General features: G+C 33.1%; 13 protein-coding genes, 2 long non-coding RNA genes and 1 pseudogene across 26 annotated transcripts; 7 read left to right on the plus strand and 9 right to left on the minus strand.

Annotated features, from left to right (window-relative positions):
- Window positions 1-20,970: 20,970 nt before the first annotated feature.
- Window positions 20,971-56,822, minus strand: LOC140061943 (uncharacterized). Its single transcript, XR_011847449.1, has 3 exons — window positions 56,747-56,822; window positions 21,148-21,247; window positions 20,971-21,033 (listed from the first exon to the last, which is right to left on the minus strand). It is a non-coding gene; the product is annotated as an uncharacterized lncRNA (long non-coding RNA).
- LOC140063281 (5S ribosomal RNA) lies at window positions 29,358-29,474 on the minus strand (annotated as a pseudogene).
- Window positions 56,823-88,019: 31,197 nt separating the features above from the next.
- Window positions 88,020-104,329, minus strand: LOC140062502 (proton-coupled zinc antiporter SLC30A5-like). Of its 3 annotated transcripts, none has more exons than XM_072108753.1 (17): window positions 104,246-104,329; window positions 102,426-102,630; window positions 101,513-101,635; window positions 101,071-101,137; window positions 99,575-99,660; window positions 96,916-97,003; window positions 96,535-96,619; window positions 96,087-96,163; window positions 95,484-95,654; window positions 94,832-95,102; window positions 94,246-94,451; window positions 93,337-93,494; window positions 92,821-92,950; window positions 92,100-92,400; window positions 90,442-90,668; window positions 89,823-89,951; window positions 88,020-89,170 (listed from the first exon to the last, which is right to left on the minus strand). In XM_072108753.1, exons 2-17 carry the CDS (start codon window positions 102,491-102,493, stop codon window positions 88,991-88,993), a joined length of 2,367 nt encoding a protein of 788 aa, XP_071964854.1. In that variant the 5' UTR covers window positions 102,494-102,630; window positions 104,246-104,329; the 3' UTR covers window positions 88,020-88,990. The 3 variants fall into 3 exon arrangements, with proteins under 3 accessions (XP_071964854.1, XP_071964855.1, XP_071964856.1); XM_072108754.1 differs by having other exon boundaries at window positions 102,426-102,657; window positions 104,246-104,327; XM_072108755.1 differs by lacking the exon at window positions 104,246-104,329 and having other exon boundaries at window positions 102,426-102,873.
- A 319-nt stretch (window positions 104,330-104,648) lies between these two features.
- Window positions 104,649-106,533, plus strand: LOC140062776 (alpha-ketoglutarate dehydrogenase component 4-like). The gene is made up of 4 exons (XM_072109104.1): window positions 104,649-104,740; window positions 105,106-105,160; window positions 105,258-105,412; window positions 105,617-106,533. The coding sequence occupies exons 1-4, from the start codon at window positions 104,705-104,707 to the stop codon at window positions 105,635-105,637; spliced, it is 267 nt and encodes an 88-aa protein (XP_071965205.1). The 5' UTR covers window positions 104,649-104,704; the 3' UTR covers window positions 105,638-106,533.
- A 343-nt stretch (window positions 106,534-106,876) lies between these two features.
- Window positions 106,877-115,446, minus strand: LOC140062354 (RAB6A-GEF complex partner protein 2-like). Of its 3 annotated transcripts, none has more exons than XM_072108534.1 (9): window positions 115,335-115,446; window positions 114,393-114,526; window positions 113,788-113,936; window positions 113,047-113,130; window positions 111,523-111,672; window positions 110,600-110,740; window positions 109,559-109,686; window positions 108,703-108,880; window positions 106,877-107,959 (listed from the first exon to the last, which is right to left on the minus strand). In XM_072108534.1, exons 2-9 carry the CDS (start codon window positions 114,488-114,490, stop codon window positions 107,736-107,738), a joined length of 1,152 nt encoding a protein of 383 aa, XP_071964635.1. In that variant the 5' UTR covers window positions 114,491-114,526; window positions 115,335-115,446; the 3' UTR covers window positions 106,877-107,735. The 3 variants fall into 3 exon arrangements, with proteins under 3 accessions (XP_071964635.1, XP_071964632.1, XP_071964633.1); XM_072108531.1 differs by having other exon boundaries at window positions 113,761-113,936; XM_072108532.1 differs by having other exon boundaries at window positions 113,761-113,936; window positions 115,339-115,396.
- An 8,658-nt stretch (window positions 115,447-124,104) lies between these two features.
- LOC140062027 (uncharacterized) lies at window positions 124,105-139,426 on the plus strand. The gene is made up of 16 exons (XM_072108068.1): window positions 124,105-124,294; window positions 127,256-127,424; window positions 128,244-128,368; window positions 129,438-129,683; window positions 131,646-131,800; window positions 132,763-132,831; window positions 133,192-133,306; window positions 134,245-134,926; window positions 135,320-135,509; window positions 135,961-136,162; window positions 136,501-136,712; window positions 136,886-137,108; window positions 137,513-137,779; window positions 138,097-138,249; window positions 138,641-138,844; window positions 139,134-139,426. Exons 1-16 carry the CDS (start codon window positions 124,105-124,107, stop codon window positions 139,190-139,192), a joined length of 3,261 nt encoding a protein of 1,086 aa, XP_071964169.1. The 3' UTR covers window positions 139,193-139,426.
- A 3,102-nt stretch (window positions 139,427-142,528) lies between these two features.
- Window positions 142,529-159,773, plus strand: LOC140062756 (non-lysosomal glucosylceramidase-like). Its single transcript, XM_072109081.1, has 15 exons — window positions 142,529-143,118; window positions 144,777-144,865; window positions 146,155-146,270; window positions 148,261-148,485; window positions 148,698-148,946; window positions 151,838-151,949; window positions 152,308-152,587; window positions 152,892-153,076; window positions 153,773-153,877; window positions 154,410-154,517; window positions 155,148-155,299; window positions 156,119-156,225; window positions 156,586-156,728; window positions 157,122-157,429; window positions 158,039-159,773. Exons 1-15 carry the CDS (start codon window positions 142,901-142,903, stop codon window positions 158,243-158,245), a joined length of 2,604 nt encoding a protein of 867 aa, XP_071965182.1. The 5' UTR covers window positions 142,529-142,900; the 3' UTR covers window positions 158,246-159,773.
- Window positions 159,774-163,640: 3,867 nt separating this feature from the next.
- Window positions 163,641-193,570, minus strand: LOC140063211 (tyrosine-protein phosphatase non-receptor type 9-like). Its single transcript, XM_072109703.1, has 10 exons — window positions 193,172-193,570; window positions 185,906-186,049; window positions 185,149-185,238; window positions 178,332-178,456; window positions 174,039-174,255; window positions 171,651-172,366; window positions 170,902-171,065; window positions 170,140-170,369; window positions 168,021-168,228; window positions 163,641-167,607 (listed from the first exon to the last, which is right to left on the minus strand). Exons 1-10 carry the CDS (start codon window positions 193,220-193,222, stop codon window positions 167,378-167,380), a joined length of 2,175 nt encoding a protein of 724 aa, XP_071965804.1. The 5' UTR covers window positions 193,223-193,570; the 3' UTR covers window positions 163,641-167,377.
- A 1,310-nt stretch (window positions 193,571-194,880) lies between these two features.
- Window positions 194,881-196,497, plus strand: LOC140062345 (uncharacterized). The gene is made up of 2 exons (XR_011847474.1): window positions 194,881-195,351; window positions 195,820-196,497. It is a non-coding gene; the product is annotated as an uncharacterized lncRNA (long non-coding RNA).
- A 6,655-nt stretch (window positions 196,498-203,152) lies between these two features.
- LOC140062142 (ubiquitin-conjugating enzyme E2 R2-like) lies at window positions 203,153-213,036 on the plus strand. 2 transcript variants are annotated; one of them, XM_072108210.1, is made up of 6 exons: window positions 203,153-203,217; window positions 203,323-203,517; window positions 207,710-207,796; window positions 210,285-210,382; window positions 210,988-211,122; window positions 212,513-213,036. In XM_072108210.1, the coding sequence occupies exons 2-6, from the start codon at window positions 203,344-203,346 to the stop codon at window positions 212,742-212,744; spliced, it is 726 nt and encodes a 241-aa protein (XP_071964311.1). In that variant the 5' UTR covers window positions 203,153-203,217; window positions 203,323-203,343; the 3' UTR covers window positions 212,745-213,036. The 2 variants fall into 2 exon arrangements, with proteins under 2 accessions (XP_071964311.1, XP_071964310.1); XM_072108209.1 differs by having other exon boundaries at window positions 203,172-203,517.
- Window positions 213,037-216,310: 3,274 nt separating this feature from the next.
- On the minus strand, window positions 216,311-223,175 carry LOC140062537 (galactose-1-phosphate uridylyltransferase-like). The gene is made up of 9 exons (XM_072108794.1): window positions 223,131-223,175; window positions 222,377-222,543; window positions 220,947-221,022; window positions 220,438-220,486; window positions 219,844-220,030; window positions 218,984-219,106; window positions 218,050-218,266; window positions 217,326-217,480; window positions 216,311-216,680 (listed from the first exon to the last, which is right to left on the minus strand). Exons 1-9 carry the CDS (start codon window positions 223,153-223,155, stop codon window positions 216,612-216,614), a joined length of 1,068 nt encoding a protein of 355 aa, XP_071964895.1. The 5' UTR covers window positions 223,156-223,175; the 3' UTR covers window positions 216,311-216,611.
- Window positions 223,176-223,258: 83 nt separating this feature from the next.
- LOC140062578 (leucine-rich repeat-containing protein 49-like) lies at window positions 223,259-247,627 on the plus strand. 5 transcript variants are annotated; one of them, XM_072108849.1, is made up of 17 exons: window positions 223,259-223,364; window positions 223,742-223,822; window positions 235,933-236,071; window positions 236,686-236,886; window positions 237,559-237,600; window positions 238,543-238,651; window positions 239,987-240,190; window positions 240,938-241,148; window positions 242,121-242,182; window positions 242,828-242,975; window positions 243,338-243,421; window positions 243,632-243,780; window positions 244,148-244,291; window positions 244,528-244,732; window positions 245,192-245,377; window positions 245,587-245,838; window positions 246,398-247,627. In XM_072108849.1, the coding sequence occupies exons 1-17, from the start codon at window positions 223,311-223,313 to the stop codon at window positions 246,605-246,607; spliced, it is 2,481 nt and encodes an 826-aa protein (XP_071964950.1). In that variant the 5' UTR covers window positions 223,259-223,310; the 3' UTR covers window positions 246,608-247,627. The 5 variants fall into 5 exon arrangements, with proteins under 5 accessions (XP_071964950.1, XP_071964952.1, XP_071964953.1 ...); XM_072108851.1 differs by lacking the exon at window positions 237,559-237,600; XM_072108852.1 differs by lacking the exon at window positions 223,742-223,822.
- A 278-nt stretch (window positions 247,628-247,905) lies between these two features.
- LOC140062579 (receptor expression-enhancing protein 5-like) lies at window positions 247,906-270,945 on the minus strand. 3 transcript variants are annotated; one of them, XM_072108854.1, is made up of 10 exons: window positions 270,715-270,945; window positions 268,904-268,997; window positions 264,347-264,485; window positions 262,959-263,115; window positions 261,331-261,351; window positions 257,851-260,431; window positions 254,284-254,404; window positions 252,734-252,917; window positions 252,025-252,225; window positions 247,906-251,680 (listed from the first exon to the last, which is right to left on the minus strand). In XM_072108854.1, the coding sequence occupies exons 1-6, from the start codon at window positions 270,839-270,841 to the stop codon at window positions 260,286-260,288; spliced, it is 684 nt and encodes a 227-aa protein (XP_071964955.1). In that variant the 5' UTR covers window positions 270,842-270,945; the 3' UTR covers window positions 247,906-251,680; window positions 252,025-252,225; window positions 252,734-252,917; window positions 254,284-254,404; window positions 257,851-260,285. The 3 variants fall into 3 exon arrangements, with proteins under 3 accessions (XP_071964955.1, XP_071964957.1, XP_071964956.1); XM_072108856.1 differs by lacking the exon at window positions 270,715-270,945 and adding an exon at window positions 269,654-269,806; XM_072108855.1 differs by lacking the exon at window positions 261,331-261,351 and having other exon boundaries at window positions 270,715-270,944.
- On the minus strand, window positions 252,040-257,923 carry LOC140062028 (receptor expression-enhancing protein 5-like). The gene is made up of 4 exons (XM_072108069.1): window positions 257,851-257,923; window positions 254,284-254,404; window positions 252,734-252,917; window positions 252,040-252,225 (listed from the first exon to the last, which is right to left on the minus strand). The coding sequence occupies exons 1-4, from the start codon at window positions 257,921-257,923 to the stop codon at window positions 252,040-252,042; spliced, it is 564 nt and encodes a 187-aa protein (XP_071964170.1).
- A 202-nt stretch (window positions 270,946-271,147) lies between the features above and the next one.
- LOC140062413 (probable ATP-dependent RNA helicase DDX49) lies at window positions 271,148-278,977 on the plus strand. The gene is made up of 11 exons (XM_072108624.1): window positions 271,148-271,360; window positions 273,414-273,537; window positions 273,965-274,050; window positions 274,185-274,306; window positions 274,973-275,157; window positions 275,576-275,716; window positions 276,538-276,613; window positions 277,142-277,391; window positions 277,631-277,719; window positions 277,911-277,982; window positions 278,193-278,977. The coding sequence occupies exons 1-11, from the start codon at window positions 271,216-271,218 to the stop codon at window positions 278,277-278,279; spliced, it is 1,377 nt and encodes a 458-aa protein (XP_071964725.1). The 5' UTR covers window positions 271,148-271,215; the 3' UTR covers window positions 278,280-278,977.
- Window positions 278,978-279,909: 932 nt separating this feature from the next.
- LOC140062029 (uncharacterized) lies at window positions 279,910-285,456 on the minus strand. Its single transcript, XM_072108071.1, has one exon. It carries the CDS (start codon window positions 285,454-285,456, stop codon window positions 279,910-279,912), a length of 5,547 nt encoding a protein of 1,848 aa, XP_071964172.1.
- Window positions 285,457-288,358: the final 2,902 nt, after the last annotated feature.

Here is a 288,358-nt window from a genome sequence, read left to right on the forward strand (position 1 = left end):
TATCATTATGTACTGTACAATATACTGTCGCTTTTGGTTTTATATTAGTAATAATAAAACAGATTCAATTTCGAGACATGTATAAACATAATTATAAGGTAACGTGGTTTCAAAACGTATTATTGGAAATTTCCCCCTACTTAAAATGGACTCGACCGTGTGACAATTTGAATTAAACATGAAGTTATCAAGAGTGGACACGATACGAGATGACAACGTTCTCGTGCTCTGTCACTCGAGAGAGCACAATTGTCGAATGAAAGTCAACGCCTAATAATAGCCAGGGGTAACAAACGGTGCCTTACCTCCTGTAAAAAATATGCCATGAAATTCGTAACGAAACATTAACACAAATACCAGCCAGAAAAGCAATGACATGACAGGATGGATTGAAGCATTTAAGAATATTGGTCGCTGACTCATTTTAAGCACAAAATACCAATCAGGTCTAAATACAGTACTGCCACCAAAGGTAACGAACAAGACTCCTGACAATCTAGACATACAATAATGTAGGTCTATTGTATTTTTCTCTCGCAGTCAATGTGATTTGCAAGAACGCGCGGCACGTTAAGTTGCCAATCACAGATTGCGCTTAGCATTACCATTTTTTAAGAACACATACGCATGTACGTAGAAAGCTTATGTCCTAACTACGAAATTAGTTGAATATTTGAAAAAAAAATCGACTATGGTATCTAGGCCTACTAAACGCACTACATTTTATATTGTACAATGTTATCACAAAACGTTGACAGACAAAACGTTCATCAATATTTCGGCGCGCGCGTAAAATTAGTCATACATGATGACTGTGGTAACCGCGGATTTACATGGCACATAACAGGTTCTTAACAGTTTAGAGAAACACACAGCTTTGCACGTAAGACCTATTCTTAATAATCCATACCAAATCGTGTATGAATTTCCCGTAAGTCATTAAAACGACCTGGTAGTAATTAAAGTTGTTGTTTTGGATAGGGCAAGATCGAGCCCTAAGCCACCTTCGATCGAACGTGATTCTCGGGACATTTTATGGACTTAGCCCAAGGTATCTAAACACAAATTATAAGCCTAGATTCTTGCACTAAAGCCCCTTTCTCACAGAGCTGAGTGCCAGGAATATTGCGGGAATATACCATTACCATGCCGGTATGGTTTTCTGTGAGAACGGGTCGTCTTGGCATCATGCCGGCACCATGCCGGCATCGACATGACCTGCTTTAGACCTAGTAATATTCTAGGGATATTCCCCGCAATGCCAGACGGGCATTCTGTGAGAACGTAACGTCGTTATATTCCGGGGTTCCCTGTCGAGGCTTCAGACACCTTGCGCGGTCAAGTGTATCACTTTGGCGCCGATTCAATTCAATTAACAATAATAATGTCAAACTGGAGGGATAATGAGATAAGAGAGCTGCTTAAAATAAGGGGACAAGAAGAAATTTGTAGCATAATCTATAGCAGGCCTGGGCCATATAGGCCTAGCTAGCTCTTTGTTGGTGCCTAACTAGCCTGACCCTTCGTCGCCTTGTAAATTGTACAGCCTCCTAAGGTGTTTTACAGATTGCCGATGACGGCTAATTAATTGCTGTACCTGTATAATATATGCACAATATACTGTACATAGCATGTATTGCATAAATATGCTATAAAGGAAGATAATAATCTGTAACCTAACATTCGCCGCCATATATCCCTAGACAAAAACAATAACAATAAAGGACGCCCTCAATAATTATTTTGTCAGAGACTTTTTATTGGCCGAATATGCCCGACTCCTTTCTCACAGAAAGCCGGTATATACCGGTTATATTTCCGGCACGATAGTCCGATGAGAATGGGTATATGCCGGTAACGATACCGGCACGACGCCAGCACTGTACCGGTATATTGCAGACACATCTGTGAGAAAGGGGCTTAAGTGAAAGTAAATTGTCTCTCTATTAAAAAAGAAGCGTCTGAGCGACAGTTGCATTTATAATTTACTGGAATACATTTTTATAACAAGGGTTATGCTGTGTAATTAGCAATCATAATTTAGTTTTATTTGAAGTGACCGATGGTCGTTTATGGCGTAATCGCTCTTTGGTTACCACTTATCCCTTGCATTATCAGATCATAATTAATACACAGGTAAAAATATTATTTTGAAACAATTGGAATATTCTTAATATGAGTAATAATTAAATGTTGAATCTTCTTCTCATTTTTAAAATAGTTGTTCAGTCTTTTGTTTTCTATTATGCGAGTTCACCCAGCTTTATTCCTGTTTGTGTCGGTTTTACGTTTTTTATATCACGTTGTAAAGCTCTTATTATCCCAATAATTTTACCAAGTGTGATGTACTTGTCCAAATATGGTAGTGATATTTGATAGTGTAGACAGAGCTTTAATCATTTAAAAAGAGAATATCTACCGGTAAGCCTACACAGTTATTATACGAATACAAAAATTAAAAAAGAAATATTAAAACCGAATAGAATAATTATACAGAATTTGTACATAATTGTATATAATTTATATAATAATATTGGTTTTAGGCATAATTAAGTTTCGTACTAAGTAGGCCTGGCGGCTCCAATATTCACCAATCACAATTTCACTTAACTCAATACATATTTAAGTATTTTTTATTTCCTTGGTCTAAGTGTGAATGGTGAATACGGCCAGTGGCCTAGAATTGACATTTTCAGGTACAATTAAAGCTATTTCGCATTTAAAGTTACCGTATTCCAGACGGTATGGTACCGGTGAATTGGATTAGCAGTCACTATATGTTACTACTGAAATTAAAACGCAAAATTAATTATACAATTGCAGTTAAATACAGTGTTTAATTTTTTTAAATCGTCTATAAATATACGATTCAACATAATTTGTGTACAGAATTATTTATTTTCTTAAAAACTAGACATTAAAACGGTAATTGAATCGTTTTAGGCATAATTAGGTTTCGTCCTTTATAAAATAGGCCTGGCCTAGAAATGACATTTTCAGGTACAATTAAAGCCATTTCTCATTTACAGTTGCATTTAAAGGTACCGTAAACCAGACGGTATGGTACCGGTGAATTGGATTAGCAGTCACTATAATGTTAACTATTGAAATTAAAACGTAAAATTAACTATAAAATTGCAGTTAAATACAGTGTTTAATTTTTTTTTTTTAATCGTCTATAAATATACGATTCAGTAACATCACACGCTGATATTAAACATTAACGGCAATGTCCACTACAGTATATCCATTAACGTACTTATATACTAATGAGTCTATTCGATTTATAGCAATTATAGGTAAACGCAACAATAATTATGTAATTTATAGAGATTTCTGATACGTTTACTAATGCACTACTGTTAATACAGTATACAAATTATTGAAACAATTTATTGAAATCATTAACATAAAGGGCAACACAAACTCAAAATGAAAATTAACCGATTTTTAAATAAGGTAACGTGAGAAAATACAGGCGGATTTATTTTAATAAAATACCATAATTTAATTTTTTTAAGAGAACAAGCAAACAAATAAAACTTTATTTATTTTATTTATTTAACAACATCTTTATAGAGGATTACACAATCAGAAAAAAGAAAAACCTGTTTTGCATTGTGGTCCTGTCAAAATAAATCAGGGGGAAAAAAGAAATGTAGTTTTATTTTAAAAAAAAAGTGAGATCGATATAGCTTTGAATGAAGAAATTGAGAATATTTAAGTTCAGTTGGTGAGGTTATTCGATAAATGCTACAGTACATGATAGAATACATAACAAACAATTTAAACAATTTAAATTCAATTTTTGCAGGATGCTTTTCTGCATGGCCTAAACTATACTGTTCAATTTGTTTTATCACACTATCTTTATTATTTGTTTTTATTAATTACACGTTAAAAAATGACTACGTCAGATTCCGTCTTCAAAGCTCATCTAATGTATCTCTAATTATTGGATGGTCAATAGGCGAGCCACACAAATAGTGAACCGGCTATAATGGTATTAAGGCTATAGTGTAGAATACGACGTTGCGTATAACACACCTTTGAGATCCTCCGTAAGAATTCAAAGAAGGAGATATTCCAGAACTCAATCACTACCATCTTGATGTAAGCTTGTTATAAATCGTTAATTGATGAGCAAGATTTAGTGATTTCTAAAAAGAGTTCAACCGCTTCAGGTGCCAATCCATTTGAAATGGACCGTGATATATTGACCAACAAACTATCACGCCTGGTATACCTGGTGGCAATTGCGTTGATCCGCCTGCTGATGAGCTGGAACTCGCAGGTAAGCCAGGTCAATAGAGAATTTACCTGCAAGCGCTATGACGGGCCGTTATAGATTAGTGTACGGATTAGTGGCCTTCTATACATGGATTTCTCTTATGCAAGTAAGCTGCCGCGCTTTCATCTTTAGTTTTGCTTTTTAACACATGGAAATAATATATTTTCTGGTGATCCATATGATGCGATGGCCATTATTGCTTGTATCGGCCCACAATTAAACACGATGAAATAAAAATAGGAACAATTTACAATATTGTAAGCACATGATTTGACTGAAATCTATTTGGCCTACAATTGACATTGTATTGGGACATTCTGCAGCAATAGAGATTATTGGACTAATAAGGTCCAACAATAGAAAGTGAGATTTTACGATTTAAATGTTGTTGATTGAATGACGATGACGATGACGATACTTTTGTGCTATACCTGATGTCGCTGACTATATGACAATGACTACAATTACATAATCCATATAACCCGACTATTAATATAATATATCGGGTATATAATATAATGCAAGCAAATCTAAATCTTTGAAAGTGAAACATAAGATTGTAAATAAAACAAAAGACAGATGCCAGTCATAAGGCGTGTGGTGAAAGAAAAGGAAATGAAAAGTGATGTATTGAGTGAGAAAATGAAAGAGAAACAGCTATACGGTAGCTATATAAAGCCGATCTGAATTTGTAACACCGAGCAATACAACGGAAGTTAAGAAACTCCTCAAGATGGTCAAGATAATGCAAGCCAAATAATATCAACGCTTTCTAACACCAACTATTAGTATAGGCATAAGGTTACCAAGGAGCAACGCAAGTGATCTGACCAATCATAATCGATAGATTACTCAAACTGGCGCTTTTCATTGACCTGCGTTGCGTCCGTCGTAGTAGGATTTCTTGTGAACTTTCGTAATCACATGGATAAAGAAAGTGTCATAGCGCGTGTTCACATGACCTATGCAAATTCAGTAGTCATTCTACGCATGCTCAAATGTTTCTGAGCGCATGCATAATGACTTTTCGACTCGATAGCTGCGTTTTTGGTATGGTGTACAAAAGGTCATACCATACGCCATTAGTACTGATGATTTGTATATCCATAATAAGGTAGTAGTGCTTATTCATGAATCTCATTTTTCAAATTGAATAAACAAATTAATTTACTTTCCAGGTACCGTACATTGTATACGGTGTGAAATAAACTTAACACTCATTATTCACATTCAAAACTCTGAATTCTCTGAAATATAGGCCTAGCGATAAATAAAACAACGTTTCGAAGTACATTATACAATACTTCGTGACTGCATTTATTTCCGCCTCTATAATTTATAGGGAAAAGAAAGATCATGTTGAATTGACAATCTGTAATACTTAGCTGGCCCATAATGAATTTAATTTCCAGTCGAGTTAGGCATGGTCATTGAGGCTTTAAGATGTTTAATCGTGTGGACTAAGTCATTTGGAGTGGTCACAATGAGATAAAAATCAGTAAAGCAGGGTGTTGGATCGTGTTGAGAAAAATAAGTAAGTCTACACGATTCAATATCAACTCGCGAATACAGTAGAACCTCTAGTTTGGGACACCCTATTTAGGGGTCAACCCTCTTAAGGAGACATTTTCTAATGACATGAACGAAAGACAACATTGGGAATGATTCCCAACTCAGGGGACGCTCACATTTAGTTCAGAGGTTCCCTTAATATGGGATATGTATAGTTTAGGTGGTTATATAGACGGCTTAACATTGATAGAGCCAGAGTTTTAATCTTAAGAGGAATGGAATACCCTTCGGAGATCTCATAGGGGCCAAATTCAAACGTTTCTTCGGCAAACAAGGATCTATTTTGTTCATATCAAGCCTACAGAAAGATGAACTCCATCCATCTAGAAGTTAAGTCGTCAAAACAACGCTTGAAATACTTAATTGGAGAGCATTCAAATGCCAATTTATTTTGAAACCTCTAATCTTATACTGCCTTTACCAATTGCAATAATTGAATTTGCACGTTCGAGTGTGTAACAATCCGGAACAAGACGTGTTTATCCCCATTCGTCAGAGATGAAATATTCCTTTAATCAGCTTCCCCCAATTGTTAGCAGAATTGACATCATCTCGCATGCGATGTATACACAAAAAGCCGTTTAATATCCGCAGATGATGGATTCGATTGAAAACGGGTGAAAATATCTCGTTATTTGAAGTTAATTGGAATTTTCTGCGTCGCTAGTTCTATTCTTGGATATTTACTAAAGCAATGCTGATGTTTTCTTTGAATGATTAGGATTTAAATTGAATAATGGATTAACACACATTGAATTCATGGATGCCCATGGTAACCAAATTCTTAATTATTTAGGACACGGAATGTATTGAAAAACAGAGACTTTTACAATGGTGCAAGTCATAAAAATACTATACTTTGAAACATGGTCGTATATGAGATTACATGCATCGAATCAATTCCCGTGATAACGAACCTCCTAATTATTTAGGACGTGGAATGTATTACAAATAAATTATCAAACTTAAAAATGCAAAATGAATTTTTCAATAAAATATTAAACCTCATCGTTTATTTTCGGGTCTCAATTTAATGTTATCGGTACAGATATTTAAAAATAAAACCGTTTCCATTTATTTTATATAATAATATATAATATAAAGACATAGTAGGCTTAGTTATTTATTTGAGTTATCTGTGGTATACCGGAGTTATATCAGGACATACACCGTAGTTATTTCGGAGGTACTGGAGTTATATCAGAGGTATATCGGAGGTATACCGACGTTATACCGGCGATATACCGGAGTTATATCGGACGTACGGAGTTAAGGGCACGGGGGCTTGCGTCGGATGTAAAACACGGATCAGCTTAAGCGTGCATAACGCCATTCTATTGTGCGTGTGAGCACAACATAACAACATTTTAGAAGGGAATATAGAACACGACGACAGGGTATTCAAACGAATATGATTTAATATTTCAACTCCTACATAGCTCGTAATGAATCTAGCGTTAACCCAATAAAGAAGCGCGCCCATGCGTAGGACTCATCAATAGAATTAGTACGCTTCGTCACCTAGCTCCATAACGTATATTCTTCTAGTTTATCACCATGATACCTTGCCTAAGGTCGTAACAATTAAATAAACACACCGTTGATGCCAAGTATAATTTCATATCGAGCAGAAATTCGCGGTAATTCGAGAACATTTGCATGACACGCATCGACATCCTAGACTATCTTCTGTTGGAAACCGTTGCGCGATCGATCACGTGGCTTAGCAGCATACGGGGTTTATTAATACGAACTTGTGTATGGTATTTATACACCCTAAAGCATTAGGTTTCCTTCATGCGTGGATAAATATTGCATTACCTGGGGCTGTCTAAAAACACACCTTGTCGAATTATTGAGCCCAGAGGTACTCAACCTGTCAGTTGTGAAAAGCATCGAGCTAACGTATTATTTTTCTTTCAATTTGGCCGAATTATAGCGAACAACCAACAAAAGTCAATCCCGTTTTATAGACTCGATCATCAAAGATATCAGTGATATTAAAGTACCCGTGAACTTACTATTCTATTTAAGGTCCCCTTTTCAAATGATTATTTTTAAGTATTTCTTTTCAATTCGCTTTATTTTCAACCGGTTTAATTTCAAACTGTATTGTCTAACTTCTAGAATCATGCCGCTATTTTATAGTACTTTTTATTATCACGGACAAATTAAATACAACGGTAATTTATATAGGTATATAAAACACCATTTTTAAACACTTAATTGCAAAGATATTATCATATTGTTATATACACCCTATTAATTACACGGTTCATGGTTTACTGTCTCTCAATAGATAAAACATGTTAATTAAAAGGACAATTCTCAATTAAGCTAAACTTGGTTTTGAATATCGAGTCTCACTAGTTTCTAGTTAATATTAGAAAAAGATAACTAGTTTTGCACATATGGCGTTTCATACGTATTCAGTTCGAAAACACAGACAAAAATCGAAACGCCGACTGGTGGACTAACATAAAAAGACCATAACTACAACCTAAGGACAAGTCTACATAATAACAAAAAAAAAAGGTTTATAGGCCTATGCTTAATTTTTCGGCGCACCATACCCGAATATTATATTATATATAATAAACTAGGTCTGGTAGAAATAAACATTTATTTTTTTATACTATTTTTTGGATCTTTGTATTCTTGCTGACATTCTGAGCTATATGTAGCCTATGACAGACTATATCAATGTATGACAGTGGTTTTCATCAATGAATATCATTATATTTCTCACGTAGTGATTCCCGCGGGTCATCATTCAACACTGATCCTTTTCAGTCCTTCTGGCAAAATAAAACCATAACAATTTAGCTATTGCATGCTGATATATTAATAGGCTAACAAAGTAGACCTACATTAGCTCGAATCTAAAGCTATGTCTACACTATCAAACTAGTTTGACAAACAAGTGTGATGTGCTTAAATATGGTGATGATATGCCCAAATACGGTAGTGATATGTCATCATCATGTCTATTTATGGCCGCATCACATCTTTTTGTCACATAAAGTTTGATAGTGTAGACAAAGCGCCACAAAGGTTAAAAGGATAAGAAACAAAAATACGGTAATGTATATAATCTATAGATATCGATACATATTAAAGTAGAAAATTCCCCACGTTCATCAATCGTCGTGAAATTTCCCTTAAACGTCGTCCTACTTTCTAACGTCCGCCAATTCGCCTTTTATCCTGAACCTAACCATGCTTCTCTAACCAAGGCAAACATTTTGTCGCAGCCAGAGATAAGATCAAAAGCTCAGTGTCCTGTTGATAGATTGCCTTGCTCTAACCATGGACCTAATAGATACATGTTCTAACGTAACGATTTTACGCATAGGCCTAATATTCAAAATGATGTAACACATAATAATATTAATAAGGTTAAATGTGTTGTGAATTCTCACTTTAACTCATTTCCAAAGTGATTCTTAAACGAATAGGCCTAATAATAACAAGAAAACAAAATCGCGAACTAAAAACATGAGACACAACAGAACAACATAACAGAACAAAAAAACAGAAGCTGCGTAGAATTGAATGTTATCGAGTTACTGTACCAAAGATAAATGACATCACCCGTCAACAGCCGATAAAAGTAGACGTGTCGACGGCTTGATTGTGGAGTTATTTTCGTTAATAAATAACGTCTCCTACTAGGCCTCTATACTATACATTGAAAACAATCCACATAAAATATGCGTTATAATACTGAGATATTTTTATTGGGATTCTTTTAACTGAGAGCAATCGTAAGTCACAAGGGTTGTCAGCAAATCTTATTGTTCCGGACACAAGTAATTTGTCGGGGTTGTAAGTAACACCAACTTGGCGATGACTGACAGCAGGTATGTGACGCCGGCAAGCAGATGGTGGACAGGTGAGCGTATCCCAGCATGCAATGCAATCAACAATCACATTCCTTCAAGACGTGTTTTTAAACCAGATAAGTATCAAGGTCTCTTGGATTCGTTAAACGCGCTCTATAGATGTTCTCCCCCGTCCTGATTTAATACGTATGGAATGCCTGAGAGAGGTGTCGGTGGTTGAGGATTGATAACAACATATGTCATTCCGGTATATTTTGTTACCGACACATCATATAATACTCAACACGATATTCTGTTTTAAATATCGAACATACAGAACTGTTAAAATAAACAAACATCAGGGAAGAGTGACACTAACTCTTCCCCGTAAACATAAAACTGTAAGGATAAGGAATAGGACAGTTGTTTTGGTATTCAACATAGCAATGTGGTTTTAAAACTTGGTCCTCATACGCAACACACGGACGTAAGTGAGTGAACCGCACGAAAAGTCGACGCCGCGATGAATCACCCGAACTGTGATTTGTGACGACGTGAATTGCGCTGCGTTCAAGTGGGAACCAAGATTAATTTAGCATGTATACACCAATCACTTAATTGATTGATCAATCAAAATAAAACGATTGGTCGATTAATCGATCAATCAAGCAGTCAATCAATCAATCAACATACTGACCAAATCGACCTATTCGTGTCTTATGGGTTTCTATACTATTACCACGTTAGCACAAAGGTACGTGGGGACCGTGGTTTGGAATTATAATTATATTATAAGGAATGAAATTTTTGAATATTCATAATCTATCTATACTACAAGTAAAAATGTTTACTTATATTTCTCGCGGGACCAGTTTAAAAGAATTTTAGTGTGTTGGCATACTACATTGATTGATGTGTTAATTGATGCGAAAGTGGTAGTGAAACATGTTGAATGTAACTCTATCACCTTTTTAAATTCTGCTTTATTCAAGCAGAAATCTATCCATATGCCGCCGCACATCATAAAGTAGTATAATAACAATGCAAAACAAAAACTGCATATTATGGCCTACTCTGAAGGAAATAAAGGTATATAGATTTTAGTTCTCTTGGTTTACCCAGGGAGTTGTTATAATAATAATAATAATAACAACACTACTAATAATAATAATAATAATAATAATAATAATATTTATTGGTTACTCTCCTTTAAAACGGAGGAACACTCTTGTAACAAGAGGTTCGACCCATACAAAATGTTTACAAAATTAAGTCATACAGTTATTACAATATCCTATAGGCCTATATATACAAAAGCTACAAAAAGTTAATAATGGTTCACAATTACATAATTTCAAGCAGCACAAATTCTACTGACTTATTAACAGTAATTCGATAATTAACAACTCCCTGGTTTACCGTACTAAGGAAGCGTTGGACCTTATTTGTTGTAGATACTTTACAGATCTTTTCGAGGAGTGACATTCTTTAGTTCAAATAAGAATATTTCACTGTTGCTAGTACCACGTCCTGTCCTATCCATTTTTTTTGGAAAGGAATTACTTTTGTTGACTATTAGGTATTTCATCATATTTAGGTCTATGCTTGTGTCTAAACGGCGAGTGGACTTATAGGCCTATGAAAAAATGGAAAATCAGTAATGTCTCTTTATTCTTGACGAAGAATGCAGTCCATTAATAGTAATACTTTCTACGACAAATCTGGTAGAAATTGATATCCTGTGTCATTGATTTTCTCACTAATAAGTAAAGTGGTCCATTCCGGAAACCCCTTCATCAACTAGATCAACCATTACACACGTCCTAATAGAGCGAAACACGTCCTCACGTCTCATTTAGCTATTTTTGTTCAATTATTTCCGATATAACCCCAGGGTTGAAGACATGTCCTAATTGATGGGGAACACATCATGCGTTGGTGATCTGTTTGGAGCTGAAGTTGACGTGCTATTTAATCACACTAATAATATATGATCAGACTAAAATAGAAGTGGAGAACATGAGGCCTCACTTCAGCTTCAATTGTTTCTGTATTTAGCCTAGCCCTATTCTTTATAAATCATGGAATGTTATAAGTTCTCGATTGAATCTCAACTTAAATGCCTATCTACAAATTCACTGTTAATTAATTTAATCCATAATGGAAATATCGGATTAAGCAAATTCGGTTGTAATTCGAACTTTGAGCTTTTAAATGTCGCGTCAGCCATGGTGACACGCGATAGCACATGCAGGTTGAATCATACAGTACGGACCGTAGTCCTCCTTTAAACTAAATGAAACGGCTTTTAGGCCTACAAGGACCAGGCCTACATGAACAAACGTTAAAGTGCTGGGCCTACACACTTTTTCATTGGTGTTTTTCACTTAATAAATAATAGAAACATAAATTTGTTTTTATAAAAAAAAAAAATAATTACTGGTTTAATATAAAAACAAATCAATACGCTTTTTTCCCCAATAAAACCAATAATAAAAATCCCCGCGACATATCTGTGGCTAATTTATCACATAATTGTGTTATCATCATCCGGTTAGATAGGTTATCAGAAATAATAGTTGTATTAATTGATTATTAACAATCATCTACATCCTCAATCTTTATACTATCGATTGACGAGAAGGAAATCATTTTATTGATGTATAAATCATTTGTTTATAAAGATAATTTCAACTTCTACAGAAATATTACAACCTTTCGATACACATCTAAAATGATAAATGTCATTTTTATCGGATGAAGTGTTTGCATTGAAGAAACTTTGCAACCTTTATGAACTATATTAATAATTTGGTGTTTGTTTTCCGTCAAAGTTATCAAAATTGCTTTATAAAGTTATGTCTATCAAATAACGTGTTATCTAGACAAACATTGAGCCATTAATAGAAAGACATGCAGGTAAAGGTTCAGAGCCCTTCAGTGATGATTGTCTATTTTAAGGTATAGGCTTATGAACAAAAATATTCAGTAATTAGGCCCACAGTAACAAATCTAGTATTGTCCACTGAAAAAATTTGGTAGAATATGCCATTTTAATGTCGGATAATATTTATCCACTTTGACAAAAAAATGGATCGAACAAAAATTACCTTCAAATTGACTGCCAGCCAATGTATTTTTGGTTGAATTTAACCATTTATTTTGTCATTTTTTATATTTTAAATAAATAAAACGTTCAACAAAACAAAAGACCGATATAAATGCGCGCCTGTTTATGTTGTGTGATTTATTTTAAGTACCGTTTTATCATCATCATATCACGTATTATATACCTTGTAGACAAGAAATGCATGATTTTTATATTTATAGGTAAACACATATACGTGTTTACCTATAAGTCTATCCTGTTAACAATCATTCACCAACGAACAAGAAATGTGTGATTATGTTACAATATTGCTCCTACGGTTCCATGGATGGATTTTGATTTTATTACGGCGTTAAACATAAATAATATTATCAAACGACCCTATGTTTTAAATTTAAATTCTATACCTCATAAAACTAAAAAACGTGATACTTTTCAACAGAAAGTTAAAACAAAAGTTCACGATTTTAGGCCATGAGGAAAGCTCATGACCAATTGCAGACACACGGGTTATTTTAGGCCTGAAGTAACGTGTAAAGGGCATGCTACCGTTGGCCTACTATATTATTAATGTAACGTTTGTATGCGAGTGTCTCATGAGTTAATTTAACAGGTAATTGAAATGTTACAAGGGTGCCATTGATTTTTACCAAATCTGATTTTCTCTTTCTGTTTTTTTTTCATTTTTAAACTGACACATTTCACAGAAAATAACGAATTATATTTATTATAAAAATTAGATACCCCCACAAGATCTCAAACTAAAACATTTACAAAAATGCAACGCGAAACCGATATCAATAGAAGTGTTACAAGCTAGATGAGGAATATTTGGACAAGCAAACACCTATAAATACAGCAGATGACTTATAGGCTACTTCAGTAACACTAACATGACCAAATTTAGAGGGGGAACCAATTGTGCACTTTACCAATAACATCAGATTAAAATACCACACTACCAACAAAATTCAAAACTGTAACGGACCTACAGAAAATTAAAAATCTAGCATTAGACAGAACACTTTGGTGGAGAAACTTTACGGAAAAAAATCAGCAGAGCGTTTGAGGCGGAAAAGTCAGAATTCGGCGGAAATGCGTTATGCAAGTAGCAAGTAAATAATCTTCATATCGTAAATGTATTATTCGCGCGTGATGCCTAAATCATTAACGCGCATACGGTAATCCTATAGTAGCTGGTCCTATACTTTTCAGCCCTGTCGGCCCGTTCTTTGAGGGCAAGTGTTTTAATTCATCATCATAGGTATACAAAGAGGGCGTCACATCGATGTTTGCAAAAATACATAATCTCTAGGCCATTTTGTCAGTTCAATACAAGTACAACTGCTTTTTGTGAACCCATGGAACAGGCTTATTATTAATATAAAAGAAATAAAAAATAGTATTCAATTTAAGAATTAAAAGAAATATATTTTATTTAAAAAAATGAAACATTTCATTTTATTATATTATGACTGATGCTTCATGTCTCACTTGTATACTTTTTATTTTTGTAACCATTTTAAAGGGCCAACTGAGAAAAGCTTACTTCTAGGTTGGTTCTCATTATGCTCTGTATTTTTATAGCATTTTGTGAAATAAATGTTTGTTAAATTTTGAATATGAAATATACCAGTTAGGCCTACTTGCATTTTTAATTTGTAACCCATAAAATAGACAGATTCGTGTTTCAGACTAAAAAAGAACAGACATTATATTATTCAGTATTTCTAAAATTTGGTATCTTATTTTAAAACTCTTATTTTTCCTTTATAAGAACCATTCATTTACAAGCGAACAAAACGCGAACGAAAAATTTGTTTCACAACACTAGAAGAATCCATTTCTCTTCTAAACTCAAAACATTCATAATTGGTTCGTCATGGAAATGGAGTTTATCACGTGATATGGATGGCTCCATGAAGTAATGGATGAGGAGTTATGGGAATACAACCTGACGTGTAGACAGTGATTTGCAAGTATTCCACAAGCACGCTTTACCAGGTCAAAACATGCATTTCTCGTCCCTCGCAATAAACTTTGAAAATCAACAATGAATCATATAGCAATACTATCAATAACATTATGGCTTGATAAGAAACGTCAAGTTATATAAAGAAAACCTAAGCTACAAACTTTCACTGATGAAATCAAATACAATAAAGTTGTACTGAAACTCCAACTAGGCGTGGTAGGCTGGTAGAGAAAATCGAAACCGATACCACATGACGCATGAGTGTTAAAAGCAGGATTTTCTTACAATTTTCGGTCACTTGTTAACAAGGCCATATACATGGCTGCAGTCTCGCGCTCAAGTTAGTGTTTACCGACCGACCTACAATCCTTCTGATGCAGGTAGTAAAAAGTTACTCTCAGTATTGTATTGTATACGTAAACAAAAAGTGCGGAATTTGTTCATTCAAACATTATTAACATTGAAATGATAGAAGAAACATTTGGAATTTAAAGTCGTAAAAAATAAAAATATGCCATACTTTAGGCACCTGATTTCCACGTGTATTAATGTTTATTTTTACGACTCCCATCGACAATGATCCTTGATGAGCATGCACCTGTGTACACAAAATTATTCAGTTTTATCTGTCGATTATTTTTGAAGTCAAAGCAAAACAACTGAAAAAGGACGGTACCTAAAAATGTTAGTACGGTACCTGGAAAGGTTTAAGTACGGTGTCTGGAAAGCCTAGGTTAGTAGGTACCTGGAGAGGTTAGTACGGTACCTGGAAAGGTTAGTACGGTGCCTGGAAAGCCTATGTTATTACGGCACCTGGAAAGGTTAGTACGGTACCTGGAAAAATTAAAACGGTACCTGGAAAGATTATTACGGTACCTGGAAAGGCTAGTGCGGTACCTGGAAAGGTTACTTTGTACCTGGACAACACAATTCTATTATTTCAGTATAGAGTGAGAGATCCTGGCTACATTGATATTTATATTAAAATTGCATTAAGCTACCACCGTGATAAGAAAATGCGATTATTTTACCAAAACTTAACTATACCAAAAGATCCATTGTCCAAAAAAACCATGAAAGATAAATAAACTTACTTTGAGTAAGTCACGTTATTTTTTAGTAAAATGTTACCAGAAACTATGACAATTTGTTTCTTTTTTTCCCGATCCAATTTTTGGTCAAAGTGAATAAATTCGACAAACACTATTTTTCTCTAAATTTGAGGAAATAAACTAACGTTTCTAACAGACAACGGCAATGAGAATTTGCTAGATTTATTAATGTCATTTATGGTATATTAAATCAATAACTTTAAAGGACAGTTTTAGCAGCAATTCTTGAAAATAAGTACACAGATAAGTGATGTTACGTTTTTCACTATAGCGATACTTATGAGCACTTAATGAAAAGAAAAAAGAAGCAACGAATGACCTCTTGGTCAAAATGTGATATTTTAGTGATCTAATTAATGTTGTCGTATGGTGCAATTATTAACGCAGGTGTCACCAGTGAATGCCCGAAAGGCTAGAGAAGCGAAACTTTCGAAGAACCAGTCCAGTTTTGTCTGCTGCAGACGGCCAAGTTTTATCGACAACTGGGACTTATGGTGTTTTACGACTCGGCATACGTGTGTCTAGAGTACAACATTAGTTGACACACATTTAGTCCGTGGACATCAGAATAGTACATTAATACCGAATGACTTGGCATAAAACAGTTTACATTGATACAAGTAGACATGACTCTACTATATTGATTTTATATCAGATCTCTCCGGAATATTACTGTAGACTGTTAAAATATGTCATATTTAAAGGACCTATCTAACGGTTGTTAGATGAAAGTAACGAAATTATAATTTCTTACTATAGGCCTAAGAAATTATATATAAATTTGATTTGATGTCAGACGCGTCTTGGATAATTGCTGTTTTTATTAACGGGTTTCAAACGGCGGTACATAATAGGCCTATCCATTTAATCTCGCCTTCGTGTAACCAAAACTCTTTAACAATAAAGGATTTTCGATAATCATCAAAATGGGCATGTGTAATGCGATGACGTTGTTAGAGCATCTATGGTTAGAGATAGCCACCAATCTCATCTCTCATTTGTTTGTGCATATATATTATTATTTTAATATCAACGGAACAAGCAAATGATTTTTTAAACATTTTATGACATAATATTGACATAATGTTTTAAAGATCATTGCATATTCATCTATAAAGACTTTGCATGAGAGTCGTTGCAAATGACCCACGTCTACAAGTTTGAGTGGATGGGCGTGTGTACATGTTATCGTTGTGCAACATAATTGTAACAAAGGCCTAAATAATAATGTTATCAGTATCGTAATTTGTTGAGTATAAGTTGTTATCGTAAATTGTTTAAGATGTATTACTAATGATCTTAATTGACAGTCCGTTTTGTTCTCTGAAAGACCGACTTCGTTTCGAGGTGCTAGCTAAAAGTGCTATTTTGTAACAATGCTTACGTGCTAATAATAGTCGCACATGTTAAATGTTTTTATTCCCTTATACTGTATTACCATTTTACTTCTTATGTAGTTTATTTGTATAGGCCTAGGATGTAAAAATTTCAAAAAGAATATTATATATTTTTGTGAATTTTACCCGATTTTGATTTCTTAAAAATTGTTTATAAACATGAAGATAGGCCTACAGTATATGAATAATAAACAAATCGGTAGTTACAAAGTATATATTGGTAGGCCTACATGAATAAGACAATCTTTAACAAATACAGTAGGGCTTTTTAACGAAAAATTTTTAATAAAAACAATACATAGTATCTTTATTGATTACATTTTTTTCTTTGAATTAAATTAATCAAATCTTTTTTTTTCACTTAGAAATGGGGACGCATAATATAAACAACGAAAAAACATAAACAAATCAATAAAAACAGTTCAAAAAAATATATATATCGTACCATTCAACTAACAATCCATAGGGTATCTGCCAATTTTATTCTTTAATATTTATAATTAAATTATTATATTCGGCGTTTTTATTGGTTGAATTTTTGATTATTTGTAATCGTTTTCAACACGCACACTAAATAGACAAAAAAGCCAGTGTGAAACATTAATTTATTCTTAGACAATACACTTTTTGTAAAAGAAATCATGAGCCGTAAAAACGGTAATAAAAGTGAAGTTGTGACACACACGACCTATTTAATAAGAACTTCCTCCATCATCATATGGTTCTAATGTGAAACAGTCCCCAGAGCCAATATAGTCCGGCTAGGTTGGTTAGTTATCAACATACAATAGATTTAGTGTCATTTATTGATCATGTTATTAAATTAATATTTACAAAGATTATTATAGCGGGTTTCCTCTGGGGCGAATTTGCTCCCAGAGCTGGTTCTGAACCAGACGCAGAGGAATTCATACAACACCGGTCCACTGGTGGTACCTTGCTAAGTGATGTTGAGGAAGTTTGAATTTTGCATTCAAGATAAAGGGCCTATATCACGTATGTGTCATCAAACACGTCACAAATTAATCCTGATTGGTTAAACGTATGCTGCAATAAAATACAATTCAACAATATTCATTGATTCTCAAAATAAACACATTTTTCCTTCAGGCACAGACCGTTTTATTTGTTGGGTTGTTTCAGTACGGTAGGCCTACTATCGCAATTTTGTAGTGTATTGTATGACCTATATATAGACCATATAACACAATAACCCATAACACTACTCATGATACAGGCATCACACGTGATACAATGAGATGCTGTATTACAAAATTGTCCTGTGATACCGAAGGAATATTGTCATATAGAGATGCAGCGCTGAGAATCGGGTAAAATAAGCCAATTTGTAAGACAGTGGTTATTTGAATGGTGTTCGGATTTCCGTTTTTTGACTTAGTGACATTTAGGCCTATGTTTAAGCCTTATTTGTTTACTGAATGAAGATGCTGTGCCTTGATATGTGAACGTTCTAGCATGCAATGGTATTTTGGCATATGTTAATGTATACAGTCTTGCTCTGCCCTGATGAGGTGATACTAATAGCTTGTTATATTTGTAATATGGACTCCCGTCAAAGATGTCAATCATCCTCAAATCTATCAGTCAATCATAACTAGCAACATTAAGTACATGCCTAAATCGTAATTAAAATTATTGGAATCGTTAGGTTATTCATTATATTTGGCCACACATATCATGAATATTTTATTATAACACAATTCAGCGCAGGCAGTATCAGTAATATTTGCCTCATCAGTCTTGTAAATATGTAATTAATATTCATATCATTCGGCAATATCCGGCGGGTGAATAAAATATCATAGATATTTAGATTTAAAAGCAAAATAAATTTTCACTATACGCAAATGTATTTTCCACTTTTGTAGACTGCATTTCAGAACATTGTTTAAAGCTCTGTCTACACTATCAAGTTTGAAAAAAAAAAGTTTGATGTGCCCAAATATGGTAGTGATATGCCCAAATATGGTAGTGATATGACATCATCAAAATAAATTTTCACTATACAGACTTAAGCTAAAAAGTAATTCATTTGTGTTATATGGAAAGGACCAATGAATCAAGAAATACAATTTTTATTCTACAAAACATATGGTTATATACAGAATTTCATCAAAAGTTGTGAAAAAGAGAAATAAAAATAAGCACAGTTTTTAAGCAATAAAGTAATAAGAAGATTCATCCTATTTCTTAATATAAGAAATACACTTGCAAATTAAAAAGATTGGACACAAGGTTCTTCAAACTTTTGAATACATATCATTGCTTATTAACTACTGTATCTCCGTTTTTGTAAGATTTTGTCTCAAAATATGTACCCATAATGATGGTAGTAGACAAGTTTCTTACTTTCACTCAGTAGCTATTTGGGTAAACTTCAAAATACTTCCCAAATGACACCTATATCTAAACCGACCCAGTTTATACTACTATTGTTTACATGTTCACTTTCATTTTGCAGCGTACACGCAACAACATTAATGTCAACGTAAAGTGAGCAACAAGTCCAGTATACGCAAACATACGCACTTGGATGACTGGATAATGTCAACTTGAGAAACTGCAACATCGTGCCAATTACGCGTTTGACAGTATAATCAGATATTGATGAGTGAAATGTTATACAATCTATGCAGATGTATTTTTCATTTTTGTAGACTTCATTGCATTTTAGAATATTGTTTGAGTTTAAAGCTCTGTCTGCACTAGAAAGTTTGGAAAAAAAATGTGTGATATGACCAAATATGGTAGTGACATGACATCATCATGTCCATAATGGTCACATCATATTTTGTTGTCACTCAAAGTTGGATAGTGTAGACAGAACTTATCTAGTCCTTTGAAGGATCCTTGTTACGTTGGTGGTGTTAAACAAGCAAAAATTAATATTTCTTGATTAGCAATATTTTAGATATTTCATTGCTGCACAAAAATTATACTATTTTTGTCTATTTGTGAACTATATGTTTCTTCCTTTCTTGATATGTCCTCAGCTAAACTGATAATATATAATACTAGAGTTAGCACCCATCTTCAACCGGGTGGGAGACTTGCTGATTAACACATATTTCAACCGAGAAAACTTGTAAAATTATATGCAAGAATTGCAATTAAAATCTTATTTTTATGTTTTAAGTTGATTGATATGTAAAGGATTGAGAGAAAGTTTAACATACCTGTAACATACGTCTGGTAGGCTAAATTCTTATTATAATAATCAATGTAAGCTTTCACTAAAATCTTCGAAATTTAACAAAAATAAATAAAGAACATTTGATACTATTTATATAAATCAATTATTTTTATCTGACCAGTAAATAAACCAAGAATGTAGACAGCAAAAATTGGAAAACGTTTGATGTATGTTAATATAAAAGCTATAAAAACTGACCACTTACTTTTTCACTGCTATTATCTTCTGAGTGTTGGATGCTGAAGGTACTTGCTATGTAGTCCTGATCTATGTCATGGGCCAGGGTAGGTGTTCCCTTTAATAGGGATGTCCCATGAATGCAGGTTGGCTGTAGCGTTAATGCATACTGTTTTGTTTTCATTTATTTCACAATAAAAGTGTTCCTTAAGCTCTGTCTACACTATCAAACTTTACGTGACAAAAAAATGTTATATGGCCGTTATGGACACGATGACATCATATCACTACCATATTTGGGTACATCACCCTTTTTTGTCAACCTACTATGATAGTGTAGACGGAGCAGAACATACCAATATCTAAAAAATAAAATAAACATATTAAAATCAAATTTAGGCCTAATGAAATCAATACTTTCTTATAAAATATTATTATTACTCATAATTGTATGACACAATATTTGGCAGTCTTACTAGATATTTGATAATCTTGCGTTTGAAAAACATGATGATGCAGCATTTCTTTTGCTTTCAGTTCGTTCATGTATCATTGTTATCATCATCTTCTTCAAAACTGAAAGAACATAATCATGTTAAAGTCATATTAATATATTAATCTATGGAAATAGAGTAGGCTGCAGTATTGAAATATTGCTTACACATGTTTGTGACTATATTATTGAGCTCCTCTGGGAGTCGTCGTTAACTTTATTTTGAAATGTATAGCATTAACACAATGTATTATTTACATATCATATATTTGTCTTCAATTCAAAACATTTATTTATTGCATTTGTATCAAGTATCTTGATTATGTTTTTTTATATTATTATACTTTATGGTATATCAATAATATTAATAATTATTGGAAATAAAGTAAATATGTGTGTGGGCCAATACAAATTTATTAAACAGTAATTGCAAGCAATGTTAAACAATATAAAATGTCACGTACTAGTTTGAATATCTTGATCATGCCGCATTTGTATAGTATTATGAAAACAGCCTATGTAAAGGGGATACTCATTACTTTTTATGTGTTTTTATTTCCTTTCATCTATTATTTAATTATTCCATTTATATTGTTTAATATTTGTGTTTTGATGATGAGTAAATATTTGATTGTTTCAATTCGATGTATTTAAATTATATTTTTTGTCAATCATCAAAGATGATGATATGAGTTTTTTAGAAAATATCTTTTGTGTGACCTTTGACATTCCAAACAGCTGTAACTTTCATCATTTTATTGCAAATAGAAATGTAACACTTGTAAAACTCGCAAATCAATCTACGCCAAGTCATTTATTGTTACAGCGGATTAGGAAAAGACTCAAAATCATGTTAATGGTGAATTATTTCCTATCAGGGAGTACATTTGAGTGACTAGACCGCATCATAACTATCTCTTACCATTGAGTCCCTCCCAATAAATATATTCCATCCATTATTAGCATAAAATAGAATATTTCATCACTTCTGTTATTTCAAGGATCATTAAATGCAATGAGTTTATTACATGGTTTCAATTACAGTTTTTTTTAGTTTACTTTCAATAATGTAACAATAAATTAAATACAGTTGAACGTCCCTCTGCGGACAAATAACATACTAAATCCTGTGTGTTTTAATTTCTGACCATACAATTTGGGGTGTTTTTTTTTCCATGACAAAGTAAAATGCCACAGAATTGTGGAAAGCATTATGTTGCAAGACAAGAAGCATAACTCTAATATAACATATCTTATTTAATTTAACAAGAGGCATAACTGATGATGATAACATACAAAACGACAAAAAAAAATAAAAGACTAGAGACAAAGTCTACAAAAAAATGAATACAGTAACCCGCCCTCCTTTGCGACACCCCTCTATTCAAGGGACATTCCTATTCAGGGGACACTCCTATTCAGGGGACATTTCTATTCAGGGGATACCCCTATTCAGGGGACACTCCTATTCTGGGAAAACTTGAAATGTACTACGGGCCATATGTGTTTAAACTACGACCAGCGGGCACTTATATGGCACCTTATTGGGTCCCAAAAGTGTTAATAGTGATTCGATAATAACATATCTTATTTACTTTACATACGGTAAGTAAGACTGCAGTGAGTAATAGACAATCACCTACATTTATATTTTAAAAAACATTGCAATGGGATATAATCTCACTTAATTTTTCCTACAATGTCATCTATCTTGCTCAAGATACACAAGCTACCGTAGTTACTTGAACCATACTAAACACATTGGATTTAATAAATGAGGTTTTCATCTATTAACATAATTCAACTTGATGAATTTAGCTGTTGGATGAACTTGGCAATGACAGACAAGTCATTACCCTCAATGTTGGATTCTAAGGGTCTGTTTCTGCTGCACAGCGCTGAATTAAACGTTTATATTTAAAATGTAATTGTTATAGCGATTGCATTTCGACCGAATAACTATTTATATCAGTGGGTGGTCGTCAACAAAAAATGATAAAAATACCAAAAACGCAATGCTTTAAGGGGGTCAAACATTGCCACAAAGATGCGGCAGTAATTGACTAAAGAACGGTCAACGATGACCAATCAAATAACCGTTATTTTGTGTTGCAGCTAAAAGTTGCACAGGGATAATCAATTAAATGACATTGTAAAAACCCAATCAATTTGGTGTTTTTAACCATTATTTTCAGGCTACCATTTAACTGCGAAAATTGACAGAAATAGTATCATTTATATTTTATAATATCCATAATCTATTGAACTTTTTTATAAATTGTAGAAATAAATCATCCATTACAAATGTACTTTACGCTGACAGGTTAAAAGAAATTTTAAATTATCCTAATTTATTTGCAATAGGCGATCGGTTTAATTATTAGCTAATTATTGGTTATGATATGAAATTATTACAAGTGCACAATAAATGTCTGTACCATAAATCATTGTTATAGTCATAAATTGAATACGACCTGAACCAAAACATGTATAAATGTAGGTTAGGCACTATGATCACTGTTTAAAGTTAGTTTATAACAAATTTGTATATAGAACTCCTATTAGGGGACACTTTCCAACAAAATGTAAACTAAAGCTACTTCCATATCGCACCTAACCAAATCCCTGTGAAAACAATCGCGAGCATTGAGCGTTCTTTTGAGCACAGATTAGGATATCCAATGTCAAGCGAGGTCATTTATGCTCACTGTCATTAGAAAAAGAAAAAAATCATACGATTTCAGGAAACAAATGGCTTCTTGATCCATCGCTCCAAATTCGGAGTACTGTCTATACATATTCAAATCGTAACAATTCATCATGAACAATCCTATGCTTATCACTCAACCCATTTTCCACTACATTTTTTTAGGGCATCGGACAGAATCTGACCATGATATGAAAGCAGCTTTAATAGCGTGGTCCCTGAATAGGGGTTGGCTGTAGTGTTAAAACATTTCTCCTTGTAAGTTTCACGGGAAATTCCCAGGGTGTCAACATTCATTATTGTCTTATATAGTGCAAAGTTCACAGGTTAATTAGAATAATAAATTGAAGCAAAGTTTTAATCTTCTAGTTTGAGGTGAGGTGCCTGATGTCATACTTTGTTTGTGACAAACTTGATTATTAGTTTAAAATAACAACAATGAAAAAATGTGATATGCAAATTACTTTTTTTTTTCTAACTTTACGGCTAAAATGTTAAAAGCTTAAACTAAGTTGGGCATGTTTTATGTATCTAATTGATTTACAATTATATTGAAAGTCCAAATAATCTGATGGATTTCTACGCTAATTCTTTAATGTAAAAAGATTGTTTGAAAAGGGAAGTTATTAGATTTTAAATTCATATCATTAATAAAATCTAAAAATGAGTTTGATACTTATTCCCTAATTGATTGCAGAGTCAGAGTGAGAATGAAAACAAAATCCAAATTAATTATTGTTCATAGATTTTGAATTCAAACTAAAACCATTATTTTATCCATATCATGTACTGCACATGTACTGTATTAAACTGAAACAAATTTAATTGGTTGATTTTGTATCACATGTCGTGCATTATTTTCTCCCCATTTTAACAATTTAAGGGACTATTGCATACTCAGTTATTGGAGAAGAGTTTTGTTATGTGGTAGGCTGGTGAGTGCATAATCAACATTTTGTTATGTGGTATCTGCTGATGTACTTGAAGATGAAAGCGGTGGATAATTTGAGTAGAACAGTACATGGTTTTAAAACAAAAAATAATGGAAATTTTCTATTTGTTGAAAGTTGAGGGTATTAATTCATTGAAAGCCTGGGACTGTTGTAATTCATCATACATGAAAACATTCAATTCATAAACATATTCTCACAGTGAACTCATAGTTCAAGAATCATCAAGACATTTTCATCTCATCTGGACACAATTTATGGAATCTACCATTATCTGACAGGGGTGTTTAACATTTGATATAGTCAAGTTGTAGCTCTCTTCTCTGGGAGAATAGACAAATGTTGGTTTATCCAGGTAAGATAGGCACGAAATACACTTATAGTATTTCTGGTCAGTATCACTGATCCACCGCTGTTTATATTCAAATAAATGTATTTTTGGCATTCAATATTCATTTATTCAACTTATCCATTTAACACCATCTCATTAACTTTCATTCATCTTTTTTATAGATCAATTATTTTTCTTATTATCTTTTCTTAAGCCATCATATATCTTTACCAACTTTTTTCATTTTCTATTTTGAGAAACTTCTTTCGTATCTTGTTTCATAACCGTCCTAGTAATCACACCTCATTTTTTTATTTAATTTCATTTTGATAAGTTCTTAATATCTTCGGCAAGTTGCCTGCTACCCGGCCAATCAGTTAGTGCCCTCGAGACAAGTGATCTGAATGATAGATTGCTCGCAGGAGATTCCAGGTAATTAGAAGATGGGAACGTGGGAATGTAGCAGACAATAAAATGATCCTTACCAGGTGAGAACGAAGTGTCAAGGTGTGTTATTCATTGAGTATCAGTAGTAACATTCTACAGTTGACATGCAAAACTCGGTGTTAAAGCCTCTATTTCTGTATCAGTGCTATATGCATGCAATGAATTCTGTGTATTTATAGGCACAGAAGAAATACTAAACCACTTGGTGATATACTGAAAATTTATATATATATATATAAACACAACAGGCACAGAATATTAATTCTAAACTGCCAAATGATAATTAATTTGAAACTATATGACATGCAGTATGCAAATTCACAATCTTCAAATGGAAAGATCTACTTAGATTGTTCTATTTCATCTCTCTGCATAAAATATTTGTACCATTGCACTTCATCTATTCATTATTGGAAGATGGGTCACATGACACATTACTCCATTGAACACATGTAATTTTGGTATATGACCGTTGAATGTTGTTATATGGCTATGGTATAGGTATGTAGACATGCAATAGTACATGAATATTAGGAGTAACATATGCTATCGTCAATGTATAATAGTCTTTTCCTGTAATGTATAGTAAACATACTATAGTAATACCATCATCTTTATTTTAACCAAATTAAATTCATATAGGTATATAAAACCATTTATTATCAACCATCTTTACAGAGAATACCCTTTTAGATTCTTAATTAAGGGCTCCTCTTTCTATCTTCCATACCATATAGAATATGTGTGGCTATTAGAACTGTAGCTATAATCTGCAACAACAATATTACATATACTAGATATAGACTCATCTATCAGTTGATAGACTTGAGTTACAATTAGTTGAAAAAGTCTTGTAATGTCCAAAATGAGGACAGTTTCTTTAAATGTACATAAAAAAGCAATACACCCTAGGGCATTGAACATTAAGAGTTGAATTCAGGGCACTTAAAATACACTATAGTATTATTTGCTTTATGTATTGAGGATCATTCATCATGGACATGTTGACAGTAATGTCATCTTACGTTTCAGTATTACTTCATCATCGTCTTACATAATACTCATATGTATGTCACAGTTGACGTCTATTCTTACAAAAGAAGAATAAAACACAAAGAGAATAGTAGTAGTAATAATAATAGGTATCATAGTCTTGCTCTAAATCTACTGAAATCAAAGCCACATAAAACTATAAAACCATATTCTGGTGATTAGTTCATATAAAAAACATTACAGAGAAACAATACAGTAACATGTTTTTGGGCAAGGCGACAGATAAAAAATAATTTTTTCCTTGACAGTAAAACCTCTCTTAAAGGGGACGCCCACAGGACCCAACAAAGTCTCCCTTTAATTGAAGTTTTTGCACTGAATAGTGGTAGGTCATAGTGTTAAAAAAAATACTGTATTTCTTCTAGTTCATTTCAAGAGAATGTGTCGTCTTAATAGGGGTGTCTCCTGAATAGGTGTTCATTGTAGACCTACATTGCCTCTAGTTCATTCAAGGGAAAGTTTCCTGTAATAGGGGTGTACTCTTAATAGGGGCGTCCCCTGAATAGGTGTTGGTTGTAGGCCCTACATATTTCCCCTAGTTCATTTCAAGGGAAAGTATCCTGTTAAGGAAGAGTTGGATTTTTTAATTCAATGGCAGAATGAAAAAACAAACAGGCCAAAACTGATGGATCATACAATAATACAAGCTATTTGATTCATCCACAATTTTCATTTAAAAAGTAAATATTTATGCTGGTGACTGTCATCTTATATTTTAATTTTAATCCATCAACATCTTACATAATACTTGATTAAAGTATGTCATAGTTGATTCTTACAAAAGAATATCACACAAAGAGAATCAAGACAGTTTACATCTACTAAAATCATCAACAAAAAATGTTTTAAGAAAATGTTTAAACAGCTATTGTACAAACTTTAAAATATTATTTCAAATTCAATAACATCAAATATGTCATTAATATGTAAACATTATAGTTGCCGTCAAGTCACTAATTATGATCAAGGCCGTACCAAATTGTACCGACTAGTTTATTTTATACTCCCTCGTGCAAAGGTATCCGTCTCAGGGGGCATTCATTAGTAAGGGTTTCCCTCTTACAATGCTGTGTGAATTGGGTATTAATCATAATTTTTACACAATTTACATTTATACTCTTCTCCTCCTTTCATTAAGTAATTATAAGTCATATTATATTTAGAGGGGTATGTCCCATATTTTCAATACGTAAAAGTTGCTCTAACTGGAAGCATTATAAGCCTATTGGAGATAACTCATGGTCAAAAAAATTCATCTAATGTGTATCTATATTTGAGAGAGAGAGAGAGAGAGGGAGTTTGTTCGGTTGTTCATTATACACATTGTTCATGGGGTATCAAAATGACCAGGATTGTATTGAGAGGGTTTATACAACATTTGAGCATAGGATCACAAATTGAGGTCAAAATCAGCTATGAGTTAATTACTTATAAATATTCATTATTTTTAATAAAATTATGTACAGTATATTTGTGGTGTTGGCAAGATTTGAAGGAGTGAATTGTGTCCCGCCATAGATTATATAGGGCATATATAATTCTACACAAACATTCTCAGAGCTGAGAATCAATTCAACTCTGTCTTTTGGACTGAGTGCTACCACAACGTATGGTCATGTTCCTGAGAGCGTGAGAGAAACTTGAAATGTGCGGGTCTTGCTAGGAATCATCACATATATGTCCTACTTATTAATGTTATAATATAACTATACTGATAACATTTATTATGGCAATAGTTTTTATTAGGTATTATATGTTTACAAGATGTTTTAATACTGTAGAACAGGCTAAAATTCATCTATTGATCAAATGTTCATAATAGGAAAATGCCAGTTTTAAAAAACATTCTGATTTATCAAGCCTATTAAGAATTTTACTGTCGAGATTAAAATGAACAAAAATATTACTAAATTGAGCAATAAAACATGGAATTCCATCGGATTAACATTTTCTTTAAGAAACAATCTCTCAAAATTCATCATTTATGAACAAAGAAAATGGCAATAAAAAAGACATATGGCACCGGTAATGTTCTTAATTTGAGGTCTCAAGGGAGAAACTGTAAGGATGATTTCATAAGCAAGCACCTACTAATAATGCATATCGTATTATGATTGGCTGCGATATAATCGGTAGTAATTATAATTTGTTTACCCCTATTCAAAAACTGCGTTTCACTTTACAGCTACGACTTATGGAATGCGTATAAAGCGGCCAATCTAAGTGGGCAAAAATTGCAATTTTTTTTAAATTATAAGCGAACTTTTATACTACAAAATAATGTTCCAGGCAATTTGTGAAATAAAGTGCTGAACATGATGTTAATGCCATCCTTTGTATTGTAATTTCCAAACTTTAAGAGGCCCACTTTGGATCATGGCGCCTATGGTCATAATAAAGCCAATGTCATCATTTGGTATTATGTCTTGGTTAGGGAACCAGGTAAAATGAAATAAAGTAGTAGGAAAAATTTATTCAATTTATTTTATTTTATTCAATCGAAACCAACAGCGATAATTACCGCCACTAACAGGTTTGATACAAACAAAGCCAGGACTGTTTAAAGCACCTTGATTGGTCCTAACATTGATCAAGGGCTTCTCTCGTCCAGTCCCCACCTTCACCAAAGGAAAGGCAGATACTAGATGCAGGGGCTGCCATAAGAGTCAGCAATGCTGATTTAAAATGCCTTACGGAACCCCAGCTCCATATAGCACCCGATATTCCCAGATGGTCTCCCATCCAAGCTCTACCAGGCCCAACGTCGCTTAACTTCGGTGATCTGACGAGAACCAGTGTTTCAACGTGGTCAAGCCGTATATAAGAATAGGAACTGCACCTTTAAAATGAAACTATAAAACGTCTATAAGACAGATAAGTATAAGATTCATGATTTATGGACTTATGATGCAAGGGGGAGGACATGTTAATTACTACCCTCATCTATGTTAATATATATTCAATCGTAATTATTACTGGGGGATATCGGTAGGGTTAGGGTCAACAAGCAGGTCATATCGAAGGGCAACGAGGAATTTGGGGGACGTTTTCAAAGGAATTGATGATGCGTTTAGGAATTTCATTGAATATAAAGTAGATGATTGGTCTTTGAGGAATATTTATTTTAAAAGTACAACTATACAATCTGAATTTTAATTATAGTAGAATACAAATCAAATTGACATTGACAGGATTTGTGATTAAAATAAAAATAAGTATCTATTTGATGCACTGTTCAACCGTATCATGTTGAGGATGAAAAGAGATACTTTCCAAGCTCTAGGGACCTAATGGTAGGGCATCCACATGTCAAAGATGTAAGAGATTCTATTCAAGCTAAAGGGATTTAATGGTAGGGCATCCACATATTAAATGTGAAAGAGATGCTATCCAAGTTATAGGAATTTATTGGTAGCTCATCCACATGTCCAATATGAAAGAGATGCTATCCAGGGAGTACAACTCCCTGATGCTATCCAAGTTATAGGAATTTAATGGCAGGGCATCCACATGTCCAATATGAAAGAGATGCTATCCAGGGAGTACAACTCCCTGATGCTATCCAAGTTATAGGAATTTAATGGTAGGGCATCCACACGTCCAATATGAAAGAGATGCTATCCAGGGAGTACAACTCCCTGATGCTATCCAAGTTATAGGAATTTAATGGTAGGGCATCCACATGTCCAATATGAAAGAGATGCTATCCAGGGAGTACAACTCCCTGATGCTATCCAAGTTATAGGAATTTAATGGTAGGGCATCCACATGTCCAATATGAAAGAGATGCTATCCAGGGAGTACAACTCCCTGATGCTATCCAAGTTATAGGAATTTAATGGCAGGGCATCCACACGTCCAATATGAAAGAGATGCTATCCAGGGAGTACAACTCCCTGATGCTATCCAAGTTATAGGAATTTAATGGCAGGGCATCCACATGTCCAATATGAAAGAGATGCTATCCAGGGAGTACAACTCCCTGATGCTATCCAAGTTATAGGAATTTAATGGCAGGGCATCCACACGTCCAATATGAAAGAGATGCTATCCAGGGAGTACAACTCCCTGATGCTATCCAAGTTATAGGAATTTAATGGTAGGGCATCCACATGTCCAATATGAAAGAGATGCTATCCAAGCTATATATCAAAGAGATTTTTCATCATTATTTGTAAGATCGCTAGACTCTTTATTTTTTTTATAAATATATAATATACAGTATATTAGTAATAGTTCCACCAGCTAATTGAACTTTATAATTAATATACAAATTTTTCTCACTACAGTAACCAGATATAGTAGTATTATCTGATTGATGATTATTCAAGAGGGGAGGGGGGACATTTTATCGTTGATTTTTTGTATAATCAAATAAATCCACTAGATATGAACAAATACAACACAAATAAGTAAAAATTGCTTGTTAAATTGTAGATCATGTCAATGAATTCTACTACAACAGAGATTTGTATTTGAATACGGTACATACTGTACATACATATAGGTCCCTAGTACTGCTTTAACAACTGATAATACATTTTAATCTTTTCATAATAATATGCTTCATTTTTTACAATTTTCATATCTTTCAAAGTTTTTTAAATTATATATAATTTTGTCACTTTGTATTGCTGTTGCCCATAAATCAATATTAAAAATATGATTTGATTTGATTTGATCTTATTCAGATTTCAATATAAAATTACAAGACAAAGATGAAAAATACAAAATGAAATAAGCATGGAAATGCACAGAACACAAGGAACCAAGGATAGCCCATAAAGTCGAAAAAAAACCCAACTTATTTCCAATGAGGTCCTATAAACTAGAGCGACAAAAACAAAAACGGTAAATAAATAAATAAATATGGTTTGTTTATTAGTTATCTATATATAAATTTACGTAAGGGCAAAATTCGGTAAATCGCGCCTTACTTCTATAATTTTTACTCGATGGTATATAAAGTTGGTTCGTACTTTCGGTACTGATTTTAACCACCTGATGTAACCCTGTTTACTAATTAAATTAAGTTAGATAATTAGTTATTGACGGTTAAAACGAATTTAGGTTCTAAGATTTGCCCCAAATAGGGGTGTTTTCCGATCGTGGTATACACTGTCTAATGGATGTCCGTCTTGAAAAATACCCGCCACAAAAATGCGAGGAGGCTTCGCATTTTCCTATCTCCTCCTACGATAATTGTTTTTAATGGCTGAAAACCGGTTGAACAGCTAGAGTACACCATCATAATGTTGAAGACAGGCCGATTTTCTTTAAAAAATACTATTTTGATAGATTTAATATACGATTATACAAATCTATTGATTTGCGATGAATGGAACATCCCAATCTCTCAGTCTGCCAGAATTTGGTTTAACACAAGTACTGTAGGTAAATTTATGAGCCCTTGGTTTAACACATACGGTAGGTAAATATATGGGCCCTTTGAGAATAAACTTGCGAGATTGTGGATAGGCTCTACTGTTAGATATATAAACACATTATTATATACAAATAAACTTTATACTGACAGTTCTTTCTCAACGTTTGTATTAATTAATAATTACCAAATATAAACGTCGTAGTGGTGTATCGTGACATGGTACTTTAATATTTCAATCGATTATGACAGTGACAGTTTTAACTAAACTAAATAAAGAATGTTCTCTAATATAATTAGGAATCTCTTGCCATACACGGGGAAAATTAGTGTACAATGAATATTTAAAAGAAATAAATAAATAAATAAAATAAAAAAAGTATTAAATCGCAAATGTTTTACTGTATTTAGAGGTATATTATTTATAGGCCTATAAAACATGAAAAAAATATTTCGTTACTGAGTGGATAAAGAATATATTTAAAAATTGTTCCTCTTTGTACCTATCCGCTTTCCCATCCCTCAACCCTAATGTTACATACAAAGCACAAATTGGGTTTCTTTAAATGAGTCCAAATCAAAAACTTGGACTCATTTTGTGATAAGTTTCTCCTTCGGAAGTAATTCCCAGGGTGCTAATTTTAGTTGACTACATAAATCATCGTGTCTATTTATTTGTTTCTGTAAACGACAATGTATAGGCCTATAGTCCTGCGGTACGTACATTTGAAATCGCCAGTTTTGTTACGCTGAAATTACTGTGTATTCGAGAACCATCTGTGGGAACGACCTAGATGGTACGCGAGCGAAGCGAGCGTACCATCTAGTTAGTTTAATTTTCTTTATTATTCATTTAAATTCAAGGTTTATTCAAGTAAAAATCATACTTGCAACAGAAGGCTGCATTCAAAACAATATTTACAAATATAATATAAAATGTGTTAAACATTAAACATAATTTTTTTGATAATATGTATTTTACCCCTGTTATTTAAAATACAGGATCGTAAAGATTATGTTTCCATCCACCATAAAGTATCATATGGTGATAAAATACAGAAGAATATATTACCATCTGTCAAATGTAGGCCATCAGTTAACAAATACAGTAAAACAAGAAAAAGCTTATTGCACAATCAAATTAAAGTCTCATCTTATATTTTAATTGTATGAGTGTAATAAATTGTGTAACTATATACATTGTAGATAGATCTAGGGAAAAGTGACTCACTGATAGATCCAAGTGGGAGAACTATATTTAGGGTTAAAGCAATGAAATACTGTATAATTATATAGAACAAAAGCAGAGATAACAAGCACGAATGTGCAATACTCGGGGTACAGCAAATGAAGCTGTAATGACGTCATAAGACCGGATGTAACGTCACATACACATCAATAACCTCGCTACCAAATACGGCTATACGGTACCATTTTCGAGACGTCATATGGCGGAAATTTAAAAATCCGGCTCTATAGCTTTGAGGGCATGTCCCTGTAGTATATTCATGTCAAATCCCAGCTCAATACTACAACGAATGAGGGAGGAGTAGTACTTTATAAACCGCACTTTATACTCAATAATGTCCAGATGGAGGAGGAGGAGGAGAAAATGAGTAAGTCTAAGACTCGGGTACCCCGAGTAAAAAGTAGTGAAAGAGGATAACATAATAATAATAATGGTAGTCTTATACATCTGATTCACATTCTGATAAGATAACATTACTGATCCAGGTACTGCCAAAAATGTAAAGGAGTTTACTTGTGCTGTATGTGAGCAAGAATGGGTGCATCAATAACAATTAAAATTCTTAAATGGCTTAAACATGCATTAGTTAACAATTTTGGCTATTTTAAAAATTATGAATGCGTCTATGCGCATATTATTATGCATTTACACAATTTGTTTATTCTTGTATAATATATGACCTGAAGTTTATAATTTCTAAATATTGTGTATTTATGGTGCTGTGAATATAACTAAAAGCGTTAATTTACAAAATTGGGTATAGATAAAGATTTCCAGTCAGAATCCATTCAGTAGTTTTGACATAAAACAAACAGAAAGACAAATAAATAAATAACCTTCTTGGCAGAGGTAATTTTTGTGTATGTGTGTTCTCTGTTACTTTCACAATAGTGTTAACATATATATATTGCTCATTGTTAGTTCACAGGAAAGTGTCTCCTGAAGAGGGTGTCCTCTAAATAGGTTTGTCTCAAAAGAGGATTTAAAGGATTCATCAATCTGTAAATGTATTGGATGACTGCGGTGTGACTCATTATTAATATTAAAGAATAGAAAACAATAAAACACATATTCCAAAGAAAGAACAAAAGAGTTATTTTTATCTTCTTAGACTGATTCCCGAAGGACCGTGATGGCGCAAACAAGACTGCTCTAATGTACGGCTATGTTTCTTGTAGTTAAATTCCAATAAGATCATAATTACAAGAAAATGCTCATAATCAGCAAGCCTGAAGAGTGTCTGAAGTGTTAATCTACTGGTCAGTTCGGTTCGTTTTTGTCTGTTCCGTCGAATGATAGATTGTGACGTGATCAGAATAAGTTACTCTAACTTCAAAGGAAAAAATTCTATAAAACATGAAGTACTGATACAGTTCATCTCTTTTAATGACGATGTTTGATCAAGCATCATACTAATGGGATTTAACTATATATATGAAAAACTAAGTGAACAATATCTTGTTGTCTTTTATAAAAATAATTATGATTTACATCTACTTCATAAAGTTTCACAGTTGGCGTTGGCCTACTTTTGTATTAAGCTTGTGTGGATTACACTGCTAGTATAACTGCTATAACTGTAGTGGTGTAAAAGTTTGAATTCATTTCTGGAAAACAATTTCTTGTTTATCATCATGATTCAAATGCAGTAGAACCTCTATTAAGGGGACACCAAATTGTTAAAATATAATGTATAATGTACCTCATTCAAGAAAGCGTCCTTAGAAAACTTAAAGCTCAGATACAGGCATGAATTTTAAATATAATATTTGGTTAATTGTACATAAATCAAATATTTGTAACAGAAATCAAGACGAAAAAAAATTAATTTCCCTTAATATGGTCAAATACCAAATTTGGCAAAATTCTTCCATAAAAACCAGCAAGACTTTTTTTCAGTAGTTAGGTAGTTAACCTAATGTAATAACATTTCTGGTGACTCCCTAGACGGTGAAAAAAGATGGTGGATATACGGTGGATAATTTTTGCTATATAGCATGAAAATAAAAATCTGAAGTTAAATAAAAATATCAGAAATGTAATATTCAAGTTATATTACCTATATTTAGTCATCTGATAACATTTTTTATCACACCGTTTATTTTTCATAGCTTTTAAAAATGCCTCTCTATTTACAAAATTTGTGTACAAAAGAATAGAGATTTTACTGTGTAATTTGAACTATCCCCCCCCCCCCACCCCCACTGATAAGAAAGTGCTTATTTTCAACAAGCTCATGTAACACAAATAAAATCTCAAAAATTATGAAACATTGAGGAAACTATAGATCGATAATTATTGGAATGTATGATCAATAGAAATTTTTTGCCCGCACCTGGCCTTTAAGATTTATGAAATATAGGTATCATAATGAGGCCAAAAATGCTTTCTAATTGCTGTTAAGTTTTTACTACGGTAATTACAATCAAATTAATAGGGCTATAGTTATGCATCCATTTTACCTATAGGAAATGGTCTATAGTGTTATTGCTCTGGTTTTGGTCACTAATTAGAGCTATCGTGTGTTGATTTATGCTACTCTACAACAAGAAAATTGTTTCTAGTGCTATAATATTGCTTGGTCTTTAATTAGAGTCACATTAGAGCTATGCATTTATTTTAACTACATGAAAATGGTCTATAGTGTTATATTGATCTAAAGTTTTGGTCACTAATTAGAATCACTTTAATTAACACTTTGACTGCCAGAGGTTTTTCCAGTTAGAAACTGCCACCGCCAGCGTTTTTAGCCCAATTCGATGTTTTTATTAAAGTTGATTGAAACCATGTATGTGATCTGATTTATATGTAATTTAGACTAAAATAATCATAAAGATTTTAGCTTTACAATGGTACCAAGAACGATTTTTAAATCGCAATATGTAAATTGTAATAGTAAAATGAATGCCTATAAAAACAAGTTATCACTATCGAAAAATGTATTACATTTTATAAATCATAAATCTTACATCAATGTTTCGCCAAAATCCACATAGTAAAGACACCAGGCCTAGTTAACCAGGCCTAAAGTTGGTCCGGAACCGTTTTACGACTAGGGCTAGGCTAGCCTAGGCCTAGTACTACTAGCCTAGGCCTAGGAGATAGTAAACTAATGATAATAACCATACCATTTCAAAACAAGTTTGTTGCGTGAAACTCGTTCACTTTCAGTAAAACACCAAAATAATTAGGGTATACATACAATAATAAAAGTAAAGACTTCATATTGAAAATGACTCGATTATTTTTTATTCAGATAACAAACAAACATGTCAATCCACAAAAACCTTTGTAATGCTTCGGCGGCATAGCTAGCGCGCGACTGATACACAATGCGCCAAGCCATCGCTCTACGTGCTACTGTGATGCGCGGTGTTTGTTATTTCGACAGGTACCATTTTGACAGTCGTTCGTAACCAGATTAGTTACTTTCAAATTGTAAAATATTGATGGTCCAGACCGAATATAGTGTTCATATTTATAGTATATACCAATAATTAACCTATCTACCGGATTTCGTAAAAAAACGCGAAAAACGAAGATCTTCGTTTTTGGCAGTCAAGCGTTGTGTTTCCAAAAACGAAGATCTTCGTGTTTGGCAGTCAAAGTGTTAAGACTTCGTTTGAGATACAGTAAAATGGTCTATAGTGTTATATTGGTCTAAAGTTTTGGTCACTAATTAGAATCACTTTAATTAAGACTTCGTTTGAGATACAGTAAAATGGTCTCATAGTGTTATATTGGTCTTAAGTTTTGGTCAACAATTAGAATTATTTTAAGAACATATTTTTGTCACTAATGCAGATATATTTAATTGGTAATAAATATATCAGTTTTTGTTATCGTTCTATAAGTTTTAACATGTTTTATTTACAAGTAGCAATTCTATTTTACAGCTTTTATGTCATATCTTTAATACAAAAAGCATGTCCATATGTCTTTGTATAGTGTACTAACACCAAACACCATTTATGGCTTACTATATGTATCTTCAATATTACCATCAAGTGCAAACATATCTCTGTTGATCTCATAATAAGAATCTCAAAATACCGCTTTTGAAATCGACACGACTAAGTTACACCTGAACGGTGATTATATTGGATGCCGCCAAAAGATTTTACATTTACTTCAAAAGTATCGGATTTAATTTGTTAGTAAAAAAAACCTAAACTTTTTTTATTTGCACAGTTACTAAAAGTAGGTCTTATAAAAGATGACACAGATATATGAACTGATGTTAGAATGGACAATATGTACTTTTTATGTACTGGTAGGCCAGTAGTTAAGTGCTATAGATATTAACACTGTAGTATTTGATTGATGTTAGTTCATTATTTAATGTTTTATAGTAATGTGCACTAATGGCAAAAATAATGTAATAATAAAATAATTATTTAATCCACAATAGTAAATTTTGCAGAACATTTTTTAATATTCATTTTATATTTCATTAATTTTTTAATGATAAACTGTCTAAAAAAAACTAAGAGTAAGTTTAAAAACTAATTTTATGAGTTATCAGTTAAAAAACAGAATGAATGAATTGTGAAATATATTGTATACTATATTTTTTATACCAGAATTACAAGTTGAAGGTTGAAAGAAAGAAAATTTCTGATTTTCTGGGAGTTCTTGGAAAATATACTTTAATGTAAACAATTTAATTTTGCTAAATTAGCAAGGTCAAGTGCATCTTTATTTTAAACAGAAGAATGTCTACAATAAGGTCTAAATTGTTTGATGAAAGTAATGCAACTGTTCGGTGTAATAATCAACAATTTAAAATAAAAGGTGAGGAAATAAAGAAAGTGCAAAAATAAGGCCAGGAGAAGGTGAATATATGATATGAGATCCATATTCATGTTTCATATTTCAATTCAACCTGAAAAGATTCCACGAAAATCCTGCAATATGAAACCAAGATTCACGATGTTTTATCTCCTAGCTTTAAGAAGTCTAATCTAATACGACATTTGCTTTTAGTGCAAACACATCTGCATAACAAACGGTCGTTATAGCACGTCACCTGATCCTCGGTATTGCCCGTCACATGATCTTTCTACTCACAGCGTTTAATTGACCCTTGATGCACCGTGCACAGTCGCGGATGTCTTGTGTAATTTTAGTATTATTTTGATTGGATTAGTAGGATTAATTGGCACAGGTGTGAGGTCTTTGGAGGTTGGTATGGATTCACACATTGGGTCTGAATCTATCAGCAGGGATGGTCACTACGTGAAGGTATCCATCAATATAGGTACAGTAGCATAGACGTTAATAAGTGTACTAACTAATCATCAGAGACAGCCTCTACAGTAGCACAAAAGTGAATAATTAGATACTCATACCAAAGGGAATATAACGTGTGATACAGTAGCAGTGTTTAAAAATGTGTGGATGCCTTGGTTGGGTTAGTCTGGGCTCCAGACGGAGTTTTGTCTTAATATTAGTAAAAATATAATTATCTTTGCACATATGGCGTTTCATACGTGTATTACTTGAGCAGACAAAAATCGACGTGTGTAATGACATAAAAAAGACAATAAATAGGCCTACAGACTTGGAGCAAGTCTATGGTTGGGTTTGACATTACCATTAAAAACAATTTACTGTAAAATATTCTTAAAAAGATTGGCCTTACGTTACTAATATTAAACAAATTATAATAATTTTTTTGATAGCCTAAAGTAAATTAGCAAAAGATTTTAAAATGAATATGGTGGAAACCCCTGAAAACGCAATGTTATTTTTGTTTTTTACACTTGGTTGGTCACAACTATGTCATCTCTGCAAAACGGGTTCCATTAAAAAAAATTAAAAATACGCAATAAATACATTCAATTTATACTACCAATCATACATACAAACAACTTTTTTTCAACATTCTAATTACATTTCCTACCTGTACACATATTCCTACCCCCAAGTAATGCGCAACCTTCAACATTCATGGTATGGTAAAAAAACAATTTTCTGCTAGTTTTATTGTACATTGTATGTTGCCATAAGCCATGCTCCAAGCTAAAGATAATGACATTCCTATTTAATGTGATTACATGTGCATAGATGCTGAAGGTGACAACACATTTATGGAATCAGTCTGTCAATCTAGCCTAAAGTATAAGTAGCATGGAACACATCAGATGTTGATTGCCTTAAGTGGTCTACAAATGATCTTAACACTAGATGGCTATAAATCGTATAGCTATATACTGTACCCGGGCTATATATAAGTGGTCTTATATAAAACCATTAATTATATATAAAACCATTGGTTATATCAGAAAGTTGTACAACTCGCTGGTTATATTATAATGTTTTATAACACACCTGCTTATATTCTTGCAATTTGATTGAGTAAATTACGCACCACGTGCCATTCGGTATTAGTTCTACCTAACGAAAAAGTGATATCTAATGGTGATAATTTTACCATGTGACATTGTTGATTGTGTTCGAAAATCAACAGGGAGCACTGCCTTTTAAATATCCCAGCTTTCCGGCCTAGCCTTTCGTCAATGAGATATGGTGGATACATTTAATCAAGTTTATATTAGAGCAATAAATGATGAAAGTTTTGTTTCGTTGAATGGAGAGAATAAAAAATAGTAAAATTTAAGACATGGTACCGTTTTAAAATATTTACATTTTTGGAAGGCAATAAATGGATTATCGCAATTTCTAGAATTTATTTTTTCTCAATAAAGTGTTGGCATTATCCTAAAGTCATGGGTTTAACAGCTATGTATAGCATGCTGACAAAAGCATTACGTAGGTGGCTAACCATTTGTAATCAAAACACATTATTTCAATTTACATAAAATTTTGATCCATCATTTTAAAAAGGAAAAAAAATAAATAAAAAAATTACAATTATTGATTTTCATCAGAATGAGGTGCATACAACCAACTGATAACCATAACATCTGCTAAAGTTCAAATGAAAAATATGTTGGTAGTTAACTTTTTCGACAAAATGGAGCCATACAAATATGATATAGAGCCTATATGATCTCTATTTAGTATGACTTGCAAATGACCGGTAAATTACCTAATCATTATTTGATGGTAACAGCATTTGAAAGCATTTGATTTAGGATTCATTTTGTTGTTTTGCCCCAGAAGACTTGATGACTAACATGACATCGTAACATTAAGGATAATGTAAAACGGCCTCAACTAATAAATCAAAGATGTTGCCGAAACAATTTGTCTGTGAGGTCAGCGTTGGGTCATCGTTTTCATCTGGTGATGAAATATAGGGACTGTGTTAAGTAAGTCAAGGAGAACATTGATGGGCTTTGGAAAATGGTCAATCAAGAATAAGATGAATCTTGAATAGATTAAATTGTTTAATTGCAGATGGAAAACCACAAACTAAGTTTTGAATGGTCACAAGATCAAGCTAAAAACAAAGCAATCAAGATATGCATAGGATCCCTGGTTTAGCTCATAATATACTGTAGCTACTCACTCTATAATTATAAATATAATAATTTACAACCATACTTGCTTAGAGTGTATGACACTGAACCCACTGAAAGTGTCTATTGATCCAATCCACAAGACACTGAAAGTGTCTGTTAAAGCATTCACAAGACACTGAAAGTAAGTGTCTATTGATCCAATCCACAAGACACTGAAAGTATCTGTTAAAGCATGCACAAGACACTGAAAATAAGTGTCTATTGAACCAATCCACAAGACACTGAAAGTAAGTGTCTATTGATCCAATCCACAAGACACTGAAAGTAAGTGTCTATTGAACCAATCCATAAGACACTGAAAGTAAGTGTCTATTGAACCAATCCACAAGACACTGAAAGTATCTGTTAAAGCATGCACAAGACACTGAAAGTAAGTGTCTATTGAACCAATCCACAAGACACTGAAAGTAAGTGTCTATTGAACCAATCCACAAGACACTGAAAGTAAGTGTCTATTGAACCAATCCACAAGACACTGAAAGTGTCTGTTAAAGCATGCACAAGACACTGAAAGTAAGTGTCTATTGAACCAATCCACAAGACACTGAAAGTAAGTGTCTATTGAACCAATCCACAAGACACTGAAAGTAAGTGTCTATTGAACCAATCCACAAGACACTGAAAGTATCTGTTAAAGCATGCACAAGACACTGAAAGTAAGTGTCTATTGAACCAATCCACAAGACACTGAAAGTATCTGTTAAAGCATGCACAAGACACTGAAAGTAAGTGTCTATTGATCCAATCCACAAGACACTTACTTAAAGTGTATGACACTGAACCCACTGAAAGTGTATGTTGATCCAATCCACAAAACAATCCACAAGACACTGAAAATGTCTGTTGATTCAATCCACAAGACACTGAAAGGGTCTGTTGATTCAATCCACAAGACACTTAATTTATATGTATGACATTGAACCAATCCACAAAACACTGAAAGTGTATGTTGATCCAAATCCACAAGACTCTTACTTAAAGTGTATGACACTGAACCAATCCACAAGACACTGAAAGTGTTTGTTGATCCAATCCACAAGACACTGAAAGTGTCTGTTGATCCAATCCACAAGACACTTACTGACAGTGTTTTTGACTGATGATTCAATTCAATATCTATAAATTTGAAAGAGATTTAAATTAATTTAGATTGAGGTATATCTCTTCAATTAGAAATAAAGAACCAATTATGATATTAAAATTCTGTTTTACATATTGAACCAATTAAACAAGAAATATTTCTTACAAAAAACACTGCTCGACATTTTAAAATTATTCATTGTTCTTTTGATTAATATTAAAAAGATGTCCTTTAATCGCAAAGATACATACAAATCCCAGATATTTCTTTAATTATGAATCACATGCCCATAAAAAACTTTAAATAGAAATTCTGATTAAACAATATTCACTGTTTAACACATATCTGAAACCATATCATCAACTTCGCATTGAAATTCAATATTCTACAATTTATTTGAATCATGTATTTCACAGGTAATATTACAGTACCATAACCTCTCATTCTGCATATCCAAATCCCCGAGATGAAAAGTAAATAAAATAGAAACAAGCGTTTAAGACCAGGTAAATATAGCGAGAACAATAAAATGTTTACCTTGCACTTTTAGTGTTTACAAAAAGCTTATAACACCTGTGTTAAAGGAGGCTCAATGCCCTCTTGTAACTTATTGGCGCACCTCAATGGAATTGGTGTCTATTGTTCACAAATACCTTTCAATTGTACAACCAGCTTCAAGTTCTATACTTAGTTCTATACTTTCTTTAAATAAATAAGATTTGCTTTTGTGTAAGGTTTACTTTCAAATTTCAGGTACTATTTCAAAAGTTATAAATGTAGGGTATAAAGTGGAAAATAAAATTCAGTTGAATGTACTTATGTACTGAAAGATAGAATGTTCTATTTGAAAAGTAAATTGTAATTGACTTGTGGTTATATGTGTTTATAATGTACAAGAGCCATGTGACTTATTAACTATCTGTTTCTGCGACCCTAATTTTGCAACCTCCTTTAAGTGTTTTTTACACCGGCTGCGGCTTGACTTCGGCAAATAAATTGATTTTTTTTTGCATGATGCTCCATGTGGCTACGCGCGCATAGCTATTGGTGTAGCCGTGTGATCATGAAAACGAAATATTGGTGTTTGATTTTATTTGCCTGCAGTAAGACTGGAGCAGTTATAAAATAACCCTTGTCGCGGTTTATGGAATCCACAGTTTGTATAATGGGAGACTAAAAAGTTATACTATAATTATTTTAAATAATTTTTGTAACAATTTCACTAGTACAAAGATGAAATTAAAATAGTAGGCCTATAATTGTTTTAGAGGTTTTTCATAAGCCGCATTTTTGTAACTTTTTTAATTATTTAATTTTGTTTTTAAAGTATATTACATATTACTGTCAACATTACACTCTAAACTGTATAAAGACAAAAAACAAAAAACATTTTATTTTACATGCACCTGGTTCCACTTCACTGGCAGTTATATAGCACTCGTCATATCCAATTAAATAGTAAAAATGATTCAACAGATTAAACAAACTGTTATTTGAAGCAGACTAGACAAATTAAGATCCTCACAATTGGTTATAGATGTCCTGAACAATCTTTTCAAATAGATTTTAATTAGGTGGCTAAGCTGGGAAACACTTGAAACAAGCTGGGATGAGATTACAGTAATTAAATACTATTTAATTAAAACTTAGGAATTCCTACTATTATTATATAATGCTTAAGTACATGAGCTCAAGTATGTTACTCACTCAGTAGGATTAAAAGCAAATAGTTCAACATTGGATTTAACAATACAACATACAGTACTAACATCTGCTTATGTTTTTATTTTATAAAAAAAACAGGAAGGTACTTGATACAAGGCTAAATTAGTATTATTAAAATATAACATATGTGCCATTTATATAACTAATTAAGCACAATTTATGGCCTGCAGCAAAGAAATAGGATGGGAAACAATAATATATTAATATTATATTATATAAAATTAATCTGTGCATGCGTACAGTATATAAGTCCAGTACTTTACACTGTGAGCTAGTGTGTGGCCGAGCGGTTAAGACAGTGGGACCGTCATTACGTAGCCATAACATCGGCAAGGGTTTGAGACTCACTCAGTCCATGGCTCTGGTGTACACATCTAGCTCTTGTGCACTTTAAAGTATTTAGTACAGTTCATTTTTAAAGACATGTAGGGGGTTACCCCGGATTACTAGAACAGTACATCAACCATGGTTGAGTAACGTCATCTTTCAGCTACTTTTCAGAAAGGAAATCTTTTTAATGTTTGCATGCTGGAACAGTTTCTTTTTAAAATCATTTCTATGGCACTCCCAACATTTTTGGAAGAATATTGCGAGAGGTAAAAACACTCCCATGATGGAATGAAGTTCCGGGGTGACTGCCCCGGTGACTTATTAAGTAAGTTTATAAGTTATTTAAAATGTATACACCAGGTGTGGTGCAAGATTGGTAAATGAAGTTCTCATTAATAACTCTATTGAAAAAAACAAATAAATGCCTAGAATCATAAATACTTATATTGGAGTTGAAAAATGGGCACCAAGTCAAAGGCATGATTCAACATAATGATTTGTTTTGGTGTCAAAAAATGAATATTAACTTATCTTTATATTTGATTTGTTGTGCAGTAGGATGGATGAAAAATGGGAAACCAGGTATCTAATACTGTAATATAATTTGTATTTTAAAAGATGCAATTTTCACTATAGTGGGATTTATTTTGCAGATGTCAAAATCAGCGGGCATCACAATGTATACTGTATTCAAAACGCACTCAAGAATTAGGATATGAATATAAACAGTAGTAAAATACTCAACTTTAACATGTCAATATAATGTCATATGGTACATGTTACATTGAAAACATAGCAATTTGTACCATACTGTATATGTAGGCAATATAGTAAACCAGAGAACATCTATGTACAGTAAGTACAGTAGTGAAGAGGTATACAAATATAAACAGTAATAAAGTCACCAAAAATGGATCTTATTTATAGAAAAAAAAAGAAACATATCCAATCCAAGCACAAATAGGGATTACATTATAAATACTGTATGGCCAACAATGAAATCGGGCAATTAATTTAAAATATACCAAAATCTATCTACCTAACACTAATATCAATGCACCAATCGATATGCGCATAGCGGCGTGAAATCGAAAAATTGATATTAGATTTGATTTGCCGCCGCCGGACCAGAACCGTGCTGGAACAGGTGTGAAAGAACCCTTAACCATAGAGAAACAAAAATTGTTGATCTATGATCTAGCCCATGGTATAGTAATCTCTCCACTTACAAAAAACTAAGGACATCACACAAGTATTACAGTAGTAAGCGTACAAGGACGTCCTAACAAAATAATTTACTAAACATTATTATACATCATTAAATGATATTTAATAATTCAATAGTATTTAGTGTAATGATTTAAAAATGGTAATTTACATATAATGAAATAATTTGCATAATAACATAAGTCATGTGCGTGGGTTGTTAATAAATTTGAAATCCAAAGACAAAGACAATTTTTCTTTGTGTCTGAATTAAAAAATGAGTCATCAAGAGCCCACTAATGTTTTTTTAACTGTCATCTTTAAGTTATTATATTGGAACACTTGTCTAATAAGAAGGTACACTTTAGTCTGAGTATAAAGAACACACTTAAAGGAATGCTCAGTCTGAATTGAGGAAACTTCAAACTAACAAAGGAAAACATTGAGGCTTAAAAAAATTTTGGTGTAAACAGAAGAAAAAAAGAATCATAAAAAAAGCAAATCAAATTAAAGTGTAAAGATAAATTACTTTCATTTTTAGTTTGTTTGATTGGACTATTATTATTTTATCATAATATATATAATAATATTTTTACACCTTATAGTTTTTTAAGTTTAAAAAAATGAAAAACTGACAGATGAAAGTAAGAAATTTAAATCAATTTTAAAATATATTATGACCTGGAACATTCAGTACACTACATAGGAAATGTTTAAATTATTCTAAATCCATTTTCAGGTCATATTCATCAAGTGCCAAGCTATCATCATTAACAGGTTATTTATACTGCAAGTTATCATGACGAGTAGTACTGCTATCATTTCATATCCGGAGACTATTGACATAATACAATACAGGAAAGAGGATGATTCGGTTCATCCCACGTTTTATAGTTTTAGGGCATGTACATTTTTCCTAATCTGACTGAGACATATCCATGTGATCTACCATAATTTTTGTTAGTAATGTGAAAAAATAAAAAAGGTTTTATCATATTCATATAATCTAAGCAACAGAATTTAGAAAAAAGGGAGAAAACACAATTAGTATTTTGTACAATTTTTCTGCTTTTTCTGAAAAAACATAATATACTGTATGGGTGCTTACCGTACATATACATGGCAGCAGAAACAGTCCATATACATACAGTAGTTATGGAAATGGGAGGCCATTTTAAGAACAAAAAACTGTGAGGCTTTGATTGAAAGTGTTGCATAGTAATAACTAGTAATACTGTAAATATAATATAACATTTATATTGCAGCAATTCAAAAGACGGATTGAAGATACTTTGCTGTACAGATAAGTTTTTAATTAATTTAAAAGAATTGAAAGTTGATGTTTGAGAAAATGTGGGAGTCCGTACAAGGAGGATGTAACAAAGAAAAGGTGCGTAAGACTTTAAAACTTAGTATGGAAACATGGCAATAATAGCAATGGCTACACTGACAAAAAAAGTGTGTTGTACCCAAATATGGTAGTGATATGCCCAGATATGATACTGATAATGATATGACATCATTGTCCATATAGGCACATCACATTTTTTTGTCTCATAAGGTTTGATAGACAGAGCTTTAGAGGAACACAGGTGATAAGATGAAACATATCTAGTAACATTTGGATGAGACTTCAATCTGTATCATTTGAAAGACAAGCCACGAATTCAAGTTTCACTCATTATCAGTTGCATACAGAGTTTATTTTTTGAATAAAAATAACATTTAAATCCCTCAATCTCATATTCAGGAAACCAAACGTAAACTATAAAAAAAAAGTACTTTTAAGAACTTTAAAAAGTTGACAATATAATCCGCTAAAAATCAATCAAGTTTAGAAATTGCCGAGCATTCAGTTAGTTGACAATACTGTACTGAGAGTAAATGGCAAGAGAACAAATGTATAAATTATATAGAATTATATCCTATTTATGTGTATTGTGTTTATTATATCCCTATTATGGTAATACAATAGACTCACTACTATGTCATTAACTATGTTTTTAAGAAATCATTATACTTTAAATAATTATAAAGGCGTTCTCTGTGAAATCTGTTAACAATTTGTGAAAATAAAGGTACAATAATTCAACAAAGATAGTAAAGTAACATGTTTCCACCCTCTAATCAATTGTTATTTACTATTATTTCCTCACACACACAGAAACCTTCATGAAGTTGATTTTGTTTGTTCATGAAACTTTTTTTTTTAATTATTACTAATTATATTTTCTTTAAACTTTTTCCCAGCATTAAATATTTAGAAACTTACTATTTTTCTGCTTTCTATGGAACTTTTGGACCTCAAGAAACATTTGGGAAAGTTTCCGGTTTTTAGAAAGTCCAGTATTGGGAGAACCAACTGTACATAGGCCAAGTTTTTTTGGTAAGACCTAAGAAAAATTATAGATTGATCAGAAACAAGCAAACAATTGTAGAAAACACAATACGATACTATGAAAATTCAATCAAATTATGGATTAATTTATATAAATGGAGGCACTGAATACCAAGAAACCTTTGAAAAAACATGATAATTATGGTCAAATAAATAATTCACACAATAAAAGACTAAATTTGTGGATCTCCTTCGCAACCATTACAACGCAGAATACCTGAATGTTTCACGATAAACCATCAGACTACCAAGTTTTATATTTACTACTGAAATTATCCATCAAGACCATTAAAATTAATTAAATTAATTAAAATTCATTATAGCAAATTGAGAACTAATGAAAGCAGGTCCAAGGTTTACAAACATTGTTATTTTGTTGAGGCAGTTGAACATTCTGAGTCATTGGGTAAATAATCATACTTGAATCCTGCAGATTTGTCAAACAAACAAATTCATTTTCATTCATTTTGAATAAATCAATCAAAACAAACATTTAATGATTGACTTCTTATATTTGTTTGTTTATGGCTAGACACTGTTGGCGCTCATCAAACGAGTATCAAATATCCTCTTATTAATTTCAACTTTGTTAGTCTTTTTAATTGATAATTACGTTCATAATAACTCAACACTATTTATATAGTTACGAATTGTTTTCAATTTAAATCTTGAGCAAATAATTTTAATTGACATTAAAAATCTGTAGCTGCAGAACGTATTCTATTTCGCTTTCTAATTTCTATTAGGTTATTGGTGGAAGCTAACTGTAATGCTTGGTTTCTACAAGAGACGCAATACAACAACGTAATGTAACGATGAACTGTTCCTTGTCATGGTCAACTCGCTTACGTTTTGTCTAGTTCCTTGCGTTGCGTCCTAGTGGGAACCAAGCTTTAGGGGTGCTGTCTAGGTCCTTGCGTTGGGTCCTAGCGGGAACCAAGCTTTAGGGGTGCTGTCTAGATCCTTGCGTTGCGTCCTAGCTGGAACCAAGCTTTAGGGGTGCTGTCTAGATCCTTACGTTGCATCCTAGTGAGAACCAAGCATTAGGGGTGCTGGTAAACATCCTTACAGGGGCTTAATTACAACTAAATTCTAACAATTAAATTGTTATATAATTTCAATACCAAGTTTAATTACAAAAAGTAAGGTACACGTTTTGGTATTAAATGATAAAATAATACAGCTAATTACGGATGCTTAATTACCTCCTCATTGTATTAGATAAATAATTTTGCTCCAATTGTATAATTACTGTATATTAGTTTTGCTTCCCAATATCTATTGAATATCCTATGAAAACTAAAACTTGTTTAACAAAGACCACACCTAATATCACTTGTAGGCATCCTCTATTTTAAGACACTTTCAAGTTTCATACCATTTTCAAACCCTCTGCAGACAAGTTTTGTACATTGTACACCTATTATGGTTCTAATAATAGTATAGAGGACAGCAGACAATGCAAACATTCTAAGCAAGTAAATGTTATCAAAATAAAATTAATATGTATTACAAATTAACGCCTAACCAAGTTGTTGAAATGAAATTCCCCAAATAGGAAAATCTAAGCAGGGGTTAGCTTTCAACAAAAGATGTTGGAATAATTGGAAAATGATCATCTTTTCATACTTAAGTCTATGTGGGTGGCAATAAAAATGGACAAACAATCCTTAAGTATGAAATGAGTAATACTTCTGTTTATACCTTTCCTCAATCAATTCATTTTCAATGTGCTAATTGATCAAGTTTATTAACACAGTCAAAATGTAATAGAGATCTTTTTTGTTTTTCTGTTTTACTTCCTTGGGCCTTTTTCTGCTTTGAAAACTAGTTGAGATTGAATAAGTTACCACATTTTCTTGTGAAATAATGACATTTAGAAATAGGCTTAACTACTAAATGGCATTCTTAATATATAAGTTAAATTACTGAATAAAATATCTTTTATTTAGCCTGACATTTTCTTACCATTGTCTGACATTTGAAAGATTAATTGTTCCTATTTTATTTTCTGGTGCGCAAGATCTTAGTTTCATAAGCTTGAGACTATGACAAGTAATTCTAAAGTTAAACTTAGCATTTCCTTAATGGCATTAGAGATCAGTTGATTGTGTGCAGGTGGTATCCAAGCAGTGGCGTATCCAGTAGGGGGCCGGGGGGCCCGGGCCCCCCTGATTTCGTTTCCGTCGGCGCATCATCGCAGCCGTGGGCAAACAAAGGTGCCGGGGAAAAAAATTAACTATTTATTCTGATAATAATTGAACTGTAAACATAATTCTTTTGAGTGTTTGTTTATTTACATATCATATACTCATTGATCCCTTCAGATCAACTATTTTTTATTTTCATTACATCTAACGAAACACGTAAAAAATGTGTAGCACGTACATACGGCCGTACGCGGTAGATTGTTTTCTCAAAAGTCTTTGACCTTACCCTAAAACCTTATTTTTGCATGCAGTTGAGCCTCTCATGACCTGGGATTTGTATGTCTTCCTACGCTAAGAGATTATATAGTTCCACATGCCATGTGCTTTTTTGTCTAAGATATATTTATTATAAGTGCCAAAAACCCGGTTTTTTTTCTCGATATGAGGCCTTTATTATTCAAAATTTTTAGAAAAAGCACATATACCATAAAAAATATCCATGTATTTCATTTTTGGAACAGAATATTCCGTGAGGCTCAACTACAAAACCACCATTTTGTGATATGATGTCATCGTAAGCCAATTAAAGCTGAGCTTTCTCGCGATTGGCATTGCTTACGGTTGAATGATTTAGGATTCTAGCTGATTTGATTGGTGGATGCGAATCACCCGCAGCGGAATGTTTTCTCTCGCGCGTGTAACATGAATCTCTCTAATCGATACTACACAAAGTTAGAGCAATGAATTTGTCCGAATTCCGTTAAGTAAACAACTTTATATATTTTATAAGCATTTAATAACATGTTTTATTGATATTTCCAATGGTGATATATAAAATAAATTACTAAAAAACGTAATTATATGTAATTATTTTAACTAAAAATGGCGTAGTTAATAGAATTTTTGACTGAGGCCGCAAATTGTTTTACTTCTTTCGTGGCTAAAAACGATCATTTTCGGCGATGTTTTAGACCCTATATTTCGAAAACTACAAATCAGATTTTCCTAATTCTTTCTTTATTGTAATATGAATACAACATACTAACAGATAATGTTGGTTTGGTTTTAATTTTGCATCGTTATCCCATATAAGACAATATGACTATGTAATCCTAGAACATATATTGATCAGAGACGTCGTGTATGTACAGACTGACACCAATTTTGTCGGCAAATTGGCAATTCCCGGCCCCCCCAACTTCAAAATCCTGGATACGCCACTGTATCCAAGAGGTATTAAAGTTCGGTCCAAGCTATAGTACTTGGTAGAAACCACAACATTTTATAAGAAACTGTACAAAAAACATGATTTCAAGACAATTTGACTAAATAGTATATAATATTTTTTCCAATCCAATGTTTGGATAGGTAGGCCTATAACATATTTTATACCTACTGTACATGGTCAAAATAAATAGACATTAGACACGTTTTTGGTTAAAATTAACCATTTCTTTTGCCTTTTTTTAATAAGTGAAATCATTATTTTTGTTGATTTTTTTTCTACAGAAGTGAATAACTTTATTAAAACTGCCAAATGGCCTATTCAAAGTCTGATTTTATTAATCTTTATTTTGTGGGAACAATACATCTTTAATAAATATGAGTAAATATGGCAAACTACAATTTCATTAACCACAGTCATACAATCAGTAGAGATTCAAGGCTTTCTTCTGCTGGTGGACAACAAGTCTTCTCTTAGTTTAAAGGCCAGATGCGGGGCAAAACATTTCTATTGATCATACATTCCAATAATTATCGATCTATAGTTTCCCCTATGTTTCATAATTTTTGGGATTTCATTTGTTGTTACACGAGCTTGTTGAAAATAAGCACTTTTCTAGATCAAATTACACAGTAAAATTTATATTCTTTTGTACACAAATTGACTAAATATAGGTTATATAATTTTACATTTCTGGTATTTTTATTCAACTTCAGATTTTTGTTTTCATGCTATAGCAAAAATTATCCACCGTATATCCATCTTTTTTCACCTTCTAGGGAGTCACCAGACATGTTATTACATGGTTAAACTACCTAACTCCTGAAAAAAAGTCTTCCTGGTTTTTATAGCAGAATTTTGCCAAATTTTGTATTTGACTATATTAAAGGAAATTCATGTTTTTCGTCTTGATTTCTGTTACAAATATTTGATTTAAGTACAATTAACCAGATATTATATATAAAATTCATGCCTGTACCCAAGCTTTAACTTCCTTAGTCCCGGTCATTAGCAATGTTTGGGACCTTAGGAGGAGAAGTGGGGTTGGATTTCGGGAACACATAATGTAGTAAGCAACTAGGGATATTGATTTCAAAACTATTGTTGGAAGGGCATTTTCTTACACTGCATTGCATCTATAGTGAAAACCACACTTCAGGCCTTGATGTGCTTTTAAATGTATAAAGCGCAAAAATAAATATCAATCTATTATTATCTTGGGTGTAAATATTAAATACAAAGAGAATTTAATTTTCAAATATAATATAAACTTTGAATTATCAATGTTCAATGTCTGTATTTGGAGTAACCGTCTTCCTTGGTACTGTATAATAACTTGTTTTTAGGGATTGTATGTCGATTATTGTTACAATCCATCAATAAATGCAGTTTCTCAGTAGCTATTTGTTGTGATAGGTATTTTATTTGGGGTTAACAAGCAGCTTGTTTCCCCACAAACTTTTCAGTAGTCAGTTCCTGATGATTGATTCTGAAGAATTGTTTATTTTCACACATTTTATAGCTTGTACCTCTTCAAAATTCCTTCCAAATTTGTCACCTGAGATTATTATCCCAGCCTGTTAAAGAGACTACATAATTCAAGTTCTTTCTTTTGTGTCATTAATTATTGACACCTGATTTCAATCAAATTCACACCTTAGATGAGGTAGATTAAATAGTAATCAACATATCTAGATGGAATGAAATACCTTTACTTACTAAAAGATCAAAATAAGATTAAAATAATAATTATTATCAAGATGATGACCAAATATGGAACAAATTTAAATAGTCTTGATGGATTTTGAATAGAGTAAAGGTTTATTATATTCTAAATAATCTAAAAAGAAAAAAAATGGATAAGTGCATTCCACATTATCATACACGTTAGACCCGCCAAAATGTGCAGTCCTTAATGAGGGTTGACTGCAGTGAAACAATATTTCTCTTCGTTTATTCACAGGAAAGGGTGCTTTAATAGGGATTTACCTGAATAGGGGTGTCCCAAAGCATGGGTTCACTTATTTCTTTAATTTTAAATGATGGAACATATGAGACAAAACATATCGCTATGAGGCAATACATTCAAATTTTTTCTAGTTCTGTTCTCTATATCTCCTTATTTTTAAATCTGATTTCTCTTTGTGCTTTAAACTGGATGAGGTTTCAAATTATCCAATTTAATCTTTACTTTTAGAGCTAATATGAAGAAAAAAAAAATGGGAAGAAATTATAAATTTCTTACTAAACCTACTGTATTATGCAATAAACAATATTTTTGTGTTATTTTGGGAAACAGCTAGTACAGTAGTAGACATTTCAAAAGCCTACCTACCGCGTGGGCAAAATATGCGCACTTTCAAATCCCCAAAAAGCCATTGTTAACTAACCCCTTGAACATCTCAGGTCAACATAATAACTCCCTTGAGGCATAAATCACCTGTATGCAATGGGATATACCATATTTAATGTTTTAAACATACCACAAAGCTGTCAATTATAATGTTTACCAGCTGGTAATGTGGAGGCTTACAAGTTGTAAGGTGTTGAAATTACACTCACCAATTATGTCATCAAATTGATGAAGGCTGGCATTTTTAAAAGGTCATAGGGCATCATGTGGCTTAAGAAAAAAAGGTAGGAAGTTCACTGAGAAAACATTCACAGATTTCTTAAAACATTTGTTTCTGATGACATTCCTCCTTAAAACCTGTGCTTAAACACCAATCGAAGTATAACCCATGTTCAAAGAAATTACCAGTAAATGATGGGTCTCCACAAAGGCCAAAGTGATAAAAACTGGATAAATATTAAATTTATTTGCAATTAGTGTAGAGACCACAAGACATACTATAAAACTGTTTGTGACATGCACAACAAAAAGTTTTAACCATGCAGGCAAAAAAGCTAGTAGTAGGAAACTTTAGAATTGGGATGTTGTCTGTGATGTTAAACCTCACAGTCACCTCATTACTAGTAATAATAGTTTCATTCTTTGGTATTAGGTCTCGCATAAAAGAACATAAAAACATTGTCAAATCACCTAACAAAACCCAAACTAAATTTTCTATATTTTAAATCCCTTTGAAAACAGATAATCATCAAGGTCGTTTGATAATCACTAATGATGGTTACAACTATTTCAAATTATAAACAGAAATAAAGGATATCAAATTAACAGCTATAACCAATGTACAAGTTTTGCTCTAATTTCTCTAGGCTATACAAATACTTGATTAGCCAATCAGAAGATAAGGTTAAATGTGGAATTGACCCTACTGAGCTTAACGCTTCCTACTCGTTTTGATGTTGAGAGAACGATTAGAACATTTCTCCTCTGGTTACAGAAGTCTAAGTCAAACACAATTTCCTTGATTCATGCGTGTTTAATGTATTAATTTCTTCAAACTATTTATCAGTTATAAATCCTAAGTTAACTTTTCAAACATAATTTAATACGTAATTTATATGGTTTCGGATTAAACAAGGTGTTTGATTGTCAAGCTGTACGTGGCACGGTTTAAGCATAGGGGACAACAACTTGATACCTGATCTGGGGTGCTATTGGCAATAAGCCACGACAATTATGTTCCTACATGTCAGAGCGACTAACTGAAAGTACAGAGACACACACTATAGGGTGCTTTCGATTTGCGGAAAGCGACGACCGACGACCTCACTAGGTCAGGTCAATCAATGTGGCGTCGGTCGTCGTCTGGACCTAGAAACCATCAAAACTGTGTTGAAGTCGGGAGCAAGGAAACACATCCCAATATACCTGTATGCCCCCAATGAATTAACATAATTTGATCGCCGATTTGTCCCTAATTATACTATCTAAATATTAAATACAATATTTAAATGTAGAACTCATGTACTGTATACTCCCTGTTATGTTACCATGAATTTGGTAAATTCATTTTGGATGCAAAGAAAAGATTCCCTGCTCTTCCTCTTTCCTATATGACAAAGACAAAGATATCCTGGCAAACTTGTGGGTGTTTAATGGTATGATTTGTTCTTTGTATACCAGCTTCCATAAGAACAAAATGTCCTGCAATTTTTTTATTTCAAAATTATTATTATTTGCCAATATTGAAGAGATCTAACACTATATTTTTATAAAAATATCAGTTTCTCCTTGTTGTTTTTATTTGTATTATGATGAAACAGCTATAGGACAAGGAAGAACAAACGTATATTCAGCTATCTACTCTATCAAACTATAGTTTGACAAAAAAAGTGTGATGTGCCTAAATATGGCAGTGATATGCCCAAATATGGTAGTGATATGACATCATCATGTCCATATTATGAGCATATCACATTTTTTTGTCACATAAAGTTTGATAGTGTAGACAGCGCTTTAAAGTCTTGCACGATTATGCCACTATTGGGGGAAAGCCTTGCAATACGGAAACTCCCAAATTATAAACAAAACATTCAATTTGCCAAGGGTATGTTTCAGCTTGAACAAATTCCGAGGTTTATAGCCATTTTTTCCCTATAATGATTGATTTCTTGGCACAATCCCAAATTTCTTGAACTATATTGACATTAGAAGAAAAAAAAGTTGTTGATCTAGAATGATATAATTCTTATTATCATTAGGAAATTAAATTTCAATAAGAAAAATGCTTAATTACATTATTTAAAGTTTACAAACCCAAGTGCAGAACTGCCTAATTTCCAATTGCCGATCAAATCATCATGCTAAGATGTGATCTGGTGGACATGAATTGTTGTAAAGGAAAAACATAGTACAAAAGGATAGGGTATCATCCCCAGTGTGTACAGTACTATCCTGATAGGTCCTCTGTAGCTGTACATACAGAAAGGGCCAATTGAACCTTGAGCAATGTTGGTTAATGTAACTATGTCATTTCCCAAAATCAATTAGACAGACAACAGCAAGTACAGATTGAAATGGACAAATCCAGAATCCCAAACAGATAAAAATGTTGTGGCAGGGTGGCCCAGGTTAATAAAAATGAATACAGTACTTACTGTATATACGAATGAACAAATTAAAAAAAAGTCACAAAACATGGAACCAAGATCAAGAAAAACTAAACAATTTAGTAAAGGAAAAGCATGCACACACATGGAAGGAAAGGGATCATTCCGTGTGCAGTGGTATCTGTAACTGTTATGTGCATAAAGCTGGCCGGGTGGATCTAGAAGTTCTTCGGGTTCTATAGAAAAAGGAATGTGCTTTCCACATGAAAGGATGTGCTTTCCAAATGAACACAAAAACAAGATGTTTGTCTTTTTAAATGCAATAGCCATGTACCTGAGGCTGACTTCATATAAAACATCAAATTCTATCTCAAAGTTATACAATTTAAGGGGGTCGGTTCTGGACCCCATGGACGTACCATGGACTGACCTACAATATATGTATACCTTTCATATAATTCAATAAAGAATTGAACAGTTGCCAAGAATGAATTACACAAATGTTTGATTGGAAATCAATTTCTTGTTCATCAATCTATAACTCTATATAATAACTCTAACAAATGGTATATTATTTTAATTCATAATTAATAGTTTTATCATGTTGAATAAACTTGAATACAGTTTACATCATGGTTTCATTCACATCACGTATTCAACTGTGAAAATGTAAATAGAGGATAACCTTGGCCTTGTCCTTAGTGTGATTTTTAGCATGATGTAATAGTACATTATAATGGTCACTGAATGTGTTTAAATAAGCTAATGTAATAAATATTAATAACACTAGACAAGGACTAATAAACTAGAATACAAAAAAAAAAAACATATTTTGTCATACAGTAGCTATAAGTGCTGTTTAACAATACTTTAAAAGGAAAATTAGAATTGAACATACCTTTCACCTGATAGTCTAGTGGTCTAATGGTCACTATTGGAATATTCTGCCTATATTATCAATCAGCCATATTTTGGGGAATATATCCATATTTTTTGTTTTGGTTCGTGTTCTGTTCAAGTGAACCTTTTCTCTGAAAATAAAAAATCCAAAAATATAGTACAAACAAAATTTAATATTAATATTAAATTTTGTTTAATATTAATGGTTTATTCAATTCATTTTTGTTATCTATAAATAACTAAATCTAAATTAAACCCAATTACAATAATAGCAATAATATACAGTACAAAGATCTGCCTGTCTATACTTTGTAGATAATTTTACTACAAAATTCATATGCATAACAGATATTTGGTTTTAGAATTGCTAATTGGAAATGCTAATATATATTTATTATATGAATTTAAAGTGATATCAAAGTTGACTGTCAGTAGTTTGATTGATGTTTGGATCTGTAATTGCAAATGCCAGACTGAGTTGGACGTCGATTAGTTCATGTCGATTACAGGTTCATTGTGTAAATTAAAACAAATAAAAATTATAATCTTAAAATAGAATAGGTAAAATTCTACCAAATATTAAAGCTTGAAAAATGAAATCTTTTGTGTAGACATTTTTTTTCAAATAATTCCAATATTTCCAATGTTGCTTTTTCACCTTAGACTTGATTAAAATGATTTTCAGAATTTACTAATGCGACAGAACAGAAAAAAAAACCTCAAAATACATGTATGCAAAAACTATTTTTTAATAAATTAATTCAGTAAAATTTATACACACAAACACCAGTGTACCGTACTGTTTGTGATTGGGCACATATCCAACACGAAAGTGTAATGACTCATAACAAAATTTCTTTCAAAATTAATAATTCTACATTAATAATGTTACTTCTGTATATCTAGATATTTGATATTTGAATGTATAACCTTTACTTTCATATTATTTTTTTTTAATCTGAAGATACTCGTTTTAAAAGAAATGTCATCAACCTGAATACTTTATATTTATTATTTTCAGTATAATTTTTTAGTTTTCGTACTGTTTCTTTAGGCAGTTATATTCAAGAGATTCATTAGGAAACAGTTACTATGAGGTAGCTTATAGTTTAATACGGCAAAAAAATGGGTATTTGGAAACTCGGACTGAGCATGCGCACACACCAAAGAACGTCTGGGAAAAGAGAGTCTATGAAAACATTTGCTGATATTTAGTATTGAAATGCATGTAGCGTTAATAATCATGAGATGAGTGGCAACTTTTGTAAGAAATATTTCTTGTTTATTATATAACTAACCAATTTTACTTTGAACTAAAATGAACATCAAGTTCAATAAACTAAAAATATGTGACTTTTCTTAGGGTTTAATTTGTATTTATTGATTTCTTGTCTTTTTAAATGATGTTTTATGATGATGGTCTTGTGCTTTTCTTTGAATTTTATATGGCTTGTAAATTGCTGAAATAAAATTTATTATTATTAATTCAACTTTATTCACAATTAGGCTCAGCTCAACATAAACTATGAAATGATAAACAGAAAATAGATATATATTTATTATATATTTATTACATATATAAATCCAAAGGAAAATTACTGACAAAAATGACAATGCTGTGGGTATCAGTGGCTGGAGCTCAATGGTGGAGATACAAAAAAAAAAGCGAAAAGCTAAATCAAAAAAATGAAGGAAAACAGCCAGAAAAGTTAGCAGAGGGATTGTAGGGCAACAATGGCCCTTCATCAGTGCAAGGGATATTATTTAAATAAATAAAATAAGCAAAAAGCTAAATCAAAACGAAAAAAAAAAGCCATAACAATTTGCAGAGTTTTCGGGCAACACTATTCCTTCATCAGTGCATACAGCATACATTATATTATAATTTAGAGGTATACAAAATAATGAAATGATGTAGATGAAGGTAAGAGAAGATGGATGTTTTCACTAGCAATAGGCCTAGGTACCAACACATTTTCACCTACTATAAATCCATGATGCAATGGTGGATCCAGGATTTTGAAAAAGGGGAGACGGGGCCTAAAAAGGGGGAAACAGGGCCTAAAAAGGGGGAGACGGGGCCTAAAAAAGGAGAGACGGGGCCTAAAAAAAGGGGGAAACGGGGCCTAAAAAAGGGGAGACGGGGCCTAAAAATGGTAAAGCGTCAAACTAAATCTAATGTCTTATCTTCTTCAATTTCCTATATTGCTTTCTATTCTTTTTGATACTAAGATCAGATAACATCATCATCATGAATCAGCCTGAACTATTTGGCATATTTGCCAACTAGAAGGAAGAGATAATTAAAAACACACTGCTAATAATTCCTTACTAAATTTCAACTAACTATAATTGGATTGCTTAACTTTAATTTGAAGATTGATCTGTTGAGATTTCCAAAACCAACTTTAGTAATCTAATCTTAGTCTACAGATGCTAATAAATGGTATTACAAAATGAAATTTCAAAATAGATTTGCAGTTCTCATCTGTTTGTCTCTAAACAATATTGTATATGTCGCCTAATAAAGTAGGTAAATTTATTTAAAGTGATTTATATCAATATCTATTTATACTATATTCTAAACCTCTCCAATCGGTGCATACCCTGAACGATTTAAGTAGAAACTATAGAGGGCAACACATTTTCTCCCTCTCTTAATTATGAATAAACAATGTGTATGATATGATAATGTATGCATGGGTACAATTGCGCTATAAGTTACAACCATTCTGTCCAACCGAAAGATGCAAAATTATATTACGTTTATTTTATTCCACGGCTACACAAAATCTAGGAAAGGCTTGTTTTTTTGGGTTTTTTTTATGTTTAATTAATTGATGGCAACTAATAAATAATTATTGAAGAAGTTTTTTTCAAGTTTCATAACAAATTCTAAGTGTTACCTTGGTACCGTAGTTGATAAAGAAATTTTTTGCATTTGAAATTGGATTTCAATTTTTCAAATATATATAGGCCTAATGCTCATGTTTTAATTCATACCACAGCCTCCTAACTATAAAGGCTATGTTGTTTTTATTTTTGAAATTATATGGGTCAGGTGTAAAGGTGGGGACATGATCTTAATGTAATCACGGTCATATGTTATTTGACAGGTTCATTGTATCTTGATGCTTCTTTAGTAGCTATCGTTCACACTATGATTTATGACTTGTTGTTAACTCAAGTGTGTTGTCTATAAATATTGAGACATATACTGTAGAATAAAACATAACATTGTTCTGTGAAAAGGAATTGAAAGACCTCCATGATGGGCGACATTATGGCAAATGAAAGTCAGTCTAGAAAAAACAAAATACAAATCACATTGATATCAGATACATGGTCTTTTTAGGTTTATTAATGTGTTGATGAATTACCTGCATTTTCTTTAACTGGGAGAAATGACTTCAAGTGATCATTTAAATAGCATGCTCACTCTCCCAGGATAACGATTTTAAACATCTGATTGTGTATTAAAATGCAATTGGTAGCTATAACAAAATACTGGAAATCATATACAGTATCTATATATTACTGTAATGTAAAACCTGTCTGCTTTATATTCTCATTGTCCAATTACTTACACTGATGATCAAGGGCTAGTGTTGCCCGAAATTGCACATTTTTCTGGCTGTTTTAGGTTTAGCTTTTCTTATTTTGTACCTCCATTCAGATCCAGCCAATGATGATACCCACAGCATTGTCATTTTTTTTTTGTAATTTGGGTATATATATACCGTATCCATATAATGCAATAGAACGATTTATTAGAACCATTAAATAGAATATTTACCATGCAGTACAACTAATATGAATGTCACAACAAATAAAAAAATTGTGTTTAATCAATATAATAAACATCTACTTCTTTGCAGCAAAACATATTGACAAATAAATTTCTATGTTACGAAAACAATTCAATATAGATTGCAACTTTTGAAAAAATTTTCAAGAAATTTGATACTGGGATTTCTTTTTTCCTTTGTAATTTTTCGATAATAAGATTTAAGATAACATCAAAATCCAAAATCACCTGGTCATTTCGAGGGTGTCCAAATTGGGCCGTCGGCCAAACTACGGATGCCACTACACCTGCAATAATATGATTTTGACCTTTAAACTTTACCTTGGGAGAGTGCAATGCTGAGTCAAATATTTGATGCAAATTGGTATTATTTTTACATTCATACTGGGTGAGGAACAAAATATTTACAGGTGTGATAACATTCAAATCAAAGTGTGTAACTTGTCAAATTTGACATGAGACATTCCATTATGATAAAGGGGTTTCATTTAGTTCCAAAATTGAACAGGCTTCATTTTGAAATGTATTTCTTTATATTATTTTTTAAAGATTATTTAAGATTAAGTTATAAAGCCTAGTGGACTTACTTTGTTGGTAAGCATGACATTTCGATAAACTCTACAGCTGTAAATTGATTACCAATGCCAATTAAAAATTGTTTTTGCCCAAATTATAGGCCTATATTACTTGTGAACATCATCTATTAATTAATAATAATCACACACAAAAAAATAGAAAAAGTTTATTTTTGAAACTGTTGCTACTGCCAATTGTGATTTTAATAAAATTAAATTAAACAATTGGTTGTCTTTATTATATTTAATGAGTTAGGTTTATGTGTGTGATGGTACAGATTTCATCTTGTTGATCTTTTGTGAAGGAGAGATCGCGTCGCTGCTTTCATTCACAGGCGATGCTGCTATTAAATTTCACAGATTTGTTTTCCGTACGCGAGAAGATTTGGTTTTTATAGGCATGTAGTTTGTGCACATATGATCCTTCTCTTGTATATTGTCTAGTCTAGCTATACAGTAACAAAACTTGTTTCACTGTACATATGTATCGCATACAGTATTTTGATATCAAATTTAAATGTGGTGGCATTTATACTCCTTACACTTTTTGCCAATGAATAATAGACACCATAGCCATTTAACAATATCCTGTGTGTCACATTGTTTGATGTTCTGTATGAGTAATGTATCTGTTGTATATTATGAAGCAATTTGTTTAGGTTGCATAAAAGCGGTGCCCTTTTAATACTCTGCCTACTTTTTTGCTAATGATTGAATATAAATACCCAAGCTAGTTACTGTATCCTGTCTGCGGTATATTACTAAGATGCTCGAGTAGAGCGTGAATGGTTCCATTGGGCCTTTATCATGGTCATTCATTTGCACCTTCCTTGATTTAATTTTAACACATTTGGGGATCTTATACAAAAGTTGGAAAGTTGTTGAAAACAGTTGACATTTTATCAAACTCAAGGGTTTTTTCCACCAACAGGGATGATAATTTAAATCAACAATATAAATAATGAACAAAAAAATAATATAGTAAAAAAATCTGAGAAAAAAGGGTTTATAAATACAAATTAGCAATACAGATATCTATATTTATAGAAGTGGCGGGATTAACTGATTGGCAATTTAAATTATTTGAATATCAACTATCTAAAGCTCTGTCTGTACTATCAAATTTTATGTGACAACAAAATATATGGACATGATGATGTCATATCACTACCCTACTTGGGCATATCATCACCATATTTGGGCAAATTACACTTTTTTGTCAAACTAGTTTGATAGTATAGACAGAGCTTAACGCTAATATATGGTAGAGTAAGTTTAAAATTATAAATTTTAGGCGATCTTATCAAATGTCAAGTGCCTATAGCCTGCCATGTTTCAATATTCAATATTAAACTTATTCAATAGGCAATATCCCCAGCTCTCACTCTCCCTCACAAAAACAAACAAACATTCTTCTGGCTCCACTTTCTTGTTACTTTTTAAAGTATTTAAAAATATTAATACCACCACAAAAAAAAAAACACATCAATACAATAAATCCATGCGTTTATTATTTATTAAAATGAATGCATTTCTTTAAATATTAAATGAAATTAACGTTTAAATTATGTCAAATAGAATACATTAAATATTTATATTTCTATTGGTTTTTGTTTCTTTTAAGTTTCATAAATTAGAAAATGTTAAAGTAATAAATTATTCAATCTTACTTTAAATATTTATTCATCAAGTTTCTAAATTATTTATATTTAATCAATAAACCTATAATTATTTTGAAAAGTACAATAACATCTTCCAATTACAAATGTTCCAATTTATGATAATAAATATTTGTCAAATCACGATTAATATTTCGTCTCAACACTTTGGGAGACTTCGTCAGAATGACCATCCCATCTTCTTTTCCGAGGTATCAATCCTCTATGACGTACGTCCATGACTCTTTCCCAGTCGTAGATTTCTTGAGTACACAACTTGGTTTTGACAAATTAATATTTATTATCTGGATTTAAAACAAACCTGATGAATCTAATCTCCGATGTTCCAATTTATGTTTATTGATATTTAATATTGTCTTATAATTCGTAAATAATTCTAGTGTTTGACCTACTAAATTAAAAAGCACTAATACCCATATTTTTGTTTAAAAAATATTGTGGTGTCTAAGCCTCACCTACACGAATTTATATTCATACTACCGCAGGATCTTGTATTATAGGCAAAAAGTTCAGTTGGTGGTGAATCTTACAGCTGGGTAGGCAGGCCAGGGTTTTTTTTTCCTCAAAATTCAAAGTTGACACTAATGTAGGCCTACTGTTGTACAGTATATATTTTTGCAAAAAAATATGATTGTCCAAGAACACATTTGATGTGCAAGTAAATCTATCAGTGGCCATAACAATTATAAATACAACATACTAAACATTTGTAGGTTTTGGAAAGTTCCATATAATTAATATGTAAACGTTGTTATGCAATATGCCATTTCCAAAACCCTGCGTTATGAAGCTTGGCACATTACGCATTACAGTATCAGTAGTATATAAATGTAAAGCTCACAAGCTATACAAACAGGTGGGGAAATTTGCTATAGGGTTTATGAGATTTGGTAAGAGAAATCAATGATATTAGATATTATTTGAATATGCATCATCATAAATTAAAATTTATTTACCTGTTTTCTTTTATGAGTGGATTCACTGGAAATGCAAGTTTCTCTATTTTTTCAGAAAACATTTTAAGAAATAACCAACACTAATAACAGATTTTGTACCACTCAACAAATTAATTTGTTAACAGTTTATCAAGATTTATTTTTTTTAACCTATTTTTGGAAATAACAAAGAAAATCAGAATTACTAAAAATTGTGTTACTGTATTTGAATGCACCAAATAAAATATTGTTTTATTACCTTGTAGTGTTATATTTATGTCCAGTGTAATGACAAAATCTTGCTTTAGCTCGTATTTTTATGTTTTTGTAACAAATGTGCACATTAATAAGAAGCACTTTGTAGATTTTATTGGAATAGCGATGCAAAAACACATTTAAGTGTTCATAGCTGATTTGTATGCAAGCTATCACTCATCGTAATGTGTTTATACACTTTTATTCATTCCATAAACTTAAATAATGTTTAGCTTATATTTGCTAAAAAATGATGTAAAACATCCCTATACAGTCAACGCTCTCAATACCGGATACCCTTTGGGCTTGGCTACTATGTTTTCAGAAATTCTATTATTATTTTTAATGAAAATAAAGAATTTGGGAATTTTGGATCTTAAAAAAGTGTGGGTGTGGGAAAGTTTCCCCAGTTTATAGAAAGTTTGGTAGGTATAAGCCGGCTGTATTAAGCTAGTGACAAACCTTTATTATTCTATCAATTAATAACCAATGCCATTTGTGGTGGTGGGAAACCTTCTAATTGCGCAAATGTGCTTTGACACAATATTGTTAACAACGCTATATAAATTTAACAACATTATAACACTATATGTATTTACACTGTGTTATAATGCAACTTTTTAATGAACATGAATTTTTAGACTAATTTCTTTGAATGTCAAAGATATGTTCTGCAATTTGCAGTCATCTTTACATGTTACAAAATGAGGTTGCAAAGAGGTTAATAAAGATACCCATGCTTATTCAAATTCCTATAGGCCCTATAAGGTCTGTTATTCGAACAATTGGTATTTATTTGGACATGGTGCAGAAAAGGATGGGTTCAGCTTCGCCCTGCAGTTGGCCGGCAATGGCTGAAATGATGAAAGATGAAAGTATTTTTAATCGATGTTCATCAACAACAAAAGTCAACCAGCTCCAACAAAATTTCCTTAAACCTGCATCCTGCATCCACAAGGCTTTAAGATCAGAAGCCACATACCAAAGTATTGAACAAAAACACAGGCGTACCATACCACAATTAACATCGCAACTAATCTACATCGTGACGAACGTAATCTTATAAATCACTACAAAAACCCAGTTTCCTGCATATAATCCATTTATTAGCATATATTTTTGTTTTTCATGTTACGCCAGATGTTCAGTTATATACAGTTGTAAATCAAAATAAACAGAGAACATTCCATTTATATTATGAGGACCTATTAATTCACTTGTTAACATTGCTGTGCATGTTTTGAAAAACCCGCATTAATGTCAGTAGTTATAATGTTACTTTGTGTGTTAATTTTAAACGATTTTCAAAATAAATTCAAATCAAAATCAAGTACTGAAGTATAGACCTCATGATAAACAAATTGTTCAAAGACGTTTTGTTACGAAATGTTTGTAAATCAACAAAAGAAGCAAGGAAATTTACTCGGAATATTTAGCAGGATAAAGTACAGTATGTGGTGCATAAAAAAATCCCATTTCAAACAACAGTAGAACATACAGTTGACAATAGGGAGGTTTCGCAACCTTACGAATACGATAACGAAAACGGCGGATACGTCACACATTTGTGAAACTTTTGAGCTGATCCCTATTTCATATTCGTAAAGCGTATTCGTGTTGACGAATATCACTAGTCATATTCGTAACTACAAAACAAGTATAGTTTTTGATCTATTTTGCACATTTGCATTTTAAATCAGGAATGATTCATGATTATAATATATTATATATTTATTGAAAGTAATTCACTAAAGTAATGTACTAAAATGCCAGGTCAATGCTAGGCCTAGGCAGCCAAGCACCAAGCAACATGTACCTGCGCTTCGCTCAAATTTACCGCAGTCATATTTTAAACTGTTCCAGAAAAAATGTTATTGAGTAATATAGATTTGATCAGGGTAGATTTTGTAGGCTCTCTGGTTTCAAGGACACTCCCCTTTATTACAGCAGTGAGGATTTGACCATTTTAAAATCTGCATTTCTATTTTTACCTACTCATTATGTTCAAGCTCAATAATATATTAAAAATAAATGTGCCCATTTTCTGTTTGTCGTAGCTATATTCTCTATGAAGGTAGATCAAAAGGTTTTTACTTATTAAACTGTTTATATACTGTATAGGACTATATTAATCTTAAAAGTTAATATCAATTAAAAGTTAACCTTGACAGCTTTATTATGAATCAAATTAATTAAAATAAACTGCAGTGTAAACATTATTTGCTTTCCAAATTTAGTAACGTAATGATTTTTCAAATTCTCCTACTTGGATCTTGGCACGACATCTTGGTAATTGATACGTAGATGATACAAGCGAACAATACATCTTAAAAGGTTTGCACTCGGTTCTTCTAGAACTCACGCACCATGATTGCTTCTTTATTAACACCCCCTTGATACTGCGTACGCCGCTACGACTTCCGACAATGCAACCATATCGATCGGAAACAGGTATTTAGTGAAGTGCGAAAATATACACCTTCACTTTCTATGGATAATTTTATGTAATGATTTTTATTGATTTTGATGAATTACCAACTGACTTTTGCGTGAACTTTAAGACAGACCTTGACACTAAAGCGACTGATTAACGCATTTAATGTTTTTGGTCTTGAGAAGAGGATGAAATTGGTTTGTAATTTACTAAAGTCAATTATTGAATGTCAATCATGATTATATCCATTGAAGAATAGATTATATTTAAGAAAATGTGTTTATCTTGGACAATTTTAGATTTTAAAATAATATTTTGACATTTCAGAACAACAAAATAACTTGAAATAACCAAAACAAAAATTATTCATGAATTAAAAATATATACTGTATGTGTCAGTTATTCTTCAAAATGTTCCATTATTTAAAATGTGTTTACTTCAACCTATAAAGAAATGAGAAGGCACTTGGAAAAATGGAATGAAAGAGTGTAGGCTACAAAAGTTGCCAAACTTATTTTTGCCATTAGTCAATGGCTTTATAAGGTCATGATAGCAGGATGAATTTGATTTTTTAGTATGGTGTTCTTTTAACATCCACTATACTAGAAACATTTCCAAAAGTATCCACCACATCAATAACAGTCACAAGAGAAACAGTACAAAATTGAAACGTCCTACACATTTAAACATAACTCACTTTGATTTCCCATTAGGTTAAAATGTCATCTAATAAATCTATTAAAAACGATGTATCGAAGGCCAGCTAACCAAACTACAAGTTACACAACATTACTTCTATGTTCCATTTCAATTGCCAATTATTGTCTTTATTTGGTAATTACTAAACTTCCTTTCCACGTGTATACGGTCGAGTTGAGTATGCTAGTTTCGGTTTGTCTCAATTTTATTAATAATCATCGAATCAATCAAGTAATCCGACCTTACATAAAAGGCGAAATGTAGCATATTGGGTTCGCGTTTGTAAACTTTCATAATATGCATGGGCCTACTGGTTGGCAAGCGTCTAAAGGAAGAGTTCTAGAGTAGTTTATTTATTTATTTTTATTTCTTTATTCTGACATAAAATCATAGGATAAAAACACAACAAAGTACCGAGACAGCAAACTTATTTCCATTGTGATCCTTTTCAATTTATTTTTTCATACTACCAAAAAACAGTGGCATAATGCATGTGACAAAGGCCCCTGGGTTTAACCAGTCAGCGCTCAAGTCATTACGCCACTGCTAAAATTGTTCTGTTTCTGCTGACAAAAATATACTGTAAATTACTCCCAATCATGGATTTAACATTGACAATAGATACTCTATTTTGCAGTTGCCCTTTGTGCCAGCTTGAAAAGATGCCATAAATTGTCTGTTGCTGATAGCAAGGGGAGGAGGTGGTAAAGATTCGTTTCTTTTGTGACGACTTTTATTAATTCAGATCCAAAATAGGTGACACTAAAAATGATGGTAGGCCTATACTTAAAGAAGTTTTTATTGCGAGGAGTGAGAAATAAAACATGGTTAAATTATATAAGTACACACGTTCATTTAAATAGATCTGTACTACAGTAAGTTTTAAACAAACTTACAATTCATAGAATTTATTATTCTATACCAATGAAAATTTATAAAATTTGTTTGCTTGTAATTTATTGAATGCTTTTCATAAATTGTGAATGAATCTATTGGTCCATTAGTTTGTGAATCAATCGTAACTTTAAATAGAAATGTTGTGAATTTTGTATCTATTAAGTGATTTATTATTCTTATTGCAGCAAGATAATGAGTATTCTCTGACAGTGATTGATGGAATTCAAAGTAGGAATCCATAATACTTTGATTTAACTGAGGACATTTGTAATTAGAAACATGACAGAAGACCACTAACATTTTTATTACAACAAATTAAACTTTTATTCTTAGTGTTCTTTAATTAGTTTAATTTGAAGGTAAATGAGAATGATGCTATGGGTACTTAACCGGGTAGCTAACTCCAGCTGCTTAGGAAAACAAATGGTCAGGGTAAATTTCACATAGGCACTACTATTCTGTAGAAAGATACTATAAATAATAATAACGGATAGAAAACATAATAAAATTTGTTTAGAATAAAGTAATATCATGTAGCATCATATCTAAATACATATAACCCCTATTACCCAATAAAAAGTCTCCTAAGTTTGCTGTAGTGTAGTTTGTACATTTTCTCTTGTTAGTTTCACAGCCACCTGTGAAACTAACAAGAGGCAATGTACAAACTAAACCACTGTCTATTTTAAACAGACAATACAGTATAAACATTTGTGTATAATATTAAATGATATGTTCCAAATAATTCTATGTTTGATTTTACACATTGTTTATTTAGCATTGAACCATAAATGACAAGATCTTGTGGAAACTCACTTGGCATGGTATCTAAAGTGGTTAATGTTACAGTTGTACTGTATGTACTTTATTTTGACAAAATTGAGATGACATACATTATAGATGGCAGCAGACAACGAATTAAACCATAGCACTAGTAAAAAAGTGAATGAACACCATAAGTATTAGTTTTTTTTTTACTATAATTAATGAAGCTGATCCATCCAGCAATTGCTGGTCATTAGGGACCCTCAGAGGTTCACAAGACAAACATATACACAAGATGCTCTACATAAAAAAAGTCTTATTGTCCTTAGAAAAAATCCTGACATGTGACGGGACTTCAACCCAGGACCCTTCGAGTGGCCAACCATCATAACCACCAAGCCACAACTCCACTAGTTGGCTTGGTCTGTGATATAGTATCACAGACCATGGGTATAAACCCATTGGCATTCTTGATCGAACGCTCTCAACCCGGTAAAATCCGCCAGGGGGGTATTCTGCCCCCCTTCCCCCCACCTGTTACGCCACTGCGTACATTACAGCATAGGTATACTCTAGAAATAATCTACTATAATAATTATAAAAGCGTCATCATGTCCATATATGGTCACATAAAGTTTGATAGTGTCGGAAATTAAGGTTTACAGAAAACAACAGGATATTTTAAGTGGCAAGAATATCAATCCTGTAATTTTTCTTATAAAATAGATGTTATTAGAATCAGATGTGTTCGATAATACATAAATTAATCAAATCACAACTTGACCAAGGGCATTTGCTTGTGGTCACTCTATCTTATAACATTACCACTTTCCTCCGTTGAACACTGAACAAAAGGCTTAGTGACCATATAATCCAATTGGTCAACCAAGAGTGGACATGCCATTGGCGACGCACCAAATGCTCCGTGATATTCTGCATTTCAAAACAGGAAATGTACTGTCCTTGAGGAAAACCACGTAAATCGGTATTATTATGTAGTTAACGTGGTTGACCGAGGAAATAAAACTTGGCTCAATTCCAATTTTGTTGTTGACAATCAAAAAATCCAATTTGTCAATGAATACTAAAACAAAAGATAAATTAAACATCCTCAGGTATAATCCCATCCTCAGGTATAATCCCATCCTTACTGTAGGTATAAGCCCATCCTCGGGTATAAGCCCATCCTCGAAAATAAGCAATTTTATACAACTGACCAGTTACAATATATATAGTATAAGTAAACAATATATACAACTATGTACTGTTATTTGTTTAAAAGCACTCTGGTATTTTTGTTGTTTATTCCAATAAAAAATAGGTTAAGTTCACACTTGGGATTTTAAAATTAGCGTAGATGGCTAAAAAACAAACGGTGTACTAACACCATTTACACTGACAATGAGCATTTGCTTTTATCGTGTAACTTATAAAATGTTATGTTCGAATGTAATAATATTACAACAATTATACATTATTATTTTTTTATATTTTTTTTAACCATATTTAATGAGGGTGATCCATCTAGCTATTGCTGATCATTAGGGACCCTCAGAGGTTCACAAGACAAACATATACACAAGATGCTCTACATAAACAAAGTCTTATTACAAGTCTTTGGGAGTGGAGTTGTAATTTGGTCCTTAGAAAAAATCCGACGGGACTTAACCCAGGACCCTTGGAGTGGTAGCCAAGCATCATAACCACCAAGCCACAACTCCACTCCATTATTGTCATATAAATGTAAACAAAAACTTTGGAAGTGGAGTAACATTTATTCAACCAAAAAAAATGATGAATCCAGTGAATATCAAAGTCCTATAATATAAAATCTACATTCAGTAAAGCTTAATTCCCACTTGGATAAAACGCAACGACGTAGGTGCAACGCAAGTGAGTAAACGAAGCGCAAGCAGCAGTTGTAATAAACAAGACAGAATTTACAAAACAATATAATACATCATATTATTCATTCACAAACTTTAAAAATGTCAATTTTTTCCCACATTTTTCACATTAATTAAAGCTCAGGTACAGGCATGAATTTTAAATATAATATTTGGTTAATTGTACATAAATCAAATATTTGTAACAGAAATCGAGACGAAAAAACATGAATTTCCCTTGATAATTGATAAATTTATTGAACGAACGCTTTTGTATCAGCGGCACACGTTTATAAGACGGTGCGTTCATTTACAAGGCAATGTAAAAACAAAAAGAAAAGTATCAAAAAATAACATTTAAGTCTTAACTAAGAAGCGAATTATACAAGTAAAATGAAATTAGTAAAAACAAGGTAATCTTACATATCGAACAATACTTAACCTATATGCTGGAGTTAATGTTATTATCTATTTATTATCAGTATTATTAATATTTTCAAGTTTTAAGCGAATATATTATCATTATTATTACTAAAAAAATATATATATATATATATATATATATAATTGCTAATTGATTTATTATACTGTTATTATTAAAATAAATGCAACTTTTATATGATTATTTGTTCTTATTATATTTAATATTAATAGTTATTTGTAATTTAATTAAATGTGATACAATTTTTATTATACTATTTAGTCTTATTTTTAGTACTGTATTATTTATTTATTTTATTTAGATTTAGGTTACATTATATAATTTTAAAGAAAAAAAAAAAAAAAAAAAAAAAAAAAAAAAAAAAAAAATATATATATATAAAAATATAATATATTATTGAATTAGATAAATGGTAAAATAATGTTAGTAGATAATATGGTGGGCGGTAAATATTTATATATTATATATTAAGTGTAGTCTTTCTATGTCTCCATGCAGCAGTTAAGTATTGTTTACAGTGATAGTCTACAATTTCACCGATTCTCTCAAATGGAAATTCTAAATAAAGGTCATCAAGTAAAATATGATGTTGGTATTCGATTGTACCACTTCTAAAATTCTCCCAGAATGTATCATAACCACAATACAATAAATCCATTTTTAGTAAGTTAAAATGTGTTTCTCTTACATTTTTAAGGTTTGAACATTCAAGTAGAAAATGGTCTGTAGTTTCAATTAATATGGTCAAATACAAAATTTGGCAAAATTCTTCCATAAAAACCAGGAAGACTTTTTTTCAGTAGTTAGGTAGTTAACCTAATGTAATAACATGTCGGGTGACTCCCTAGATTGTGAAAAAAGATGGTGGATATACGGTGGATAATTTTTGCTATAGCATAAAAATAAAAATTTGAAGTTGAATAAAAATATCAGAAATGTAATATTCAAGTTATATTACCTATATTTAGTCATCTGATAAAATTTTTTACCACACCATTTATTTTTCATAGCTTTTTAAAATGCCTCGCTATTTACAAAATTTGTGTACAAAAGAATAGAGATTTTACTGTGTAATTTGAACTATCCCCCCACTGATAAGAAAGTGCTTATTTCCAACAAGCTCGTGTAACACAAATAAAATCCCAAAAATTATGAAACATAGGGGAAACTATAGATCGATAATTATTGGAATGTATGATCAATAGAAATTTTTTGCCCGCACTTGGCCTTTAATACCTTTATTTGTTTACAGTTTTTCGTCTATTCTATTTCGAGTCATCAATACTTGTTAGCCTAATTGTTGAATATTTGTTTTTCAATGCCAGGAGTCAAAAAATATAGGTTAAATTAGTTTGTGAAATAACAATACAGTAAGATTCTTATAGACACAAACTTCACTGTTTATATTTAATATAGTAAATTATTCATTAAAAATAGAAAGACTACAACAGAAGATAGGATTAAGTTGTTAAAATACGTTAAGCTGGGCTTTGTATTGGCTTTCCCTATGGAGAGCTATAAAAGTAATCCTATGGGAATGAGTCAGATCAGAAAGTGGGAAAAGATGTTAATGTTGGTCTGCTCAACTCAACTTTAGCAACGTAAAAAATAATCTCCGACCACACGCGATGAATGAGCACATAAGCACATTTGTGTACATACGGTAAAATCATAAAATTGTATGAACAATATATCATCTATGCTATTTTATTTGCAGTCACACATTACAAACATTCATAATAATACATGTTTTATATTTATCAGTAGGTATTAGGTTTATTTACATTGTTCATAGTGTTTGAAAAAGTAGAATGTTATTTACAATTCAATCATAGAAACCGAAAACACTGTAGTGTCTTTGTATTGTTTAAATTTATTTGCAGTCACATACAAACATTCATAATAAATATTATGTTTTATATTTATCAGTAGGTAAGGTTATTTACATTGTTCATGGTGTTTGAAAAAAATATAAATGTTATTTACAATTTACTATTCATTTTATTATTTCAATTTACAATATTTCAATATATCCAGTTTATATTATTCCAAATTATCAATATTATGTAGCGGTTATCTGTAGTTTTTCTTTTAGCATAAATCAATCATTGGTGACTAATAAAGTTATATATATTTCTAGAGAATAGAGACCAGGATGGAAAATTATTTAAATAATGTATAGGATAGAATTCTAAAATCATATTTCTAATTAAACATGATTTAATATCCAATATAATCCAGTAAACTACCTTGATTTTGATACAGTGGAACCTTTCCTTTGGGACCATTATTCCTCACAACCTCTATTAAGGGGACACTTTCATCAAATGAGGAGCAATGCTATAGTAGCATCTCACTGTTTAACAGAACATGATCTGATTCAAAATACAGTAAAACCTCTATTAAGGGACATCTTCTTCCTTAAATAGGATGTCTCCTGAGTAGGGATGTCTGAAATGTGAGGTTCTATTCTATTGTACTTTAAATTCATAAATAAAGATCTGTCTACACTATCAAACTTTATGTGCTGTGTTTATATATATGGACACAATGACATCATATCACTATCATATTTGAGCATATCACACTTTTTTTTTCAAACTTGTGTACACAGAGAAGCGTACATTATTTAAATTTAATATTCAGATAGTTTAGCAAGATAGAGCACTGACAATTACTGTTGAATTATTGTTTTATCAGGTTTAGATATATAGGCCTGAATCAAAGCTAGTTTATCGGAGCAGAGTCGATTATTTACACTTTCAAGAATAGTATATAGCCTACTGTTTTTCTAATGGTACAGTTACCTTTAAAATAAAAATATATATAATTACAAATTAATAAAAAAAATCAATTCCAAAAGTAAAGACCAGATCTAGGTTATAATATTTGACTTCAAAACAGTATTTGGTCATTTAGCCTATATTAGTGCTAAGATCATTTAAAAGATCATTTTATATTCTAGCCATCGGCAACTGGTCATAAACAATATAATGCAATTAATCACTATAAAACAACATTCTCATAGTAACTCAAAATGTCAAAACCAAAATTCATATTATTTTTATAGCATAAAATAAATGTAGAATAATAAATGTAAAGCGGCACTAATTGGAACTGTGCTCTCAGTTTTCCACCATAATTACATTCTTCAACCATGTACATGTATAAATATTTTCATGCATTAATAATGCTAACAATCACTAACCAATAAATTTGATTGTCAGGTTATTCTTAACTTACAACTGGGTAGGGAAATTTGTTTGAACCATTTAAAAGTACACTATTATGTGAAAAGATCAGAGCTATATTTGTGTCTCCATTTCGCCTAAATATTTTCACGTCTGATTTGATACTAAACTTCAAAGGGTTAAGTTTGTATTGATAAACTTGCAGTTCTTAATAACTTCTTGAACGTATTAAGTCTGTCATCCTCTTTCTGTGTATATTATAACTTCCACTTTGGGATAATAAAACGTGAATTCAAGGGATAGTATTAAAAAATTGGTTGCATTTAAACTTTTAAGTTTAACTTTTAAACTTAAGAGCTGTCTCTCATTTGTCATTTGTTGTCTATGGGTCTATACTTCAAGTCCAAGTTTATTTATTCAGGCATGAAAATAATACAGTACAGACATGCAAGGTATTTACTAAAGTTGTGCAAGGAAAACAGCTTAAAATCTAGTTCTCAAAAAAGGTATATGTTAATTTGATGAGTAAATATTTTAAAAATGTTTAGAATAAATCAACCATTAGACATAGCCTACACTTTTGTTAAATATTAAAAATAAAGTAGTAGTATTTATAAAACCAGTAGAAAGTTTTAGGAAACCATAAATACTGTATAGGTTGGGTAAAGATTAATTTTAATTTGATTAGATGCAGATAGTTCAGTAGATAAAATTGAATATCAAAACTGCTAATAAAAAGTGTCTTTAATAACAATATCATTTAATAATGATATCAATCAATCAATTTAATTGGAATTACACCTTTACATTGGTGTCACACACAAAAAGTGATGCATCCAAAATAATGTAATATATGTTGAAATATACAACTAATTAATATTAATATGAATAGTACTATTAACCAAAAGTAAATTTTATTATATACAGTACAGTATTCTAGAAAATAACACTCAATCCACATAGAAAAGAAAAAGTTATACGCACAACTCATCTTAGAAAAAAAGATAACATAATAATCTAACTAATTTTAACTACTTTAAGGAAATATACTAACCCCAGGGGTAGGTGAGACAGATACCATGGCAACATAAAAGATATCTTCCATTACTTGAGACTGCAACAATATTATACCTTGGGGAAGTAGGGGGAGAAATGTGGCAACATAAATGAATAAATGTCTTTTCTTTCAGACATTTTAAAGATACATCATTTTAATACGTAATACTTAAGTATTATGCAATGTCTCAAGCATAACAATAGACACTAAAGAATAAATAGAGAAAGCCAACTTATGTCTCTGCAGCTCATCCCGTGGGATCTTGACAGAGACTGCTGTACTCCTCTTCATCTGGGGACACATCAGTCTTTATCACCCAGGGAGATCTCTGACAGAGGGCTCCACTACGACCAGATGGTCTCAATTATTACACAAAATGTGATGATGATTGGATTGAAAAGTAAATAAAGGGGGTTGGGGATAGGAGGATTACATCCTTTTCCATCACCATCTAGGGAACTTTAAATTGTCTGGGATGATAATGACTATTGTACAACAAGATAAATCAAGGAGGCAGTTGGATTACTCAGATGATCGTTTCCGATTGTAATGTAAAATTTTAGCAATTTATTCATAAAATGATTACTTTGTGTACCATAAAAATGATAAATTATTTCCTAAGTTTTCTAATGAGTTTCATAGAGATTATTTCCAGTCTATTTCACAATGAGAATCTCATCAGTTACAACAATACCCTAATTACTGCAACTGCTGCCTACAATATTGCATCATATAAATCATATCAAACATTGTCCAAATTCGCATTCCATTATAAAGTTATTATTACATTAATATAGTATGGTATCATATTTCCAAATTTGTTGTTATTTTTTTATTCTTCAAAATATTACGAAGATAACAACCTGCCTCCATTAATAAATTGGCTTAAAAATCCATATTAATTATATGAGGCAAGGTAGTACCAATGAATTGGATGTCAGAAAAATCATATATCTTCGACAGGATTTGAACCAGAGACCATTTTTATAAATTTCTTATAAGTGTTACAGACCGTATTATAGAATTACATAAATAAACTTGTATAGCAAAAATATACAACCAGCAATAATCAGATAAAAAAATTGTAAAAAATGTTTAGGTAAGCACGGTTTCTACAAATAAATAAAAAGGATCATGAATGTAATGAGGAATATTGATTGTATTTTATTTAGATGTTCAGATTAAAACTGCAGGCAAATTACTCTCGATCTTACAGCCTATTAATACGGTCATAAAAGAAATACAGATAAATTAAATTATAAAAATGTTTTAATCCGATGACATTGCAATGTAAATCTATGTCAAATAGCGCTCTTTAAAATAAATTGTTTTTGTTAAAATATTATGATTTATAAAACATTGAATTATTAATTTTATTATTTAATTTTAAAAAGAAAATGCATTCCTTCAGGGTTAACAATCATGCAATTTCAAAACAATATTTATAATTATTTTAGCAACTTTACACACGCTATTAGTCGTGCATAAATAAGAAGCGAACTATGGCCTATATCTTATTTTGAATGACCTCATTTTATAGAACTAGGTCTATATGTATGATACATTGATTCTGCTATCACTCACTGATTTTTTCTTTATTTTAGTTTTCTTTTAAATGTGCACATACACTATATAACAATGTTTACGTTGGCATCAAATGAGGCCTGGCATCACAAAAGCAGCGCGGATTTGCAACCCGAACTTTTGAGATATTTAGCCTTGAAGTTCAGAATGTGAATTTAATTTGCCCAACCTACCCATTTTAAAATGTCAACAAAAAACGATAGTATAAACACTTATCTTTAACATATCAAACTCTTGTTCATAAAAAAATATCACAAGTATGTGTATTTTGCAATTATTTAAGTCGTTTCCATTGAAAATCATTAGGAATTGGTATTTTTGTTCACTCAAAAATCAACTTTCTTTACGGCGCTTTTGTAAACAAACCACTAACCCGAATCACGTCATGTTTGGTACCTATCTGTTCGAAAATATATTAGCTAACATAATTTTTAACAACCTAAGGGATTTTTTAAAATCTAGCCAATGGAAATTGGTTTATTAAGGTGTTAGGTTGCTGAATTTTCTAAGAAGAATTTATGAATCCTTGACTGTGATTGGCTATAGAGATAAATTACGCTCTCTGATTGGCTGACACTTTTGTTTACGATAAGCAGCATGGCTTCTATCGTAGTTTCTCGAATGAACGTTTCAACATTTTGTGAATATTTAGGAAGTTAATCGTTATTTTTATCCATATATTTTTTTTAAATAAAAAAAAATATAATATTATTTACCACACAGTGATATTATTTTTGACTAGTTTGCCGTTATATTGAGAAGAAAATAGCGAGTTTTGACAGAGAGTCTTGTCACGTTGATCGGCAGGCTAGGCTAGGCCTAGCTAAACGGCGTCGCTACTTCATTGTTGATTTTCTCAAAATGAAGATTTTCTGAGCTAGAAAGTGACTCGTATGTTTTTATTAATAACTCTTCATATAATAAACCAATTTTAATAAACAACGGCTCATTTTAAATCTTATTAAATATAGATTAATAAGAATATATAAAAATCGAAAAAAATATTATTTCAGACACATGCCGATTTTGTGATGCCATGCCTCAAATATAAAAACTCAATTCTAATTATTGATAAACCATCTAATTTTGAATTTTTTTAAATTTCAATTTAAAGATAATGTTCCCTAAAAACATGAAAAATGAAGATTAAAAAAAAAACTTTGAATAGGCCATTTCGCAGTTTTAATCAAGTATCACTTCCATAGAAAAAAACATTTTTAAATAATGCTTTCATTTTTTTTTAAAGACAAAATAAACAGTTAAATTCAACCAAAAACCCATTGATTGCGATTTCTCTTTTTGTTTTTCTATTACTTTTTTAGTATTGTTTTATGTTACAAAAATAAAGATATTACTACTAAGTTCCATCTTTACATGTTGTCTTAATAGTTGTTTATGTTATGTATAAACTGAAAAGAAAAAAAAAGAATAAAGAATAAAATTGGGTCAAAATTGGATCACTCAAAAGAAAAAAAAAAGGTTTTATCGTCACAATTAACGATTTTTTGATTTCTACACTTTGAACAAACAACTTTTAACCGTCAAAATTTTGTTAGCAATTATACTGTATCTGTTGCCAAATTAAAAGTCAACAATTCAATTCACTTATTATACTACCCGTTATGCTACATCATAATGTAATTTTAAATGATACCTTCGTTTTAATTTGAAGAAAATAAATGTTACTTTGAATTGAGTTGAATAAAACCGAAGGTGAATCACTCGGGATTAAAGGTTTAAACAGGCCAAGTTCAATTAAATTGAGGCTCTCTATCTACATTATATTCGTTTTTTTTAGAATTTAGGAATTAAATTGTCTGTATCTGACGCATAAATGATATCCCGATCAACCTTGAATGACCTTAGATTCAGAGAAACATTCTGAAGAAAAGTCAATAAACTGGAAAAAGATTTACTTAAATCAGATAAATTAGGCCTATACAATTGTTAACGATTCTTTTAAATGGAAATTATCAAGAAAACATTTCTAAGAATATAAAGAAATAACATACCTGAAACTTTATGTTTGGAAGTAATGTTATAATAATCAAACATTTTGACTGTGCCAATTTGTAAAACAAATATTGTACGTATTTTACAGTAACAAGTATTTAAATTAATTTGAAAAGAATCATAGTAGTACACAATTATTAAAGATTATCTTTTAAATGAAAATATCATGAAAAAAACAAAACATACTTGATTATAAAACTATATAATAATAATAAGAGATTCAATAATATTTACAGAAAAAAAAGATTTCTAAATTAATATTAATTCATTACACTTACAGTTAATATTTACCGCCTGTTATTTTTGGGCTACCCTGGAAAAAAATGTTTTTATTTTTTAGATTTTTCATATAGATATAGATAAACAATAAGGCACAAAATGAACTAAGCAACTGAAACAACAATATAACAACATAATTCCCATGCATATAGAATATTATAGATAAACATTTTAAAATGAGATCCCTCTGGGGTTTCCCTTAGGAAGACCCTCTGAATCAGCCATAAAAACTCAGCTCCAACCTCAAATAACCCTGGTAAATTACCAGGAACACTAAATCGTTATAAAAAATTAGTTCAAATTGATCATGTAAAGTGTGAACACCTGTTAATTTATATTGGTGACACAAACTTAGTTATGAGCAGTGGCAGGTGGGTTGAAAGTTGGTAGTAAGCCTATTTAACAAATGCTGACTCAACTCTCACAATGGTCAACAATTCAATTTAGTTTTTAGAGCTGTGTAGATATAAAATTTGGTTACATCTTCTACATTCACATTTGGTTACAACAAATACAATTTAACAATTGAGTATAATGTACATAGATTCTCAAAAAAATTTGTACTTAAAATTGTAAATAATTATTGTAGACATTTTTATTCTCGTAGTTGATATTTCCCTTTTTTTTCCTTTGATGTATTGAAATGTTAAACTTCAATTTGTTTACGAATTGCAATAACAAAACAACATTGATTGGTTTCAATATTAGAATAAAATTAATTGTTCAGACTATTGTGTTTTGAACACAACATAACAATTTTTCATAAAAGCGTCTTCATTTCAGATTTTTTATATAGTCTACAGAATTTTATAAAAATAAATTTAGTTGAACAAAACAATTGTTGAAAAATAAAGATGAAACTATCAAACTTTTATTGAACCATTTTTTAAAAATAAAGTTATTCACATTTAGGAAACAAAAAATGGTTTTGCTTATAAGAAAGACAAAATAAACAGTTAAATTTAACCAAAATCCCATTGACTTCCAGACAATGGGGTTCTGGTTGACTAATTTGACATACAAGTTTAAATAAAAGTTTTTATTAATAGGCTCAATTTTTTTTAAACTAAAGGTTAGTAATGTTGTTACAACATCAATTGCCCTTATGTAGTCTTCACCAACTTTCAATTTGTTCTGACTGGATTAACAGACAACATAACCACAATGACAGAACGCTTAAGTTTGTAAACAGTTGTATCTTATGTGGCCGAGTAATGATTACTCGATGCTGATATTGACAATAACCAACTGCATTCACGATTCTATTAAACTTAGCATGTGTTTTAGTTTTTAACTTAATTCAGGATAGCTGACAGGTACACAAGTGCAGGCTTATAGAAAGTATTTGTTGTTTAGTTTGAACCTGCCTGAGAGCGCTTTTTAAAGACATAGGGAAAAGCTAAAAATAATACCAAAGGGCCTTTCACACCTGCTCCGATCTGGCTCCGTATAAGTTTTGCATCAGGTTGTACATCAGACATTCGTTTCCATATGTGCATATCAAGCAAAAAGATTGGCGCATAGCCGTGTGGAGCATTGTAAAATTTGAGATGCGACGTTTTTATTTACCATAGAAATATGTAAAGATTAGGCCCACATTGATGTACCGTACATTTCTACTGAGGTCTCACACAGTTACATTATAATGTGACAAACTAGTGTGAATGAGTGGTAACTAGGTAGAAGATCATCTATTTAACAACTTGTGTTGTATTTAAATTTGGTATAGAACTACAGAAACTCCTTAATATTGTTGAACTTTGTCTAATCTAAGATTATTTAGTTAATAAATAAATAAAAACAGTCAATTAATGTTGTTAAAAAAGTTTGTTCACAAACAGTGCCAGGTGGGTGGGAGTAGATACTTTGAGACTTAAATCTGTGTCTACACTATCAAACTAGTGATATGACATCATCATGTCCATATATAGGCACATCACATTTTTTTAGTCACAGCTTTTTAGTTTTCTCTACATTCAAAAGTAGAACTCCAAATAAGTGTGTTTCTTTCCAAATTATAGAGGGCAGCAGAGGGATTTTACAACGCATCTAAGACCAATTTCAATAATTTAATTAATTTATTAATTAATTAATTTAATTTATTATTTTGTGTTACTTAATGCTGTATGGTGTACTACTATATTTACTATATACAAACAAAAGAAAATCAATTCAAACAAAACATCGCATAAAGGCCTATATAAAATTTGCATAAACACAATTAAGATTTTTGCTGTGAGTCCAATGAAATTTCAAAATCAAATATGAAACAAAGAAATATGTAAATGTTACAAAAACAAGAGATTAAATTACCTTCAATAATCAAGAAATGACTTGTGATAATCAACCCATGTAATATGATCTTCATGACTAAAACAAATGAATAAGAAAGTATGAGTGAATAATTGACTACTGATATATTTTCTAATGAAACACACATCTCATCAAACGACATCTGTTATTATATATTAACAATAGATAAATAAACTATACCACTACAATAAGAACAAATGAATAATCAATTTACTATCAATATATTATCTTTAATGAAACATACTGTAACCTACATCTGTTCACTTCTGATGAATTTGACTCACCCTGTTTCTATTAGTAATAAGAGGGAGGGAACGCACTTGTTACAACTTGTAACATACAGTATTTTGATCCATCGATTTATTCAATGTTTTTATACACACATTCGCAACCCTTTTGAAATCTCAGGAGAAGTATTGTCATTGCATAGTTGAGGGCAATATTTGATTATTATTATTAGTGCAACTTTTAAAATGAATATAAAACGTCACGCACCGATATTTCCAAAGAGGTGCACTGTGATTGGTAAATTAAATACCTGGTTACACATTTTTGCAGATGTGAAAAGGGTTTTATTTTAGTTCCCAATTGTAATATTTATTGAAATAAATGTGTAAACAATTACTTGTCTACTTTGTTGTCTTTTGTTTTACTGTTTTTAATTATAATTGAATGTCCATTGTAAAAGATGCTGGCTGGGATGTCCCATCGAAAGTGATTGAGTCTCTGGGTTTAGCATGTGTGATGTATGTATGTTATATATATATATATATATATTTTATCTGTATTTTATTGTTAACCGTTTTTGATGTTGTATTGTTTTATGTTTCAAACCTGTTGGTGGCGGTATTTATCGCTGTTGGTTTTGACTGAATAAAATAAAAATAAAATAAAAATAAAATAAAAATAAAATAAAAATAAAATAAAATAATAAAGAAAAAAAAAACCTTTGATATTCATGTACTATTGTATAATTTCCTTTTAGAAATAATCATAAACTTTATAACACTAACCTTATTGGCAGAATTAGAACAGTAATGTAGAATAACTACAAAACATTAAATTGATGATATGTATGAATCTCAAAGGTAAAATTAATAGTAATCTTTAAGATGGGCATCATGATATCTTGTCTCCATTCACACTCCCAATGGAGGATATATCTATCTAGTGTACCTGCTTTGGGAATAACTTTACTATTACTTGCGTCTTTGTGACAACCCTCAGCCAATTAGTTTAATGTCCTAAATATAATACTTGACCAAAGTAATTAGCTTGCAATATTGGTATTAGTTGTTTGTCTATAATAACAGGCGATTAATTATTCAACAAATTATAAATGTAAATGCTTTAAATTCTTATTTTTCACAATTTAAGTATAACTTAAACTGAAAAGACAAAAAAGAAGAACAGAATTTTTTCTGTAGATGTCATTTTCGACTACATTAAGAGTACCTATTAAGGGGATAGTTCTGGCACCTCTAATCAGGGGACACTTTATTGGATTCTGAAGTGTCTCTTTAGAGGGATTACTGTAATGTATAGAGTAGGCCTCTGATGAATGATATTAATATTATAATGTAGGTGTGGTTATTATATCAATTCATTCCACTTAAAGATGTCTTGTCCCCCAAAAACATGAAAAATAATTAAATAAGAATTTAATAGGTTATTTTGTAGTTTTAATAAAGTTAATCACTTGAGTAGAAAAAAAAAATCGGGAAAAAATAATGTTTTCACTTATAAAATGACAAAATAAATGGTTAAATACAACCAAAAATCCATTTGCTGGCAGTCAATTTTACTATTTTTGCTTTAAATTACAGTTTTTTTAGATAAATAATTTTTTTTTTCGATCCTATTTTTTGTCAAAATGGTATAATATTATGTGACATTAAAATGGTATATTCAACAAAAAAATTTGAAAAAAAATATTTTTTTTATTATAAATACATCTTTAATAAGCTTTATAGTTTTCTTTCAACAATTTGTATTTAATTTCTTATGATTGTTATACTTATAATCTTTCTATACAGTATATCTATGATTCCAGGTTTAAAATAGAAACTGAACAGGAAAACAAAAATGATTGTTCTACAAAAGTTCAAACATCTGTAAATTATATACAGCAAGTATTGTGCTTGGCAAATGTTCTAATTTAAACAATACCTTTATATAATTGTCCGCTTGAACCCATTTTGTGACAAATTGTTAAATAATGATGATTTAGTATTTTTACTCATATTTGAAACTACTTTCACAGGTTCAGGAATACACTAAATTATACAAAATGACTGGAGAAACTATAAAAGATCATTTATTACCAGTAACTCTGCTTTAATCACATAAAAATAATTGATCAAATATCACAATTTAAAACAAAGTATTAAATGTCTATACAATTCCACCTGGGAATTTATCTTAAATTTATATTAGTGTTATCAAAATGCACTTTATTTAGGCTAAATGCAATTAGGATTTTTTTATTAATGGCAACAGGGGGAACGTTCAGGAGGCCATTGAGGTAAGTGGGATTGAAATTACTGAAAAATATTATACATAGAGGCTGTGTGCATTGAGTGCATAAGGCGTATTACTACTATTAGAACCCCTCTAGGGAGATTTCCCTGGGACACCATTATTCAAGCGATACCCATATTAAGGGAGTACTTTCCCACATGGAATGCCAATGAGAGAAAATAGTGTTCTAACACTATGGCCTACTATTCAGGAGACACCTTTACTAAAGGGATACATGTTTAGGTCCTGAAGGTGTCCCCTTATATACAGTACTAAAGAAATAGTCACAACGCTAATAGTTATACCTATAAAGGCTTAAAAATTAATTTTGTCATCATTTTTGCTTATTTTTAAACTAGAACTTTTGCCTTTGAAAATGTAATCCAGACAAACAAAAGGATAAGTTGAAATAAAATAACATTTTAAATCAAATGTTTTGGTCCAAATTAGCTGATAAGGTGGTTCTTTTGATGCCCGAAAGAGTGTTAAATAATTTGTCACATCCAGAGTTATTATGCAATAATTCAAACATATTTTAAAAGATTTGTTTATGAGGGGAAGTCAGTAGAGCATTATTTTGTGCATTTACATGAATTTCAATATCTCATTCTTTCCTTTGAAGTAATCACAACCAATTCTACTACCTTAAAATAACCTTTAGGACAAATTGAATCAATGTTGCTCCAGAAAACATGAACTGTGACTTAATTTCAAGAGGATATCAACCAACAGAAATACAGCAAAACATCTTGCTTGTATTAATTAGCAGTAATGAATTCAAACTGTAACATGGCTCAGAAAGATTTGTCAAACACACAAGATAGTTTATTTGTGATGAAAAACAAAGTTAGTACACACAGTTGGATTTTGCAATTAAAGCTCTGTCTACACTATCAAACTAGTTTGACAAAAAAGTGTGACATGCCTAAATATGGAAGTGATATGCTCAAATATGGTAGTCATATGACATCATCACATTTTTTTGTCACATAACGTTTGATAGTGTAGGCAAGGCTTCAGGAATCTCAAGAAATAGAAATGTTTTTCTTAGAACAATGCTCTTTTATATCTAGTATCCATTCATCATTGTTTATGAGAAACAATGCTCTTCTATAGCTAGTTTATATATCCCACCCACTCAGAACCCTGCTATTGTTTTAGTAGCTTTCACACTAGTCCCATTCAATTTCTCTTACTTTCTGCATTCTAACTTCTGAGGACTATCGCTATATTAAACGAAACATTGAAAATCTTTTCAGAACTATGGGATACCACAAACAAGAATGTCAAGTTGAAAATGCTGAGAGAATCTAGACAGAAAAAGAGTTCAAGAGAGCAAACGATATAGTTACTGGTTTTGTTTTTAAACCCATCCCAACACTATGCCAATACCCAAACATGTTACCCATTTCAAGAATCATTTCAACTATGACCAAAGAAAGTTTTTACATTCGTACGAGACGAAATCTAGCACCCACCTTATATCACTGACTTAAGATATATCGGAAACTACCTCTCTATTGATCAAGATACACCAAGCACAAATTAAATCATCCAGAACCTAAATATTTTAAAAGCAACACATTACTAGAGAGGCCGAAAAAAAATGGAAAGAAAGTAATTTTTTAAATCATCATTTCATTTTGTAAATGGGTGTTTATTCGAGCAAGATAATTGGTAAACTATAACAATTCCATTAGGCTTGACTACGATATTTACATTATTGTTCCATTAACAATTCTAATTATTTTATTGAAATGTCCTTGCATAGAAAACTACAAATTAACAATGATAACAAATTTATGTTATTATTACTAATTAACTTTGTCACCAACTTAATGATTATCAAGTAATTCTCTTTTTGCTTTCCCCCAAAGAATACTGTTTAATTTTGTATAAATGATTTTAGGAGACACTTTCTTGGGGGTTAGGTTGTATAATTGATCTCTTGGGGGGTTAATAAGAGTTGTGTATGTTTAGGGTTTTAGGTAATAATTTGAAATGTATTTCATGGATCATTAATATGTCATAACTCTGGTTCCATGCAAATTTTATTGTCTAGACGGGATTAATAGTCATGTTAATACTTTATTATATGTAAATTTCGTGTGAAGGATGAAATAGTTTATCTGTATCTAGTCAAATTAATCCTTTCGATTTCAGAACAATACAATGGATAGGGCTAGAGCGTGCCAAGACCAATTCATACTTGATTAAATATCGTACTGCAGGTCATAAATGCGGTCTGTTTACACCGAGGACGATCAAAGTAATCAAAACTTTGAGAAACTCAAATGTTCGCCATGCAAAACTTCGAGCAATATAATACACATCACATTATAACATTATGTAATAATATTATTTGATCAAGTTAGATCAATTCAAGATTTACACCTTCAGAAAATACTCTAATCAGAAAAAAAAACAATCTAGGTCTACAAGTCTGCCATCATTGGGCTATATTATTATTATTAGGCCTAGTACTAATATTTATAATTAGTAGGAAGCCCTTGCCTCCGTAACTGCTGGTGGTCCGGCGAAGGATACTAATATCGGGTCTGGGTGGTATGCTTACCCAACCTGCCTGAGCTAAGAGAGGTTTGGCTACTTACCATCGACAAAAAAGAGGTCTGCACTCAGAGGCTAGTAAGTAGGCTCTAGGCCTAGGCCTAGACCTATCTAGCTACAGGGGTCTAAATAAGTTTCTCTGTCTTGAGATGTTCTTGAGTCTTATGTAGATTAAAATGTTATATTGAATATAATTACATTTATTTTATCTACTATCCTAGCTTCAACAAATTGGCTGAACCACATCGGCCAGGCCTACTTACGGGACATCCCTACTTTACCACCGCGCCTAAGCCAAGTACTTTATAGTCTGCAACATGCTGCACACTCAGCTCTCACGCACTACTGATCATCCAATCACCAACCGTTTATGAATATGCATTAACAAGTTCGGACCAATCAAAAATAGTTTTGTATTTTTTGTCTTTTCCGCGCAATAAAATACGTACCGTATCTACTTTTGAATTTAATATACAAATCAGTGTGGTCATCAGCGTAAAGTAACTGAATAGTTTCTAATCTATCATGTTTTATTCAAATAAATAATTTTAGTTGAAATAAATATAATACAGAGGCGTGTGTGAAAAGTATTTGAAAAAAACAATTTTGAAAATACAGCTGCTACATCCCCAGAAATCGCACTTATTAATCAAATATGAAATATTATAAGTCTCCAATACTAGCCCACGATGGTTGAGGCAGAGTTAAGACAGTTTTGAAAAATAGAGCTGCTAGATGTCCAGGGAAATTGAACTTGTACTTTGAAATATGGTAGTGGTACTGGTAGAAAACGTACGTCACTGATGTAAAGCTAATAACTAAACAAAAAAAGTTGCAGGCTGAGAAAATTCATATTTTTGACAGGACTCTGTATGGAATAATCTGCCTTGGATGCCATTGCATGCCAAGTTGCCAATTCAAGTGTTCAGGTTTGACTTATTATAGCAACAAATAACACACGACACAGTAAGTATCATCATGTAATTGGCATTTAGCAATATTACAAGTTTGAAATTGTTCATCTGGTTTGAAGATGTTATTTTAAAATTCTATTTTGACAAACCAAAATTAGTTACTGACCTGACTGACAATTTTAGTGCTCATTTCACGAGCACTTTCTTTAGAGTGACAACTATATTGATGGTTAGCAATAATAATTAGCTTAACAATATAGTCGTCACTATGCTCGGGAAATAAGCACTAAAAACATCAGTCAGGTCAGTAACTAATCTTGGTTTGTTAAAATAGAATTTTAAAATATCACAAGTTGTAACAAATTACTGATGAGTTGCCTAAAATATGCACTGTAATAACATTTATCTGTAATAAGTCAAATAAAAAAAAACACATTTTAATTAAACAACAAATAATAGAAATGCATAAAAGAAATACTTTTATTCCAAATATCACGAACTTTATCTTAGCAAAATATTACATCTTCAAATGACTTTGAGTAGACACCTGTGTTTGTTATGTTTTCTTAGGCTTATGTGGTATTTTTTTGTAGTGTACAGAATACACATTTAATTACTAAGGTAAACTTGATTAATTTTCAATTAAAATGTATATAAATAACATTAATATATTTCAATAATAACATTAACTATAGCAATAACACTAATAGCAATAACAATAATAATTATAATAAAGATTTTTAGAGCGCACTTTGCCACCGATGGTGCTTAAGGCTCTTATATAAATAAGCAATATAAAATGAATGATTGTCTATCTGAAAAAAAAATCAATTTAAAAATCAGTTTGAAATGGTAAGCTTTGTGATCATGAATTATATAGAATAATAAAGTATCAATTTTTCTTCACACACAAATTATTGTTTAATTAAATTAAATGTGATATAAAAATGTCTGTGTTAAATACTTCACATGAACACATGATATTCACAATAAACCAATTTTATTATAACTGATATTCATATACAACTCCATTCAATAAATTATATAAATTGGTGGTTTACAGGGTTTTTTATTATTTGTGTTGATGTCTTCTGCAGGGTCATGCGTTTATAGTGTGCAGGCTCAAGCTGCTTTACTGTCTATTTCAGTTGTAGCAACCTTACCAATTTTGGCTTCACTTGCTTCAGTTTCATTTTGCAGCTTCATAAATCTATTGAAGATGTAAGAGCAACCCAAGTCTTTGCTATACATGCTACAACTTCATTTGTGCACTTTTACAATCATAATCTATTGCCTAAAGTCATAGCAACCTTCCAAATTGTTGCTGTTCTTGTGACACAACTTAATTTCAGCTTCATTCAAGTTGTAGCCAACGTTGGTCTTGTAATTTAAATCCTCTTCTCTATCCTATCTTTCAATGAATGTTCTCAAATTGTCTTGATATCAAAATTAGGATCATTTTTATGTTTCATTATTTCAACTTGTTTTGTCATTTTCATCATGCTATCAAATGATGCACTAAGTCCTGACATATGGTGATAGAACGCTTCTTTCTCAATTTGTACTGTAAAATTTTGGACGCCACATTCTTTAAATACTGCTGCAACCTGAAATTAAGTCAATTGTATATAATATTATTTACAAATATATTATGCAACTAAACTTCCCTGTGCAGATCCTCATACAAAACCCTGTTTGTTTTTCCTATCTAATCAGTGCATTGGTATCTCTCATAACAATAATACCTACAGACCAAAATACACACGGCCAATAAGTTTGTTTAATAATGAAACAATTTCTATAATATAGTGAAAACCATATTACTGAACCAACTGATCCTAAACAATAATAAAAATAAATAAATGACAGGGAAATTAAGAGGTCCTATGAGTTGGAAGATCTATGAAATACTAGGCATAAAGCATCATTTTCACTAAGATACAATGCAAGGATATAACCATAATGCAAGTAATTTGACAAACCACAGGTAATGTATTATTCAAACTCTCACGTCCTAGTGGGAACTAAGCTTTAGTGCTGAGGAGAGGAGATATTAATAAACATATTACTGTATATGGATCCATGAATCCAGGTCTCTTTAATAAAAAGATTGTATGTTTACTAAGCTACAACAGCTATTGTGCATTAAACGTTCAATGTGTCATTGGAAATTTCTACGGCTTTAATTTTGTAGGGCACCCTTTGAGACGACAGTAAATGACGAAAGAAATTATCTACAGAATTGAATATCCTAACTACCTGGTGTATAATCTTCTGTTCATTAGCATCTGATCCCACTTGCACATGTAACGTACCAGCGACAACAGCAGAGTGCTGCTGCCAAAAGTGCTGGTTTCTGTAAGACATCACACCCTCCAACATCTTAACCTGAAATAATATTATAATATAATAAATAGCATATTATCAGTGGCGTAAAACATGGTGAAAAATGGATGGTAACTCCTAAAAATAATGTAATAATTCTAGTAAAGGACGATATGTAGAATCAATATTGTTTTCCAATGTAAGGTAAGGTGAGTCCAGTGTTCTCTGAACGTAGGGGAATGAGCTGTTAGGAGCTCATTGTACTAAGCCTTTGCATTATATGGTAGGGTGGCCAGTTCCTTTCCACGCCGCCTTTTTTCTCCCTAGTGTTTTCAACCAGGTACTCATTTTACAGCTGAGTGGACTGGGAGTTGTCGGGCATTGAACCCGGGTCTATCTGTACGACAGTCAAGTGTCCTAACCACTCGGCTATCCAACTCCTTTTCCAATGTACATAATGCATAAGACTAAAATAGTAAAAAGCTATCAACAATGGCGCTATCTATGCTTTAAGGCGTAAAATACGAAAAAAAGCACGCTTGAAATTACCAACCTTATTAAGTCCTTCAAGAATCTTATGCTCTAGCTCAACTGGTGTTCTCTGCAGAAGAATTACCGAGGTCTCCTTTAAAAGTGGCATGATGCTTAGGAAGATGAGGACTGCAATGAAGATGGAACAGATCGGATCTGCTACCAGTAAACCAAATTGATCAATGAGGAAAGATGAGATGATCACGCCGACGCTACCCATTGTGTCTGCCAGCACGTGAAGGAAAACGCCTAAAAAGAAGAAAATCAGACAACTTAGACCAATCTGATTTAAAGATTTGTTATTAAAACAAAAATATAAAACATTTAATTTCACAAAAAAAAATCTCTTTCCTATAAATTCAATAAAACATGCATAATACAAGCATAAAGAACATTCCTTTAGTAAAAATATAAACAAACCACAGACAGTTCTAAAAATGTCTTGAGTGTTAATTTTTAAAGATTAAAGTTACAAATAAACTAACTTTTTGTTTTCCTAATTTTATGCTAAATAGATTAGACTAAATATTTGTTATCGATAAGTGATAGGGATAAACTAGAAGCAAATCATCAAAATCAGGGTTTCTGTTTTCATAGCGACACCTGTAGCTTTGTGGTCCTGGGTTCAAGTCCTTTCTTTGCCACAATGCAATGACAAATACAGTATTAGTGTTAGTAGTTGTAGTACCTAATCCACTTGTCTGTATACAATTCTTTACATTAAACCAGTACAAAAATTGTCATTTCACCTGAAAAACTGAAGAACTTCGGCAAATCGCAGACCAAGGTTACTAAAGGGAGCGCTTCTCTACAACTAGCAAAGCTACTCATAGCAACCATTAACATCTAGTCATTGCCAGATGAAGATTTGTTGACAACAAATCAGAACGTCGCACACGTACATATTTATTACTGGTTTAACGTAAAGAATTGTATAGAGATAGTTGATAAATAAACCAAATGAATACATTTTTCGAACACTTTGGATCCATTATAAAATTGTCATTGTTTGTTGTGTAAATTTGAAAAAAATTAAGTAAAATTAAAAAGTAATTGGGATGTCCACCAAGCTGAATGTGTGTTTAACCATGGTTGAACTTTACCTACAATTGGATGAATAGCATGTGCTTGTGGATGTGCTTAAAAAAATTAAATGAAATGATCTGAATATTCATAGTATAAGTTATCAGACGGAGAGCACATTTCCAATATTTTGCAACATAATTAATTTACATATACATATTAAAGATACCTGTATATTGTCCCTCTGAAAAAAATAACTCTTTTTGTTGAATATGAGCAAAATAACAAAACTTATTTACCTAAAAAAAAATTATAAATCAAGGGAAAAAATAGTCAAATTGTCTGACAGACAATGGGTTTTTGGTTAGATTTAACCGTTTATTTTATCTTTTTATAAGTGAAATCATTATTTCTAATGTGCAATAAAATGTCAAAACACAATTACATCAAATTAGTTTTTTTTTATACAATTAGGAAAACTCAAAATGATTTGTAAAACAAACATTACATTGGTAAATACAACTGTGCTATTGTTACCCGCCACCAGGTCAGGATCGAACCCTGGAACTTGAGATTGGAAGGCAAGCACGTTAACCACCAAGCAACAGCTCCACTACAACTGTGCTATTGTTATTATAAACATGCATATTACTTTACCTTCCATGTTAGTATTTTTATGAGTTTGACCGCTTGAACAAGCTGAACCAGTTGAACCATGTGAATGACCATGATGACTTGCACCATGGGAGTGACCATGTCCACTACTTGCACCACTATGGTTGTGACTATGATTATGACCATGATTGTGGGCATGAGAATTATCCGGTGATGACCGACCTGAGCCGCCATGCGAGTGACCATGACCACCACCGTGTGAGTGGCCGTGTCCATGTGAGTGAGCATGGCGAAATGCAAAGATGCCGATTAGGTTAACACATAGTCCAGCAACTGAAACAGTCTGTTTGATAATAGAAACAATAAAAATATCTATAATATATTAATAATATAATAACATATAAAAGTATAAGTACATTGTCAAATAATTGTAATAATAATAATATTCGTTTTATATAACGCTTAATCTACAGTGCTTTAAATTATTACCCAAGTGATTTTTTGGGATCAAACACGTATAGAGCATACTCCCTCTTGATCTAACCGGGTACCCATTTTATACACCTGGGTGGAGAGAGGCAGATGTAATAAAGTATCTTTCTTAAGAATAAAAGCAATGCGGCGAGCATTGAATTTAAACTTCATGATCAGTAATATAACGTCCAACACACTTCGCCACATGCCGCTTATCAAGTGGACTGAAAAAACAGGTTTGTAGAGCACGATATTGGAATTCAGTAATAAATTGATCTATAACACTAACCATTAAACGTTCAGTGTTTATTTCTGGTGGGTCTAGGAGTCTTCCAAGAGCTGCAGTGAAGACAAAAAAGGACACAACGACTAAGAACAAAGCATTTACAAAGCCTGACAGTATTTCAACTCTACCATACCTGTAATGATATAAAGCAAGTAATAATAAGTAATATTAGAAATGCTGTAAAATGATGTACTGTTATATGAATTTTAAGTTTCGTAAAATTAGAAAAGAAAGTATTTATTTAAAAGGTGGGTTCGAGGCCGACTCGCTCCTAGTTCTGGTAATGAAACAAGTCTTCTCGGATAAGGTCTAAAAAAAACCAAGTTGATCATTCAAGACAATTCAGAGGTTACCCCGGTGAACTGGGGTAACCTCAAAATAGCCACTGAGTCAGGGGGATTAAAACCTGTCAGATAGGACAGTGATTTATTTACTATTAGTAATCTCATACCTAAAGACATAAAGTAGTAAAAATAAAGTGCTTCATAGAATTGTGTATTCAGCATAGCTTGTACTTACCCATAGGAAAATATTCTGGTACTTTTCCACTTGCTCATGATGGCAGCAGACAAGCCTAAAACTAGTGCTGTGCAATCAAATAACATATGAAAACCATCAGACAATAAACCAAGACTGTTGGTCCATGCTCCATATATAATCTCTACAAATGTGAACAACTATGAGAAAAAAATACAGAAAAATGTGTAAAGTACAATACTTGTTAATATATATATACATTGGTCTTTATTGCAAAATTCATCATATAATGTAAAGTAGCCCGAAGGTTAAACACCACAATTTCACCAAATTTATAGGGCATTATAAAAACATAAAACATCAAAATAGGAAACCATACCATACAAAAAAATATAAATATTCAGATTGGATTAAAGGGCATATATCGGATTAAAGGGCATATATCGTATTCAATATTTAATTATGATTAAATTAATCAATAGTTGAATTAGTCCTAAAACAAAACCTATATTACAACACACATTTGATTGGTTAATAGGTATCATGTGTTATATTGCATTTTTTATTTTAAAAAACGTAGTAGTTTTAAAATGGCGTAAAATGGCAGCTAGACGGCATGGATCGGGTCAAGTGGTATTTTTCTGAAACGACTAGACCCTACTAGCCCCAACCCATGTATCGTCATCCCGGTCCATGCCGTTTATAACGTAATTATATCCCTATAAATCATTCGGTTATATTGCATTTTGTAAAAATGTTGTGCAAAGCAAGGCTGATGACTAAACCTAACCATTCTACTTTTCTGTAGACATTTGTGCCCTGTCTTTTTAAATATCTTCTGAACTAAACTTTGACATTTATTCAAGATGGAAACAGCAGATTATTTTAAAACAGTAGGTGTGTTACACACAAATAAAAGTATTTTCAAAATACAAAAACATCATATCTTACCAAATTTATACATAAATAATAGAAAATCTGCCTGGAATCGGGTTCATCTAAAGTTTTCTTGAGAAAGTGTGTGCAAACAGACATGAGGGATTGCGACGTCCTCTTCAGGGCATCACCAGTGAACGTGTACATAGGCATTCCACCAGATGAATAACCTATCAGGTTACCTTTGGTTTTGGGTATGGCAGTGGCAAGAATATTGGTCCCTAAGTGATGAATTGAAAATGTATATTATTATATATATATATATATATATAATATATTATATTATATATATTAAATTATATTATTATCAGTTTTAATGTAGCTTTATAAAAAAATTGTATATTACAGTATATTTGATTGGGTAAACAGGTTTCTTGGGTAACAGACGAGCGGGAACGGTAATAGAAATATAGAATATGTTATTCTTTATGACCATTTACACACTACGCGGAGCGGACAGGCGGTTTCCGCACAGGATAGATATCGACTCTACGTGGGACAGACAGACAGAAATTTTCACTTATTATAATCTTTAATTTCTTGAGAAATAGAAATGGACTAGTATTCTACTTTCTTCTGGTGAAAAAGAATAGCATCTTACCTGTAATAAATAGAATAGTACTAAATACATATCCACCAGTCAAGCCATGGTCTTCATTCACTTCTGTCCTACCAATATCCTCTGCTTTATTGTTCCATAACCAGCTGAGAGCCAGAGCGCTGATAAAGATGCTAACCGTCCCGTAACGAGCCGTTTTAAAAACATCCAGCCGGTTGATAGATACCGCATCGATGTAATAATCAATTACGAATACAAATAGGATGATTACTAAGATTGGCAGGATGAGGGCGCTATATGGTTCGCTTGTCCCCTGTAATAACAATATCAGTAATGCTAAACATTGCTAAATCCCTTTGAAAACTAATGGGTTACAATTGGCTTAACAGCACCAATGTACGGAACCAGTTTATAGTCCTTATATAAGAAAACTTGTTCTACCACCAAAACCATTGAGCAAGTCTACCACAAACCCTTGCCAATGAAATAGCTATGCATATAGTAATAATAATAATATCCTGGATTTATATAGGGCCTAATGTTGTGAAACCTCCAAGCGCTGTACATAAACTAATACAAACTGCTCAGTTCTTTACTCATAATAAATAACCTTGCATGGCTCCAAACAGGCCATCAGAGGAATTTCAAAATTGTATGATACAAATTCCCACAAGAAAAAAAAACACATACTTACTTCATGAAAAATAGAATGATATAACAACCAGGGAAGCATTAACACTGAAGACAACAATTTGGAGAGTGCATGCAGACGTTTAGCACCACCAACGTCTACAGACAGTTTACGTGATGCGTTTTTAAAAGCTACATTTACACATGCAAGTAAAACTAGTAACAGTACTCCACCCTGAAAAATACAATTAGTTTATTATTTTATAATTGTTATTTGTTTGATCATATCTTGTATTGTTTGTTTGGCCATGTTATTGCCAGAGATTAACCATTAGCAATTCCACACTGTTTCTATATATTCAGCAGATAAGCATATACACAAAACACTCTACAGGTACATAAACAAAGTCTTATTAACCAAGGTTTAGGGATTGGACCCAGGACCCTGAGATTGGTAATCAAGGTACAGATTTTAAATAGATTCTAAACAGGAAAGAATATACGTACAGTATATTATAGATTTTTCAGCGAGACATGTAAAAATCTTAACTCTAATTAATGATGTCATCATCAGTTCTGTTAAAATGTTTGATTTTGATTCATTGATAAAGATTAGTAAGCTTAGGCGACTATGAAAAAAAATTAATAATAATTATAAAATAAAAACCTTATGATCGGAGACTCCAAGCCATGAAATAGCCTTGTAAAATAGATGAGTTATTGCACTGCTATGAGGTCCCTCAGCTTGAGGTAAATTTAAGGAAACACAAATAATATCAGTTCTAACCACTAAATGTTGTTATACCATGAGTACCGTATTCCTTTTTATCTTTTATTCCTGGCACTAGTATGACAGAAGGCACTGACTTGATGAAGAAGGCCTATGTATATCTAAAATAGCATTATAACTCTGTCTACACTAACAAACCATAAAAAATGTAATGTACCCAAATACGGTAGTGATATGACATCATTGTATCCATATATGGGCACATCACATTTTTTTATCACATAAAGTTTGATAGTGTAGACAGAGCTTTACACTGTCCATCAAAAATCTGATAATTACTTTAACTAAACAAAAACATAATTGCTTCGAAAAGTGTAAAGGATACGATGTTCAACCTCTTTGACCTTCAGGTCAACATCAAAAAGAAACAGAGATAAAATGGCTACCATAAATAAAAATGCTCCTCTGGTCTGAAAAAAAAATTTAAAAAGTTATCTTTTAACAATAACATTAAAATTTAAATAAATTAATATTGAAACTTTATATTTTAAAGTATGAATTAGTTTTTTATATCATGTATTAAAAATAACAATTGTGCTTTTGTGAATTTCCCTTCTGAAAAAAAACATTTGTATTTGTTTCCCCATGAATAAATTAATACAGATGTAGTGAAGCTGTTCAGCTATGAGAAATGAAATTCTACTAAAGTGGCAAAGCCATGACTTAAACTTAGTACTTTGAATGGTAAATAAGTATGTCAACATACTCTTGCTGGTCCACCTCCTGTACTGGTAAACAACGCAGCTGCAGCAGCAATGATCACAACATCACAATGCTCAAATAAGAGAATGGTTCTACAAAGATATAAATAGGAGTCATTTAGTTAAGTCGAAGATGCTCTCCAGGTGGAATGTCATCCTGAGATGAGTAGTAGTAATTAGCAGGGGTCCCAAGTCTACCGCTTTTAGTACCCATCTACCGCGCTACCGCTATCTCGACGTTTTCTACCGCATTTTGATTTTTTTTACCGCATTTTCAAATTTCCCCCATATTTTTGACCAAATTTATTTACGGTTACACCCAGGCTCAGCCCAGGTCAACAATAGTCAATAACCAGACAAAAGTGAGGCAGGATGTTGAAACAATGTCTATTCATGCAGTCTCCGTGGTCTATTATTGTATGTATTTTTATATGTATGTGTTATGCGCGATGTGAACGATTTGCGCAATTTAAAATTGCGCAAAGAATTCCTTGCGCAATTTGAATTGAAAAATCTGTTTCAAATTGCGCAAGCAACGTATTAAATTGCGCAAGTAGTCTGCAAATTGCGCAAGGTTTTTTTCGACAGATTGTGAAATCATGCACACCCATATTTTTATAGTAATTTCTAAGAATGATTCAAAATTAAAGATAATATCGCATTTCCTTATTTTTTATAGTAGTGAAAATATTGTTATTGTTAGCATACCGTCGAAGACCCGACAAAGGACCACAAAGGTGGAGTTCCCGGCGGGCACGTGTACGGCGGGCGGCTAATACTACTCTAGCCTCCTACTACTGGCTATGTTTTGATAGCAAGTCTAACCGTTGGTGGCGGTAGACTATGTTGTGTATTTACTAGACTACATTAATTTTTGTTATTTTTACATTTATTTTGATTTATTTTAAGTTAAAATGAGAGTGATAATATTATTTAATTGTGTATGCCATTTATGTTGTGTATTATACACATGTTATCTTCGCATTTATTATGTTTCATTTTGAGTTATTAGTTTCGAATAAATTATTATTGTTAACCGATCGTCGACGTTAGCATGCATTCTGGTAGAATTCTGCTGCGCAATTTGACAATTTTACAAATTGTGCAGCGCAATTTGAAATTGCGCAAGGATTTTCTTGCGCAATTTGATATTGCGCAAGTTGATTGCGCAATTTAATATTACGCAAGAAAATCCGTGCGCAATTTCAAATTGCGCAAGAATTCTTTGCGCAATTTCAAATTGCGCAAGGAATTCTTTGCGCAATTTTAAATTGCGCAAATCGTTCAAATCGCGCATAACATATGCACTGCCTTTGTTAAACCGTAACAATAATATAACGCCGCGATAAATATAAACATGCACAGTACTACACGCGGGACGACATGTAAAAAAAAAGAAGCGTGCAACCAACCGTGAATTAATCACGTGGTAACCGGAATACGTGATTATCAATTTTGGGAGGATCCAAGTTTTAACTAAATAAACGCTTTGATTACACAGTGGTTCAGACACGTTTTTAATAGTTATTACATTTTTAAACACCCTCATAATTAATGGACTCTACCAATGTTGATCCACTGCATGCAAAAAAGAACAACAGATCGCATCGCACGAGCTAGGTTGTTGAGGCGGTGTTTTATTTGGTTTTACTGTACGATCCGATAATACGAACATGTTAAATGTAAAGGCATGGATTCGCCAAGCAAGTAGGCCTACGTTTAATAAAAATTTACCTAAGATTGTCGTAAGCTCTTTTGTTAAAACTTGTTATTATAGCAATAATCCACCCGTTCCGGCATGCACGCTAGGCCTCTCTAGCCTACATTAGGCCTACTCTTCGATCGATCGATGTCGCTGGTGGGGAATTTCCCAGCGATAAGAAATCGGCGAAATAGCTCATAAAACGGCCTACATTTTAACGTGTAATTACGTATGGATAAAACAATATAAAACTAAATGTTTTTCATCTGAAATAATATGTTAACTCGCGTAATGTAGCATAAGACGGAATAAATAGTTATTTCGATTGTTTTTGGGTTTAAAAATGGTAGCTAGCTACTAGGCCTAGTAGGGCCTAGAAGTAGAAGCCATAGGCTAAGCCTAGGCCTGTGTCTAAAAAAAATGAGTAAATTCTATTGGGCAATACTATCATGCGTAAATATTGTACATTATGTAATTAAGTTATTAAATTATTTTATATACTGAATTTTAGTTAAAATACAGTATATATTTTTTTAATTCTTTGTACTGAGGATGTGTCCATAAAAAAATAAGATTGTAAATATACTGATGGATAAACCTATGTAAAAATTAAGCCAACTTATGTGTAAATATTGTATATTATATATGTAACATATTTAGTTAATTAAGAGACGTAAACGACGCTTGTTGATTTTCGATTCCCCGCGCGTTGTTGACTTTCGACGTCCCGACGAATTGAATGTGGTTCACGACAAAATCTCCTGCGAATGGACTTTCCGAAGTTGGGACCTCTGAATTAGTCTTGTTTATTTTATTTCATTTATATGTAATTTTTTACTTTCTATGGACCAGAGTTTCCAAAATAGATTGAATGATTAATATAGGGCCTGTTCACACTTAAGTTATTTTCCTGCTGTAAGTTGTAACAGGAAGGAAAATAGAAATGCATGTATGATACTCACCTAGCAGGACCACATATTGTAAGGCCAAACATCCACAATAATGTTATTAATGTATTGCCAAAAGCATGTTTTAATATTCTAATCCACTGAAATAAAATATAACAAATAAATTTAATTGTTGTGTACCCACCCGTAACTTAAGAAACAACAATATCCTTTGTGTTCCCTTTTGTAGAGTCAATGTTCTCAAAAATGGTTACATCAGTAGATTAAGTTTATATTATAATAGTTTAGTCCAGGCCCATCCCCATATTGACATTTTTAATTCCAATCTTTCTCTGTTTCGTCGTAATTTAAGTGTTTCTGAGTTGTTGTAATTGTATTGTATCTGTTAAACCAAGCTGTAAGTGGTGGATTTGTTTCTGCTGTTGTTTCTGGTTTTAAAAATAAAATAAAACAAGAAATATTTCTTACAAAAAACGCTGCTCGCTTATTGAAAAATATTTTTTATTTCAAATGTTTTTGAATGTGTCATTTTATTGTCACATAATAGTTATTTTACCTGAAAAAAATGTAATTTAAAGCAACAAATACTTAAATTGTCTGTCAGACAATGGTCTTTGGGTTTCTTTTCTTTTTTTATGTGAATAAATATTATTTTTTTGTTACAGAAGTGAATACTCAATTTCTGTCACTTTAGTTAATTTTATTGCTAAAGTCAAATCTGGGGGTCACTTCATCACCCTAGATATTTCAATTGTGAAGTATCCTATTACAAACACAAACTTTAATGGACTTTCGATAATAATTCAATGAATATCTGACAGTGAATATACCAGAAATGCTTAGGGATTTGTAATTTTTTTTAATGTCCTAATAGACTCTTTCCCAGACGTTTTTTGGGTCTACTGTAGCAGCTGGAATCAATAAATCATAGCGGAGTTTCCATTTTCACAAAACTGTCTGTCCTTAGAACTATAACTGCTGCTTGCTTTAGCTTCTGATTGAGTAGTCCTAATGGGACGTAGCGGGCTAGAGCAGCAGCGTGAAAAAAATTATTTTAAAAAAAATAAATATTTTATCATTGGTAGAACTGATAAACACATAAAGCTTTGTCTACACTATCAAATTTTGTGACAAAAAAATGTGATGTTCCCATATATGGACATGATGCTGTCATATCACTAATTTGAGCATATCACTACCATATTTGGGCACATCACACTTTTTTGTCACATAAAGTTTGATAGCGCAGACAGAGCTTTACCAAACATGGAGATAGAAAATAATAGATTTCATGGAAGGATGACTGTGCCATTGCCATGGTTGACTGATGCCGATAACAGCTTCAGTCTCCTAAGGTAACAAGTTAAAGTTAGATTTGAAGTTTCCCATTCAATAGTCAAAAGACCGGCAAAACAGAGTACTGTAAATAGAATTGCTTTTCTCTGGCATTAAAATATTTCATTTAACATCTTTAAAAAAAAAAACCTTTCTGAATGCACCAAGAGAAAAGTGCAAATGCAGTGATTTATTAACTTATAAATTTAGCTAACCTGATGTCTTGTTATTCTTCTCCCTGAAGAAAAAGGCTTTTGTAGCACCAGAAATATACCTGCACACCTACCAGAAAAAAGATATTAATTTATGAAAATCTATACAGTAGTAATTATAGTAGTAAAATTGGTTCACATTATTGGATAAACTATGGTTACACTATCGGAGTTAAATTACACTCTATCAGAGTTACATTGGGGGTTATCACTTACAGTAAATCATTTATTTATTTTATTTCAACAATATTTTATGAGGGTGCTCCATCCAGCAGAAGCTGATCATTAGGGACCCTCACAAAAATACACCATGACGAGACATGTAACAAGAAAAATTAAATTAAAATAATTGTATAACTCAGATATGATCAGATCAGTTTATAAACTCTGTTCTATGCATGTAAATATCTACGTAGAAAATTGCACTACAAATACTTTTTCTTACCCTGATTTAATAATAAAGACAAAGAGAGTTAGGTGAATTGTCTTGAGGACATCGTAAGCGATGAACAGTCCAAATGCACGTAACAATTTGGTTGCCACAAGCAAAAATATAAATGGTGTCAACCTAGAAACAATAAGATCAATACTGTATTTTTAGCAAACTTAATTTAATAGGTTTACTTTCTTAATTTCTCACAAACGCAACATATTATTAATATTTCCAGAAAAAATATTTTTTAACTTGTTTTCTATTAGTGAATATATTCACAGGAATCAAACATTCCTGAGTTCACATTTTCTTTTTTGTTACAAATCAGTAGATGAAAATATTAGTACGCATGCATATTAGACAACGCTGTCGATTCATGCAAATACATTTGCCTAGTAGAAAACATGCCTATAAAAAATTAAATAGATATAGTTTACACTACCAAACCTAAGGGTTTGCGATCAAAAGTTTACTGACACAGCTTCCAACAAACATTGATAAAAGTGTACGAATATTAATATTTTGTTACAGTATAATAATGTCAATTGTATGACACCTCGGAAGATGTGCTTCATTTGTCCAATGTGTGTCATACCTTATGAATACCATGACGGACCCATTTTAAAGAACAGTTACCATGTTGTTTATAATATGGTGGATGGTAGGCCCACTGGTAGACGGACACACCATTGTTTATAACATACCATTCAGGTTTTTTTACGCACCCCTGCGTCAATAATTATTGTAAATAAAGCACATCTCCAGAGGGGAAGTATAGTGAGTCATACAATTGACAAATGCATTAAGATTTTGAAAGAGGTAGGTTTATGTTCAAGATTACAAATTGGTACAATCCTGGAATTATAATAGTGGCACGGGGATCCAGTATTCATTATGAATATACACAGATGTCAGAATGAATTACCTTCTTGGATCCACTCGGCCTAAATGACTGCCACCTGAAAATGTGCTTTCCCCAAACTTGGCTGCCATGATAGTTTTTCAAATGAAACAACAAAGTGATGTAGGCCCACTACACACAACAAATGACAATAATAATGTCCTTATTATCTCATTTTGACTAAATCAACTTCTTCAATATCAAATCTTGAACTTGCATCTTTTACGGCCTAAAAAAATAAAGAGAAAAAACAACCCTGCTCTAAGGTGTAACACATATTTCTGTTTCGAACTAGTCTAGGCCTAGGCTAGATCTATTATTTTTATTTATTATATGTGGGTATAGGATATTATAATAATATTAGGCCTATACTTCCTGGCAGAATTCCGAAGACCTGGTGGTATTCACAATAAAGTGAGTTAACAAATTTAGAGTCGAAATGCAAGACGGAACTAGCGCAACTAGCCTAGGCTTCATATTACACTGTAGCGACTACCGGTCGCTTATTGGTGGCAATATGTAGCCTACAGACAGCTGCTGCTAGGGGGAACAGACGATTGGTACCACGGACGATCAGGCCAAAGCCGATTGTCTTATGTGTTGGGCCCGATCGTCTTACCAGTTGGTCCGGATAGTCCAGTATTTTCAGAACCATATTGGGCCCGATCGTCTTACCAGTTGGTCCCGATCGTCTAAGCGTTTGGCCCGATAGTCTTTTGTGTTATATAAAATAATGTGCCACATTTCATTCCTAGTGTTTAGTGTCAACATGCTTTTCTTGCGTAAATTAAGATTTTAATTAAAAAGGTAAATTAGATTTTTCTGATTTTATCATAATTTTCTCCTAATTAACACTACTGGTTTTAAGAATTTCTTACCAAATACTCTCGATTTATGAATAAATTAATTGATTTTGATTGTTATTATTGTGTTGTATGTAGACCTATTAATTTTTGCTCTATACAGTGTGATATATAATGCACTTCTCAATTATATGACCCACTATTACAAATAATTACTGACGCAGGGTTGCGTCAAACAACCTAGAAGGTATGTCACATCAATGAACAATAGTGTGTCATTGTCCGTCACTTTACCACTCAAATATCATAAACAACATGGTCACAGTTCGTAAAAATGGGTGCATCATGGTCACCTAAAAGGTAAGTCACATTTTTGACGCACAGGTGTGTCCTGGTATTTATAAGTATAAACTATAATGTATGACGCAAATCTGCCAAATGACGCACCTCTCCCGGGGGTCGTATAGTGGGTCATACAATTGACAAGTGCATAACTTGACTTCTCTCTCGCGACAAAATTAATACTAATAGCACATGCGTGAAACCGGATTCAGTAATACATATTTTCATGTATTTAACTTTTAAAATCCAATAATTAATTTTCCGAGAATGTTTTGCCCCAAAACATTCTCTGGGGCTGATCGTGTTATTCATACATTATTGGGTCCGATCATGGAGTATTACTCCATGGTCCGATCGTCTGTGGAGTGTGGTCCCAATCGTTTTTCACGAACCCGATCGTCTCAAGATTTGGGCCCGATCGTCTTGAAGTGACTGATAACCCTGCTAGGCCCTTGGCCTCTACTTTAGCCTAGCTGCTAGGCCTAGGCCTAGGTAGACAAGGTAGACAAGGTAGCCTTGGCCTAGCTGGTCTAGGCCTAGCTAGCTAGGCCAGGCTAGCTAGGTAGGCCTAGGCCTAGCCTCTAGCTAGTTAGGGTTAGGCCCTCAACGACCTCAGCTCAGGGATGAACCGGTTTAATTAGAAATTACGATTACTATAACTTAACCCTACACACACTTAATGTCTGAAATATAAATTACCTTCTGTTATCTATAGATGTTATAGATTATTCAATAAATAATATATAAAAACTGAATCGTATCGACGTGTCCTCACCGCCGTCGTCGTTTTTCGTTTTCATCGATGGGACACCTTTTTCCATGCACTTTGTAAACGTATTATGCGTCATCATATGAACAATGCGTCATCAAAGTTTTATGTCATTAATGAAATTGGGTTTTACATGTTTTCTTGGAAAGGTACTACCAATTCTACTGCTTTACTTTCATTTCATTTTTGAATGTTTAATTCTTGTGTGAGATGGGTGATGGAATTGTCCTGCCAAAATTCATGTTCCACGCGTCGCCAACACACACAGCACATGCACACGTCACAAACCATCGGGAAAAAGTACAGAAAATGATTAACAGAGAGAGGGCGCTCCAAAAATTAAATAACAAAAAGTAACTAAAATACCGGTCAACCTCAGATCAAAATCAATGAATATAATGTCTTCTACTGGAAGAATGATCACTGTAAGTTTCTAATTTTTATGTTTTACAGTATAAGTATAAGTACAGAATAATGATTCTGGATTAAAAGGCCCATATAGATAGTTAGTAGGGCCACCTCCTATAGCTAGAGGTAGCCTCTTATTAATTAGCTTTATTTAGACAGACGAGTACTAGTAGTGGGCTATAGGTCTATATAAGACCTGGCCTAGTAGGCCTAGATTATAGTAGCCCTAGTAGTAGTAAGTATGTTAGCATGGACCTCTACTTTCTACTAGCCTAGCTAGCTAGACCAGCAAACAGGAGACCAACCCTCTCTGCAGAATACCATGCGAAGAAAGTTATATTAATTAATTGAATAATTATTAGTATATTACTTATCTTTTCAGAAACTCAAACCGCACATACCCATGATAAAATTCAGGTCTGGCAAGAATCTTATTAGTAAGTACACTGTGAAATGCTACAAAGGATTAAACATCAAGGTCATTGATTCTATATCACAAAAGTTAATAACTTGTTATTGCTATTCTCATTGTAGGTGCTCAAAAACCAGTTGCAGTTGCCTCAAATTTAACAACAAATAAACCGAGTACAGCAAGCAGTAAGCCAAGGGGGCCAGTTATAGACCTTAGTCAACTACCATTTAAATTTAGGAGAGCGGAAATTGATGTTAATGAAATGGAATATATAATGGTAAGCAGCCTATGTAAATGGTCCTCAATACCCCTCTTAACATTTTTGTAGATAGTTTTCAGAAAGTTTGATTTTGAGACAATTTTCAGTTTTCAAGTTTGTGAAAGTTGCAGTAAATTTATTAATTACTGTTTTATGGCTTAATTGTGATGAATAATAATATTGGCTGTTAAATCATCCTCGTATTATTTTTATTTTTTCCAGAGAGGTGGACCAGATTTATGAGAACGTGCTTCTTTTTGCAATTATATATAGCAGTTGAAAGTTGTCACCCCTGTAAATTATTCATATTATAGTGCATTTTAATTGGCGGTTGAAAAGATTGTTTGAATGCATTGTATTTGTTTTTGTTGTGACATCATAAAAAGGTGTTTACAGCAAGAATGAGAGAATTTTTAAATGCTAGTAAAATATTTTATAATTAAGTACAGTACAGTAATTATTTTATGTTATTCCGAAATATGTTATCTTTTCTGACCCTTTACCTTAATCGAATTATATAAATGTCATTTTCTTAAATTATATATGAATATATAATGAATAAAAATTAATAATTTTATACTTTATATTTATATATTATATTGCTGAATTTTATTTAAACAAAAACTATATTGTTATTCTGAATACTGTACTTTATTATTAGTATATTTAATTTGTTAAAATATTATGTTTTGTTCAAAACGGAAGAAAGATTGTATTGTAAATAATTTTACAATTAGAAAATATAAATTGTTTGAAAATAAACTTCTGAAGTTTAGAGTAACCAAAACATTAGAAAGATACTGTGTGATGTAAATAGGTAAGAGTATAAGGAGTGTCTGTGTGAACTTTTAATTTGATAGAATTAATGGTGTCACTTATTATCTGCTGCTGCTCTGCAGATGTTGTTGTACTACAGAAGTTCATCAACATTATATATACCAGTAAACACAAATCAACTCAATGTTACTTCTAACAATAAGATATTAAACCAATAAAAGCTTTATAATGCAATAATTAGTTTTGTTTCTGTCTGCTTGTAGACTGTACTTAATGGTTGTTTTCATAGGTATTAAGTAAACAAGAACAATAATCTAAATACCTATTGTGGTACTGATGTTGCTAACATTATTATTTATTATTATTATCAAACTTTGTGATAATATGCCTATATGGACATGATGTCATATCACTACTATATTTGGGCACATCACATTTTTTTTGTCAAACTAGTTTGATAGTGTAGACAGAGCTTTACTCAGAGGTTAATTTCTGTGACTTTACTAAACTTTCTAGAAAAAACGTTATAGTTTTACATGGCAGGTGAAATAGTAAAACCAAAATAATTGTATAAACAGTAGTCAATACAAAAAAGCAATTATGTTATGTTTCTTTAGATCTCCAGGCCTAGAAAATATATATTAGTATACTGTACGAATATATTTAAACTATAATAATGAAATCTAATAAAGATCAAAGCACTAATTTTAATATTATTTTATTATAAAATATCATAGTAAGTTATAATCTACTACTCATTGTCAAATACTCTTCAAGAAGTACAGTACACTCAATAAAGAATAATAAAATACTATTAATATAAAAGTAAATAGCGGGAACAAACCGATTATTACTAAAGCCTGTTTTCCATTAGCGAAAAATCTAACATTCAAGAGTCCCGATTTCTTTCTTTCTTTTTTCATGTGGTATTTTTACATTTGTTCTCAAACTGAGGAAACTCCTATTAGGCCCTCCACGGACCCACGGCAGCCAGCAGTGCAGCGCCTACCAGATCAGCACACCGGGAGACGATCCACTACTCTTTGCGAATAGTGTACCAAGTTCTTTAACGTATTATTATGTGCAATAGTCAATGCTTTTGATTCGCATGAATAAATGTGTCTCATGTAAAACGCTTTGGATAAGTTTGTAATAAACATAGATGGAATTGACTGTCGTAGTATACAGCATTCATGTTATTTCATCTCAAAGGCTAAGTATAAACATTAAATGGCAAGTAATTATAACTTTTTCAGTATATACAATTTACATATGATAAAAATAATTTAAAATTAATTAACTTAAGTACTAATGAAAACTGGTGCTACAGTAAATTCACACTTGCTTCGTATCACGGAATGGAAGTTAAACGTCGCCGTTTTGTTAAATAATGGAAAATTATATAAAGAAATGAAGGGGGTTACGTGGGATTATAGTCGGATTGCATATGACCAATCATTGTGTCCGTACTTTGCCTAAGTTAGGGGTGGGATTATATTTCAACATGGGATTATTATACTTGTGTCATATATAATAGTTAATACTAACAATTCATTAACAGAGTTCATACAGACATTGTAGTCACAGCTCTTAGTAATGATACACTCGTAGCATGCAGTGGGTTCGTCGGCATAATTTTTATCGGTAGATTCCAAACCATAGTCTCGACGCCGATATTCTGCGGACCTTGCCACGTAGCACTCTCAGATTGATCAGCGGGAATCACCTGTTCTGGCAGTGGTTCTTTTGAAGTAACAAATTCAAATCGAAGCCGCCATTTCAAGCATACTATATAATAGAAAAAACGCATTCTTATCAATATTCAATTGACAAGGATAAAGATGTAATTGTAATGTAATTGTAATGTAATTGTAATGTAATTGTAGATGTAATTGTCCCCCAAAAACATAAAAAAAGAATACTAAATAAATCAGACTTAATCAGACGTTATTTTGTAGTTTTAATAAAGTTAATCACTTCCGTAAAAAAAACATTTTTTTTCCCTTTATAATGACAAAATAAATTGTTAAATTCAACCAGCCAATTTGATTATTGTTTGCTTTAAATTACAGTTTTTTCGGGCAAATAAATGTTTTTTTGATCCAATTTTGGGTCAACATGAATAACTATTATGTAACATTAAAATGGCATATTCAACAAAAATGTTATATATAAGAAATAATTTATTCAGGGGACAATACATCTTTAACTATTTTGTTTTTTGTTTTTAGTTTCATGGTTGCATTTTTCATGGATTTTACAAGTGCCTTGAGCACTTTGTGGATATGTGCGCTCTATAAATCTTATTATTATTATTAATTGCCAAACCTATAGTGTCAATACGGTGAAAACATAACAATTTATTGTCGCATTATAGTAATTTTAATGGTAACTGCTTGTTTTTATATTGAAGCTACATAAATGGGAAAACAGGACAAAACAATTATTGTGAAAATTAAAAAATCAAAACATCTAAATCCACTAAGGGTCTCAAAGTTATTGAGAATCATGACAAATATATTGAGCCTTACCAATATCAGTGATAAAACTTGGTGTAATATGTAGTGGTATGGGCAGAATCATGTGTGATTTACTGACATGAATGCTAAACTCCTGGTGTTTGCTGTAGGAGCTGATACAAACACCCTGGTTAGGCCTTCGTCTACACTCTTCTGTGATTAGTTCCTCACTCTGCAGTGTCACAGAATACTGATAAATATAAAACAAGAAATGGAATATCAAAGTAACATTTAGTAAATAAAATTAACAGTAAATATGATTAAAGTAAGAGGGGCATTCCAAAAAAGCGAAGATTGTATAAGGCAGCCCAGAATAAAACATATTGTTTATAATACCAGTAAAGACAGATTGCTAATGAATAAAATTAAATGTATTATGTCTCATTTGCACTGGATTTAGTCAAATCTCTCAGGTTTCACACTTAAACTTATTGTCTTGGTTAGTTTTAACTGAGGGTTAATATATAATTAATTTAATTGAGGGTAATTTAACTTTCGAACAATAACTGTTTCTAATTGAATTTAACTTAGTGAGGCTCTGTCTACACCATCATCATGTGCTGTGCCAATATATGGACATGATGATGTCAGTATCACTACCATATTTAAGCATATCACTACCATATTTGGAAACATTATACATTTTTTTGTCAAACTAGTTAGTGTAGACAGAGCTTAAGACTAACTATGTGGTAACAGGTAAAGATTTCCAAGATACAGTTGCAAAAACGTTATATTCAACTTTTTCTAGTCATACTAGATGTTAGGTTTGGAGGCTTTTAGTAGACTTATAAACTGCACCCATTTGGGATAGCATTCTGTTTTTAATCGATGTTTTTATCAGTCACTTTATTGTTTGGTAAATTACCTGAATACAAGGCACAAGACAATTACTGAAGTCAAAAGTTGCTATGATATCCTCACCAAGTTTGTAGGCAGATTTGAAGATACAAAAACGAGCAACTGTACCACATGAATTTGTTATATTGTAAGTATCTATAAAAAAGATCACAATCGGTATAATAAACAATGCATTATTCCTAATTAAATAATAATTATACTATACATTTAATTAAATCTCGTTATTAAATCAATGTTGACTTTGTCAAATGGATCTGCTTTTACCCAAGGACCAAAATATAATCATATACATAAAAATGAATAGCCTGTACACCTAGTAAAGTGTGCTGATTGTAGTTATTAATTTCTGTTTTGGATTGATGTACAAATATCTGCTAGAACATTGAAAGAAGCTATTGTTGCTAATTCAATTTGTGCTATTTTCTCATAAAACAGTGATAGTGATTAAACCACACAACAATATACAATATGTCAATTTTATTTGGATTCATTTTAAGTTAATAATATTATTAATTTGTGTATGCCTTTTATGTTGTGTATTTCACATATTTGTTTGGTTAAAGTGGTGCTTGTGTTTGAAGTGGTGCTCGTGGTCTAGGATTTCGCAGACACCGGCATCCCTCGTCGATCGCTAGAACACAAATCTTCCATGTTCGGGTTTGTTTGTTTAGTGGAATTAAATAGGTTTGCTGATTCAGAAAACTGAACTGGTACATGAACATTAAAATGCTTGTACTATTACAGACTTGGTATATATTTAGTAAGTACAGTACTGTAATACAGTAGTGCCCCCTACACACGTAATACACTTTAGAAGTCAGGCTGTTAACATAACCCCTAAATAATCAACCTCACTCTTAATTATATTTGAACATAACCCTCTAAATACTCTTAATATTACACTGCATTAACAACCTAAAGATGTGTGTGGTATTAGTGTGTGTTGGTGTTCAATAGGACTGGATATAACAGCAAGTTCATATACACAATCTATTAAAATAAGCAGTAATTAACAATTCATTTCATAGAGCAATCATTAAAAGCTTACTTGCACTTTTTCTGGAAGTAATTGTGGTCAAAACCTGTACAGCTTGATCAAGAAGTGAATTTGGTTTACGTTCCCCCTCCAAGAACGGGTTATCAGTATCATAATCATCGTCAGGATCCATAAAGAAAGTATCTCCAAGACCTATCGTGTGAAAATAAAATTTGTGACACGGTTGATACATAGAGTACATTAAAGCTAAATTTATACTGGTGATGTCATGTGTTAAAGTGATGGCTGAAATTATACAGTAACAGGTGGTTGAAATTATACAGTAACAGGTGGCTGAAATTATACAGTAACAGGTGGATGAAAGGCCTCTTCTTTGTTTCCTGTAACAAAAGTTTAATCTTTAAAATAAAATTTAATGACAAAAAAGTTTTGGAACCATCATGGAAACATTCTCAAGACCAAATTTAGATTTGCACTTTAAAATAATTGACTCGACAGTCAATTGTTTCAAAGTATTCTCTAAGTGCAAATCTAAATTTGATTGTTTAATTAATGAAATGTTATGGATAAAAGAGTTGAAACTGTCACTTAACAAACAAAATGACTCACAAAGTCAAATTATTTAACAATTAACAAGAGGAGGAGCTTATCTTTTTAGGCTTTTTTATAGTATTTCCTGTCACCCTTTGGTACTTTGTTAATTGTACTCATTTGTTCTTGAGAATGGTTCCATGATGATTCCGAAACGTCGACCTTTTTTGTCACTAAATTTTATTTTAAAGTTGTATAGTAAACGTCCCTTAATTCGTAAAAGTTTAATCAGTACAAAAAATTAATTAATTGTTAATTATATTATATAATTATTATGGTATAAAATCAAACAAAGAGAAGAGAGCTGTTTAAAAGAATTAGAGATGAGCTCAGGTGCTTAAAATGTACCATTGATCTTATCTTTGAAAAGAGAATTCACTCACCATATAATACAAGAACTCTGAACGGGACACGGAGAAGTCTTGTTGGAGAGCTAACACGTTGAGTTCCTATGGCAACCTTATAAGAATATTTGACTGACTGGCCTTTATATGAGGGAGGAGCATCTTGGGGAATTGTTTCATAATATTTATCTGAAAACAAAGACAAGAATTAGAGAACAATGTTTGGTAGTTCTTATTACAATATACTGAACTTGTGTGACGTCTTCTCACAATGATACTTTGGTCAGCCCCTGGACACTCAAACTAACCACCAGTACAATAACCACATCTTGACTAGTCTTGGTTCAAATTAAAATGGCATATTCAACAACAAAAAACAAACCAATATTTTCAGGGAGATAATCTTTACATAAGGAGGACTAATGAATTATAAATGACATTATTGATTGAAACAGTTGTACTATTGTTTATACAGTGTTTGTTTACGTAAGCTCTTCAAAAACATGATACATGTCTGGCGGATATCTTGACAGACCTTCTTGTATTTAAATTATGATTAATGTCAAATTATATTGGGTATTTTAGTGCGTTTGTGTTTTTAATTTTTAGGTTAAGTTGCTCTTCTGTTAAGGATGCTATGCAGTTTAGTATTCATCTCATTGCTACAGGGTTGGGTAGGTTTGGCCAGTATGCGTACCTTTTTATGGCCAGCGGGCGTCCCGGATATTGCGCAATATGGCCAGCGGGCGTCCAATTATTGCGCAATATTTTTTCAATGACAGCGTCCGCGCGCTCCATGCGTGTGAAAGATACGTACAATGCGACAGAGAGGGCGTTATATTTACATTTTCCGCGCGAGATGCCGGCCGGCCACGTACTATTATTATTTATCAGAACAAAAATATTAAATAATGTGAACTTTCATGTTTTTTGATTGACATTATAATAGTTAAAACTATTAATAATTATTGTTATTAATTAGGCCCTAAAATACATTAATATAATTTACTAAATCAGTTTAACTTAGGCTAGCCTGCTCTGAACAGATAGATTGGATTTTAGAGGCCTCGGTTCAGGCTTGCCCTACTTGCAAATTCTGTATATATAAAATTAATTATGTATATAGCGCCATCTGTCGCATTGTACGTATTTCACATGCACGGAGCGGACGCTGCCATTGAACAAATATTGCGCAATAATTGGACGCCCACTGGCCATATTGCGCAATTTCCGGGACGCCCGCTGGCCATAAAAAGGTACGCATACTGGCCAAACCTACCCAACCCGTATCTCTCATTGGGAGTGAACGAGTCGTTAGCCCGATAAAGCGATTAACAACAGAGGCTTAAATGAGACCCTTACTACTTCCTAAAGATGCACCGGGTTATTTTAAGTGCACACAAGCCAGATGCAAAGCCAAGAAGACGTATTCTACCATCAGAATTATGGCCGAGGAGCACCCAGAACCTGTGTTGGATATTCTTATGGCTGTTTGCTTGGCTACCCGACTGTAAGTGTACGAATTAGTAATATAGTACTGTATTATGTAGAGATTATACTTACATGTTTTACTTTCCCCTGGGGCCAGCATCAGGTCACAAACCAAGATCTTTGGTGTAGTGGACACAACACAGATACCCTTTTCTCCTTGAAAACAAATGCAATATTCTTTTCTTATTTACATATAATTAATGTCAAATAAGGATTGCAATATTTTTTCTAGTATTATTTACAGGTATTTTGAATATTGAAGAACAATTTTAGGTTTTTTCAAACATTTTTTTTTTAATAGGCCATTTTATAAATGTCACATAATAGTTATTCACTTTTACCAAAAACTGGTTAAAACAAATAATGTCATTTAAACCAAAAACAAGATTTTTTGTTTTGATTTTCTTGATTAAAACTGAAAAAAATGGCCTATTTAAAATCTGATTTTATTAAGCCTCATAACTCAATATAAATATTTTATTTCAACTAAATTTGATTTTACAATTTTAAAACAACCTCATTTCCATCAGAGAGTGTGAGAATTTAAGGCAAATAATATGAACAAAAATATAGTGAGAAAGAAGATACATGAAAAAAAAACAGAAAAAAAAACAAAAAAGTGTCTCTCTATAATTTTTTTCTGGGGATTCAGATACAGTATTTAATTAACTGTAACTGTATATTAATCTACTTAAACTTCTGATAACAATTCGTCCCAGTCTAGGGGAAAGCATGCTTGGTGGAAGATAAAGGAAAGCATGCAGTAATAAACAGAAAACAGAATACCATGGTGCAAACATAGATCCATCTCACCCCTGTTTGGTGTGAAGCTGGTAACACTGTCTATAGGGAAACCAGTGGCATCTTGTTGAATGCTTTTGGGTGTGGGAAGCTTCACCTTTGAGTCACTTACACTACACTGGCAGTGGACCTGGGCACTTGCCCAGGCAAGTGTCTCATTCCTGTAAAAAAATATTAATCCGATTAAAATTGAATATTTAGAATCCTGGGTCTAGTCTATAATTATAAATCTATTATCCAATATATTTTAATGGAAATTAGAATGCTATCTCTTGACTTGCCTTTTTAAATAATTAATACATCTTTTGAACAGTTATGTTTTATTTTTATTTATTTACTACTACAATCAAGTTCCTATTAAGGGGACACCTTGTTGGGTACCAAAGGCATCGGTTTTAAAAGGAGTTTCTACTGTATTAATCACTTAGAATTTGAGGGGAACTAAAATAATTTTAGCACAGTTAGGGGGGGGGGGGAGGGAGGGGTGGATTTCTTAATTTAGACAAGTTTAAAATCATGTGATGATGATGGGCTTCTTTTTGATTAAGTGTACTAATTTATATTAGTGCTTCATGCATGTAAAAGACCCAAATAATCTATGATTTTTTAAAGGTTACCTCGACTGTCCTTTGTTTGAGAATGTTATTATACATTCTATAGTCTCTCCTGCTAAGAATACGGAACCACGAACCAGGCAAGCATGTACATCAATCATATCTGCTGTTGTTACTTCAATTTAAAGCGTTAAGATCTGAAGAGAAAATAGGCACAGAACACATATAATAATAATGTACTGTAGTATTGCAATTTGTATGACCCACTATACGACCCCCGGGAGAGGTAGTGCGGCATGAATGCATCATTTATAAATAATTATTGACAACATGGTCACAATGCTTCACCGAAAGGTTAGTCACTTTTTGCGTCATTGCTTCATTAGGTATGTCCCACAAATGATGCACCACTCCAGGGAGTCATATAATGCATAAGCAAATAAATAAAAAAAATAAATTCTTGAAAATCGTTCAAATTGTGCATAGGCTAGGCCTAGGCTATAGCCGGCCTAGGCCTATACTAACTAGGCAACCCAGCCTGCCTAGTTTGTAGTCCAACCAATCTACTACTATTTCTATTAATATTACTAGGCTAGGGAGGAGCCTAACTAATTTAAATAAATATATTACAACAAAACAAATAGGCCTAGGCTAGGCCTAGGCCTAGCTAGCTAGGTAGGGTAGGCTATTTGATATATTTTCATAATAAAATAATATTAATATTAATAACAATAATCACATCAATGGAAATAACAAGCATATAATACCATTAAACAAATATATTTGTGAATTGCACACGAACTTTTTACACAGGCCGAAACGACCAAATAAAGTCATGACATTTATTGTTCCTCTGTCGGCCTGAGTAGCCTAACTAAAAGGCTAGGCCTAGGCCTAGGCCTAGTTAGGCCTAATCCTCCTGCCTGGCTGCGATAGCAAAGTTGCCTTTGATTTTGAGATTTAAATTTAATCAATTTTGAATAATTTTAAGGGGCCAATACGAACCTACATTAGCTCCTTAATTTTGTGTAAACTTTGAATAAAAACCACTGACTCTGTCGTTCGCCATCTACCTAGGCCTACAACAGGGGGACAAATATACTACTGTATTATCTCCTCTATAGGGGACGATTCGGCCCACTTTTGGTGGGACGAATCGGACCACTATTGGGCCGAAACGTCCAACTTTGTGGGTCGAAACGTCTCACTTTAGACCAAATTTATATACATTTTTGTGGTATTTAGCTAGCTATACATTTTTTTTATCACGCTGCTGCTCTAGCCCGCTACGTCCCATTAGGACTACTCAATCAGAAGCTAAAGCAAGCAGCAGTTAGTTCTAAGGACGACAGTTTTGCGAAAATGGAGTCAGATATTCATTGAATTATTATCGAAACAGTCCATTCAAGTTTGTGTTTGTAATAGGATACTTCACACTTGAAATATCTTAGCAATAAAATTAACTAAAGTGACAGAAATTGAGTAGGTCTATTCACTTCTATAACAAAAAAAATAATATTTATTCACATATAAAAAGAAAAAATAAACCCAAAAACCATTGTCTGACTGACAATTTAAGTATTTGTTGCTTTAAATTACATTTTTTTTCAGGTAAAATTTTATTTATTTATTTTATTTTATGTCTTTAGGCACTGTGGCCAAGGATTACCAATAGTGAATTAATCACTGTCCTATCAGATAGGTGGTAATCCCCCTGATACAGAGGCTATTGTGTGAACCAGTTCACCGGGGTAACCCCCTACTCTTTTTCGAATAATGAACTGGGTTCTTTAAAGTACACACAGGTTATAACTGTGTACACTGGACCTACGGTTTATAGTCCTTATCCGAGAAGACTTGTTCCACCACCAGAACTAGGAGCGAGTCGGCCTCGAACCCTTGCCGATGTTGTTGTTGGCTCTTTAGGTACGATAAACGGCGCCCCTGCCTTAACCGCTCGGCCATATGACTCAACTATGTAAAAAACATTTGAAATAAAAAATATTTTTTCAATAAGCCAGCAGCGTTTTTTCTAAGAAATATTTCTTGTTGTATTTTTTTTATTGATATTGGCAATGTTAAAATACGTAATTTTCAATTTAATTTATTACTTCGAAAACTTTGTTTATTTCGTGCATTCGCCAAGCAGCCAAACATGTTACATCATTCGCGCACGTACGTGGCTAAAAATGATCATTTGCGACAAGGTTTTTTAATTCAGGTACAGGCATAAATTTTAAATATATGGTTAATTGTAATAAATCAAATATTTGTAACAGAAATCAAGACGAAAAAACATGAATTTCCCTTAAATAGAAAATTTGGTAAAATTCTGCCATACAAACCCGGAAGACTTGTTTTCAGTAGTTAGGTAAGTTTAACCTATTATGTAAAAACATGTCTGGTGGATATATGGTGGATAATTTTTGCTATAGCATGAAAATAAAAATCTGAAGTTATATTACCTATATTTAGTCATCTGATAAAATTTTTTACCACACCGTTTATTTTTCATAGTTTTTTTAAATGCCTCTCTATTTACAAAATTTGTGTACAAAAGAATAGAGATTTTACTATGTAATTTGAACTATCCCTCCACTGATAAGAAAGTGCTTATTTTCAACAAGCTCGTGTAACACAAATAAAATCCAAAAAATTATAAAACATAAGGGAAACTATAGATCGATAATTATTGGAATGTATGATCAATAGAATTTTTTTGCCCGCACCTGGCCTTTAACATGTTTTCTTTTTTGCATCTTTAGCCATAGTATTACTACCTCTAAATTTTGAGAAAAAAAGCTTATTTATGCTTATAAAATGCATATCAAAGCAGATAAATATAAGTGTGCCGAATCGTCCCGGGCCGAATCGTTCCACAAAAGGGTAAACTAAATCTTACTTACTATCACTGTGCTTAAGTACTGCCAAAATTGGCATAGTTAGCGCACAGTGTTAAACTAAATTCTATCTACTAGAGGGTCGCTCACTCCCCCTCTAGGAAGTGTAGACGATTGTTCTCGGAATGATAATGACTAGGGTAAAAAGGTTTTAGAAGGACGTTCTGGCGGTTAGGCCTACCATTATTAAAATGCTTGATATTCGTAAAACTAAACCTACTCTGTTTCACAGTGTCTTAAGATGATTAATAACATTTTAAAGTATAGTGTTTATTGTTTGGTAGGGCCCTTGTAGGGCGAAGGTGGGGAGGCGGAGGTCATTTGATTGAGGGAGTTGCTTATTCGAAAGATACGTTTAATTTGTTAGTTTTAATAATATATGGTAATACAGGTATTTATAATCAAATAAAATCCACTAACAGATATGAAAAGTGGTAAAAAAGAATAACAAATGCTTAGTAAATTGTAGATAACAGTGCGATGAATTCTAGGCCTACTATAAATAGTATAATTGTATAGTGTTATAAATAAATATAATACAAAATGCGATTATTATTCTAATTGATATTTTATTGGGAAGGTGTTCGGCGTTTATTCAAATAAATCATACCATCCTAATTGGTATTATTAATACATTATTTAGATTAAACATCTTTTGAAAATAACTTCTGCGACAGAGTGGGCCCGTTTCGGCCTAAGAAGAAAGACGTTTTAGACGGCTTGCAACATAGGCAGAAGTATCTCAGGGTCCTAACGGGACTCATAACAGATAGCCCACAGTATCAGCTTCTCAATAACTCGGCTATCGGGGTTCCACTCGATTTCAATCAAAAGGTCTTCTTATGATCAGTTCTTCCTATGTAATTTTATATACTAATTCCCCACAACATACTCGGATGCTTTTATGGAGTAAATTTAATTTGATCTTTATTAATTTTCAGTATAATTTTTATTTTGCAGTGCACCTTCACACGGGTGGTCCAAAAAATACAAAAAATGTAAAATGGCTATCGCCACCAACGGCCAACTTAGTTGAAACCAGGAAGTTGCAAGGTGAACACGTGGACTCACAGTGAACCCGGAGATTACTTCTATCGCGCACAAGTTGAAAATCTACCGATGAAATCAGATATTTTGTTTCAAAACCCTTTATAATATCTTTCTAAGATAGAAACATGGAACAATATCGTAATAGTGGAAACTAAGGTTATCAAATCTACGTTTCACGGTACATCTGAGATAGATAAGGTAGGTATCCAAGACAGAGATTTGTCCCGAAGTTTTTCCATTGTTTTCGCCTATGTCAGAATTAACCATAATTTAGAATTTATATATATATTATCACTGAGGGCGTGTTATTTAATACATTTCGCCCATGAAGATAAATATAACTAAGAATAAGATTATAATAAGCTTTTATGACGTCACCGATATATCGATTTCCCTGAAAACCAATATGCATGTTCTTTTTTTGTATATACCTATCTGAAAAACACTTTCTGGACGCTGCAAACAAAATAACTTATACAAAATCAGGTTCCCAATACGACGCAACACAAAAGAAATAAATAATTTGACCAACGACTACGCGTCGTGGATTTGAAATACCATCTCATGACCACTAATACGGAGAAAATGTTATTTCTCGAGTAAACAACTTGGAGGCGCATGATGGAGAAAGAAAGAAATCATGCTGGAGATCATTGAATAAAGCTAAAGCTAAAGTTAGAAAAATAACTGGTTGAAGAGAACGCAGAATGCAAAAGGATTTGGATACCTTATCACACTGGGGAAAAAAATGGATGATGGAATTCCACCCCGAAAAATGCCAAATCATAACCATCACACGAAAGAAAAACATCATAAAGTATCCATACATCCTCCATGGTCACCAACTTGCACATGTAGACCACGCAAAGTATTTAGGAATAACAATTTTCAATGACCTCAGATGGAATAAACACTTGGAAAACGTCGCTGCTAAAGCAAATAACACACTGAATTTCCTCAAACGTAACATAAATATCAAAAACCCCAAAGTAAAAGAACAAACCTACAAATCACTTGTACGACCAATCCTGGAATATAGAAGTGTAGTCTGGGACTCCCACACAGATGTCCTAAAGAAAAAAGTAGAGAAAATTCAACGCCGTGCTGCAAGATTCACTCTCAGTAGATATGAACGTACAGCCAGTGTCATTGCCATGCTCCACGAACTATCTTGGAAAACCCTGGCTGAAAGACGTCAACTCTCAAGACTATCAATGTTCTACAAGATACACAACAACCTTGTTGCAATTGATATGGACAAATACTTATGCTCCAAAAACCTCACTGCCCCTTCTCGCACAGAAAACAGCCAAGCATATAGTATTCCACGCTCAAGTCGGGACTATCATCGGATGTCCTTCTTTCCCAGAACGTCAAGAGATTGGAACATCCTAGCAGAATCAACTGTAAAGGCACCAACTTTTAAATCATTTAAGGGGGTTCTTTACGAAAACTAACTCACTCGCTTCACATCCCACCAAAGTGCTATAGTCTTCAAGTCTGAAGTTTGCACTAAATTGGAAGAAGAAGAAGAAGAACAACATCATTCTTGGAGCCTTATGGGACAATCGGTCCAAAAAGTATATTGTTAAAGATGTATTGTCCTCCAAAAACCTGAAAAATAAAAACTAATAAAATCATACTTTGAAGTGAGTGTACCAGTTCTCAGTTTTTTCCTCCTTGGTTTTTGACATTTTTCTCCCGCTGACTTCATTAGTTTCCATGTCATTTTATGTTGTTGGTTCAGGGTTGCATTTTCTCTGAGTTTCTTGTCATGTCAAGGTACTGAGTATTGGTTTCCTCGTAAGCTTTGTCAAGTTGCCTTTTGCTTTCCTCAAATTCAAGAGCTGATTCTTTGTTGTCTCTGAGGATGTGACTTTTATAAGCAGATTTTAGGTTTGTTTTAGGTCAATTTTATCGCTGAAGGAAAGTGCCTTTTGTCTTTTCTTCTGTAATTTTGGGAGAAATTTTTCAGCCGTTGCTTTGTTAGCTGTTATTCCATATTTGGCAGTGGAGCTATTGTCCTCACACATATCATTGAGAATGGTGTATTTATTCTTTACCTCTATGGTGTACTTTTCCTGCATTTTGGGGTCTTGTTGTAGTATACTCCAATCATACTTGCCTTTCTTTGGTGGGGTCTTACCACTGGCATGTAGGCTCAGTCTAACTCTGGTGTTCACAATCATGTGATCAGATCCAGTAGACACAAACGAATTATAAGCTTGTGAGTTCATCACGCTATTCAGCCACTTTCTCCTGGTCAATATGTAGTCAAGTTGCACTCTGGACCCACTCGGCAGTATGCAGGTCCAGAGCTTAGACTCCTTCTGAAATTGAATAATATAGCGTTATTATTAACAAATCGCGACAAGATAGCTGTTGTGGAATCGGTGAGAGTAAACATGATAAACAAGTTGTTGCAATATATTTGTCTTTATTTTGTAGTGTTAAAGTATTATTCAACAACTGTGTGTGTGTAGTAGAAAGAAGTAGACCACGTACGCCGACTCAAATCAAACGGCATGATAACTAGCGATGCCGAGAGATATATGAAACTGCTTAAACAAACAATTATATAATTCAAAAGGTGCAACAACAAAAAGACTGCACACGCAGACACTCCCGGCACAACATATAATAATTATTGTTGACTCTAATTCAAACTTACCCTAAAGGGTTCCAAATAACAATATAATATAGATGATAAAAATTGCATAATATCTCACACGATACCAATTAAATATAGATCAGCCTGCCTATCGTCGTACGCGCAAAGTGAAAAACAAATGACGTCATGACAATAGCGTTAGTTTATAATATCGCGACTGCGTGATATACAGCATATTCGTTGTTGACGACGTAGTTAAACATTGTTTATTAACAGACTGTAAAGTTAGATTGTTTCTAAAAATGGCCTGTTGGAAATTCGTCTGTTTTTTTCTTTCTACCTTTCTACATTTAAGTAAAGGTATGTTATTAATATTATTTTAGTATTTACCAATGCTGTAAATAAATGTAAAGAAAAGGGTATCTCCGACTAACTGCTTCTCTACATTTAGAAAGAAACTTGGATGTTATGCTCTTCAAAGTAGACTACTGTATATTATAATATGAATTACTTCGTTATTATTTTAAAACAAAATGTTTTCCGGAATTAGTTTTTTAACATGACTAAACATTTTTAATAATCAAAATGTATTTACACATTAAACTTTCGGCACTAGTTCCGTTTCGCACCTGTTTTTATTTCGACTTCCTTTCGACTCCAATCTTTGTAACTTATTGTGAATACCACACCTTAGGATTGGGCCTCATAAGTACTTGTATGAAGAAAAATCACATAAATCCCTTAAATTGATGATTTTGCAGACGTGTTCGCGAATTTCGCATACACGAAGTTCAATATTTTTATTTCTGTGGACCGCCGAAAGAGCAACTAAAATAGAGGATTTAAAACTCAGTGGAATGCATCTACTTTTAATGCATCTATTATGAAATACATGTTTTAATTTCCATTTTTTGTCAATAAAAATCTTGTAACATGTTACTGCTGATAATGTTCTGTTTCCAAAGAACATTAACCAACCCTAAATCAGCATAAATTATTAGTCTGTGCCCGGGACTAAGACTAAGAGGGATATTATTTAGATCATTGAGGTATATAAACCTACAGTTTATGATGATGAATTTGTCGATTTTTATTCTTAAAAGTCAACGAAAACCATGTAAAGTATCAACAGTAACATTTCAGTTGTATTGACATTGAGAAAATATATTGAAATTGAATAATGAATAATTAATAGATGCATTAAATATACGCATTCCACTGACTTTTTAGAAATTCACAAACCGTGTGCGAGAAACACGTCTGTAAATTCATCAATTTAAAGGATTTATTTGTTTTCTGTGATTCTCCATCGTAAAAGTACTTATGAGGTCTTATTCTAAATTGCGGTATTCAGGATTAAGTTCGTTAACAAATTTAGAGTCGAAATAAAAGACAGTTGCGAAACGGAACTAACTAGAGCGCCAACATTTCTATTGTTCCTGTGGTTCTTGTTATTCGTTCACACACTGATGACGGTAAATTAATCAAATATATCGGTAACTAGATATGATATGATATTTAATGCTTTAGGAAAAGATATTTAAAAATATTTTTCCCTAAAGCATTGTACAATCTACCACATGTACGCATCTCGAGTAAACATATTGGCACGTAATGGAGCCAGTTTCCATTAAATCGCTTCACTGTATCGGTATCGCCGACAGTTGTCCCCGATTTGGGATATAGTCCATGAGCATTTAGAGTTTGACCCGCAAATGTTTGGTAACAACCTGATTGGAACATCATACTAAAAGTCCTGAAAAATCCTTCTTGTGCTCTCCAAGAAATCCAAGATGGCGTCCAAAATAGCCGCCATAGTTCACAATATACACATTCCTATTTGCTCTAACAGAAAAAGTCTATTAATTATAGAGACAATTTGTTCACAAGATTAATTAATCTTTCTTATAAACATCCACTAAAAAATGCAGTACTGTACTTTTCATTTTAATTACTATGCTAGGGGTTATGTACTGGTTGGTATGTTGGTCTAGCCTGCTGGACCTGACCAGCGCCTACTAGACTATGTAAATATTACTAGTAGTGCCTTAGCCTAGCAGAGCATATTGTAGTACAGCCGGCCTATTACACCGGATATATGAATATAATGACTTTTAATTATTACCCGACAGAATAACAGTACATATGTTTTATCATGTATTATTACCCACTGCTGTATATCTATTTATGTATATATTTTTTTCAGATATTTTATCATTTTGTTTATTATGTACACCTCATGTTATATCACAATATATGATTGTATTATGTAAACAAAATGATCATAACTATTTTCATGTAATAGTCCACTGATGATGCGTATAGAATCATGAGTTATTACATTAACATTATAATGTTTCATGTAAAATAGTTGCATGATGATTGATATTATGTTATCAAGGTAAATGACTGTATACTGTGACATATATAAATATTTGTTGTATTACAACTTACAGTAGGCCTAGGCTATGTTATCAAGATAACTGACTGATAATGTGTGCCACGTTTGACATAATCTATAGTACAGAAATATTGTTTTCGAAAATGGGCCAACCATTATGAATACAAATGTTAATTTCTACCAGGAAAATATAAATCATATAATCAATATCGAGTCAATAATTGTTAACAAAGGTAGTGGATTCCAATTGAATCACTCAAAATCAATGAATTTTTATAATCCAATCCTGTTCTCCGAAGATGAAGCTGCTGTAGTAGCGACAGTGCAGCGATTTAATAGAAACCATGCTGCCGCTTCGATGATTTTCAGGTGTGAAACTGAGACACTGAAGTCGTAACTATACAGATATTTTAATATTGCGATAGTTGGACTAAACAACGCTTGTAAGAAACATGTTAATGTAAATGTGGAGTGAATGCTTTTAATAAAGAGATCGGCCTTGTTTTTGTCTTTTTATTTATTTATTTCCACTTTATTTAGGAGCGTAAACCTTCTAGCATATCAGGCCAGCTAATATTCAGAGGTCTTCTTTAAAATTATAAACATATTATATTTAACTAAATTAAACTCTTTACACTATTAAATAAAATATAAAAAATTACATTATATTTAAACAATTATAAACTTAATTAAACCTCTCTAATAATGGGTGTTTTATCATTGTTTATATAGGTGTTATATTCAAGTAAGCGGTTTTTTTTTAATACAGGTGATATTATGTTTGTAGTCAACCGGATTCCTCCTGGAATATATATGACAAACATTAGTTCCAGTGACAACACAACTTTAATTCTAGCATCAGTTATTCAGAATGTCGGATTAACCCGACCTTTCGCTATCGATTATGACATTATCAGATTAACACTGTATTGGTCTGATGTCAGCAAGTACACCATTGAACGGTTTTCACTTGTCACTAACCAACATGAAGTGTTTGTATCAGGTAATATTCTATTCATTTTTACATTTGTTTTCTTTTAATTCAAAATGTAAGTAAAAAAAATGTATTTTTGTTATGTTAATTTATTTGTTAAGAATATGCATAATTATTTGGTAGCAAGTGTATAACTTCACTAGCTTCATCATGTAGTCCAAATACTGATGTCAGCAAGGACTCCATTGAAAGGCTTTCACTTGTCACTAACCATGAAGTGTTTAAAACACTTGGGACATTATGCTCGTAATATTCTATATTCATTGACATTGTTTTATTAGGAAAATTAAGCATCATGATATTTGGTAGCATTTGTTTCGCTAATTTTTAAATCAAATTGTATGCAAAAGAAATGTATTTTTTTTGTTAATGTTTATTTATTCCTTTTTTGAAAGAATTTCATTTAGCTTCGATTTTGTATAGATGACAAATTTCGTTTTTGTAAAAGCACAAGTTAACGGAGTACTTACTCGAACGTTTCGATCTCTATCAGAGATCCTTCTCAACTGACTGCGGAGTGTTAATGCAGCTTGGTCATTCTTGACGTCATCTGTTGATGACGTTGTACGCCTCCGGTTGTAGGTTGGAGGTTGAAGAACAAAGGACACGAACCACAGAAGGAAAAGATCAAGATGCGAGGTAGCATAGGAATCCCCTATGTAAAAGGAATGGCAGAAAGAATACGACGCACTCTCTCCTATCACAATGTCGGAACCTATTTCCTACCCCAAAATAAAATCAAGAATAGCCTCGTCCACCCAAAAGATAAAATCGAGAAGATGGATACATGTGGAGTAATCTACGAAGTCACCTGCCGCAACTGTCCACAAGTTTACATTGGGGAAACAGGGAGGGCATTACAAACACGAATTAATGATCACAAAAAAGATGTTACAACAAACACGGGGGGAGTAATGACTAGGGCCTCCAGAACATCCACATCTTCGATCATACACAAATCTGCCATTACAGAACATGTCATAAAACACAATCATGTACCGAACTGGGAGGCTACCATCTTAACCAAAGAGCCTAAACGCAAAGACAGACAGATTAGAGAATCATTACATATAAGGAGAAATAAAGAGAAGACCATGAACCGGGACACTGGAGCCCACGAACTCTCGCATTTGTACAATGATTTGATAGACACATCACCTGGCCGAGCCCCGCACAACCTCCAACCTACAACCGGAGGCGTACAACGTCATCAACAGATGACGTCAAGAATGACCAAGCTGCATTAACACTCCGCAGTCAGTTGAGAAGGATCTCTGATAGAGATCGAAACGTTCGAGTAAGTACTCCGTTAACTTGTGCTTTTACAAAAACGAAATTTGTCATCTGTTTATTTATTGTTTAAGAATAGGCCTATGCCTAATTATTTGGTAGCAAGTTTATAATATCGTTAAGTTTACATAGCCCAAATAGACCAACTCTTCAGAGTTATTTCAAGGTTGAACCAAAAGTTGTTGAAATAAACGTTGTTGTTTAATTATCATAAATAAACGTTTGAGGATACTAAAGTAAAATAGTGTCGGTAAGAAAATTACGTTTTACCTCTTTTTGCATAGGTGATGTTATAAGTATAAGCAACAATTTATCAATCCGTATACGATTTTTCCAAAAATTGTAGATAACGGGGTCGGATTTAGGATTTCTGAATCGAAATATTTCAGTAAGCGTTGATAACACTGATGTGAGGTTAGGATAGATAGCGCCTAGTCCAAAGGCGTATCAGAAGTTAAACAATTTTATGTATAATTTATATAGGCCAATCTATTATTTCCTGCTTTCGCAAACAAATATCTTTCTTTTGTCATTTCCTCTGCATACAAGAACTAAAAAACCTGGGATAATCAAGGGTATAATAGAATCAATAAACCCTAGAAAGCAAAACACCAAACATAATTAATAATAAAAACTACAGAAATAAATTACACGATTATTATAAATATCATAAACAGAATTTTACAAACAAATTCAACTGAACAATAAAAGTAACTATTAAAAACAACATGTAAAACAATCAATATATCATGCTCTGTAAAAATAAAGACATTATCTAATTATTTTGTAAATAAATTGCCACGAAATCTAATTAATACTTTACTGCAAAAGGATCAATGTTCTTGTAAAATGTCACTCACTAATATCTAAGGAATCCCACTAAAACTTGTTTGTACTTAAATCTGAAAATGAGATTCTTGAAATTTATAATCTAAAATAGTGCCGGCCTTGGCGATGTTGAACTACAATAATTATAAAAAATTGAACCCTTTTTAGGCCTCCGAACGCATAACTTATATAATGTTCTCATCATAAAATGTCCCAACTTTTCATAAAAGAAATGATCGTACGGTTCAAATATTAAACTGCCTTGCTTTTTAAAGATACGCCATAAATTATATATATATATAACATACTTGTTTTCTTTCGACGTGAGCAAGCATTACGAAAAAAATATAATTAGTTGCGTCGAGCACCTTATTTCTGAAAATTAGTGACGTGAAAATCGTTAACCAAAGGGTATCAAAACATGGAAGATCATTACATTTCTGCAGAATAATTAAGAAAACAAAATGGTAAATTTAAAGTTATGTTTTTAATTAACTCAAACAATAGGATTTGTTCATCGCAATGCTATTTATCAGCTAATAATATGCAAGTTAAAATGCCTAGCTAGGTAGGGTTTTTGCGGCCGAATGAAATTGTTTTAATGCGAGCGACATATGATGCGTGCGCGATACATGCGTTGCGTTCAAATCAAATTTATAAAAAAGTACGTTAGCACGCAACTGTTCGCTGAATGATGAACTACACTGTTATGCAAATGAGTAGAATGTTGACGTCATCCGTCAAAGTAAACGTTTATTTCCTCGTTCGAAAGTTTAACCCTAGTCGAGGGTTGAGCATCATTTGAAATGTGTTAACACAGTTTTAGTCTTTAGCATATAAAGTCAATTTCAGATGCAGATGTGCGTGGTTTAGCCGTTGATGGAGCTGGAAAAAAACTTTATTGGAAAGATTCTGAAAAAAACAGAATTGAAGTAATCAATCTGGATGGAACAAAGAGAACAATTCTGTTTGACGCGGGATTATCCTATCCACGTGCAATTGAGATAGACACAGCTAACGGGTATGTCACTCTCTCTTAACGCGCGTCAGTCTTTTTTTCAAACACCCAAAGGAGATGAACTATGTGATCACATCTCGGATTAACTTGTATTCTGTATATTATTAATGCATCTAAACCACACATTCAAATTCGTTGAAAAATAATAAAAATGTCAAAGAAGAATGATTGCCTTTACATTTAAAACATTCCAGGAATTAAATTTCATTAATAATATCTCAGCTTTAGTAGTTTTGTAAGTTTCTATATAATCTGTCCAGTATAGGCCAATTCTGTAAATACATTGTCACATGGCATCTGTACTATGTTGTGGATAAAATTAGTGTAGGCTTATACAGGTGTCACATGTGATACAGATATAACACTGTATTACAGAATATACTTACAGTACTTAGAATCCTGCCATAAAACCATCGAACCACCTGTATCATAATCTAAATTAGTAAAAGACTGACCCCATTAAAGTAATAAATCTGGATGGAACCTACAGAAAAATTCTTTTTAGTTATGTTTGATATATCTAACGGGTAATGTCACCATCTATACACAGTAAACCACTTTTCACTTTGCAAGGAGATCAACTATAAACTTCACATTTCCAATCTTTTGTTTCTTCTTTTTGATTAGTAAGCAAAAACGTAATAATAATAATGCATTAATACAACTCAACAATTAAGGTAGTAAATATTCGTAAATCATTAATAATTAATCTGCCTCAGTAATTTCGTAAGTTTCAATATATATTTTTTTATCCGTGGAAGGGATGTGAACGTCTTGTAACAGAACGTTAAATGTAGTAACATAGATTATACTTATACTTAGATACCTGTACTGGACTGATAGAGAAAACCATGTGATAGAGCGAGCTAATTTAAACGACTTGAGTACAAGGGCTGTCTTAGTAACAAGTGTACCAGTCGCAACCGGACTTGTTTTAGCAGTTCCCGGTAAGTTACTGTAGGCCTATGACCATGAATGCATATAAGTTATATAATATTACTACCGTATGTAATATATTATGCTTACTATTAGTAACTATTTCTAATGCTGATTGTTTATGAATGTACATAAAGTCGCTTACTAGGCTATAGTCAAACCTAGAAAATAAATTGTTACCAACTTTTGAGCCCGCAGAGCTTAATGACAAAAAACAACGATCGATTACCGTACATATTAAAATAAATTAAATTATGTTTTAAGTATCGTGGCTGGTATCGAGGCCTATTTCTATTGTCATCCACCTATATTAGGCATGGCGGTGGTTGATAAGTGCTATGGATGTTACAAAATATTCTTTAATACGTGAAGCTATTGGTACCAACTAATCCCAAGTACATTTTAACATAATTTGACTTGTTAATACGTATAATACAATAAGGATCAAGCACGCATGTTTTGAAATACTATTTATAAGAAAGGAAAGATGTAGTATGATGCATGTACTGACGAAATTGAGGAGGCTAACCTTGTGCACGCTCCATATTATGTATAGTCAATGTGTGCGCATCCGAGGCATGTGCTGGCTCAGCATTGTATTGCTAGTTCATGATACTATAAATCGTGTAAAATGTACGTGGGGTTATCACTTTGACATTCAATGTAGGCCTACTGACATTAGCGACTTTGCGTTCACACGACGCGCCACGCGTCTTTCATTCGAGTAAAAAGAAATTTCCGCGCACGCTCAGAAACACATGAGCATGCGCATAATGACATTTTTACTCGTTAGGCACAAAGTATGTTGCTCAGACCCCATAATCAAAGCTATGCTTACATTTAATTACATTCTCCTCTTTCTCAATGAGTGATAAACATTTTTTTTTACGTTTTACATTCTGATTCATTTTCTTAAATGTTATTTTTCATTTGAACTAAATGAATGATAATCCATTTTTGCGCGCCTACTAAAAGGTCACGTTCTTGAAATTATCGTTTTATTAAAACTTAATACGCATATTCAAGTACAGTATTCAATCGTAAACGTCTCTCTCATTTTTGTTTTTCACTATTCTTAAGATGGAAAGATGTATTGGTGCGACCATATAACTAAGTTAATCGAGGAAGCTAACCTTGACGGTACTAACAGAAGAACGATTATAACTCTGCCGAATAGCCCGCATGAAATTGACATTTATGGAAACTATCTGTATTGGACAGGTTATAATGGTGGTATATATCGAGTGGATAGAACAACCGGAGTATCATCACGAGAAAGTAGCGATATTAGACTTAATAATCCAAAAGGCTTATATATTTTAACAAGTAAATATTCAATTTTAATATTGAAATGAAATTGTTAACTGAAATTGTAGTTAAAGATGCAAATGGCACACGTTCCATTAGCGTTGCTTTTATATTTCTATTTCAGTATAGGCCTAGTTAATAGTATACAAATAATGAATGTTTATGAGTGTAATGGTACAAATAATGGCACGAGGTGAATGATGAAAGGTTATATTTCAACGAGGCGATGAGCCGAGTTGAAATATAACCTTTCATCATTCACCAAGTGCCATTATTTGTACCATTACACGAATACAAAACATTCATTATTTGTTTTATATAACATCTAAATAAATTCTAGTTATTTGAATCAAATAAAAGGTAGCCCTAGCCAAAGTTTACTACATTTCATTCACACACATTTGATTAAAAACATTAACATTTCGTTTTAAATAATTTTATATTAAATGTTATATTTATATGGATTTCGTAAACACACCTACTTTTGTGTTAATTATGTCAACAAACGACCAAACAATCCTAGGCCTAGCAAGGCTAAAACGCCTAGGCTAGGCCTAGCCTAATACTAGCATGGCCTAGGCTAGACCTAGTAGCCTAGTACTAGCTTGGCTGAAAGGCAAAACTTCGACAGACAATTGGAACTTATCTAAGCTAATTATGGTTTTTCCAACAATTCCACGTCCTGTAGGGATGTCCCCATTAATTAATCAAAATCCTAAAAACGATCTAAAGCTAATTTAAATGCCTTTTTGAATGAAATTAGTACATAATGTCCAAATCGTACACAAATATCTGCTGCTGTTGCATATCTCGAGGTGGTGTTTACAAATGAAACTCAGACCAGACGACAGGTGGCGCTGTTGTATTTCACAGTACATAGCCATATCATAGGATAATTTGTGTACTAGATTTTTTTTCATCCGCGAGACGTTTTTTTTTTCGTACACAAAAATGTTTCAAAAAGTACTATTTAACGATCGTTGAATAGTGCGTACTATTGCACGCCATGTGACCCACATTCGTCCAATCAAATGACAGGAATTTATTTAGGTGTTATATAATAAAGTATATTTGTGGTCAACAAGCCTATTTTTAATTTACCTTTTTTAAGTACCTACATTCACAATTAAGTCAAATGTGCTAGTAAAAACACTCTTTAGAACAAAACAATGTAAGACGAAATTGGAAATTCACTCAGTTTCCGAAATAATTTAAATCGACGAAATATTATTATATTATAATATTATTGGGCGAAAGTTGCTTAATTTTTGGCGAACAAGAGTTCCATCGAGTACATTTTGATAAAAGACGCATTCCTACATATTATTGTGTTTGGTTATTTTAAGATCACAGACTACATTTTAAGAACCCTAATTGAACCTATATTGCGGTCATTTTTGTTGTATTTAAACGGGTATTAATCTGAAAAAAGAAGTTCATTATAACAATTTAAGCGACTAGCTTTAAATACCGGTATGCATTGCGCGCAAATTGCTTCAACGATAAACCCCAAAATAGAGGCGATTGTGAATAAATTTACCGGATCTTCCCCATTCTGTATGGATTCTGCCACAACGCAAGGATGTATTTTTCTAATGTGAGAACCAAGCTTTAAATGAATACGGTAATGAATAGTAAGTTGTTTAAAACAATATGATTCAGATTCAAACAACTGTATCTACAAATTATTGCCAATAAACTATTAGGTTGAACACAACGAAATAATTACGTAAACAAAATAATTAATATCCTTAAAATGTAATTGACTACAAATAATTAAATAATCTGATAGCAGACCATCGTATAGACATTTATAATACACCTGATTGTATTCTTGCAATTTCATTGGTCAATTATGCCTCGTTAAATAGTGAAGTCAATTTTTTCAACGAATATAAAACATAAATTATTTGTATAATAATTCTTATTTTTATTGTTATTATCTAATTGTTTATTAATACCGGCAACGTATACTTTCAGCTCCCATCATCATCATGGATGCGGGCGCAACCGTAGAAGATTCGACAACCTACTACGGAATTGAAGATGAAGTGAAGACAGATTTCTTGGTGAACACTACTGGATTGACATTAGGAACAGGCATTAAAATCACCCTAACAGCTGAGAATATGGAGGTAATTAACTAAATAGTAAAAAGGAACACAAATTTTGTATATACAGTTTTTCTGACCATGTCATTAATTTATATATATCATGTCTATATATAATGACAAATTAGGCTATTTTTTGGTAATTCTCAATTTAAGTCGGCGGCTATAGGGTGTAATGTTTTCCACTTCGTTGTACTTTTGGTGGTGTTCATCTAATAATCACATACAGTGTCAAAAATCGGATAATTAGTGTTTAAAACTTGCACAGTTGTTGACCTGTGCGTCGATGATTCTCATTTGAGAATGCATATGAAGTTATGGAATAAGTAGAATGGAAAAACTTCGTAGTCGCAAGACGATAATTCCGCACGTGATCCGGATTTTATATGCATTTTGTTTGGATTGGATTTTACACGTTAACTAAAACTTTGAGATTTAATTTTGAAAATACATTTCTATATCATATTTTATCAGTGACACTGACAGGTTCAGAGTTCTCATAAACATAAACTATTTACAAGAAAAATGTTTAAATATAACGGCAAAGAACTAATCAAATGTTGGCCGGACATAAAGTCCACCGTAAGCCTACTGAGAACAATGGATAACATGTCTGCCCTACTGACGGACGTAAAATGAATGTGGCCAAATGAAACAAGCTATGCATTCATGTGTCGTGTGTCGACATGGATAAATACGTTAGTGTTTCCAAGAATTAGCACACACGGAACATAATGTATATAGTAGGCCTACTATAATACCGGTTGGGTGTAATTATTACCCGATTCACCGTGCTGTATCTTCACGTACTGCTAGATATTTTCTCAGTGTCGAAGGAATATTTGGGTGTAATACTATAGGAGAAACATGTGAAACACATGTGATGTTGTATTATCAAATATTCCTATGATACTGGCCCGGATACTGAGCAAATATAGATACAGCACCGATAATCTGGTGGTAATTATAGTAACATCTTTTTTCAGTTCAACCTGTCTGCAGATCCTTTTATATGGACTTTAACAGGAAACGGAAATACCGACTCAACCATGACGGTATGGTTCTGTTTTATATGTTCCTAATATACGGTATTGGTTAATTGTGTAATGTTGTGATCATAACAAAATAAGTTTGACGTGTGATTTTAGCAGTGAAATAATTAAATATAACTTAATGTAATGATATGTCAAAACCATAGATATATGTATTTTCTCTATAATATAATTGGACGTGCGGAAGAAATAGAAGCAGAACCCGACTTTAATCTCAGAGATTCTAAGATTTTTACATAAATTCTGAGTTACTTCTCGATCCCGATCTACTGTGTTTTGTTTTTAAGTCAGATTTACCAGGGAGTTATTACAACTTCCTGAATTTACTATCAGATGGTGCTACAGATTCATTGTATTTTTCAGAGCGACTTAAATTTCACCCTGATCTCCGCATCAGAAATTACTTTGTCTTTTAGTAATAACAGTTTGTTTTCATCTGACATTCAATTTGAAGGGACCATCAATTCTACTGTTAATGGTATTTTAACTGAATCTTTTGTTTTTATAATAATAATAATTACCTCCGCCATAAGGAGGTTATATTTTCATCCCTGTATGTTGGTATGTTTGTGTGTATGTGGGTGACGTGTGTGTGTGTCTGTGAACAGCCTGGAAGTCACAGTTTTTATGCCACAACGATCTATGCCCCAAAAGCTCGGACGAGTTCGATTTTAAGGGGAAAAGGTCACAACTAACAAAAAAACACAGTTTGTATCCGATTCTCTCCAAACTTAGCCACAATGATCAATGATTCACCATATAATTGTGGTTAAATTTTGAAGAGTCAGGATCAAAGATTAAGGTCCAAAAAGAAAAGAAATAAAAAAATAATTAAAAAAAAAAACCCTCAGCGGGAATTGAACCAGCAATCACAACTGTGAGAGGCTGGATACATAGCCATTACACCAAACTCTCATCCACAACTTTATAGTGTGCAGTTAGCCTATTTATACTTAGAACTAATAAAAAAAAGTAAAACGTTATAATTTCCGGGGAAATTTTATGTAGGGCAATTTTACAGTAGGCGGAGGTTTGTACTCTCGGAGTACCCTCTAGTTTACACTGTAAGCTGTTTAACCCAAATGAGTGTTACCACATTCTTGTTCCTATAAAACTGATATCGTTAGCGTATAAGATCAGATTTACTATCAAATTGATAATCTTTTGTAACAGTTTTTTTTTATGAATTAATATGCAGACCATAACCGATTACCATATCACATTATAACAGTTCCTATAGATCCCTCCGGTATCGTAATTACGTCAGCAAGTGCTAACAAAAACTACTTGACAAGAAATATAACACCAATACTTCTTTGAAGTGAACAGTATAGTTTTAATGTCTTCTTAATTTGAATTACCTTAGGTATACAATAATAATCTTTATTTATTGTTGTTACATCAATTTCTATGTAGCCGATGTAAAACCTGGAGCTATTTTACGTGTAACTATAACAGTTGAAATAACTGACATATTCAATGGCTTAGTCACCGCAGAAGGAGTGTCCAACGCAGTTTTCAGTAAACTACCGCAATTCGTGATGAACATCACCGAGCAATCTGCAGATGGCAATGTTTATGTTAACGTTGGTCAAAAAGTGCATATGAACCTTATTGTTGAGTTTCCAAAAGGTACCGCTGATCCTACAATTGAAGTCACACTACCATACAACTTCACGACTAACAAGACAAGCGAGCAGTGGAGTATCAACAAAGTGTCCGTTTCGTATGTCAGTGACTCCTTATCCTGTACATATTCGACAGAGTTCTGCTACTACGCTTCTCAGACGCAGTACATTGCTAACGATGATGATTTAGGCATCCTTAAAGACTGGTCGGTGACACAGTTCGACGGATTTATTGAAGTGAATGACCCAGATGCTTCCTATAACATCTTGGCGTTAGAAGTTGAAATTGTCCTAGACGATACAGACGCGGTGGTCAATGGATCTGAGCACTGGTTAGGACTTGGAATGCAGATTGGCGATGGAGCTCACATCTGGGTTGGAGAAGTACCAGTTTATACGCTGATTAATGAAGTCCCGAAGCCTAAGATGTCGTTCAAGATAACATACGAAACTAATTCCTTTTATAAAGGGTAAGTTTAGTATCGGATACAAGCAATGTAGGCCTACTGTAAGAGTAATTGTTCTTATTATTGTAGAATAGTATGAATGAAATAAGATAAATTTGAATGATTCAAGTTGACACCAGCGAACACTATCAGAACTTATGATGTATATTATTTAATTGGTAAACAATATTGCATTCGTCGTATTTGATCGTTGGCAATCATTGTTTATGTTTGGCAATGTAATGTTTTAATGCAACCAATTTGAACATAAGCGGTTGACATTTTGTTTGCGGCATTTGACATTTGGGTCGCGACAATATTTTCACATAATTGCTTTTGACGTTCTATAAGTATTGGGATATAATGATTGTGGTACCACTCTAGTTCGAATTCGATAAGATTGGTTGTTATTTTCAGTGATGATGTAATACTACTGATTAGTATTTGGCACGATGACGATTCAACCGGAAAAGCAGTAAATGTAACTTTCACAATAATGACGTCGAAAAATGTGCGATATCTTAGTCTTGAATCAGAATATACAGAGCTGTTCCAGCCACCAGTGGTAAACCCAAGCATGTCTGGACCATCTCCTGTTCGATTTAATGTAAGTTATTCTACAATCAACCGGATTCAATTATGTGTAGGGCCCATGGTCAGCTTGGTCAATAAGGTTTGGAAGAGTACTTTTACTTAGTACTTTCGGTGTTTACCTACAGCGCTGATACATTTTGAAAGATTAGGAAACGGGTGGATGGCCAGCCAGTGTAGTACCTTCAGTAACATGTTCAGAATACATTCATACACCTATTAATGAAGTATAACGTCTGTCTGCATTAGGATAACAAATTCGATCTTGGCTGGGTGCGATTTGTTCAGTCTTCAGATTTGTTATCATTTAAAAGGTTTACAATTATTACAGCCATATTTCACTGTGTGGTGTGTTTCTTTTTCTCTGTTTTAATGACTTATGATATAAGTGGACAGGGGTTTTCTTAATGAAATCAAAGACAGGCGTATATGACAACATTTAGTAACATTTTGTATGTATTTTACAGCTCGGAACTATTCAGATTGCTGCCAAACCAACTTTCCGTGTACGCCTAGGAATCGACAAAAACGGAAACACTGTGCCGGGCACTCATCGATTTTTTGGCGTGGTTGATTTGTTGTGGTTCTCGACTGCTAATATCGCTAAAGTTCTTGGTTCCACAAAATATTTTCAATTTAAGTATTCGGACAGACCAGATGGTGGTGGTGGTAAGTGTACAATAGTGTTTTTAATAAGGCGACCAAAACATTGAGAATGTTTCTTTCACAACATCAAGCCATTCTTATCAAATCTGAATTATATTTATTATGATTGTAATATCGGTAAAGTATCAACAATTTTTCCTGTAAACATAGAGAAGTTGTAGATACAGGAACACATGTGTATCATAACGATGACTTGCCTCGACCAAAACAACTTTCGTTGATACAATTAATTTACATGTATGTGATCGATATTACGTTGTAATAAACAGTGTGTCTATGATTTTTACAAACATGAATCGGCTGATTGTAATAACTCTATAACTCTTACACTGTACTTGTAGATTTATGTCGATCTGGTTACACACCTTACGAAGAAACGTGTTACAAAGTGTTCAACGACACGCTAGAAACTTGGGATGCAGCAAAGGCGGCCTGTGAAGCAGACAATGCGCAATTAGTCATGATTGAAGATACGTTTGAACAGCAATTTCTTCGCGGGCTCGTTCCAGCACTCTCGCCATACAAATACTGGATTGGGCTAAAAGACGTTGGGGTGAGTATGACTCAGAGATGCCACGTCACTAGTAATCACCGTAATGAACTGACTAAGTAAACGAGGCAGGCCAGGGACGTAACTTCGACAGGGCAAGTCTATAACTAATGACATGATATGCCATTCATTATACTCATTATGACTTTTCAATTATAACAATGTATATGTTCTAGGGTACTGATACTTTCAAATGGACAAACGGGTCATCGGCGTCTTTTACAAAATGGCTACCAAACAGACCCGGAACAAGTGTGACTGAAGACTGTGGAGCTGCGGCTTTTGTAGATGTATACGATACCAGGGATTTCAGTACTGATCTTGGTGATTGGGACATTATGGATTGCACCGCTATCCTGCCAGCTATCTGCGAGTATAATATGTTAGATTTTGAATACGGTACGCTAAATCCAAGGTTCTTAACATACTGCAAAAGACCGTGTTTCTGCAGCCAAAAATTAACCGATAAAACTTAACCGATAATTAACCGATGTGGAAACGGGGTTTAACTGATTCCGCTCCAGAAAAATTAACCGATAATTATCTTATTCAAATCGAATAATTATCGGATAAATGCAATAATGTTTTAACCTTTGACCTAGGACAAATTGTTGCGATGTCATTGTGCACTTGGTTTTTCGATAATGACTACATACTATCATAGACTAGTTCGCCACAATAAACCTCTAAATGAGTTACAACTGTAATTTTGTAATAAAGTAGCACACAAATATTGTCTATTAGAAAATGGGTTTTAGCAAAATAAATACGGATTTCCATTTTTAGTTACTTTTTTTCTTCAGATGAGGGAACACCAGAACCAGCATCTTCTTCAAATGAGGGAACACCAGAACCAGTATTTTATTCAGATGAGGGTACACCAGAACCAGTACTAGGACCTGCAAAAGAAGCTGTGATGAGGTACAGTAAATGGACCGAATCTCAGACAGACGTCTGCCATTATGAAGGGGGATCGAGCCAGTGCGATGGTTGCGTAGCTGGTGCTCATAAGTGTGAAAATGGAAAACATACTGTGTGTGTCAGTGATCTTAGTAAATGCCCAGTTGTAGGTAAGTTTGGAAAAAAAGAATTCTGTATAGTATAGCTAATATTGCACAAGAAGTTCCGTCGCATCATTAGAAAACTCTAAGAGCTTAAATATATATAACACTTCTTAATCTACAATACGTGTTTCAGTAATGTTAAAACATATCAGTCTAAACTAATATCCCTTAAAACCCCAAAAGGAAACTAGTAAATTAGACGCACTTTTACCAACAATTCACATGGTTTTATCCGTGTGACTTTTAGCAATTTGTCGAAGAATCAACATATTTTTCACACAATACAATTTATCGATTTTTTAAAAATTATTATTTCGACACAGATTACTATGACCGGGGTTTTGTCATAACTAAGAAGTTGGATGATCCGGATAACGACGTCATTTTTGCTTGTAACCCTTCAGTTGGACGTCTATCAGACAAGATTGTTCCGTCCTGCTATGTACAAGATAATCCACCAGATGGACGCTGGAAAGGTAACAAAATGAGGATTGTTTTCGTAATGTTCCTCAAAGAATATCACTGACCTGAGTCTGTCTGATATATTAAAACACAAAGAACTTTCATACTTAACGCCTAATTTCTACGGGTCATCATACACATCGATATGGACAGCAAGAGGAATCTCTAACTTGATAAATCGAAAAGTAATAGGCTTAACACTGAAACTTTCTCCCGGAGATCTTTCGTTTTGCAGAGAACTAGCAATGAATTGATTTCTTTTGTCAATACATCCTGCCTTGAATGCCTAGCGGCCACACATATTTTCCAATTTTTAAAAAAGGCACATAATAAACGGAACATCTAAATCTATCCCAGTATTATTACTATTATAATATGTATAAAAAATTAAATATGTTTCAATAGCTCTACCAATGAACCTACACAATGTCATTGGATCTAACCAACTCACAGGAATTATCTATGGCATTCACATGGACATGCGCAGTTACATGCGCAGTAAGGATCATGGTGCAACGTGGGTGTTTATCAGTAAAGACGCCTGGGACTCTTTGACAAAAAGTTTGCCGGACTTCAAGACGGCTGGAACTAGTGAGGGCAACTGGCTGTGTAAGTTATTTATCTTTTTCTATTTGGTTACTGTTGTCTGACGTACGTTTGACCAATCTCAAGCGACGGCTCATCTGACCTGTCTCTTGTGATTGGTCAAGTGCTTAAAAATAAGCTGTACTTTGCTTCTGTGGAAATAAATTAGACTTTTTTTTGTTTTAATATACGGTGACCTTAATTCTGACAATGGAACTAAATAAAACCACGTTAGATTTTAAAGTTACACTTCTATAGTTACTATAATATAAAATTACTATATTTTTGTAATTAATTTCTATCTCATCTGCAGATGACGACAGTGGCCTCAAGTATGATGGCGTTTTGAAAATGAAAAAAGACTGCTGCTAAATAAATGTTATGACATTTTAGCGGCCCGACTCTTTTTCAGCTGTCGCAATTAGGCCCTATTAGGAAAATTGGATTTTGTCCTGTTAAATGGCATCGAAAACTTATCTTTGAATTTTACTAAATATTTTTGTTTTATATTTGTTTGTGATTGTAATTATGATATTTGCAGCGTATTTAATTAAAACAAAAGTTAAAACAAATGCAAAACATTTCAGAAATTTACTAATCGTAAGAGAATTACAAGTTTATCACCTTGAGCAAAACAATGTGAATATTTATTATTATTATTACATTTTTTCAATTTTAAATATGTAAGATGGTATCAGTTATTATTAAGTAAAATAGAAATAGGGTATAGAGACTATGTGACCAAAATACAAATAGAGTAAATTCTGTATAATGTCTGGCGACAATAAACATTGTGCTGTATCGTGGCTGATGACCGCAACGGCTCATATCATAGCACCTAATATTTATAAACTTAGCCTAAATAATCTCTTACTATTACAGTATCCGATAGCGGATAAATATTTTTGTCAGAAGAGGCTGTTTAATGTCACTCACGGATACTTTAAGGTCATTAATGTCACCGTCACTGTATTTTAGAAAGTAGTCCTAATTATCAATTTCATGAAATTTATGCAACAAAATGCCGTGCTTTTAGTTTAATGTCTAGTCCTAGGCCTCTAGATGGCTCTTAGCTTTCGTGGTCTTAGGTTTCGTGACACCCCTAGTCCTAGGCCTCTAGATGGCTCTTAGCTTTCGTGGTCTTAGGTTTCGTGACACCCCTAGTCCTAGGCCTCTAGATGGCTCTTAGCTTTCGTGGTCTTAGGTTTCGTGACACCCCTAGTCCTAGGCCTCTAGATGGCTCTTAGCTTTCGTGGTCTTAGGTTTCGTGACACCCCTAGTCCTAGGCCTCTAGATGGCTCTTAGCTTTCGTGGTCTTAGGTTTCGTGACACCCCTAGTCCTAGGCCTCTAGATGGCTCTTAGTTTTCGTGGTCTTAGGTTTCGTGACACTCCTAGTCCTAGGCCTCTAGATGGCTTCGGCTTTGTTAAATAATGTCGTATACGTATAAACATCTTTGTGAACATGCCGTGTTAATCTTACTGTACAATCACATGGCTTTCCGATTTTTAAGGAAAATATAGGCGTAGGCCAAGTTCTACTAGATCTTATGTACAATTTCATAAGACACACTTTAATTAAGCCTTTCGTTCCGCGAACGTATACCGTTTGCCTCCTCACACCAGAAACTCCTTGCAAGAAAAAAACTATAGCCTCAATGTGTTTAAATAAGGAATGTATTATTATTATTGTTAAATTGGTGTATTAATTGAATTAATTAACGTAATTCAGCGCTTAAATAAAGTTGTCGAAAAAAAAAATCATTATTACATAGTTGAATTTTTTTTATGTTGTACTACTACATAACCACAGACATCTGACACTTGACTTGACTACTAACCATTGCAAGAAATTCTCGCTATATTTGAGAATTAGGATTCATATTATGACTACAGTATTTTAATTCATTGAAGTTCAAACACCCAATTTGTACGGCCATCTGCGTTGAAATACCGGTTCTCGTCAGTTGGCGTTCTGGATGGGAGAGCGCGCGTCTGGAATCGCATCGGATGCTCTATATGCTTTATTTTTTCTCCTACAAGAAGAGGCTAAAATCATGAATAATTCATGATTGATAAGTCATTATGACATTATAGGGGTCGCTATATATTTACATGGACAGTAATGTGAGTGATGGAGTAATGATAATATCGGGATAGCATGTGGTAGGCATGGGTATGGGCATGTTTTCTTAAAGTTTTTGAAAAATACCTGAAAACCAGGAGCAACATGCATAATCAAAGTGACAATGAGTGCAGAGCAAAGATTCTCAATTCAATATAGGCAAGTTATGCTTGACGATAACTTTAAATTGTGGACGTTTATCGCGCAAACAAACATTACAAAAAAAGAGTTAACAATTTTCTGAAATTATTTGTGTTAATATAAGTTTGTGGGCGAATTTATTTTCGCAAACCGCATGTTCCCTGATCTCTAAATTAATTTTGGTAGCACATTCTTTACTTTCACAACTGTGATTGGCTAAATCGTCGTCACTGCTTTGCTCCAATTGGTTGATTGTCTACTCAACAATCACTGTTGCCACCGCGTATTCTAAACTTTCTCGGAACAACGATAGTCAACTGCAGAAGAAACACGTCTGCTACCAAGCTCCGCCCCAGAAGAACTTTTAGAAAAGTAGAGGGCGCTATAATAATAATAATAATAATTTTTATTTGGAAAACGCTTTTTGAACAGCGGCACACATAATAATTAATGGTGCATCCTTAAAACAATTAAACATACAATATAAAAATATATGAGTATCAAAATAAAGATAGACTAGATTAAAACAGATAATACTCAGATAAAACGGAAGTTCGATAAAACCAAATTAAAAATAAACTGTAATACTAAAACCAATTAAATGCAACCCACATACATAAGCTTGGACACTAAATTAGCATATCAATTAGTATATAAACAAATTATGGAAATGTTGCCAAAATATTGTTTTATGTTGTTATTATGTATAAGGACCTCAAATCACCGGACAAAAAATGAAGTTATCTAAATCACTTCTTCTATTAAGTTAGGGTGTCTGAATAGGGCCATATGGGGTAAGATTATTCCAAGTTAAATAACAAATAATAACGGATCGATGTTTCGTAAAATCTTCTTTTTTTTTGCTGTAAAGTTATATACTAACTTGTTTTAATTCATAAGATTTACTGAAACTTAAAGCAGATTCAAAAGGCAACAAATAGCCTAACTATACTAAATAAATCATATTTATATAACAGTACCACACTACTACAGATTGTATGAATATTATAATTTTAAAATAAATTTATTTAGAAAAATTAATACAAACAACTTGAAATGCTATTTTTCATAAATTAATAAATATAGGCCTGAAATAAAAATAATTATAGGCCTGCTTTACATTTTGTATACACTACTTGTTTTTAATGTGTTATAGGCCTACTGCGTCTAATAAATTACACATTTATTTAAGATTGAAGAAAATTGGGACTCATGACTCCTAAAGTTATAGTAATCTTATTTACTTTAGCAGTTCCTGAAAAATTCTCTATATGTATGTTTTACATTTTCTTTTGCTTGTCAAATAAATAAATAAAATAAGACATTTTCACCAATAATAACTTTTTAAAATAATTATAATCCGAAATTTGATTAGCGACCTCTATGTATTATAAAAACTAATTACGTCAGAGTCTGGCCAGCGGTTGTATGACGCATTGATGACGCGTCACAAAACCCGATGAACCACAGATTCTCCGGAACTCACATTGTACTCTCGTCGTACGATTGTTGTAAACAGTGTGGTGGTGCGGTGTGGTATGTTGATATCAGCTGATTGTTGACATTTTGGAACTTTTATTACAGAAGTTGGAAAGTGTTTGTATAAGAGAATAAAGGCAAATTATTATAGCGGTCGAAAAATGGAACATTCCCTTATCACACTTTAAGGTTAGGGCCTAGACAGAAAAAAAACGCTAGGCCTTGATAGACGTTTAACAAATCATCGTCAATAAATTGTTGTGTGACGTGAGGAGAGTCTAAGCTAGGACAGGTAGGCCTACACTACATATAGAGGGAGAGGGATTGCCAGGGAGAGATGGCATCCGGTGTTGTGGAAGAGGGCCCTGCTGCTGTAGCAACCTGTACGAATGATGCTGATACTACTACAAGCCAGCCTGATGCAGCAGTGCCTGGGGTTTCGATGTATGGCTGGCGACGTGATTTAGATAAAACCTTTGAAGAAAAATGGGGTCCATTGAGATCAAAACATATACGATTAAGGCAATTAGCAGAAATGATAGGGCAGGGATTTAGGTGAGTAAACAGCAAGATTTATTTTTTTATTATCTTGTATTCATTATTGTACTGTAGAATCCGATCCGGGACGATTTGTTTGGCCTGGACGATTCCTTAAGCAGCCAAAGCTGCCGTATCCCTCGTTAACCACAGCGTAAAATAAATTCCTAAAAAAGTCATTTTTTATGCAATTATTATTTCAGAAAAAAACATTTGTTTATGCATTCGCCAACAAATTTGTTTAAACATTGTTGACATGGCTATAAAGGAGTATAACATAATCATTTAAACATAGTTGACATGGCTATAATAAGGAGTGTATAACATAATCATTTATGCACTTGTCAATTGTATGACTACTATACGACCCCCGGGAGAGGTGCGTCATTTGTCCGATGTGCGTCATACTTTTGAATACCATGATGCACCCGTGCGTCAAAAAGGTGACTTACCTTTAGGTGACCATGACGCACCCATTTTGACGCACTGTGACCATGTTGTTTATGATATGGTGGGTGGTAAAGTGACGGACATTGACAGTACTGTACACACCTTGTTCATTGATGTGACGTACCATCTAGGTTTTTTGACGCACCCCTGCATCAGTAATTATTTGTAAATGACGAACCTCTCCCGGGGGTCGTATAGTGGGTCATACAATTGACAAGTGCATTAAACATAGTTGACATGGCTATAAGTTGAGCATAACATAATCATTTTCAGCAATGTTTTAGGCTCAGTATTTTAAAAAGTCCCGGACCGAATCGTCCCAGGAGTGAATCGTCTCTTTTTATTTACAATCTGTAAAAATGTAACTTTAGTTTATTTATTTATAAACTGTTAGAATTGTAAAATATTTAAATGTATGTTTATCTATTTAATTTAATAATTTCAATTTAATAAAAGGCCATGTGTTAAAAATGTGCAAACTTTTCAAATTCTGCAATACCTTTTGTGCAGTTTGAAATTGTGCAAAATCCAGAACTGTAGGAAGGGTTTTTACAGTTCCCATCCCTTAGTGTGCTGATCTGTAATAATACCCCTTTCATATTTCCTAGCAAAACTCTTAGTTTACAAAAACCAGTAATTTTTACATGACGTGTACCCTGGTGTGTATTTTTGCTAGGCGATGTGATAGGTGAATAAGTTTGAAAAGGGCACTTCAGGATATATATAACCCAAGCATCCCCGCCCACCCCTCCATCACCCCATCTGCCTTGGAAAGTATAAATGATATATCATAACATCATTAATTTTGAAATGTTTGTTGAGATCGTTATTACCCTGACCTTCAACTCTGCTTGTTTTTAAGTCATCTGTATCATCCTACTTCCTACCGGATGAATGTTCCGTTAGTTATTTGTTAGCATTTGACGTGCTGACTCTCTTCAGCAGTGTGAGGGCGAAGATACTTGTGACCTTTCATTTTCACAGCCTTTGATTTTCAAACGCCACGCAACTACACACATGTTGAGTCTAACAGTCATTCTGGGCATGCTCATGCGTGACTTCTCGACTCAACACCTACGTAATTGAGTAGCACATGGCGAAAACGAAAGGTCGATAATTGAAAATATGTACAGTCAACATATGATAATTCAATACCGATAAATGTTTTCACAACTTGTAAATTGTTTTTAATTATGAATTAATATTTATTAATTTAATATTTTCAGGTATATTCAGCTTTATTATAAAATGAAGCGAGAAGGAAGGCGTATATTTATTGATCAAATTGAACCAACAAAATTAAAGCAAATTTATGGTAAGGTAGAATTATTAAGAAGTTCATTTTATCTTGATTGATATATTAAAATTGCACTTCGATTATCTAAGACGTATAACATTAACTATATATACTATGTTCAATAAAACATAAACCAGTCAGAAAAATACCATTAAAATAATTAGTAGTTTTCATAAAGGTCATAAAGGTTTATATTTATGTTACACTTTACAATAAGATGTTGTGTACTTATCACTATTTATCTTCTGTTCGTTAAACAAAGTTAAGAATAAACATCTTTATTCTTTCACACACAATTTTGTTAATGATGTGAAAGCTAATCTTCATTAAAACTAGATTTTCAAATAAACATTAATAAATTATGAACTTGTAGCACTAAATTTGGTCAAGCATAAATTTCATTCTAGCAATAATTAGACTTCGTTTAGATTTGTGTTTCTAAAGGTATGTGTTTTAGTTTCAACAGTTATGTTGTATGTTATCATCCATCTGAAATTTGGTGTATGAATCTGCCTTAAGCTCTGTCTACACTATCAAACTAGTTTGACAAAAAAAGTGTGACATCACATCACATTGTTTTAATTGAATAGCAAATGCACTGTTATATGATGTACTGTACTTATTCTATGTTATATTCAACCCATTGAAGAATTAGTGATATTTTCCCCTATTATTATTCTGAATTTTATTAAATGCATTTAGACAACTGATATGCTAGACCAATGGGCTAGCACATTTTGTTTCTTGTGGTACTCACTAGTCCTACAAAATGTTAGTAGCCCACTGTTTGCAAAATGGGCAAATAAAACCAGTCAGATTTTTTTAAACATAATAGATGCATTATGAAGCACAAGATGTCATATGATCAGTCAGTCTCATGAATATTTATGAACATTCTTATGAATATTATGATCATTCTCATAAACCACTGAACTAAAAAATTAAACCTTTTACAAACATATAAAAGACAATTAGCCTAAACTCTAAAATAGTATGCATTTCATAAAGACTTCATATGATCAGTCAGTCTCATGAATATTTATGAACATTCTCATGAATATTAATCATTTTCATAAACCACTGAATTAAACCAGCTTTTCTCTTTATACAAATATTATATTAAAGACACTTAGCATAAACTCTAAAATGGTACAATCATTTAATGTCTATTGTCATCTAAACAATATTATTATCACAAGTTTGCTGGTATGATTGTCCATAATTCCACAATTCATACAAATTGCAAATACACTAATTATTAATTGAAGTATACGATAATTAAAATTATGTTCTTTCATTAATTTCAGGTGTTCCTATTGGTGGAATAGGATGCGGTGCTATAAACAGGGGTTGGCAGGGTGACTTTTGTCGCTGGTGCCTTACCCCCGGGATGTATAGTTACGATATTGTAGAAGCTGATCAGGTAAATGAAAATATGAATGTAGAGGAACATGGAAGGGATTAGATTTAAGCTCTGTCTACACTATCAAACTAGTTTGGAAAAAAAAAGTGTGATGTGCCCAAATATGGTAGTGTTATGACATCATCATGTCCATATATGGGCACATCACATAAAGTTTGATACTGTAGTGTAGACAGAGCTTTAGACCATTTGCATATGCAATTTTTTAATAAATAAAACAGCAAATGGTAAATGCTATACTGGTAGCTTTTGTAATAAAAATGATACAATGTACACAACATGTACAGTTACATCGTACACAGTCAGCATACAGTATGTGTGCATTGAATAGAGTAAAGTAGTCAATGTACACATGTACAGTTACATCGTACACAGTCCGCATACAGTATGTGTGCATTGAATAGAGTAAAGTAGTCAATGTACACATGTACAGTTACATCGTACACAGTCAGCATACAGTATGTGTGCATTGAATAGAGTAAAGTAGTACAGTATGTTTAACCAGAAATCATAGGCAAAATTTTTGGCAACAAGAGTAGGTCACAAGAAATCTCTGAATCTACATAGATTATTAATTGAATTCAATAATTGTTTCTGATACTGTATTTTTTTTGTGGGTAGAACTGGATAAAGATAAAATGTCCATCAATCCTAAAAAAGGCTACAAATGCAAAAACCACACAGGGAAGATTTACAAGAGTTAATTTCCAAGGCCAAAAAATAACCTAAATTAGTTTGTGACAATCATTTTGTGACAACTATTTATGTTCAATTAGGGTCAAGGGTCAAGTTGAAAACCTGTTTCATTATTACATTACATGGTTCACTGATTAAATATTTTGTAATATCATTTAAAACACTAAAGTTATGGGGAAACCGGAGACCCAACAAATTGTCCCTGTGTGTGCTATATTTCCCTTGTTCATTGCATGCCAAGTGGCCCTTTGTGTGCTATATTTCCCCTTGTTCATTGCATGCCAAGTGTACCTGTGTGTGCTATATTGCCCCTTGTTCATTGCATGCCAAGTGGCCCTTTGTGTGCTATATTTCCCCTTGTTCATTGCATGCCAAGTGTACCTGTGTGTGCTATATTGCCCCTTGTTCATTGCATGCCAAGTGGCCCTTTGTGTGCTATATTCCCCCTTGTTCATTGCATGCCAAGTGTACCTGTGTGTGCTATATTTCCCCTTCATTGCATGCCAAGTGTCCCTGTGTGTGCTATATTGCCCCTTGTTCATTGCATGCCAAGTGGCCCTTTGTGTGCTATATTTCCCCTTGTTCATTGCATGCCAAGTGTACCTGTGTGTGCTATATTGCCCCTTGTTCATTGCATACCAAGTGGCCCTTTGTGTGCTATATTTCCCCTTGTTCATTGCATGCCAAGTGTACCTGTGTGTGCTATATTGCCCCTTGTTCATTGCATGCCAAGTGGCCCTTTGTGTGCTATATTCCCCCTTGTTCATTGCATGCCAAGTGTACCTGTGTGTGCTATATTTCCCCTTGTTCATTGCATGCCAAGTGTACCTGTGTGTGCTATATTTCCCCTTGTTCATTGCATGCCAAGTGTACCTGTGTGTGCTATATTTCCCCTTGTTCATTGCATGCCAAGTGTACCTGTGTGTGCTATATTGCCCTTTGTTCAGTGCTATATTGCCCTTTGTTCATTGCATGCCAAGTGTCCCTGTGTGTGCTATATTGCCCCTTGTTCATTGCATGCCAAGTGTCCCCTTAATAGAGGTGTCCCAAAGTAGAGGTTCTACTGTCAAATGCATTGAGTTTCCTTAAAGCTCTGTCTACACTATCAAACACTATTTGCCCAAATATGGTAGTGATATGATGTATTCCATATAATGGGCACATCACATTTTTTTTGTCACATTAAGTTTGATAGTGTAGACATAACAGACCTTTTCTATGAATCTTTGACTTTGAATATTTATTTGTGTCATCTTGAATGTTCTGAATATTCATTACTAATTTTTGTTTATAGTTTACTGTGTGTATACGTAAAGATGGTCAAACAGTCTATCAACAAGTTCTGTCACCTGGCAAGCCTTCGAGTAAAGTCTTGACTCACTGGAAATGGAACTTCCCCGGGGGTGATGCTACTTATCTAGGCCTCTATCCACGTGCATGGACAACGTATCGTATACCAGAGTTTAATGTAACACTGATTTGTAGGCAGATCTCACCAGTCTTCCCAAATGATTACAAGGTATACAAAATCTAAATTAATATTGGATGAGATCTTGTTACTAAAAGAAAAATTGTCCCCTACCCCTTTTAAAAAAAAATCTTATTTTCAAATGTAGTTTCCCCATTTTGAGTGTGTGTATGGAGGCATATAGTAGAAAACTTATATGTACAAACTCTCTCTCTCTCTCATAATTTATAGACAAATAAGAATGCTTTTTTGATGATTTTTAGGATACTTCTACTCCAGCTGGTGTGTTTGTGTGGGAAATCCATAACAACTCGGACCAACCCCTAGACGTTACTGTTATGTTTACCTTTCAAAATGGAACTGGTCAAGCCAGTGATAAACTTGGCGGTAGGTGGAATGAACCATTTTTAACAGAGGAGACATCGGAAGCTTCCACTACTCTAACAGGGGTGCTTCTTCACAATGCTCATCCAACGATGGATTGTACCATGGCTGTATCAGCTGCAAACACAGTAAGAAATTAACAGTTTTGTAATTCTGTCTCCGTCTCCGCTACCCTGTCTCCACTATCCCGTCCCACACACATACTTAATCTACAACAGGATACAATAAAAAATCTTAAATAAAACAATAGTAGTGTTAACTGAAAACTCGACACTTTCTTTCTGTCTGTTTTAATTCACTGTTTTGATTTAGTTTTGACCTGCTTTTCTCATTTTTTCCAGTAATTTGCCGTTGGGTTTATAAATAAAAAAAAAATATTACCAGAATATTCAATACTACATATTTACACTTTCTGTGTATTTTTAAAAACTTTTTTTCCATTTTTTAGCATTATTTTTCCAAAATAATGTAGATAAATCACTGTAAACATTTAGCCGCACAAAAAAAAATTAATACCTGTTTTATTCAATTTTATTACGCTAAAATTAATAATTTTGAATTATTAGTTTCAAAATTAAAGCACAGAATTGATATTCATATCCTCTCCTATCCCAAAATTATATTGTATATATAATATTTTCCACTTTGGTTGATTTATTTTGCTTTTTGGTAAACCCAGTCATGTGGAACTCTTCTCTTATATTCTTTGTCTATGTTATAATTTTGATTGATTGATTTTGATAATTTTTTAACTTTTCTGATGAAACAAATGAAATGAAAAAAGTTTACCAATGTATTATTGTGAATTTTATGAACGAATTTTCCAAAATGCTATGTAGACCGTTTTAACTTCACTTCAATTAAGCATGGTGTGAAATTATTGATCAGGTTGGCCTTCAAACTCTTGTATTTAACTCATTGATTCCTGCATTGTGACTGTGCTTTTGTATGTACACATTCAATACATTATTGATTATGTGCGTTTGGTGTGATTTACGTTGCTTTCACCTGGACGTGTCTACTGTTCCATCCACCCAGCTGTTTCAGGGTTTTTTTATTCATGTCATTAACAATGTAGTTCACAATGAAAAATAATCATTTATTGAAATGAGTTATTCAATCATTATTTAGTGTTAGAATATAAATTTCACATTTACTCTATGTTGTCATAATATAGACATCCCCCAAGTCTGTATTATTGTCTTTTTTATATTAGTACACTAGTCAATTTTTGTCAGAAATACAGCTCTAAAGGAGTATACGTATGAAATGCCGTATGTGCCAAAATATTGATCTTGTTACTAATATTAACTAAAAACTCTTTCTAGAACCTAGGCTAATCATAATATAATGTAGTTCCTTATGAAAAATAATCATTTTGAACAGTTAAGAATTCACATTTTAGTTAGGTACCATTCCTGTAACTAGTGGCAGAGTACATAATTATTTAGAAGTTTGGTTTAGACTTTTAAGTGCTTGCGTACGTTTTAACTCATTAATAACAGTTTTAACTTTTAAAATAAAACTATATTATAGATATTTTAATTATCTCTATGTAGCAATGTGTAAAGTTATTGTCTGTGAAAAAACATCTTGTTCTTTGTGATGATTTTAGTTCATTTATTTAATAATACTGCGTTAAAAATGTTTAATTACCATGGACCATTAGATTTTCCACTCTAAGTTCCCTGTTTTTTTTTAGTTTAGTTTTTAAGAGAATATGAAATAGATTTAGGATATTAGTGCTCTAGGAAACCTGCCCTTGATAGTACATCCTGTAAAAACTCATAAGTTATTTAAGTGTCATATCCATATATGGTCACAGATCAGATAATACTATACATAATGCAGTACCCATGAAGCTTGGTCTAGATGTTTTTAAAATGATTTGCGTTCAACCTTTAATACAATGATCACTGTGTATACTATATTCACTATATACGATTCACCCTATTGTTGTGTCTGTATTTCCTTAACTTTTGAACCCATTTAATCGTTTTATATTTAATAGTTAATTTAAATGTAACAATGTGAATAATAAATTCAAGGGTCAAAAGGTTTTAAAAATTGATCACAATAACATACTGTTGTTTATTCCCATGATTTTTAACAATCACATATTTGACAATTATTATTTTTTTGGTAGACATGTCTTGGTATTTCTCAAAATGTTACTGTCTAAAATTATTTGATTTTCTTTCTTATATTAGGGGCCCATCTTCCTACAATACATTAGGTCTTTTGAAATGTTGAAAATGTCAAAGAGCTGTAAGTCACAAAGACAGCCTTTTAATTTTGTGGAAGTAGTTGTTGGCAACAGGATGTAAGGGAATTATCATTTAAATTCTAATTGTCTAGAAATCACTATTAATAGGCTACCAGCAAAAGACAATGAATATACATAGATCATGATTTATCATTACAGTCATTACTTTTAATTGGTAATTAAAATTTAAATACCAAAAGTAGATTCCATATAGCAGACACGTGATGGAAATGAAAGCCACAGCTATCGCTCATGTAGTGGAATTTTTTTGTTCTCATTTGATTCATATGAACAATTTTGCATAGTGGAATACACGGTTCACATACGCCTATTCCAACTTCATATAAAGATATAACATGGAGCAGTATTTCTGCTGAATATTGATTCACTACAACTTTTAACCAGGTTTTATCTCCCGATTTATTACACGTTTTCATACACACATATGCGAAACCTGAGAAATCTCGAAAAGAAAGCATAGTTGCGTGCTATTTGATTACTATGATTGGTCAGTTTAATACTAGGGCAATACACGCGCGCTCAGTAAGAACTTCGATTATCTCGCAACAAAAAAAAGGCCTCTCATCAGTGTGTTTTTCTCCCGAGATTTCACAGAGGTCTTTTTTTGATTTTCCACAAAATTGTATTTACACTATGTAAACCTGGTTACATTTAGCCTCTAGAATATTATTCCTGGACAACAACTTCTACTAATCCTACACTAATACAAATTAATTTTTTGTATCATTTCAGGAAGGTGTATCTGTAAGTCATGTAACTGGTTTCAACCCCTATGACAAGAGCGATCAGGGCAAGTTATTATGGGAGGATCTTCACGAAGATGGGCAATTAGAAAGTCCGGCTGGTAAAGCATTAGTGTTTGTTTTGTGTTGTTGACTCTTTTAAAACTATCCTCTCATTTCTCCAAGAATTTTTAAAGCTCTGTCTACACTATCAAACTAGTTTGACAAAACAAGTGTGATGTGCCTAAATATGGTAGTGATATGACATCATCGTGTCCATATATGGGCACATCACATTTTTTTGTCACATAAAGTTTGATAGTTTTACAGAGCTTTACTTTAGATCGGTCTTTAGAATGATCTTCTTGTTTTGAATGTGTCAAGTTTTGGCAATGAGAATTGTTCATGACAATTCAGCTTACTACTACAGTATATGGTCAGACATTTGTCATTCTCATAAATTGATTTTCTCAAATTCAGGACCGACAGACAAGACCAAAAAGGGAACAGCAATCGCTGCCGCCGTAGCTGCTCAAACGACTGTCACCCCAGGCAGCAAAGGAAAATTAGAGTTTGTACTAACTTGGGATATGCCGAATGTTCATTTTAAAAGCCAGAGGAGGAAATACACTCGTCGCTATGCACGCTGGTTTGGTAACTCTGGTAACGCAGCTCCTACCTTGTCTTCTTATGCTATCAATAACTATGCAAGTTGGGAAGAGAAAATCGAGGCTTGGCAAAACCCAATTTTAAATAATCCGTAAGTATTGGTATATTCAGTATGAAAGTGAATTATTAAGGCACATAAGTGTACATTTTTTAGGTATTTTAAGCAGAGCTTAAAGGCTCTGTAAACATTGGTAGAGGCATAGAGATATTATAGTAAGCTCATCATAATATCTCTATGGTAGAGGCTAGATGTGTTCAACAATGTTTCAATCATTGCATTGTCAATATTATTGTTGTGTAGTAGCTGTGTGCTGCCAAAATGATACTAATTACTTAAGATGTTACATAACCTTTTATTCAACATTATGTAATGTACGGTATGGCATTGTTTATAGTGAGCTTCCTGATTGGTATAAATCTGCGTTATTCAATGAACTCTATTACATCTCTGATGGTGGAACTATATGGGTAGATGCATGTGAAGATCAGCCTACCTGTAATGGTGAGGTTATCACTGAAAACCCGAAACCAGCTCATGCTAAACTGATCAAGGAGTATGGCAGGTTCGCATATTTAGAAGGTGAGTATACTATATAGGATTCGCATTGTGCACGCTCTGTTGACTAGTGACAGGTACGACGCAGCGCAAGTACCTAACACAACATAAGTGATTTGACCAATCACAAGTGATGGATTATTCGAAGAGTCAAATAGCTTGCGTTGCGCGTACGTCCTGTCTTTGCGTCTCTAGTTGAAACCACGCTTTAATACGAACATAGTAGGTTAGTAAAGACATGGGCAGTTCTGAAATGTTGTCCTATAACATTATATTACATTACCCTGCAAATGCACTGTAGCTTAACATCATGGATTCTTATCCTTGACAGGTACTAGTATTTTTATTATGACATAAACGCTACTACTAACTAAAACTAGGAATAGTTTTATTCTTATAATACGTTCAAACCCCTAAATCTCTGTCTACACTATCAAACTTTATATGACAGAAAAATATGATGTGCCCATGGACATGATAATGTCATATCTTCACCATATTTGGGCATATCACTACCATATTTGGGCACCTCACTCTTTTTTTGTCAAATTAGTTTGATAGTGTAGACAGAGCTTTAGGGTTTTGAAACAACAACATTCTATTCCAGCTACAGTGGTCTGTAGGGCATCAGCATATTCAGAAAATTCTAAGTTCATGTCAGCATTTTTCACCACACCGTTTTTCTTTATCGTTCATGAAAGAATGTATTTGTTATTGCAGGGCATGAATACCGTATGTACAACACGTATGACGTACATTTCTATGCATCATTCGCACTAGCAATGCTGTGGCCAAAACTTGAACTATGCATACAACACGACTTTGGTAATCATATGTTTTTTATGTCCGCTTTTTATCTTAATAAATCAATAGGCATTTTTCTATAAACTGAGTGAAGGATTTGTGACCTAAAAAAAATTGCCCTACAATCAAACACACAGTATGTGTTTGTGTTGTGTGGCTATCAATTGGTGTCACATATTATACTTCATCTCCCTATAGAGGGACATACAATAGGTGGACATTTTTTGCAGAATTGTGTATTTTAACCAGTAAATTGTATAGTTAGTGTAGAAGTTCATTCATTTTACTTTTATTTCGGAACGTACATCCATAGTTACAAAATCAATTGCATCAGGTAAGAAAAAATTTAAATAAAAAAGGCAAACACACACAAAAAAGACACCGGTATCAGATTATCTCCATCATTTTGTTACCATAATACATTCTATCATTTCATTTTTGCTAGCAAACATTCTTAGTAACAACGAAAAGACAGATTAACAAACATGTCACTAGCACTAGGCAATCTTATGAGTTTTTATGACAAAGCAAGATCTATGTTTTTTTTAAATAGGTATGTTTGTTGAACATGCGGATGAGGAGGTGTTTAAAGAGTTAAACACAGGTAAAGCAACACAAAGAAAACTACTGGGATCTGTACCTCATGACATTGGTGATCCAGGTAATATATTTAATTTGCCTTGGCATACCCTTGTTTATTATACTCTGTCCATCAAAATAGAACCAATGAAGAACTTCTATGACATTTATTTTAAATGATTAAAAAGATAGAGCGTTGTCTCCCAGATGATCATTGTTAAGCTCTGTCTACACTATCAAACTTTATGTGACAAAAAAGTGTGATGTACTTAAATACACATACGCAAACCCTGAAAAATCTTGAAAAGAAAGCATAGTTGCACGCTATTTGATTACTATGATTGGTCAGTTTAATACCAGGGCAATACACGCGCGCTCAGTAAGAAATCTGATTATCTCGGATGATGTACTTAAATATTGTAGTGATATGCTTAAATATTGTAGTGATGTGATATCATCATGTCCATATATGGGCACATCACATTTTGTTGTCACATAAAGTTTGATAGTGTAGATAGAGCTTAAGGCACTGTTCTTTCTGAAGGCCAAATAGAAGACCTACTCGAGCACTATCAACATGGATAGATAATAACACAAATTTAATTCCGAAATTGGTAATTTATACTCGCATTGTATTAACAATGATTGACCGTTTGTCATGTGTCCTAGCCAAAATACATAAATACATTTCAATTGAATTTTTGTTTTACAGAGGAAGAACCATGGTTAAGTATAAACAGCTACTACCTCCATGATACCTCACAGTGGAAAGACCTCAATCTCAAATTTGTACTACTGACATATAGGGATTACTATATCACTCAGGACATGGACTTCCTAAGAGAAATGTGGCCACGATTGAAGGTAAATAGAATTAATGAAATGATAAACAATAAGCTGTCTAAAGCCCTGTCTGCACTATCGAACTTTATGTGACAACAAATGTGATGTGCCCATATATGGACATGATGTTATATCACTACCATATTTGGTCACAAAGCATAAGAAACTCTGTCCATTTCAAGAACTGTAAAAATTGTTTATGTTTATGCTAAATATTATAAGTCATACATTTACAAGAAAACTGTTAGACCAACTAAACGTACAGATAGATAGTTGTACACGATGTATAATAATTACATGTTGTTATGCAATATAATTTGACAGAAACCCTAAACTACACAGGAACAATGGTGAAATGAACAATGAGGTGTAAATTATGAAGATGTTATTTCACTCTTGTTTACACATATTTGAAAATATTCTTGTTTATGTCTACTTGTGCTTTGTGACAAGCCTGACACTTATGTATATGTAAGGGCGTGTGGCGCAGTGTGTTGGACGTTGGACTACCGATCGTCAGACCTAGGTTCGAATCCAACTCTCGCCGCATTGCTTGTATCCGTAGGCAAGATACTTTACTTACGTTGCCTCTCTCCACCCAGGTGTATAAATGGGTACCCAGTTAGATCTAGACACAACTTTGCGCTGGTTACCGGCTGCATTATGGGAGTATGTTTCCATACGTGTTTGATCCCAAAAAATACTGGGGTAATAATGCTTGTAAAGCGCCTTTGAGCATGATTAGGGCGCTATATAAATGTGGTATTATTATTATTATTATTATTATAGACATTTAATTTGTTTATATACCTTATGCATATTTTATGTCTATATTTTTAGATTGTCATGGAAACATCCAAGTTACATGATACGGATGGTGATGGCTTGATTGATAACTCTGGCTTCCCAGACCAAACATATGATGCATGGACAGTAACTGGTGCAAGGTATACTAGCAATATATTGTCAAGATGTTATACATGTTTTTAATTAAGAAATTGGGGTGTTATTTATTTAAGGAAGGCTCTGTCTACACTATTAAACTTTATGTGACAACAAATGTGATGTTCCCATATGTGGACATTATGATGTCATATCACTACCATATTTGGGCATATCAGTACCATATTTGGCCACATCACACAAACACTAGTTTGATAGTAGACTACAGGATACAGTATTTACTGTAAAAAGCAACAATGTTTAGCTATCACAATGTGGATATCACAATAAGAAATTTATTACTCTTAAACTATTAAAACATTTGTATAATAGAAGATAATTGTAAAGATCTATTGTTTTTTTAGTGCATATTGCGGTGGGTTGTGGTTAGCAGCTCTTTCTATCATGTGTGAGGTATCACGCATTTTAGGTTACAATCATGAACATGATGAGTATAAGAGTCTGTTAGAACGCGGAAAAGAATCTTATGAAACTAAATTATGGAATGGTAAGTTCTCTAATTAAAATTGTGTAAAATTGACTACATAACACCTTTCAAATTTTGTCTGTTACAGAGCTTTTGATTTCCAATGACCGACAACCTAAGTAGGTCAGGTCAATCGCTTTGTCGTCGGTTGTTGATAGAAATCAACAAAACTGGGTTGGGAGGAGGAGCGAGGAAACGCGTCCCAATATCCATAATAAATTAAAGTGTAATGCAACTCGTTTAAGCTTATGCTGTCAAGTTGCAATATGTGTTTTTTATATCAGAATAAAATGATGTAGTTGTGGTCATCACTCGTGGTCGTCACTCGTCGCAAATCGAAAACTCTCTATTGTCCTTATATTTTCATATTTATATAATATTATGTTCTCAGTTTTAACTGTATTATATTTACAGGTAAATATTACAATTATGACAGCAGTGGTAAATACTATAGCAACAGTGTAATGGCAGACCAGGCGGCAGGGCATTGGATTCTAAGAGCTTGTAACTTTGTCAGCCCGAGCAATCCAGTCTTCCCTGTCGATAATATCAAATCAGCACTTAAAACTATCTTTGAGTTGAACGTAATGGGAATAAATAATGGGACATTTGGTGCAATGAATGGTGTGCGGCCAAGCGGCAAGATCGATCCATCGAGCTTACAAGCGGAGGAAGTCTGGACTGGTGTAACATACGCCCTCTCTGCTAGTATGATACAAGAGGTATGATCAAGTTACTTTAGTGTTCTCTCAATATCCGGGAAATTGACAAAATATACTGTAGCTTAACCTACTACTAGTAGATAAGTGATTTTTTATGTATAATTTTCTTGCACTATTTTTAATACCGTCTGGAGCCAATTAAGTCCGGCAAATCTTGCTGGCAAAACCTGCTTCGGGAGAACACTGTGTTTTGTATTATGGTAGGAGCAGTGGTATGAGCAACAATATATTATAAAAATGATCAATTGTTGAATACAGAGAATATTTTATGAGTTAAAAGATTGACTGCCGCTGAGTTAAATAGAAAAGTGAGTCTTTAACGAATGATGCTATTATTAGCATGTACTGTGATTGGTCTAGTTAAATACCAGTGCAAGTACACATGCACAGTAACAACAACCAGGTCTCTCGCTGGAGAAATTCTTGAAAATTCTCCAAAAAGTTACATTTACAATATTCAAAATCAATTTTTCACAACGGGTTTTGTCATTTTCAGTCATCTTGATACATATTTTTAAATATTTATGGGTTCCGGTCACAAACTAAGGTAATATAGTAATATTAATAAATTATCTGACTATGTTTTAAGATAAATGTTTTCTCTTTCAGGGTATGGTGAAAGAAGGTTTCCAAACAGCTAGTGGAGTATATGAGACTTGTTTCAATCGGCTAGGCTTTGCTTACCAAACACCCGAGGCCTACATGGCTAAGAAGGCCTACCGATCCCTTGGCTACATGAGGCCACTGAGTATATGGGCTATGCAATGGGCTGTTGAAAACTGGCATGAATCAATACCAAATAAGGAAAATCAATGATGATGATATTTTCATTTTTTAAAAAAATACTGCATGTCAAGGTTAGTTTGTTAGTTGAAAAAACATGTTGCTGTTACTTTTTTCCGATTGTTAATGGATAATTGGAGTGTAATAAATTCAACTTATTCACAACACTGATGTGAATTTGTGCGCACAATATGGAAATAACGTAACATGCAATTCAAAATTGTAAAGGTATAGAAAATTCTAGCAATTACTAAATGGTTAACTGCTAGAAACTTTGTGAAACTTTAAAAATAGTGTTTAAGCAAGGTAATGATTTCTAGACTAAAATAAAAAAAGAATTTTACAATTATTGATGTGTGATACCAACTATATAAATCCTTCTAAATAAAATATTATTTGTAATATTATTATTATTGTAATATTATTTGTAAACACAATGAATTCTTTGATTATGAACTTTATGAGCAGTTATTATTATTATTGTAAATTTAACATACTGAATGTAATTGTTTTAAAGCTACGACTTTTCCAGTAATAATTAGAAATTAAACTGTTTGCTGGGCTAATAAGGATGCATGAAAATAAGGGTTTATGTCTGTCTACACTATCAATCTAGTTTGACAAAAAAAGTGTAATGTGCCCAAATATGGTAGTGATATGATGTCATTGTGTCCATATATGGGAACATCACATTTTTTTATAGTGTAGATAGAGCTTAAGACAGAAGAAAGATAAAACTTTCCATAATAATGTACAGTAGGCCTAAAGTGTTTTTAATGTGTTATGCTTATTCTGATACTAAGCTAAGCAGCCACGTTAGTTGATGGTGACATAAATGTACAGTACACAGTAGAAGCCCCTATACACTTTGGTTCCAAATGTGTCCTCTTAAAGGACAACTTGACCGAGGACCATATTTTTACAACGTATAGGGATGTACCTATGAATTTAGAACAATCGCGAGATTAAGGATATCGCCGCACACGCTCGCCGTACAGCCGTCGCCGTAAATTTTGTGATGCACCTGTGACGTTACAGCAATGTACGGCGACGGCTGTACAACGAGCGCGTGCGGCGATATCCTTAATTTCGCGATGGTTCTGAAATCATATGTACATCCCTAATACGTTTTTAAAATATGGTCCTCGGTCAAGTTGTCCTTTAATAGAGATTCCACTGCAATTTCACTGCCATTTAAAGATTGTTGATATTTATTATTTAATTTGTGCACTAGGTTTTATTTGACACGGGTGACTTAAATATTAAATTAATTATAATTTCATTATATAGAATTTATATTTAACATATATAATATTTTATGATTTTTGTGCTGCTGGTCACTGAGTAAGTTTTAGTGTAAGTAATTTAGTTTTGAGTGCTAGCATATAGCCATTCATTTTGCAGTTTTTATCTGCAATAAAAAAAATAATAAACAATTTTGAATTTTTTTGTGAGGCAAAAAGTGAATGAATGAATGAATAAATTAAATTTATAATAATAATTAATTATATTAAAATTAAATTTGAATAAACAGTAACTTTCATGCTATCCATTATCTATATACAACCCTATTCTATGCAAATATGTATTGTAACATATTGTTTTACTTCGCATATTGAAAATGTGAAAAGGAAAATCCATTTTAAGAAAAAACAAGTGCAATAAAGTAAGATCTGATAAATTATTATTATTTAAAAATGTATAGAAAGCATTTTAGTAAAATCATCATTATGCAATCTATTTAATTTTGAAAAAATAATTTTGATAATGTCTATTTTTTATTCTGATAATTTCTGCATTTATCATCTGAAAGTAAAGAACACACAGGGTAGATAAAACACATTTGTTGGATAAATGGTGGCTATAGGCCTAAAGCCAGTTTTCCACTAGGCAACCAATCAGAGATCAGGAAATGAGACGGAGGCCTAAAGCCAGTTTTCCACTAGGCAACCAATCAGAGATCAGGAAATGAGACGGAGGCCTAAAGCCAGTTTTCCACTAGGCAACCAATCAGAGATCAGGAAATGAGATGGAGGCCTAAAGCCAGTTTTCCACTAGGCAACCAATCAGAGATCAGGAAATGAGATGGAGGCCTAAAGCCAGTTTTCCACTAGGCAACCAATCAGAGATCAGGAAATGAGATGGAGGCCTAAAGCCAGTTTTCCACTAGGCAACCAATCAGAGATCAGGAAATGAGATACGAAAACATTAAATTCACAGTCTTGTAACAATTGTCAGTGTCTTCCAATATTGGTGCATTTTACATTGTATAAAGCTCTGTCTACACTATCAAACTTTGTGCAAAAAAAATGTGATGTGCCCATATATGGACATGATGATGTCATATTACCATACCACCATATATCACTATCATATTTGGGCACATTACACTTGTCAAACTAGTTGGGTAGTGTAGAGGTTTCCCCTCAGAGCAATCAACTGTTGCCCAACATGCCATGAAATGTACTGCATATTATATACTATACATTCTAGCTTGAAAACAGAATAGGAGAGTTATCACTGCTGAGGCATTTTTGTTATTACCATTGACATTTATGTGCTAATTTGTTAGTTGTCTAGTGTTCTGCATGGAAGTCTTGGATATTTTATCACTTCACAAGTTGATCTTGAATGGGATATTCAATTAAATTGCTTTTAATATATATTATTTATATTGCTAAAGTAGAAACCCTTATTAAGAGGACTCTTTTGGCACCCAATAGGGGTGTCCCCTGAATAATAATAATAATAATAATACCACATTTATATAGCGCCCTTTTCATGAGTAATCATGCTCAAAGGCGCTTTACAATCATTATTACACCAGTATTTGCTTTGGGATCAAACACGTATGGAAACATACTCCCATAATGCAGCCGGTAACCAGCGCAAAGTTGTGTCTAGATCTAACTGGGTACCCATTTATACACCTGGGTGGAGAGAGGCAACGTAAGTAAAGTATCTTGCCTACGGATACAAGCAATGCGGCGAGAGTTGGATTCGAACCTAGGTCTGACGATCGGTAGTTCAACGTCCAACGCACTGCGCCACACGCCCTGAAGAGGGGTTGACTATATATATATATTATATATACACTTCTTCACCCCCACATTCGTTTCACACGAAAGTGTCCCTTAAATAGGGGTTTTATTTCAGCAGTATATTTTACAATATTTTAATGTGAATGTAAAAATAAACTTTAAAAATTCACCTTGTCTTTATACCTTGCCTTAGTCATATGTATATATATATATATATATATGTGTCAATCTTTATAGTGCTTAATGCTCAAACCGAGTCACATTTTTACCCAGGTCACGTTTGGACCGCTCCCATAACGCAGCTAGTAATCAGCACAATGATGTTTGATTCTACCACGTACTGTACCCATTTCCACCTTGGTGGAGTGAGTTATGTCACGGTTATAATATACTGCTATAGAAATTGATTTCAGGTTTGTGCTGTACTTAATGGTAAAAAGATTAAGAACTGTACAGTACCGTACTTACTTTTGAAGAAATTAACAAATGAAAAAAACACTCATTATATATCTAAACATATTTCTTATACCTATAGAATTAAACTTGTCTTTTGAAAACTGCACCAGGTCAGTGGTGTATTAAAAATCCAGGTGGCTTCCTGTTATATTTCTTATTTACTTGTTTATGATTTTGTTTCTAAACAGTGATTATAATATTACTTTTCTTGTGTAACATATTATAAGAATGAAAACTAAGAAAACCAAAATGAATATTTGGTATTTCAGTGCTGGAGTTTGCATGAATATAAGGTTTGCACGAGATGGTATTACATGCCTTGGTATAGTATTTAAATTGCCAATTTAAATCAATCGCAATTTTTACCAAAGACCTTGCTAGAGTTTATGTATTACTATGGAAATTGTAATATTAAGACTGTCTGAGCCAGATTGATTTTTATAATTATTTGTTAATAATTATTAGTATATATAGTGCAGTCTCAACTGTTTTCTAGTGTGGCTCTGATAATAGTATTTACAAATTATTTTGAGGATCAGATAGAGGTCCAAGGGCTTATGGTTTTTTTATATTTTTTTTAGCAGCTCTTTGCGAGTCATATGAAACATAGATCAGTGACTTGGCCTACAGTGGCAAATTTCTGCTAAATTACCATTGACATATTTTGTGTATTTATAATCCCTGAGTGACGTTAAGTCAACGAATCCACCCTACACCCCTTAATAGTAAATGAAAACGATATTATACGAAAATAGCCCCTGTTCTGTCTTGGATTTACTATAGAATATGCCAGGTTCTGTATAGATTACGTTTAGGTTTAAAGTGCAAAATCTTGCCATATTTAAAATATAGCAACAGTGTGCAAACAATGTGTAGTGAACATTGTACTAGTCTAAATCAAGTTATTTTACGTATTATTACATACTTTTTATTTCAAAATACAGTAGACCCTTTACACCTTTAAGATCAAACAATATTTCCTCTTAATAAAGTTATCTCATTTGTTAAAGATGTATTGTCCCCCTGAAAAAATAATTCTGACAATTTTTTTTTTTAATATTCCATTTTAATGCAACATAATAGTTATCCATTTTGACCAAAAATTGGATCGAAAAATATGTATTTACCTGAAAAAATTGTAATTGGCTGCTTTTTTTTTATATTTTTGGTTGAATTTAACCATTTATTTTGTCATTTTATAAGTGAAAACAATTTTTTTTCCCTATGGAAGTGATTAACTTGATTAAAACTACCAAATAACATATTCAAAGTCTGATTTAATTAATCTTCATTTTTCATGTTTTTGGGGACAATACATCTTTAAAACATATATTTTCATTCTTTGTTCATTTAAGAGGAAAGTGTCCCCTAATTAGAGGTGTCCCAAAGGAAGAGTTCTACTGTGTGTGGGTTTTTATATTATTGACCGCTATTCAGAATATCATTTTAGTGGCCATTTTTTAAAATTAGATTTACAGAGGGAGGTATATGCTTTATCATGAATTATCTTTCTATATCTTTTTTTTCTTTATTCACTATTTTTTAATATTGTAATTTCAAGATGTATTCAATAAAAAAACAACAGAACAAATCAATAAATAGGTGTTATGTTTGATTGTTGTCAAGATTTATATTTTTTTGATTTGTAAAGCCTTGAAAAGAAGCCCATCACAAAATAGATATTATTGTAAAGTACTAATAGTACAGTACTAACACGGTACAACAGGTAGGTTCATCGATTAAACATTAATGTTAGAGGATCAGAAACAAACACACGCGTAAGGTGTCCCCTTAGGGTTTAACTGTTTTTTCTATGAGTGAATATCCATTAATCATTAATTTAAATAAATAACATATTTATCATACATTTACGGAGTATTTTATTCTAAATACTTCATGACCAAATTGAAAATATCAACTACAAAATCAAATAAAATGTTAAATGCAGTTGTACTTTACTATTTTTATAATGCGAAAATATACCAAAATGCCACAGACTACACAAACATTTATAATCAAAGAGATAAACTTTAGCTAATATAATATTAATTACCATACTGTTATGATTAACTATACAATTTGGAAGGCTGTACATACAATTTATCATTGGCCTTCCATACTTCAAGTATAGCACGCAAAACATGCATTAATTTGAAGACTACATACACCTGTTTGCTTTACATAAGCATATACATGTTTAGAATACACTATAATATAACTACTGTAATAATATATAGAAAATAGATATACAGTATAATTCTTATCCACCAGGAAAAAGTCCCGGAAAAGATAAAATGGAAAATATTAAACCGATATAATCAAAACATTCCAAAATTTGTAGTTTTGTAACCTAAACAATAATTTACACTATGCTCATTTATTATGCGTAAACATTTCATTTTCATCATTTACACAGCTTTTACTATAATAAGTTGAAAAGGGGTTTAACATTTCAATTTAAACCACCAAACACAATGTCATAACACACAACTTGTCCATTTGTTCTCTATAAAGCTTTATTCACATCGAGCCCAGATTTGGCCGAGACAACTATGCTATGATTTTTTAGCACTGCGTTCACACACACCGTTTTTCCCCAAAATCTCAAATAAGTTAGTGTGAACAGTTCTTCAACACTACACCCATGGCATTTGTAGGCCTATATATGGACCGAAATTCAGGTTCAGTGTGAATGGAGTTTTAAACACAAAATCCTTTAATTCACATATTTTAAAATTCTATGTAATTTTCAAAATGTCCTGTTCTTTACTTGTTATGTTTATTAAGTTTTGGCAAGAATTGCTTTACGTTAATGCTATATTATAAATCAGATAAAAAAATACTTAAATTTACTATTATTTAAGTTAACCTTTGATAGCTAACACATTATTTTGGGACGAGCTTTGAATTCAAACTCATGATCTCAAGTCCACAGATTATTTCATTGTGCACAATAATGTTTAAATTTAAGAAAATCAGAAAACTTAATTTTGTTTACTTATAATCACTCTTATATACTGTACTGACTAATGCATAGCCTATACTGTTATATTTATATGTTTAATATTGCCTTGTTTGTACAGATGATCCCTGATGATCAGCTTTAGCTGGATGGACCACCCTTGTTAAATATTGTTGAAATAAATAATTTACCTTAACCCCATCAGACAAATACAATTTACAATCTAATAACAGGTCCTATCTTCAATACAACTACATCCACAAAATAAAAAAAAATTATTTGTGTAATGTAATGACCAATAGAAAATTGTACAGTTGACCACTCTCCCTTCTTCCGCTCTCTTTTGGGACACCCCTTTAAGGGGACACTGTGAAACAAAAGTGAGGAAATTTAAATAAAATTACACACTTTGTGTGCCAAAGATGTCCCCTTGATAGGGATTCTACTCTATGTCAACTTATACCTGTATAAACATAATCATTCTGTGTATAAACATTCTGAATTTGGAGGTGGGCTTATATTACCTAGAGTGGGCTTATATACAAGCCAGTAAGCAAGTTCATTTTCTACAAAATATACTTACAGTTTTATAGCTAAATATTTTTAAATAAAAAACAACAAATAATAAAGAACTGTTTACATTTTATATTCCAACATATAATATAAAATAAATATGAATATACTAACTTAAGTTAAATACAGTTGATTCTCAAATATATATATTTATTTTGTAGAATTTCAGAAATTATAAGAAACAGGGGCCTGCAGGAACATACAACGGATTAATATACAAACTATTAATACACTACATTTAATACACTAATGTAAATTATTGACCAATATTTAGTCCAATGCTGATTCAGATATCTTTCCCAGTACAAATAAATATAATTTTATAATTTAAAACATGCATACAACAACACTCCTTTCACACTAGCATTTTGTATGATGTGCACACCATGCTGTGTATGTGTGAACTCGAGAGTTTTGCTAGGTAGTGTGAAAGGGGTATAACAATCAATGTTGTATTAATAGCATAAGCATTTATATATATTGTATTGTCCCAATACTCTACATCTATTAGTTGTAAAATAGCGTTTACAAATGTCATATCAATTTGGATGAAATTGGCCAAATACTTTACTCAATCATAAGCCCAACTTTCTGTTTGTGGGGTTATGCATTGCAGAACCCCCTCTTTAGGCAACCCTATTATGGGGACAGAGTCTGAATAAAAGATAATATATGTTTTAACTATACAGCTAACTCCTATTCAGTATACACTCCTATTTGTTGGGTCTCAGGGGTGTCCCCTCAATAGGGGTTTTACTGTATATTTCACAGACAGGGTAAACTTACTTTTGAATCACCATTAGTTTTTAAACTGAACTAGTTTGATAAAAAAAAGGTGTGATGTGCCCATATATGGTAGTGATATTCCCTAATACAGTAGTGATATGACATCATCATGTCCATATATGGGAACATCACATTTTGTTGTCACATAAAGTTTGAGCTTTAGAAAAGTATATATATATTTACTGTGAACAAAACTGATATTATAATATTCTAAAGGCGTGGTAGAATCATACTAGGAAAAGTCTACCATGCACCTACATTACAACATAGCACCAAACATTTTTGCATCAGACAACATTTTATGAAATACATATAAAAGAGATATCTGCATCATTGGCCTCTTTCAACTCCCAACAGGCTTAAAATATAAATGTTAAACTGTTTATCATTTAATATTTCGTGCATGTTCAATTCCCAGTGCTTCTGAAAACTATGTCCCATTTAAATATATATACGTTGGCAATACGTTCCAAATACTCTTATTTCTTTCATAAATCAATTTATCTGTGTCATTCTAACTAAAGCCAACACTAAAAAAGACAGCCTGCTAAGTCTAAAATACACATTTTTATGAGATGTATGCATGCCATGAATGTTTCTAAATCAATTGCCAAAATTATGGAAGAAATGTTTACCTACTGTTAACATTTTAAATAAATCTGCTATTTATTTTAAATATAAAATAATAACATTGATATTTACATAACAGAACTATGTACAATTGTAATGTTTATCAGTTAGTCATCGAATAAGCACCACAGCAAGTATAATAAAGATATTTTCTTGGTTTTGCAAAATTGATTACGATTTAATCTTAATTTAATTTAGAACATACCCAATACAATTTTACTATCATGTATATTTTACCAGGGTATAATACGCAGTCGGCAATCGAATATTAGACACAGCAGGTGAATATAACTAACCATCAAAATGAAACAGATTGTTAGTGCTAAGGTGCTTACTCGATCACCTACAGTATGTTTTTTTATCAACTTGATGTTGGTAGTGACCGTAGTACTTTGCAAAAGCCTTGTAATATTGTCAACTTGTATATTACCTAATGCATTGTTGAAATGCTGTTGAAATGTCATCCCTCATTAAGAAAATAGTCTGAACCCACAACCCTGAAAAAGTCCATCTGTCGAATATGAAAACTACATCTTTTAAATATTTCATAGACTTTCAATTGATCATGTTATATGAATTGTTATAGCTTTTATATGCAGCCCTGCAAATCTATAGTAGTCAATGTACAGGTGCTTATTCCTCTCAGACTCCAATAAACCACATCAGGCCTACACCAGTTTCAGTTTATCATAAAGCCCCCTATTATGCCACCTTCAGTTAGTCACTATCGCTTTCTTGGCTTTCCTCGTAGTCTGTCCAGTCGACAGCTGGAAGCTTACCGGCACGCTGTAAGCTTTCCAGAACCGCAAAATGACAAAATTCATACTGGTCGGGTGTCTGTATACTGAAAGCACGCTGTGTTCGCATTTTACGTACTGTGTCGTATATATTTAACTTCTGTGTGATTTCTAAACGGACTAACGTGATATCGATTGTGCAGAAAGTTCCTAAACATTTTCAATAAGAAAAAAATAATTTTGGTTACAAAGTAGAATAAATTTAATAGAGATGAACATTGATGTGAAGAGAAAGGGAAATGGAACAGTCCATGTGACATAGCTGACTGTATCAATGTCTATTGCATGCATGACACCACCAAGGTGCAATACAATACAACCCTTCTTTTTCAACAACTCTGTTCAGGGGACACATCATGTGAAGTAAATGAGAGGAAATATACCCTTTCAGGAATACTTTGTTGGGTATCCATGTGTTTCATTTAATAGGGATTTCAATGTAGTAGAAATCAGATTTTTGATATTTTCTTTTGTTGTAACACCATACTGAACAAATTTCTTTAATATAAATTAATAAAATTATAATTTAAATATATATTTGTTCATATAAAAAGGTTACATGCCTGTTCTGCCTATACCAGCGCTGCAATGCACCAAGATGGGAGGTCCATTAGGATGTCCTATCCAATCAGATCCCATCGACTCAACAGCTTCTCTCTGGTACAGACGAACCTCATTCCTGAACTCCAGCATCGCTATAGCTGAGCGCGGTACCCCAAAGTCTGGCCAACTTGTAAATTGATAGTGCGCAATTTTTCGGCATTCTCCTAACTTTTGACAAAATATTTAAAACCAAAATTAACAATCAAAAAAAATAGTTCACTTAAAATTTGAAAAGAATAGAAAAATGAAATGGATTATAAATAATGTAATTTATGTGGGGAATCAATAACCTGTGTATAGCAGCATAACTGGGCTGAACATACAAATTCACTTTCCTCTGTGGATTCCTTTGTGTCGTGCATAGTAAAATTGCAATCAAAAAACACCAATTTGTCTGTCCACAATGACAAAGGCTGAGATGAACCAGTACACCAGGGTAACCCCTACACTCTTCTAAAGTATGCTCTTAAAATTTTAAAGCGCACACAAGCCAGATGTATATAGTGGACCTCAAGTCCTTATTCAATCACTTGACTCGATTAACTTTGATAGGAGTAAATGCTATGGTTAAATAAGTGATGTATAAACTGAACAGAAACCATTATGGTGGCAATCAAATAAATTAATGACACTTCTCACACATTATAAATTAATACACAATTTTCAGAACAATTAGTTACAACTCACTATTTCATCTTAATACAATTACCTTAAATAATTAATAGGAATATACATAATTAGGATGGTTCAGTGAGAATTTGGTTTAATAAATTATGCTTAAAATTCCACTTTAGAGGATTTCAGAAAAGAACAACTATCTTCTTTGAAATTAATTTGTCTTTTAAGATATTTTGTATTAAAGATCATGCCAAGGTTGTTTTTTTTTAGCTTACACAAGAAATTCCATTGCTTGAAATTGCAAGTAAAACTCAATTTACAATCATAGTTTATCTCTTTTGTTTGAGTATTTTGTATGTCAAAGAATGCGTGGAGACAGTTACGGGATGTCAAAACAATTCTACTGCTTACTGGAAAAATGAGTGTATATGTTCAAGCTTTATGAAATGCTTTAATATTAGAAGATTGCAGTTATAAATTCAGTTAAATTAAAAACCTAACTGCATTAACTGCAGTATAGAAAAGTCATTTTTTTTTAATCAGTTAAATTAAAGAGCAAACTGTGGTAAAATAATGAAGACATGGTGATTGTTTTGCCAAAATATTAAACATTTTATTATTATTATTATTATATCAAAATTTATAAAGCGTCAATTCAAAGACCGAGGTACAAAATCAAAGGCGCTGGGCATGTTAGTGGTCGAAAAAATGAGTTTTGAGCAATTTTTTAAATAAGGCAACAGAAGAGCAGTGTTTAATTTGTGGGGGGAGTGAATTCCAGAGTGTGGGTGCAGCAAAAGAAAACGATCTATGACCAAAGGTTTTAGTGGCTATGCGTGGAACAGAGAGTAAAAAATCATCAGATGATCTAAGAGTCCGTCCAGGAACATAAAAGGTGATTAATTTACGGATGTAAGCAGGCTGGTTAAAAAGAAGTACTTTAAAAGTAAGGAGCAAGATTTTGAATTTGATTTGATTGTCAATGGGGAGCCAGTGAAGTTCTCGAAGAACAGGTGAAATGTGAGAGCGACGGTTTTGGAACTTGTGCCTCATTTCCTTAAATTCATTCATTCATTCATACACATTTATTCAGTTATAACTACTACAACTAGGGCCCTACAATACATGAAAAGAAATATAGAACATACAGGTAGAAGAATGTAGGTAGCGTTTTACAGATTTTTTTAAAGTAAAACCAGAATATAATGTAATAGTTCTCACACGAATGTTAAACATAGAAAAGGAAAATATAAGATATTTTGTCTGATTTGCCATTTTATAAGTCATATTTTTTTATTACATTATATGTGTTTTATATTTAAAAATCCAAATTACTAAAAGCTAAATGAAACACAGCCAGAAGAAAGAGCCTTGTTTCCAGACAACAACACTCTTTGATTTATATATATATATATTTTTCAAAAATACTAAAAAAAAAGACAAAAATGCTGCAAAACTTACTATATTATTTTGTACAAAAAGTGTTGACACAATGTAATCTCTTTTCTTCTCAACTTCTAAATTCACCACTGTCATATTTCCATACTCTTCGGCCGTTTCTGGATCTGGAGGCCAGTACTGCGCGCATTTTGTACGCCCTCGTTCCACCGTCCTTGTTGTCATTACGATGACTAGAATATTTTCTTGCCATATCATTCGCCAGTAATCATTTATGGTATTTGGCAGTGGTCCTAAAGATAAAATATGAAAACCATTTTATTATTTTTTTATAATATATAAATTTGTTACATATCAACACCTCTTTGATACATTAATAAAGAGCTAACTGTAGTGTAAAACTGTATGTACACTACTGTATCAAACTTTATGATACAAAAAAATGTGATGTGGTCATATTATGTCATATCACTACCATATTTGGGCACATCACATGTTGTCAAACTAGTTTATAGTGTAGAGATTTAGGGACTAATAAATAAAATAAAAATCACAGGCCATTGGAATAAATCAATTACATATCCCAGGTCAAAGTTCACTATCAATGTACTATGTTAAGCTTTGTGTACACTATCACACTTTGTGTGACAAAAAAAGTGATGTGACCATATATGGACACGATGACATCATACACTACCATATTTGGGCACATCACACTTTTTTGCCCAAATATTTCCATTTAAACAACACAGCGCCGTCTACTGTTCTGTGAAACAAGTGTGAATGAGGCTTTAGAAGCAATTTCTCAAGTAATAGTAACAATACCTTGTGCTGCTATGAAGGCATTTTTATGCATAAAACCATCAACATAATTTGCGTTGATATAATCTGTTGCTAGATCATCCTCTAGCGATGGCTGTAATCGCACCCTACTGTGATCAAAGCATAGCACATCCGCATAGCGGTTCTTGGGAATGTTTCTCTTACTTCTACAGATAAAAAAGTTTAATAATATATTATTATGTATAAAATACAACAATAAGCATTAAAGGTAAAATACAACAGATTAATAATATCATATTATCTAAGGAAAAATGATGAATGTCTTACAATTACGTAGAAAATTATAAGTCTTTTTTAATGAATGCACTGTAAACAAGTTTTTTTCTAATTTCCTTTCTTTGTGAATTTACATCCTTTTGATTCAACAATTAAAGACTTTATAGTTTTACCGTTAACTTTACTGCGGAACTTGGACATAATTGTACTAAATACTCAGCACATTGAGAATACTTATTCTTGGATGGAAAGGAAACAGTGGGTAGTGCACCATTAAAACTAAAAATACTACGGAGTAGATTTGTTTTAGGGAGTGAAGTTATTGGTCAATGTTATTGGACTTTTCTGACATAGCTGGAGTGAATAGTCAGTACCTTATTAGGTACTTATGCATAATAGAATTACATAGAGCAAGAACTATGGTGGCCTATAGCCTTTAGAATACTATATTTAACTCAACTAAAACATGCATTTTTAACAGTACAAGAAACTTGACCACGGCCATCCGTTCTTACTTTGAATATGAAAATGAACCTGAAGGGGGTTCACTCCTTATATCTGCATATTCCTTATATATTCCTTGCTGTTTCATGTCCTGCATTTGCTGAACCAACTCAGCTGGAGTAATTCCCTTATCTTCAAGCCTATGGATACTTTCGCCATCTGGAATTGTGCTCGATACCCTCACGGGTACAGGCGGAGGTGGTGAGTTGGCATTCGGGTCGGGTCTTGGTGGTTTTGGTGGCGGTAATGACGGCATATCACCATCTTCATCTTCGCTGTTCGTTTCCAACGATTGCACTAATGCGAATATTTTTCCGTCTATGACTGGATGTACGGCCATGTTGTCACCATTACTGCCAATACCATTGGTGGAAGGCGAGCTGATGCTGGCCTCAATAGAAGGACTTTGTTGCCACGTGTTCCCTTGTATTGGCACAACAGAGTTCAGCATGTCAGTTCTTTGGTCTTTGTTTGAGCCAATCGGATTTATCCTTATTTGATTATTGTCTTGTGAAAATAACTCTACAGCCTTCTCATTGGCTGATAGTGCCGTCGGACCGTCGTTCAGTACTTCGGAAAAATCCGTAGTTATCCTCTTTTCGTACGAAGCATTCAAACAGGACTTTAACCACTCCATATGGTTGAACGTGGTCGTACCGCCTAACTCAGTTGGAAGAGATTCTTTTGGAAGAAACCGGACTAATTTTTCTAAATTTACAAGCATTACCTGTAAGATATAAATACGAAAAGTTGTTAATAAACATAGTATAGTTGTGTTCACACGGACTAGTGTTAAGCATGCATAAAACAGACTTAAGCTAATCCAAATCACATGAGAGTTACATCCGACAAAATTGATTGTTTATCGACTAACTCTCTTAAACCTCTGCATTGTTAACTCTGATGTACCTCTATATAACTCTGATAGGTTTCATTCAATGTAAAATTGTACCACACATATTTAAATGTAGAACTAAGTTAAACCGATTGATCGACCGTACTATTTAACTCCGATACAAATAAGAACATGTGTAAACATAGCATGGTTAACAGGCAATTGGTTTCTCACTTCAAAATACATGATATTTTTTAACCTGACCTCTCTGCCATTCCCACCTCCTAGTACAAAATTAGGTCAAGTTTAGGGATACACGTCTATACGGTAGTGGTTTGGCTCCATGTAGATTCCTTATACAAAATGATGGTCAAAAGAGCAAGAAAACTGTACATGTGAATTAACTGCTATACCGAATTCATTAACTTCATTCGCATGATCAAATGGCAAATTTGTTTTACTTGTCTTTAACACGGCGGTGCATACGGCAATGTAGGTCTATCAAAACAGGTTCAAACGCATTCTTTATTACACATTCATTTAAATATTCATGATTTTACATAATTTATACTTCCGGTAAAATCTATAATTCAAAATAATAATCAAATCCTTCGTCGGCTTACTAATGTACATTAATGGCTTATAGTAGGTAGCATCATTCCTACCAACACATTTTTTAAATCTTCTTTTTAATGTATAAAGGGAAACAACCTATTTGCAAGGATTATAGTCATACCTCAGGCAAATCTCTAACATCAATAATTTTACCACCAATCAGATGCGAGGATGAAAACGGTTACTGACTGAGTACGTTTAGACTTAATTTGTCTTCTTCATTTTAATGTTGGGAAACAACCTATTAGACTGAAGGATATGCTCATGTATTTTGTGAATCTTAAAATATACTATAATTTCACCGCCAATCACAATCAATTCGAAAACTCTAATACAAATTTATAGTTTAAAGTGAACTACTGTATTAAAGATACTGTACATTACACATATCTCATTCATAGACCATTTTGTAGTTTTTTATTATTATTATTATTCAGCCATTACGCAATAAAAATGAATGTATAAATGATTTTTCTTACACGAGTATAACAGACACAAAAACTATTAAATCCATTGATTTTGCAGTCAATGGGTTTCAGGTTGACTTCTTTTTTTGTTTTAATTTCAGTTTTATTATAAAAAAAAATCCTTGTTTAATCCTTTTATTATGTGACATTAAAATTGCTACTTCAATAAAAAAATAGTTATTTTTTAAAGGGAACAATATGTGTTATATTATTTTGAATTTGACAGACATGATAGGAAACTGGCTCAGCTACAGTGATTAAGTTCACTTAGATTGACCCGTGGTCTCCCCAATTTCAGTTTTTTGTTTGTTATGATATTGAAATAGACCGAATAAATCATGAAATGAAACACCATTGCCCTTGATTGACGTAAAAATTAAAGCAGTCAGCCTTTTTTTTATTCACCACTAAATCTATTTTATCTTATATTAATAAATAAAAAAAAACCAAATAAATGTTACCAATGCAAAATAAAAACCTACCCTTTCTCTAATCTTTTCTTTCAGTAGCGGTTTCAGAATGCCGTACATTGCTTTGAACCAGAGTGGGGGCGCTACAACATACACACGTTTCAACCTTGCAGGGTAGCCATCCCGGAGCATGCTCAGTAGCTTGCGGCTCAAGTTTATATCAAAATTAGAAAGATTTGAATCGGTCATGTTGTAAACAAAGACGAGTCCATTTCGTTGAGTATTTATACTGAAAAGAACCAAAATGAAGCATTAAGTGAGTAATATTTAAATGTCTTTGTGGGAATATAATGAAAGAAACTTGACAATGAGATAATAAATAAATTAATTCCCTTAGTTTTTTTCAAGTACCATTTGGATGCTCAACGGCCATTAGCCTTGTTAACAGAAAACCAATCCATATTCTCAGAACTTCTTCCAACAACCAGCTTATATGAATAATTCTGTTATATGAAATTAGGTCAAGTTTATCCAAGTGATTCGGTCTTTTTATTCTACATGGATAAATTTAATACAAAATGTGTATGCCATATTTGGGATGAGCAGAGCAGGCTTATGTCATAAAGTTGTAGATTTATACTTAAAGGGGCTTATACATGGAGATATGTGATGAGCCCATATATGGACATGATGATGTCATATCACTACCATATTTGGGCACATCACTACCTCTACCATATTTGAACACATCACACTGTTTTTTGTTAAATAGTTTGATAATGTAGACAAGCTTTAAGCTCTGTATACTATCAAACAAGTGTAGTGTAGACAGAGCTTTAGAGTGAGTTTATAAACCAGCATTTCATTTTACAGTATCTGAGAGTGGGCTATCATTTAAATCGTATGAGAATAATAAATTCTCATTTTAATTTGTGAAAAGTGGATTGAAAACTATTAATGTACTTAAATACCTATCATCAACCTGTACCCATTTTTAATTATAAAATATTTAATGATAATTTTGTAATTTCAATGAAATGGAAATAGTGATGTAAAATATTTTGTTTTTCATTCATGAATTGTAGTCTAATATAATTCATAAATGTAAAAAATAATAATAATATATAAAAATATATATATATATCATCGCTGTTTTCCAACCAAATAGGAAAGAATTAAATCTTCAAAGAGGAAATGGGTTTAAGGAAAAGTCAATTGACAACAGACCACTAGCAAGATTCACTCACTGTAAACCGCTTTATTCCCAGTAGTACAACATAGTTTAATGTTGCCATACACGGCCTAGCCTGTTTTTATTAGTGAGTTATACATTATTTTATGCCCAATTCCGAGAAAATCTGCCTTCGTTTCCTCATTAACTTAAGCTGAAATGGATCTATTCAAAAGCATGATTGGCTAGAGGATTCACATTGAGAGCCTTTCATGCTATTTATACACTTCACAATTTAACATTTCTGTTTTTATTCTCCATTTTGCTTTTGATTGTTAAATAAAAACCTAGCGTCTTTATTTTTATATTATTAGTGTTTAATTTGAAATTCTGTCCGTATATTTTTTTAAAGTTTCTACAATTTGTTTAAGTCTAAAGCTATGTCTACACTATCAAACTTGGTGTCATATCACTACCGGGTCATTCCATGTCAAATCAACCAGACCACCGTTTTGGATTTTGACGAAACTTTAAAAAAATTATCCATTATGTGAAAAACTCACTCACAAAAAAATTTAACCATATACGGTATGTAGTTTCCAAGATATTGACATCTCAAAAAGGGGGCGTGGTTGTTAAAAATTTGCGAATGCAATTTCCTCGGACTTTGGAAGCTTATAACTCAAGATTGGTAATAGCTATCAAGCTCAAACTTGGAATTCCAAATTATTTCTGGCCATATTATAGAAATATGTTTTGAGATTAACTCTTATCACTTTCCCTTTAAAGTTATCTGAACTCTAAATAGCCATTTCGTTTAACAACGCAGATTTTGTTTAATTTTCGGGGTTGTCTGTAAGAGTGGGTAGATACATTTCATATTGCAAATATATTATCTGTGGATAGTTGTCTATAGCCACAAAGAAGCACAGGCTGATTAAATGAATAGAAATGAAATAATATCTATTCAAAGTTGGGATCAGATCTAAAAAAGTGAAAAACGCGTATATTTCTTATTAACGGTTAGTTATGTGGACAGTGAAAACTTGTTTTAAAATTTACACCAATTAATCAGACATATTGGATCTACATATAGACCAAATTTCAGCTTTGGTACTCAACTCATTCATATTTAGATACTTTGTTAAACATCCTGACATGACAGGGCTTGAACCCTTGGATTGGTAGGCAAGCATCATAACTACCAAGCCACAACTCAACTGAGTTTATTAATTTAGGCTATTTGGCTGGAAGCACAGTTTTCATATTGCAGGATTTACCATTGTTCACCTGCTCTCTACCTGCTGCTTATAAATACCTATTAATGCTCTTTAAGTGATAACATCATTTGGGGAAAAAAAAATAAACACAACCAACCATAGCATAAAACTAACTTCAAATAACGAGAGGCAAGCAATCATGCAACGTTTCGATCTTTATTTGATCATCATGATTCAAAGTTTCGATCTTTATTTGATCGATGATCAAATAAAGATCGAAACATTGAATCATGACTTGCCTCTTGTTGGAGTTAAGTTTTATGCTATGTTATTTAAACATAATCAGTGCATCTATTGGATTTTGGAAACAACCAACCATGCTACTGTCACGTCATAAACTACACAACCCAAAAAAAAACATGAATTAACTAAAAGTGAATACATTAATTTGTTTAGGATACAGCGGCAATAGGATTGATGATTGGATAGTTGTAGTATATTGTTTAATGTAAGTCTAGCGTGAACAATGGCTTGTTGGCCAAACCAGGATATCCTTAATATTCTTGTACGGTAGTTTAAATTGTGTTTGTATCCAAATTTTATGAAGTATTCTGACATAATAAAGTGCAAGTATAAATAAATAAAAGTCTAAGTCTAAAGCTCTGCCTACACTATCAAACTCGTTTGGCAAAAAAAAGTTTGATTGCCCAAATATGGTAGTGATATGCTTAAATATTGGTAGTGGTATGACATGTCTATATATGGGCACATCACATTTTTTGTCACATAAAGTTTGATAGAGTAGAGAAATCAGTGAGTAATATTATTATATAAATAATCTTGACACTGTAAACAACCATCATTTAACCCAAGACTATCTGGTCCCAACAATAGATTGCTTCGGCGATGCATTGTTGACGCGACCTTTAAACTTTGGTGTCAGATTTTAAACATGCATTGTGTCTGCATTGAAAATTCAACATCTCCTGAACATCGCATAAAAAATAATTTTACTGCAAAATGTTCATGAAAGATTATATCACACATCACTGTATAACTGTTTATTAAATAAAACATGTTCTGATCTTCCAAAAGCAAGCAAAAAAAGCTGGATAGTGTATAAACATAGACATAGGTGCGCATGGAACCATCGCCACATACAATGTCAATAGACATGTCGTTTTGCATGCATGAAGGTCAAAACAATTTTTCAATTTTGAAACATTCATACAGGCATGTGGGCTAAAAACATTTTCCAGTGTGGTACTCAAGTTAGGTCATGTGAAACCCATCGCTGAATCCGTCAGGAAGGATAGCCAATATATCAGTATAATTCCTTTCCTAATAGTTTTGATTTCATCTACTTCCAGTTTCGTTGTACTTTATTTCCTGTTTGAGGCGGGTGTGGATTTTCCCTTTTTAACTAAAATGTATTTTTACCTACAGGTATAATTTCCTCCATGGTAGTGTTACCGAGATTACTCCCTAAGAGATTGACACTATAGATAAGACCTTATTGAATATACACTCACCATTAAAACTAAAGATTTAAAAAAATAGTCCAACCAAATACCCACTCACAACCCCCCCTCCCGCCTGCAGTTAAGATAAAGGATACCATTGTTAGAAATACTGACTATGTAACTGTGTAAAAACGCCTGGAATCACATTCTTGCAATGCCATTTCATGATGCATGCGATAGAGTTGAAGTACTTGAATGAGCTTTCCTTCTATACTTTTGTTGCTATTAACATGTGTTTATTTTTTCTATCAAGGGATATTTTTTTCTCAATCCTGGGACAAAATATTTTATCTATACAGGAAGTATAAAAAATAATATAAAATGAAACTGAGGTGGGTATTTACAGACAATATTGTTTGAATATGGTGGAATGCTGATTTTGTAAATTCTATAACTCTCCTTGTCTAACTGTATTCAATTTAATACTTTATAATGACTATAGTTTGCTTACTCTGCCAATGCATGATCTAACTGGAAGACAACAGCCTTAAGAACGATGTGTGATGAAGTGGTGTTGGGGTTATGTAGCTTTGCTGTGTATAAAGCTATTGCTGCTCCACCTGAATCACGATTTGGCTGTAAAGAGAAACAAAAAAATCATAATTAATAATTGTATGTACAAATCTTTACTAACTTAAGCTCTGTGTACACTATCAAACTAGTTTGACAAAAATAGTGCGATGTGTGCAAATATGGTAGTGATATGCCTAAATATGGTAGTGATATGACATCATCAGTCCATATACAGTATGGGCACATCACATTTTTTGTCACATAAAGTTTGATAGTGTAGACAGAGCTTTACTTTCAGCACAGTATCATGTACCATACAATTTGAGAACAGTTACTAAATTCCCTTTATTTTAACTTTTAAGATTTTTAAAATATTGTATGTACACTGTATGTAATTCATAGCAACGGCTTTGTATATACTGCAATAAATACAGTAAATAAATAAAAACTGGAAATCAATAGGCGTGACTATTGGTATTGGCAACAATAACAAACATTAGGACAAAAACATAATAAAAGAAATGCTCTGTAATATAAATTTTCTCTGTACAGTCAACTCTCCCAATACCGGACACCTTTGGGCCGGCCAAATAAGTCTGGTTTTCCGGAAAGTCTGGTATTCGGAATGTGTTTTTAATGGTAAAATTAAATTTGGGACCTTTTGGTCCTCAAAAAAAGTCTGGTATTGGGAGAGTTTCTGGTTTTCAGAGAGTCCGGTATTGGGATAGTTGACTGTATACATGTTTGTTTTATCTAGATTTCAACACAATATCAAAATATTTTATATAATCTTTTAACCTCTGTCTGTGTAATATCACTTAAATATTCATTGATAAATAGATAGATAGACATATATACTGTAACCTTCACCATATTGTTTATCATTGCAATAAAAGTGGGTTGCCCCCACAAAAGAGAAAAAAAAAATAAAAGAAATGTTCTTGTCTAAAAGATTAGTGTGAAAAACGTTAATAAGTAGTAGGCGTAGTTTTGCTTAAAGCAGTATGATTTTTTAAATGTTTTATTAGGGATCAAATATTTTTACTTTTGATTTTATTTCTTAAAAAAGTATTCTGTATAATTCTTCTTATTATTAATCATTTAAATGTACAAATCTAGCATTTTATCTATCTCTGTTTAAAAACGTTTGAATTGAATATATGTTGTTGAATAAATGAAACATAAAAAGCAAGTATATACAATACAAGGCAAAACAATCAATATTGTAGCCTACAGTACAATAGTGATTTTAAGTCGAAACAAAAAAAATGAACCTATTTATTAATATCAGTGTTTAATTGTAAGGTGAATTGAACCATCTGTTAAATGGTTTATATCAAATAGCACTTCACAGGAAACCATTAATTCTAGACGTTTTTAGTCAAGATCAAACTTAAAATAGGAAATATTCTTTAAAGCTATTTAGACAAAATGCTAAAAAAAAGACAAATATAAATGTTCAGTACTTTACTATTATGCAAATTATACAAAGAGAAACATAAACAGGCTGTATAACATTTTTCAAAGCCGGGTATTAGAATATTACATCAAATTTTATTTCTTTTGTCGTTTGAAATTGAAAGCTTTCAGGCGTACATTGCTACGATGACAACTAATCCAGGAAGTAGGCATTAATCGGAGACTTCCAAAGTGAAGAGGAAGGGACCACGCAAATGACCACAAAGTGTAAATTAGGTCACGAACCGTGAATAGCAGCAGCAGCAGCAAATGGTGTGGTACAAATTTGAACAATGTGAAAAGGATCTGTGTGAAAAGTGTTCAAACAGCTACAAAGACTGTCATCCCATTTAAACTCTGTCTATACTATCAAACTTTTGTGACAAAAAAATGTGATGTGCCCATACATGGACATGATGATGTCATATCACTAACTACCATATTTGGGTATATCACTACCATATTTGGGCACATTATCACACCTTTCTGTCAAACTAGTTTGATAGTATAGACAGAGCTTTACATTAATTATGCAAAGAAAACCCTCGCATTAAGTTTTCACACCATAAATAATTAGGTTATTTTGTTAAAAACAACTATTTTATGATCAAGATCATGAATGAAAAGCATACTGTATTAAAAATCTGCTACAGTACAAGAAATTTCAAAGCAAGTGGTGGATCCAGCCTTGAAGAGAATGGAAGGGAGAGAGTTGCACAGACAATTAGCTGGATGTCTGGGATCCACCAATGTGAGATGTAGATTAAAAGTCCCAGATTTTTTGTCATATCAACTTGACACATGACACATCACTTTTGAATTGAATTGAAATATTTTATTTATAAAGTCTTCAGTCAAAGACTGGTCTCCAAGAGGGCAGTTATGACCAGTGGCTGTGATGTACAGTACTACTGTAGTACACAGGGGTAACCCCCATACTCGTCTCAAAAGAAGTACTAGGTTCTTTCAAGTGTACACGAGCTAGATGTGTACACTGGACCTACTTTACGGTTTATAGTTCTTATCTGAGAAGACTTGTTCTACCACCATAACCATGGAGCGAGAGAGCCTCAAACTCTTGCCGATGTTATGGCTATACAGTAATTACGTTTTCCTTGGCTTAACCACTCGACCACTCACTGGACGAGAATGTCCTGCTAACTAGCCCTACAGTAGCAGAAACCAGAGAGATCAAGATTATTTTCATCAACATACAGTAGGAATGGGATACCGTAGAGAAACATTTAGTACTGTAGGACCTAATTTCTAGCAGCAGTAGTATAGTCTGGTAGTCGGCCTCATACTAAAGTTAGATGTCAAATTACAATCATGTGAGGGACCACCTCAATATACACGATGAAATAATAATAATCATGTTCAGTACAGTGTGTTATGATTAGAAAGAACGAAATTTTCTTTTTTAATGCCATCTAATTTCTTGGTAACTATTAATTATAAATTTAAACAGGTAAAGTATCATGAGAAAACTATTTAAAGTATGTATTTCCTGGATCCCATAATATTCAAGTTACTTCAAGAGAAACATTATCCTATAGTATTACAGTAGTTCTGCTTAATATGAATTAGCAAATTAAGTTTTTTCCCCAATTGAATAATTCAACATATTACGTTATTTACTTCCTGAACACAATTAACAAAGGAAAAGACTATTTTTGGATTATTGGACACTAAAACCTGGTAAAGTTTCAACAATGGATTGAGTACAATTAGGTAAAAACACCCTTTGAATGGAATCACTGAGAAGTAAGTTATAACTGAAACATACAATTTAAATAAACTCATTTTGTTTTAGTTTCAACCAATCTAACAACAGGACACTGAGCTCGCCTTGCCATGATAGGAACTCGTAATGTCCTTTGATCTTACTGTATGTCTGGCTGCGACAAATACCAATAGGCTGTACTACAGTATGTACATATAGTATTCTAACGTGGTGCGCAGTATCTAGATCGTGTCAAAGTCACAAATACAGTCAATCCGGAGCTCAGTATCCTGTTGTTAGATTTCCTTGAATAAACTAATATCTAATTAATAATACAACATAATACAGTACTGTAGTAACCCTACCTTTGGAACACATATATTAAAGGGGACACTTTTTTTTGATGGACAAATACAGTTTAATGTGTTTTTTAACACTAATAATAATAATAGGGAGGTTTCGCAACCTTACGAATATGATAACGAAAACGGATACGTCATACATTTATGAAACTTTTGAGCTGATTCCCATTTCATATTCGTAAAGCGTATTCGTGTTGACGAATATCACCAGTCATATTCGTAACTACAAAACGAGTATAGTTTTTGATCTATTTTGCACATTTTGCATTTGAATTAGGAATGATTCATGATTATAATATAATTATATATTTATTGAAAGTAATTTACTAAAGTAATTTACTAAAATTCCAGGTCAATTTAGATAAATAGCAGTTTTTAAAGTCCTCACTCGCTTTGATGTTACGCTAGGCCTAGGCAGCCAAGCACCAAGCTACACGTACCTGCGCTTCGCTCAAATTTACCGCAGTCATATTTTGGACGCGCCTCAATATTTCGTTGCCATGCGAAACAGATTTTTTATGGCTTACGAAAACAAATACGTGAGCATGACGTATCCGTTTTCGTTATCGTATCCGTAAGATTGCGAAACCTCTCTAATGACAAATCCTCATTCACGAGAAGTACCCAATGTCCCTATAAAATAATGCGTTCTACTGTGTTCATAATTAAATTAGACAGAAGATGGCATCAGACCAGGATGAAAAATAGCATGTGATATTCTTAGTAATTGTATTGATTTGTTTTAAAATTAAACATGAAATTCCAAGAACAATATGAATTTCCTGAATCGGATTATAAATTGGATTAAAATTATGTTCACGTCACTGGAGTAATTCATTAATGACTATGGTATATTAACCATGAAAACAGTACATTAAACTTCATGTGACAACAAATCTGATGTGCCCATATATGGACATGATGTGTCATACAGTATCACTACCATATTTGGGCACATCACACTTTTTTGTCATATTTACTTTGATAGTGTACAGTAGATAGAGCATTAAGCTATGAATGTCATATTTGTTTGAAATTGCGGTCACTTACAAACTTCTCAAAACAAACAAAATTTTTAAAAACAAATGAACATAAATGATCATAATTGTACAGTAATTATTATGATAGAGAATTTTTTATACCGTTTTTGCTATTTTTTTTCAAAAGTTCATGGCTGCCAGCCACAGAAAATTTGGAAATTCGGAAAGACCTCCCACAACATTTCGGAAGTAGCCTATTAAGTAGGCTATTTGATGGGCTGTAAAAAGATCATTACATACAGTACATTCATAATTGGCACCTTACCCTGGCCATGGGAAAAGAGGTAGCGTGTTCAGCGTGTTGGTTAGAGTTAGAGGTACACACTGGTTCAGATACTACCATTGTGAAATATAATAAATACTCTTTAAATGATTAAAGTGATTAGATTAGAGTGATTTTAAAAATGCTTAAAAATGTTAATTCTACCGAATTTCACAAACAAAGCAATCAGAAGGAGTCAAAAGGTCGAAATCGCATGCAAATTTTAAACTTAATGTGACTGAAATTGTCATATAAAGTGTGTAGTCTTCAGGGGAAGTTTAAAGAAGTAAATAAATAATTGTTGTACAATGATGTTTTCACAGGTAGTGGATAAGATACAGTACTACACAAGATGATCCCATAAAAACATATCCTTTGGGAAAAATCGGGAGTAATGGCCATAAATGAACTTTCCATGACTTCTTCTTAATCCTATAAACCACTTTCTACAGTTTCAGATGTGGCAAATTGTTCAATCATGCTTAAAATCAAGACTACAACATGTAACTGGTTATTTGCTGGCAAGGAGCAGACACACTAGGCCCTGATCTTTGTGTCATTGGTACCAGGCTGCCATTTATCAACACATTTCCACCAATGATTGATTTAAATTATAACCATAATCAACTCTTACCACAAATTCAATTTATGCTTGCACATTTTAAATTCTTTAATTTTCATTCACTGACGAAAATAACATAATTAGCAATTTACAAGAATGAGTATCTACTGTATGACCTTTTCATGACCCCCAACAAAGAAGAAATTCGCTGGCAGTATCGAAATTGCTAATTTACAAGCTTTATGAAATGTATAGGCATAAAATATTTGAGCAATTTATACAGTAGCATCATTTTCCTTTAAACACTCAAAATAATGTATTTTTGAAAAAATTATTTAAAAAAGATGAATTTTAAAAAAAACCAAAATAAAATGTAATTTTTTAAATAAGTTATTCGCTTGATTTCACTTCCAATTGATCCTTCTTTCCTTCAAATTTTCAGGTAAACAATTTTAGTATAAAAAAAACCTTGTTTGAAATATATTTCTTTCTATATTATTTCAATAACTATACACAAGAATTAAAATGTGAATTATGTGGAAGAAAATCATGATTATTTCACTACTATATGCCTCTCACTCAGGTACACTTCTTTTGTGCGTTGCTTCCAAGGACAACTATATTTGACAATATTTTATGAAGATCTGTCTTCACTAGATAATATGAATATATAATACAATGTTTGCTTATCTTAAGCTCTGTCTACACTAGTTTGAGTTTGATGTGTCCAAATATGGTAGTGATGTGTCCAAATATGGTAGTGATGTGTCCAAATATGGTTGTGATATGTCCAAATATGGTTGTGATATGTCCAAATATGGTAGTGATATGTCCAAATATGGTAGTAATATGTCGAAATATGGTAGTGATGTGTCCAAATATGGTAGTGATGTGTCCAAATATGGCAGTGATGTGTCCAAATATGGTTGTGATGTGTCCAAATATGGTTGTGATGTGTCCAAATATGGTTGTGATATGTCCAAATATGGTAGTGATATGTCGAAATATGGTAGTGATATGTCGAAATATGGTAGTGATGTGTCCAAATATGGTTGTGATATGTCCAAATATGGTTGTGATATGTCCAAATATGGTAGTGATATGTCCAAATATGGTAGTGATGTGTCCAAATATGGTAGTGATGTGTCCAAATATGGTAGTGATGTGTCCAAATATGGTAGTGATATGTCCAAATATGGCAGTGATGTGTCCAAATATGGTTGTGATATGTCCAAATATGGTAGTGATATGTCCAAATATGGTAGTGATATTACATCATCATGTCCACATCGTATTTTTGTTTCACATAAGTTTAATAATGCTGACAATACAAGTTTAAGTCACTTACCAATATTGTGAACTTGCCACTATGCAACTCCTTATTTAAGTGTTCTTCTGTGGGGACTATTTGTATAAGACATTCCTTATGTCTCAATGCCTATTAGACATACAAAAAATATCAATACAAGTACATTTAAATGAGTGTTCTTTTAATATCCTTAATAATACAGTATAATCAGATTATACGATCAGATTTTGTCAACAAGCAGTCGAGAGTTATGTATAGAAACAAACAATAGCACATTTGTGTCCACAAAACCGGATTACACAAACCAATAGTGGTGTTGGTAGTCTATGAGTGATAGCTTACCTGAATGAACCGACATAGGCCTTTTCCCCTTCAAGGGGAGAACATAACCGAAAAGTAAATTTTTATTCATGAACTCCCCTCCAAGACAGTGGTATCGCCCATGCGCCACGCCCTCAGGTGGGCGGCAACGCCCATGCATACCTCACCATTCTATGTCGGTTCATCCAGGTAAGCTAGTCACGTAATAGACTTATAAAATATATTGAGCCAATTGGCGAAATCAATTTGACCTTTTGGCCAACTAACTAGACAAAAGATATATGTTATGCTAGTGCGAGCGTAGCATTTTTTAAAACATTTTTTCAACAGAAACAGATCTACTGTGGTTCTCAAGTAGTTATTATAGGACTGATGCTTGATGAACATCTTTCTTTGGTAAATAGTGCATTGTAATTGACTAATTAAGCAATTAAATAACAAACATTCATTCATATAATCTGGTCTCATGACTCACCATATGGTTTTTAAAGAGCTCTAAAGCTCGTTTGACGTCAAATTTTCTAGCCATCAGAAAACGTACGGCTATATTCCATGACACAGGAGCGGCACCAAAATTTTCACGTGCCCGATTTAAATGATCAAGAAATGTTTTTGTGGCCTAAAAAAAAAGAATGATCAGTAAAATATTTCAGAAGAATGATGTTGACATCTTTAACCAAACAAAGATAAAACAAACATGAATAATTTTCTAGGAAATAAAGTTTATTCATAATAAAACAAAGTTTCAATGCTTTATTTGAATACCGGTGTATAAACATTTTGCAATAATAAAAATAATCTATAGTATGTTTTTAAAAAAATATTTTTTTTAAATCAATTTCCAGGTAAAAGAATTAGAAAGAAGCTGTACAAAAACAAACAAAAACCACAACACAAAACCATTCTGCCCATAACAGAGTAAAGGGCCTTTCACACCTGCTCCGGCACGGTTCCGGTTTGGCGACGGCAAATCCAATCGAACGTCAATGTTTCGTTTTCACGCGGCTACGCGCATATCGATTGGTGCTTGGCCGCGTGGAGCGTCGTAAAAACGAAACATTTGTGTTCGATTCGCCGGACCGGAACCGTGCCGGAACAGGTGTGAAAGGCCCTTTACATGGATAGAATGTATTTTGCATATTTATATTTATATTATAGGGGCCCCCATGAACAAGCTATTGTTTCTAATGCGAACCCCAGTTATTGTCAAATAACTGAATAAATGTGTAGGAATGAATGAATGAATGAATAGTCAAAGGTGTCATGTTGCAAGACAAGAGGTGTAACTGATGAGATGACATACAGTACAGTAATATTTAATAAACACTTTAAAAAACAATAATATCAGTACTGTAACTACAGTTAACAACATTCAGTTATATTATAACAGTATTATCCACTGTAATAATTTCTCATTTTTTCATCTCTTTATAAAATCAAAAGTACTATGGTCAATTTTCAATTGGGGTTCATACAGTAGGTCATTGACCTTAAGGTCACTGTATGCTCTATTTCTGAGCAGGTTATTAGGATGTGGTTTATCCCCTCCTACTGAAATGTCAAAGTTAACACAGTAATGAGTGAGTTACAGTATTCAGTACACTATGATTTCTTGGAAATGTTGCAAATTATCAACCATAACAATGTACCTGTACAGTAGAGGTGGGAGTTCTCCCATTTTTTACATTTTTCAAATTGTTCACCACACTTATCATAACTTTCTCAATAATATTTTGTGTTACAGTAAGCACCCAGAAGATGCAGAGAACCAGGAACCTTGAATATCATCAGAAAACTGAACATCTCAGGATAACAATTACAATTTTTGCGCAAGAGTAGAATAAAATCTTTTGATTCTGAACGGTGATTACACAGACCCAAAATGACTGGTGTATACCCTGCAAATTTGCAGGCTGGAATTGACACTAATAAATTTGTTGTGTCAGCAAATCAAAACAGCAAAATCGTCAAATGAACATTTATTCTAATATAAGCTGGCCTGAAGCTCTGTCTACACTATCAAACTTTAAGTGGCAACAAAATGTGATGTGCCCATATATTGACATGATGATGTCATACTGTATCACTACTACCATATTTGGGTATATTATCACAACCATGTGATTGAATTGAAATTTATATTTATACTGGGTAACCTCTTCAGTCAAAGACTGGTCTCCCAGAAGGCCCAGTTGGTGATCAGTGGCTGTGATGTACTAATACACCGGGGTAACCCCCTACTCGTCTCGAAAGATGTACTAGGTTCTTTAAAGTGCACACACATGTTTGGGCACATACAACTTTTTTGTCAAACTGATTTGTGTAGACAGAGCTTTATTATTACAGTACACTATACAGTACTTTAAAATGCATTCTGAAAGAATTCTGGGGTAGCATAAACCGTGCCTAGATTGAAATATTGAAAATAAATGAACATAAACAAAACAAACATGTACATACCGTATATTATTTGGTATCTGTAGTACAGTATTCATCAGTATGTTAGTCAATGTTTATATTATTTTAAGTAAATTACGATTGAATGAGTCAACATTGTAATCAAAACCAAATAAAAAGTAACAAATCAGAACTTGGTAACTAACTGTATTCATCCTTTTAATGTTAATAGCTTAAATCTAATAACAATAATTTAAAAACAAGACATCGTCACTTCAGGCGAAGATGTGTACTTGTACTGTAGAGTAATTCATACAGATTTACAGTATCAGTCAAAATGTTGTTTTCTGTGCTATTAGTGAGTGGTATGATTGATGATTTAGAACTGTGAAGGAATTGGTTACCTTGGATAGACCACCAAAAACACTGCACAAACCTCCTCCAAACTAATATGATATTTTTAAAAATCTAATCAAGTAACATTTTCACGATAATAATATTGCTCTTTCTTATTAATCATGACGTCAATTAATCGGATGTGTGAAAATATTATTTTCATCAAAGGCAGCATAGATGGTTATCCTATAATTCTATAAATAACTTTTTAAATTTCTTTTGTTTTAATTACTGTAAGGTAATGAAAAATGGATATTTATCTATAGGCCCTAAGGTACTGTATGCCATGCCACTTTTAGATGTTTTTGAACTGTATTAGGATCAAGGTCATGTTCCTTCTAGTTATCCACAGTACTACAGGACAGTTACAGGACACCTTGAACCTTCATAACATGCTCCTCTTCCTATCAATGGGATTTAACTTTAACTTATAAATTATTCAAAAGGATATCAATATATCCTTATCATCACAAAAAATCAAATATTAATATTTGACATTTATGCATTGAATATATTGAAAATAGCTTTATCATCTCATGATCACGGCGTCAAAGTAGGAGTCTATCTGTCTAATACTGTTCAGGTAAAAATCTATTAAATGGATTGAAGTGTCACAGAGTACAGTGTCAACAAAATCATTAGTATGTGATTATGAAACTACTATAGTTCTCCCGGATGTTAACCTACTGTAGTACAGTACATGTATATTAAATATCAAGTTTAATGTTTAATAAAAAAATAACATCATTCTTTGAACAGTTACTAATATATTATTATTAAGTGTGGTTGCCACTAGCGACGCAACGCAAGGACGTAACGCAACGCAAGTGAATTGACCAATCACAAGCGATGGCTTATTCGCTTGTGATTGCTTACTGTCTATAACTTCGCTTGTCATTGGTTAAAACGCTTGTGTTGCGTTTATGTCCTTGCGTTACGTTCTAGTGGGAACCAAGCTTTAGACCCAACAATGGACTACTGTACTACAGTAGTACTGTATGTATGCGTGGTAATTAATTTTCTATTTAAAAAGTACTGTATAGAATAGTATTGTTCAGGCCTCGAATTTTACCGCGGCCACCGCGGCCAGTGCCGTCGGTGCCCTCCCAGTTGGCCTCAATGCCCTCGAAAATGAATAGCACCCACGGCCACTACTGGCCTGCCCTTTTTTTTGCGTTGGCCGCGAGTGCCCTTCCCGAGTTTTACCACAATAAAAACCACTGAATTAGATAGAAAATAATGTCAAGAAGATTTGTTTACACGACTCAGACGAGACGCAAAACTATCGCCTGTCTTCGTTGCAAGGGGATTTCCCTAAACGCATTTATTAATACACAAACAGTAAACAAAACATCGAACATTGCAAAAGGGTACCAAAACAATATCATCCCGGCCGCCGTGCGTGGTAAATCATGGTATAGATAGTACATCAATATACAGGGGTGTAAACTTTTAATAATCAAGCTAAAAACGTTCCTCGATCGGAGGTTACTGAAAGTATTAAAGTCGCACAATAATCGAGCTAGCCGCCGCCTTCGATGAAAAAAATATTACACGCACTCGCTCCTAGCTAGCCTAGCCTATCCTCCCGCCGCCGATCCGGTCGAACACACGCAATTCAATGCATTGGGAAAACAATTCTATTTGACGCACACGCACCCTCTGATAAGAAATTTCACACACAAAAAACGTCGCGTGTGAGAGTACCACGCGCGAAGGATCGGCGGATCGTTGGAAAAACAATTCCTTTTGACGTACACGCACCCTCTGAGAAGAAAATACCATGTGCGTTCCTGCATGGTGTAGTCCATTATACGTGTAAAATTAGGGGTGTTTACCTTTAGCACCAAAGTTAAACCTGCACCACAACCCGAAGATCGTTGGAAGTATATCATATTTATATTTTATCGCACCCACCTCAATAATCCGGCAGACAGATCATCGAAAAATCTTGTTTAACAACGTCGTACACTAAATTACCAAACGCGTTTTTACCGAATTCAAGGAAATGGTATAGTCCAGAATACACGTGCCGAAGGCTAAACAGAGAGAGAAAGGGGTCGGTGTCCGTCCGTGTTTGTTATACTAACAAAAAAGCTTCAGAAATCGAAACTCGGAAAATAACTATAATTTATATTCTACTACATAATGTCATTGGCTTGATTTTTACCGTGGTAAACACTCTGTGTATGAATAGTTGTAGGTAAGGCCTACAAACAAATTGTTTTTGTATCATGTTTTCTCCGTCGGCTGCTAGGTTAGGCTGAGTAGCTTGCTGTTGGAAGGGTTTTTATACCTGTTCCGGGCCTTACTTGGTTGGCTTCACATGCCTTTTTATCGCATTATTTGAAACTAAACGAAACATTCAACACAGGACGGTAAACTATAAACGCTGAACATCGTACCTATTTATTATTTATATAGATCGTAAATACACGTAATATTTATATGAAATACAAAAACATGTATTGTAGACAGTCCTACTACTACTCCGCGATCTGATGAATAGGGGGAAATCCCAAAAAACATTTTGCGGGTAGAATTTTTTTTTTGGGAAAAAAATTCCACCCTCAACCGGAAAAAAGCTATTTTTAAATTTTGGCCTAGTTATTAAAATATTTTTTAATTTTGGCCTTGGTGCCCCTTTGATTTAAAACAAATGGCCTTGGTGCCCTCCCATTTGGCCTTGGTGCCCCTAAAATCAATGAAAACCGGAGGCCAAATGGCCTTGCCCCTAAAATCCCCAAATTCGAGGCCTGATTGTTGCAATGCTGTACAAATCATACACATAATTCACATAATATAATAGAAGAATGCCTTAAAGATGTATTGTCCCAATGAAAAAATTATTCTTAAAACAGTTTTTGTTGAATATTCCATTTTAATGTAACATAATAGTTATTTGACCAAAAATTGGATCGAAAAAAATGTGTTTACCTGAAAAAATGTAATTTAAAGCAAAAAATGGTCAAATTGACTGCCAGCCAATGAATGGATTTTTGGTTGAATTTAACCATTAATTTTGTTATTTTACAAGTGAAAACATTACTTTTTTTTCGTTATTTTTCTACGGAAGTGATGTGATGATTAAGTGTGATTTAATTAATCTTCATTTTTCATGTTTTTGGGGGACAATACATCTTTATGCTGTGTATACTGTACACTATCAAACGTTATGTGACAATGATGTGACCATATTTGGACATATCACTAACATGGGCACATCACATTTTTTGTCAAACTAGTCTGATGATAGTGTAAAGCTTTATGTGTTTAGTTAAAACCCTTTAAACAACAAACCGACTTTATAGTTTATGTTTAAGCATCAATATTTTCTCATGCAAAACAATTGAAGAAGTCTAATAAAAGTTTAGTGAAGAAGTCAGTGATATACTGAAGCCTAGTGTTGATACATGGCGGCCAAAATGACAACCAACTACAATCAGTATTACAGTACTGGTAAAGTACACTAAAAACAAGGCCAAATGATTTATTGTACAATGAATGAAAGATTTTTTTTTTGTGCAGATTAGAAAATCATTATTATGAAACCTGTCCATGTTACCGAGCACAATGGAATGTGAATTCCACTCAGGATGAGATGAAGTTTTGTCAGTCAGAATGAAAGACAACATTTCTATATTGTTATTGTATAGAATTTTTTTTTTCGATTTTCTTATAATAGTTTTTTTATATAAAAAGTTTATTAAACACGGGCACCAGTTCAATGGGTAGGGCGTGGGAATCATTTAAATCGTGTCACTTGAACTATAGTGTAACTTTACCCATGACCTACAACCTTAATCAATCAGTCTTCATTTTTTGTCAGTGCCACACAATACAGTAGAAACACAGCTGTCCGAGTCGAAAATCATTATGTGCACAAAAATAATGAGTGTACCTGTACATAGAATGACTTTTAGACTTGGTGTTGTGTCTATCATTACAGTTCAGTGTTATATCGGTAAGGTTGACCATTCTTAGTTCCTCTTTTATCATTGGCAGAGGCAACGGTCACAGTGCATTTTGGCCCCTGATCATACTTCTAAAAATACAGTATTGTATTTCTAAAAAAAGAATTCCTCTACTGTAGGCATTGATGAATAAAGACGATGGTGAGTAAAGCCATTTTAAACTCACATTCTCAATAAAGATGGTGAGTAAAATGTATCATACAGTAATTTAGGTGGATTACAACGGTGGCTTAAATGATTTAAGACTTAGGGAAACTAGGCGCACAGTCGACTGTGCCAATAAAACATTACAATGCAATCATTTCGTGATTTAGTGATTAGGTTCGGTTTTTTGAAATTCTGTCTCTGCCAGGTTGCGTTTGTTGTTTTTTTATTGTTTGTCCATGTATTGGATTGTCTTTTTATTTCGTTTTGAGTAGGAGGCAAAATAAATGAAATAAAAGTTTGTTTGATTGGCACAATACAAACACAGTACAGTAGGTCCAAAAGTCTAAAACTATATTAACACAATCAAACAAACTTGGACACAAAAATTATCCTACCCTACAGACAGAGGCTTGGCCTCCTACAAAACTACATCATACAAAATAACAATCGTAGAACAAATCATTATTAAATGATATTATGATTTAGGAGTTTCCAGTGATCCCAAATATACAAACAAAGAAAATATAATTCGCATATATATCCTAAATGCAGAGTAAGTTTTAAGCAGGCTCTAGTCTAGGCCTTGTCGTAGCGTAGCCTGCTCACACACTCTCTTTCTCTGGACACAAAAACCCTCACAAACTCAGAGAGTAGGCCTAGCTGAAGTGCTCAACAAAGTAGTAATAATAAGCCTAGCCTAGACTACCAAAACTAACGTTAAACAATCTTAAATATTTATAGTATGTCAAGTACACACATAAATATATATCTTACATTTCATATTCAACTTAATAAAGCTAGAAAATGATAAATAATCAATTGTATACCTGTTCTTCCACCGCAGTCAAGACGGCCGCCATCTTGTCTTCAGTTAACATAACGCATGCGTAGATTAGGAAACTTTCAGTCGATTCTGCTATTATTATAATAATATTGATATCCCTCCTACACTTTGAGGATACGGATTGGATGTGATCGCTCCGCTTATTTCTACACAATAATCTTTAATTTGAAAGTAAAGCAATATTTTCGTTGTGAAAGTGTGTTGTTTCCTTGAGACTACCACAATAAATTGCAAAATTTCCCCGTTCCGGTTAGAGAAAATCACCTTTTGATATCTTCTCTTGTGCGTATGATTGATAGTTATTTCTGAACCGGATGTATCAACACATTGTGCTCAGTATCCACTTTTTTATCAATCCGGTACTTTACGAACCTGGTGGTTACTCAAGTCAACAAGAACGATATCATCTTAATATTTAGTACACTGTTGAACTCCGGAATTAAAATGTGATCACTATCCAATCAATACACGTCATACATTGTGACATGCTCAGAGAGAGAATTCTCCTCCAATTTTTTTTCTTCAAATTTTTTCTTTTAGGCGGACGAACTATGGCCTACTAATGTTTGTTACTGAAAAGCTTTCTTTATACCTGTTTATTGTGCAATTCATGTGGGCCATAACGGTAGTAAATTCAACAACAAAAACCAAAATTTATAAAATACAAACAGTGAAAGGCACAAGCAAAAGCAAAATTACTAATTTTAATTTTCTACAATTCATCATTACTGTTAATCCCCTACAATAATTATAGTAATGTTACAATTTTTTCCAGATGCGACGACTAACGTTAGGCGGTTTTTAGTCCATCATAATCACCAATCAGCTTCATATGCTTATGTTATGTCTAGCTATGGTGCCAGTAGGCAAGATGATACATTTGTTTATCAGTATACACTTCCTATGTTATCAGTTGGTTTACAAATACCACCTGTAACTATACCAATTTGTATGAGTCATATAGATAGTAGAATTGTGAATAAAAGAGTTGTTAAAAAGTAGTCGAAGTGAATGCATCTATCTTTGAGTCAGCTTTACAATACTTTACATTATATTACAATACATTACTACTGTACAAAGGTACTGGGGGTATATAACAAATTGGCGACGAGGATCGGATTTTAAATTCTAAGTGATACAATGGCTGGAATTTCACCACCAGTACCGTTTCTACCTACTCCAGGCAAATCAACGTTAAAGTTTGAACAATGGTTTGAATTTTTTACAAATTATACTCTTGCGTCTGGAAGTGACCGATGGAATGCTGAAAGAAGAAAAGCACTATTACTACATTGTCTTGGTACTGAGGGTCAACGTATTTACAGCTCTTTACCAGAAAGAGAAATTGATCCAAATGATGATGTTAATTCATATGATGCAACTGTTGCCAAATTGCGGGCACATTTTAACCCAAGATTAAACGTTGTAGCGGAAAGATACAAATTTCGTCAACGTAGACAACTCCAGGATGAAACATCAGATGAGTACGTAAGAGAACTTCGACAATTATCAATTTCATGTAATTTCGGTGTAATAGCTGATGAAATGATAAGAGACCAGTTAGTTGAGAAAACTAATTCTTCCCGTATTCGCGAAAGATTACTTCTGGAACCTGAACTTACATTAAATACTGCCATAGAAATTGCAAGGCAATGCGAACATGCTGCAAAAGAATGCCAAATAATACAGTGGGAAAGCCACTTCGCGTTTTGACCGTTAAATCGTGTAAAATCGACTTACTTCCGCATTGACGATTTTGAAGCGCCACCTATCGTTGAAAACTGAAACCACGATTTTTCGTCGCCTAGCAAATAAGTGCTGTTTTATTTTAAGCTCTCATGAATATTTAAGAACCGCCCAACATTACCTATTATGGTAAAAGCATTTCCTAATAAGTATAATTGAATAACCAATCGGTTTCTTTCAAAGAAACCGAAGCTAATACAATACATTCGGCGACTGAAGTCGGGACTCGTGAAATTTATAAATGTGGTACGATTTGACTACTGTGTTGTTGTCCATTTTCTGAATAGTCGGAGGTGCATCCCAACAAATTAAAACAATTATAATCAATTGTTTTATCAAGAATAATATTAGTTTAATCGAGTATGATATATTTCTATCCTGTTCAAAATTTGTTGGTGTATTCTCAGGCCTCGAAAGGTAGGTACATTTTCTAGCTGTGAGCGTGGTTTCGGCAACGCGAGACACGTGTGTCAGTATAGGCGATAGCGAGACGTGTGTTGTACCATGGATTAAAGAATAGAATTCTTTAATCCATGGTTGTACTGTGTTGATGCTGATCCGATAGTCGTTAAGTTGTACTGATTACGAGTATCATTGGTCCTGGCCGGCCTAGCCTGGTGATCTGATCCCCCCCAAAAAATACTTTTTTTCAATCAGTATTAATATATTATTTGATTTATTAGGCTCAATAGATGCCTAGCTAGGCTACTAGTAGGCCTAGGCCTAGATTATAAATAATAATAGTAAATACTGTAATTTAATTAATAAAATACAGCTTCCATTTGCCTTACTTTTATGTCATCATATAATATATTATAATTATATATACAACCAGACATTAAAATTTTTTAAAATAATATTTATTATTTTTTCTGACACTTTCAGGAATCGTTGATGATGCAGAGTTCTTTTTCTTTGTGACTTCAAACTGAGAGTGAAGTGGATAAAAAGATGACACTGTCATACCCAAACTATAATTTAATTATTTAAAACAAAATGTTGAATTACAAAAATGTATGTTGCAGAGGATTTAGATGAATATTACAATACAAATATTTATGTTGAATGCAAACCTACTACACTATACTCTGTAAATTATGTTATTGTCATGTGGTAGACCTTAAAAATTGAATATTTATTGTATGTTAGGGCTATTTTATATTTTATTATTATTAATACTGAATTAGTTTAATATTTATACTACAATGTATTAATTTATATTATAGTATACAGTACTACTACTACTAGTTTGTACATGTTTTTACCCAAAAAAAATGAATAAATAATTTGTTATTCAATCTAATTGCTTGTTTGTTCATCAATAGCAAAACAATTGTAAGCAAGTATATAACAGTTCTTGTTAGCCGCTTATTTCAGGTCATATTATTAGTATTAGCTAGGCCCGACGCGCCCGATCACAACGTCACTAAGTGACTTTCCGCCCCTGGAACCATCGCTCGCTAATAGGGCTAGGCCTCGGACTCGTATAAAAGCTATTATAATAGTTATGATAAATATTCCTCAACTAAAATGTATACTGTGATAAATAAACAAGTAATAATATACGTTGTATTGGAATGTATTTATTTATATGAATTCTTATATGCGGACAATTATAAACATCGCGTATATCGTTCGCTATAAATAAATTCATAAACACGATGACGATGAGTTTACAAAATGGCGGTTTCGCTAGTTTTCGATGGAACAAATAGTGGTACCTTTAGTTTGAATAGTCGGAGCTGCATCCCAACCACCGAATTTTGTATCTTAATATCGTATTCTGTAGATTATTAATTTTTCTAACAGGGATTTTAAATTCAGGACTGTTCAATTTTTCTAAACATTTTATTTTAATGATTTTCTAGGGTACAATTTCGGAAAAAAGACATTGGTTGATTTTGCCGTTAAATTACAGATTATCGTTTTGTTCAAATACATTTAATTTTACATGAGAATATATTAAAACCATTTATGAATTTATTTCACTAACAATATTTTTCCGATAATCAGCTAAATTTACAAATATTGTGTTTTTCCAACACCCTAAAATTGAGCAATTTTCAACTAAATTAGAAAAGTAGGGCGCCCTCTCCGAGTCGAAATTTGACACGATTTGTCGACTGGCTGTCCCACACTGAATAGGTAAAGCTGAACTACCATTACCTGTTGAGCAGATACGAAAGAGTAATTACAAACCTAAACAACAGCCAGCAAAATACAAATCCAGTGAGTACTGTTTTCGTTGTGGTTCGAAATCGCACAAAGCAAATGATGTCAAATGCAAGGCAAAGAAAGCTAAATGCAATAAATGCCGTAAGATAGGACATTTTGCTAGTGTTTGCAGAAGTGTTGAAATTGAAAATATTGATGAAACCATGTCTGTTAATGTGATGGTTAACAGAAAATTACGCACTGACGTATTGATAGGTCATTCAGCAAAAGTGAACATGACCATAGATACTGGTTCACCAGTTACAATTCTACCCAAAAGAATCTATAATCGATATTTTGTCAACGAAGCTCTACAAAAGGCGTCAATCAAACTGATGACCTACTCCAAGGAACCGATACATGTGCATGGATTTGTGAATTTACCAGTTACCCTTGCCAGTGAGCCAGAGAATAAAGTGCACGCGAAGATTTACATTGTAGAAAAAGGATCGCCTATTCTCGGGATGGACTTGATTAGCAACCTAAATATTAACATTGTGAAAGGACAAATTGCTTACGTCCAAGTTGCTAAAGATATTACTACAATTGATGATGCTGAATACAAGCAAGAACTGAAAAAGAACTATCCAAGATTGTTCAATGGGAATGTGGGGCTCGCGAAGGATTTCGTACATAAAGTTATGGTCCGCGAACACTGTACACCGAAAATTCAGAAATTACGAAGCTTACCATTTACGGTAAGAGACAAAGTTGCTAAAGAACTTGATAGGTTAGAAAGCCAAGGAATTATAGAGAAAATTAATGCAAGTCCTTGGGTAAGTCCTATTGTCGTAGTAGGTAAAAAATCCGGTGATGTACGTATTTGTATAGATTTAAGAGAAGTTAACAAAGAACTTGTAGTAGACCAATTTCCTTTACCTGATATTTCAGAATTATTCAATTCATTGCATGGTGCTACTGTATTTTCTACGTTAGATCTTAGATCTGCGTACCATCAATTGACATTACATAAAGAAAGTAGGGATTTAACTGCTTTTATTACGCATCAAGGCCTTTACCGTTATAAGAGAGTATGTTTTGGTCTTGCTTCCGCACCATCTGCATTTCAGAAAACAATGAGTTCAATCCTAATGAATGCAAAGGGGGTACGTTGCTATCTTGACGATATTGTTGTCTTTGGTAAAGATGAACATGAACATGCTATTAATATGGAAAATGTTCTAAGTAAAATACAAAAGGCAGGGTTAACGCTAAACCTTGATAAATGCAAATTTAGAGTGAAACAAATTTCATACTTAGGTCATACAATTTCGGCTTCAGGACTTCAACCTGATAATGACCATGTAAAAGCCATAATCGAGGCAAAAATTCCAAACAACATCTCTGAATTGAGAACTGCTTTGGGAATGTTTGGATACTATGCAAAATTTGTACCAAATTATGCGACTACATCAGAACCATTAAGGTATTTGCTAAGGAAAGAAAATGCGTTTGTGTGGGGTACTGAACAACAAGCCGCATTTGATAAATTAAAGAATAGTATTGCTAAAAGTACTGCATTGAATTTGTTTGATCCCAAATTACCAGTGATTGTTACCACTGATAGTTCAGATTACGGAATAGGCGGTGTGCTAAGTCAAATTAAGGATAACATTGAAATTCCTATTGCATTTACATCCCGTACATTAACAAGTGCAGAGCGTAATTATTCAACGGGAGAGAAAGAAGCATTAGCTTGTGTATATGCTTGTAAAAAATGGTTTAATTACTTATGGGGTAACAAATTTACATTACGTACTGACCACAAGGCTAATTTAAAATTGCTAAGTTCATGTGCTACAGGTCATAAAACCATGCGAATTGCTAGATGGGCAGAGTGGCTACTTAATTTAGATTATGTGATTGAATATGTTACAGGGCAAAATAATTCTGTTGCCGATGCTTTAAGTAGACTCCCCATAACAGAAAATAATCCTTCTGTTGATAATAGTGATGAATATGTATTAAGTTATATATTGGATGCTAACACTTGCATTACAAAACAAGAGTTAATTAAGGAGACAAATACTGATCATGTGTCAACATTACTTAAGAAGTATATTACAACTGCATGGCCAAGTAAGAAAATGTTAAATGAAGAATTAAATCCTTACTACCTTGTAAAAGATGAATTGTGTTTAAATGATGATTTAATTATGAGGGGGGAGAGACTGGTAATCCCAAAATCATTGCAATGTAAAATAATTGATGAAGCACATACTGCACATCAAGGTATTGTACGAACTAAAAACAGGATTAGAGAACTATACTGGTTTCCTGCTATAGATCGTAAAGTAGAAGATAAAATTAAGAATTGTGAACCGTGTCAAAATAGTGATAAGACGGCTAAAACTTACAATGCGCCATTACAACCAATTGCGTTACCAGAACATGCATGGCAAAAAGTTGCTATTGATATAATAGGCCCATTTGAAAAGGGACCTAGAAAGTGTAGATATGCTATTGTGTTAGTTGACTATTTCAGTAAATGGCCAGAAGTTTCTTTTACTAATGATATTACATCTACATTTGTATGTAATTTTCTCGATCAGATATTTGCAAGAGAAGGATTACCAAATGAGTTGGTATCCGATAATGGGAAACAATTTGTATCCATAGAGTTTGAAAATTATTTAAAGGAGAGAGGTATTAAACACATTAGAACATCATTGTACTATCCTAAAAGTAATGGATTAGTTGAAAGAATGAATAGAACAATTAAACATACCATTCAAATGGCCAATGAAAATAATAAGAATTGGAATGAGGCCATGTTAGAATTTCTTATGATCTATCGATCTACACCTCATGCTGTTACAGGCATATCTCCTGCAGAATTATTACATAAGCGTAAATTAATTACTACACTAAATGTAAGACCTACAGATGGTTACCAAAATGGAATTAAACATACTGAGGTAAAGGAACGAGTTAAAAAGTTCCAAATTAAAAGTAAGAAGTATTACGATGATAAGAAAAATGTGAGAAAACCACAATTTAAAGTGGGAGATTCAGTACGAATTAAGAATCCGAGACATGTTGATAAATCAAGTAATAAGTTCTATACTGGAGGAAAAATTAAAAGAATTGTTAGTAATGCTACATATGAGCTAGATGATGGAAAGATCTGGAATGCTAAATACCTAACAAATGATCTAACCACACAGAAACAGAAAGATACTGTTGTACATACATTTGATAAAGATAGACCTAGACGTGAAGTTTATAAACCACGTTGGTTAATTGATTACACTCCCTAAATGTAACATGTGAAATTAGGAGGGGAGAGATGTTATGTCTAGCTATGGTGCCAGTAGGCAAGATGATACATTTGTTTATCAGTATACACTTCCTATGTTATCAGTTGGTTTACAAATACCACCTGTAACTATACCAATTTGTATGAGTCATATAGATAGTAGAATTGTGAATAAAAGAGTTGTTAAAAAGTAGTCGAAGTGAATGCATCTATCTTTGAGTCAGCTTTACAATACTTTACATTATATTACAATACATTACTACTGTACAAAGGTACTGGGGGTATATAACAGCTTACTTAGCTTTTGAAGGTGGTCACTATCGGCATCTTTACAAATGTTTTTGTTCCCAATTTTATGACATCGAGGAACACACAATGGCGTTCCTCGGAACCCGAATGTTAGAATTTGTGACGTAATACGGGTGTCAATGCTCTGTTTGGAGTAGGCGGCCTACTCTCAGCTCTAGCTTGGGTTCGAATCTTTACGGAATTTTTTTTAATGGAAAAGAAAGTGTTTAGAGTTCAGTTAATTTAGGACATAGGTAAGGCGATTCCCACCGTCAAAACAATGTATAGTAAATTGTCATGATGCAAACACACTAATCGTGCTATCTACTATAGTAGGCCTATATATAGTATTATAGTACTGTATTATTATAGTATACTATTATAATAGGGGATGCCTCTTGCCATCGTAGGCATGTTGCGTGGGGTGCGTCCAAAATTATTGACACTTATGTGTGGGAGGTGCGGGTGCAGAATGCGCTACCCCTGATAACTAACAATAAATAACAAAGTAGGTCTAGTTGGAAATTAAATTGTTTTAAACGTAAAAAAGGGGGAAATTTAAAATTCATGCAGCCAGCACCAAACCACTGAAAAAAGGAGACGCCTTCGGTGTACGTGACGCACCAGATGAAGCGGATACCAATACAAAAATGACAATCAGTACAGTTTAACATCCCCTTCAATGTCGATCCATACTCATCATGACATACTGCAGTGTCAATCGTCAGAGAGGAGGCCAGGATATTAATTATTATGTCTTATATTATAGGGCTAATTGACGCACACGATACGGTGTTAATTCGTCCACATGTCCGTTACAGTGTCCCGTCCGGATGTACATTAAATGTATCCACCAGCGTCAGTTCTACCATGTTTATTCCCCCCCCCCCCCCACTATAATGTTTATTTAGGTCATGGAGTTACTTACTCCATGTTTAGGTGCTATAGATTACTTCCATCGGCTAGTAGGAGTGAGCGAGTTGGCCTCCTGAATCCATTCCGATATTAATGGCTCGTCAGGTCATGGAGGTATACCTCCATGGTCAGGTACGGTAAGGCATCTTGGTCATTTGATGCGCGTAAGCCTACTTTACATCTTATTTTGAATGTGTATTGGATGCTTTAATGATGTTCGGACAATTTAATTAAGCATGTCCGATAATTTATATTATTTGTAGACTCACACAAACCAGCATTCAATGGACAGTAAAAATGTAATTCAAAGACTTAGAGAAAATTATGTTACCATATATACAAGGAAACTTTGTATATTTTCAAGTTTTAACAATTAATAGATATATAAATAAAGACATTATTGTTCCTCCGAAAAAGTAATTTGTTTAAAATGTATATGTTGAATATAACCAATTCAATGTCACATAGTTTTACACAAAAATTAGATTAAAAATACATGAAAAACTGTAATTTAAAGGTAAAAAAAGTCAATTTGACTGTTTAATTTATAAATGAAAGCATTTTTTTTTTCGCTTTAAAGTGATTACAAAGATAACCAATTCAAAGTCGGTCAATTATTAATATTATTAGTCCGATGATCTTCATTCTTCATGTTTTTAGGAGACAAAATAATACATCTTGAATGACCCGTTTTTATGTTCCGGTTTCTACAGGATCCTCATCATCGCATTTAAAAATATTTTTTTATTTTACTTCGATGAAATGAAATGTGAATTATTTCGAAATAGGAAAAAACCGAGCAGCCTATTCTTTTCTTTACAGTTACTATCAGTAAATCTTAATAACATAGAGGGCGGACTTCTAAAATATGTCGATATCAGAAGCGATTTTGATTTAAAGCTCATGCCAGAAAACTTGTTTTCAATGATGTTTTAATAACAATATTTTACTCAAAGCTTACGAATGTTATCTTATGCGAACGAACATTTAAACGTGTCCATGAATGATGTTTTATATTCTGATAAACCAGAATAGCAATGTTGTTTAAAGGATACAACATGCACGTCATACCAGAGAGATGTAACATTTACATCTCCCGGGTCATACCGGCCATGTTCATACTAAAGTAAAAGCATATTTTGTAAATATTCATGATATTAGTTAATTAATTTACAGGGTTAATGTTATGTGTATTAAATTCTTGCAACTTGTGTTTTTCAGTAAAACTAATAATGATAAAAGTAAACTTTAACTAATTAAATATACAAAAGCGATCAGAACAAAGACCATCTTTTGTCTTTTGACCCAGTCGAGTCATATTTCACATGGTAGAGAGACTTGCTGACTCAGATTAAAAGAAAAAAAAATAGTAGAAAATGTATAATTATTTCATATTAAGCTAGCAATAACATAGTCATATACGATTACTATAATTTAAAAAAAGGAAAAATCATGTTCCTTTGTTTTTTGATGCGATGCGCGTTGAGTTCGTCATCAGTGTCGCGAACTCTCAATTCCGTGTTGTGACGTCACTGTACAATACAGTAATCGCCATCTTGCGTCAAACAAAAACAGTGAACTGGACGAACTGGTCGAGAGCGAGGAGAGTTAGTAGAAACCTGTCATAAATTGAATCGTTTTATATTTTCCATTTCCAGTTTTATTCAATTTTTAAGTAAAGACGAAAACCACCTTACTATTATTGTTTTTAGGAGTTGTTTTAACGTCCATTGATGGCGACGACAAGCGCTAGCGCTTTACGAGCGCTAAGCCTCGAGTACAGGAAACTGCAAGAGGAACCAGTGGAAGGTTTCAACGTGAAATTAGCCGATGAGAGCAACCTTTTTATATGGAATGTGGTCATCTTTGGACCCCCAGAAACACTGTACGAGGGTGGCTATTTCAAGGTAAAGTTGAAAGCTAACAACCGAACGAAGAGAACGAATATGTGGTTGAATAAGCCGACCCTTTCTTTTGTTATCAAAATAGAATAATCTGTTTGATCTAATCTAACTAATGTTTGATGATTCATCATGCTTTTGTTTTGTCAGTTGTTTGTGTTTTATTTATTTTTTATGAAGACTCGTCGTGTATGAATTTACATGAAGATCTTTTAGTTTTTACTAAAAAACAGAGTCCAGATTTATTATTCAATCATATGTTATTTTTGGTATATTTGCTTGTGGTGTTGTTATATTTTTTAATTGCAACAATATTATTTCATTATTTTTAATTTTATTATTATTAAATACAATTTTAAATTTATTGGACAGTCTACGATCATAACTTTCATCAAAGGTGGTAAAATATTCTTATTGAAAAGTTACTTACCTTACAAGTAAATTCTTTGTAGAAATATCGTGTCTTTTTTTATTCCGATGCAATTGCACTTTGAACCACACCCAACCCCAATGAACCACACCCAATCCAATGAACCACACCCAATCCAATGAACCAGGTCCGACGAATTGCCCCAATGAACCAGGTAGCCGATCACTCCGGCCGCGCTTCACTCCGGCCGCCGTATCAGTTTAGCGCGATGTTATGCACTCCGGCCGCTATTCAATTCGACTTCCTGTGCAAAGGGGCTGTTAGTATGGAGCGCCCATATCTACGTTTTCTATACTGTTCAGTGTTATAACAAATTCTTGGTGAATTTAAATGGAACTAGTTGAATATTTATTATCAACAATTTTACTTTTTTCATTAACAATAACATTCAAAGAAGTTGGAACTGCTTTTTCTTTCAAACTAAACTTAACTTAATTAAATTCAATAATAAAATAATAATCAAATGCCCGTCTAATTATTGCTTGAATAACAATATTTAATTTCTTTCTATGTACATTTATTTTTATAGCTTTACATTTATTAACATTAAAAATTAGTTAAAACCCTTATAACACTTTATCGACTTGCCAGTACCCATACTTACTAATTATAGTTAATAACAATATGTAAAATATTAATTAATTTATTTCAAATAATCAATTATTATTGATGTTTGTTATAGTTAATAACAATATTTTCAATATTAATTAATTTATTTCAAATAATCAAGTATCCGTCTAATTAATGTTATTACCTGGAATTGTATCAAGAATTAATATATCATTTTTGTACAGTCCAATTTACAATGATTTTATATTTTAATTTATATATGATAAAAATAATATGACATATAGGGTACATTGCAATAAATTACATTAATTAATCACATTACAATTAATATACTAGCCTATTACATTGGATAAAACACATAAATTATTTTGTTTTAGCATTAGACCTAATTTAAAACACTTGCGATGTTGTTGTGATCCTGAAAGAGAAAAAATATACTGTATGATTACAAATGTTTATTTTGATTCTCTACAAAAAACGTGTCTCAGTTGTAAAAGACTCATTGGGCGCTCCATAGCTGCGGCCGGAATGAATCGCGGCCGGATTGAAGCGCGGCCGGAGTGAAGCGCGGCCGGAGTGATCTGTATTCATGAACCACACCCAATCCAATGAACCAGGTCCGACGAATTGCCCCAATGAACCACATCATATGAGGAGTATGTTGACTTTACGTGCTAACGATGATCACCCAAAGGAGATTGAGTATCCAGCTTCTCTCTCGGGCTCTAGCCTTAAAAAACAAAGAATAAAACTTATCTCTAGGAAAATTATGAGAAAAGACGATGCAATGAGTAAAGCCATGGGTTTTGTGTGGTTTAAAGAAATGAAAATGTACCATCATGCCTGAATACCATGGATAAAGAATACATTTTATGACTTTTCATCAGATTTGTTTATTTAAGCATGGCTTCCTAAATGCAAAGTAAATTAATGCAACATGACATTGATTTGTCCAATCATAATTTGTCAATATATTTGCATTGCAAATATAGTACTATACATCACTGCATTGCATGCTGGTGTTCAAAAATAATTTTATGGTAGGATTAATTTCATTTTGTAGTATTCATCAAGGAACCCAATTGCGAGTATTACCATATTTTGTGATTTGTAGTCTGAAATCTGTATAATTTTCCAAAAAAGAGGTTTTTCCCCCAAACAAAAAAAATCCAAACAATTTCACTACCAGTAACATGTTTTCATAAATTTTCTTTTGTTATAATCCAAGTTGTGATAAAATAAATATTAAGTTGTCTGCACAGTACTATGTGGATTAGGCCAAGTTGAGCCGCCGACAATTTGAGCCGCCACCAGAAAAACGTTATTTTCTATGAAACGCCAAATGCTAACTTTCGCCGGTGCTCGTTTCTATTTAATAGAAGTTCATAGAAATGTTGTAAAAGACGCACTGGGCGTTTCATAGAAATTTCCGGCAGCTCAACTTGTCGGCGGCCCAACCGGTCATATGCCCTATATGTACTCTATGTACATCATTTTGTGCTCTCCACTAACTGTACTAGTACACTAGTAAAACATTTTTTAACAACAAAATTGTCTACTACTGTATACAGTATTTATTTTTAATAGTACAATTAAAGAACAGTTTTCAAGTTGTTTTTTTATTAGTTTGAAAGTGATATTTCAATTAAATTCAAATACAATTAAAAACTGATATCGAATTCATCTAGACTATCACTGTGTTTTTATGTCTATTGCGTTTTTCGTACTATTAGTTGGGAAAGCCACTCGACAGTGCAGTTCTTTTGAACTGATCCACTTTTGGTTACCCGCAGGTGCTGATAGTACTTTTTGTTCTGTTTTGTTGAATGATGCCGTACCTTGTTTATGATTTTTGTATGTTACCTGGAAATTGAATAAAATAAAATAAACGAAATTAAAACACAAGTATACATACAAGGTCGAAATTGGTAGACATGTTAATCTACCATTTATTTTGATATTTCAATTAAATTCATATCTGAGAATTCTCGAAAGATGTTTTACAAATTGTACTACTCTACTTGTCAGCTTGCGAGGCAAAAGCAAAAATTGATTTGTGTAGATGGTGTGGTAATTTTGTTCTGAACAGATAATCAATAACCAAAGATAAGATGTGTCACTATTATTTTATGGATGCTATAGTCTCCACATCAAATGTACTGTAGCTTGAGATCGATATGATATTGTGGGTGTGGCTGTGACCCCAGTATGTACTGTATACAGTATAGCTGACCATGATTATTACATCCTTAGTTTGGATGCTGCTACTGTATACAATAATATTATACATATTATTATAAATTATTATATAATGAATGAATGTTTTTAAGTGCAATGGTGCAAATAATTTCATTACAGTAGGTGAAAATAGAAAATTTCATCTTTCAATGAATGAAATTATTTGTTCCATTGCATGAATACAGTATAAAGACATTCATTATTTGTTTAAAACACACCTTTTTATAATAATAATAATTTATTTCGGAACTTCACTTTTGTAACAGTGGCACACTTCACATTTTGAAGGTGCGTCCAACAAAATATATAAGAAAGCACAAAATAGACAAAAAACATAGGTAATCTTACTTAAACTACATACGGTAACATGTAATAAAACCCATTCATTCCCCTCCCTCCCCTTCTCCAAAAATAACAAGTACAACATATAATTTAAATACAGTACATGATTACTCTTAATCTACAAAACCAATCACTAATCACCCCCCCCCCCCCCACCCACCTTATGTACAACATGACGGAAATATAAATACAACAACATTTTTTTCTCCATAATTACAATAGGAAAAATATAATAACCAGTGTTAACAAACAGAAAATTAGATTAGAACCAGTATAATTGTTTATGCAACCACTTTAGACCATAACTGTTAATATGCATACTATTGTATTTACAGTAACTGTTTATACAAATATAACTAGGCAAAAGTAAAAGAATTATTATGACGAAAACAATTAACAGACACTTTTAAATAATTAGTTATCTAAAAAACTAAACCTAATTTTACTATTACAAAATTACACTGTCTTTACAGTTTCTATTATGTAATTCGCTACTGTAAAGACAGGCCAGATCCAATTTTGGATGCAAAGTTATTCAACAGTATTTATTTTATTTATTACTTATATTTTACCCTTGAATTCAATAATAATATTAATAATGTTGCTTTTATCTTGCAGGCAATGATGGCATTTCCTCCAGGCTATCCGTACTACCCTCCAACCTTTAAATTTCTTACAAAAATGTGGCATCCTAACATATATGAGGTAAGCTATCCAGGGATGTACTAACTACTGGACAAACAAATATATTTAACATTACTTAAGCTTGGTTCCCACTAGAACGTAATGCCAGGACGTACAGTAAACGCAACGCAAGTGTTTTAACCAATGAAAAGCGAAGTTATAGACAGTTAGCAATCACAAGCGAATAAGCCATTGCTTGTGATTGGTCAATTCACTTGCATTGCGTTACGTCCTTGTGTTGCGTCGCTAGTGGGAACCACGCTTTAGTGGAATGATCCTTATACAGTAAAAGGTCAATTTACACAGACAAGCGATAGCTTGTTTAAATTTTCATGTAGAGTCTGAATCTATCCTAATCAAAAACTTTACGTCCTCTCTGCATTGTGTGTAAAGGATCATATGGAATAACAGAGATTTTAAATTTTTATTAAAACGTTACTGCTCGTCTGTCTGTATCGGCCTTAAAGTTGTATAGAGGCTTTCAGACATTCTAACCCCCCTGGTAGCCTCTTTGCCTATTATCATCAATGTTCACATATCTTTCACAGATTAAACACGTCAAATCGGTTTAATTAAATAGGTTAAATCGGTTTGATTAAACACGTCAAATCGGTTTAACGTCAAGTGTTTTAAGATCCACTACAATATGTAAAACCTCCCGAAATTAATTTGGAGGTTGGAACATCAGTTTGGAAGAGAAGGCTTAATCAACTTTAGATTTGATGGGAAAAATAGGATGGGATGGGTTTGAAACTACTTCCATGCTTATGTAACAACTTTAATCCACACATATAGTACAATGAATAATAATATAATTCAATTGATACTAATCTTAGTCAGTAGTCTATTGTCCTTGGTATCCAAATAACAAATCGTTGTCAATAATTAGACTTGAGCTTTGCCTACACAACTGTATCAAACTAGTTTGACAAATAAGTGCGATGTGCCTAAATATGGTAGTGATGTGCCCAAAGATGGTAGTGATACGACATCATCATGCCCAAAGATGGGCACATCACATTTCATAAGTTTGATAATCACATAAAGTTTGATAGTGTAGACAGAACTATATATAAAGCTTTAGTCGTAGTTACTGTATTGCTGTTATGAGCTAATAATACATGTTGGAGAAAAATAAACTTTGACCTACAGATATTGATCTTCTTGGTATACCGTACAGTATATTGTGTTTCCTTGCATGATCAATTGATTCGTTTTACCCTATTTATTATAATACTGATGATAGAATTCTGACATTCGATTGATTTAAACATTGCATAGTCAAGATACAATAAAAAAAAAGGATTTGCAATAACCTGTCCAACCTACAGTATAATACTCTATGAATTTTGTAAATTTAAAGGCATAATGCTTGTTGTTGGACTACTGATCGTGGGTTTGAATCCAACGCTTGTCCCATTGCTTACTGTATCTTTAGTCAAGGCACTTTAGTTAAGTCTGCCTTTTTCCACCCAGGTATACAAATGGGTAAAAAAAAAGTATATTAAATTCATATTAACTGTATTAAGCTCAATCAAACTTAATGTGACAAAAAAATGTGATGTGCCCATATGGACATGATGTCATGATGGTCATATCACTACCATATTTGGGCACAACATACTTTTTTTGTCTAGAGCTTTAGCATAAATTACATGCATCAAACTACATTACATGTTTATTTATTATATTTTATCCTAAAGTGGTGTAGATTGCTAGAAATAATCATTTAGTGAATGTCTGTCACCATCTGTGAACAATTGATAATGCTAGGCAAGACTTTAACAATAGATGATAGAAGCCTCCTTTCACATAGCACAGTTCAAAAGTGTATTTTAGATGTCGCCATAATTTTATTTGAAGGCTATTTTTTGTTTATTGATAGTACATGGTCAACAATATGCCCATGGTTACAGAGTTTATTATTAATGCAGTATTTTTTTCTGCATAATTTGCTTTTAAAATCTGGCCAAATAAGCAAATTGTTAATGCTCATAATAAAGGTGATCACTATTTTGGTAGGGGCCATGACTTAAGAAAGCTGCAGTAGATGCTTAGCTACACTAGACTCGAAAATAGCAGAGAAATATGTCTTAAAAGAAGTCTTGTTTGTTCATTCATTTGTTGTTAGAGTAATATCTGCGATCTGTAATATCCTGATCTGTTTAGATACAGTAGTTACTGTATGTAAATTTTGAGCAATAACCAAATTACAATATAATAGGCAGAAGTTGCTCACTGAACTACGACCCAAGATTGTGGGATGGAGAAGAATTAGTAAAACATAATTACTGTACACCCACAGTCTTCCAGCTGTCAAACATTTAAAGTAACCTGTTTCTTATGTCTAGTTAAAAAAAAACCAGTTGATAAAATCAGTAAAACACCAGTAAATGATTTTACTATTTTGTAGATCGGCCATCCATGTATCAATTTAAGGTTGTTTTTATTTTATTAGCCTTTGTTTTGTAAATTAGAATAAGATGTTTTTATTAACTTTTGTTTTTAGACTGGTGATGTGTGTATATCAATTCTTCATCCTCCTGTGGATGACCCACAGAGCGGTGAATTACCTTCAGAAAGGTGGAACCCAACACAAAGTGTCAGGTAACTACTTTTTTCTTCAATATGAAAAAAAACCAGCAAATTTAATTTTACTAGGACTACTGTACAACAATAGACCAACCTTCACAAGTTTAATGTTTAGATAAGAAGAAACAATGAAAAACTGTGAATGACAAGGACTATCAATTCACTGGAAAATAAGTCCTTGATTTATTAAAATATTTTACCCTATAAACAAGAATGAAACAATCTATATTTCCAATGTCTGTTTCTGCAGCATAATGTATTACAGCGAATAACCATTTATAAAAAAAATGGAGTAAATAGTACCATTTACAGTAGTAATAGAAATACACCTGAGGAACAAGAAGTTGTTTGTACGTTTACTGTATACAGACTCTGGTATAACTTTTGTACAATAACTCTATCTAACAGTAACACAAAATACAGCAAAGTTTGGTAGGTGGGCCAAATACCAAAATGTAATGACTTGGCTCTTAGTCACAGACTTATAATTATATCCCAGGGTGGGCTTATGTATAAAGTCAGTATGGTAAATGTATGTATATAATAAAAATGTATTATTTTATCATGATCTTTGGTTGTTTTAAAACTTTTTTCTATAAATCAAATTATGCTTCCTGTAGAACAATTCTGCTAAGCGTTATCTCGTTACTGAACGAACCAAACACATTTTCACCCGCAAATGTCGATGCCTCAGTGATGTATCGAAAATGGAAAGAGACAAAAGGAAAAGATGACAAATATCGCAAGATTATTGAGTAAGTCAAAATTAAATTAATAGCACATGTGATAGTTATACTCACTACACAAACTTATTCAGCAAATCAGAGGAAAATGAACCGCACATTCATGACAATGCATAAAACCTGTTATTTCCAAAACATTGATCAACATAACCACGCTATGTAGTATGTTTGCAAAAATGGTGAGTTACAGTATGGTGGTGTGCGTAAAGATACTTTGGTGAAAAAGTACATTGTTTTACATTGTGCAATAATTTACTAATTACCGCTTCCAATGAGGTTATATTTTTGCCTGCAGTATTTGTTTTGTTAACATTTTAAACCAAATCTAACAGATAGATACTGCATGTGGTCATGGATAATTACATTCAATTTTGGAAGCAATCCAAACCAGGATCCCAATTCTGGACCACATCTATTTTTTTACTAATTTTGGGCAGATCTTTACCAAATTCAAACCCCTGAAAGGTATAGCTACAAATGATGAATTAAATTTTGGAGGCAATCCAGACCGGTATCACAATTTTGGACCACTTGTGGGGTGATGGTAAAATTGTGGTTTTATGGTCACTAACTGACAATTCTACATAATATTTATATAGCAAAATTGTGGTTGGAAAATGTATTTAAATTATCCCTGGAAAGGGGCTGGGAGTATGTAGGCCTATCCCCATGACCTATGGAATGTCTTAAACTACATTTAAAAACTGCCACTGAGGGATTATGGGTTGGGAGTGATGGCTAACACAATTTGTACTGGAACCATCTTAAAACACATCACCCAGTGTATCTGGGGTGTGTTTGGAGGGGGAGACGGAGGAGCAAAAATACTGGCGTAATGAAGTCTATATGATTGAAATTGTACTAGGAAAAGTTACTATATTTGAACTGTCCAGGGGAAGAGTTAAGGTTTGTTGATTGTGGCTGGGATGGTGAGAGGAGAAAGAAGGCTGGGGGACCGCAGTATCTAAATTAGATATTTTAATTATCAGCCAATATGACACCTATTCATTTACACAGTTTACAATACAACGTACAACCATTATTAGGCCTATCATATCTATGTACTCCTCCCAGTTTGAAGCTAAAGTTGAAATGAATTTGTCCTTCAATGGGAAGAATTTGTTTTTAGTGTGGGGTGTTATTGAAGAGGAGTGGAGGTTTGGTGAGTATAGAGAGATACTGGCGTCGGGTGTTATGTACTGAGAAAGCTTTAAACTAATTTTAAAAACCCGCCCTGGGGCGGGTATAATTGCTAGTATTATATATTATACACTAGACAACTCTCTGTTTGGGCTACACAGTTTGATATTTTAAACAATAGAAATTTACAAATACCTTAGAGGAGATATGTAATCTCTGATTGCATTTGTTAATAATGTTTTTTTTATTACAATCGTTGCAGAAAACAAGTGAATTCAAGTCGTGAAGATGCAAAGAAAGATGGCGTCAAAGTTCCAACTACCTTACAAGAGTACTGCATTAAACCAAAGGTACAACCTCAATCACACAGCTCAATGGACTTTGCTGACATATACTACGATGAGTATGACTTAGAGGACGAGGAGGAGGAAGAGGATGAGGAAGACGAGGTGTACTATGATGACGAGGATGACTCGGGCAACGGGGAATCGTGATATTATCCGTATAAAAATAGATCACGTTTCGACTATTTGCTGTAAAGACATTTGTGCATATGAACATATTTATAAACACAAGAGGCATGGCTGTCTCTAGAAACATGTTGTGTTTAAAACTCTAACATACAACCTTTAAATCATGTCATCTTTTGTGTACAGTACAAATCGTTGGATGTGTTCAACGTCTGTCAAAGGTGAATAAATAAATAAATACAAAAAAACATGAAAAAAAATCTCCTGATGCGATTGTGGCCATTCCATATATGGAGAATAAATGTTTAGATTTTGGGTAGATGTAGGTAATTATTTCATTTGGAATTTGAGTACAACGTTTTATTTTATTTAAACAAAATTTTGGGTCAGTTATTTTCCCTCATTACTATAAAAATGTTAATCAAAAAGTGAAGCCCTGACGTTTAATTTTTTAATTTTTTTTTTATTTTGATGTAATTGTAAAATAGTTCTGTTAAGTATTTTTTAAGTCTGTGTGTCACTATACACCACTTCTATGTCATTTCTAAAACGTCTCCATTGAAATAACTCTGATAACATCATCCGCAAACTGTACTCAAAATGCTTATTTGGTTATTGACTAGTCAGCAAAGTTGAAACATGATTTTGCTATTAGCCAATCGGCAGAGTTGAAACATCATCATCATTTGGTTATTAACCAATCATCATCATTTGATTATTAACCAATCAGCAGAATTGAAAAAAATTGCTGATTTACAAAAAATAAGTATTTTTGGTATAATGACCAATTAGCAATGTTTAAAAATGGAGGGCAAGATCACTGGGGCTGATACACGGAAGATATTTCATAGATGCAACTTATGAGAGTGGTTTTGCATTGGCAGCAGGGCATAGTGACTCTTTGTGTTGACAGGAGTGGGATTCTGAGCCTAGACCCAGACACGTATTGTAGATAGATAGGATATGCCATGTTGCCCATTTCTACTGTGGACAAGTCATGTTTATTATGAAATGTTTGTTGGATTAGTATATTAATTTAATAATAAGTTTTGTAAAGTTGTCGGTATTTGCATAAATGATAACCTTTTTAACATTATAAAGCTGCGTGCTAAAACAATTTGTTATTAACAGACTGATTTTCTTTACTAATCAACTCTCCTACACTTACATCCAGGAACGTAAAACTGTAATTCTAATATAGGTCACTTTGTTTCAATTGTTATTCTCCATATGAGCTCTTCTGGTGGACATAGTGGGCAAGCCGAAGGTGTCAAGATTTCAAAAAGTTATTACTGATGATATCAATTTATTTAATCTTAAAATTATTTAAAATAATTTTTGTTTTGTTCACAATAATCTAATTGTTTGATTTGATAATCTACATATTTTTATTATCTCCACTGTATTCAATAACTCGACTATCATTTTATTGTTGCAATTGTAATTACTGTACAATGAATCTGTGAATGCCACATAAAGAAATTGTTAATGGTCACAAGCATTATTAAACTAGTGTGGGGAATCATCATCAGAAAACTGTATTTGACTAAGTTAAGATCCAGTCAACCGGTATATAACCAGAAATCTGTAATCTTCAATACTGTATTTGATTAAGTTAATAACAGGTATCTGGTCAACAGGTATCTGGTGAAATAACCAGAAACCTGTAATCTTCAATACTGTATTTGACCAGGTCAACAGTCAGGTATCATAAAATAACCAGCAAAACTGTAATATTCAATTACCAAGTCAATTTCAGAAGTATGGTTATATTTAGTAACTCAAAGTTAACCTCTTGTCATCTCAAATTCCCAAGTATTTTAAATGGTATAAACCAGTAGACTAGATTCAAGTTAAAATCAAGTAACTAATAGTAATAAAAGTGGTTTTCTCAAATTCCGGTTATTTAAAGTACTATGTGACAGATAACTAATATTTTATATCTGAAACAAACAGTTTAAACTGATCAATTTATATCGCAACAAGTTAATCAACTCATTCTCAAAATAAAGTAGAACGATAATACAAGGGTTTCTCTCCAATTGGTTAGTCCTAAAAATGTAGCAAACATGATCACCTATAGAAAAATCCAAGTGTATGTCCAGTAATAAGTTATTGTTAATCTGTTGTGTCTACTTTATACCTAATAATGACCTGGTTAGTGCAAGACAGTTATTGATAACCAGGTTAAGAATCTTGGTAGCCACTATTCTGTTTCCACCCCTGAATACATAAAGAAATTGAATATACCATTACAACAGCAACAATATGCTGTTTGTCTTCAACAAATGGAGTATGATTAGTGTTGCTCTACATTCATGGGATTGTATATTATGGGAAACAATTATTAAAACATCGATGGGAGAAGATGTTTAAAGAGGATGGCAGAAAGAACATGGTATTATGATAAGAAGAGGATGGATGAAGGGGAGAGGGGAAAGAAGGGTGGTTGGGGAAGGGGACGGGTATTGAGAAGGGGACGTAAAAGTACATCTATAAACCACTTTGTATTATTTAGCCTTTTCTAGGCTTTTTTCAGCATGTATGTAATAATGCATACTCATAAATTGTATGACATTGTATTGCAATTGGGTATCATAAATAATCACAAACACAATGACATTGTTGTTTTTAATATTTGAGTATGCATACCGGTATCTTATTCATTTATCTTGCCTGGTTGAAAACCTGTCATGGGTGATTTGATACTTTGCTCTCTTTATTTACCCAGACTTACTAAGTAAAGATAGACTGTACTAGTATAATAGAAAATTATTCATTTCATTCATACCTACAGGTACTAAAATGAATGATTGTCTTTAAGGGATGCCATCAACCGTTTTCTTATTGTTAAATGTGTTTAAGGATATTAAAGTAATGTCCAATATTGTATAGTATGAGTTCAGTTGTTTTTTTGTGTGTGTAAAATACAGTCAACTTTCCCAATACCAGATACCTTTGGAAAGTCTGGTATTCAGAATGTGTTTTTAATGGTAAAAATGGACCATTTTGACATCAAGAAAAGTCTACTTTGAGTTTCCGGTTTTCAGAGAGTCGACTATTAAGTTCTGTCTATACTATCAAACTAGTTTGACAAAAAAAGTGTGATGTGCCCAAATATGGTAGTGATAATAATAAATCAGGCTTGATAGAGCGCATTATGCAAATAGCCCCAATGCACTTAAGCAAAAATATACAAATAAGAGAAATTAGTCAAAAGATAACTTAAATAGATGAGTTTTAAAAAATTGTTTGAATATAAAAATGGTGGATGCTTGTTGAATTGCAGGTGGTAAGTCGTACCAAAGAGTTACTGAGGCACAGATGAGTGAGTGACTTCCATAAAACTATGTAGAAGGGTGGACAGAGTGTGAGAGAAGAGACCCAGAAGATATGACATCATCATGTCCATATATGGGCACATCACAAATTTGATAGTGTTAGACAGAGTTTTAGGAGAGCTGACTGTATACAGTTACATTTTCTTCATGTGACTGGATACCAGAAAATATAATTACAACATGAGACATGAAGTAAATGATTTCAGACAATTTAATTTGCATCTCATCATCATCTAAGTAAAGGCTAAATTAAAAAAATTATTTTGTATAAGAAAATTTATTTTATTATTGATATATGTAGTTTTGAAATAATACATCACATTTATATGTGCTATATAAATCAACCTATTTATTATTCAGTTTATAAAAATCTATCACATAAAATATACAATTGTATCAACAGCTAAATATAAATGATTAATTTCAAACATAATTGATTTTAATAAAATATAAACTTTTATTTAAATATAATCAATAATGGTCTTTTAAAAGGAATGTTTTGTTATGCTAAAATAGACTTTAATGGCTAATACTAAAGCTATGTTTAGAGTCATGAGTTGTTTTCTTGTGACTGCACTTTGTAGTGTACATCAGGTAGGTTACGTAGCTTCTCAGCAGCCTGAAAACAAACAATTATTTTAATAACAAAATGAAGTTGTTTTATACCATTTTCACATCTGCATAGTTGGGGTGCTATTTAATTATTAGTATACAGTGATTGGTCATTTAAATTCCAGGGCAACACACTGGGGACATCTCGGAAGAAAAGAACAGGCCTCTCGTCGTCGGTGAGTTTTTCTCTCGAGATTTTGCATGGGTCTTCTGTGAATTCTTGGAAAAAAAACACTCATGAAAATTGTCTTCCCACTATGCTAACCTGGTAACCAGTTGTTACAAGATGTTACATTTTGCAGATGTGAAAAGGGTATTAGATGCCTTTTTTCACTTTAGTTAAAAGCTAGACTATTAAATAAGTGAAGAAATTAAACCTGGTAAATCTTCCGGGAAGGATCTTTTTCTTAAATTGTTTGTAGAGCAGAAGGAAGGGTAAATCTTGAGTGCGGTTGCCCAGTGTTTAGATACGTCCATCTTATATGTTAACGAAAAGTAATTTTACTTGCAACTTCTACTCGGAATTTGAAGGGTGGGGAGGTGGGAAAATGTATTCTAACCAGTATGCTGTACTGTAAGACAGATTTTCACTATTCCTCTCACTGGGTGGTAAAAATAATCTACAATTTGTTATTTCCTGTTTAATGCTTACCTGTTCAGCTGTGAGATCTCGCTGGGGCTGAGCCAACATCTCATAGCCAACCATGAACTTCTTAACAGTTGCTGACCTCAGCAAAGGTGGAAGGTACAGAGCATGTAACTGCCAATGGCTGTTATCTTCTTTGGCACTGTCCCCTGTTGGGGCACCTTGGGAAAAAGAACATAAAATCAGTGTACAGATTCAGGGCCGTAGCCACCAGTACGGTTAGTAAGGTTTCAACCTGACCACTCTTTAACTGAATCATTTGACAACTGCGTGGCCTGGACAGAGAATTGTTCCCTCTTTTGTGACCACCTCACCTTTTTCCTGTGGCTATGGCACTGAGATTTAAAGCTCTGTTTTTTGATATTTCTGGTGGTGAAACATGTTCTGATGAAGTTCACCCATTTATGTGCATCTTTTGTAAAGTAGGGGAATCCCTCCACGTTCTGGTCATCTCAGCCCCTAATTGTTATGGACAGTCTTAATGTTTGTCAGCCGCACAAAAAACACCTGTGCCAAATTCATGGACTGTAATGCTCTGTCTACACTATCAAACTAGTTTGACAAAAAAAGGTGTGATGTATCCAAATATGGTAGTGATTCTCCTAAATAGTGATATGACATCATTCATCATATATCTATATATGGGCACACTTTTTTGTCACATAAAGTTTGATAGTAGTGTAGACAAGGCTTAAAGTTAGGTTATTGATTATTCCCTACATTTCCTTACCATGCCAACCCATTGAATATGGAAACGATGTTTCAAACAGGTTATCATATTTGGTCAATAATCTTTTCATGATGTCTGCTAAGGCTTTGCGTTCGTCTTCAGTAAGATCTTGCAGACGTAATACATGTCTTTTTGGCAACAGCATGGTCTCGTAAGGCCAGGCTGCCCACCATGGCACAAGAGCTACCCATTTGTCATTCTCTACTACTATCCTTTCCTATCGAAATTTGTTAACAAAAAATATTCTACAGATTAAAAATTATCCATAGAAATATTAAACTAGGCAGTTAAAGCTTGGTTCCTACTAGGACGCAACGCAAGAGAGTTTACCAATAACAAGCGACAGTTCGATGATGATCCATTGCGTTGTGATTGATCAAATAACTTGCGTTGCTCTTTGATTATTGTGTTGCATCCTAGTGGGAACCAACTAAAGCCGATTTTCCACTAGGCGAATTTGTTCGCGCGAATCGAAAGCGCCAGCTTGTACGCATGTGTATTCATGTTTACATCTTCCAAATCCTTCTCTACACATGCGTATTAGCTGACGCCTTCGATTCGCGCGAACAAATTCGCCTAGTGGAAAATCGGCTTAAGAGAATGCAAAATGAGGACTCCCCAATAGCACAATGTGGTATTTCTCCATACCACAATATTATTTAGTACTGAATCAACTTTCCAGACAGATTCAGATAAACTTTATTCCATCCTTCAAGGGAAATCATATGGTCACAGTTCAAGAATACAATAACAATGATGACATTTTGTTTCCGGAAAAGGTTGTTTTCAGAATGCCATTTGAATAGTAAAGACAAATTTGGGATCAAAAATTAAGATTCTTCATTTATTAAAAAAACCAGCTTTTGAAGAATTGACCTATTCCTACTACTTAGTATTTCGTAATTTTCAACTTTTAAGTCAAAAGTTATCTTACCCCTTTTTCAAGTTCTACTTTGAGATATTCTACAAGCATTGGTACTTTCTCTTTTATGTAGTATTCACGTTGAAGCTGGTCTTTCACTCTTGGTTCATTTGGCATGAAGTTGCTAGCCCAAACCTACAACAAATTTATTTAATATTAAATTACACATTTATATCATCTTGCATCAGACAACTCTTTGAATACCGGACTCTTTAAAACCAGAAACTCTCCCAATACCAGACTTTTTTTTTCAAATTCCCAAATTCATTTTTAGCATTAAAAACATATTCTGAATACCAGACTTTCCAGAAAAACCAGACATATTTGGCCAGCCCAAAGGTGTCCGGTATTGGGAGAGTTGACTGTATACTAATATGCAACATATCGAAAAAACTTGGAGATCATGTGATAAGATCAAAAAATGCAACCTACATACATAGTACACATTCTGTATGTGTATCTTATGCTCCACAGTCAAGATCTACTTAATTAAAAATGATGGGAAATGGATAGCAGAGAAGAATCTGTATTTGGGTCAAATCATTCCTCTAAAAATAATGTTCAACTTTTGTGTGCTCTTTTTAACTTTTACAGGGATTTTAGTCACTGACCAGACTACATTTTAAGATTGTCTGCCAACCATTTAATGGCTTAGGCCGAAATGAACCAGAGTACCCATTCGAAAAATGGACAGAGTTAGGTACACATGAGACAGATGAGACCTCCTTATCTTAGAAGACCTGTTGTACTGTACCAGCAGAACAATAGTCGAGAAGACTCTTGAAGCTGTGCTAATTTTTGGTGCTGCTGTCTACTGCTCGGCCACTTGACTTGGATAAGCTCTGCTACTGCAGCAGACTGCAAAGACTCACCTGGCAGTGTGGATGTGGATTGGAACAGCCCATTACAGCACCTTTATTTTCAAAAACTTGCACCCATCGAAATTGAGACCCTAGATCAATAATAAGCTCCGCCCACTTGTCAATCACAGTTTTTATTTCCTCTAGAGACATCAATGGAAGAGTGATGTCAGACCAGGGATGAAAACACATTACTTGACTAGAAAAAAAAAGAGATTTACATATAATATATTTTCCCAATTTAATCGTGTTTCAAGACAACCCTACATCAATTTAATTAATTTGCTTCTAAAACTGTAAAATGGCAGTACAGTATTTAACAATGGTTTATCATTTCATTAAGAAATGAAAACAGTTTTACAACTGGCTTAAAAGTCCAGTGGCGTAACATAGAGGACTGAGGCCCCTGGTTTAGGAAACCTAAGTGGCCCTCTAAGTTCTAACGCTAGAGGCCTCGGGCGTTTTTAGCATTTTCGGCATATATTAGTGCCTGATTTTTCATCATCTCTGGGCACTGCAGCTCATGGGCCCCCATAAGCAGCTCCAGGGCTCCTGGGTTTAGCCAGTGAGCGCTCTAGCCGTTAAACCATTGCTTAAGTCTCTTACCATGTTCCCTCTGCTGATGCAGCCTTCAGAAGTGGATGCTCAGGTTCTCCTGTGAAAAGATAAAATTGTGTCAATTCTAATAAAACAGGTCACTGGAGTAATGATAGAAAAAGTAAAGGTGAAGTATGAGACAACACATGTTAAAAGTAATTGGACCCTCAGTAGCTGGCTGGGTGCATGAGAAACTGATGGTGACATGCTGTGTGCGAACTAAGCCAAATCATGCTTTTCCAAATTAGTATTTAGTAGTGGAGCTGTAGCTTGGTGGTTAACATGCTTGCCTTCCAATCCCATGGGTTCAAGGGACTCTTTCAACTCCACTCCCTAAGCCTCAAATGAGACTTAGGAGCAAGATAAATTATAATTAAAAAATAAATATAAATTAGTTTATCCATCCTGTAATTGCCAAGTTTGTGCTTGCTGTGGGATGCGGCCAAGAGAATGAAGTATTATTAGTATTACTTTAGAGAATAGGGTGATAAAGATATAGTGTGATCAATTTACTGTACCTGGTTCAACAGTATTCTTTAGCAATGCTGGGAAGTCATTATCAAATACAAATGTACTAGTATAATCTGGATTCACCTGAGGAGAAATAATATTATAACTAGATTTGAACTCGTCACTTTGAGTTCGGGTTATCCGCGACACGCAACATACGTTAAACTATGAACGTCGACAATTATTATGCCATCCTATTACATGAATTACATACCTTTACAGTGCTGAATTGTACCTATATCATGGCGGTATCATAAAAGTATTTACAAAATACACTGTATATGTTATATACAGTGTAGCACAGATGAAATCACGAGACCCATCTTTTATTCCAATTTTTAACATGATGACGTCATCAAAATGAAACATGTAGATAGCAACTTTGGAAGGAAATTATCAGAGCAACAACATCAACGTGTTGAAGAAATTTGGATATGTAGAATATGGAAGCGCGCTCTTTTAAATGTCATGGCCATATGATGACGTCACACCATCCGATGCGCATAATTTGTACATGAATATATTTACAATCAACAGCTTCCAGAAAACATTTTATATAATCATCAGTATCACTTTTCATTCTGAGGAGCTATAAGTATAACATATTAAAATTTATTGGAATGTTGAAAATAAGGGACCAAAGTTATTTCCGCTTTTGCACATAATGATGTCATCACAATTTTAAAAATGGTAAATCATGAGAAAAATAATTGATTGACCTAGACAATATAAAAATATGGGGGAAAATGGAATATGGAAAGTGGAGATGCACACTAACTAAAAAAAAAAAAGATCTAGGACGATTATAAGGAGTTATCCACTGAATGCAGATAACTAATAAAATAAAAAAAAAGATCCTGACAATAACAGGGGGTTATCCGCCAAGTGCGGATTACCCAAAAAAAATTTTTAAATGTGATGAGCTATGACGAGACAAAAATTCTATATTTTATATTCGAGTGGCCATACGATGACGTCACAATGTACGGTTAGCCATATTGATTCATGATCCGATATCTACAACTTATCAACATCCAGAATATGTAATTAAAAAAAAGTTCACCATGTTGACAAAGTTATAAAATGTTATGTTTACACGTTTTAGAGATACGCGATACACAACATTGACAGAATAATAGAGAAAAAAAAAGATGATTTCATAAAATTACAAGGAGTTACCCGCTGAATGCGGATGACTAAAAAAAAGATCCAGGACGATTACGAGGAGTTATCCACTGAATGCGGATAACTAATAAGATAGAAAAAAAAAGATCCTGACAATAACAAGGGGTTTTCTACCAAATGCAGATAACCAAAAAAAAAAAAAACAAGATCTTGACAATAACAAGGGGTTATCCACCAAGTGCGGATAACCAATCTATCCTAAAAACTTGTAACTTCCCCCAAAACTTGAATTATATGGTGCGTCATGCTGTACCTTTCCATTAGGTCTTGTAGCACCTGGACACAATGGATTCTTTGGATCGTGCCTCGCTACTTCCTCGGATGGCTTTTCTACTTGACCTTTCCAAGGTCGTTTCATACGATGTGCTGAGACTAGAACCCATTCTCCTTTCAAAGGGTTGAACCGTATGTGCTGGTGCTCTAAAAAGAGAAATCAGGAGTGTGAAAGAATGTTTCTTTATATCGGAAATGCATGCTGCTGAAAATTAGCCACTGCATCGTAATGGCGGCCAATTTCAATCAAAAAAAGGTCTGTTGTGGAGGGGGTTGGTGGTTGGTATGATATCATTTTAACCTGGATTCAAAACCAGTGACAAGGTACTGTATATTAATACTAGTGGCCGCTAATGCATATATTTAGTTTTATGGTCCACCGTACTGCCAATATGGTAATATAGATGTATGCGAAAAAGGCTTTATATATATTTACTATAGTATAGTAAAATTATTATACAATTTCATTCATCATATCATTGCACACTAGTCCTACTGTACTATATAATTTATAAATAGCTACCCTGGATGGACACCCTCACTCAGCAGGCCTATTAATTATTACAGTACTGTTTAGTAATAATAATAGAGGCTGGACCAGTAGTGACACTGCTGATTTTATGTTTTCTGACGATAGACAGGGCCTAGTTTCCCTAACTAGCTAGGAGTCTAGACTTTAATACTTCCTAATACCTATCCTGTCATTAAGGCAAATCTACTAAACGAAAGCAAACCTTTAGGATTGAAAATTGAAGACATGATCACAAAATTGTTTGTTGACAACTCATCACATTTATTGTAAAATATGAAGTACCCCCTCTATAATTCAGCCAGGTTGCTAACAGGTTTCAAATATGGCGCTGTACACAAGTGAAAAGAAAATGATTTTCGTTTTACTGTAAAAACTATGAATTATGAATCCATACGGCCGTGCAAAGCTTAAAGCAACAATCTCTAATACAAAAGAGGTACTGTATACTCTCGTTAGTATGTTCAAACAAAGTTAATATATCTTCAGGCGACTTTTGAGGCTAGTTAAGTTAGGCCTCTCTTCTGCACCATCCATGCATTCGAGACCAGCCAGTCCCGGCCCTGTCTGGTGCTGCTGTGTGTGTGGGACAACAACACATGGGAGCCTTCTCTCTAGCAGCTAGGGCGTAGGCCTATCAGGAGGAGGCATACACTTTTATTATCCTATTTTTTCCCTATTTGTGTGGCAACAGAGTAAAGTCTATCCTACCAAACTGTAGAGAGCTAGCGAGTGTCATTAATTATTATTTATGATTGGTTCTTTTAAATATTAATTTCTTTTTTTTATATTTCTTTTGTTTTAATTCAATGATAGGGTTCACCATTTGGTGTTCAGTTTAGTTTGCAAGCAACTGCATCATCGATCAATGAAAAACCCAACTTTACAAATAGACAGGTTAGAATATTCAGTGTGTCTACTTCTTATTAAATTATAGGCCTACAGTGTTTTTAATTTTGTAATAATAGTAGAAAACTCAGATCTAAAAAACTCGGATATCTGACTTTTCTAGATCTAGAAAAACACAAACGCAACTCTGTTAGTTTAAAGTACACTTTGTTTCATTAAAAGATGTTGGTGTTTGTTGGAATAGTATTTATAAAAAACTTGTTTCTGAACAACATTGTAACAAACATATACCATCATTATGCACTTGTCAATTGTATGACCCACTATGCGACCCCCCCCCCCCCCCCCCCGGGAGATGTGCATCATTTGTCTGATATGCGTCATACCTTATGATTGACCATGACGCACCCATTTTAATGCATTGTGACCATGTTCATGATATGGTGGGTGGTAAAGTGACGGACATGAACACACTATTGATCATCACCAACAGCAACCACAGTCCCTCTCAATATTATGATCCTAATGAATTTCCTGTTGACTCACTTTCTGATTGCTTCTCCACTATTCATTTCAACTCTAGAAGCATCCTCAAGCACATTGATGAAATTAAACAACTCCTATCATCCATTAATCTGCCTTTCGATATTATTGGAGTAAGTGAAACTTGGCTCAAGTACGATAATCCTTTGGTCCAACTCCCAAATTATAATTTTGTCTCTAACCACAGAACCCATAAAGACGGTGGAGGAGTCGCCATGTATATCCTTGATACTCTACAATTCTCCATTAGAAGTGACCTACACCCACACCCTTCCAACTGCGAATCCATCTTTATTGAAATTAAACGGCCTCATCACAAAAACATTATTGTGGGTACTATATATAGACCCCCCTCCTCTGACCCAAATCAATTCTTAATTGAACTTGACATTGTCCTTTCCAATTTAACAAAAGAAAATAAAAATGTTTATATTCTTGGAGACTTTAACATTGACATTCTTAAACATGAATCCGACAATACTGCCCGTCAATTCATTAACACACTGTTTAGCAATCACTATCTTCCACTTATCGACAGACCATCCAGAATAACAAATTCCACAGCCTCATTATTAGATAATATTATTACAAATCAATTTGATTGTTCTCATATAAGTGGTCTGCTATATAGTGATATCTCTGATCATCTCCCTGTTTTTAATATTTCAAACCTCTCTGATAGTTTTGCCACTAGCTCAAACAATGAAGAGATCCCATCTCTCAGACAGATTAACAATACGTCTCTTAACAACTTTTACCATGATGTCTCTAATCAAACTTGGTTTGATATCCTTAATTCTAATGATCCTGACTTTGCTTATGACCTCTTTGATAACACACTTAAAGCCCTTTATGACCAACACTTCCCGTTACTGAAAAGGAACAATACAAACAAGAACAAAAAAATTAAATCTTGGATGTCAAATGGACTGCTAAAATCAATAAAGTATAAACATAAACTCTATGCAAAATTTCTTCACCGCCCTTCTCCTGCCAATGAAATCAAATATAAACGATATCGTAATAAACTTAACTCCACTATCAAAATTGCCAAAAGAATCCACTTTCATGATATTTTCACCAAGCAAAAAAATGATATTAAGGCAACCTGGAAATCAATTAACTCTTTATTGAACCATAAAAACCGAAACCAACACAAAGGCAATACCCCTGTCAACTGTAACGGAGTACCAACTAAAGACCCCGTCATTATTTCTAAAGCATTTAATGATTTTTTTGTCGAAATCGGACCCTCTCTTGCTAACAAAATCCCTCCCAGCAATGTTTCTTTCAAAGAATTTCTTCCTCAACCAAATCCGAAATCAATGTTCTTAACCCCCGTCCTAGAAGAGGATATCATAAGAATTATCTCCTCCTTCGATAACAATAAAGCTCCTGGTACTGATGATTTCCATACTAAAGCCATTAAACATGTTATCAACCTTATCTCCCTTCCCTTGTGTCACATTTTTAATCTTGTCCTCTGCAAAGGTGTTTTTCCGAACAGGTTGAAGCTGGCGCGCGTTACCCCTGTTTACAAATCTGGCCCCAAATCCAACCTTTCTAACTATCGTCCTATCTCCATCCTGTCAATCTTTTCGAAAGCCTTGGAAAGAATTATCTATGATAGAACATTTTCATTTATCAGCAAACATAACATCCTCTTCAAGAGACAATATGGCTTTAGAAAAGGACATAACACCTCCATGGCTTTGATCGACCTCACTAACAAAATTATTCATGCATTCGAAAATCGTCAATTTGGAATCGGACTTTTCATCGACCTTTCCAAGGCTTTCGACACCATTGATCATAATATTCTTCTTTTTAAATTGTCTCACTATGGAATCCGAGGACCCGCCTTAAACGTTTTCAAAAGCTATCTCACTAACCGCTCCCAATGTACTAAATATTTTAACTCTATTTCTAATTTTTGCCCTATCACCTGTGGCGTTCCCCAGGGCTCCTTACTTGGCCCGCTTCTGTTCACCTTTTACATTAATGATATCCACCGAACCTCAAACCTGCTAAATTTTTTTCTATATGCTGATGACACTACAGTTTTTCATGCCAACAAAAATATCCAAACTCTTTTTGACACCTTTAATACCAACGTTATCCCCTTGTCCCAGTACTTTATTGCCAACAAACTCTCCCTCAATCATAATAAATGTAGTTACATCCTATTCGGAACCCCGCAGTTGACTAGAGGTATTGATGTGTCCCCATTTAAAGTCGTTATTGATAATCAAGAAATCCCCTCTGTTAAGTATAATAAATTTCTTGGCATTATCATCGACAACTCTCTCTCATGGAAACCCCATATCCAAGAAATTGAGAACAAAGTGTCTAAGAACCTTGGGATCATTTCTAGGCTTTCTTCCTTCCTCCCAACTAATATTCTCAGGACCCTTTATTGCACACTCATCCTTCCTTATTTGAGCTATGGTAACATTGTCTGGGCCAACACTTACCCTTCAAACATCATTAAACTCTCTATCCTACAAAAAAAAGCTATCAGGACTATATCTGGCGCTCATCCACTGTCACATTCCTCCCACTTATTCTCCAAACTCAATCTTCTCAAACTCTCGGACATTAACCTATCCCAGCAAGGTGTCTTTGTTTTTTTGGCCACTCACTCACTTCTCCCTTGCCATCTAAACGACCTTTTCGCTCCTAATAATACCGTTCATAAATATTATACTAGAACAAGAAATAACATATATATCCCTAACCATAACACCAATTATTTTCAACATAGCATTAGATATTCTGGACCTCTATTGTTTAACAATTTACCCCCCTCAATTTCCTGTGCTGCCAACCGCTATTCATTTAATAATAACATAAAAAATTACCTTTTGTCTCATTACTGATCGATATGATTGATATGGTCGTTCTTTCCATGTTCCGTGACTTGCTATCTTTATTATTCAATTGTCATCATATTCGCTATATGCCATGCAGCTGTACTTTTTTCTGTTCTTTTTTTATTTTTTATTCCAACTTTTATCTACTGGTTTTATATATATTTTGTATTTCTTTATTGTCTAATTAATTTATTTACTTTATTTATATATATATTTTTTTTTTCTTCTCTTATTTAAATATTTTGTAAAGGCAATCCCGTCACAAGATTGTAATCTTTTTGGGATTTGCCTTCGTCCATTTTCTTGTTTTATCACTTGCCATTTTGTTTTTGTTACTTTTGTCTTATGGACGTGAATAAATGTTCCTTGAATTGAATTGAATTGAATTGAATTGATATGACGTACCACCCAGATTTTTGACGCACCACTGCGGCAATACTGTAATCATTTGTAAATGACGTATTCCATCATGCACCTCCTGGAGGGGGGGGGGGTGGTTGTATAGTGGCTCATACAATTGACAAGTGTATCTAACCCCACTAAACATTTTGATTGGTTATTTTGCATATTTCTATTGTATATGCCCAATATCCGAACCTACAGTAAACAAACCCACATGGTAAGTAGGTGAGATAGAAGTGTATTGCAGTAAAATAAAATATGTGACTGAACAAAATAATTATTGTATATATACTCATGATATAATCCTAGTATAATACCAACTGAATTCAAATATTTATCTTTTGTTTATTTATAAAGTGCCCCAAAATCAGTCATCCAAAACCTTTACAGAAAATTCTGATTGTGTGGTAAGGTGCAGTAATATAATAATTGTTTACATTTACTACTTGGTTACCATGAAATATGTAGGTTTAAAAATATTCAAAAATACTATAGTAAAAAACCTCTGTTTCTTTTAGTGTGTGTGCTGAAGACATACTGTATATAGACTTATACATTGATTTCAGAGTGTTTATACATTTTATTGTAAAGTCAAGTCTAACATTTGACAGAAAAAATAAACACATCTAAAATAATAAACTAAGCCAAACCAATAATAATAATAATAATAATAATAATATTTATTCGGCAAAAGTTCATAAAGTACATTTTACAATTCATCTTGCCAGGAGCAAGTAATAGGCATGAGCCCAAACAGAAAACTGCTCTTACTCCATCATTACTTATAAAATACAAAAATAACAAAACTAAGTAGCACAAATTAAGTCAAAATAAAACAAAACAAAACAAAGTTATAATGAGATATACCAATTAAAAATAAGTTGCATTGAATAAACAATATAAACAATTACAACTTAATATTTTGAGATCAAATGTTTGGTGAGTTGGGCTTTAAAGTCTGAAATTGTAGCACATTGTTTAATTTCATTGCGAAGTTGCTCCCATAATCTAGGGAAAATAACAAACGATGAATTTAAAAATGTATTTGTCTTTGCCTTCCAATACACAATATGTATGCCAAAAACAAGTTAAGAACTTATATTATACATATATATTAAGTAATATAAAATCATTATTTAAAATAGCAAGGTCGTCTACTACTGTTTAGTATACAGTAGATTACTTCAATTGTCTTTTAAGATATTGTATTACTTTAAAAAGGGCAGGCTTCACACACTAATCAATCGGTCAATACTCTATAGTAAATATTGCAATTAAACCATTAAGTGATGTTCCTTTATGTATCTTCCTTTACATGCTAAATCAAGGACATACTGTAATGACATACTGTAAACAAGTGAAAGGTAAAATAAATGCTATTTATACAACATTTTTAAGACCTTTTACTGTTGCCATGTCAGTATTATTATCTGACCTCCCTATCCAGTAATGGAACAGTCTGAATATGGTATTATTAGCTTTGAAACATGCAGTGATCTATAAAAAGTTCTGTGGCTTCATAGCGTTGGTGCACTACACAGCTATCTGTTGATAATGATACACTAGAGATACTGGTGTTTGACAATGAAGTAATTAACAGGATAGTATGGTAAGAGAGTTGGGTAATTGGCAGAATGTTGCCCTACACGAACCAATGAATGCTGCAGTTAAGGAATGGATGATGAATCCACGAATGACGGTTAAACCATCCCTCTCCTTGCCAGTTATTTCCCCTGTAAGTTGTAATATTTTTGTTTTTATTTCAAGCCAAAAAGTTAGTTGTATTTTTTTCAAAGCCTTCCAAAACCTGTTACAGCTGTGTACCATGATCAGTTAACTTATACTGAGTTGATCTTTTGTTGGCCAATCCCAACTGTACTGTAGACTTACTGTAAGCTCTGTCTACACTATCAAACTAGTTTGAAAAAAAAGTATGACGTGCCCAAATGTGGTAGTGATATGTCCAAATATGGTAGTGATACTGTATGACATCATCATGTTCATACAGTATATGGGCACATCACATTTTGTTGTCACATAAAGTTTGATAGTGTAGGCAGAGCTTTACTGTGATTGAGTGACGATTTAAACCCGGAACTAAGATTTTAAGGAATGGTACCACTACCAGCCAACCATATTGTACTGTAGGTTGGTTGATTATTTAAAAGTTTAGTGCAGTTTATTTAGTTATTATTTTTAATATGCAATTTCAATTGTAGAAAAAAACTTAAAAATATTATTTTAGAATTTTACCATGTGGTAGAGCAGTAATAGATAGACACACTACAAACAAGTTGGTGTTTGAATATGTATACAGTACTATACATTATTCACAAAACTAGCGCTTCGCACACATTCTCAAAACGTTTACAAAAAGCTGTGCAATAGTACATCATTAAAATGAGAGAAACTAATGCATGTCATGTGATATGAAACAAACCAATCAAATGGCATGGATTATTTTGTTTATTACGAGAATTTAAGTACTGCATATCTGTACTGCAATTATTGATTATACCACCACCTATTACTAGAATGTATTGGTTAAATTAATTATTCTTCATTGATTTTGTTTGAATAGTCAGTTGAGATCTAAATTAAGACAATCAAGGTGGTCTACATTTCCATGGTGATGGTACATAAAGTCATAATGATATGCTGTGGTACCAACATTCATCACAATTACAGTATTATGTATTTAATCAATCTTATATTCCTTCTCTCCCTATGGAAGATAGAGCCTATTTAGTTCTCCACATTTCCCTTTCTTGGCCTTATGACCTGTCCACGCCCTGTACCCTACAGTAGCTCATTGTTCTTTTCCAAATTCAAATTTTTTCTTTTGGTCTTTCCACTTGTCTCTTGCCCTGAAATGTACAGTACTGTACATGCCTGAAGTGCTAATTTTGTGTCCGAAAAACAACATTTGAACAGAAAAAGCAATACGTATAAAAATTCTAATAAGACACAATAAATTTTCTTTTAAATGTTTCCCCGCAATTTTACACTGGTGTAATACATACATATATTTTCACATATTCATATATTTGTTAAATACCTGTATGTTATATTTGGTAACATTTTTGTGTAACGAAAACTGGGTATAAAAACATAAACATAGGATGATTTAATATATGGCATTGCTGTAGATTATCAAATTTATTTATACATATTCACACAGTACATAATACAGGTACAATACAAATCAAAGTACAGTGTCAATTCAATCTTCACAGTACTGGTGACCTTGTATAAGAATACACACCATTGTATTGATGTCTTAATAAGATCAACAATCAATTTTATTTCTATTTCATTGAGATTCTAATTATTGATTTTGTCATACAAGTACAGAATAAGAGGCATAGCTGTCATGACAGGATAGCCAGGTATTAATTGGACGTATAGATCAGATGTACTGAGTTTGAATCTGGGACGACTTGGCCCACAATGATTCAGCCTACTTCAAACATATTATCAAAGAATTTATTATTATGTTTATAAAATGGCACATAGGCCTAGATATATCATTACAAAATCGAAAATATTAAATGGAATGAAGCTATGAGTTTTGGGAGAGGGAGAGAGGATGTTTGTGTGAAAAAAAAAGAGAAGAATCTGGTTAAATATTGTTTCAAATGCTTTACAGCCATTTACTTGGAAACAAAGATAGGCCAAAACGAAACTCATTAAATAGTGTTCCCAGAGAAACAAGGAATTAAATTTGAGCAAAGCATATCGGATTGATTTAGGTTCTAAATGGTGCTTTGTTAATGGTAAAGAGATCAATATTTTGGCACACATGGCGTTTCGTATATAATACTTAAAAACGTTGACTATATAGTAGCACTGATAATAAAGCTCTGTCTACACTATCAAACTTTATGTGATAAAAAAATGTGATGTGCCTATATGATGATGTCATATCACTACCATATTTGGATACATCACTACCATATTTGGGTACATCACACTTTTTTTTGTCAAACTAGTTTGATAGTTTCAGACAGGGCTGAAAGGAATACTAACATAAAAAGACAAACACTTGGGGTATGTTCTATAGATTGATCAGCAGTTTAATCAACAATTTTTAATGGACGTTATCAGGTGATTGTCATTTACCCACAAGGCTAAATTAATAATCATGCTATGGACTTAGATGTGAACTTCCAACCATAATGTATTTCTTTTGTATAGTAAAAGATATTCTTAAGTCACATTAGGAAGTCATTAGTTACCATGGTGATGCATTGAACATTTTATTTTACAGAAAATGATGCCATGAATTGAAGCTCAGATTAGATTATTTGGAATAGAAATATTTATGGTCATCTTAAAAGATAAATATTTTTTTCTTAATTTGATGTATTAACCTGCAACTTCTAAAGATACATATTCTTCTATGAAATAGTATGTTGAAATTATTATAATATTTAATATCGTATGAATTCTTTAAGTTTTAAAATTATGATACAGTGAAGATAAGAAAATCTGCCTGAGTAAAAGGTCTTTCTTCAAATAATACTATAATTTAAGTTACCGGTATTCGTTGATTGGGGAGAATATTTTCGAAGTCTGTTATCAAGGCAATCTAACAACATGATGCTGAGCTTCCGGAGATCAAAGGGTTTATCTATGGCTGCAAAACGATCTGTTCCATGTTCCCACAGACACGCATGACACAGAGAACATGTACATGTATAGTACTGTGTTGGTATTTGTCGCAGCCAGACATATTAGATCATTAGGATTTTACAAGTTCCTATGTTGTCCAGGCGAGCTCAGTGTCCTGTTGTTAGATATGCCTGGTTATATTCAATGAAGTGAAACCTAGGTTTTTAAAATTTTTAATATTTTCCTAATTTATTTCATCTTTTCGTTCATTGCAAAGTAAACTTTTACCAAATTAATTTATGAATTGATAAATGGTATCGTTTAGTTGTGTTAAAAAAGATAGACAGACAGACAGAATATTTAGTATGCCACATTGTGTCAAGCTGTACGTCATATTCTGTCAATCATACCCTACACACCAACATAATTGATTAATAATCAAACTTAATTGATATTCACATTATATAACAATAAAATAATTCAATTTACTAATTATTGTCTGAATATCTTAAGTTTATTTTCCTTTTTATTAAATTTACTTTACGGTAATTATTTGATCAAACTGTCATGGCAATTAGCCTTTCTTGACAGTGTCAACAGTATAAAGTAATAGACAAACAAAACCCATGTCACGGCATTATTTGTGCATTTGCTGCTGTCTGTTGTGTGAATAATGTGTGTTCTATTAAATTATAGTATGTCTGTTAGATTGTCATGTTTTAGGATTTGTTTGTGCTATGAGTAATAGGAGTTGGTTAAAGGGTTGCATCCTCCCTTGTAATACTGTAGATGAGGAAAGCCTGCAGTAGTTTAAAATTATATTTTGTTTTTATCTTTTGTAAATTGTACATACAGTAGAGTATACCTCTTTCACATTGCCTAAAAAACTCACACATTCCGGAAGAAACACTATTCAAAACACAGGTGTTGACGGTGTGTGTAAACTTGAGAGTTTTGCTAGGTGACGTGTAAGGGGTATAAACGGTTTCCACAACCCCAGCAAATGGTAGAGAAACACCCACTTTCAAACAATCGCTGCTGGCAAACGTTTGCCCCATTTTTTAATAGCCTAGCTATGGTTTGCCGCACCATAACTAGCCTTCTTTTATGCTTAGTTTTGTCATATTTAACCAAGAGTTATTTTAATGTTTTAATTAAACTTCAGTTAAACATGCTTTCAAATGCTTGCTACTTTAACTTCATTTTTTTTATACCAAACAATTTTCCCCAATTTTCCTATCGTTCTAAACTGTGTTAACTCAACTTTTAAATACATCTACTGTTTTTAAGAATTTTTTTCTGTAGTTTTACAGTAATTGAAACAGCATTTTCTTTCAGATTGTTTATTGCAAATCTTGTGCTAAAATAACCTCCCAAGAGGTTGTTTGTCAAAGTTTAAAAGAAAGTCATAAAAAACTATGACAACTTTTACATACCACAATAAATACTGTACTGATACTAGCCAGTTCCTTTTACCAAGTTTAACTGTAATACTTGAATTGGAAATGGGAAACAAAAATTGATTCTGGTTTTGACCGCTATTTTTTATTACGAACATTTTTGTAAAAAAAAGCGTTTTTTACACTATAATAATATCATAATACTGTAGTTTGAAATGTTTCGCATTATTTATTTGCTAATTTTATTTATTTTTTTTTTATCAGTATTCTTTCAATTTTTAAAATGACATTTAATGAAAACTGTACATTTGTTTAAACAGACACTAAAATCAGCCCTAAGTTTAATAGGGGCAAACATCTGCCCTTCTGGGGTTCCTTCTGGTGTTTCACGCAGTGTAAGTTACTGTTAGTGTTATCTTGATTCCGGTGTGCTATTCTTAACAACAGTGTTTCTGTATTAACATGTCTATAAATATTCTAATTATTATTAATAATCAATACTTATTGTTGATTGATTTTCTTGTCTTTCATTATTTAATCGTTGGTCCCGTGTACATAGTGCACGTTACAGAACTTGGTCCACTATTCACAAAGAATAGGAGATAGTCTCCTGGTGTGTTGATCTGGGCTGGTAGGCGCTGCGCTACTGGCTGCTTAGATCCTTAAAGAGCCTAATCCAAATTTCCTCAGTTTCCAGTTAAGCTTGAGGACGAATATAAAGTACCAAAAAAAATAAGCTTTGCGGCACAATTCGACTTTGAAAGGAACAAGGTGAAACATATAGTTTAACACTACTGTACATCCAACCTCTTAAGCGTGGTTCCCACTAGCGACGCAACACAAGGACGTAACGCAACGCAAGTGAATTGGCCAATCACAAGCGATGTCTTATTTGCTTGTGATTGCTAACTGTCTATAACTTAGCTTGTCATTGGTTAAAACGCTTGCGTTGCGTTTACGTCCTTGCGTTACGTTCTAGTGGGAACCAAGCTTAATTCAGGGGAAATAATAGTTTTTAAAATTACATTCAACCTCTATTCAGGGAACACTTTCCTTTGAAAAGGGCCTGAGGAAATATATAGTTCCAGCTCCTATTAAAGGGCCACTTTGTTTGGTCACAATTGGTCCCATTAATAGGGGTTCTATTGTACTTTTATTTGACTGTTCTGCACTTATTTGATTGAAATGTCTGTGACTTAAATCCGCATTTAATAATTACATTCTGTTCTTACTCAATTTACTCTCTCTGTTTATTGATTTTAAACCCTTTTCCTCAAATTAACCTGAATGAATTCCAACTTGATATCAAAATTGAAACATGATGACAGTGGATACTTTACAGCAAATACTTGACTACAGCCACAAGTAAACATTCAAATATTTCTTTTTTAAAGCTCTGTCTACACTATCAAACTTTATGTAGCAACAAAATGTGATGTGCCTATATATGGACATGATAATGTCATATTACGACCATATTTGGACACATCACACTTTTTTTGTCAAAATAGTTTGATAATATAGAATGGAAAGTTGCACTTTTTGTTGATAACCATTCATGTGAAATTTGAGTGTCTGATTTCTGTTGGTTTACATTTTTGTAACATTTCTGCACATGACACAGTTGAAATGAGGTTGCAGTTGCACTTTTATTAATTGTTTTCTTTCAGATGTAAAATTGACAGCCCAAGCTAAATTAATTGAATGTTGCCGTAGACTCTAATCACCTAAACTAAAAAAGATACAATACATAAATAAATGTTTGCATTTTCCTTATATACTAAAATTATAACATGTTAATGACAATTTTTTGTTTAATGATGACTATTACTTTTCTTGTCTTTTGAATGTATATTGTCCCTTACCATGCAATTCAGCAGATTTGCTGCCAATTGGTTTGTTTTTAATAAAGAATTAGAATTTTAAAAAAATAAATAAAAAATACAACTAGAATGAGAGGCATTGGTTTGATTCTTTCTGAAGTCCTATATTGATTTTATCGTGTAGGCAAGATTCTTTACTCTCATTGCCTCATCTTTTGGATGGGTGTAAATCTGCCCTGTGTACATAGCCTAAAGTGCATGCTGTAGAACTCTGTACACTTTTTGAAAAGAGTAGAATATTGCCTCATAGTGTTTTGATCAAGGCAGTCTGCCATAAGATGTCCTACAAATTCCAGTTTCCAGTATAACTTGAGGATAATTATAATCACATTTATAACAACATAAATCACTTTGGAAGTGATCAAACTATTTTTAATTTCTTGAGCAATAGCATGATGAATCAATGAAATAATACATATTACTGTTTTTTTAATTCAATTTAGAATCCAGACTTCCGATTGGCAAGGGACTATAATAATTCATATCGTGGGTCGGAGTTCGGAGGTCATCTCCGACGCCAAAGTCACACATACGGAAGTATTGACAGTTTCTCGGACAAAAATCTAGTAACGGTTTATGGTGGTAAGGATTGCATGTTTGAATGTTATTAAAATTGATGTAACAAAAATCGTCTATTTTGATTTCATCTAGTAGTATGTATGATATGAACTAGTTTGCATGAAATTTAACAATTAATATAATTCTACTAACACTAACTGTATTAGAACTAATTCCTCAGCCGCATTGTAATTATTAACTTTAATCAGTAACAGAGAGCCCTAATAAGGGGTCAACTGCGAGACCCAACAATATGTTTTTCTCTTTAACATGCGTCGGCCTGTGGGTTGCATTGTGATCCAATTAAATAATAGGTAGATTTCGTTTTGCAACAATCGACGCCCCAACTAGGTCTATCGATATTTGGTTGGTTGTTGTGTGGACCTCGAATCTGTGTTAAGGTGCGGAGCAAGGTAACACATCTTCCTGCATACGCAGAGTGAATTAACATGACATACTTTGATTGTCGGTCGTTGTAAAGCGAAAACACCCCAATTATTGGGAGTTAAGTATTTAAACACCCACAAATTATATAATATAATATGCTTTATGTATCATTAAAAAATAATATGCTTTTCAAAAAGAATAATATAACACTCTTCCCTCATAACACTTAACCTCATAACACTGTTGCTTAGGATCTGTAAACTCACGAGGTACCCATCGTAACAGGCAAGTGCACCATACACCGACAGCCTATGCCACTCAACTGACGGATCTGGCAAACCCGTACTCTAATGCATCATCGCAAGAAGAAAACCCTTACGGTCAGTCAACGAGACAGGTACAGAGCGCCACCTTAGTCTCTAGGTCACAGAAATCCGTTCATAATACCCATGGTGAGATTAACAGTTAGTAGTTATTTTTATTTCATTTCTGATATTTTGTTTTGAATATAATTGAACAATAGAAGGTTTGCAGGAATAATTGTGAGAATGAACAGAATATTTTATTATTATATTTGAATTTTGATTTTCCCAGAGACCAAAGCACTGTACAAAAATAGATGAAAAGTTTACAATACAATTACAACAGCTAAAAATATATTAATGATCAATTACCCAGGCAATGATATAATTGACACATCTGCAAAAACATAATTATATATCTTTTATTGAATGAATGTTTGTTATTATTTATTTATACTGCGCGACCTCTTCAGTCAAAGTCTGGTCCAGAGAGCCCAGTTATGATCAATGGCTGTGTGTGAACTAGTACACTGGGGTAACTCCCTACTCGACTCGAAACATGTACTAGGTTCTTTAGTGCACATGAGCTAGAAGTGTACACTAGACCTACAGGTTATAGTCCTAATCCGAGAAGACTCGTTCTACCACCAGAACCATGGAGTGTGTGAGCCTCAAACCCTTGCTGATGTCATGGCTATTTGTGCAGATAGGTTTAAGACTCACTCATCTTTTATCGACGCATCTACTGAACACTCTTGTATATACTGTATGCTTTTCTGTTAAAACAATGTTCTTTTTCTTTGATGGTTTGTCTTTTAACAGATAGCAGTAGCTCACCACTGCCATCAAACCATGTGACATCAGGTATCCAATCAACAACAAAATAATATTGATGTCATATAAATAGTACATCCTCTTGTGTTCTAATGTTTCGTTTACATTAATGATTCTTGTGTTCTGCCGCTGCTTATTAATACACCCCTGTGCTACTTTGATATGTAGGGGCGGTCAGAGGTGGGCAAGGTCTTACAGACTAATTTCTTTTACCGAAGACAATGATGTTTATTTATTACCACTAGAAAGTTAATATTAGAAGTTCTAGATTGCGCAATGTGATGATGATCTTCAAACTAATCAGGGTCACATGATTATTCTTCCCTCATCCTGATGATTACCCTGTACATACTTTTACAAAAAGAGCAATCCGAAGAAACCATCATACAGTCATGTCAACTTTCCCAAGTAGTTGGAGTTGAGAGTTAGTTAGGCTATAGAGGTTTTGTAGAAATATTTGTATATCCTTCTGTTGATGTTCTCATGCAATAACACTTTTCTTTTATTCAAAAGCATTGTCATGATGTCTGTATCATGGTAGAAAATCAAATGAATAATATGATATATATAGTGATTGTGCATGCTAAATTATATATTTACAGCCATTTGTTGTGCATGTTTCTAAAACTATATTATTAGTCTAACTTTATGTTGGAATCGCTGATATCATTACCAACAAAAATAATCCTAAAAATCAATGTTTATTCAATTATAATTATTATTGACTACATCATCACCATTAAATAAGGGCATTTATAATAATATTATAGACAACATCCTCATCATCATCTTTTAATTTATTGTAATACTCATCATTATTATGATCATTATTCTTTTCATCAGTAAATTATGATCATCATATCACTAACATTGTGTATTAAAATCATATTCATTTAAGTTACATCATGTTTTCTATAAAACTATTAAAAATATGAATACTTTATTATAACTAATTTGTTTGTATCATGTTAGTTGCTGACAAGGTGATCTTCTCCGAGAGCCCTTCATTACCAGGCGTTGCTATCGTCTACAGGCCACCAGAAGTTAGAGGCACCAACCCAGACAGATTAAACCTAGACAGGTAAGTTACAATTCCCTTTAAGCGTGGTTCCCACTAGAACGCAACGCTACGTAACACAGCGATGTATCGACGCAAAGTGCTGTATTGTGTAGTCACAAGTGAGAACCGATGATGCACTAGTGCTGCAAAACATTGCTACGGGTTTGATTTCACGCAACAACGCAAGACAAAAGACACTGAGAGTGAGAGACATAGTACAGCGCGTACTCAAAAGTACGCGAGGTGAACAAATTCTATGGCAACTAACATTGACGCGCAACAAGCAGGTTTGATTTCACAAAGACGGGGCAACTACAATCATTGAAAGGGCATTTACTTATGTTGCGTCGCTAGTGGGAACCAATTTAACAGAAGTGATTGAATTTAAGTTTGATATGTTGAGGTATACAAAGCTTTAAGAAAGCCTGCTATGGGCCTTGCCATGTACTGTACTGTACCATTCATCTGGTTGACATTATACAGTAGAACCAGTTGACACCTTTGGGATCCAACCAAGAATATAGGGGTGTGTTGGGTGCTTTAAAATTGACTTTATGGTATATTTTGAGTATAATACAGTAATAATATGTATATTTAATGGGAAGGGGTCCCTTTAATTTGAGTGTACGCTGAATAGGAGTTGGGAAAGTGTCCCCTTAACACGTTCACTGCCACGGCGTATTTATACGTCAAAAATTGCGTGTCGCTACTTGCCAAGACGTAATACTACGTCAAAATCGTAGCACTTTTGTATTGTATGTAGAATCGCTGGCAGTGGTGATTGGAACAGGAATTATCGCATGGCAGTTTATGAATGATGTACGTAAACGATAATCTAAAAATAAATGTCATATGTTTGTTTGTGTTTATTCCCTCATGCATTGAATATGGTTGATACGATGGCGCCCTCACACTCAATATAATCATCTCAAACATGTCATAAATTGCGCTAATAGTAAATAAAAATAATAAAGGATGAAATGATTCAGTGTGGTTTACTGTTTTTATCTCTCGATGATAGGTTTGACCGATTTTAGCGCGGAAAATCCCCGACGTATATTTACGTTCCTGGCAAAGTCAATAAAATTGTTGGACCATTGCCAGTGACGTATTTATACGTCTCAACGGTTTTTCCCGCCATCGTATTTTGAATGACATCATGATAGTCTGTGACCAGATGTTACACTTTCAAACTGTAATTTAATATGTAAACGGGACTTGGCACTGGGACAGAAATTACGGAAAATGCCTTGGCAGTCAATGTGTTAATAGGGGTGTCCCAAAGAAGAGTTTACTCTACTGAACGTATGTGTTTTTCTTGCGTAATTATTGTTGAATTTTATTTGTACTTTGCAGGAGGCGGCTAACAGCATGCCCAATTCTAGAGGGCGAGGAAAATTTACGTCTTCTCAACTTTCAGCATAATTCCATCAGCATCATAGAGCGTGTCAGTAGCCTTCGGCGACTCATCTTTCTTGATCTGTATGACAATAGAATTGAAGAGATATCTGGACTTGATGGTCTGAAGTCACTACGAGTTTTGATGCTTGGAAAGAATAGGTGAGAATGGACTGACTTATTTTAACCCGTGGGCATGCCTTAAAGTTTATTATGAAACTTGTTATGACTTCCATCCACACACTTACCTTGTTTATATTATCATTTGTATTGGAAGGTAAAAGTATTTATATTATCCTCAAACTGAGGAAATTCAGATTAGGCCCTACAGCAGCCAGCAGTGCAGTGCCTACCAGATCAGCACACAGGGAGACTATCTCCTACTCTTTGTGGAATAGTGTACCTAGTTCTTTAACGTGCACTATGTATACGTCCCATCCAAAGGATGGGCAATGAGAATAAAGCATCTTGCCTAAGGATACAGTTAATATGGTACAGAGGCTCGAACCCATGCTTATCAAATATTAGTCCGATATTATCATTACACCATCACTCTCTGGTATACAGCACCCGCCGCGATTCCATACGGTTTCCCATCCAGAATGCAACCAGGCCCAACATTGCTTCGGTGATCTGACGAGAACCGGTGTTTCAATGCTGTATGGCCGTATATATATTTCTTAAGTCACTCATTGTATTTTGTATATACAGTGTACTTTGTGTGTGGTAAAACAATAAAAAAACAGTTTAGAACTGTTTTATTATCTCTACTTGACAGTAACCCTACAGTAGTTTTATTTCATTTTCTAGACTAATTGTAGTTCATGTACAGTATGCCAAATCCGTTTTTTACTGTATGTTCAACTGTCATATTCTTGAAATTCATAAACTATATTTCTTGTCTTTCAGAATAAAGAAAATAGAAAATCTAGATACACTACTAAAGCTGGATGTTCTTGACCTTCATGGCAACCAGATTAAAGATGTGGAGAACCTTGGCCACTTAGAAGAACTAAGAGTTTTGAATCTTGCTGGAAATAACATCACAACAGTACAGAACCTTCTTGGGATGGATTCCTTAACAGAACTCAATTTGCGCAGAAATAAAATCACAATTGTTGTAAGTTTTATTATCACTACTGATTTTCTGTATAAATTAAAGTAACATTCAACATGCTTGTGTGCCAATAATTGCATCAGTCATTTAAGTCAATTAAGCTCTGTCTACACTATCAAACTAGTTTGAGAAAAAAAAAATGTGATCTACCCAAATATGGTAGTGATATGCCCAAATATGGTAGTGATATGACATCATAGTGAGTGAGTGGCCGAGCGGTTAAGACAGTGGAACCGTAATTACCTAGCCATAACATCGGCAGGGGTTCGAGGCTCACTCACTCCATGGTTCTGGTGGTAGAACGAGTCTTCTCGGATAAGGACTATAAACCGTAGGTCCAATGTACACATCTAGATCGTGTGCACTTTAAAGAACCTAGTACATCTTTCGAGATGAGTAGGGGGTTACCCCGGTGTATTAGTACATCACAGCCATTGATCACCAACTGGGCCCTATGGGAGACCAGTCATTGACTGAAGAGGTTACCCAGTATAAATATATATTTCAATCATCATGTACATATATGGGCACATCACATTTTTTTGTCACATGAAGTTTGATAGAGTGTAGACAGAGCTTAAGTCAGATGTTTTGCCAAACTTCTCTGGTATTATAACTCACTAGGTAAAACCATATTTTATGTGCTGATGTCACAAATCGCTTTATGCTGACCAACAACACTAATTTGTATATAGGAAACACCTTTCTTATTTTTATTTTATTTATGTTGTATTTTCTTTTTATGTTTTAATAAAAGGGTCATGCAAAAACAGAATTGTGAACTTCTTAAATGCAGGATCATTGCCATCAAGTAACGCTGTAATTGTAAAGTTATAAACGATGAATAAATACATTTGAATGAATGAATGAAATTCTATTACAATTTCCCGTTCGTAAAAATACCTAATATTATTATGTTATATGTTGAGTTGTTAAAGAGTTCTCTTCTAATGTGTATGTTTTTTTTTATTTCAGGAGGATGTCGACAATTTACCCACACTTCAGAGGCTTTTTTTAAGCTTTAACTGTATTGCAAGGTTAGTATTATATAGATTTAGCACATTTGTCTTCTAGACAGGAATTCATTTAATGTTCACTCTTATTGCGTTCACTCTTGTTATGTTCAGTCTTAATATGTTCACTCTTATTATTTTCACTCTTTTGTTTACTCTTAATATGTTCACTCTTTTTATGTTCACTCTTATTATGTTCACTCTTGTTATGTTGAGTCTTTTTATGTTGAGTCTTTTTATTTTCACTCTTTTGTTTACTCTTAATATGTTCACTCTTTTTATGTTCACTCTTATTATGTTCACTCTTTTTATGTTCACTCTTTTCAGTATTTTTATGTTCACTCTTTTTATGTTCACTCTTATTATGTTCACTCTTTTTATGTTCACTCTTTTCAGTATTTTTATGTTCACTCTTTATGTTCACTCTTATTATGTTCAGAATTTTTATGTTTACTCTTATGTTCACTCTTATGTTCAGTTTTATTACTATAATTTATTGATTTATTTTTATACACAGTGTAAAGAATACTTTTTGATTTTTCGTTTGATTTAGATTTATTAAAATTAAATTATTAATTTATTATTAAAACAAATTCATTTTTCCAACTTATTTTTCATGTATTATTTGCATATGTATTTGTGTTATACTCTAAACCTATTTTTGTACAGTTTTGAGGACATCTCATGCCTTGGTGATAGTACATCACTTACTGAATTATCATTGGATGGCAACCCCTTGTCACATGATTCATACTATAAACAGACGATTCTACGGAATGTATTCCAGCTAAAACAACTAGATATGAAACGAATTACGGTATGTTGATCAATTTTCAAAATGTACACTTCTACTTTGCAATTATCACGTTGGTATAGTCCCTAGTCTAGATGTTGTATGAATGCCAGGCTAGTGATCTGGAGATTGTGGGTTTAAGCCCCACCCGGAAATCACTTATCATATACAGAGTACACAGTATTCCATCAGGCTAAGGCAAAACATTTAACGAATTATCTTTAAATTTAGCTACTTAAATACAGTAGTTTCTTTACACAAAGCTATTTTTTATTATCATTATTATTATCCCCATCATCTTTGTATCATTATGTGTATCTTTGTTATTCATTTTAAACCTAGTTGACTCTGAATAAAAGTTTGATACTTTAAACTATATTTTGTAGGATGAAGAGAAACGAATGGCCAGTGTATTAGCACGGAAGGAAGAAGAAAAGAAACGAGAGGTCAATAAGGTTGCCATTCTAAAGGTACATACATGTGGAAAAGTCTGTGTACACTATCAAACTTTATGTGATGTGCCCATATTTGGACACGCTGATGTCATATTACTACCACATTTGGGCACATCACACTTTTTTTGTCACTAGTTTGATAGCATGGACAGAGCTTAAGACTTCTGTCAAGATTTATTAAGTGGTTATTGATACTAATCAACTGTATCCATGCTTTGTTTTTAGGAAAAAAGGAGAATCGCAATTAAGAATGCTGCACGCCAGTGGGAGATAACAAAAGGCATAGCGATTGCTAAAACATCACGTCTACAACAATCCCTGTGTAGCAGTGGAGACAGTAGCCCGCAAGGTTCTCCAATAAAAAGTAGGCCAAGGTAAGGCACATACAGTGTACTAGAGTGAAATTACAATCCCACTGCTGATTAGATATGACAAGTTATTTTAGTCTGTCATGCTATCAACAATGTGGCTTTAATATTACAAACCTTTTTATAATAAACAGGTATTCCAACCATAAAACAAGGAGCAACAGGGTAGTGTGTTGTAGTATAGTAATTACTGATTCGGAAAGAGACGATATACATTAATCGTGCTTAAAAACGCACCAAAATTATAACTTAGTGTCTTTCTTTCTTTATCAATATTTTAGAGCATATGGCCTAACCCACTATTATTTTATAATTTGCAATTAAATTTGCTGCTGGTTATATGAAGAAATAACAAAATAAATTTGTTTGGTAGCTCAGCAGAATCTCAAGACAAATCAATGGATTTAATACATCACAAGCCACCAAGCAGACCAAGCAGGCCCTCTAGTGCCAAGATGTCTAGACCAAGTAGCGCTTCAAGACATTCTAGAGCTCCAACTCCTGATCTATTAGCCAAGTAAGATGTTCAATATTGTGAAAATAAGAGATTGCATGCTTCTAGCCTAACTGGATAAACCAACATTGGCTGTGCTACAACTTTGAAGAGATAAAACACCCCACCCCCATTAGTTAATAGTAAAATCCATGATAGTATCTCTCTGTGAAGACAGGCAAAATTGACCCATATGGAAATAGCAAAGTAATTTAGAAGTCTTTGTTTGAGGCGGTACAAATATGTTTTTTTTTTTACAGCACTCCAGAAAATGACCTTTGTCATCTAGCAGAACTAGAGGGCGACACACTTCATCTGTACGGGCCTGGATCGTTGGATTCTTTAGAAAAGAACTGGGGAATCCAAGCAGCTGGCAGTGTCAACAATGTGTCTTTTATGTTTATAGAGTTTGATAAGATTGCAAGACATCTACACAAACTTAGAATTAGATTTCCAAATGTTTCAGTAAGTTTAAATAATGTTAGACAAGCTTGGCTCCCACCAATCAAAGCAACTGATGCTTAGTTGTTACATTACTTACATTGTGCGTACAGTGCAGTGCGAACCAACCTTTAATTTCACTTCCCTTTTAGTGGAGTTGTGGCTTGGTGGTTATGATGTTTGGCTACCGCTCCAAGGGTCTTGGGGTTCAAGTCCCATCAAGATTAAATTACAACTCCACTCCTAAAGACTTGTAATAAGACTTTGTTTATGTAGAGCATGTTGTGTATATGTTTGTCTTGTGAATCTCTGAAGGTCCCTAATGATCAGCAATTGCTGGATGGATCACCCTCATTAATTATAGTCAAAAAAAAGAAGAAAAAAACAAGGGGGATTGCATATTTTGATACACAAAAAAAGGACAATGGACTATAAATTAATCTCTTTCAGTAGATTACTATAACCAACTGTTATCTCTTTCAGAATGTCACCTTTAGCGAGTGTAATATATGTACACTACAGCAGCTGAATGCATTAACAAGTTTAAAACGACTTGAAAACATCTCAATATCCAAAGAAGGCAACCCAATAACCAGCTTCACTTTATGGAAGCTCTATCTACTTTATAGGTTATCACACTTCAACCTAAAGAAAATAAATGATGAAGAGGTATGCAGTAATATGGACTATTCCATTTTTTTAGAGTGTGCATAAGGTTGTATAATAGTTGCTACTGCAGCAAAGTTATATTAGAATAATGGTATTTTTAGGTTATCCAGATATGTACACACATAACCAACATCACTTTGAATCTTACCTATAATAAAATGCAGATTTCTGTTTATTATTAAATATATATATATATCTATATTTTTTAGGTGACAATAGAATTAATATCAAAGGCAGGTAGATTTTTTTCGCCAATCAGTAAGCTGTCTGCATCTCAACTGCCTTCCTACAGGAGCCTAAGCCTACTTGGTGACGTAACACGCAAGTACACTCAAGGCCTAACTGAGCTTGAGTTGAAAGCTAAAAAGGAGCTTGTAACAGAGCAGAAAGCCACTCCTGAACACCTTGCTAAGGCTGGTTTGCAGTACTTTTCAGAAGCAGCACTTGAGAATATGGAAAAGGTACAACATATGTATGATTTCATGTGTTCTTGCTAGATTCTAAGATATCTGAAAACAAATAAGTTGTAATATTATCTTTTACGTTTTTCATTTCAAAATTTGTCATGTTATTGTTAGTTATACACTAAAATATTGGACCAACCCTGTTATTATCAGCCAGATGACAATTTGTTATCATTTTAATGCTCTTTTCAATGATATGATAATATAACATTTCTTGAATATGACCTTTTTTGTCACATACCTGCATTATGTATATCCACATCTCTAAAGCTCTGTCTACACTATCAAACTAGTGTGATGTGCCCTATTATAATAATGGTAGTGATATGATGTAATTGTGTCTGTTTAGGGGCACATCACATTAATTTGTTACATAAAATCTGATAGTGTAGACAGAGCTTTATCCATTTCAGTGGAGGATCCAGGATTTTGAAATGGGAGTGCCAAGGTCCTAATAATTATGAAGTATGTATGTATGTATTAATGATATAAAATTATACATTTGATTGAAAAATATATTACAATATTACTATGTTTGTTTTTCCGCTTTTTTTAGGAGCAAACTGTTCACCAACATTTTGCAAAGAAGTACATAAAGCAATTGACACATGAAGCAATAAGAGCTGACAAAAAGAAAACAAAGCTTTACCAAATATGGCCACAGATATTTGTGGAGATGATAACAGATGCTGTTATCGAAATGCAAGATGTGGATGTTTATACAAAACAGAACTTTCAAAAACTTATGTCAAAGAAAGGTCACTGAATGATGGTGGAAGAGTGACATTAAGTGATGTCAGTGTGAAGAATTGATAGAAGTTGAATGAGCAGGCAGAGGCATGCTTTCAATGTTTGAGAATGAAAGTTGATGGAGTGTTACCAAAGAAATATGATCCGCGATGGTGAATATGAAAAGTTATATGAAATATATGTTGAAAGAGAAGGTGAGTGAGTGAGCAGGCAAAGGAATACATGGAGTTTGAAATATGTTGGAGTGATGAAAAAACAACAGTGGTGAATGATATGTAAGAAGAATGAGATATGTCAAGATAGTGATGAGTGGTGAGATAGATTCCTGATGCTTGGAGGATGTAAAAAGTGATCTTATTGAATATAATATTCAGTGTCAGTAATGCTAAAGGTTGTTAAGAGATATTAGCAAGCCATCCTTAGGGACAGTAGATGAAAGACAAGTGGAACATCTTTTCCATCATGGCATGTTAAATTTGTACCTTCTGTCCATAAACAAAAGATGGCTATTGTATGCGACTTAGAACCACCAGGTGTGAAAAAAACAATGTGTCTTGAAATGTGATGCAAGTTGATGCTGGTTGACATGAGGCTTAAAGCTCTGTCTACACTATCAAACTAGTTTGACAAAAAAAAGGTGCGATGTGCTCAAATATGGTAGTGATATGACATCATCATGTCCATATATGGGCACATCACATTTTTTTTGTCACATAAAGTTTGATAGTGTAGACAAAGCTTAAACACTTTATGATGGTGATTGAAAGAAATTGGATGAATTATGAAGTGAATAAAAGATGCAATACGTAGATTTTTAATACATTTTAACACTTTGCTATTACTGTAGTTAAATATAATAGAGACTCTAGTATGTTATGCCCAAATGACGGGGATAGTCTTAAAGTAGAACTCCTCCACTATTAAAGGGGACAATTTCCTATGAAACAAACAGGAGGGAATATGTGTTTTAATACTAAAGCCAACCCATATTAAGGGGACAATTTCCTATGAAACAAACAGGAGGAAATATTTTTTAACACTACAGCCAACCCTATTAAGAAGACAATTTCCTATGAAACAAACAGGAGGGAATGTGTTTTAATACTATACAGCCAAACCTTATTAAAGGGGACACTTTCTTATGAAACAAACAGGAGGGAATATGTGTTAACAGCCAACCCCTATTAGGGGAACACTTTGTAGGGCCCTTTTCTGTATTTCTACATCGTTGGGTATATGGTTTACATACACTCTTGTATGCAAGTATTCAAATACTGTTTACCAGATAAACAGAAACAATATACAACTACAATGTTTACACTAATGGTTGACTCTTTATTTTTTACGACATTTAAGAACACAAAAACTGTTTTTATTTGTATGATTTAAATCTTGTTCTGTGTGATTACTTTGGTATAGACTTCATTTTTGTACAACCAAAAATATTCACATTATTGTGGGATATAAACATGTAGCGACATTCTGGTTGTACAAAAACAATTATCCACATACAGTACAGTAGAACACCACCTTTGGGACAGCCTTATTCACGGAAACACCCCTATTATTAAAGCGTGGTTCCCACTAGCGACGCAAGTGAATTGACCAATCACAAGCGATGGCTTATTCGCTTGTGATTGCTAACTGTTTATAACTTTGCTTGTCATTGGTTAAAACATTTGCGTTACGTTTACGTCCTTGCATTACGTTATAGTGGGAACCAAGCTTTAGGGTGAACATGAATGAGGGGCAATATATATTTTAACACTATGGGCCACTTCTAATTATGGGCCACTTCTAATTATGGGCCACTTCTAATTATGGGCCACTTCTATATTAAGGGGACACTTTGGTGGTGTCCTCTTAATAGGGGTTCTATAGTCATGTGTTTGTTTTAGGGTTAAATTACACATTATGGCTGTTTTTTATTATTATTTTTTTCATAGATTGTTATATAATATAAAACTGTGCAAACTTACACAATCATATGAATTATAGATGCACTTCATAGATTTTACTATCAAAGCATTAATATATAATAACATATCCATTTAGCACCAGGCGTTAGTTCAGGAAATACAGCATTAATGTACATTATCATAATATATGAATAATAAGCTTTATTTTTTTCTGTAAAATCATTTAAATTTGGATTTATTTTGTAATTTTAAAACCATAAAGCCAAATTGCACTTAATATTAATAGTAGAACTCAAAAATTTAATTTAACAAAAAATTGGATTCAATCAACATGAAATAAACACTTATTAGTATAAGTAGGAAGAGATTAATATAATATATTTAAAAAAATTATAAATAAAACATAACTTATAATTTGAATTTAAGTAAAACAAAATCTTGCATAATTTAAAAATAAGTAATATTTAAGATGGGGAAATACAGAAATATTAATATAACATCTGGTAAATATTTTCCCCAAACAATATAGGCCTAAACAAGTATTTTGATCATCAAAAGCATTGTCAGCCTACAATGGCAAGTTTCAATAACAATAATAATAGAATTCAGTGTGTGTACTGTAAATTGGACAGTTTTCAGTTTTTGTACATTATTATTTCCGTCATTACAATACAAATACTGTTATACATTTATGCTATACTGCATACAACATTTCAAATCCATCCACTGTACAAATTTGGCACTTTAATACTTAATATGGTATTACTATCTCCATGTAATACCTAATATGGTATTACTATCTCAATGAAATACCTAATATGGTATTACAACACCCATAAAAGTAGATATGAATTATGAAGATTGCAGAACATCAATTATTATTAAATCAAAACAGTTGTTAGATTGCCTTGCTTATACATATGTGCATATTAGGTATCTATTGTAATATTTCTATGCGAGTAAAACAACTTTAATATGAATTATTGAGTACAGAATAAGTGTACCTTTACCGTAATAAGTATTTATTATATCTCCATATATAGTAAACTAAAATATGAATAATTTAGTCATCTATACGTGATAGGACAGTATAGAGATGGATCATTACACAATCATGCTCTATATGAGTGTATATTGTTAATACACCAATACAGCATTACATTGTACATTAATGTCACAAATGGTGCATGTTACAATATTGTGTGACATTATATGACATTACTACACCGATTATAAAGTAATTTTTAACCATACTAAACACTACACATATTTTTCTATGCATACAATGTGAAAGTGCATTTTTCAGATTCCAGTGCTAGAAACATTACTGTATGTTCTGTACAACATTTAAGGAATATACATCACACATTAATACAGACAATATTGAGCCTCTGTATTTCCCATGGCGATATTTATAATGGAACTTACATAAAAAGTGAAGCATTTGTGATTTATATTTAAAAAATTATCATAATAGAAAGGTATTTGATGAGAACATTATAAGACTAACATTAAGAGCAACATGTACAGTACATCAATACGACATTGTACTTATGGCAAGTGATGAAATATTTCAATGGCCAAGACAGTGAATTACTAAAGCAATTGCTGAATCATTTTAAACCAACGTAGTAAATTTAATTTACATCAGCAATTAAACACGTTCAGTAGATGCTCTTTTTTGAAATTGAATAATGTATTATTTTTTGACACTAAAATATTTTCACTTCATTACATGTTTTTTAGTGACGCATACAAAAACCTGTATTAAAGGTCAATATTCCTATAAACAAACAGCCAATTGGACTCCTTACAGTAATGTAGCATTTTTCAATAAAATCACCTACAGTAGTGTAGTGCCAGGCTAAATATAAAATATGTAACATTCAGTACTTTTTACTTTAATATACCGGTAACAGAAAGGCATTGCTCTCTTTATATAAAATGTCAACCTAAAATAATAAAGACTAAAAACACAGTTGAAAGACAGTTATTAAAAGTATTAATATTTATATGCAAAAACATTTCCCAAAAAACCTCATCCAAATTCATGATATAAAGCCACAATACATGATTGTAATATATATATGCAAATGAGTTATTGACATTATTCATAAAAATTGTTTGTTTTTATATATCAATCAATAAAAACATAGTGTGTGAAACTATGTCACAATTATTAACTACTAAATCTCAACCCTGTTCACACAGTGTTTACACAAAGGTTAAAGGTTATAAAAGCATATACAAGCTAGAAACTTTACTGTGTAAACTCAGTTTAAGCATAGGTTAGTAGCAAGCTGGAGTTTGTCATAGCTAAGTTATTTCACGCCAGTGATTATGTTTTGTGGCACTTACCAATCACAAAAGTAAAAGCACTCGGATAGAACACTTATATAATCATTAGACTATACTACATATGGCTCTCCATACTCTAATGACTAAAAGAAATGGATTTACTATTGTATACTACTATACTAATACCTGTGTAGCCTACCAATATACTATTATACCCAATTTACAATAAAAATCATCTCATATACAATGTCCTGGACACAAACAATAGATAAAAAGAATTTCTAGGGTTTTATAATACAATGGAATACTGTAATAGAAAATGACTAGGTACTGATAATAATTATACACACATGCTAACAATAATACATTTACGGAATTAGGATATTATATTTCCATTCATTCATTAGTAATTAATCAAAGTTTTTTAGGCCCTAAGCCAGCGCAAGATAAATTAGTCTTACTGGAAATTGACTGTGATAATTGTAAGCTGCCAATTGATAAGCTGCCTTACTTGGGATACAATTTTTTAAAAGTTGGCATATATAAAATGCTTTTCACTGGATATTAATCTGTTTAATAACAGGCCACTATTAAGCTACTATAGTACATACTACTGTAAGGCATAGAGATATCCCTATAAAGGGCCTGCTACCAAGCACAATTACTGTGGATGTACAGTGTATAAAGAAAGGCTGGAATAAGTTATATTAATAGTAGGCCTTGCTAAACAAATGCAAAAGAATGTTCAGTTCAGACTGATGTTTTTCAATAGTCATTACTACTATCACAAATATAAAATTAACCAGATTTAAAACTTTCCTTTAATTCTTTATGAAACTCTTTTTTTTTTTAAAGACAGGATTATCAGGGTTCTGAAACAAAAAAAAAGATGTAAAATATGGTTATTACAATAGTAAACAACTATTAATAGTTAGAAATATACAATTTCAAATTTGTTTCCATAGTGATACGGGTCACAATGGATTCTTATAAACTGACCTATAAATATATAATATTTTGGTCGTCATAAACCCCCTCACCAATTTATACGGATGGACTATTTATTACACACAAGTATGGAGTGAAGATTGAGCTTGCCTGAACACGGTCCTTATTGGCACGCAGATTGATCTGTTTACAAAGTGGACATAGCTTGCGTGTTGCATGTTGAGAAATAGTGTAGTGTTAATGTTTAAGTGCGAAAACTCTCTATTACCTAGATTGACTGTACCTAGTCTTGATGTGCTGGGCTGCTGCTATCAGGTTTTCTCTTTGTCACCAGAAGGTTGCGGACTTTGTCAAAAGCTTTCTCAATCTCTTTTTCGTGTTTATCCAAGAGAGGAAACAAGAGTTTGTCATAAAGAATGACACCTCCATTGCTCTCAATGGGAGCCATACACCACAGCAACATGGCAGACTAAGGACAAAGCAGATTTAGTTGTGGATAATAAAGTTGAGACACACCTGGCCCAAGACAGTAATAAATGTCTACAGGGGCTGAGATTCTGTAGACCTGTCCACATGGGCTGAGATAGACCTGTCCACATGGGCTGAGATAGACCTGTCCACATGGGCTGAGATAGACCTGTCTAAAGGGGCTGAGAGTCTGTAGACCTGTCCATATTGGCTGAGATAGACATGTTCACAGGGGCTGAGATACTGTAGATAGACCTGTCCATATGAGCTGGGATAGACCTGTCCACATGGGCTGAGATAAGACATTTTCACAGGGGCTGCGATACTATAGATAGACCTGTCCACATGGGGCTGAGATACTGTAGACCAGTGCACTGGGGTAAGCCAGGGTTCACAAGCCAAAATAAGTGCTACAGTAAATGACCTTAATCTAATACAATATCTGTATTGCAGTAATTGTTTAATTAGCGATTCATTTTCTGATAAAATACTGTAAAACCCTAACTTACTTTGGAGAAGTAGTAAAGAGGAAACCAAGCCAACAAACATTGCAGGAGATACTCAATGATTCCAAATGCACTGTTGGTTACAATAAAGAATTCAAATACGCTGTAGAGGCCGAGAACCATCCAGAAGACGAGCCACTGTGTCACTTCATTCTTTTTGAAATTTTCACCTTTAATCACCTTTAAACTGTAAATTAACAAGATTTTAACATTCTGGTTTATTACCATCCTCCTTTATTCAGTAAAACAAACGTAAGAATTTCCAATTTTTATTGAACATACACAGAGGTGCCTCACAAATTGAAACCTTACCTTTAAGGCGCCTCAATATTTCTTTATAAACAATAAACGTTAACATTTTTTCCCCTTTTGATATTTAATACGATTAGTTATTAATTGTTTTTTTATAGAATTTTTTTAAAAACAATTTCTTTGTGACTACTGAATGCCATGTTCATTAATTCTTTTTCTATGTTGCAAACAGGTCACAGATTGTTCTATAAACAGGTTTAAACCTTCTACTTATTTCTATTACTTTATTTACAACATTGGTTTAAGATGGCCTTTTATGTAAAACAGAAGAATGTAAATAATCAGTGTTATCATAAACTTTAGACTATGGTGGTAAGAGGTGTTACTATATTGACTTTCAACCCATAATGTACAGCTTCTGTTTGTAGCAATCAGCAAACCAGAAATGGCAATTTTATATTAGGCATCTAGGCATGAATTATAAATAATAATTTATGATAAATATCAACAGAAATTTGTATTTTGAGGACCAAACTAATGTTCAAGAATATTGTGAAAAGAGAAGACTGTATTTGACTGCAAAATAAAATACACTTAAAAAAAAAAAAAAATGTTGGATAAATTTTATTCAAATATCTGTAAAATCCACCAAAGGTAAGAAGAGGCAGTGAATATGCAAGAACATCTAAAGCTCTGTCTACTAATCTATATCACAAAAAAGTGTGATGTTTCCAAATATGGTAGTGATATGCCCAAATATGGTAGTGATATGCTCAAATATGGTAGTGATATGCTCAAATATGGTAGTGATATGCTCAAATATGGTAGTGATATGCTCAAATATGGTAGTGATATGCTCAAATATGGTAGTGATATGCTCAAATATGGTAGTGATATGCTCAAATATGGTAGTGATATGCCCAAATATGGTAGTGATATGCTCAAATATGGTAGTGATATGCTCAAATATGGTAGTGATATGCTCAAATATGGTAGTGATATGCTCAAATATGGTAGTGATATGCTCAAATATGGTAGTGATATGCTCAAATATGGTAGTGATATGCTCAAATATGGTAGTGATATGCTCAAATATGGTAGTGATATGCCCAAATATGGTAGTGATATGCTCAAATATGGTAGTGATATGCTCAAATATGGTAGTGATATGCTCAAATATGGTAGTGATATGCCCAAATAGGGTAGTGATATGACATCAACATGTCCATATATAGGCACATCACATTTTTTGTCACATAAGGTTTGATAGTGTAGACAGAGCTTTAGAAATAATTATTTACCTGCAATATGTTGGATATAAGAATGTTGTTAAGCACATAAGAATACCGATTGGATAGTAGATAATGACTCGTAAGACTGGGTATCCAAATAACAGGTACAACAGTAAAGATACACCAACCACTGTAGAAAACAAAATACATCTGTACTCTAATGTAATACTATTACATGGTAATGTAGCAATGCTGGACAGAGTGTGTTTGCAATCATTGACATTTGTAAATTTTGAAAATTACAAATTCATAATTGCTACAGAGCCAAACCAAAACACTGTAAAGAAGCGCATGTCAGCAGTGGCGGAAATAATTACCATTTATTATTTATTTTTATCAACTTTACACAATGGATTTACACACAAATTCTTCAGATTACTACATGTATATTCACACCTAGACAAGCTAATATGATGTATTTGCAACAGTTCATTTACTTCCTATGAGATTTAAACCATTGATGTAATTGTCGATAAATAGTCTATATAGCATGTGATTTACTACTACAGTACTACTACTACAGTATGTGGTCATGCACTGATGAGCAAGATATATTATAATAGTAATAATAGTACTGTAGTGTATTAACATTTGACATACGGTATAAATCCAAAATAACTGATCTTCTAATATAACAATAACATTAAAATGAAAACTGATTAAATATCCACTACTCTACAAGGCAGCATTGTGTATCAAGGACCCTGGGATTATAATGATAATTAGCACTAATATTAATAATATAATAATGATATCAAGTTTAGCCCAGCAGAATTATGTCATTTTTATTGGCCAATACACCAATATTTTTATTTATAAATAATTAATGATACCTTTATTAATTTATAAATAATTAATGATAATGATATAGGCCTATATAGTAGCCAATCAAAATGAACATTTTTATTTATTAAATATATTTTCCGTATATATTTATACTGTATGTTCAAGACTTAATTGTTTGTATGGCACAATATTAAAGTAATAATATTACTAACTTTATTATCACTTTGATGGCCAAACAGGATAGGGTTGGGTTACTCTGAGAGACACATCTGGTAGTCTAATCTTTCCTAACTTTAATAATCCCAAGTATAATATTTCCTGCTCATATTGAGCTTGATTATATCATTTTTTTATTATCAATATTGTTATTACAACGTCAATAGTAATAAAAATAGTGTTATTATTATCATCATCAGTGTATACATATTAATAGACATGCTACTTTGACCTATAATTCCCTGTGTGCAATACCTCATGCTATAACTTAAGAAGTCTTCAGTTGAGATTTGGCTAGCCATCTTTTTTATAGACATTGCACACAGGATAGATCATCTTTAAAAGGCTATCAGAATATGTAATGAATATTCATGTAGAATTCTGCCAGCATAATAAATTTATTACTTTGGATACAACATTTTAATAGGGATTGTTTTCCAGCATATTAAAACTTAAATAATATATTGTATTGTGTTGTAGGTTTAAAAATAATATCTCCAGAAGTTTATACAAAAATGTTTAATTCTGCTGATTACTGTTTGCCAGAATATCAGAAAGCATAAACATAAAAATAAAATACACAAAACAACAAAACAAACACATAAAATTATTTTAAAAGGTTTTGGTAATGAATGGTATTGGTTGTTAATAAAATCATGGAGGAAAAATTATTATCATTATTTTTTCCTCCATGATAAAATTGAGGGTAATTTCTAATCTTTTTTAAAAAGTTCACCCATATAAATAGCTTTAAAAAAATATTGCAAAAGTCCCGACTGGGAATTACATACACAAACCTGCAATGGTATTTAAAAAAATAATATTCATAACTATATTTACATTGATGTAACCACGAGAAATAAAAAAAGTGTTCTGTTTTTGCAAGAGAAGGGAACAATCTCTGTTCAAGCCACTGGCTTGTCAAAGGCCACTGTGAATAAATGGTCCGGTTGAAACCTACCTTACCAAGCGTACTGGTGGCTACGGCCCTGATTTAGTTCTTAATACACAACATGATGTTTTCATGAACCCTGGCCCCCGGAATGTTCGTGTTGTCAATTATCTGTTTATATATTTTTGCAACTTGTTCATTTCCATTCCATTTACTATTTAATAGACATTATTTATTATTTGATGATGATGATTACTGCCTTTCCGCTGAAAAGTCTGCCGACATTTTCGCTTGGGCTGCTCCGTAAATCTCTTTTACCTGTTTCTTCCAGTCTGATCTTTCATTATCTACTGTAGTTCTTTAAGTTGTTTCATGTCTTTCTTGGTTTTCAATTGTCCGGGATACTTGATGTTTGTGTTTGTGCTTATATAAAGGGTGAGTAGGTTGTTGCTTATAAAGGGTAAGTAGGTCGTTACTGAGAGTTATTGGTAGGGTGGTTCTCGGTCTTCCTCGAAATTTTATATTGGTAGTGTTGCTGAAATAATAGCTTATTGCTGTGTTGGCTGGTGTACATGGGTTTTGTTCAGTTTAACACAATATCATAGCAGAAAAAAATTTATTTTGTTCTACTATGTATGTTTACATTTACAAATTTGTCTATTTGCCATATAAATACAAGGAAAACAGCAAAATATTTGTTTCTTGTCCATTTCCTTTTAATAAAGATATGTATTTGTTATCGTATAATTATTTTTTAAAACTTCATAATGAATCAGTAGTAATTTTGCAGGAAATGCTTCCACTCTATTCCGCAACAAAGTTTTGTCTGTTTCTAGGTGCAGGCAGAGTCATAGTTCATCGCAAATTAAATGCTCTGCATGGAGCAATTGACTACTACTTGAATATTATATAAATTCAGGCCTACTGTAACTTCATTATTAAGATGCAGCGTAATATTAACATAATATTAATAGATCAATATTATAGCACTGTAATTAAGACATATTTGTCATCTCACCGTAAACACCTGTATAATATTGCTGTTAATATAATTATTATCATCTCATTACCATAATTTTGACATTTAATTATATCAATATCACAATCTGTAGTGTAAAAATAATATATACTGATACTGTATATATATTTTAAAATAAAACAATTTATAATTTCACACTACCAGATTACTTTATGTGTAAATAATACCATGTCATAATTATTAGAAGACAAATAAAGGTTTACCGCAATCATTGCACTCTCTGGATTGGATTGAATAAACAAACAATATTAACAAAATACAAGTAAAAAGACATGTTTACCAAAGTACACACACCACCACTGCGGCTGGCACATTTATTATTAGTATTACCCTTTTCACAAATCAAATCCAACGCCACATGTGACATATGGTGCAAATAATATATTATTATGGGATATATGGCAAAAATAAAGTTAGATTTCTCGATACTTTAAAGTAGATTGTTACAAACAACAAAATGATCAATATAGCGGAAAATCCAATCCTAGAAGTGTTCTCCTGCACACATTCTAGTCATGAATATGTAGGCCTACTCAACCGTTTATTGGGCGGGTGTGTGTTGGTTCGTCACGGATACACTAACCAGGCCTGGCTGGAGAAAAATCGTCTTCATGATCGGTGTAATAACGGTTTATCAACTTACCAATAATCGATATTTTTATCATAGGTGGTTGTGCATTCACCTTGGCTTTAATATCTTCCACGATATTCGACATCTTGTGTTTTTTTGGTTTTGTTTGGTTACTACTACGACACTCCCAGTTTCGATCAGGCCTGATTAATTATTCTCTCCAGAATAAAAAAAAAGAGCCCGGGGAATTTTCTCACAGAACGTGCTATATACGCATGCACCAAGCTCACGCAGCGGCTGCTCTCTCTCAGCATCCAATCATAATAAACAAACAATCGTTTATGATAATTTATGTTGTAGACCGACCCATTATATGAGGGCGCTACTACTAAATTTAAATACAAGTTATCTAGAAAATATATACCAGACTACAAAGTTTGACCTGTTACATTGTTATTCTTTATTTCGTTGAGAATGCTAAAGTGCTTTCTACAATTCAAATATGAAAATATTTAGAAAAATGAGTGACACGACACACACGTATACATGTATCTAAAAAGGTAGCAAAGATTATTTTAAATGTTATTATACTAAATTTACAGTCAGCACCTACTATAACCAATTCAACTGAAGTATCAAAATCTTTCAAATCGGCCTTTTCAAATATTTATTTAAACCAAAAAGGATCTTAACATCAATCACTACAAATTTTTAAATGCGTATTAGCATTTAATTAATTACACAAATGTTAGGAAAATGTATACGAATACAGTAAATGAAATACTGTATCGTGTGATTATAATTTTAACAGTGTAACATGCATTTAGTTTAGTTTGACAAAAAATCGGTCCAAATAGACCAAGGCACATACAAGTATAACACACATTATTATTTACCAATTATTACTTCATTTCATTAGTACCTTGTTATCCCGGGATTAATTAGAACTTCTAATTTCTATAACTTCCACCATTTTAATATTATTCAAAAGAAATCGCCCGTTAAAAGGAAAATAAAAATGAAACCCATACCCACAACCTGAAAGACATCAGTGTCTGTTTAGTCTGTTAATCTAGTTAACAAACTTAGTCAATTATCTTGGATTAATAAAACTTAGTTTAGTCCATTAACTTAAATTAACAAGACTTCAAAATATTTACTTTAAAATGATGGGCGGAAAAACTATCTATAACTTGGTTAAACAAGGTATTTAGTTCGTTAAGCTAGTTAAGACTAAATTTAGCAATTTAACTTATAGTTAAAGATAACTTAGCAAAACTTAATTTAGCCACTTAACTTAGTTAAACCTAATATAAGCCAGTTAACTAAATTAACAAGATTGAAATACTTAATGACGGGTGAAAAGTTTAGTTAGCTTAGTCCATATTTACTCTCGTTTTTTAATTTTGCATTAACGTCATTTAACAGTAACAACCAATTCAAAATGCCTGAGCAGAAACAAAAACAGGACCATATAGATTGTTAACCAATTTGTTGACAAAAACAAACATCTCACTAAAGAAAACAAATACACTGTTATATTGAAATGAGATATTGAAATATTATATTTATATTATATTGTAGTATTTCATTTGTCAAAACTCAATGATTTAGGTCAATAACCAGCACAGTATAATACTCATTTTTTCTCTAAACTATAAGTCCAAATTGAAAAATGCTTAATTACGTATAATAATAACACATTAAAGTACTAAAAACATAACTATAATAATATGTCATATTTACACAACAAATTTCACAAAAAGGTATATTGGTATCACTGTCAATCATTCTCATGTACAACTATCAAGGGTTTTATAATTTATGAATATTGGAAAATGACCAAATACGGGCATAATAATCATCTATGGTAGATTAATAATAAATTAAAAACAAAATCCGTTGACGAATTTGTATTGATAATCTAATGCCTATATAATATTTGAATCTTACCAAAATAAATTTAAAGAAACTGAACTGCCGATCTCTGCAACTTGAATGAATAGAGTTGTGGTTATAGGTCAAATGCCAATCCTTTACGAACATTGGCATAGAAGGTAATTACTAAATTTGCATAAATTTTTTTTTTGTTTTTGTTTTTTTAATGAGAAAGCAAGCTACCTGAAATTGATTAAATGTGTTTGCAAGTGAAGGTAATACACTGTTTAATTGTATTTGCATTTGGTTTGGGTAGGTTCCATTTTGAGTACAGCATTTTCAATCTACATTTATTTGAAATTCTTTCATTTTTTTGTATATTAAATTCATTGAGAACACATTGATTTGGAAGGGTTCATTTTGAGGAGATTTATGAATTAAATAAACATAAACAAAGTCTTTTACGATTAAACTCAGAGGTTTATGACTGGGACCTCTGACTTGGCTAATCTTAATTAAAGAAAAACAAAAACTAATAATAAAGACTTCCGCCAAACATTGTGGTCTCTTTGACGGTAAATTTGGAATAATAATTCCATCAGTGAACTCAAAATTAAAGGGCGTTTTCTTTAGTCTTGGTGGTCTGGATCTTCTTCAAATGTGCTTTCTGGTTGTGGTGGAGGTTCATTGGTCTCTGGTGCTGACTGGGCCTTCATGGCATCTTTCACCTGCTGGGCAGCTATGTCAGCAACGTGTTCACTCGCAGCTTCTTTAGCTAAAAGAATAAAATAATATTTAATTGAAAATAAAAACTTTCATAATGTTGACCAATAGAATCTAATCTTTTACCATTACATCATAATTATATTGAAATCTTATAATTTAACACAATTAAAACATTGAATACTAGAACAAAAGAACAAATAAAATATGACACAAAAAAAAAGAGAATAAATCAATGTGTTTGTTAGAGTGAAAAATTGGTGGACACTTTACGACGACTTTTACTTTTATCACCTAAATTACAGTTTATCGAAAAATTGTGCTACCTCATTGCCATGTATAGTTCCTAATTGAATTTGTGAAAAAAGGTATGCGATAAGAAAAAAATCTTATTAAATGTGTACATTTTTCATAAAAATGGTGTACATCTAACGGTCAATGGATGATGGTGCAGTAAGGTATGGAAGGCTACTATTTCTTTGTTTCCATGCAATTTCCACAATTTTATCTATCATATTATATCCTATATCCCTGTAAACATATACAGTACTTTTCAGTAATAGAAAATTTAGCTATTGTAATGTACTATAAACTTCTGATTATGCCAACTTATGCCTCAAAAGGTTGCTGCAAGCATGTCAGTCAGTTTGTCAATTTCTGTACATTATAAATGCAAAAATTAAACGGTTTTCTTTATAATTTATTTTGAAGAAATGCAGGTGGTGATAAACATGCAAATGAGATTTTAAATAACAATAGAAAGTAAAACATCTATAACAAAACTTTTTCATTTAGTATTTCAATAAAAATATATAAATTTTCTTGAAAATCAACAAAACAAGTAACATGTAATGCAAATTAAACCATGCAACAGATAAAAAAGAACACTTGGAACATGAATGCAAATTAAAACACAAATTTTAACCAATCAGAAAGCATTAATGACTCTACCTTGAGACATGCCTTTCCACACTGTAATACAGACAAACAGTTAAGCGCATGATAAATAAAAATTATATTACATAATAAAATAAGCAACTAAAAAAATATACATATTTCTACAAAGCAAATGTTAACATAAAAAAATGATCAATGCAGCAGGTAATATATACAAAAATATTTTGACACAAAGCGACAAAATGAGAATGCAAAAAAAAAAAAATTGTAAGCATTATGAGTTGGCATATCAATTATTGTTCAATGGTAAGCCCTTGTGTGTTTACTATCAAGGAATTAATAATAATCAATTCAGGGTTTAAACTAATGGTAGCTTATAATACTACTGTACTTAAGTCTTACTTTGCTTGTTATTTTATTTTGGCTGTTGCTTTTATATTTGTTAATTTTTACCCAATAGTGTGATCTTTCCTCAACCTAGTTAATTTCAGTTACTTCTTTTCAAAAAATTATATTTGTCCAATTTGCCTACAGGACAAACATTTTAATGATGATGAAACAGGCATACTGTCATACTGAAGTTCCATTCACAATATTAATTTAAAAAACAAACGTTCAGGACTTCGGTACCAGAAACTAGAAGTCCCCTTGTAACTTTTCTAATTGTCAAGAACTGGGATATTGGATTGGGGTTAACTACTGTAGTAGTACATTACCCCTGTATAATTATTGAAATAGAGTTTTCACATTACAAGATGAAGGCAATGTTGTGATAATGGTATAACTAATGTTCTGACTTTCATGATTTAATGATGTTGATAAAATGCTATTTTACTTAGTCTTGGTTTCTTTGTGCAATGTCTTAGCAGATTTCAGGAGATGTTTATGTGCGCCACCTATTTCAGTTTAAATACGACAAAACATTGTTTAACCAATAGAACAAACCCTGAAACATTGTAATATTACACAATGGTGACTATGGAATGTCTCTATTGGTCAGTTGAAATGATTACTAATTATATCTGGGTTTATCTAATCTAGTTATCTACATTTTAGTGTTGTAGTGTCCCTATTATTTATAACCTATTTAGGTTGGTTATAACCTTTAGGTCTAGTTAGTTGAGAAGCTGGTCATATGCTGTTTGCTGATTCCTAATCTCACTGGTGTGAAAAGTGACAACAGTTAGTGCAAATAGTATCGGCATTTTATCAATAATGATACAATACAAGAATGTTAGAATCCATGGATAAAATATTTTTATTTTATCTTCAAAGATAAAATATCAATATTCTATCCATCAAGATAAATATCGATATTATATTTTGATAAATATCAATAATCTATCAATAAGAATAGAATATTGATATTTTATCAATGACGATAAATATCAATATTCTATCAATTCATATCAATATTCTATAAATGTTAATAAACTATCAATATTCAATCAATGATGATCAATATCAATTAATGATATCAATATTCTATTGATAAGTATCAAGATTTTATCAATGATCAATTCATTAATGAAAAATAATATTTTATCAATGATGATTCATATCAATATTCTATCAATGATGATATATATCAATAGTCTATCAATTTATGATATCAATATTCTATCAATTTATGATATCAATATTCTATCAATTTATGATATCAATATTCTATTAATGATTACCTTCATCAAGTGTAGAGCTGGCGAATTCTGTAGCTTTGTTCATTGCATCTTCAATCTCCCTCTCATGTTTCAAGAAAAACGGTTTGAGAACTCGATGGTAGAGAACATTGGCACCATTGTTTGAGATTGGAGCCATACACCAGATTAGAAGAATCATCTAGAAATTTAATTTAAAGACAAGAATAGATAATTACAGTAGGGATTCTACAAGCACAATAATATGGTAGATATAATCATCTTTTTTCTCTGTCCACACTATAAAAAAAAGAGTGATACTTGTGTTTGATATAAGTGTAGACAAGGCTTACAATAATGCAATTTTAGAATATTTTCTGTGCAAGCTATGAGTATTACGATATTGAATGCAAGAATATACTATCAATTGTAATTTATACAAACAATCAATAATATATCATTAGCCACAGTAAATTGTACAATTAGCTTCTTTCGGAATTAAACATTGAATCAGCTAATCTATTTCAATAAAGACAAAACACACAACCAAAAACCATAACATACAACTACCCACTTGGCCATAGAAGTGAGCAACATTTAATAATTGGGCTTCCAATTGAAAACCAAAAATCACTTGATCTAAATTCTGATAATTCCAAATTCGAATTCATTTGATTATGCCAAAATTTAAGTCACATTCATTCAAGTATTTCACATTTCCTTAAGCTTAAGCTCTGTCTACGCTATCAAACTAGTTTGACAAAAAAGTTTGATGTATCCAAAAATATGGTAATAATGTGACATGTCCATATATGGGCAAATCACATTTTGTTGTCGCATAAAGTTTGATGCGTAGACAGAGCTTTAGTTGTTGCACGTTTGTCATTATTCCTAAAATTATGGATATGAATGACTACAATATTCAAATAATACTTGCTGTGATATCAAAAGGATTTATATGCTGGTAGACAATTAACTGCAATATGCGTTTGTGCAGATTAAAAATACAGAATAGTTAATACTATTCTAATATAGAGAATAGTATTAAAGGTAGTAAATAACAGGCACAGGTTCGGTTAAATTATTATAAAAACCAAATTGTATCTTGCCATTTGACTGATTGATTATGTAACATGTTACAGTATTGTCACGGTTAGGTAGTAGAACATGTTCAGATAATTTTGTGAACATTTTGAGAATGTTGTGTAATGTTCAAAGCAGGTGAATGTTGCAGATTTGAAACCAACTCGCTGTCTATACCAAGAGCCATATTTTGATGTGCTTTCAACATTCTCAGTGTACTAATTTAATAATGTATTCCTCAAACGTATAGAATATTTTCATTTGTTTAAAAATATACTGTTTTATTTAGTCTTTAAAGAAAATATTATATTAGTTTCATCCACTTATAAACTTTCATTTGTAGAAAATACCTTGAACAAGTAGTAGAATGGAAACCATGAGAGAAAGATGTCCGAGAAGAACTCAACCATTCCAAACGCACTGTAAACAGTCCAGTATGTTAACCATTGTGTGTCGTCATCCTTTTCAGTGCTCTCAATTGCCTTGATACTGGAGAAAACAAATGAAAACATTTTGTTATATATGTGAGCGAGTGGCCGAGGTGGTTCAGACAGGGGAAACGTAAATTACGTAACATTACAATAACATCGGTGAGGGTTCGAGGCTTATTCGCTCCATGGTTCTGATGGTAGAACTAGTCTTCTCGGAAAAGGACTATAAACTGTAGGTCCGGTGTACACATCTTTCGAGACAATTAGGGGATATCCCGGTGTACTAGTAAACACACACTACTGTCACACACAGCCACTCTCTTTGACTGATAATTTCTATTAATTGAATTAATGATCAATTTTGGGGTGGTTATAATAGCAAAAATGTATCACGCTTTATGATGGTCACTAACATTTTAGAATCATAAAAATCCAACAAAATATATACTATTAAGCTCTGTTTACACTATCAAACTTTATGTGACAAAAACATGTGATGTGCCCATATATAGACATGATGGGATATCACTAACTACAGTATATATCACTACTATATTTACTGTAGGCATATCACTACCATATTTGAGGACATCAAACTTTTTTGTCAAACTAGTTTGATAGTGTAGTGTAGAGCTTTACAGGTACTGCGTACAAAATACAGTAATATAGGCTGGTATTCATACACATTGAACATGTTGCAGTATTAACCTTAACATAAACAATTAGCAATCAAGAGCCTTGAAACATAATACAATACTTTGAATGACAAGCCCTTCAATTCTGAAGTGTACACAGCAGTAAGTTATTGAACAAGTTAACAAATGTACTAATATTGCAGATTTATAATTACTTCACATACAGCTTACACAATTTATAGTTACTATAATATAATATTAAGTTTACTAGAGAAATTTGAACACAAAACGTTATTCTCCAGGAAAATACGATCTTTAAGCACGTCCCAATGCTAATCAAAATTCATGAAACTGAGAAGGATAGGAAATATCAAATTAACATTTTCATCCACTGTACATGATAGTATACTAGGTTGGGTATTCTTTCCGTATTGATTGAGAATAATTATTGTTAATTGTTCTCAACTTTTAATTGGAAAAGATCGTATATTGTGTAGGTAAATTTTAACAGTTTTTTGTACTGTAGATAGAAGACATTTTTTTATACAGTACTACAAACAATGCTTTTATTAGGTAGAGTCAATTTGAAACTTTTTTAATGACTCATTAGTCATCAGTGTAACAGGATTTTTGTTAAAAGGAAACCTAAAAAATAATAGTGGAGACCTTTTCAAAATCCCCTAGTCTAGGCCTAGAGTCGGAAAATAGCCGAGTAAAAATCTCTGCGTCTCTGTCTACTGAACAAAAACCCAGCAGTAGTTACTGAAGTACATCAATTTAAGCAAAATAGAAGCATTTAGAACAAGGCCATATTATACATGGCAGCAGTCGCATGCTCAAATGCGAGTTAGTGTTTACCGACCAACCAACATAGTGAGCTGTATAGTCGCGTTACATGCGACTAAAAAGTGCTTGATTTAATACACAATTAATAATACCACAGAATTTCTTGTGAAAAGAGCCAAATTCTGCAGGTACAGTACCGCCCACTCGTGCCACACCCATACATACCACAACAATCAACATACCAGAAGATCAAACATCTATTGACCTGGCACTACACAAAAACTACTTTCAATAGAGGATTTCCATCACGAACTAAATTAATAATTTTGATATGATGTCACAGGCATTAAATTGTTTACATTATTATTAACTTGTGTATAAACAAAGACAACTCATCAATTTAAGTTTAATGAGTAAAGATATTCAAAGAATTTAAAATTTCAATCATCAAAGAGACAGAACTTCACTCTATTTTAAAGGACATTTATTTTAAAGGACATTTATTTTAAAGGACATTTATTTTAAAGGACATTTATTTTAAAGGACATTTATTTTAAAGGACATTTATTTTAAAGGACATTTATTTTAAAGGACATTTATTTTAAAGGACATTCATTTTTAAAGGACATTCAATTTTTTTGTACATTGTAAATCAACATGGTAATTTGAATTTAAAATCGTGCAAGCAAACTAACAAACATAAGTTAATTTTGTTTGTTTGAGTAATATGACAAATGCTTGTTTATGATTTTATCATTAGGTTTTATAAAGCTTAGGGGAGTGGTAGAGATAAGGCATAATTGCATGCATTTTTCTTGCAAGTGTGAATAAGACTTATCATTCCCATTCTTTCCCGTACCACTAACAGCATAATCAAACTACTAGTAATACATTAAACCCTTGTTAACAGACAGTCCCTAGGTCAAAGTTCATAACAATCAAGCATGCATCAATACAATACAAGCTGTATAATACTAATGACCTTATTAAAATGAAGGTTTATTCATATTATATTAAAAAACATTATCTCAAGGTTTAATATAAAGTACACATAAATATGTATCTTGGCCACAGCTTTAGTTCAAAGGGACTTCAGAACACATCATACAATGTCTAACTTAAAAATGGGGTAATGTTTGTCACATTGGTTGCTAATGATTTGACCCAAGAAGAATTAGATAACACTATAACATAAACCCTTTCTACTCTCTACTGTTCTCTGGTCAAAGTTCAAATAGGCAAGATTGCTATACCATATGCTAACCATGTACAGTATTATTAAAACATGTTTGCATTATATTTATAGAACCTTCAGTCTGCTTAATATTTAGTATTAATGCGTATTCCCAAAAATAATATAGATTTACGACAACATTTAAATTTGTATAGCTTTTAACTATAATCAAATTTGTAAGAATCGTTGAAATTTTCCATCCAAATTGCATTCAATCGCAATTCCATTTGATGGTGATTTGATTTTATAATGTCATTCTGATATTTGGTACAATTCTGTTTATTTTGCACAATGTTTATTGTCATGTACTATTTGACAGAGAGTAAATGGGGATACTGTAGTAAACAGTATTGCAAAAAGTACAGACACTAGCTAGCTAACAGCTATAGTATCTTTAGTAACATTGTACCAATAGTTTAAGCTGCTATTATAAATACTGTCAAGATAAATATTCTACCATGGGTATTGAAAAGCTTGGTTTCACTTTGTTTCTGGCACATACAAAAACTTACATGCATATTGTACTATTATGTTGTTGTTATGCATATGATTACTGGTATAGACCTAGGAGAGCGATTCACATGACTGGACACAAGGTGACTTTGAGGCTTGCGAAAGGTAAGTTAGGAAATGATTAGTCAGACATTTTACTGTACAAGCAGCCATTAGAATCAAGGATGAAGCCAAACTTGTACCTCTTTGTAATAGTTAAATTTTTTTTTTGTACACATTATACAACTTTCATTTCACATAGTCTGGCCAAAAAACGGTGAAAGTACAATGAGGTTATTGTATTTAGTACTCAGTTATATTTATAATAGGGAAGAGTATATTTATACCAGGGAAGAGTGGCATTACAATTTCACACTTCCCTGGTTATACTGTACAGTATACAGCACATGCAAAAAGGTCTTCTGTTTACTAAATAAACAGTAAATTTCATAATACAAACAGCTACTTACATAATACAAACAGTATCAATATGACATATTTTTATTCAATCTTTTGGCAATTTTGTGAGGCTATGTCGTCATAGCCAATCATTTTAGCATAACCATCATATTCTATCATAGTACAGTTGAATAAGTCAAATATTAAATTCAACAAAATAATTAATTTGATTGCTAAACAAAACAAACGATAATTGGTAAATTTCATGGTTGACTACACAAATGACAGAGCTTGCTCCGCTTGTAATTATTATGCTACCCTGGAGAGGCTGCATGATGCATTGAGACAACAATAGCTTGAGAGGAGAATGCTAAATCCAACTACTTAATATTCATGAGTGAATATACAGGTAGATAATTTGTACAGTAGTCTGCCCAACGACAGTTATATTCTGAATCATCTTTCAGGAGAAAATTGTTTTAGTTTTAATATAATTTTGTATTCGGCTATGTTTAAAGTACAATAGAAAAAACAGTATGGAGTTAATATTTTATATTTTTATAAATAATATAAAGAAACAGTATTCTTATTAGCTATGCGAACAAGGACTCATCAAAACGGCTGTCGTATCTGCTCAAAAACATTATTAGCAATAATAGTATAAGTTATAGTTAAGTGATAATACAGTAGATTACAATTTCGTATACAAGGATATTTTATATCTAATTGACTGTACGCTCGTGTTGATAATGATACGCTCAACATGTTGGCTACTCGGATGCACGGCTGCATGAATAGTGGGTGCCAATTCAAACTGGCATATTGACGGATTAACGATACTCCCTCTAAATGATAGCTGGCTTTGTTAGCTGTGATTATGTTGTTCAGAAAAACTGTACATTAATTAATATCATATAATAATTTGCTTACCTGCAGTATGCTGGGTATACAAAGCCCAAGAAGCTGCTGATAAAGGCTGCGGCATAACCAAACACTAACCAAATGGCTATCAATCCTGCCACACCTACAAATAATCATCAAATACACGTTTTTGTTTTACATTTAAATTATATAGTAGAACTCCTCCTTTCGGACATACCCATTCACTGGACACTCTCCTCAATTTAATGAGATAATATATTACGTTCAATTCAATTCAAAAGAACATTTATTTACTCCTTTCATATTACAAAATTGATTTCAATGTACAATATAATATTAATTTAGAAAGAAGGTACAACAAGTCCTGAAAGATGAAAAACACATCTTGGGGAATGGGAAAAATAAATCTTAAAAATGAATTGTTTTTGTCACTATGGCCAACCCCTATTAAGGGGTCACTTTGTGAGGACCTGATGGTATCAACTAATAGGGGCGGTTCTACTATATTAGATTTAACAAAAGCAAGAATTAACTGCATAGTTGTACCAATTATAATAATTTTTTACTGTGCAGACAAAAAATGGGATTAATATTTTCATGGCTGACTCAATATAATTATAAAAGCATGTGTTTGTACAATAGTACAACATTAATAAGAAAACCACATGATAAACTAAACTGAAACTTCAAAATTGTCATGTCATCTTTAAAATAAAAAAATTTGGCAGCAAGTACAACAACGATCTTACCACAAAATAAAACACTATACAGTAAATAAAATTATTATTAGTACAATACCTTTAGCAGCAAATCTAAAAGCCTTGGGATTCTCTCGAAAGTTTTCCTTTGCAATATTAATATAAGACTCCATTTTAAGAATAAAATACTCAACAAGCTTTAAATATTTTACTGTTACTTGTATAACACCCTTAAATAAGGAACCAATTCAATGACAACTTCCATGCAATGATCAGAATAGCACGTCTACAGTGTTACGTAGCAGAACCATGGTCATTTTCAGGAAATGATGAAGGATTTCCCAAGAAGTGTGGTATTAAGAGATTTTTACAACTTGTTTGGCCCACATGGTCTTGACCTTAAACTTAATGTTGCAATAGTTTCAATACTGGAAGCTTCTATTTGGTATAAAATTGTATATAATTTAAACTTTCTTAGTTTATTTACCTAGTTGTAAAGTGGTAAAATAAGCATTCTCTGTTTGGAAAGTTAAATTATCTTTTAAAAAAAAAATGGAAATTTAAGCCAAAACACTATGTAAGATTAGGGGTTAATTTGCATTAACTGAATTAAAAAGAAATATTCCGCAAATTCATGAATAATGTATGTGTATGTTTCGCATAATTATATTTCTATATACAGTACAACGTGAATGACTAACTACCGGGTCCTGAAAGTGCGTCTACTGTTGTAAAGTATGTCTCAAGATTCTTTATGGAATGATTTTTATACAAACATATTTTTGTGCAGAATAATATTGATTTTGCTATAATAGAATGTTTGCTTTTTAGGACAAGTGACCACCAAAGGGGTATGTATATAGCCTTTAAAAAAAATGATGGCTTCAAAATATTTTTCAGTGATTACTGGTGCGTGAAGCTGAAAATATGTGGGACTTGCTTATTGTTCATTAAATCATCCTACCAAGGTATAAAAAAAAAAAAACCACCAATGCATAATAACTTATTTACAAATGTTCATCGTAGATAATGGGTTCCTTTCGCATGCATAGAATAGCGTACAGAAATAGTTGAAACTGTTTTATTTTAGCTTTTTGTTCTCACCACCACCTGAGTTGCCGCCGCCCACAGATCGCCTCAAACCCAACCCAATTTACTCACCCATCACCAAGTATGTGCGCTTTACTTTCGTCTTTTCTTCTATCATTTTTAGAACGTCTGTGACCGCATTTTGCTCATATAATGCTTTATCGAGCTTTGCTTTCCATCCTTCAGTACTAGTTGCCATTTTTGATGTTGTTAGTCTGGAATTTATAGGATTTTTTAGAAAGAGATGTTATCAAGACACAAGCAACAAATGACCGACCCGACAAAATGTAAAGACAGCTGATGAACATTTCTAAAAACGCCCTCACACGTACGTACCTCACCTGCTGCGCTCTGTTTTCTATCGAAAATTTACGTTAGTAAATAAAATGAGTAACAAGGAAATCAGTCTGGGCCGCATATATTCCATATATTTATTGATCATCGAGTCTGAGTTGGCGGCGGCAGCATGCACGAAGCACGCAGGATCGACGACGAGGAAGGGAAGGTGACGACGAAGTGTTTTTGGCCCATATCGTGTCGTGACATATCGTCACAAAAAGGAAGAAAAACACAATGGCAAGCGTCGTAGCGAAGGTGGATCGAGAAAATAGTTTTTCTACATTAAAACTAGATAAATGGCTTGTAAATCAGTGCAAGAATCTTGGTTTAAGTCGACCAACACCTATACAAAAAAACTGTATCCCACCAATTTTGCAAGGTTATCGACTTTTCACTCCCTCTATTCTAGAAGGCTAGGCTAGCTAGGCCTATCTAGCTAGCCTACACTCTAGGCCCTCTCTAGCAAATGAGGCCTAGCTAGGCCTAGGCTAATTTATATTAACCTAAACGAAATCAGTGGAGGGCGATAAGCGGCAAGCCTATCCTACAAGTGTCTAGTCTAGAGGGGTAGGCCTAGCCTAGCTAAATGATGATGAAAATCAGTCGCATCTGAAATTGGTCGCGATAAAATCAATTTTCGGTATTTTGTATGGCGTGCCGCTAGAGCTATACTTTTGATGATATCGGTCGCGTTTGAAATCGGTCGCGCTATTTTGTATGGAGCAAGATGCATGCTAGCGGGATATTCATTTTCTTCGTTTATATAGATTTAATTGATAATGATATTTTTTAGGTGATTATGTGGATATTTTTTATTTGCTTAAAATTAATTTTATCAAACATAAATTTTTTTTTATTTCACAGGTCTCGGAGAAGGACTGTGTCTTTTCAAAATGGCCATTTCAAAACAAGTTTAAATATTATCTTAGGCATATAATAATTTACTTCTATTTATAATATGTAATTATGCAAACAATTACGTAATAGAGAACAATTTATTTAAAAACAATAATTGTTACAGTGTACAGCCCGTAAATCCAGCGTATCCATTTTTATACTGTAGCAGATATACTGTATCATATCCATGTTGTACTATTCGATCACCTTTTTTTTATTTTATTAATGTCCGTACTTTAAGTATATAATGATTATTGTTGAGGCAAATCACGTGTGTATTTTTATTTCTAATGTTTAAAATAATAAGTTACTGAAATAAACCTCCAAATAAGCCATATCGGAGATGCACCTTCTACAGTATGATCGTGCAGTCGTCTCCTCTAAATCTAACAGTATGTTATTTTGCTGACAGGGATTCCCCTTTTTAAAAAAACACGCACTAGTGTGTCAAATCATGGTTAAAACACGTACCAGGTAAAGATGACGTATATTACTAATAACCTACGTTTGAAACATCTATAGGCCTTCTGCAAGTGTTTTTGTGATCAAAACGGGTCAGTGTCTCACATCCATACGCTGTTTGTAAATCTAAATGTTTAAATATCAGTGCAGATTACCTTTTTGAGAATCTTGTCTACCTTTATTATCCATCCATTATTTTTCTCACATCTATCATTGTATAGGCCCGGCAGATTGATTTATAACGGCATTTGATCTATATATTTTATTATCCTAAAACCATTCTCACGTCAGAGTGGCGTAGATCGAACGTAAAAATCATCATGCATCATCTTCAAATATACAACATTAGGCATGCCAATATACGAGACCGATTCGAAAAGTGACCGATTGAAACGCGACAGATGTCAAATGCGACCGTAATGATCTGTAATCCTGTTCCTACTACGCTATTACAGGCCTCCCTATAGTAATACTACTAAAGTTTTTATAGTTTTATTTCACAAACAAACATTGGTCGCATTTTTTAAATCAGTGTTCATGAAAAAATCAACTCTCAGCATTTTCTATTGGCCGGTGCTAGCTAATTCTTTTGATAGGTTGTGTTTGAAATCGGATGTAGTGTGTATTAATAAACTGATATTCATTTAGACATTCCAACCCTCAAGAGTTGGGGCGAAATTGGCATTTTATTTACAAGAGGTGCGTCGCGGACTCTAAAAATTAATCGGATGTAATTTGTATTGAATAAATAAATAATCTTTTATAAAAAACATAATTCAGACAGTAAAATGTTTAAAACTAGAACCAAAATTTGGAGAGCTTCTGGAGATGGATGAATGTCTGTTTATTGTTTATGTTGTACCAACCAGATGTCTGGGATGGATCCAGAGAGTGTGATTCGGTCAAAAGGGATATCTGGGTATCTGGGGTGTTCCTTTAGCTTTTCCTATAAATGGATATTTTTCTATACAATTAAACTAATAGAAACTGACATTTGCTAACACCTAATTAGTTTTACAGCGTATACCATGTGTTTGTTCCTAATTTAAATTGAATTGTTTATTACTTTTCAGGACGAGATTGTATTGGATGTGCTAAAACTGGAAGTGGAAAAACTGCTGCCTTTGTTTTACCAATTCTTCAAACACTTAGTGTAGATCCTTATGGCATATACTGCCTTGTTTTGTCTCCCACAAGGTAAGTACAGGCTTAAGATTAGGATTAAGGCCCTCCACAGCAGCCAACAGTGCAGCGCCTACCAGATTAGCACACCAGGAGACAATCCCCTACTATTTTTCAAATAGTGTACCAAGAAACCAATGGCATTACGTCCCATCTGAAGGACAAGGCAATGGAGTAAAGAATTTTTATAGCTTCAAACCCATGCCTATCACATGCTGTTTCGTTTCCCTTATTACTATTACTCTCCGGTCTATACAGCACCCGACACGGTATTCCCCGACGGTCTCCCATCCAAGAACGCAACCCCAGTGATCGCCATACTTCATGAGTAATGTTGTAGCTCTGTTATTTTATTTTAGATATTGTAATTTTCTATGTAAATTAACATTTTGACCAAGTCCTATTTTAGATGATTTTTTAAATTTTTGTCATTTTTTTTTAGGGAGTTAGCGTACCAAGTTGCAGATCAGTTTCGAGTGTTGGGAAAACCTATTGGACTGAAAGACTGTGTAGTTGTGGGTGGAATGGGTAAGAATATTGTAATATCATTTTAATGGTTATTATGAAATAGGTTTTTATACATCGGGTTCATTTAAAAAAACTTATTGCTTGGTTGAGATTTTTAAAATAAAATTGTTATTTTTTGATCATTTTTTCAACAGATATGATTTCACAAGCGACAGAGCTATCTAAGCAGCCTCATGTAGTCGTGGCAACACCAGGCCGACTTGCTGATCATTTGAACAGTGCTTCTACGTTTTCTCTTAAGAAGATAAAATTTCTAGTAAGAAATAAATCTGAATAAAACAATTTTTTAATATAATTCCGCATCATATTTAATATCATAGCAGTTGCGGATTCACAATAATAATAAGAACCACCAAAATACTAAATGTTTTGACAAATTTGTAATCTTTTTGTCATCAAATATGTAATTATTTTGTTATGTACGCTTTTGATTTGTAAATAGCACTTTGATTTAAAATCACATTTATTAAACATCGCTATAATAACAACAATATTACATGGACCTTTTCATACTGAATTAGTAAAAGAGTGGTCTATTTGTGGTGGTCTATCTTTTTATTTTTTATTTCAACTCAATCTCATAGCTGCCAGGAGTGGTCAAACTGTAATCTATAGCCTTAATGGAAAGAGTTCGAGGGTCATTCACTCCATGGTTCTGGTGGTAGAATGAGTCCTATGGGATAAGAACTATAAACCATAGGTCCAGTATACAGATCTAGCTCCTAGTACATCTTTCAAGACGAGTAGGTGGTTACCCCGGTGTACTAGCTCACACAGCCACTGTTGGTTCTTATTCATTTGTATTTAATCAAGCATGCGACTGGTCATGACATATTTGTAATGGATGTGCGTTTCAGAGCTGTGTGCAGTTTAGCAATTACCTTTTCACTCCCTTACACATAGTAACTGTTATATTTTCTAGGTCTTGGATGAGGCAGATAGGTTATTAGAAGGAAATTTTGGACCAGATTTAGAAGTTATATTTGATGCCATAACCAAGAAAAGACAGACTTTATTGTTTAGTGCTACAATTACACAGACTTTAGAAGAACTTAGAAAGATAGCAATGAAAGAACCGTTTTTCTATGAGTGTACATCAGAAACCGAGTATGTGGTTTAGACAACATTGAATATTTATACACTATAAATGTGTCGCGCAATATTTATACACTATAAATGTGTCGCCCAATATTTATACACTATAAATGTGTCGCGCAATATTTATACACTATAAATGTGTCACGCATGTAGTTGCTCACTGTGTAACAAAAATGAATTTGCAAAACAAAATTGCAGTATTTGTATATATGTATACGACAATTGCACTCTCGATGACATAATTAAGAGTTCAATAGAATATTTATTGAACATTATCCCAAAACCCTCCAATCAAATGACAAGAATCTACTTAGTTATTGTACTTGTATAAGTATACAAGGGTATAAATATAAATTGTATAAATAATGTTGAGATATTCATGAATTGCTGGAAATCCATAATTATCATTTCATATTTATTCATTCAGAATTGCCACAGTAGATACTCTAGACCAACGTTATGTATTGATGCCAAAGCAGGTGAAAGATGCTTATTTACTGTACATTTTACAAGAGTACATGGCTGAACATGAAGATCCCTCTATTCTTATTTTTACAAGTACTTGCAAGTAAGAAAACATTGCTATTTAGTTATTATTATTTTGTTTATACCTTTTGTAAGCTCTCGCTGATAAAATATATTAGCCGGACTACGTTATAACTGATTGATATGATTGTATTTTATTAGTTACTTGTGTGTACAATGAATCCGCATGCAGAGAGAGAGAAAGCATGGTCATATATAGGGGTATTCATTAGGGGTTGCTCATATTGATTAAACTATAGAGGGTTCACTACTATAATTAGGTGCGATCAGATATGAGATGCTATATAGTTCTACACCTTTCTAACATTACGTACATGTTGCAACTTAGTCAGCATTTATTTGCTAATGGACAGGAAAAATAATTTGTGGTATAATCTAAACATGGAAATACAATATTAAACATGCTTGATTGTGAGGGCATGTGGCGCAGTATGTTGGACGCTGATCGTGAGATTGTGGGTTCTAGTACAATGCTCGTCGCATTTCTTGTCCTTGGGCAAGACACTTGCGTTTGCCACTCTCCACCCAGGTGTACAAATGGGTATCTGCTATAGGTCAAAACACAACTGCGCTGATTACTGGAGTATGTTTCAAGACGTGTTTGATCTAAAATATGACCGGGATAGTTATATGAGGCTTTATGCATTAGGTTCTATATGAGATCGACATATTATTATTATTGCAATGGCCTGTGTGATGTAGAGGAAATGGCCAAGTAACAAAAGAAAAATGTAATACCAATTAATATTTTTCTCTTGCTGTTTTGTACCAATTTATTCTTCGTCAGTATTTATTGAGTATTATTTAATGCATAAATAATTGTTTCAATAATTTCTGCTGCAGGAGCTGTCATGCTGTTGCCATTATGTTAAGAAAAATGCATCTACCTTGTGCTGCTTTACACTCCTTAGTGAACCAGGTAAAATTTGTGTTCAACAGATCAGAACGTTGTATAATTTCTTAAATTTTCTCTAGCCTGAATTTTTTTAAATTAAAATTTGTTATTTATTTATACCGGGTAACCTCTTCAGTCAAAGACTGATCTCCCAGAGGGCCCAGTTATAATCAATGGCTGTGATGTACTAGTGCACCGGGGTAACTCCCTACTCATCTCGAAAGATGTACTAGGTTCTTTAAAGTGCACGTGAGCTAGATGTGTGCACGTGAGCTAGATGTGTGCATGTAAGCTAGATGTGTGCACTGGACCTATGGTTTATAGTCCTTAACCCAGAAAACTCGTTCTACCACCAGAACCATGGAGCGAGTGAGTGTCGAACCCTTGCCGCTCCACCACTCGGTCGCCTCTACCAGATACAACTATAGAAGAATGAAGGATTTATAGTGTTTGCGATTTGTTCGAACAAAATGAGATGAATCACTAATTGTACATTGTTTTATATTATTAGATAATTGCCAACATACTTTCACATTTTTCATTTCACATTAGCGTACCCGGTTAAGTGCACTTGCCAGGTTCAAGTCCAATCAAGTGAACATCTTAATCGCGACAGACGTAGCAAGTCGTGGTTTGGACATTCCGTCTGTTAAACTCATCATCAACCATAACATTCCAGGCTCGCCGAAGGATTACATTCATCGTGTAGGACGTACCGCAAGGGCAGGTCGTGGTGGCATGGCAATTAGCCTTGTTACACAATTTGATGTGGAACTTGTCCAGGAAATTGAGGAAAGAATCAGTAAGTAATTTATTATTGTTTTAGTTGCCTGTCGAGTGCAGTAGAATCTTTAAGACTCGACAAAGTGTTCCCAAACAAGTAGGCTGCTATGTTGAAATATAAATTGCCCCTCATTCATTTCATGAAAAAGTGTCCTATGATAAAGTGTGTCCCCTTAATATGGGTGTCCCCTAAACATGGGTGTCCCCTAAACATGGGTGTCCCCTTTTTATTTTATTATTTATTTCATTTTTATTCAGAAACTAAACTTGTTGAGTATCCAGTAGAAGAAAAAGAAGTGTTAAGAATCTTAAATGAAGTTGCTGTTGCAAAGCGAGAAGCTGAATTGGTAATAATTTTTCAATTGTTATTGGCGCGGTCAACCATGCCAATGGCACAGGCAACCATGCATGTTCTATTGGGGCAGTTGACCATGTCTAATGTCAGTTTTTCATCTTGTTTGACTGCGCACCTATTTCCACGTGCCGATAAGACAACAAACAACAAACTAAATTCTTATTTTAATTATCTTTATTACAGAAACTAGAAGAAATAGATTTTGGAGAGAAAAGAAAAATAAACAAACAAAAGCAACTTATTAGAGAGGGAAAGGTAAAGATATTTTTATTACTGCATGTAAACAACTGCATTTAGACACCAGAGACTACATTGCTAATGACCCTACTATAGTTCATGGATTTGGTTGGGCTTGATAAAGGATAGTCGGCCTAGATTTTTTCCAGTCTAAAGGGTTGAAATTTACTACTATATTGTGAGACATCATTAACGTGCTATTTGGATATTTTATTTAATATTTTTTAGGATCCGGAAGAGGAAGAAACAAGAAAAAGGAAAGTGTGGAAAGAAAAAAGGAAACTGAGAAAGAAAGGAGAATCAAGCAAACGTTGAAAGTTGTCTTCTGATGATGACATGAAAATGTAACCTGCTGCAGTGTGCCTTAACATCCCTCACAATAAAGTATAAGGTTATCCTTTAATGAAAACATCTTTAGTAAGATTTTTATGGCATGTGTTTACTCCGGAATAGTCTGGGGAAAAATGGCAAAAGGCTTCCTACTTTCTAGGGGTTTTATGTGGTTAAGTTAACAGATAGTGTATAATAGGGAGGTTTTGCAATCTTGCGAATACGATAATGTAAACGGATACGTCACGCACATTTATTCGTTTTTCTTAAGCCAGTAAAAATCTGTTTTGCATGGCAACGAAATATTGAGCGCGCCGTCCAAAATATGACTGCGGTAAATTTGAGCGAAGCGCAGGTACGTGGTGCTTGGCTGCCTAGGCCTAGCGTAACATCAAAGCGAGTGAGGACTTTAAAAATTGACCTGGCATTTTAGTAAATTACTTTAGTAAATTACTTTCAATAAAAGTATAATTATATTATAATCATGAATCATTCCTGATTCAAATGCAAAATGTACAAAATAGATCAAAATCTATACTCGTTTTATAGTTACGAATATGACTGGTGATATTCGTCAACACGAATACGCTTTACGAATATGAAATGGGGATCAGCTCAAAAGTTTCATAAATAGTTGTGAAACCTCCCTATTGTTATAGTGCTGACATGTTGAGACATTCTCAACCTTTGTGACCTCCAGTCACGTGTAAAAGGCAAATAACAGAAACTTGTAACGCGTTATTGTGTCAAACGGTTTTAACTGAAATTTAATAGAAAAAATAAACAAGAATTAACATCAAAATACTAATTAAGCACTGTATTGTACATACTGATGATTTCTATAGTCAATTCCTTTATATAACATATAAACAATCTTATTGGCCTATTCTGCAGCTGCGCACTACTTGTGCTCAGTCAAGCGTAACGAACATAATTCTGCACGCCGTGATAACTCACATGGTCTATCCATGAAGAATTCTATATTGAAATATAAGTTTCCAATTACATAGCTAAACTAACTACACATGAACTACTAAAATGTTGATCACATAAACTACAATATCGTGGGTAAATCTACCACAGAATACGATGAATGTCAATCATAATATATAAAGTTATAACATAATTAAAAGCTTCCAACTAATCTATATAGTCGGGCGAACAGCGCTAATCGCATCTTTTAGGCTAGCATAATGCTGTACACAATGGATGGTAACAATCAAGGATGATCGAAACTTAAACTTACAAAATAAAGAAAACTATAAAGTTACAAATACTAAATCTTACGTCATATTATTCCTAAGTTATTAATTAAATGTATGATAATAATTAAAAGCATATAAAAACATACATCTATCTGCGACTATGCCTTTTGGAATGAAACATGGTGAAGATGACTGCTCTCTTTCGGAGAAAACAACACAGTAACCTCGGTAACATGAGAAGCAAGAAAGGTAATTTAAAAATAAAGTATGGGACGCCAAATGCGTCGTACTCAAGCTGTAACACACCGGCCCCTAAAGGCGCCACTAACCAGCCTTTACAAATTCAAACAATAAGCTTGAGTTACACTAACTACATAAAGATTAAAATAAAGGTTCATAAAGTTCATATCTTAAAACAAATCACTTGCGACTTCAAGCGATACCAATTTTGAGATTGGTCTAACGAGAGTTGACATTTTAGTCTTCACTTTAGCAGATCTAACAAGACCATCTGCAGTGCTTGTGTATACTTCCACGACAACTGCCAGCGGCCATGAATTCCGTGGAGTTAACTCATTCGCAACGATTACAACGTTACCGACCTTGAGGTTTCCATGCTTGTGATGCCATTTGCGCCTTTCCTGTAGAGAGGGCAGGTACTCTCGTTTCCATCTACGCCAAAATAAGTCGGCCAGGTACTGAACTTGCCGCCAGCGCTTGGTTGCATGAGCATCATCTTGCGTAAGTGTTGCTGGTGGTAGTTGAGAACCTGTGCGTAACAGCAATAGGTGATTCGGAGTCAATGGCTCGCTATCCTTCGGATCATCAGACACCTTTGTAAGTGGTCGATTATTGATAATGCTTTCTACCTCACAAAACAGGGTTCTTAATCCTTCCTCCTTCAATATTTGTTCCTGTATTAATCCACTTAAAACTTTACGTACGGTTCGAATACACCTTTCCCACACTCCGCCGAAATGAGAGGCTAGAGGAGGGTTAAATTTCCACACAATATGTCGTTGCAGGAGGTATTGGTGAATTTGGTCTTGATTCCACAGTTCAATTGCAGCCTTTAACTCCTTATTCCCCTTGACAAAATTTCCTCCATTGTCAGAGCGAATCTCTACTGGAGTTCCTCTTCTGGCAATAAATCTCCTTAAAGCGTTAATAAACGAGGTAGTGTCCAAGGAGCTTGATAATTCAAGGTGAACTGCTCTGACAGTTAAGCAAGTGAAGATGATTCCGTATCTTTTAACACTTGACCTTCCTTGTCTCACGTAAAATGGACCGAAACAGTCCACTCCAATGTTGGTAAATGGTGGTGTAGATTTAACGCGATCAGCTGGTAGATCGGACATCTTTTGTTGCATTACTGGCGCTGTATTCTTACGGCACTTCACACATCGGCGAACAACTGACTTCAAATTTACTCTTCCACCGATCGGCCAGAATCGTTGACGTATCGCCGCCAGTGTATGCTCTACGCCAGAATGTCCGGAAATAGCATGATAGTGTCGTAGGATAAGTAAGGTTACATGGTGATTCTTTGGAAGGATAATTTGATGTTTTGCTGCATCACTAATTTCAGATCTTTTCAATCTACCACCTACTCGCATCAAACCGTTCATTACAATTGGATCTAGCTTTATGAGAGAGCTACCCTTCTTGACTTGTTGATTGGTTTGGAGATGGTTAACTTCAGAGTGAAGTGCTTGATTTTGTATGTATCTGAAAATTACTGTCTCAGCGTTTTTCCACTCATCAACGGATATGAAACTGTTAATGTTGGTACCTTTGTTCTTTACTCTGCGTCGCCATCGTAGTATCCAAGCAAAAACCTTTATCAACTTGGTCCAACTTGAAAAGCGGTTGATGAGGTCATTTATTCTGTCGTCATCTAATTTAACGGTTACAGCGTTTACAGTTTTTACTTCTGGATCTCCTACGATAGTATTAAAGTCGGTAGGCATTTGAGGCCATTCACTTTCATCTTCCATCAAGAAACTGGGACCAGTGAACCACATTTCACTTGTCATCATATCCTCTGCAGACATTCCGCGTGAGGCTAGATCGGCTGGATTTTGAGCGGAACTGACGTGTCGCCACTGTTCCTTAGTTGTTTGATTAAGAATTGTTGTCACTCTATTCCCAACAAATGTCTTGAATCTCGTTTCTTCATTGTTCAAATATCTCAACACGCATGTGCTGTCTGTCCAACAAACTGTTCTATCGATTTTTATTTCATGCAGCTCTTCTCGAATGATTCTGTCAAGGCGACTTGCCAGGACAGCTGCTTGTAGTTCCAATCTAGGAATTGTCTGGGTCTTGACCGGAGCAAGTCTTGACTTCGCAGTCACAAGGGTCCCGCATACGTTTCCACACTCGTCCTTCTGGTAAAGGTAGGATGCAGCTCCATAGCTCGTGGATGATGCATCTCCAAAATGATGTAACTCTCTATACGTGACGTTGCCAAAATCTGACGGTTTGTAGCAACGTCGAATGTTCAACTTATCGAGACTCTGAAGTTCCTTTAACCATTCATGCCATTTAATCTGTAGTTCTACTGGAATAGGTTCGTCCCATTTGCATCCAATCAAACACAGTTCTCGGAGTAGCAGCTTTGCCTTTAATATGAATGGTGTTATTAGTCCTAGAGGGTCGTAGACGGATGCTACTACAGACAAAATTCCCCTTCTTGTGCTGGGTTGCTTCTTTGGAGAAATAACGTAACCAAGTGCATCTTGTTTTACAAACCAGTGTACTCCCAGTGCTCTTTGTTGTTCCCCTCCAAACAATGATGTTGAAGCATTCTGTCCACTGTCTGTGAGCGTGGATACAAGTTGGTTGGAGTTTGAGACCCACTTGGTCAAGTTGAAACCTCCACGAGTCAGCAAATTCTTTAATCCCTTGGCAAGCTCAATGGCTGTCTCTTCGCTGTCTACGGATTTGAGACAGTCGTCTACGTAAAAGTTGTTGTTGACTGCGTTAGTTACAACAGGATCGAAATCATCCGCATGGTCTTTGGCAACCTTCCGGAGAGCAAAATTGGAACAACTAGGTGAAGACTTTCCTCCGAAAAGATGTACAACCATCTGGTACTCTTGTGGGTTCATATTCAGATTGCCGTCTTCCCACCATAAGTATGATAGGTAGTGACTATCAGTCTCTCCAACCTTTACTTGGTAGAACATCTTTTCGATGTCCGCTGCAAAGGCGATGGGTCCCAGACGAAAGCGCAGTAATACGCCGACTAATGTGTTTGTAAGATCAGGACCTTGGTAAAGTTTATCATTTAAGCAAACACCTTGATACTTAGCTGACCCATCGAACACTACTCGAACCTTTCCTGGCTTTTGTGGGTTCAACACCGGATGGTGCGGCAAATACCATCTAGGTTGGTCTTTCTGCAACGCCTTTTCTGCGTAGCCCTTTAACAACAGGTCGTTCATAAAATTTGTGTACTTCGTGTGAAGTGTACTGTCCTTGATCAGCCTAGATTTTAGAAGATTGAGTCTTTTCAGCGCCACAGCCTTGTTGTTTGGAAATTCCTCAGGTGGGCTTTTCCATGGCATCGATACTTGGTAATGGCCGTTTTTTAATTTAGTCGATGCTTGCATCATCTGTAGTGCTTGAAGGTCGTTCCGAGACATAACTGTCTTCTCAGTTGGGATATCATTGAACTCAATGTTACAAAATTGCTTAAACTGCTCTTCCAGTGGTTCTGCACAGATAAAATTGCAGTTTTGAACTTGGCATCTAGTTGAAGTCAACGGACCATTCACAACCCAACCAAGAGCTGTTCGTGTGGCGTATGGCCCACCATTCATAGCTGGTTTCACTTCATATGGTTGGTGTAGTTCTGGTAGGTCTCCCCCAATCAGCAAATCAACATTTGCATCAATGGTATCTATGTTTACCCCTTCCAGGTGCACCCAATTCTTAATATCATCTATCGTGGCAATTGCACTTTTTAAGACTGGCAATTTTGGTTTTGTGTGAACGTTTGGTGCTGTAAAGACTGCATCACCATTCAGGGTTGAAATTTCTAATGAGATGAGGTTGCATTCCGATGATGATTGACCGTTTACTGTGGTTAATTTTAACTGGACTCTCTTGCCTTTCGCATTTAATTTGTGAGCTAGGGCGTCTGTGCAGAAGGTTGCAGTTGATCCATTGTCCAGAAATGCGTACGTTTTGATTGTCTTTCTGGTTCCTGGGCACCTTACTTTGACAGGTACTACAGATAGACCTACTCGTGTCGCATTTCCGTTAACTGCCATTGATGACTTTGAATTATTGAGTTGAGTGGTGATTGCACTACTACTTTGATCTGGAGTTGGAACTGCTGCTGCATGTGCAGTCGCATTAGCATCAGCTCTAACAGGTCGTTTTGGAGTATGAAGGAAGCCCGAATGTTTCAGGGTACAATTTTTGCAAAAACTGTTCTTCGGGCACAAAGAAACAAAATGTCCATGCGTTAAACAGTTCCGACAGAGTTTCTTTTCATTGACAAACTTAAGTCTATCCTCAACAGACTTTGACCTGAAATCCTTACATTGTGACAACCAGTGTTGCTCATTGCACATCAGGCACTTGATACCATTTCTTGTGGTTGTGGTTGTTGTGGTCGATGCGGTGAAGGACTTTTTAACTTCTGATGTGTTGGTCAGAGTAATGAAGCTTGGGTCATTTCGCATTTTGGCTTCCGACCGTATGAAATCACAAAAGAATCGAAAAGGTGGAAAAGACACTTGATGAGTCGCCTTGTAATTAGATCCCTTCTTGACCCAACTTTCTCTTAGATTGGGTGGCAACTTTTGTATAATGTGACTTATACCTTGAGACGAATCCAGACTCGCAAGACCTGGATATTTCCCTGTCTCCTTTACGTGGAGAACCTCCAACAGTAAATGACTTAATTGACGCAGCTTTTCCACGTCCTTCAGATTAAACCTTGAGAATTCCTGTAGTCGCTTAGTAATGCTTAGCTCAACTGCCTCTGGGGCACCATAAGTTTCATCGAGTAAAGTCCAAATGTGTCGTAAGGCTTCACTAGGGTTTTCTATATAAACTGCATGTAGAGGAGCAACTAGTGCTCTTGATTTATCGCCAAGCCATTTCATTACAACATTTACCTCTTGGTTCACCGGAACATTCAACTCTTTGATTGTATTGGAAAGTGTGATTTTCCAAGCACGGTATGAGGCTGGAGTATCATCGAACTGCCGGAGACTGGTACTTAATAATTCCTTTCGAAATAGTACATTACCAATTTCTGTCATAACTATTTGAGTTTGGTCGGGCTGCTTGGTTGGTACTTCATCTCTGTATAGCAGTGGAGGTGCAATCAGTTCGAATTCTGGTGCTTGATCGAGGTTTGGTAGAGGTGAAGTGAATTTCATTAGTGGTGGTGGTGAAGCTGGCTTGTAATCAGATACTTGATTCAACAATGTTGGTGGTAATTGGTCAAGGTTTGGTAGAGGTGAAGCAAATTTCATCAGTGGTGGTGGTGAAGCTGGCTTGTAATCTTTAATTTGGGTAAATAATGGTGGTGGTGGTATTGGCTTGTATTCAGGTACTTGGTTCAACAATGGTGATGGTAATTGTTCAGGGTCGAGGTGTGATGAAGATTGAATTGGTTCAAGAGATTCAATACTAGACTCTTCGCTCATCACATCGCTGACATCATCGCACACGCTGTAGGTGTCGAAATCATAATCATCATCTTCAGATGATTGCAAATAGGAGTCTGCTCTTGCCTGGCAAACTGCCTCATCTTCTTCTGCATTTAACAGTTGAACGTCTGCCTCAGCTATAGCTTTGATTCTTAATAGAGAAACTTTCTTCTTAGCAAATTCAACACGTGCCTTTGCCATGGCCAAATCAGCTCTCGCACGAGCATGGCTTATGCTCACATGACTACCACTCCTGCTCACTGACGATCCCGCTTGTGACATCGTATTCTTGCAAGTTTCCACTCACAAAGATTTAAAACTTAAAATGTGACCTCCAGTCACGTGTAAAAGGCAAATAACAGAAACTTGTAACGCGTTATTGTGTCAAACGGTTTTAACTGAAATTTAATAGAAAAAATAAACAAGAATTAACATCAAAATACTAATTAAGCACTGTATTGTACATACTGATGATTTCTATAGTCAATTCCTTTATATAACATATAACAATCTTATTGGCCTATTCTGCAGCTGCGCACTACTTGTGCTCAGTCAAGCGTAACGAACATAATTCTGCACGCCGTGATAACTCACATGGTCTATCCATGAAGAATTCTATATTGAAATATAAGTTTCCAATTACATAGCTAAACTAACTACACATGAACTACTAAAATGTTGATCACATAAACTACAATATCGTGGGTAAATCTACCACAGAATACGATGAATGTCAATCATAATATATAAAGTTATAACATAATTAAAAGCTTCCAACTAATCTATATAGTCGGGCGAACAGCGCTAATCGCATCTTTTAGGCTAGCATAATGCTGTACACAATGGATGGTAACAATCAAGGATGATCGAAACTTAAACTTACAAAATAAAGAAAACTATAAAGTTACAAATACTAAATCTTACGTCATATTATTCCTAAGTTATTAATTAAATGTATGATAATAATTAAAAGCATATAAAAACATACATCTATCTGCGACTATGCCTTTTGGAATGAAACATGGTGAAGATGACTGCTCTCTTTCGGAGAAAACAACACAGTAACCTCGGTAACATGAGAAGCAAGAAAGGTAATTTAAAAATAAAGTATGGGACGCCAAATGCGTCGTACTCAAGCTGTAACAACCTTTACCTCACTGCCTTTTTGGAAATAAGCAAACGCAAACATAACTTAGGTTAGCAGCTGAGTACAAAATAGTTAATGATAAAAATTGATTTTGTTAGTAGACTTAAAGGGTGTTTTCACTTCCAAAACTTTTATCAAAAATATCACCAAGCATTAAAAGATGAACCAATAATGTTGCATAACACTTTGTATATTCACTGGGAAAATAAAATAAATAACTACACTGTTCCTATACTGTATCGTCCGATGTGTGTAGGCCCACTAACTTATTACTAGCTTATTTAGTACAAATGAATCGCGTTAAATAGATAGATAGATATATGTGATCTATGATTGTCATGGCTTCTCCTTTGACCATTTTAAATTTTACACAAATTATTATGTCGCGTTAAAACAGTTGAGGTGGTTGAAGAAAATGTCAACATTTGTTTTATTAAAACTCCTCGTTTTATTTTGGTCACCTATACTTCTATTGCTTATTATAGATTCAACAAATGCAGTGTGCCATGAACTTTTTTCATTCTTAATCTTATCCATAAATTCATTCCCATACTATGAACAGAGGAAACAGTATTTACATAGTTAAGGCTTACTTGTGGTGTTAGTCTTACGGTGCACCTCTCCACAGTGTAGTTCATTCTGCATCCAACAGCAATATGACCTTCTTGTCCGCACTCTGTGCACCTTATAAGTTCTTGATTTTCATATTGTTGTTGGGCGCTCATGAAATCAGGTCTTGCTTGGGCTTGTTGTATAGACAGCAGTTGTGTAAATTGTTTTAAATCGTTCATTGATTTTGTCAAATTGTCTAATTTCGTTTTTTCTGGACGGTCAGCTTGATTTTACTGTTGTACAGTTTTTGTAGTCTTGTTCCCCTGTTCCATAAGACGGAGTTCTGCGTATACCTCTTTGAATGTCATAGATCTTGGTCTCATGGGAGCAAGTCTCTGTGTTACATGCGCATCTCTTACTCCCCTCATAAACTGTTGCGTCAGCATATGGTTGCCATCAACCATTGGATGTTGCACTCTTTCTTCCACCTCTCTCAGAATTGCTTCTAGCTCTACGGCATATATTAAAGGAGTCTCTGCTGGATATCGGACTCTTTCATAGAATTCAGCGAGCAGATCCCGGCAAAAAATAACTCACCAAATTGTTCTTTCAATTCCTCAAATGCATTCTGTGGGGTCGGTTCCGTTTGCGGAAGATTTAATACAAGTTTTCTTGCCGCTTCCCTAAATACTGCACTATGGTATTGAATTGTGCTATCTATCTATTGGTACTAAGTAGTTAATGTCTCTTACCCAGTCATCAATGTCAATTCCGCTTCCTGCTCTTCCGGTAAACACTGGAACATTCTTAACTGTGTTTTGTGTAGGCCTAGATGGCGAGTTCAAATCACGGTGCTGCATCGTCACCTCCTCCATCTCATTTTCGAAAGTTTGCCTCCTTGCACATCGTCTTGCCATTCGATTTTACATTAAACAGACAATTTTGCAGCCAGCAAATTAATAAAATAAATATATTGCGTTCAAATTTGATTTTACTGGTCCTGTCAGGATCGCCAAAAAATGTAACCTTTACTGTTGTTACTTATTCAACAATAATTGACTCGGAGACAATCTAACTTTTAACTCAACGCGGTCTGCATCGCAACCTATTAACACAATAGCGCCCCCTGGCGACGGGATCTCATCAGATATATACTACATCGTATCCCTTTCTTTATTGTTTTCTTTTTTTTAGAATTATATTGTTAAAGTTTATTGTTTAGGTGATTACGTTATGAGAAATCAAATCATCAATCAAAGTAACATTTATTTCTCTTCTTCTCTTTCATAGAATATAAAAATTAACAGTAAATATGATTAAAATAAGAGGGGCAACATTCCTAAAAAAGTGAAGCTTGTATAAGGCAGCCCATAAATAAATGATTACATTCTCTATAGATTCATGTGTTATCCTGTTGATTTCTTCATAGATTATTTTACACAACATCTTCTCCCTTCTTTCATTATGCTGATTTTTTAAATTTTT

Source organism: Antedon mediterranea, chromosome 11 (genome assembly GCF_964355755.1).
Source record: "Antedon mediterranea chromosome 11, ecAntMedi1.1, whole genome shotgun sequence".
Classification (NCBI taxonomy): Eukaryota; Metazoa; Echinodermata; class Crinoidea; order Comatulida; family Antedonidae; genus Antedon; species Antedon mediterranea.

What these genes read in the sequence shown, in the direction of transcription:
- LOC140062502 (XM_072108753.1), bottom strand. Translation starts at nt 102,493, where the DNA reads ATGGCAGCCAAGTTTGGGGAAAGCACATTTTCAGGTGGCAGTCATTTA. An exon ending in ATTATTTATGTATAAATTTG is followed by an intron (nt 93,495 to 94,245) that starts GTAAGATATGAT and finishes TTTTTCTCATAG; the next exon opens with TTGTTCACATTTGTAGAGAT. An exon ending in TAAAAATACTAACATGGAAG is followed by an intron (nt 90,669 to 92,099) that starts GTAAAGTAATAT and finishes TCTTCTTTTTAG; the next exon opens with GCGTTTTCCTTCACGTGCTG.
- LOC140062029 (XM_072108071.1), bottom strand. Translation starts at nt 285,456, where the DNA reads ATGTCACAAGCGGGATCGTCAGTGAGCAGGAGTGGTAGTCATGTGAGC.
- LOC140062354 (XM_072108531.1), bottom strand. Translation starts at nt 114,490, where the DNA reads ATGATTGATGTACATGCTTGCCTGGTTCGTGGTTCCGTATTCTTAGCA. An exon ending in GGATCTATGTTTGCACCATG is followed by an intron (nt 113,131 to 113,760) that starts GTATTCTGTTTT and finishes TTTGTTTTCAAG; the next exon opens with GAGAAAAGGGTATCTGTGTT. An exon ending in AAGTTTTATCACTGATATTG is followed by an intron (nt 107,960 to 108,702) that starts GTAAGGCTCAAT and finishes TCTATTATATAG; the next exon opens with TATGCTTGAAATGGCGGCTT.
- LOC140062579 (XM_072108854.1), bottom strand. Translation starts at nt 270,841, where the DNA reads ATGGCAACTAGTACTGAAGGATGGAAAGCAAAGCTCGATAAAGCATTA. An exon ending in GTATACCCAGCATACTGCAG is followed by an intron (nt 264,486 to 268,903) that starts GTAAGCAAATTA and finishes TGTTTTCTCCAG; the next exon opens with TATCAAGGCAATTGAGAGCA. An exon ending in GTGGAAAGGCATGTCTCAAG is followed by an intron (nt 260,432 to 261,330) that starts GTAGAGTCATTA and finishes TTATTCTTTTAG; the next exon opens with CTAAAGAAGCTGCGAGTGAA.
- LOC140062027 (XM_072108068.1), top strand. Translation starts at nt 124,105, where the DNA reads ATGACAAACATTAGTTCCAGTGACAACACAACTTTAATTCTAGCATCA. An exon ending in ACATGAAGTGTTTGTATCAG is followed by an intron (nt 124,295 to 127,255) that starts GTAATATTCTAT and finishes AGTCAATTTCAG; the next exon opens with ATGCAGATGTGCGTGGTTTA. An exon ending in AGGCTTATATATTTTAACAA is followed by an intron (nt 129,684 to 131,645) that starts GTAAATATTCAA and finishes GTATACTTTCAG; the next exon opens with CTCCCATCATCATCATGGAT.
- LOC140062578 (XM_072108849.1), top strand. Translation starts at nt 223,311, where the DNA reads ATGAATCCATACGGCCGTGCAAAGCTTAAAGCAACAATCTCTAATACA. An exon ending in GAAATAAAATCACAATTGTT is followed by an intron (nt 241,149 to 242,120) that starts GTAAGTTTTATT and finishes TTTTTATTTCAG; the next exon opens with GAGGATGTCGACAATTTACC. An exon ending in AGAAAATAAATGATGAAGAG is followed by an intron (nt 245,378 to 245,586) that starts GTATGCAGTAAT and finishes TATATTTTTTAG; the next exon opens with GTGACAATAGAATTAATATC.
- LOC140062537 (XM_072108794.1), bottom strand. Translation starts at nt 223,155, where the DNA reads ATGTCTTCAATTTTCAATCCTAAAG. An exon ending in ATCCACATCCACACTGCCAG is followed by an intron (nt 219,107 to 219,843) that starts GTGAGTCTTTGC and finishes AATTTGTTGTAG; the next exon opens with GTTTGGGCTAGCAACTTCAT. An exon ending in AAGTAGAACTTGAAAAAGGG is followed by an intron (nt 218,267 to 218,983) that starts GTAAGATAACTT and finishes AAATTTCGATAG; the next exon opens with GAAAGGATAGTAGTAGAGAA.
- LOC140062413 (XM_072108624.1), top strand. Translation starts at nt 271,216, where the DNA reads ATGGCAAGCGTCGTAGCGAAGGTGGATCGAGAAAATAGTTTTTCTACA. An exon ending in CTTGTTTTGTCTCCCACAAG is followed by an intron (nt 273,538 to 273,964) that starts GTAAGTACAGGC and finishes ATTTTTTTTTAG; the next exon opens with GGAGTTAGCGTACCAAGTTG. An exon ending in GGAAATTGAGGAAAGAATCA is followed by an intron (nt 277,392 to 277,630) that starts GTAAGTAATTTA and finishes ATTTTTATTCAG; the next exon opens with AAACTAAACTTGTTGAGTAT.
- LOC140063211 (XM_072109703.1), bottom strand. Translation starts at nt 193,222, where the DNA reads ATGTTAACTGAAGACAAGATGGCGGCCGTCTTGACTGCGGTGGAAGAA. An exon ending in TGACTGCGGTGGAAGAACAG is followed by an intron (nt 186,050 to 193,171) that starts GTATACAATTGA and finishes CTTTTTTTTTAG; the next exon opens with GCCACAAAAACATTTCTTGA. An exon ending in TTAGATCATGCATTGGCAGA is followed by an intron (nt 174,256 to 178,331) that starts GTAAGCAAACTA and finishes GGTTCTTTTCAG; the next exon opens with TATAAATACTCAACGAAATG.
- LOC140062776 (XM_072109104.1), top strand. Translation starts at nt 104,705, where the DNA reads ATGAATATAATGTCTTCTACTGGAAGAATGATCACT. An exon ending in GTCTGGCAAGAATCTTATTA is followed by an intron (nt 105,161 to 105,257) that starts GTAAGTACACTG and finishes TTCTCATTGTAG; the next exon opens with GTGCTCAAAAACCAGTTGCA. An exon ending in ATGAAATGGAATATATAATG is followed by an intron (nt 105,413 to 105,616) that starts GTAAGCAGCCTA and finishes TATTTTTTCCAG; the next exon opens with AGAGGTGGACCAGATTTATG.
- LOC140062756 (XM_072109081.1), top strand. Translation starts at nt 142,901, where the DNA reads ATGGCATCCGGTGTTGTGGAAGAGGGCCCTGCTGCTGTAGCAACCTGT. An exon ending in ATATTGTAGAAGCTGATCAG is followed by an intron (nt 146,271 to 148,260) that starts GTAAATGAAAAT and finishes TTTTGTTTATAG; the next exon opens with TTTACTGTGTGTATACGTAA. An exon ending in CTGCTAGTATGATACAAGAG is followed by an intron (nt 157,430 to 158,038) that starts GTATGATCAAGT and finishes TTTCTCTTTCAG; the next exon opens with GGTATGGTGAAAGAAGGTTT.
- LOC140062142 (XM_072108210.1), top strand. Translation starts at nt 203,344, where the DNA reads ATGGCGACGACAAGCGCTAGCGCTTTACGAGCGCTAAGCCTCGAGTAC. An exon ending in GGCATCCTAACATATATGAG is followed by an intron (nt 207,797 to 210,284) that starts GTAAGCTATCCA and finishes TTTTGTTTTTAG; the next exon opens with ACTGGTGATGTGTGTATATC. An exon ending in AACCCAACACAAAGTGTCAG is followed by an intron (nt 210,383 to 210,987) that starts GTAACTACTTTT and finishes TGCTTCCTGTAG; the next exon opens with AACAATTCTGCTAAGCGTTA.
- LOC140062028 (XM_072108069.1), bottom strand. Translation starts at nt 257,923, where the DNA reads ATGTCGAATATCGTGGAAGATATTAAAGCCAAGGTGAATGCACAACCA. An exon ending in GATAAAAATATCGATTATTG is followed by an intron (nt 254,405 to 257,850) that starts GTAAGTTGATAA and finishes TGTTTTCTACAG; the next exon opens with TGGTTGGTGTATCTTTACTG. An exon ending in TTATATCCAACATATTGCAG is followed by an intron (nt 252,918 to 254,283) that starts GTAAATAATTAT and finishes GTTAATTTACAG; the next exon opens with TTTAAAGGTGATTAAAGGTG.